At 41.0% G+C, this 287,471-nt stretch overlaps 17 protein-coding genes and 1 pseudogene across 25 annotated transcripts in view; 7 read left to right on the plus strand and 11 right to left on the minus strand.

Moving 5' to 3' along the window:
- The first annotated feature begins 9,273 nt into the window (after positions 1 to 9,273).
- Positions 9,274 to 10,252, plus strand: LOC133957269 (transcription factor HES-2-like). The gene is made up of 4 exons (XM_062392762.1): positions 9,274 to 9,363; positions 9,467 to 9,562; positions 9,678 to 9,765; positions 9,866 to 10,252. Exons 1-4 carry the CDS (start codon positions 9,274 to 9,276, stop codon positions 10,192 to 10,194), a joined length of 603 nt encoding a protein of 200 aa, XP_062248746.1. The 3' UTR covers positions 10,195 to 10,252.
- A 1,026-nt stretch (positions 10,253 to 11,278) lies between these two features.
- On the plus strand, positions 11,279 to 58,148 carry acot7 (acyl-CoA thioesterase 7). 4 transcript variants are annotated; one of them, XM_062391161.1, is made up of 10 exons: positions 11,279 to 11,586; positions 17,241 to 17,358; positions 18,112 to 18,268; positions 26,955 to 27,046; positions 27,320 to 27,434; positions 27,809 to 27,823; positions 27,969 to 28,055; positions 39,835 to 39,951; positions 46,577 to 46,761; positions 57,634 to 58,148. In XM_062391161.1, exons 1-10 carry the CDS (start codon positions 11,537 to 11,539, stop codon positions 57,730 to 57,732), a joined length of 1,035 nt encoding a protein of 344 aa, XP_062247145.1. In that variant the 5' UTR covers positions 11,279 to 11,536; the 3' UTR covers positions 57,733 to 58,148. The 4 variants fall into 4 exon arrangements, with proteins under 4 accessions (XP_062247145.1, XP_062247146.1, XP_062247143.1 ...); XM_062391159.1 differs by lacking the exon at positions 11,279 to 11,586 and adding an exon at positions 14,989 to 15,157; XM_062391162.1 differs by lacking the exon at positions 27,809 to 27,823.
- A 4,845-nt stretch (positions 58,149 to 62,993) lies between these two features.
- LOC133957392 (probable G-protein coupled receptor 153) lies at positions 62,994 to 95,971 on the plus strand. The gene is made up of 6 exons (XM_062392936.1): positions 62,994 to 63,387; positions 77,495 to 78,117; positions 81,064 to 81,493; positions 88,343 to 88,532; positions 91,038 to 91,222; positions 93,356 to 95,971. The coding sequence occupies exons 2-6, from the start codon at positions 77,744 to 77,746 to the stop codon at positions 94,193 to 94,195; spliced, it is 2,019 nt and encodes a 672-aa protein (XP_062248920.1). The 5' UTR covers positions 62,994 to 63,387; positions 77,495 to 77,743; the 3' UTR covers positions 94,196 to 95,971.
- A 3,069-nt stretch (positions 95,972 to 99,040) lies between these two features.
- her3 (hairy-related 3) lies at positions 99,041 to 100,102 on the minus strand. Its single transcript, XM_062391550.1, has 4 exons — positions 100,049 to 100,102; positions 99,847 to 99,942; positions 99,675 to 99,756; positions 99,041 to 99,537 (listed from the first exon to the last, which is right to left on the minus strand). The coding sequence occupies exons 1-4, from the start codon at positions 100,100 to 100,102 to the stop codon at positions 99,041 to 99,043; spliced, it is 729 nt and encodes a 242-aa protein (XP_062247534.1).
- Positions 100,103 to 107,168: 7,066 nt separating this feature from the next.
- Positions 107,169 to 112,407, minus strand: LOC133957042 (taste receptor type 1 member 1-like). The gene is made up of 6 exons (XM_062392465.1): positions 112,223 to 112,407; positions 110,600 to 110,900; positions 109,784 to 110,509; positions 108,799 to 109,005; positions 108,318 to 108,438; positions 107,169 to 108,097 (listed from the first exon to the last, which is right to left on the minus strand). The coding sequence occupies exons 1-6, from the start codon at positions 112,405 to 112,407 to the stop codon at positions 107,169 to 107,171; spliced, it is 2,469 nt and encodes an 822-aa protein (XP_062248449.1).
- A 2,091-nt stretch (positions 112,408 to 114,498) lies between these two features.
- On the minus strand, positions 114,499 to 118,923 carry LOC133957044 (taste receptor type 1 member 1-like). Its single transcript, XM_062392467.1, is given in 7 exon segments — positions 114,499 to 114,733; positions 114,735 to 115,422; positions 116,571 to 116,691; positions 116,875 to 117,081; positions 117,265 to 117,990; positions 118,132 to 118,438; positions 118,739 to 118,923. Coding segments are annotated over 7 exon segments (2,469 nt in total).
- Positions 118,924 to 120,646: 1,723 nt separating this feature from the next.
- Positions 120,647 to 124,940, minus strand: LOC133957069 (taste receptor type 1 member 1-like). The gene is made up of 6 exons (XM_062392497.1): positions 124,741 to 124,940; positions 124,152 to 124,458; positions 123,284 to 124,009; positions 122,987 to 123,193; positions 122,593 to 122,713; positions 120,647 to 121,575 (listed from the first exon to the last, which is right to left on the minus strand). The coding sequence occupies exons 1-6, from the start codon at positions 124,938 to 124,940 to the stop codon at positions 120,647 to 120,649; spliced, it is 2,490 nt and encodes an 829-aa protein (XP_062248481.1).
- Positions 124,941 to 128,691: 3,751 nt separating this feature from the next.
- LOC133957047 (taste receptor type 1 member 1-like) lies at positions 128,692 to 133,206 on the minus strand. Its single transcript, XM_062392469.1, has 6 exons — positions 133,022 to 133,206; positions 132,413 to 132,719; positions 131,545 to 132,270; positions 131,157 to 131,363; positions 130,776 to 130,896; positions 128,692 to 129,620 (listed from the first exon to the last, which is right to left on the minus strand). The coding sequence occupies exons 1-6, from the start codon at positions 133,204 to 133,206 to the stop codon at positions 128,692 to 128,694; spliced, it is 2,475 nt and encodes an 824-aa protein (XP_062248453.1).
- Positions 133,207 to 136,168: 2,962 nt separating this feature from the next.
- Positions 136,169 to 140,242, minus strand: LOC133957049 (taste receptor type 1 member 1-like). Its single transcript, XM_062392471.1, has 6 exons — positions 140,058 to 140,242; positions 139,470 to 139,767; positions 138,647 to 139,372; positions 137,967 to 138,173; positions 137,601 to 137,721; positions 136,169 to 137,500 (listed from the first exon to the last, which is right to left on the minus strand). The coding sequence occupies exons 1-6, from the start codon at positions 140,240 to 140,242 to the stop codon at positions 136,572 to 136,574; spliced, it is 2,466 nt and encodes an 821-aa protein (XP_062248455.1). The 3' UTR covers positions 136,169 to 136,571.
- A 603-nt stretch (positions 140,243 to 140,845) lies between these two features.
- On the minus strand, positions 140,846 to 149,006 carry rer1 (retention in endoplasmic reticulum sorting receptor 1). Of its 3 annotated transcripts, XM_062391747.1 has the most exons (8): positions 148,849 to 149,006; positions 147,025 to 147,106; positions 146,499 to 146,603; positions 145,421 to 145,517; positions 144,967 to 145,045; positions 143,976 to 144,111; positions 142,755 to 142,809; positions 140,846 to 141,329 (listed from the first exon to the last, which is right to left on the minus strand). In XM_062391747.1, the coding sequence occupies exons 2-8, from the start codon at positions 147,103 to 147,105 to the stop codon at positions 141,319 to 141,321; spliced, it is 564 nt and encodes a 187-aa protein (XP_062247731.1). In that variant the 5' UTR covers position 147,106; positions 148,849 to 149,006; the 3' UTR covers positions 140,846 to 141,318. The 3 variants fall into 3 exon arrangements, with proteins under 3 accessions (XP_062247731.1, XP_062247729.1, XP_062247730.1); XM_062391745.1 differs by having other exon boundaries at positions 140,846 to 142,809; XM_062391746.1 differs by lacking the exon at positions 148,849 to 149,006 and adding an exon at positions 148,303 to 148,416 and having other exon boundaries at positions 140,846 to 142,809.
- A 1,701-nt stretch (positions 149,007 to 150,707) lies between these two features.
- On the minus strand, positions 150,708 to 165,091 carry tp73 (tumor protein p73). Its single transcript, XM_062391996.1, has 11 exons — positions 164,849 to 165,091; positions 156,969 to 157,155; positions 156,670 to 156,785; positions 156,239 to 156,348; positions 155,912 to 156,054; positions 155,721 to 155,809; positions 155,453 to 155,580; positions 154,803 to 154,957; positions 154,482 to 154,614; positions 152,892 to 152,985; positions 150,708 to 152,702 (listed from the first exon to the last, which is right to left on the minus strand). Exons 1-11 carry the CDS (start codon positions 165,068 to 165,070, stop codon positions 152,301 to 152,303), a joined length of 1,779 nt encoding a protein of 592 aa, XP_062247980.1. The 5' UTR covers positions 165,071 to 165,091; the 3' UTR covers positions 150,708 to 152,300.
- Positions 165,092 to 173,965: 8,874 nt separating this feature from the next.
- On the plus strand, positions 173,966 to 187,681 carry wrap73 (WD repeat containing, antisense to TP73). Its single transcript, XM_062391994.1, has 13 exons — positions 173,966 to 174,104; positions 174,667 to 174,754; positions 174,918 to 175,070; positions 176,081 to 176,197; positions 181,943 to 182,015; positions 183,031 to 183,134; positions 183,360 to 183,446; positions 184,248 to 184,382; positions 185,175 to 185,252; positions 185,335 to 185,437; positions 185,533 to 185,658; positions 185,747 to 185,938; positions 186,457 to 187,681. The coding sequence occupies exons 2-13, from the start codon at positions 174,686 to 174,688 to the stop codon at positions 186,567 to 186,569; spliced, it is 1,350 nt and encodes a 449-aa protein (XP_062247978.1). The 5' UTR covers positions 173,966 to 174,104; positions 174,667 to 174,685; the 3' UTR covers positions 186,570 to 187,681.
- Positions 187,682 to 187,784: 103 nt separating this feature from the next.
- tprg1l (tumor protein p63 regulated 1-like) lies at positions 187,785 to 191,945 on the minus strand. Its single transcript, XM_062391995.1, has 6 exons — positions 191,476 to 191,945; positions 191,210 to 191,301; positions 190,616 to 190,666; positions 190,372 to 190,497; positions 189,491 to 189,644; positions 187,785 to 188,894 (listed from the first exon to the last, which is right to left on the minus strand). Exons 1-6 carry the CDS (start codon positions 191,701 to 191,703, stop codon positions 188,700 to 188,702), a joined length of 846 nt encoding a protein of 281 aa, XP_062247979.1. The 5' UTR covers positions 191,704 to 191,945; the 3' UTR covers positions 187,785 to 188,699.
- A 957-nt stretch (positions 191,946 to 192,902) lies between these two features.
- Positions 192,903 to 195,514, plus strand: LOC133957008 (complement C1q-like protein 2). 2 transcript variants are annotated; one of them, XM_062392399.1, is made up of 6 exons: positions 192,903 to 193,277; positions 193,729 to 193,800; positions 194,070 to 194,120; positions 194,337 to 194,420; positions 194,514 to 194,642; positions 194,755 to 195,514. In XM_062392399.1, exons 1-6 carry the CDS (start codon positions 193,037 to 193,039, stop codon positions 195,036 to 195,038), a joined length of 861 nt encoding a protein of 286 aa, XP_062248383.1. In that variant the 5' UTR covers positions 192,903 to 193,036; the 3' UTR covers positions 195,039 to 195,514. The 2 variants fall into 2 exon arrangements, with proteins under 2 accessions (XP_062248383.1, XP_062248384.1); XM_062392400.1 differs by lacking the exons at positions 193,729 to 193,800; positions 194,070 to 194,120 and having other exon boundaries at positions 192,904 to 193,277.
- Positions 195,515 to 219,421: 23,907 nt separating this feature from the next.
- Positions 219,422 to 237,139, plus strand: LOC133957125 (carbohydrate sulfotransferase 15-like). Of its 2 annotated transcripts, XM_062392566.1 has the most exons (8): positions 219,422 to 219,613; positions 228,923 to 229,513; positions 230,609 to 230,948; positions 231,101 to 231,244; positions 231,886 to 232,042; positions 232,261 to 232,417; positions 233,886 to 234,033; positions 234,191 to 237,139. In XM_062392566.1, the coding sequence occupies exons 2-8, from the start codon at positions 229,055 to 229,057 to the stop codon at positions 234,379 to 234,381; spliced, it is 1,596 nt and encodes a 531-aa protein (XP_062248550.1). In that variant the 5' UTR covers positions 219,422 to 219,613; positions 228,923 to 229,054; the 3' UTR covers positions 234,382 to 237,139. The 2 variants fall into 2 exon arrangements, with proteins under 2 accessions (XP_062248550.1, XP_062248551.1); XM_062392567.1 differs by lacking the exons at positions 233,886 to 234,033; positions 234,191 to 237,139 and adding an exon at positions 232,504 to 233,851.
- Positions 237,140 to 237,252: 113 nt separating this feature from the next.
- On the minus strand, positions 237,253 to 237,643 carry LOC133957051 (tumor protein p63-regulated gene 1-like protein; annotated as a pseudogene).
- Positions 237,644 to 238,584: 941 nt separating this feature from the next.
- LOC133956853 (complement C1q-like protein 2) lies at positions 238,585 to 241,257 on the plus strand. Its single transcript, XM_062392197.1, has 5 exons — positions 238,585 to 239,909; positions 240,023 to 240,094; positions 240,310 to 240,393; positions 240,487 to 240,615; positions 240,722 to 241,257. Exons 1-5 carry the CDS (start codon positions 239,669 to 239,671, stop codon positions 241,003 to 241,005), a joined length of 810 nt encoding a protein of 269 aa, XP_062248181.1. The 5' UTR covers positions 238,585 to 239,668; the 3' UTR covers positions 241,006 to 241,257.
- Positions 241,258 to 255,940: 14,683 nt separating this feature from the next.
- The window catches only part of prdm16 (PR domain containing 16), a 170,293-nt gene continuing 138,762 nt past the window's right edge, over positions 255,941 to 287,471 (minus strand). Inside the window, exons 4-16 of one of the 2 annotated variants that reach the window (XM_062392558.1) lie at positions 280,013 to 280,153; positions 274,966 to 275,068; positions 270,938 to 271,139; positions 270,693 to 270,840; positions 270,275 to 270,428; positions 268,018 to 269,659; positions 267,785 to 267,872; positions 265,651 to 265,820; positions 265,240 to 265,317; positions 264,263 to 264,432; positions 262,583 to 262,754; positions 258,680 to 258,937; positions 255,941 to 257,283 (exon numbers count right to left, since the gene is read on the minus strand). In XM_062392558.1, coding sequence (XP_062248542.1) covers positions 257,271 to 257,283; positions 258,680 to 258,937; positions 262,583 to 262,754; positions 264,263 to 264,432; positions 265,240 to 265,317; positions 265,651 to 265,820; positions 267,785 to 267,872; positions 268,018 to 269,659; positions 270,275 to 270,428; positions 270,693 to 270,840; positions 270,938 to 271,139; positions 274,966 to 275,068; positions 280,013 to 280,153 — 3,339 coding nt within the window. In that variant the 3' untranslated portion in view covers positions 255,941 to 257,270. Of the gene's footprint in view, positions 257,284 to 258,679; positions 258,938 to 262,582; positions 262,755 to 264,262; positions 264,433 to 265,239; positions 265,318 to 265,650; positions 265,821 to 267,784; positions 267,873 to 268,017; positions 269,660 to 270,274; positions 270,429 to 270,674; positions 270,841 to 270,937; positions 271,140 to 274,965; positions 275,069 to 280,012; positions 280,154 to 287,471 lie in introns of both variants that reach the window. The other variant, XM_062392557.1, reaches the window with a different exon arrangement.

A 287,471-nucleotide genomic window follows, 5' to 3' on the forward strand; every position in this document is an offset into this window, starting at 1 on the left:
GACTGAATGTCTAGAAATGAATAAATTATTATAATGTAATGTGACCTTGCTCATCACTAACAGACACATGACCATTTACATTTTACAGCGGTAAACAGGAAGTGATTTCTGGTAGTGTAGCATTAGCCAGTGTTAGCTAATGTCAGCAATTTCTCCATATTCGATGTTGGAAAGTCCCACAAGTATAACGGAGATGTGTACAGTATTAAAGACTGCAGTTTCAAATATTGGCATCAATGTGGCCCATAACAGCACTACCAATCTCATAAAGCATTTGAAAAACCAGCATACTGAAGAGTTACCCAAGTTCACCAAGGTGAAGGGAAAAAAAACAACTGCAGCTGCAAACTTGGGAAACCGCATTCAAACGACATTATCAATTCAACATAGACATCCCAAAAGCAAGAAATTAGGAGTTCATTGTTGTGTATTCAAAGATTTATTTATTTCTTTTTCTTTTTCAGTTATGACTGTCAAACTAGATAATAAAAAATGTTCGATCATTCTCTGTATGTCCTATTAGTTTTTCAAATGGTTTATCTGCGCCAGACCACACCACAATGATAGCAAGAATCACTTCCCTACAGGGCTAATAGCATACAGTTGTTAAACTATAAGCTATTATCTTTTCTAATGCACTGGCATTGGTTCACTACTCTGTATTGGACTACACACGAAGTCCATGTATTGGTATTGGACCATGGAAGTATCTGTGATCTGTCCAAGTTCTCACGTGTTATGCCTCTGTGTGTCCTGTTTCATACTTTGTTACGAAACTGAATAAATAATAAAATTAAAAATTGTGTTCACTCTTTTATGTCATAGAGAAATTAGTTGTGGTAAGGAATACAAAATATAGAAGGCTTCTTGTTTGCATTACTGTCCACTTTGCACATCTGCTGCAGTGCACAAACTGTTCAAGGTCTGGAAGATCATGAGTGAGATCTGTTGGATCTTGTTGGAAGAGTTTCAGTCAGGATCTAGAATCCATCACACCACAGAAACAGCTGTTAAAAGTTACTAATGACCTTTTAATGGCATCAGATGACTGACTTGTCACTGTACTTGTCCTAATGGATCATAGTGCCGCATTTGACACCATAGATCACAAGATTATGTTACAGAGACTGGAACAACATGTAGAGATTAAAAGAACGGATAGATTTTAATTGGTTAACATTAACAATGACTCTTCCATGCACACACAAGTTAGTCATGGAGTTCAACAAGGTTCTGTCCTTGGACTGATACTCTTCACCGTATATAGGCTCCCTATAGGCAACATCATCAGAAAGCACCACGTACACTTCCATTGTTACGCAGGCAACACCGAGCTGTACATATCTACGAACCCTGATGAATCTAATCACTCACGTCAACTTCAGGAATGTCTCCAGAACATCAAGGCCTGGATGAACAAGACATTTCTACTTATCCTTTCTCAGAAGGATGCTGAGAAACTAGTCCATGGATTTTTTTATCTCCAGACTGGAGTACTGTGATTCTTTATTATCAGGATGTTCCAGTAAGTCTGTGAAAAAGCTCCAATTTGTCCAAAATGAATGAAGCACGAGTGCTGACAGGAACTAGATGGAGAGATTGTATTAGTCCTATCTTAGCTTCTCCGCATTGGCTCCCTGTATAACCCAGAATAGTATTCAAGATCCTGCTCCTCAGATACAAAGCCCTTAAAGGGATAGTTCACCGAAAAATGAAAACGCACTCATTATCTGCACACAACTTTACCGATGGAGGGGTGGGTGAACTGTTTGACTTCACATAACACTAAAGTAGTCTCAGGGGTAAACAGTGTTTCAGCCAAAGTGACCCCTTCGCCAGATGTAATAAATCAACAGAAAAAAAAGCAGTATGGAGGCCCAACACGCCTCCATACTGCTTGAGTGGTGTCATCCAAGTGTCCAAAGGCCCAGAAATTCATATTTGACTCCAAACAGCGTGATTTACACAAAGTTCACAGCCTAAAAGTCCACTTCTGGAAGTGGCAATGCTAGTGGACGTGGCCACATTCGCACACCCCTTGGGCGAAAGTGTGTGCAGTGTTCCGTTTGTCCGAGGGAGGTGAACGTGCCTCTGAGGAGGCTATCAGAGGACTTTTACGCAAAAAACATGGTGTAAATGTTTCATTTCTAATATGAATGTCGGGGCTTGTGGACACATGGGTAACACCACACAAGCAGTATGGAGGCATGTTGTGTGTTTTTTCTGTTTCTTTATTACGTCTGAAGAAGAGTTCACAATTTAATTCAATATTGGAATCAGCTGCAACAGTGTTTACCCCCGAGACTCTAGAAGGGTTTTGTGGACTCAAACACTTCCCCCACTACTCCATCAGCTTTGTGGTCAGTAGATAATGGGTGAATTTTATATTTCTGTGAACCATCAATCAATCAATCAATCAATCAAATTTTATTTGTATAGCCCATATTCACAAATTACAATTCATCTCATAGGGCTTTAACAGGGTGTGACATCCTCTGTCCTTAACCCTCAGCAAGAGTAAGGAAAAACTACAAAAAACCCTTTTAACAGGGTAAAAATATGTAGAAACCTCAGAGAGAGCCACATGTGAGGGATCCCTCTCCCAGGACGGACAGAAGTGCAATAGATGCCACGTGCAGGAGAACATCATCAATAATCAAAGTCTCTAGCAGCAATGATGAAGCACAGTCCATGCTCAGCAACCATCTAGACCACGATCCACCATCCAGACCAGACGCCACTTCAGTCCTCAGTCACCGTCCACCGCCGCCCACCAGGAGGACCCATCACAAGCCACCACTGCGGTCCTGGTCCACCGCCCGTGCCCAATGCCAACGCGACACAGGGTCCGCCACCAGCACCACGATCAGCCCACATGACTCAGAATCCGCCACACTGGATCCAACACCGCGACCCCCCGGTGCGCGATCCACAAACCGTAATCCATGGTGCGGCCACAGAGGCCCTGGATCTGCGGGTGATAAAGCAAAGGGATTCCGGGAAGGGGGATAGGGATGGAGAAGAGGAAGGAGAAGCTGGAAAGAGAAGCTCCGTGTGTCATGTGTCATAAAATAGAACAAGTAACGTTCTGGCGCACTAATTAGCTCTAACTATAAGCTTTATCAAAAAGGAAGGTTTTGAGCCTACTTTTAAACGAACAGATGGTGACTGCCTCCCGAACTGAAAGTGGTAGATTATTCCACAGCCGAGGGGCTTGATGGCTAAAAGCTCTGGCTCCTACTCTACTTTTAGAGAATTTAGGGACGACAAGTAGGCTTGAATTCTGGGAGCGGAGTGCTCTAGTGGGTTTATAAGGTATTAACAGCTCTTTAAGGTATAAAGGCGCTATATTATTAAGGGCCTTGAAGGTGAGGAGGAGAATTTTAAATTCTATTCTAGATTTAACTGGAAGCCAGTGTAGCGATGCTAATATTGGAATCAGCTGCAACAGTGTTTACCCCCGAGACTCTAGAAGGGTTCCTTTAACAATCAAGCCCCTTCATATATCAAGGAGCTCATAACAGTGTATTGTCCCATCGATCACTTCTCTCTAAAATACAGGCTCTGTGGTTCCTAGAGTTTGTAAAGAGTAAAATGGGAAGTCGAGACTTCCTTGCAGGCTCATCTCCTGTGGAACCAGCTCCCACTCTGGGTTCAGGGGGCAGACACCATCCCTACATCTAAATTTAAGGTTGGACTTAAAATGTTCCTTTTTGATAAAGCCTATAGTTAGGGCAGGATCAAGTGAGTCCTGAACCATCCCTTATGCTGCAACAGCTCTAGACTGCTAGGGGAACTCCATCAAGCACTGAGCACTTCTCCCCTTCTTTCAGTCTCTGCCTTTGTGTTATTTCCCTCCAATATATCTCCCTTTCTCACTGTCTCTCTATCTCTCTTTTTCTCTGTCTCACTGTCTCTCTGTCTCACTGTCTCCCTTTCTCTCTGTCTCTTTGTCTCTCTGTTGCTGCAGGACTCAGACAACAGTTAATATTACTACATTTATTACATTAATTGATGCTGCTGTCACTAATAACATCTTTACATCCATAATTATCACTCTTATTGTTTTCATTATAACAACTAGTTTGTCAGAGCTGAAACCTGATGGTGCACAACTGTTCCTGCGTGGTCTCTCTCTCCTCTTTCTGCCCTCTCCTCTCCCTACCCTCCCCCTCTCTCTTCTCTCCCCTCTTTACCATCATCTCCCCTCTCCTCCCCAGTTTTCGCTGCTCACCCCAACCAGTCGAGGCAGATGGCCGCCCAAACTGAGTCTGATTTTTTTTCTTTCAACGTGCAGTCGACAAAGTGCTCCTCATTGTGGGAACTGTTGGGTTTCTCTCTCTCATTTTAAGGTCTTGACCTTCTATGTAAAGTGCCTTGAGATAATATATATTACGATGAACCTATATAAATACAATTGAATTGAATTGAATCTGGACTTTGCCTGTGTGGCTTTACGCTCAGGCTTACTGTTGTATTGGACAACACATCTCCAAATCTCCAGGTTGCAGGTCTCTTGCAGACATCACCATATTTGCTCTATGGCTGCATTCATCCCCTACTCACAAGCCTTCAGGGTCCTGCTGCATAGAAGTATTCTCCACAGCAACATGCTTTAATTGAGGCATTAGTAACAATCACTTCCACTACTCAACATGGAAGTAAGGTTTGCCTTCTGACATACTGAGATCGCATTTTTCCGGGTTGTCTCTTCCAGTCTTCCATAAAGCTATGTGTTATTATGAGCTAGGCACTGACGTTCCAGTCTGAAGCTTGAAACAGTGTCAGAGTTCTCTTGGTGACTTGTGCAGTCACTCACTTTTGGTTTTCAGTAATTTTTGGCTGAGTTGTTGAGACTGTTCCTTTGTCTTCACAGGTTTCATGACACTGACTCTCCAGCTCTTTGACATTGAGATACTGATGCATTTATGCTATAAAACTCTTTGATTTCCCGCTCTCTATTTAACCAGCTTTGATTTCTACAACCAAGTGACTGCACCATGATTTATCGTTGGTTCAATACTGACAAGACACATATTTTAAGTCCTAGCTCATATCATCTACTAGAAACTTCTCAAACAAAGGGATAGCCCATATTCCCAAATCACAATTTATCTCACAGGGCTTTAACAAGGTGTGACATCCTCTGTCCTTAACCCCCAACAAGAGTAAGGAAAAGCTACAAAAAACAAACTTTTAACAGGGTCAGAACGTAAAAACCTCAGAGAGAAACACAAAGGGATCCTTCTCCCAGGACGGACAGAAGTCCAATAGGTGCTGTGTTTAATGGAGAACATAAGGGTATTTGCAGCATTGATTAGAATAAACAGTTTGTAGCATAATGGAGGGTAAATGAATGAATGGATCATTGTCAGTAATGGTTGAGTATCTGAGTAGAAATAGTGTACATCCAGCAGTCGTGTTGTAATCATAGTCCACGATCAGCAGCCCCCACGATCATGATTCACCATCACGATCGGATGCCACCATAGTCCACAATCATGTTCCACTGCCACCATCAGGATCCACCATCAGCTGCCACCTTGACCGTGGTCCACCACCACTATCAGATGCCAACACGATAAAGGATCCGTCATTATTATCACGATAAGCCAGCACAGCAGCCGCGGTCCTGGATCTGCGGACGATAAGGCATAGGGACTCCAGGGAAGAAGTCAAGTCAGTAACATGTATTGATGAGATATACATTTCTTTGACGTCATTAGGAGAGAGAAGAGGAAGGGGAAGCTGGGTAGAGAATCTCCATGTGTCATGTCTCCCCCAACATTCTAGTCCTATAGCAGCACAACAAGCCTCGAACGGCTCTAACTAAGCTTTGTCATATAAAGGTTTCTTAAACGTAAAAGGTTGTCTGCCTCCAGAGCTGAAAGTGTGAGATATTTCCATGTATATGCCTTCCTGAGTGTAGGAAGGCCTGGTATATATTATGAATATGACTTTATAATGGTATGTGCTATATCTGTATAAATCCACAGTGTTATACAATATGATCTGAATATAAACAGGGTATGTAAATTCAGGTGAATTTTTACAACAAGAGTCAAGCATACAGATTTATATAATGAAATTGATATACATTGTACAAATTCAAGTAATGTGCAAAGGATAATAATGTACAAAAGTACATTTTTATTAAATATAATATTTTATGGCTGATTTCAAATATTATATATTTTTTTACTGTTTTTGTTAAATTACAAGCAAGAGATTGAATCTCACAAAAGCAACGAAAATGACCAACTTATCCAATGGCTGAATATATGAATATAAATGAAGACTGTCCATAAATGTAAAGTAAAAATGTTATCACTTAGAAAATTACATTAAATGATGATAAAGTCTAATTTCACTATGTTTTATGGCAGAGAGACGTGTTGTGTTCAAGTTTGCTTTAACTGCTGAACAGAATAACGGATAAACACTACGGTCAACACATTTCAGCAACATATTATATTTCTTTTAACCGCTCCTGTGCACGTGTAGGGATCAGACATTGTGCGTAGCTGGCAACGATGCTTGGCGTTGTGTTTGACACCGGAGCCACATCACAGCAGCGGCAGGAGTCAGGTGGAGTCCCGCTTGTCGCGTCTCGACCATGTGACTCTTAATTCCCATGAAGTGTCGGAACATTGTCAGACAAAGGCTCCCTGTTATCCGGCCGGCACAGATGGGTCACCGACGCCGAATTTGCCTGTAGAGACAAAGGAGGACTCTAACCGTAAGAGCAAAAACTCAGGAGAAGTGGTTGCCCCCACCCAGCGACCTCCGCCCATCCCCCATAGCCATCATCCCCATCATCCCTCCATCCCAGCGGGATGGAGAGGGGCGCGTGCAGCAAGTGTGCCTCTCAATTTCAGGCCAGCAACGCTTGTTTCTTTTCATATTTTTTTAAGCAGAACATGATGACGACTCCACATTTGAATTCTGCACTTCATTTTGTCCATTTCAAGTTGTAGAAGATCAAATAAAATATATCCTGCATGTGCAGATAGCGGAACCACATGCAAGTCAATGTAAACTGCAGTAAATATTCATATCCCATTGGCCCATAAAAAGGAAAACAAATCCCACATCATATGTAAGTAAGTCATAGTTAGGTAAAAAACAATATAAAGATTACAAGCTACAACAATGTGAGTACAACGTTGGCTGCAAACTTTATTGTAATGTCAGTGAACTTCAAATCCCTTGGATAGCGGTTTTCCTTTGTTTCATACACTTGGAGCATTTATATTTTTATAAAATATACACTTTTATTTTTGCCAACTTGTCACCATGCATGTGAGAATAAAAGGTTATTCTAAAGATGTTAACATTCTCACTGTGCGCTTTACAGTGTGTTGTTCTAATCGACGGGGCCATGAGGCAGCGTGCTTCTCCAGACAAACACCTTTCATCTCCATGCGTCATGCGGACTGAGCTTTGTGTTTCGTCATCACCATATATAGCATTGGTAAACAAGTACTTTATGATGGCGTGGACGCTGAAATATCCACGCATTCAGGCTATAGAAAACAAATGCAACACGGAGTTAGTGAACGGGGAGGGGGGAAGGGGGGGGGTTGGTTTGTTTCGGTTGGACACTAACATGGACCCACAACAACTCGCATGCAGATGGGATACCCACGCTTATACTGCTTGGAGATCATGTGTCTTGGCTTGTAAAGTGTATTGTGTGTGTTAGTGTGTGTGTGTGTGTGTGTGTGTGTGTGTTTGTGTGTATGTGTGTGTGAGTGTCTGTGTCTGTTTGTGAGTCGGTGGGTGTGCATGTGTGTGTGCATGTGCTTATGGATGAGGGATGGATCTACGATTGGACATGGAGATTGGCTCCTCGGGATGCTGGTGTGGTGAGCAGGAGGAGTGCATGTGTGTTGGGGGGGGCGGCTCGGTGGGTGGGGTGGAAGGGTCGGTAACAGACAGCCATCTGGTCTCCGTGGCGCGTGCTGCACGCGTGGTTCCCCTGAGTGCAGTGGCATTTGGTGGGTCGTCCTGTCTCTGCAGTTTTTATTTAAAAACCTCAAAGATAGTTTGATTCCTACTTTAAAGGGCACAATACTTTTGGTTATGAACTACTTTGAGTATTGTACCAAAGTATTGTGTGTGCTAAATGTCACATGAGTTTAAAACCAGGGTATTTTTACTGTATATGTGCGATGGCTAATGGGATTGAAGAACATGCAACCTCTGGTTATCAGCCCCCACCGCCCTGCATGCATGCGTCAGTGGCTGGCAGCAGGGGGACACTCCCTACAGGTAGCGACTCCCCCCGGCTGAAACTGCATAAAACGTCATATGCAAAACTATTGTTGTCTAAATCTAGTAGCAGATGTTATATGAAAGTAGCGTGGCTTGGGTATGTGATTTAAGAGTCTGTATCTCCACAGACACTTTAAACGCACGCAAGCGTGACCCCTATGCCAGCAATGTATGTACTGCACCCTGTTCTCAGTGTGCTGTTTATTCTTTAAATGTTTCAAATATTCAGCATTAAATGATTTAAAAACTGATCAAACAAAATGAGTTCATGATTAATAATAAAACTGTAAACTGTAATTATATACGATACAACCTCAGCACTGAACAGCAACAGGAAAGAAGCAGGCACATGCTTCTTCAGACAAACTGAGACTATTGTTACCCATAAACATAAAATTTGGTTTATTCTGTTACGTTTCATCAGTAGCTCACTGAATATTTACATTCTATTAACCCTATGCTTTTCCCCAACCATATACAGCCAAAGTATTGGTGCGTAATTACGCGCCAGTTATTTGTATTCAATAAATAAACAACATGATTTTCCATCTATATATGAGAATAAAGGACTAATATTGACCCAAGTTGTTTACTTTTTAACAGTATCTTAATTTGGAGAGTGCAGATTTTTATTTGGTGAATGGGTATTCGGTGCGTCCAAGCCTCAGGCTTCTTTACGCACAGTTTTCTTCAGCTTGGAGGCACATTTTGTTTGATTAGATCGATGGATCTTACCGCAGACACGCACTGCAGTTGTCACGCTTGGATTAGAGCAGAAGACAGATGGTTATCATTCCCAAATGTGAGGCACTGGCGTTGTTTTCATCGTATACGTAGTCATTTCAAGTCGTTTTGTGTCGGCTTGGGGGCGTACCCATGACGCACGAGGACCGAAGCCTTGGACCTGGATAAATACCGCGGCTTTCGGCAGTTAGAGTCACTCTTCTCCCAGATTTGTCCTCCGAACACTTCTCTGGCACAAAGAAGACCCTGAAAATGTCTCCAAATATGACTTGTGAAGCTCTCCCAGCTTTTTCTCCACGAGTAACTGTGGCCAAAAGAAAACAGGCTCTTGAGCTCCGAAAGGTATGTGAAGTCACTGTATTTTGTTTCGTTATTTCAAATGTTTTTCCCCATTTATTCCTCTTGATATAACGAATGGATACTAAACATCATTTGTACTTTTCAGACTATGAAACCTCTGATGGAAAAAAGAAGGCGCGCCCGTATCAACGACAGCCTTAACCACCTGAAAAACCTCATCCTTCCCCTCACAGGCAGAGATGTAAGTTATAATGTCAATTCAGGATATGCAATATATATGGTTTTCACATATACTAACATCAAGGTTTCGTTAAAAATGATGTATTAACCCTGTTCTTTTTATAATTTCCTTCCAGAAGACTCGCTATTCCAAGCTTGAGAAAGCCGACATCCTTGAAATGACTGCGAGGTTCCTCAGCGACATCCCCCCTGTTAACAACAAAGGTGAGATATAGTTCTGCTTGTTTGCAGATACACAGTCGATTTGTATTTTATTTTAACATTGTTTTTGAACAACAAAACTAACGTTTCATTGTCCTTTCAGATTCCGCAGACAGTTACAAAGAAGGCTACAAAGCCTGCCTGCAGCGCGTCTCCGCTCTGCTTCCCAAAACGAGCCTGGATCAAGAAGCGTGCCAGCGAGTGAACTGCTTCGTTCAGCAGTCCATGTCCGCCACCGTCTCCCCATCCTGCCGGAACTGTTGCGCCCAGAGCTCCAGGAGCCTCCCTCAGATCCAACAGAGACTCCTGAGCCTTAAATCCAGCTTCAGCTCCAGACTGGAGACTCAGACCCGCAGCAGCAGCGCAGTGGCTCCGAGCCTCGCTCAGCCAGGCCCGCAGCCTGTCAGCGCCGCCATGTGGAGACCTTGGTAGATCTCTCAACTTCAAGAAACCGGGTCTCAACAAAGCCTGCGGAGAGACTTTGCTGAGACTACATAATTCACATGAAGGCAACGTGTACAGAAGGTATCACTTGTAAATATACACAGTGATTTGATGCGTCGTTTCCGAGGATGAAAAGCTAGAATTTTCATCGTTAAATCGTAATGATTGAGTATTATATACTTACGTTTTGCGCACAAGTCTTTTGTCCTGTATAAGTTGACAAGGTTAGACAGTCGTATTTTTAAATCTGCATGTATGTATACGTTAAATATTTAGTCCTATTCGTGGACTAAATGATTAAGGGCTGTTGAAACAGCCCTGTAAGACCCAAAGGGTCAAAGTATGTATGAATTTGCACCATATTCAGTTTCCTGAGTCTGTGCAGATGACCATTGTAGACACATTATGTGTCTCTGTTGTATCTCTGTTGGGATGTGTTCTATTTTTGCTATTGTCAGCAAATGTTGTATATATGCTATATTAACAAAAATAAACTACGATGTCGTGGTAAGATGCTGTGTTGTCTATTTGTTTTCACTTTAATGTGAGAATACTGGTCTTTACGCGTGCGTAATTACGCATTTTGGACGCTCTTAAGGCTACCTTAAAAAGAGGGAAACACTGTTATAGTTGGATAGACTGAATGTCATTTGTATGGAAAATAGTTGACACACAAAAACAAGTCACAACAAATATCACAAACTAACTAAAAACACGTTTTATGCATCCTCCACCTAAAAATAGGTGAACAGAGACTCACGTCGATTCCACTAGACTCTAAATTCAACTTTGGTGCAAGAACAATGACGCGTAATGTCTCCCTATATGATGGGCAGAAGCAGGGGCCCATACATCTGCTAAGCACAGCTCAACACAATAAAAACCGTTGGCCTGCCTGGTGGATGCTGAGGTCAGAGGCGCCCACAGCAGGCAGCTTGAAACACTGCCCCGGCTCTGATTACAGCATTATATTGTTAAATGTGGTCTCTGCTGCCCCCATCTGGCAGATGTAGACACTGACACCGGCTGTGTTTCCTACTTCTCTTGCTAATCTTCCCCGTTTACTTCCTTCAAAGGTTACGGTCACTACGGAACATCTCATTTGTATTTGCCTATTCTTAGATATTTTAGCTCCTTGGCGCAAACCATTATTCTAGCGCTTCTAAGAACTCTGTGCTTTACTCCGGGATGAGTCACTACCCAGAGAGACAGTGAACACAGCGGCTGCTGAACACCGGATGAGTCCGATCTTCCCCTCACGTCACACCAGAACAAAGAGACCAGAGAGCTCATCACCGCCACCACCATCATCAGCAGCAGCAGCAGCAACATGACGGCACCGGAGTCGCGCGGGGCAGCATCCTCCCTCCAGTTGTGCAGGTAGGACGTTTGATACGACTCGATCCCGGATGTGTGAGCAGCCTTCACATTCGTATAACGTGCGACCGGCGAGAACACCGGCGTCATCGCGTGAGCGCTCCTCAAAGCACAAGGTAATCCGCTCCATGCCCTGCGGTAACACACAGACACCTTCATGTGTCCACACTGTGGTCCACACAGACACTGCGGCTCGGTCCCAACCGGATCCACAGGGTCGGATCATGTGAATCAGGCACGGGGGGGTTCAGCCCTAGCCGCGGTGCGCACGGTCTGACTAATGTCGCCTGCTTGATGACCTCAAGCGCCGGTAGGACGCGCTGAAACTACCAAGGACACGTCGAGTTCGCCTTTCAAAGTTTAATTTCATGGCTTTTGAGCTTGAATATTATGGTTCCTGTAAATGATTTGTCTGGGACATGTGGCTAATAACCCCAGTGTGTAGCCGATCCATTGTTATTATTCTGAAAAGACAATAAAAAGGAAGAACATTGTAGTTAAAGATTACAGCTCTGAGCGACAAAGTTGAAGTGACTGGTTCCAATTAAAATACCGTTGCAATGAATGGGCTTCATTTCCCAGCAGCACTCAGGGGTGTTGTCCCTGGGCTCGCCTGTAGGTGGAGGTATACACCTCTGTCACATTACACCATTTCTATCTTTACAGTACACCATAGACTGTATGTCTGTTTACACATCATATTGTTAATCATTGTGATGTAGAATAAGGATTTTAGAAATCCCTCATAGCTTTCACTATTCCTGAAAAAGTAACAATAATAAAAAACAATAATTGACTATTGGATTTACAGAAAATAGCCATTTTTTTATTTCAATAGGTTGTTTATTACTGTAAAAATATCAATAGTATGTAACAGTATTCAGTTTTACAGCCTTTTTTGTATATACATTATTTTACATTAAACAACAAGAATCTATAATCTAGTTTAGAACATTATATTGTATTCTCGTATTGAAATTAAAGAGTTGTTTGTGATTAGCTGTAACAATTTAGTATATAATTCTTTGCCGTACAATATTTTCACAGTCAGTGTTTGTTTTCAGATTAGAAAGTCTTTGTGAATGTGACCAGGCCTGCTGTTCACCAATGCCTGGCCCCACTTCCTGTCTTTGTGTGTATACGTTAAAATGACACAGTTCATGTAAACACCTCACGATCTTATGTGGCTTTAAAGCTGCATTTTAGTAAACAAAGTAATTTCTACTTTTCAACTCTTGTAGAACTAGTCAAATCAACGCCATGTAACTTGAGCAACAGCGCCCTCTGCAGCCAGAGTGGTGGTTGATCCTGTTGGGCTCCAACTCTGTCAGAGCTATTAAGTAGTTCTCATGTGGAGATGAAACAAAGCCTATCACTCTGTTGACTAGAAGACTTGTGGAATATTGAGATAAAAAATTATTGTCTTTTTAACTGACAGCCTATATATACAGTTCGGGATTAATCTTGAGCTCGCTGGGCCTAATCCTGGTCATCTAAGCTGCGACAGTCAGTCACACACTTCAAAGGAGATCGAACCCGCTCACCAAGTTCCATAGAGCAAGAAAAAACACGATTACATTTCAACTTGTTCTCGTATTGATCGTAGGATGTGTCAAATGTACGGTGGCAAATAAAATAGCAAATACACGCTATTGTTGATAATGTTTTTTAATAATTAAACTAAGGGTAATCAGCTAAGTGTGTGTCAATCTGTTCAAACACACAGTAATGCATTTGTGGGACCGATGTGTGTGTTTGACATTGGTGTATACACAGTTGTGTTTGTTTGTTAAAATACCTTTCTTACCTGGTATTGTAAGATTGTGTGGATAAATACAGTTCAGGCCAAGTGTTTGGTAAAATCCATCCCAGCACCATTAGATCTTTGTCCTTTGCTGTGTCCTCATTCCTGGAGCCTGGGACAGAAATGTACCCAAGATGTGTTTTTCTTAAGCTGCTTCACAGTTTTCACCACTGCTCTTCTCTACACAGGTAAAACATGGGGGAGGAACAGGGTTTCTGTTTAAAATTGTCTAAAATTGAATAATCTGAATTGTAGGCCTGAAAAAGTCTTAAATATGTTGAAGTATTAAATCCTGGGTCTTAAATACATTGAGGTATAGGTTTCAATTGTGTTAGGGTTCAATTAAGGCTACTTCTGCATACTTAACAATTTGGTGTCAAATCTGTCATACTTAACAAAGGTCTTTAAAAGTCTCATATTTAACATGTGGAAACCGGCAGAAACCATGGCGGGAAGATTATGAAGATGGATTTATGTGTTTGTTCAGGGGAGAACTCGGCCTCTTTGGTCAGTTGTGAGCTTTTTTTTCCTGGTGTCCTTGCTGCAGATCCCACTAACTATAACTAATGACGACTTTGAGGTGTAATGTGTGGGTGCTTCGATAGCCAATCATTGGAAACTGAAAGTCCTGGCCTGCACAGAAAATCTGTTTTTATTTTATATTTTACCACTTTGGCATATGCCTTAACTAATTTTAAGCAGTACACATGTTGCTCGGTTGTTTACACCTCTCGGACATGACCTCATAACTCAGTGAAGAATTCATTTCGGTTGTTTTTCATTTAAACCAACTCATACAGTATGAGGAAGTTTAGACTTTAATTAGCACTACAAGGGGATTATTATGCTGCACTGTAACAATATTTTGAAAGATTATCTGTTTGAAGGGCCGTTGGACTTTCAGACTATTGGGTATTTAGCCCTGGCATAGACTTCACCTCTAAATCAATTCTTTAACCAGATTTATGTGTGGGTGACTTTGCTTTTGTCCACACTAGCTTAATTTGTCTGTGGCAATCTTTGTGGAATATGGTCAACAGACAGGTCCTGTAATTTGTATAGTCAGTTTATTTTGTGATCTTGATCTTGTGTGACATATCTCTCTCTGTGTGTGTGCTGGTGTGTGTGTGTGTGTGTGTGTATGCACATACACTCAACCTCCAATGTACATAGACATGCCTACAAAAATAAAATAAACACTAGATATCATATTGTAGAGCCATAGAATAACAGTCTTTCCTGAACAAAAGTGCAGCTAGGAATATGTGACACTAGTCAGTCCTGTTTCTGTCCTTTAGAAGAAAGTGTGTGTGTGTGTGTGTGGGTAGCTGTGTGTGTGAGTGTGTGTGCGTGTGCGTGTGCAAGTGCGTGTGCGTGTGCGTGCTCATGCGCGTGCACGTGTGTGGGTGTGGATGTGTGTGTGAGGTCAAGACGGGTTTGCTCGGTCCCCTGCTGCGTCAGTGGGTGTGTTGTAGTTGTGATCCAGTTTGAACAGTCGTCATTAAGTCAGTAAGGGCGGGGTCAACCTTCCAGGTATAAGCTACTGTCGAGACCTGAATCCCCGTAGAGTCTGTGGATGTAGAGGCAGGAGAGGAGCTTGAAGTCAGAGGTGAGAGTCAGTCAGTCAGGTGCAGAGATGCAGTGTTTCAGACCTGTTCGGAGGCTGGGGGATGAAGTGGATAAGACAGCGGCGATGGTGAAACGTCTAAGTCAGAAAGTCAGCGGAGGTGTCAGGGAAGGATGGGATAGCTCCACATGTCAAATCAGCAGGTAGATTATCACACTGGGCTGGGATCACAACCACAGGCAACGTAGACATCACCACACGTGTGTAGTTAATATGACATCAGCCCATGAGGCACATGACAAACTTCATGATCACCATGCTGACACAAAGGGCACTTGTTAAAACAGAGGGAGGCACTGTTTTTAAATTTAAGTGGGATTGCAAATTAGCCATTGAATTGCACAGAAATAAATATTGTAATTGCTGGAATATTTTACTTTACTAAGCACTGAAACCTGTTTTATTTAGTGTTGCATTATCATACTTAAGTTATATTTATTTGTTTTTGGTTGCACGTATTTATATACATGTAATTTGTTAAATTTAAACTTCCATTTTGCCTTAGCAGTAAAAAAAATCTGTTGTTATTGCTCTCCGTCATTTTCGCTCTTTTTAAGAATAAAGCATCTATTAAGGCACCAGATCCGTTTTAAAAGTATCGAAAACCCTAAGCAATACCTCTCGCTCTCTCTGACACACACACACACACACACTAACACACAGGTTTGGGGAGCTTCCTTATTTTCTTTGTATTGACTTCCATTACTGTGGTCAGCCTAACAAAACGATTACCCCCAACCCTGATCATGAACAATTCATACCTAATCTTAACCTCTATTTACATCTTACCACTAACCTTAACTAAGACCTCAGAAATTATCTTTTGGCTAATCAGGGCCAAGATAAGTACAGGTTATCTCTCCATTTGAATCTATTTGAATCCGTACTCTAACTGCCACTGTGACTCAGACAGGACTGTCTCGTAGGTCTGAACTTTCACATTCATCTACACAAGGAACATTCTTCACCTTCCTGCAAATCTTAACTCTCTGATTAGTCAGATGTCAGTGTAACGGTGCATACCTGTGTGTTTGTAACCTCTGAGTCTGTGAGCAGATCAGACAGTAGTGGTAAGACTAGTTTGAGGAACGCACTGGAGAACAGGAACCAGCTGATGTACGTGACAGCGCACTGAACTCTGTCATAGATAATGATGCTGTGTGTTGACTGTATCTACAAGCACATCACTGGTCCCTTTGTCTACCTTTTGTTAACAAAAACCTGGTTTCATCAAACAGCCTTTCTTATGTTAAAGCTTAAATATTAAATATTGATCTAAAGATTCAATTAGATCAAATAAACTAACTAGAATTCACTCACATACCTCCTACAAGTCAAGAAGCCACATTTAAATTTACTGCCACCAACCCCTTCAGTATTTGTTAGCCTTATCATACTAACTAACCAACTACCTGACTGACTAACTAACTAACCATACACCTAAATATATAAAAAAAACTAACTAAGGTTAACTAACAAAGGCCCATGAAGGAAGTAATTAACCCATCTTCAGCCCTCCGTTGCAAGGTTCTAACTCAATCCTGTTTTTTAAAACCTATGCCCTGTCCGATGCTGTAAGAACAGCTTCATATCTGTGAAGGCTCAGTCCTCCATTTCACAGTATCTGCAGTGTTTGTCCACACAGAGAAGTGGACAAACACCTTCTCTGTTCACAGATGTACTAACACTGCAGATACCGTTTCTTCATTAGTTCTTCTAATGAGAAGTGGAAGGTTTTCAGGTATTTCACCTCTGTGGGTCTGAGGAGTTGGTGTCATAAACCATCTCCTCCTCTGTTGAGTGATGCTCTTCCCAGTTTGTCAAAGATGGCTTCTTTCACCCCTCTTTAAAACCATCTGCCTGCTCTGGCTAAAACTCGTTCCATTAGCATCCTCAAAAGAGTGTCCCTTGTCCTTGTTTTATAAAAATAAACTGCTGAGCCCATTCATGATGAACTGGCGCATCTATGCTGAGCCATCTGTTTATGTACTGGTTGTTTTATTCCTCAAGTCTAAGCAGTCCTTGTGCATCACCTTGCACAATCCACATTGCTTGGTTGGGTCTGTGGATCTTGTCCTCCATAAGAAGAACTTCCCTCTCAACGGTTTAAATGTGGGAAACAGGATGCCAAGAACTATTTTAACACAATATGTTAATAGCATACGTTTAAACCTACCATTCATCAGATCACACAGTTTATGCTAATCCATCTCCTCTTTGATGCAGGATCATGCGGCCTGATGACGCCAACATCGTGGGCAACGTCCACGGCGGCACTATCCTCAAGATGATCGAGGAAGCTGGTTGCATCATCGGCACGCGACACTGCAACACACAGAACGGGGTGAGAGATGAAAGTCAGCCCCAAAAAATCGTAATGTTTGTTGTTTCTTCCACATTGTCATTAGAGGTGAAAAGCTTTTAGAACTGCTCCCCCTTAACTTCATACGTTTACTAACTCAAACTGATTTATTCACCTTGTGACAGTTGTCTTTAAAATAAAAAAAAGAATACAACAGAGTTCCACAGTATAGCTTTTAAATCGTACCTGTCAAGATGCAGAACTATACGGAAATGCCTTTCACAAAAAAATGTATCATGTTTCATCACAATGTGTTTACTTAGCTACTGCATTCTCTGGCATGTCATACCAAGATCTGAGTTTCCTCAGTCTTCACATACTTTGTGCAAGGGGGATTTATCTTTTACAGACATCGTGGTTCCTTTGACTTATCTGACAGTACGTTCAAATGTTGATTAAGAGATTTTTACCTGGCTTTGCCCCAACAGCCTGATTGTTGACAAATTAAAAGAAGAGGAGACATGCTTCAGTTCACAACAAAACAACTGCGTTCACTAACAAGTAATATGAACATTGAAGTATATAGCGAGGACAAATAAGCAGGCAGGGTATTTACTCCAGGGAGATTCTATCATCTATCCCAATAGAAATTGGCAACTCTGCAACCGCAGGTCGTAGAGTAGAGGGTGATGAAAGCCTTGTTTACTAAAGGCATCTTTCAAAAAATATTTTTTTGTCGTTTATCTGTGCATGACATTTGTCGAAGGTTTAAGGTTTGCTGTTTCTCCTCTCCAGGACCGCTGTATGGCAGCTCTGGCTCGGGTGGAGAAGACAGAGTTCCTGTGCCCTGTGTTCATCGGCGAGGTCGCCCACGTCACGGCTGAGATCACGCACACCTCCCAGCACTCACTGGAGGTGCAGGTCGAAGTCATGGCGGAGAACATCCTCACAGGTGACTTATTGTGAAATGTTTATTGTGATAAAGTAAAAATATTTTAAAACATTTGTATTCAATTTAAAAGTGTGCATTAGATAACAGTTTGGCTTTTAAAACAGTTGACCATAAATCATGATTTACATATTGTTCTAGGAGTATTTCTATCTCACACAGAAGAAGTAATGTTGCTGAATAACCTTTTTTTAAAAGGAATTTACAGCAGACCCCAAACCACATATGTTCTAAAAAACAATAACAATCTGTCTATGTAAGACCTCCGTAAGACCTCTGTAAGTCTGTTGGTGCAGACTGTTTGGTCTAGACAAACAGTCTGCACCAACAGAAAATTCAACCGTTATTATTTTTATTATTTATAAGAGTGTACAGGGAGATGTAACTCTTGTAGCAGAGACGAAAGCCAGAAGTGGGGGAACGAGTCACTTGGGAAAATAAAATTCAACTGCATAACTCCCTCACTTCATCATTGTGATATTCTGCCATGTGATCAGTGGAGGGCAGCATACGATAAGTAATGCAGCTCGTAGCAGAAGCCTGAACGATTAGAAACCCTTTACAGGAGGAGCTGCATTTAGAGCTGAGACGGGGGAAAGAAACTCAGAGTCATGTTGGTGTCTGGTTTGAGTGATGCAGCCTATATCTTGTTAATTATTAAGATATGTGCAGCTTTAATGTGCGCCCATAGAAAAGCATGTACACACGCACGTACGTACACACGTACACACACACACACACATAAACAACACACACACACTAATAAACAACACACACACACACACACACACACACACACACACACACACACACACACACACACACACTACCCAGAGTCCCTTCAGTAAAGACACAGGGAGGATCAGATTGTGCTGACCTAGCGTTGTCTCTGAACCTTTAAATGCCAGGAGCAACAGAGATTCACTGACTGCCTGTAAAAACCAAATGCCACGTGCTGTACTGCAACTTCTTTGGTTCATATCCAGGTTGGATAGATGGCGCATGAACCTGTTAATACATGCAATGATAGACACACACAACATATCATTGAAGTGCTGCAACACCGGTGCAGCTTCTTGAGATGATCAACAGCAAAGCTCACAGGATTGTTTGTTATTTTTGTTTTTTTAAAGGAATTTGAAATGAAGAGGTAGTTTGGCATTAAAGCAACACGTCCCTCTTCCATTTCAGTCGATTCAGGAGAGTGACTAATAGAGGATGGAAGTGAGACAGGAAGAAAAATGGGAGGAGATAACTAGTCAGACATATCAATGGGCAGAAAGACAGCTGAGAGAATGAAAGAAAGAGGAAGCAAGATTGAGAGTACGGAAGAGACGGAAAAAAGGATGAAGGAAAGGAGGTGTGAGAAACAAAAGAAGTATCCCCTAGACAGCCGTTGCCCTAGCAACAGGCTTATACTGGTTGGTTGGTTGGCTGGTTGCTGGGCTGGAAGCAGGTTGATGGAGGCGGAGGCAGTGATATGAGATGACAGGTGGAGAGAAGTGGATGTACGCACAGGCGTCTTCACAGGCAGCCCACTATAGTGCATGGGCCCACCAGGAAGGACCTCAGTCTGGAAGAGAGCTGATTGACAGAATACACTCAAGGCTCAAGACTCTAGTCATGGTGCTGCAAACTGTATTTAGCCAAGAGTTTTTTGTAAATTACATTGATTTTTGGCACATTAGATTTAATGTTGGCGGTTGTGGCTCAGGAGGTAGAGTGGTTTGTCCACTAATCTAATTCTGCATTCGAAAGTGTCCTTGGGAAACATACTGAGCCCCAAAGTTCCCCTGATGGCTGAGCAGACAGTGTTCTATTGATAGAAATTGAAATTGCTGCAGACAGATGGCACTGTATGACTGTAAAGCACATTGAGTGGTCATAATACCAATTCTCAGCTCCATTATTTGATCAGAAAATGACAGGTATGTAGTTTAAGTCATTAGCAGATTGAACAACACTCTCCCAGTTCCATGATTGCACAGCTTTGCATGTGAGAGCTCAAAGAGGAGTAAGCAGCTCCCAAGTCTAGGTGCAGGTTCACTGTCAGGGCAGTGTGGGTGTAATGAAGACGAGGAGCTCATGCTCGTGTCGAGAGCAGGCGCAGAGGTGAGTTCCTCCGGGAGGACAAAACATCCCCTCGAGCTCTCCAGAGGCTGCGTGGGCCAACCACAGCATCTGGGACGGGATTTGCTCACGTAACAGCCCAAATGATATGTACCAGCCCTGCCGTCACCCTGATTCAGATTAAATGGCATCATTTTTTACTCAAACAAAACAAAAACATGACAACACACGTTAACCCCTGTGTCCCACTTTGAGGAAATAGAATAGAATACAATGTTCAAATTATTCTCCTGTACCGTGTGGTGTGAGCGGATGACTGTGTGTCCTCAAGTCAGGCACACACAGCCAGCGTTGACATTAAAGGGGAGCCAGAGGAGGCTGCAGCTGGGTGGTCTATTTGTTCATAGCTATGGGATGTAGGTCATATGTGGGAAAATGTATGTTTGTGTGCATTTGAGATGACACAGCTGTTAATCATTACATACGTATGGACGTCTCTGTTTCTATGGAGTTTTTTTTTATCTAAACCTCAGTTCCATCGTCCATTCTTACAGAATGTAGGATTTGGTAGAGCGCATCTTTTGATTTGTCGCATATTTAGGTTTTAGACCTGTGAATTTGCACAGGAGCTAACAGCAATAATGGAGGAAAAAGCAGAGGTTAGTTGTGTTTTTCCACTCTGCACCGAGATGCATGTTTGTGTGTCTGCGTGTGTGACACAGTATGCATATGCACTGTATTGTATACAAGGATGTGTGTGCATGAAGATATATGTGTGTTTTCATCGGTGTTTGGCCCTTTAAAAGGTTCCTGCAGGGCCGAGGGGGAAGAGAAGATAACGGGAGCAGACATTATTTGCTTCTGTCATGTCGTCTTAGCGTCAGGCCTCACACACTGTGGCCCAGTCCGATACAAACACCAAGTGGATGTACCTGCACACATGCACCGACACGACGTGCGCACATACCCGACTCCCTGGCATATGCGAATGTGCAGCGACGACCTGTGTGCCGACCTGATCTGTGCACACTGACACATTCTGCACAGAAAAAGTCACATAACCTACCCCCCACACACACACACACATATACACACACACATATACACACACACACACACACACACACACACACACACACACACACACACACACACACACACACACACACTTCTTTCTAAAGGACAGTAACAGGACTGACTAGTGTCACATGATCCTAGCTGCACTTTTGCTCAGTAAAGATTGTTATTCTTTGGCTCTAGAATATGATATCATGTGTTTATTTTTATTTCTATGCATGTTTATCTACATTAGAGGTTGAGTGTATGTGCAGCCATGCATGCTTTTACAGCTTTATTCATATGTAAGTGTGCATGCGTCTGTGACAGTATATTACACTCTGAGCATGCGTGTTTGTTTTTATATATTCATGTTTATTTCACGTGTGTGTGCGTTTGTGTGCGCGTGTTGGGGGGAGGAGGCAAGCACCCAGGTTCAACAGTCAGTCAGGCAGCATCTCGTCAGGCAGTCCTCAGTCACGGCCCCCCAGGGGAAGGCTGCCTACTGTGTGCACGAGCCGTGATGATTGTCCCCGCTGGGGGGGATGCACATGCGCACTCACAAAGAGACCGACACACACGGCAGCACACACAGATTTGCATATACAGATATATGTTCAAACATGCATGTAAGTACAGTACACTCACATTCAGTGTCTAGAAAACTGCACGCAGCCACATAAACGCAAAACGGATACACACAATATACACTTTACACGTACGCACACACATGGACACACACATTCATCAAGATCTGCAGATATGAGGAGAAAAAAGCACTGACTACCTTAATGTATGAATAGCGCAGTTACACGCAGAAGCAGAAATCTCACAGAGGTAATAATGCTTGTAACGCATGCACACTCAGGCGCACATTTGCATAAAGACAGCATAGACAGAACGTGCCCCCTCAACACAAACACAGACACACACACACACAAACACACACACACACACACACACGCATGCATGCATAGGCAGAGCTGAGAGCAATGCATTGTGGGTTAAGGCTTAAAACAAGCAGGACAGTTCCTGCCATGATCCTGGTGGGTCACACAACTGCACCGTTGTGGGAATACACACACACGACCACACACACACATACGAACACACATCCACATACAACCTTTTAAGATAATAAATATCATATATTATAATTGTCAGGATTTTATTTAGCTCTAAAGCCTTTTGCACTTAAACAAGATTATTTGTGGTTTTTTATGTAATCATTCATTGTGTCAGTTACACCCACGGCAACATTTTAGGCTAGGTTGACTTTTGTAGCAGAGCAAATAGCCTGAGGGCAGATCTGAGGTCTATAACTGCAACAGTACTCTCATGCTAAACACAACAGACCACGGTTTGTTTAGAGTCACTGTGAAACTTTTCAACTGTGGACTTTTTGTTCTCCCATTTTAAAATCTGGTTAAAAAAGTGAGGAGCTCACTATATCAATACTCAGCGCTGAGTCTCATAAACCTAAATATACAATAATGTTGATGTGCACTGTCAGAAAGCTCTGTCACATAACTGTACTCCTGGCCTGATTTCATTTCTCCCTGTCAGGATGTAGCATCCCACAGAGCAACTGTAATGTAGTTAAAACTAATGGAGCCTTGGCTCAGCACAGTGGAAAATGTGGTTTTGCACACGGGGATCCAGCACTGAGGATGAATCTCTCGGCACTGTCACTGAGCCTGGAACACGCTGTTCAGGAAGGAGAAAGGGAAACAGGGGGGTTCTGTTTGGGAGGAAGAATGAAGGGTATAGTGGGTTGCAGACAAACGGGAGAGCAGAGGGGTGAACGGGTAAAAGGCAGCAATAAATCAAGTGAAAGTGCTTGAGGTGAAAGAAATGGATGAAGGTGGAGTGCACAGAAAGGTTGGAGCAAAAAGAGAGGGAGAGGAACAAGAAGGTTATATTAAAGATCTTAGAGCAGTTTAGGCTGAGGTTTTGGCATTTTGGAGATTTCAAGAACAGGAATAAACAAATACTCTTTCCTCTTGAGCACCCAGACTCAAATCCCCCCCCCCCCCCCCCCACCCACACACACACACACACAAAATGCTTTAACTTATAATGTTGTTTGGAATGGACTGTTGTTGTTTGGAATGGACTGTTCCCTGGAACTCCTTCAGAATGATTCCTTGTCACAAGTTAATCCTCCTTAAACAGTTCTACAAAGTACTGTCGTTTTTTTATTGTCTCCACACTGAATGTTGTGTGCAGAGAATTTCATTTAAAGTGTATGTTGCAGAGTAAAGTTTGTAAACTGTATTCATCTTGTCTTGGTTTATCTGTCATGACAGTCAATGCTTTTCATAAAATGAAGCTAAAATTGCTTTATTACTGTTCAAATGTTTGGCTTGTTATGTAAGTTTGATTGATTGACTTAACTGGTGTTATATATTCATACGTTGAAAGTCTGCTTTTTAAGAGGTCAGTTTAAATTTCATGCCCAAGCTCACAACTTTTCAAAATAAAACACCTGTAACTCAGCTCAATATATAAATCATTGCATCAACAAAATAAGCAATGTGCTTTAACTATGAAGACAAACATCAAACAGGAAGTGATTCTGTAAATGTTGTTGCCATGACGGAGATCAGCACCTGTTACTCAGAGTGCGTTTAAAAACACTCTGCTGGTTGCTGGTTTGGCTCCTGCTTCTGTTTGTGTTTATACCTGATTTACTGTGATCAGCGGAAAGTTTTATATTTTTTGGTTCGTCAGATAAAGCGGATTTCTCTTATCCCTCATCTAACTGCCAGATTTTATGGGCCTGTGCTTTCCATTGTTGCAATGTTTAAATCGTTATTTTTCATTACAGCCTATTTTAAAATGTTTTTCATGCTTGCTGACAACATATTTCCTGTAAAATTCGGCTGGACTGTCTGATGTGTAAAATCCTGCTCACATGCAGGTTTCTTCTCGTGGGTTCATGCCCTGCTGTAAATCTGTCACACAGTCATGTTCCACAAATACAACATACATTTTAGGATGGAAAAGTGCCTTCCACTGCCAAGTACCCGTCATCAGAAGAGCCACAGTTCCCTCTTGCATTCATGGAGCTCCTGGTTTTAAAGCTAGGAGAGACTTGACAAACCATGATGCACAGGGTCACTATGTTTGCGTTGTGTTTCTTCAGCGTTCTGCCAGGGAGTGGAAATCTGACTGAGCATATTTGTGGAGCTTGTGTTCAGTGTGGTCACAGCCAAATTCTTATTCTTATCTCATTCACACAATTCATTAATGCTAACTAAGTAAGCCAGCTGTCCTTCCTGGTAGTTGAGCCTCCTCCATGGTGGCTTATTTTTGTTTTTCCACAATGGCTTGTCACGTAGAAACAAACACATACAATAAACCAGTTTCTCAGTGTAGAAAAATTAACAGATCTGAGGGAAATAATCTACATGTTAAAGTTTTAAGGTGAATGTAGACATTGTTTGTTTCCCTTTAACAACTCGCATGATACTGTGAAGTCTAAGCACTGTGAAGGTAACAAGGGTGCAGGCGATAACATGATCAAACACTGTCTCATTTGCTACAGAGGGATTTCAAATTCAAAGCCAGTGCCCTTGTTACTTTCTGGTGAAAAAAGGTTATCAGCCAGACTTGGAATGGTTCTTAGCTGACCGGTTCATTCCAGTGCTTCCCCCTCCAGTCTTTGTCTCTCTTTCTTTCTCTCTTTCTCATTCCTCCTCTTCCTCCTTCCGTCCTAAACACAGTTCCCTTAAAGGGTCCAGCAGGAGCTAATAATAGACCAGAGTCACTCTGTCTTGGTAGAGTCAAGGATATGTAAATATGCCTCCCTTTCTCCTCTGGGCAACTTCCTGGTTGCTGGCAAGGGCGGGAGCCAATGAGTGGAGGAGGAGGAGAGAAGTGTGGTCGGCATGGTAACGCGACTCGGCTGTCTGCATGGTTTTAGCTTGGGTGTAAAATGCAGATGTTAACTAGCCAGCTACCCCCTCAGTCTTCCTTCAACTTCACACTTCCCTCTGCAAAGTCTCCTTCACAGTGACACCACAATTCTCCTTTTTCATTTAATTATTTTTAGTTCATGACATGTCCTACATTCATTTTCGGTCCGTGTTGATGCGCTGCACATGTATATGCTTGTAGACCATCCATCCCAGTGAAACTACCCTCTCAGTTAATCAGATGGTGCAGCCTCAAGTAAATAGCCTCTAACACATACAGACAGTGAGTTAATTTCAACCTGATGGCCCTGTGCTTTCTTTAATCAGTGCGCCTCCCTTGCATGCCATAATAAACACAACCCCCCCCCCCCCTCTCTCTCTGTTAGGAAATAAGTGAAAAAGTGTAGGCAGAACAGAGCAGATATCACTATGACAACCTCTGCGCCTGATTGCTATGAGATGTGATTTCCACGAGTTTTGTACATTGATCTTATGGTTCTTATCTTTCTTTAAGAAGGAAGAGCTCATGCTACAGCCTCCAGTGTTTTATGATCTATAAGGAGAATGATATGATGATTCTGGATCCACCTGATCTGTATCCAGAATTTATTGGGTCATGCCCCACCCCTCCTCAAATTGTTTGTAAACATTTTTTTTACGTAATTTTGCATCCTGCAATACTTATGATAAAAACATTGGTTGAGGTAAAAATATTACTTAATATCCACAAATGCACAAGTCACATTTAACTTTAACTTTAAATACCTAATATCTAACCCAATGGGGTCATTTATATATATAAAAAAGAAACCAAACAAATCCCCCAAATAAGCTCCAAAAATAAGCATTGTTAACTGACCTTAGAAATTTCTTTAAATTATAACAAGTCTCTTTTCCTTAGTTTAAATCTGATCTATAATAACATCTCAAACTATCAACAGCTTTATTCAATAAGGAAGAAAAATAAAGCTTACGTTGACAAAGCTATCAACCCACAATATAAACACATTTATATTTTGCTGGACTGAATGAAAGCTGTCTTTTTGTGTGAAATCTGTTGCTTTTCCCCTCAATTGACAGACTCTGGTTTATTGCTTGTTTAAAAGTCCTCATGAAAACCATTGTAATCTTCACAGAAGAAAACACCTCTAATAATAATGTGTCAACCGGAAAAACAATGAATGTCACAACTTCTTTGTTTGTACAGAGAATTTGAATGAGTGAATTTGTATTCTACCCATTTTATATTCAGAGTAAACAAATGCAGACAATTTGGGATTAAGAGAGATCAGGCTAAACCTTCTGCAAACCTCCTTATAATGGGTTAAGCGAATGTGAGCTTTGAACAGGCATGTAATTATTGTCTTTGAATATTTTCCTTGTTTGTATTCTTTCCCTTTGTTGGCAAGAGAAAGCTAATGTTTGGACAGCACCAACGGCTTTGTAAAATTGTTTTGTCTTGTGGTGTTGTGTTAATAAGTGTTTGTCTTGAAAACAGCAGTTTCTAAACGGTTTGCTCCATTGTTGTTTTATTCAAAAGAAACATCAAATACATCAAATGCATGTCAGTTTATTCGGTACCCGATTCCACGCTGACATTTTCCCGGGAAAAATAATTCAACCTTATTTCTCTGTGACCTCAGGTACAAAGAAGCTGGCCAACAAGGCGGCGCTGTGGTACGTTCCCTGCTCTCTGAAGAATGTCGACAAGATTATGGAGGTCCCGCCCATCGAGGTACATCCATTCTGACCTTAGCAGACAGCTGTTTGGCATTTTACCTGTCAGCAGCACTCTCTCTATCAGACTCTCCCTCCTCCATATGTAGAAGAAGTTACACGGGAAGTCGAGGAGAGCGGATCCTTTGGGTCAAAACAACAATGACATTTAACACTGTGAAAAAGTCCCATGTGCTCCTCTTGTTCGTCTTGAAACACAGTGTATTAAAAGAGTTTTATATATAGCCATGCAGGGACAGGTGTTTGATGGATCTGTGAATGTGTTCTGTAGTATGCCAGTGCAGAGCAAGCGGAGGAGGGCAGGAAGCGCTACGAGGCTCAGAAGATGGATAGACTGAAGACTCAAACCAGGATTAAAGACGTAGTGTCACCTCCATCCAACCCAGGTAATATCCTGGACCCTAAAGGCCCCAAATCAAAAGCAAACATACAACAGAAATCGGAAGTTATGGATAATGTGTTAACCCCCTCATGGATTGAAAGATGTTGTAGTTGTTGTTACACCACTTTAATTACAGTGGCATATCATTGCAAAATACTGATTTAGTAAGTAACTTCTTAAAGAATCCCTCATGCTTTCAGTATGTAATGTACAACGGTGCATTGTTGCAGCTTTGCAACTTCAACATATATTGGAAAAACAAAAAACACTGGCAATTTTATTATTGTCAAATGTCTTGAATGCTGTGTAAAGGTTTTCAGTCATCATGTTAATAAAGTTAATAACTTAAAGTTATGTGTCATGTTTGCTGAGCTGCAGGGGATCCAAAAAAAGGTATGACACGCCGTAGAGCATGCTGCATGTCAGTCCATCACAGTGGGGTTGTGCACAGTATGTGGAAGCATGAAGACTTTGTCGGTGTTGGCTTGTTTGGGCAAAATGCATAGTAGTTAAGTTTTTTTTTGTGTTTGCACTGCAGAACAGCACACCGTGGGTTTCAGCCAGTCCAGTCTGATCCATCTGGTGGGCCCCTCTGACTGCACACTACACGACTGTGTCCATGGAGGTGAGTCCAACTGTTCCTTTGTTATTTTTCTATTATTCAGACTGACTTTTTCTCTTTTAGCCTTGATATAGCCACTGTAATTATCTCCTAGTATATAAATAAATGCAAAGTATTATTTTACAACTTGCTTTGATTTTTATTTGACTTTCAAATGTAGAACCACACTGTGTGATTGATCCAGTGTGTACATCTTCTGTTCCAGTGATGTCCCCAGTATATCTGAGATGACTCCGTCTTATGTGAACATCATCAGAATGCTAAGATAACATATAGAAAAGGGTTAAAAGGTCGCGAGAATGTAAGAAGGCAGAGATTCAAAGAAGAGAAAGAGAGTGATACATAGACGTTTAGTCTAAGTAAAACAGAAGGAGGAGATTAAAGTAACAAGTGATTAAATGTTTCAACATCTCACACTGATAAACACACAAGAACCTCCTACACACTGGATGTATTCTCATATATTTTCAGTACCTAAATTGTTTTGTTAAGTCCGTCCTCAGCAGTTTTCTCATGAATAACCAACAAAGTTCCCCCAAGATTTTTCACAGAGGAAGAAATGCTGCTGAATTTAATAGAAAGTGAAGCATCCTTGTTAAAGACTTTTATGGCCATCAGTGCTTATGCTCTCCTAAGTGAGTGGCCGACAGATGAAAGTACATTTAGTTTTTAGGTTCTGTAATGGGAGTTTCTGGATGTGAGTGTGATCACGGTGTGATGTTCTGGGGTTGTGTGTGTGTGTGTGTGTGTGTGTGTGTGCACTGTTGTCTCGCTGAAATGAGTGCTGGAGTTGTTAGTTCCTCTGACAGGTTTCTGCTCCTGTTAAGAGCACGGTCTGTAATGGTGAAGAAACAGAGTGACAGGGACAAAACAGAAAATGCAAAACTAGAACAATTAAAGGAAACAAGAAGGCTGCTTTTCACACAGCAGCCGAATACACATCAAAATCCCTTTCGCAAGCAAGAAGCTCCCTGTTGTGCTTTTTTTCTCCTTTAACCAGATATTCAGATTAAAAGTTTTCCGTCAACTGTAAAATCATAAGCAGGAAAACAATTAATGATTGATGGTTTAGCCAACCGTAAACAAGAATTGCGATTGTCTGAGGTCTCATGCGACATATAAATAATGCAAATCCCCAGAGGAAACCTTTCTGGCTACATCTGTAACAAATCCTACATTTTTATCAGCACCGAACAGATGACAGGACGGGGGAGGAGGAGGGAGCTGGGCGGAACATATAAGCGTCACATGTGTCATGGTTGCTTTTTAATTTGGAGAGCTCGCTGAAAAATATGTCCAATTAAAAATCAAATGTGAAACAAGCATGCGGGTCACTGCGAAGATACACACACAAACACACACAAACACGTACACACACACACTCACACACACACACGCACACGCACACTCACAATCTACTGCTCTCTCTATATATGCCATCGCTCATTAGGCAATGTTCCCTGTTGTTCGCTGCTGCTGCTTTCACTACACTTATTTTGTTTACATAACCGAGACAGGTCAGGCACACTCTCTCTCTCTCTCTCTCTCTCTCTCTCTCTCTCTCTCTCTCTCTCTCTCTCTCTCTCTTTCTCTTCCTCTCTCGCATCCCGTCCGCTGACCTCTTGCTATTATCTTCTTTGACAAAAGCAAACTGACTTCTCTGAGACAATGACAGGTTATTTACTTGTTTCCCCTTTGAGGTGCAGGGAAGCAGACTACTTAGTGTGAGCATTGAGGATACACAAAGCACGTGCACACAAACAGGAACATCTGAGGACACACAGACACAAATATACACAAATAAACATTTAGCAAACACACAGTTGGCGATTTGGACCTTTGTTTCAGTCAGGGAATCCTGACTGACAGCAGATGGTGTTAGCAGAGCCACAACTAGACACCATTTGACAATTATGTCGCTAATGGTAATGCAATTCAATTTTTGACATTTTAATACCATCAATTTGGTCAGGATTGATTTGATAGTCACATCGGATCCCATTCTGACCTGTGTGGGTGTCACAGTCTCTCATTTAGCAATGATAGGTCTAATTATTGAAATGAAATGACACACACATCCTGTTAATTAAAATAAAAAATAGTATTTTTTTTTTTTTAGTCTTTTCATTGGAACTGCCATATACTGATTTAATAGTCCCTGTGAAAAACAACATATTTTATACATAATATATTCTGTTCTCAACTGTTATTTTTCACAGAGATTATATTTGTGATTTGAACTGTAGTTGGACCATAGATTGTAAATAAAGATTGGAGACATGACCGCTCCCAAATGTGAAGCCAAAGTGTCTTGTGCCACCTGGTGGCTGGCCGCAGTATAGGTCATTAGCCCTGCCTTCTCCATGTTAGCGGATAGGACATGGACCAAACTAAAAAGTCAAAGTAAACATCAAAAAAACATTTCTCAAAGATGGTTCCTGTCATTTTAGGTACTTCATTCTACACATATGTGTATTCAGGTACTAATTTCTCTGGGAACATCATGATTGACAGCTCAGACTGACTCACGATTTGTCGAGCAGGACCTCGCTAGATCAGCTCCATCTATCAGCTGCTTCCGGCTCTATATTAACAATAAAGCTGAGTCCATGTCTGGGATTTTTTTGGCTTCATCTCTGGATAGTGGGAGGATAGACAGTGAATGAGGTGGACCACATTTGTGGAGTCAAGAATGATCTGTCTATCTATTATGTTATTATTCAATGAAACATGAGTGTGCTGCTTAGCACTAAGAAAATGAGAATAACCTGTGCATCTTGTCAAAAACGTTACTCATTATTACTCTGAACGTTTACAGCGCCAGATGTTGTCAGTTGAGACCTGCGACTGTACAGCTGCCACTCAAACTGCCGACACCTGAGGGTGTAATGAAAGTCTCCATCATGCCTGTTAAAAAAGATCAAAGAATCAGAAACTTTGACGAGAGCCCACCATGAGTCCCTTCAACTCAATGTTCTTTCTTCTCCTCTCTCTCTTCTTGACTTTGTTGCAGCTTATTTAAAGTCTGTCCACCTCGCCTCATTATCTCATGCTCTCTCTTCCTCTCCTCCACTTGCTCGCTTTCTTCCCTCCTTCATGTTCTGAAGGAAGTGTACCACCTGTTTCCATAGAAACAGCAGTTGATTGCCACAGGTGGACAGAACCGCAGTCCCGATTAAATCAAACGGAGCGACGAAAAGGCCAAAGCAACAGAACCTTTGTTATAGGTTGGGATTTGTCGGTTATTCAGTATGAATATATTTTGGCAAGTTGGATTTTTTATCAGTGCACACAAAAGTATGTGTGGGTGTGTGTGTGTGTGACAGAGCAGAGCCAGCTTGGTCGATCACAGGAACACATCCATCACTGTGGCTCTATATATTATCTGTCCTCTGCTCTGCTCTATGCTCAGTGAGTATATAAACATGTCACTTGATGAGACACAGGAATTCATGGAGACAGGGATATGTCCACTGGAGCTTGTGTGATCGACCTTTATGAGGAGTTTGTGTGTGTGTGTCTGTGTGTTTGCCTGCATGTGTGTGTGGATTGCTCCCTCTACTTTGTCAGCCTTTTCCAAACCAACATTTATACAGAAATAAAATACTGAATAATGTTGGGGCCTAGACTCAGGAGAACAGTCTGTTGAGATCGGTAAATCCAGTTGAAAACAAGCGCCTGCTCTATATAAGACACAGGTCCAGTTCCCTTGTAGAAATACATGGAGCACCTCATTAACATTAAAGTTTTCTTTAAAGGTTTTTATCTGTTCGATAAAACTATAGAAATCTCTGTTTCCCTGACAGTTTATCGAACTCCTATCTTGATTTTATTGGCTTCACACTTGGCATGTGTATTTATAAGGGCCCAAGGAAGGGAGACGTCGATATTAGATATTGATATGGACATGTGATACATTCAATATTGATAAACTTTGAATAAACAGGGGACCAGCCCTCTGCAGCATGAACGGCTGGGACTATGTTGTTTATTTATTCTTAAACTTTGCGCTCTTCTGTGGGAGGGCAGAACCATACTAGCAAACAAACATTTCTGCTCCACGTACAAAAAAACGCAGATAAGCCCCTTCGCTATGCGCTCGCAACTGCTAAACACCGCCCTCGCCACTTGGTTGACATGTTGAATTTTCAAACTTTGGCGGTGAGGGATAGTGGCTGGTGCTCCCCTCCTTTGATTGGTCCATTTGAACTTTAAAGTCCCAGCCCATCTCTGCCCTTCTAACCCCAGCAGTGCTATATATGATCCACAAAGTTCAATATTGCTTCCGAAAAGTGATGGGGGAGAGGTTATAAATGCTCTCTTGCATGTGTACCTCACACTCACAAACTTTGAGACAAATTAAACATCATAAGGGAGTCATTAGCAGAGGTGGCTTGGGCCCATCAAAGCACTTTCAACAAACTCTTTGTGCAGCAGTGGTGGCTTCAGAGCTCTGTCCATTAGTTGGTCTTTACTTGCCCCGGCTCAATTACTGCACATCACTTTTAGAGTTTCAGAAAAAAGGCTGCCACCAGCATCACCACAGGCCGAGCCCATTCCAAACAGGCAGGTGTAGAATGAGCACTGCACTAGCATATTACAAATAAATACAGTATATATCAGACAAAAGTTATATAGTCGTAGCTTTCTGTGGCTGCTGAGATGAAAGGTCTGTAATCTTGGCTGGAACGAGTGTGAAATCAGTGAGGAAACTTGAACGTGGTCATCATTACCGAGTAAAAGGATCTTCAGTGAGCTGAACCAAAAACACAACAGAACAGCCTCAGCTTGTTCAAATCAGCCATTAAATGCAAGGAGAGTTTCTTTAATTGAGCTAAATGCAGACATCAAATCAATATGGAATAGAAAAAGCATCAACTATTACCCTGCATCAAATTGATTCAACACAAGAAACACAACAATACATACAATTATGTGCTTGTCTCTGTGTGCATAGAAGAAGAGGGAAAGGAGATGGTCATATACTTTAAGCGATTCCTACAAGCTGTCAGGTGTCTATTATTGTGAGTCATGCTATGAAAACGGTACAAAAGCAAACACTTCAGACCACAACAACCTTGATCAGTGATGCTCAGCCAAAGAAGACAGGAAAACACTGCTTTTCAGCCTGGTGTCAATTCACCCGTTAGCTTTTGTTCTCTTCTGAAAGGAGCAGAGGAAGGTGGCAGTACTTTTTTGCAATCCTGAATAGTATCTGCAGCTCCTCCCCTCAGGTGACATGCATCTGCAACAACCTCCACCACCAGTCAGAGTGTAGTAGTCTTCCTGGACAAAAAATAAAACAAAACACATGCAAACACATCACACGACCAAATCCTCAAAACGTTTTGTGGTACATTGGTGAGTACTTGGTTGGGTTGTGAGTATTTGTATGTGTCGTATCTTGTTGTGTTGCATCCGATTAAAAAGGCAATGGAATCATCTTCTCAGCCCGGGTGAAAATACACCACTGCTACATGTAAAACAAGCCGATATCGACCAAAGAGGACAAATTACCATTACCAGGTTAGAAACAGCACACAAAAGAACTGAAGGCTGGGTTGTACACTTAGAGAACACATCTGCAGAAGCTGAGGACGTTTACCATCACAGACAGAGGTCTGTTTAATCTGAAAGCCCTTTATCTGACAGAATTTCCATCACAGGAATCGTATCTCATTGATTTTCCCAGGCCTGCGGTGCGCATATCTTATAGTGGAACAGTAATCATAGCTGCACTCACCTCCGTTTTGCAGAACTCAAAGCGGCACATGAATCTGTTGATGCTGCCTGGTGTTTATTAAATTGTGTCACAGCTGTAATGGTTATAATATAAAGAAAATATGCAGCTTATGGGACTTTATAAGATGATGTAGGTGGGTTGCTGCGTGGCAATAATGTTAACAGGAGCTGTTTCTATAGTAACAGCTCATTAGGAGGCAGTTTGAGCCGTTTGAAGCTGTCCATGATTAAAGCACATATTGGGGAGGGGATGAGTCTGACAAGACGAGAGAGGGGGATTGTCAGTGGGGAATACAAGTATAGGCTGAGGGCAAGAACAGGGAGGCGAGAGAAGGAACAGGGATTAAGATGGTGGAAGAAGGTTTCGGCTGCGATGCGAGGGTGAGAGAGGCAGAGGTCACGGATACTTTGCTGTCGATCTCTTGGCGTCACACTCTCTTCACCCTTACATCACTGGGTGCTTTGCCTAGTGTGCTGTGTCGGAGCCGTTTCTAATTAAACAGGCTTGAAGTTGGGTGACAGGGCTGATGAGTGACACGAGCTGCCCCGAAGACTCTCCCCTTTGTTCTCATGCCTGCTGCCAACGGACGGCACTGTGCAGGCAGATTTTGGGTGAATCGTCACATGGAATCTAATCACAGAGGTACTCGCCCCGTGGCAAACTGGGCTGCACTAGGGACTTGGTTACTAATTGCCCTTTTTTCCCCATTTGGAGGGAGCTGTCTTTCCCCCTTCTAACACACCATCTCCAAACCACCCCTCATTCCCCCACCCCGCCGCACCCCATCCACACGCTCTGCCTTTCGTGTTCCCACCCTACGGGTAAGGGAGAGTCATAGTGTGCCATGTCACCCTGTGAATGTGCAACGCGGGGCCCAAGGCTGTCTTGGCCTCGCTTGTCCTCATTTCCAGTCTCACATTGAGCGTCGCTTCAACCTTTTAACATCCACTGTACAAGGAGAGGGTTGAGTTGCATTAACAGATCCACTGTTTGCCACTAATAAAGACAAGCAGCTTTGCTTTACTCAAGGACAATTCCGCCCTCCCCTCTTTGGTCAATTCAGATACAGGTTTCTATTGCTACAGATAAATTCTTGGCTGCCTGGTGCATGAAACGGGGTTAAGAAAGGCATTGAAGCAGGACCACATGAAAATGTTATGCTGAAGCTGCTTTCAGACATGCACTGAACTCCGGATAATCTCCTGACATTGTCTGGAGGGGCTCTATGCAAGAACGCAAATGTCCTAGTCACAGGTGACTCTCTGGACTTTGCGGCCGCCCCCGAGTAAAAACTTCAGAGAATGTCAGGATAAGCTCATCTTCTGAGAACACTGCAGCAGCTCCTCAGAGATCCACTGGGAGCTAGTGAGTGTGATGATGACGTTTTTGATAACGCCTGGCACACACCAGAATGAAAAACAAAATAAATCAAAACAAAAGGATGTGGAAGACGTCGGAAAAAAAGATGTCAAAACACATGATCCCCACAGCAGAAGTAACACGTTAAGTCCTGCCTCCGCCTGCTGCTCCGCCCCTCAGCCGAATGCTGCCGAGATTTGTGTCGTTGTCAACGGGTCTGAGCAGAGAATCTCCTGCTGTGTTGTTCATGTATGAAAGGAAATGTCTGAAAACGGCTCGTGTGAGGCTAAAAAACTCAAAGAATCTCAGACATGTGGTGATAATCCTCTTTTAATGGTTTGTTAATGTATTATAGATAATAAGAAATAAACAGATTTAAAATGTGTAAGTTACGATAGGAAAAAAAACGGTAACACTGTAGAAAGATATTTTCTTGCTATGATCTGGGACTTTCGATACGGGAAGGTCTGTACATACACCAATCAAAAATGAAGACAATAATGCACCACATCCACATTTTACCTTTGTTTCCCCTGAACCACTCAATGAAGGGTTGATATGTCTGTCCAAATAAAATATGTGCATTCACATCGTCAATGCTGCTGATGATGACAAATTCAAATTAACCATTTGGGGGAAGCGCTGAACCTTTTTCCCACCGTGTGACAAGTGTGTGCGGTGTGACTGCTGCCTCTCAACTCTGCTGTCAAGCCGAATGACATCGGCTTGACATCCAAACTTGTAGGTTTTTAATACTTGTAGCCACTCTTCGTACGTGGCAAGTCTCTCCAATGTGGCAAACTGGTGTAATTATTCCCCCAACGCCTGCCGTCCTCTTTCTCGAGGCATCTGGGGAGCTGTTGAACAAGACCATGGCAGCCAACTGTCAGCGCTCCACTCAGTCTCACAATGCCTCGGAAATGTCAAATCCAAAACCAAAAATAGAAAGTCCTCAGTCTGTCTCTATTTAATTCATTTTACAGAGTCACAGAGGTCATGTGATCGAGATTCACAAGATTCTTAACTGGTCCAGTCTAGCCACTCGCCCATTAGCATTCATTTCATACCACAGCATGCTGAGAGGAGGCTCTTTTCTGTCCCATGTGATTCCTTTATTTACCACGCATGACCTTCCAAAGATCGTTTTATTCTGATAAGAGCCCTCATACCATTACACCACAATCTCACTCTCACAAGTTATTATTTGTAAAATTTAAGATCAAACGAGATGAAACCCCAGCACTTTGTTTCAAGGATGAATATTTTATTAAAGTCTGATTTGTGCGACCACAGCTGCTGGTTTATTCCTCTGCTATGTGAGACCTAAACAAAAAACACATAAAGGCAACAGCAAGATATTGTTTATTGTAATTGAATTTCTCTTTCTGAATACGTCTTGATTATTATAGTGTTAGGTTCAGTAGATTATCTAATTTTTAAGCTAGCAGCAGAAACACCAGTAAATGCCACTGATGCAACATTATGCACTAAGCAACTTGTCTTTGGCAGCTCCCAGAAGCTTTGAATGAAACATACACATAAATGAAAGGTTATCTGTAGGATATTGATTGAATGCATATGCTTCCTGAAGGGGATTAAAAAGCAGTGACTTCATGTGATGTTCATGGTTTGCTGCTTCCGAGTGCAGCCTCCCTCAGTTTTGGTCCTAAGAAACTTTTTTAGGACAGCTTCAAGAGTTCAGGCAAGCAGGTGGACCATGTAAGTCTCCTAAGACGTTACCTTTTTCTCAACACAACACTGCCACCCTAAGTCGACATGGCAAACTCGTTGCTTATTCCCTCCTCCAGCCAATTCAGAACAACAATATTATTCATTTGGAATCATGTCTCTTTAATTTGGTCTCCACCAACTCCTGAGGGAAATATCTGCGTCATCAGCTGCTAAATGCTCAACTATGTTCACTACTTTGTTACAGAACTTTGTATTTCTGTCATGTGGTGCTGAACAGGTAGTGTACAGTGTTTGTAATGCTTGTTTGCTACAATTAAAAACAAAAGTGATGAGATTGGGGAAAGACAAAAGCAGTTTGTTTAATAAGTGGAAAACCCCAAAAATTGGCTACAGTTTGCTATAAATATCAACAGAACTGGGGAACTGCAGAGCTGGGTGATTAGTCTATGAGTTAAACTCTTCTCATACAGTCAAGTGATCCATTATTAACATAAAAATATTGATTATAGTTGTAATAACTTTGCTATGGTCCCATTAGCCCCCATTACATATTCATAGACAAGTTTTAAATAACAGAAGTGAGGAAAGATGGAGACCATGTGATAAAACGCAGGTATGGCAACGTGTCTTAGAATTGAAAGGAAACGTTTAGATTCAGTTTATTGTAATACAGCATTCAATTTCACCATCTCTTCAGGTCATGATCCATCAAGTGTTACAGACTCAGACACAACCACTCACTCCCAGCTCTGAATAGCAGCCGCCTGCTGTGCTTTGTACTCGGGTAGGAAATTTCCATCTTAGTTGAGATCCCATCAATTTCCAGTACATAGCTGAGATGGGAAGCAAAAAAATTGAAAGATTGGTTTTGAAAAATGCTTTGCAACTGGCTTAAGGATGAGAGATTTCTGCTTGTCGTCTGAGCCACTCACACTTAAGGAACAGCATCAGCCTCATTCAGAGTGTGTTCATAATAATTATAATGAGAATACGGATAATAAGAATACTATTTTTTATATATCACTTCTCAAACCACAAAAATAAAAAATATAAATGACAAAATAATGATAAACGACAGAAATCATTTTAAATGGATTTGAGCATGATTATAAGTGCAAAGGGGCTTTATTAAAATGTAATATTAATATATTAAAATAAGTAAAATAATCAACAAGTTAAGAGCAAGGATAGCTTGAGAGCTTTATTCAAATGTATGTTTATAGAAGTGACATATACAATTCAGTGTTCAGATTCCAAGTGGTAAAAGCATGTTTCAGTTTTAATCAGCTCAGTCCTTCTTCTTTTACAAGGAGCGTTGCATTTGGGAGCGAGTGGCACAGTCTGTTTGTACTCCCACACTTTTGGCCGACATAAATATAAATGGTGGTGGGAGAATTTTTGGCCAAACCAACTATCAGCGTGCAGACTTATTGATTTTCTGTAGCACGAGAGACACGAAAAAAGCAGCTCAGAGGGAACGACTGGGGCAACTGGAACGTCTAGCAAGGGCCTGAACATCTTTAAATGAGCATACGTTCCCAAAGACGCACACATTACACATGCACTCACACTTTCTCCGAGATGAGGAACAGATGCCACCCTCCTCCTCGCTTTCTCTCATCTACAACCCACCCACTCCATACAAGATGTCCCACTTTCTGCGAGAAACCCACAAACAACTGTTTTCCTTCACACATGATACAGGCTGCCGAGGGTGGTACTTGCGTGTGTGTGTGTGTGTGGTGCAGTCTGATAAACACAGGTGTAGGTTAGTGAATTCCTGCGTCCACACTGTGAGGTCTGCCTTATTGTGATCATCAGACTTTAATTTTGTGCACAAGGTGTTTTCTCTTGCTTCAAATCATCTGCATGCATTCAGCGCTCTGTGTAAACGTTTTAATGACGGATTGTTTGGTGGATATCTCTTCAGATCTTAAAGTGATACTTGACCCAACATCTATCTAGTTTTAGGATCAAATAGTTTAGCCAGCACATGTCAGCTTGAAAGGTGGCCATTAAATATTCGGTTGTTTCTCATGCAGAGAACTAAATTCGTTTGACCTGAGTGAGTTTTCATGGGGAATATAAACTCTCAAAGAACCGTGACATTTAGAGCGCAGGGTCACAAATAAAGCCTTTAAAGCAAACGGAGCTTCTCAATTAACAGTATGTCTCACAGATCAAGGCCATGATGCACCAGTAAAAACTATTGTCCCAAGTAATAACTAAGCAGCTAACACTGTATGTGTTCTAACTGTATGTTTCCACAATAGAAGACAGTGAAACAACAAATAGATTTATTTATCAGTGCCTACCAAAGGGACGTGATGTGATGTGGGATGTGACTGGTCATTAAACTTACTTTAAGTTGGTGTCTGATCTGGAGATCTACAGGTAGATTGGGGTTAAGCATTTCCCAATTTATTTTTAAATGGTATTGTTTTGTTTAGTCATTTTGTCAAATATTTATATTACCATGAATGTGAACTATATTAGGCAACACTTATTTGACGTTCATCAGCTGCAAAAATAAACATCAATACACTTCATATTAGGGCACGGTCACACGTACTGTACACAAATGCAAACTGAATATTGGGGGTCAAAGTTCAACAAAGGAAGAAAATGTTTTTATTCACCCCTTCCATCACACAGATTGGACGAGAATGTGAGGTGACACTTGCCATTGCTCCATTCACAAACGTATACACAGGGGACTCATAATACTGAATGAGAAACTAATGTTGAGGAAAGATCGATGAGGCCCATTTAAAGTTTAGCTTCAGGTGGATATTGGACCAAGAAAACCAGTAGAATCTCATCTTTGTGAAACAGTATCTGAAATAAACCATAAAGATCCATGAGCCTCAGTTAAAGATAGAAGATAAAATCAAAACAAAGGAGGCAGAGTAAGAAGATAATTGAATCTCCCTTCTTGTATTTGCTGTGCCTCTTACTAAAGTCAAACTTTGCTTGTGTCCGGCACAGGCGTGACCATGAAGCTGATGGATGAGGTCGCCGGCATCGTGGCTGCTCGGCACTGCAACACCAACATCGTCACCGCCTCTGTGGACGCCATCAACTTCCACAGCAAGATCAAGAAAGGTGAATTAGAGAATCTATTCAGAGTTTGTGGTCACTGATACATAAAGATTGTCCTCAGTTTTGAAGAATACAAACCTCGCCGTGTCGGGTTGATACAAGAAGCTCTGTCCATTTTCCAGGAAGCTGCTTTTTTACACACAAGTGAAGTGCACTCTGTGAAACCACAATTAGAGGATAATGTGGAAAAACTCAGCAGTCCATAAATTCAGCCTTAACGCCGGTCACACTGTTTCTAATTGAGACCAGTTGTGTTTTGTAGTTCTGTTGCTAGATCTGGAAAGACACAACTTTGTTATGATTGAGGTATTTTCCATTACCGAGCTTTATCGCTGAGGTGTTACTTCACTTTGAGAGAGGGAACGTTTTAGTAAACAAAAGTTATGATGTGTGATAAATGCCAAACGTTAAATATCACACTAGGGCCAATATACTCAGTAGATTTTTCAATATATGTTGTTGTTGTTCATTTGTTTTAGGCACTGTACCTTACTCCTGTAATGGAAGGGAACACTATTCTTTTTCTATCTTCAAGTGAACCACTGAGATACTGTTTTTTATTTGCAGCAGAGTTTGGTTGTATTGCCCAAACAAGGAACAAACAGAGCAGCTACACACCTATAGACAGAAAACACTGTTAATGCAAAGTCTTCTTTGGTCCTTTTATGGAACCTAAATATGCTAAAAAGGACTGAAAGCAGTTTCTTCAAAGATGGCGGAGAACAGCGGTGTGTTACATTCACATTACATCAGTGTTTGTGCTATCTGTTCCAGTGCTGGACATGATGTGATCCAGACATCCAGCTGTTATGATTATCTCAGGATATGATTTTAACAGGGGCCTAGCTTCATCTCTCCCCATTGTTGAATTATGAAGTGGCAAGACATTTTTTTTTGTACTGGCTCTCAGCTCAGCTCCGACTGCACTGCATGTACATCTCCTGACATTCTCCAGAGGGGCTTTATGGGAGAACGCAAATGTCCAATTCACAGAGTTGTTACTGTATTACATTATACGTTACGACCCGCCTCTGAGATTTCTGTGTTGTAATGTAATGTGTGAAGGTCCGAACCCAATGTGCGCACATTCTCAGTTCATGTCAGAAAATGGCTTGTGAGTTTCACTACCAGAAAACTGAAAATGAAAGACTTCAGTTTAGATCTATGTCCACATCTCTCAGATGCTCCCTATCGCTCCAGCTATTGCCTCCTCCTTTCCTCTGGGTTCAGAAAGGGGTGACATGATTTGATCTGGCTTCCACTTTGACATATGTGTCGTGTCACTAGTGGATTTTTCCAATTTGGTGAAGGAGTTCAGACAAACAGACTAAAAAAGACGTTCCTAGGAAAACAAGGATCAAGGAGTAAAAAACAAAGCCAGATGAAAACAGCTACTTCAGCAACTCTGCATGTATTCAGTCAATTTATGGTGTACGTATTTTTCTCTGGATAATTTCTCTTTCTCGCTAAGTGCAGATAATATACATAATTTAACATGTTTCCTCCACAGATCCAGCAGAGGTTGAAGTCAAACTGGTAAAAGGATCCAAACTATCTGCAGTTACTTTCCACAGAGTGTATTCTTATCGCATGCAGATGAATAATTAAATAAATATGCGATAAACAAACCATTAGAAGGCAGCAGACAATATTAGGTTTTTAAGGGGGTCTACTCTTGGTCGTTGAGTCACACCGTAGGTTCTGGCTCAGTTGTTCTAGATGTGGCTCACAGTCACTAAATGAAGCCTCGGCAGACTGTTTTCCTCTCATTCTTGGAAAAACAAGCAAGTTATTTCCAGAGGCTCCAAGAGGTGTTATGGTCTGGTGTAGGCAGGACAGCAGTATGTACTGGTGCTAAGCTATTTAATGATTCATATACAGCCAGTAACATTTAGAATTCTGTCCTGTAAGACACTGGAGGCCAATATAAGGTCTGTGGAGCTTCTGTGGTGTGTTCTCTTTCTAAACAAGGCAGGTTGATAGGCAGGAAAGTGTTACTTTAAAAATTAAAATGATCAGATCACCACAATGTCATAGCCGAAGAATCCTGCACATGATTGTCTAGTTTTTATAGTCGAAATATTAGAGAAATGAATCCCTGAAAATTGATACAAGACTGACCTTTGCAGTGAACAAGAAGCTGAGCCGCAATGCAAAGCTTTTGATTTACCGGTCGATCTACTTTCCAACCCTCACCTGTATGCTCAGGATCTTTGGGTAGTGACCAAAGGAACAAGGTCACTATTACAAGTGGTTCAAATGAGTTATCTCCATCAGGTGGTTATGCCTTTGAGATAAGGTGAGGAGTTCAGAACCGCTGTTCCAGTCGCAGGAGGGCTGAGGGGCGGGGTACACCCTGGACTGGTTGCCATCATATCACAGGGTTGACATATGGAGACAAACCCTTCACACTCACAGTCACACTTGTGTTGTCTCTTTGGACTGAGGGAGGAAGCATGAGAAAATCATGCAAACTCCATACATTCACACCAAAAATTATTGTGCTGTGAGGGGACAGGGCTAACCACTGCCCCACCAATACGCCTCTAAGAATTTGTAATTGCAATTCTATATAATTTTACTATTTATTCCCTAATTTGTCCTCCCATTCAATTCCTCCTCACATGCCATTTGTCATTTTCTGTTCAGAGAATCTGTTTTGTCAACGCTGAAAGCTGTCAGGAGACCTGTCACACAAACATGTATACAGTCTGCCAAGCAAATCATTTGGTGAGGACAGTTAATGTCTTTTGTGTTTGCAGCTGACAATCATCTTGTCTGCAGCACATTTCTCGAGAAATTTTCAAAACATTTGCTTCCTGTAAAGGTTTAAAACTTGACAAGTTAAGTTGAGTCTGAAACATGTCACGCTGCCCTCACCTTTACAGCTTGTAAATCACTTTTCGTGTTTTCGTGTTTCTCTCCGACACACCGAAGTGATGCAAACTTTGCGAACAGTAATGTGCATGATTCTGAATTGAAAATATGTCAGTGAGGTGCAAGCCAAGAATGTGCCACCGTGCTCAGTCAGAGCTCTTCTCTTTTATTGATTACAGTAAAATGCCCACAGGTACAAAAAATGAGAATAAAGCTAGAAAACTTCAAAGGGTGAAAGTCAGATGAAAAGAGATTTGAGGGAGAGAGAAGAAAGTGCTCCAGGTGAGAGAGAAAGTGAGGGAGAAAGAAATAAGTTTCAGAACTTGTGATGCATAATAAACTCGGGGTCCCTCTTTTTAGAGTTTCATGTTCATGAAAACGCAAATTACTATTAGGAAGCTCTGGGAATACAGGAAAACAGCAAATAAAATATTAATCTTTGTCGATTTTGTTGTTCTTGTTTTCGCAGCCTGACCCAAACTCAAACTGTAGCTAAAATTGTTAGGTTTGGTTAGCAAGTGGACCCAGGATGCAGAATTTAAACAAATGGTGTCCTTTTAAAAGGACAATGTCCAACAGAAAAAAAACAAAGAAACAGAGGAATCTCACAAAAAAAGTCTAAACTGAAAAAATAACTAAGAGCACAGGGGAGAACACCAGGAACCTACAGAGAGGATGCAGAGGATTGAGCACAGGAGACGAAGAATAACGTAAGGCATTACGACAGGGAACTCAGAACCGACAAGGAGAAGCGCAGAGACTTTTATACACACACACAAGGAAGGCAGGGGCAATTGAACACAGCTGGAACACTAAGGATTGGTGCAGGCAATCACAAAGACAGGAAGTGAAGAAAGAAAACACACTAGGAGCAGGGCCTACACAATAAAACAAGAAACAGAACACAGGGGGGGAAAACCAGAGACACAGAAACAACAACACATACAAACATAAACACAAGGATATAAATGAAACACAAGGCGGTACTAATAAACTGAAAACACTGGAAATCTATAGCTCAAAGGTGTTACAGTCCCAGTTAAGTTGATCCAACATCAAGACCCGGCATGGACTCGCCTCACAGCAGATTAGCTGCATTAAACAGTTCCTCAGAGATAGGACTCAAGACAGTTTTTCCTGTTGGCTGACCTTCAGTACTGCACAAATCCATGATCTACTTTCTGCATAAATCAATTATTAATCATGAAGGTCTTTTATAAAAAACACCCAAGAATAGCCTTGATGAGATCAGGGCTAATTCTGTTGGTGTAATGTCAGTGAGCAGAGCACGCTTCAATAATCCTAATACATCTGCTCCTGAGTTAGTTTACCTGAATAAGTCAGGCTGCTTAAGGCAACACAAAAACATTTGAAGGGCCAGAAAACAAGAGAAAGAATAAATATTTCCAGTGGATGTGCTATTTTCACAAACTGCATCCAAATAACTGCATTGTTACTTTGCTATCCCTTATCCTGTTTTCTTATGCAACCATGCACTTCATCACCTCCTTAGAGTTGTTGTGATTTCAGAACATCAAACTGATGAAGTGTGTGGATACAAGACCTAAGAGTCAGGCCAGGCCTGGAAGACATTTTGAAATGATATTTGGGTTTGGGCCGGGTTCACTGACATTGGCTGGGCCTTCTTACTTAATTTTTCTTGCTTCATGTGTCTGTAATTGGAGAAAACATTGTGCTTGGTTTAGACCCAAAAACAGAATGGCTCTGCTAATTTTCTCTTGGCTTTGGTTTGATTCGGCCTGAAAAGTGTACAAAAATATATACTCCCTTTAAATTTTTCCCAGTGCACAGACAACTGCCTGAGTTCCTGGAGCTGAGGAGCTCATGTCCAGGACTTATTGGTTAGGTCTCTCACACACATCTTGTGGACTGGACCCACTGGCATTCTTGAAAATAGGTTTGTTTGAAAACATTGTTTGTCAGAGCCATGGCTGTATGACAATAACTGTATACATGAATCCAAATGCTGCCTGTGGAGTCCGGGGAAAATCTGTCACTCAGAAACATCGCACTCCAAAATTTCCTATCGTCCTTGTTTGCTTCTGTGTTTTGTGACCAAGGACATGTGTACATCAGCATCTCGTTCTCAGACTTTTCTCTCTGGACCCTTACACGCTTTGTGAGGGCTTTACAAATATGAAACCTCAACATAATAATTCCCCCTGTGTGATGTTTTCTCTTTCAACTCTTTTTTAAATGGAAGTCTATGGGGGAAATATGGTTGGTTGAGCACAGCCAGAGAAAAAGAGCAGAAAGTTTTTTTCCTGTGGAAGTAAAAGTTCACAGGATGTATGCTCGCACTCTGGTTTTTGAAGGGGTGCCAAAGGAAGTCTGTTGAAAGAGATGTAACCGAGGGTGGTAACACACCAGATTTTGTAACAGTGTGACATTTTCCACACTTGTGTGTGTTAATAAGACTCAGGATTTTCCAAAGCTTTCCATTATTGTTTTGATGCAATTATATGTTGAGATCATTCATAAAAATAAGTTCCTTTAAACAAACCATATAATAAAAAAGAATGATCTCTGATGTCTGGTTAAGGCCACGTTAAGATTACGCAAAATAAAACTACTTGGTCTGATTATTAAATACATTTTTTCTTGATTTACAGCATAGGTGTCATGGTTAAAAATAACAAGCTTATAGGCAGTACAGTGAAAACAAACACTTCATCATCCTCTCTTTTGTGGTAGTACATTACAAAGAGAGTAGGCTACAGCCATTGACAGTAAGAACTTTAATATCAGGAAAAACGTTTGAACCATTTGATGGTCAGTGCTGTCATTCAACAGTCTTCAAACTGCCATGCATTCTCTGCATAAGTACAAGAGCTCAACCATGAACAAGGAACAACAACCATGTGTAGTTCCTGTAGCAACCGTTCCCAAAACGTCAGAGTAGCTAGCAACAACATATTCCGATAAAAGTCCCTTTTCCACTCGTGCATCTTTTATTATTTAAGACAAAGACTGTTTTATAAAAATCGCTGTCTTATTCTGGAGGTCTGTCTCAGATGGCAGGGATAACACCTTCTCTCACTGTCTCTATGGCAACAGCAGTAATAATACAGTACAGACTCATGAAAGGGAATAAAGAAACAGATCAGTTTGGCCCGGTACTATTACTGGACTTTTTATTTCTCCATATCCCTGCAGTGACGAAAGGAGAGAACCAGTCTTTTTTCATGATTGAAACATTGGATGAATTTCAATGAATCTCAGGTTGAAATCCGCAGCAGTGGAAATGACATGTCCTCTGAATTTATGTTAACAACCATTGATCTCTTTGAAAAGGTTTAAATCAAATGCAGCTTCACTTTCGTCTTCTTTTTGAGCACATAAAAGAGGATCCTGCTTTGTATTAATCTAAAAAGGGAAGGACAGATCAACTGGCTTTAGTTTGAGTCTGAGTGGAAAAAGACTTCAACAAGTTCATGATGCAACAATGAGAAGTCAGTTGCAGTAGCACATGTTAAAGTTTCCTCAGTCGACAACCTACCAGCTAACTTCATGTTCAGTTTGTGCTCAAAACAAAGACACAACCTGATAACGTTTCTAAAACTTTTCCTTGTATATCCTGTAAAAGCTTTAAATAACACAACAAAATGTAATTCCTGTCTCTGGCTCAAGAACAGAGCTGCTTGAATCAAACAAAGATTTTTGAGCATAGAGTCACATATTGGAAATGTTAAAATATCAAATTGATGATATTCTTCCTCTTCCCTCCAAGGCTGCGTGGTGACGGTGACTGGGCGTCTCACATTTGTCAGTAACAAGTCAATGGAAATTCAAGTGATCGTAGACGCTTCCCCGCTGATGGAGGAGGAAAAAGGGAAATATCACGCGGTGTCCGCCTTCTTCACCTTCATCTCCCTGGACAAGTACAACAGGGCCCTCCCTGTTCCTCCTCTAAAGGTCGGTACCATCTAGGCTGTGCACTCTGGAGTTTATTAAAAGCTGAAGGTTGAATAAATTTGATCCTTTATATAATATCATGTCCAAATTCAGACTAAGTACATTAACACAGGCCATTCATACAGATCAAGAGGGAAATATGTATTTTTTTTATACCCTTCTTTCTTAAATCCCCACCTTTTTATGATGAAAAGATTCGGCCATGGATTTCTGTCATGCTTTTTCTCTTCTTTTTTCCTTACAGTAACATTGCTTTAGTCAGTCACACTTTTAAAGATCTCACAGTATGAGAGACACCGTTATTTTCTAATCCTGCTTATTAGCGTATTTTCAGAACATTGAATCCTTTGCTGCGTCTACGCTCGGCCCAAAAGCACAAGGGGCTTAATGCTAATATCCCCCCGACATCCCGAGATGGCAATGTGTGGATGACTCAGCACTTGCTTTGCAGATGTACAGTGTGTATGTTTACCTGCTGTTTGATCTGCCCCCTCAGCACCCGATGCTTCCAAACCCTGTTTATATGCAAACACTGTATGCACTGGCCATCTGTTTAAATCAGCACATTAAATTAAATTATTTCCTGGCACCGCTCGCGCACCCTAAATGTCTCTGTGATGGTCCCTTTAAAAACTCATCCAGCTTATGCATGAGATGATGTCAGCTTGTCAGTGAGTGGGGATGTGACGGGAGAAGAGCGTTTTAGATGTTATTCCTATCGCTTAATAAAGGATTTAGTAGATTGCATTTAATTTTAACATCAGGTCTTATTCTATTTCACTGATGATAACAATCCCCTCATATTTTGAATCGACAACTATATAATCAGTTTAATTTTGCCGTTTCTTGCTCAGTTGAATGCTTTGTTTGCTTACCTGCACAACATATTAATCTGTGTGTGGATATAATGATTGATATGATTAGCTTTGCATTTGAGTCAAGCCAAATCCATGAAAATGGCTTCAGCCGAGTTGGCATCTTCAGAAATGTGACAGACCAATAGCAGGTTGCACTCTTTTACAAAATGCACCTTTGCTAATCATTAAACTTTAAGTATAGGGCAGCGTGTATGCCAGGGAAGTGCATTGAAAGTGAATACGATAAGGTAAGAATAAAGCTGTTTCGTGGGGGGAACCTGCATATTTTCTCCTGCCTCAACCTAAATAATGTCCCACTAAGTTTAAAGTGAAACAAGCGTATTAAGAAACTTGGATGAAGAAATCCAAGCTTGGCTGAGAGTGAATTGGGTAAAAATGGTTGTTATAAATGCCATCGAGCGCTACCCTGACCCTGCTCACCTTAATTATTCATGTTCTCATAGATGTAAAGGTGCAACATCAGCGTTTAAAACCATGACACGTCTATTTTGGAATAAAAATGAGCATCAAATCCATGTCCCGCTGGTCAGCCTTTTCTGAAGTGCCTGTGCGTTTTCCTCATTACCATTTCACAAAAAAAACATGTTGGGCTCGTCTATTGTCCGCCTCCCTCTTCGAATTCATTACCTGCGTATCCATCTTGCAAAAGCTGCTCATAGCTTCTCTGATATTGAAAGAGAGTTCCTGTGATGATTAGAGTCACTGTAATTTCTCTGCTCACCTCAATTTTATGAAATGAAAATTAAAAAATCTCTTAGTGATGTTAATAATTCATCCTCAATGCTATTAATGGAAATCTAAATGGAGCCCCGGGCTGCCAAGGGCTCTGATGTAGCATGTCAGATAAACAAGGGCAGGAATCGAGAAGTGTGCGTGTGTGTGTGTGCGTGTGTGTGTGTGTGTGTGTCTGAGAAAGAGAGAAAATATTGGACAGGGATACAATATAGGCAGACTTGTGTGTCAGAGGAAGACAAATAGAGCTCCTCCTTGTGCAGGTCTGTACATGTGAGAGAGGACTGTGTGTGTGGATGTGCACGTGCTTGAACAGATCACTGAGCACAAATGCGTGTGTTTATTTATATGAGTGAGAGAAGGATGGCAAGGCTCAATCAAGGCTATTTCTGGCTTCGTAACTATTTACAGAGAGCTTAAACATGGGATAAGGTTGACTCAAAATGAGGGGGGGGGGGGGGGGGGGCAATAAACGTATTTATGGATTTCAGTGCCTGTGTGTGGGTAGAGGAGATGTGTTGCATGCAGGAAAAAGGGTTTAACACGTCAATCTAATCAACTCAACACCTGGATTTCCCTGAGCAGTGGAGATGGCACTGTGACGGAGGGAAACACAAAGATGACACTAATTTGCCTCGTAAGCCAGATGATAGCGAGTTGAGTAAAGCTGAGAAACTTTTAGCCTCCCTTTACTTGTAATTTTAGCCAGGGCAAATACTACACAAATACTACGCAAATACTACACATAACATTTGTACACGTTTTGTTCTAATTTGGGAAATGCATGAACGGCCAACAGCAAATCTGTGCAAATCTGTGCCTTCGAAGTACAATAGTTGCTGTTTCTATGACAACAAAAAGTTTCCTCAGAGATCATCCTCCAGAGAACAAGACTTTCCTCCTCTGGGTTATCATGACAACATGGCTGATTACACACAGCCCATAGCTTCGCATTAACACTGGAAAAGGTGGGAAATATCTTAACTGGCTTACAGCACAAACTCTGTCGAACCAGCACTCAGTGGTGTACAAATGACAAACTGCAGTGGTACAAAGGTCAAGTGCCCATTTCAAGACTAGAGAAAGTCACTGTGCCTTCCGACGTCCTCACGTAACCACAAGATGGCGTTTTTTCACATTTAGCTTTTTTACAGTGATTATATTAAGAAAGGTTTAACATGTTAAAAGTAGATCATCCGACAAGGAAAATATAAATCTTTATTCTTTTCATTAGCCTTATGAAATTAAGAATTGTTGTTTTTGGTTATAGATTGAGCCTTTTCAATCAGAGGGCCGATCGTCTAATCCAGCCATATTGCCCATTCATATTCTACAGTAGCCTAGAACGGACAAACAAAACACTGGCTCTAAACCTTTTGCATTTTATTACTTGGTCTGCTAACCATCAGGTTCTCGGAAAGGCTGGGAAGAAGGATTATTAAATTGGTTGCAATGTGCATGTTTACCACTAGATGCCACTAAATCCTTCACAACCAACCTGAAGTTTGTGATACTGATGTAGCTAAATATTAAGCATACAGACGGTGAGAAGTTTAATTTCTCGTCTGACAAAGAACTAGGAAAGTGCAGTACAAAACGTTCTTGAAAGATAGTGGTATTTCATCTTGTACGATTTTGTAAAACTGCATTTTCACTTTTCCTCATCCTACTTCTCCATTTCCCATCAAGCTGATGTGAACATATCCGATCACATTGACAAAAGATGATGTTTTATACAGGATCTGTTTGCACATGTTATTCTCTAACCATTTCAGATGACCAGCCCAAGTCGTCTCCTCCTCTTCTTTATTCAGAATTTAATATCTTATCTCTGTTTAACTAGCACCCTTGGATTTGAAAACAAAAAACATCCCAGAAAGCTAAAAATAAATGTCGGACTTTCTCTAATGATACAGTGTGGCAGATTTTGCTCCAGTTGCATTCTATAAATATCTTGAAGGAAAATAGCTGAAGCTATTTTTGACTGCAGGTACTTTTCCCCGATTCTCTCATTCTGGATTTCTCTCAAGTGAGCCTGCTGCGTTTACTATCTTTAGATTTCCCTGTTTTTGCTCAGCGGGGGCGCGGGGGGGTTAGGGACACTCTCTCTCTCTCTCTCTCTCTCTCTCTCTCTCTCTCTCTCTCTCTCTCTCTCTCTCTCTCTGTGTCTGTGTGTGTGTGTGTTTGTGGGGGGTTGTAGATGAGCTGTCACTAATGCTAGCATACTGTGGGTACTGCTGAAGTGGGGAAAGAGGACAGCATGAGCAGAGGGGAGGATATCAGGGGGATGCTTCGCCTCTCGGCAGCAGTACCCTTGAAAAGTACTGAAATAATATATGTGCAGGCTGGGCCCAGGGTGGATATAATCGAAAATGCCCTCAGGAACCTCAGGCCGTCGTGTTTTTTGGATTATTTGTAAGAGCTAGCCGTTGCCTAAAGGTTAGAAAAAAGAGGCTCGTTACCAGGAGCTTTGCACTTTGAATCCTTTTCCAGGGCAAAGTGAATGCCAGCTGGTGGTGGGAAAATGTGTCCACTGGACAGAAAACAAGTTTGGATGTGTGTTATGTGATGAATGAAAAGCTCAAAATCCATATAAAGGCTGAAAACACGATAATCAGTGAAAAAATTACTCGTGAACATTCAATATAGGTTTAGTCCTCCTCACATCTTGCTTTTCCTGACCATCCGTCATTCTTGTTTCATAATATCTCTTCCAACTGCCGTCTTTTTCTCATCCCTTCATCTCCCCCTTCTTCCTCTTGATCCATCTCCCCCCTCTTCGCTGACAGAGGCTCAGCTGGCCTCCCTTGACACAAAAACAAGCCCGGTTGTCATGGCAACCCCACCGTAGTCCACACGAAGTGATGTACATTTATTTTTAGACAAATCCCATTCAAGACTATCAGCAACGGGTTAACAGGTACACTCTCGTGCCAGAGTAGCAGATATTTCCTCCACTGTGGAAATCTGAGGCATGACACAGGGAACAAACTGACTTTTGTCCTAGACATGATGCTACAGTGCCTGAATCTGTCAAGGATGGTTAATTTTTCATTATGCCTTATTCATGAATATGCATAAAAAGCCTCCCGCGTTCCATTTTCATGGCCCAAACTAAATTGCTTCCATTTGTTACGCTCTTTTGTGAGGAAATGCAAACCTGGCATGATCGATTTGTGAAGGTGTATCTTATTCTAATCCATACAGCAACCTACTTTTCACCCTAATAAAAATAACACATGTACAAGTTGTATTAATCATTCTTTTTTAGTTTGTTTAATCTCATCCAGTTCTGGGTTAATTTTGTATTTCTTACATATCCCTTTACCATTACTCAGTAGTAAGAGAGAAAAATAAGTTTTGCCTGTGGAGACTTCATCCAACTTTCATTTATCGATTGCTTTTCATATACTATGTAAAAATGAAATATGAAACAAAAATCTACACTTGTCTACACTGTATATAAAGATTGATGACGTGGCTGCTCCCCAAAAGTGAAGCCAAAGCATATCAATGGTGGCTGGCTGCAGTATATAAATCCTACCACATCCATGTTAGTAGATGGGACATGGATTTGTAATTTTAGGTAGTTCTTATCATAATGAGATGTTTGTTCAAGTGTTCATTTTCTGGTAAAGTCTGGTTATAATTGGTTATTCGATGCTATAGAAACGGGGGGGAGACGTCCTGATTTGTCTAGCTGCCGCCACTCCATTCTTCGCTCTCTACTGTGGTGACTCTGGCTTCAAATGCACCAAGAGGCTGCGTTGATATCTGGCATATTTCAGCTTCACTTCTGGATAGTGTGAGGAAGACACATTGTCCAACTATGTATACATATACAAATAACAGTGATAAAACGACTTGTTGGTCATAACAATGGAAAGTATATATACAGTTTATTTTTAGTGTTCACTCGTTTTAGTGTGAAATTTATATAGTGATGAAGACCAGTTTAATGATAGTTTACTGACTAACCTAAAATATTAATCATGATGGATCTGAGGGATGTGTGGAAAGAGGTGCTTTCAGCAGAAATTTGTCTAATGTCTACAAATGAAACAGCTTTCAGTTTGTCTAAAATGTTGTCGCTTGTGCATGAGTGTATCGCCGTATTTCACAAAAACATATAGAGTAGGTTATTCCAGATGGGTGTTCTTCTTCCTCTTCTTTTCCTTCCTCCTCTTCTCATTTCTTTCGAGCTACTTGCTTACAGCTCAGTGGTACTTTCAAGACTCTGGCATTTGGCAGTGCCACTGATGCCCTGTGTGCCCACTCTAATAACAGCTTGTGCCAGCACTGAGGAACCCCTCTGGCATTTTGCTGGCGTTTTCTGAGCGAGTCACTTTTACAAACCTTGTCCATGATCCAAGTTTACACCGTTCGGTTTGTCACACTCCATCTGACTGTTCACCTAACGAGTGACCAGCATGCCAGGTGAAGCAGCTGTTTGTCGTGGCTCTTTGACCTGATTAGCCAAAGTGCTAAGGTCGGTCTTTGTCTCTGTTCCTTGTGGACGACATTTAGAATTGAATTTAATATTTTCCTGTGCAATCAGAACAGATGCCATTTTGGTTTTCTTGAAATCTGGTACAGACCTTTATGTCCTCCATGATCCATATATGACTGTAGTAGACTCATATTTGTGTTGAATTATTATAAGATTTGTATTTTTTTTTGTGGCAGATTTGCCTTCACTTGACAGTAGCAAAATAGCTTTTAAATGTAATGTAATCTCTTCACTCCTTCTCATTCATGGTTCAACTGATTCTGAATGAGTAAAAATGACTACACAACAGCCATAAAATAAAGTATGCCTAATTAAATATGTCATTTAAAATCAAGAGATAATTCCCAAATAAGTGTAATCTGCCTTCAGTCTTAGACAGATGCAATGGAGCCATGAAGCAGTGTGTCTGAAGTATGAATTATTAATAAAATCATAGTACCTGTGGTATTGTAATTGCAACATAATTATCAATATTTTCAAACGTTTGGTAGCCTGAAATTTGAAACACAAAGGGAACAGTAATAAACCCGTAAAACAAGCATGAGTGCTTTTGGGGATGTTGACAGGTTCTGCATCAGAGAGTCACCAGTAGGAGCTGATGATCCTGCATAATCACAGTTATTAGACCGGGGCCACTGTGGGAATACCAATTACATAGGGACACCAAAAGGACATTTGGAGCATGGCATTGAATTGTCTCATTGACTTATGCAAATGTGATCAACATTAGCATAAACATATGCATGTGCAGTCTAGCAGTAATGCGCTCATAACACAAGCAAGGCAAATAATGTGTCCACATAGAGATACACATGTACAAAAAGGTATAGGAAGGTCAGTATTAAGTGTAGATGTTATATCACTGAAATTATGGTTCACTCATCTCCAGCCATTATAGACATGAGCAATATAACAGATTTAAATATTTTCTCTGTAGGACAGGTTGAATCACATTATAATGCTGGTGTGAAACATTTTTCAGGGTACATATTATGTTCATATTCACGTTCATAATAAGGATTAAATGCTCTTATGTTCAGAAAACCCATCACTTTCCTCATATTGTTCATCGCTGCAGCCCCTTTTTTTGTCCTCTTTGTTGTAGCTCCTGTCTCTTTAAGGCCCCTCTCCATCTGCTATGATTGGCCGCTAGCCAACAGAAAGAACGGCCTCCACTATCGCTTTCCCTAGCTTTGTTTCGGGGTGTGCCAGATTAGCCACTGTAAGCGTACATGATGCTAATGTGCGGCACAGTTGTGTCACATGACATCATGGTGGTAATGATATGAGGCATGTTTGGATTGGTTCAGAAGTATCAGGAGCTTCAGTAGCAGTGGTTTCTGTCAGAGAGACGAGCTCGCTTCAAGACTGACTTCGAGCTTTTGAACTTCGCAAACATATTAAAACCTATAAAACCTACTATAGAGGAAACATAAGAACTGAAAAATCATGCTTTACTATAAAAATGTATATTGAGCCAGTCACATGAAACATCATTAAAGCCCAGGTAACACCAGGTTATCTATAGTCTATAGTTGTTATGACTCCGTTTGTCATTCAAACAATCAGCCTCTCATTTCGTCCATTGTGTAGACAGAGCACCATATCTTCCACAGTTATGGATTGTCGTTCATAATTAGCAGTAGTCAGGTGTACAGTTCATATTTATTGTCTTGTTCATTGAATCCATCTCAAGTTGTATATCAGTATAGTTCAATTAAATAATAGGTTCTCATGGGCCTGCGTGAGGGGATACAAGGTTCAAAGAACTTGAATAAACGGTTTATGATTATATTCCACCACTTCCTTCTGCGTATCACTACCATGTGGGCTTTCATTTAGACAATACATTATGTCTTTGTATGTTGATTTCCATTTACATCTTGTTGCATCGATTTGCAGTCCAGTCTTTTTGCACCTATTTATTGACCCATACCTTATCTTTCCACCAAGATTAGTGGTAATCCCAAACAAACAGATGTTGTAATAACCTCTGTGGTGAAAGTAATCGATAGATTGCTGTCTCTTTTAAGCAGCAGAGTGTTGTCGAAGTTGTTGATGATGAAGGAAGGACGCCGAGGACTAAGTACTTCAGTATAACAAAGTTTATTACACAGAAGTTTCACCAGTCAAGTCGAGCCTCTAGAAACCCGGAGATGCACAAGCCAAATAATGCAACCTGCCGTGTGGCGGTCTTACACACATTTATATAGGGAGGTTGGTTCCGCCTTTGACTTCAGGTAAAGGACGTCCCCAAAGGGATATTTGACTGAATAAGGGCCCGTTTCTGTGTCCGAACATGAAGACACACAGGTCAAGAACATTCCTTCTTAACCTATCCATTAGGCGGTCAGAGATAATTCCCTAATTCAAAGGTAATCCCAAAAAGTCAAAGTGCAAATAACACGAACATCTGGAGGACTCTCCGAGAATGTCTGAGAGTCCAGAAGTATATAAGCCTGTCTTTGTGTTTAAGACACGTCCCAACATGGTCTATTCTAAAGAATATACACGACAAGATCAATAATAATTTTACCATCATGGCTTTGAACTGATCCAAAAGTAATCTCATAATGATGTGGTTACATGGCTGCAGTCTCTTGTCAGTCTCTATTTTACTTTTTATTTTTCTCCTTCATGTATTTGCTATATGACTGAACACAGTCAGGTTGTATCTTTCACTAGAAAAAATCTTGTATCGTATTTTTGAATGAGCAAATTAATTTCAGATTTTTTTAATCAGCTTTTGTGTTTATGTAAATGTTAATTAGGGAAATACTGGAGCATTGGTGAAACTTTCTCTCTCTATCTCTTTTTTTGTTGCTTTTGAAGTCAATGAACTGGAATCATACATTACTTTCAGATGAATGGCAAAAGCAAAATTGACTGAGCAGTATATTTACTGTTATATAACCAGCACACAACAAACACACCAATACCACAGCTATAAACTCCTGAACCTGCTTTCAGTCTCATTGGTGTGTTTGTAGCTCAGCACCACTATTTTAAGAATCTCATCACATTTGTGTTGTGACCCCCGGGCTCGTCTCTGGGAGGACTTTTATTTTGTCATATTTGTTACCACCCTGCTCTCTCCATCAAGTCAAGGTGCCATCTGACAGCTTGCTGCTGAGTGGCAGGTGCTCTGCAGTCTGCCAACCACCTGGTGTGTCGCAGCATAGAGCTTCTATCTCAACACATGATAAACACTACATGCTCGCTTAATGTATACTTTACATACAAACACAAACATATATATATATGGTCACAGCAACCTCCCGTGCTCCTGAAGAACACTGCACAGGTGATGTACTGGGAAATGTCTGTTTATCCAGCAGTGTTTCCCAGATTCTCCATTTCTGAAGGTGCATCTTGTATAATGCGGAATGTGGAAGTTGATGATGATGATGATGATGATGATGATGATGATGATGATGATGATGATGATGATGATGATGATGACACCCTGTACAGGTCACCAGAGTATTGCAAGGCTGACGTACAATGGCTATGTTTTGAAACAGCATTAGTATTAGCAGGGATTTGTAGAATTTATATGCACAACATTGTCAGCAACACTTGTAATTGATTATCAATGCTGCTCTCAAATTAGCAACTAGCATACCAAAAAGCTGCCCAGGAGTTTTCAGACTCAGTTTAAGGAGGCAGCATTTCCAAACTTTTCAGCCTTAAGGCCGATTTATAGTCAGGTTTTACGCATGCACGCATGCACGCAAGAAACGCAACACGCCCCTCGCGTGCCCTCTTGCGGCTTGCGTGTGTCCGACAATTTACGACAAAACTTTGCAAGCCTCACGCAGCCGGCAAGGCTTGTGATTGGTCTACTTACTTCCTCCCGTCCGGAGTCTAGTTTCTGGTTTCATGCCCCATAATACCGACAGAAATCACGGAAGATTTAGAAGAACGAATATGGACCAAATAGATGAGCACATGGCAGAAGAGATCTGAAAGTATGACCACTTGTATTACCCGTCACTGACTGGCCGATTTGTCCGCCAGAAATAGGCTATGAGGAGCCGGAGTGGCGATGTAAATAAACAGTCGATGAAGAAGAAGACGTCTCTTCTTTGTGTGTCTTCGACAAAACACGTTACTCCGCCTAGTGTACTGGCGGTGAATTGCGTTGCAACACGCGCAACACGTTAGAGAAGTATAAACCAAAACGAGTTCGTAGATGCAACTGCGTGGCCTTCCGCGGTTGCAGTCGCAGGACTATAATTTGGCCTTTAGCGCCTCAAAAACTGTGTCGATGCCAGTCGTATTTGTAGCAGAGTTTGCATACGAAAATGTAGTGGTGTGGATGTAGCCGCAGACAAACAATCATTCACACTCACATTCATACCTATGGTCAAGTTTGAGTCTCCAATTAACATAACCCTAATCTGCATGTCTTTAAACTGTGAGAGGACTTAGAGATATCCCATAGACATGGGGAGAACATGTAAACAACACACGGAAAGATCCCAGCCATGCTGGGATATGAACCAGAATAGTTTTGCTATACTATACAAAAATACAATACACAATGCTGAGCCTCTCCAAGACTCAATCAATCATTCTGCACATCACCAAGGAGATCAATGAGTAATACAATACACAGGGAAATTGCATGAGAGCTTCATGCTCAATGGTTTTATCTTGACTTTTCCGGTCCTATCATTCCAGTGTGCAATGTGTGTAACTGAAGAATGTGTCTGAAAACATGTTTTTGTCCTTTTGCTTGTTTCTCAGATCAAAGGAGAGGAGGAGCAGAGAAGTTTTGAAGAGGGCAACGCACGTTACCTCCACAATAAAGCAAAGAGACTTGCAGCGAAGGAAAACCAGCAGTGATGCTGCTGTGTCGCACACAATTCAACGCCTGCTACAATAGTTTATTAACCCCAAACAACACAACGTAGCGTATGAAGGAAATAAAATAACCCTCTCTACTGTTCTGTTACTGTAGCCTCCTGCTAAACCTGAACATGTGCTCATTTTCAGCTGTGCTACACACCAAAGCTTCCATATACAGTTGTTTACGTATACATAAAAGAGAGAGGGGAGATTTTTAAAGATGTATGAAGACTATTGATGAACACTTTCCATGCAAAGTGACAGTCTGACTGTAAATGTAGAAGTAAGAGCTCTATTTTGTGTTAAGCAGATTATTTTCGATGACGACTTCATGATTTGTTCAAAGAGATGGTCTGAGAAGGAAAATGATGAATAAGTGAGTGAATAATAATGAATAAAATATCCAAGCGTGAGTCTGGGGCTCTCGCCTTGTGTCCTTGATGGTGTGACAATGAGGATGACGATGATGTCATTGTCTTGGGCATGCCTCGGCTGAGAGGGCCCACGCTTTTCGTCTTTTCACCACTGTGTCTTTCACATAGAAATCAGGGGAGCTCAGGGGCTTTGACTCAACTCGCATCTCTCCCACGCCTGCCCGCCCTCCCTCCCCCTGCTTCCTCTCCGCCTGTCTGTCACACTCTCGCTCCAACATTCGCTCTGCCTCACCTCGCTCCCCTTCCCTTCTCCCGGTTACTGTCACGTCTTCGTCCGTCTCCATTCTCTCCCAATGTCCCTCTCTTGCTCCTCTCGTTTACTCTGTTTGTCCCTCTGTCTCCTCTGTTCTTCTCCCTGCCTGACTCTCTTTGTCTCCAGTTTAGATGTGAGGACTCCTCACAGCCTGATAGGAGCCAGGTTGTGTATGTGAATCGTTCTCTACGGAAAGATCAGGACAGTGAATTGAGGTCGGCAGCAGCAGCCGGTGAAAAATCAATATCCATATGGACTGAAATGGAGGTGATTAATGGCCTGACATAAAAACTCCTGTTTAAATATTTATCAGGATTGGTTTATCATTTGTGTACCCAGAACACTGTTAAGACTTCAATCTGATTCATCAGGGGGTGGAGTTAGGTTTCAACCATATGCAAGAGTTTAAAAGGACGAAAATGAAATCAAAGTGAAATGAAAAGAATATGAAGAACAGAGCCGCACACAGGTTTAAACCTCATCAGAATGTCTTTTTGTTTGGACCCTTTTGTCGTCTGTACGCTGTTTGTCTGACAAAGACAGAATCTGATTTGTCATTGGATCTTGAATGTTATTGTTTTTTTCCGTGAGTCCCTCAAACACAATATGTGTGCTTCTCATTTCCCGTATGAAAATAAAGTTAGGCTGAGGCTGCACTGGGAGAATATATCTATTTTTAACCCCATTGAAGTCGAGGCATCTTGTGGGTGAAGGAGAAAACAGGGAGACAGAATCCAGCTTAGATGGTAAGATTGGACTTGATTGAACAATGAGAATGTTGCTCATCTTGATGTGCAACATCAGCAGAGACATCAGATTCCTCCTGGTTTTAAAACATTCAGAAATTAGTCTAATTTCTCATCATTCCGCACAGGGTTCATTACTGTCTGTGGCCATTTCGGCTGGCAGCAGCTGGCTTTTATACGTGGAGACGTGGAGACACGAGATATGGTATCCATGGTTACATATGTGGAAGAACAGACTTGGATTAGAAGAGATGACATTATCAGAAATAGATGTTTCTCTCACTAAAAAGATGGAATCGCTTTAAATCTTATCATTGAAGTCGGATGCAAATGATATTGCATTAGAGACTCTCAGAGAAAGTCGACAATTTCAATGAATGAAGTCGCACATCAATCTGCTTTTAATCAACAAAAAATTATGGAATCAAGGCAAAAGCTGAACTATTTGTTTCTTTGCATCTAAATTCAGGGAAAGCAGTCTTCTCACTGTTGTATCCCTGCAGACTGTCAAGGCTACTCAGAAGATGAATGAAGCTCTGATGCAGGAGAAAAAAAACATTAACGACTCAGAGCGAAGGATAAAATGATAAAGTGAGGTGGTAGAGAAAATCCCCGGCTTTCATTTTCTCCTCGCTGAGCAAAAAGTGCGAGAACGACTGCATTGTCAGTCATTCCCCACTCAGCAAGCGCTCTGCTGCATGAACACAGAGGCCCTCACCATATGCGCACATCATACTTCAAGGTCACGTGAAAATAAGTTTGTCGATAACTGCGCGAGTCAACGCTCACGATAGGTTTGCTGGCAGAAATTTCAGATGCTCAAAAATCGGAGTCTCTAATGTTTCCACTTTGTCTGTAGAAGTTGTTTTGTTTTGCTCTTCCTGGAACACCTTCACAGAGCGGAGATATGAGTCCTACATTCAGACCTCTCCTGTTCTCTGGGCTCGCAGCCAGCAGGGCTTTCCTTGCAGAGGAGTAGGTGAGGGGCCACACTTTGTCTGGCCCGGCACCACCCTTTCTCACAGCCACAGGGGACCTCGCTGGGAGGATACCACTAAATCAGGCTCTCGCTGACTCTAAGGAGCAAGAACCCCTTCACACGGGGAGGTGGCGATCCTGGTCGGCCGCGGAAAAGTAGATTGTAAAGGAGCAAATTGACATTCAAAACAGTGTTAAATATTAAACAGCTGCTGTGACTGTGCTTATATGTGTGTGGGTTTGTGTGTGTGTGTGTGTGTGTGTGTGTGTGTGTGTGTGTGTGTGTGAGGAAGAGATGTGATGTGATGTGTGATCATGGAGCTGACGGTGGGAGTGGAGGGCAGCCCAGTGCCAGTGGAGCCAGTGGGCGGGAATGCCTTCTGTTACTTTTTACTTCCAGGTCACCTAGCATCACACAGGAGAAGCTGGAGATGGACAGTCTGCTTCTTTTACCAAACTCTGTTGCCCTGTCCGATTCTTATGAAGGACTTATTTACTTCTGAATGACAAAAAATGAAGCATCCGACAGAGGCTGCATGTCCAGCACAATCAATCTCAGAATTTACATGTTTGAAACACAAGCTTTATCCCAATGTTTTTAATTTATCGCTAGAAATCGGTTTGATTTATGCAACCATGTGTTGTGCTGCAACAAAAACCTATTTTCAAACCTGACATTTGAGTTATCTGAATGTTTTATGTCAGCGAATATACTATTGCTATATATATATTGCTGTACTTCTTAAAAACCTGGTCAATACACATGGTAATTATTTCCAGTTTCATTGCTGTAGATGCAGTCTCGTCAATAGACAGAGATTTATGGTGGAGTCCAACACAATCTGTGCTCGGACAACCTATCAGGTCTCAAACAGATCTGGTTACCCCAGTCACCTGAACCTTCTTTCTGGAAATTTTAAACCCGGTTATTAAACACAAACCTGCACAGATTTGTAGCAATGCTAAGTGTAAGGTAAAAGTGTTATGGGAGATCTGATTGGTTTTGGTAATACAGTGAACTTAATTCCTCATCTTGATATTCAAACATGAAAATAAGCACCCAGTCTAAATGGGTTTTCTCATCCAAACTGTAATGAAGTCAACAGGACCCCAACTAAAGGTTTGTATGTTGTTGGAATAGTTTTGTATATCTCTGCCATTATGTGGGCAAGAAAAATGTCATGAATCTGAGAGTTACAATGTCAATCTAAAACCAGTAACTGCAGATTTAAACCTCTCTAGGTTTTTCATTTTTTAATCATGTACATGAAAGGTTTAAAATAATCAAATTACATTTTCCTATCCAGTAGGTTATCTGGTCTTCTTCCTCTGACATTTTCCTCAGAGGAAACAAGAACTCTCACTGTTTAATCTCGCTCTTAAACATATGCAATACATTTGTCCACCTCTAACTATTGACTGGATCGACTGGGAAGCTCAGGGGGAAAGTTCCTCTCTGCCTCCATAGACTGAGAACCTTGTCTTTTAAAAGCCCATCAGTACTGAAACTCTGACCTGTATATAGGCCTATATATATAAATATATGTATATACACTGCACTGTCAGCTCCCAGGTGTGAGAGTGTGTGTAGGCTATCCATTCTAATAAATAGGAAGCAGGGAGAGCGTGAGGCACTCATCGCACACATCCACCAAATAAATGAAAATGAAAATAATCCTTATAATGGAGAGACAAACCGAGGCACCAGGGACCTCTCTGTGTCTCGCCTCGCATGCAGGGACTATTAGTTTTCTCGCTGGGTACAATCTAAGCCCTGAGGGGAGGAAGCTGTCCATACAGAAATCATCCAGTCTTACATAACAGTCGCATAAGGTCAATGAAAAGGGGCCATTTACAGGAGCGTGAATTACAGGAGAAAATAATGTGCATTAATTCCGGCTCAAGATCTACCTGTCTATTATAAGCACCTCTAATTTCCTCTGGTGTCCTTGGATCAAAGCTTAATGAAGCCCCCTCTTTTGCGTTGAAAATTCCACACATTAAAAGATAAAAATTCAGAATGAGGTAGATAAGAGAATAAAAAGGCAGAGTATATATGTGCACAATATACACCTTTCACTACTGACCGTAAATATTTTTTGTGGCGCAACGTACTTGAATAAAATGAAGTATAGCACAGGACGATCTCACGACGATGTATACACTTTATTATATGAACACAAAGTTGTGTGTATTTTACATTTGGAATGGTGCTGCTGAGTCAGACAGCAGTGAGAATATGTTTGTATTATTATTTTGAGGAGGTTTCAGTGAAGGGAGCTGTACTTCTTCATTCACAGGTTAGAGGACCTGTTTTGTTTTCACATCCATGGTGCAGCTTCGTCAAAACGACCTCTTTTTTTATTTTTCATGAATTATTTCTCATTGCATCTCTCTCTCTCTCACTTCTTCTCTCTCGCTCGCTCATTTTCTCTCTGTCTTTCTCGCTCTCACTCGCCTTCTCTCTATCTCTCTCTCATTCTTTAGCTCTCACTCACTCACTCACTCACTCTTTTTCTCTCTCACTCCCCCTCTGTCTTTTTCTTACTCTCACCCTCTCACATCCCCCCTCTATTTCTCCCTCTCCCTCTCTTACTCCCCTCTCTCATTTATTATATCTCTCCCTATCACATATTCTCTCTCTCTCTCTCTCTCTCTCTCTCTCTCTCTCTCTCTCTGACACTCACTTCCCGTCTCTCTGTCTTTCTCTCCCTCTCACACACTCTCTCTCTCTCTCTCCCACGGCCACGCAGAGTCGGGTCTGAACCGCGCGCACGAGCCCTGAGCTGTCGGGAGCGCGCGCAGCGAGTCATGCATCGTCCGTCGCTCGCGTCGCCGCCAGTGTCAGAGGAAATAAGAGAGAGAGGAGAAGAAGAGGAGGAACAAGAAGAAGAAGAAGAAAATCCGCCTTTTTAGCCACACGCGTTGCTCAGGCAGGGTGCGTGGAGGAGAAGCAGAGACTTCGTGTGCCAACACGTGTATGATTTGTCTTCCTTCGATTTGTTTTCCCGTCAGTGAGACAAAAGAGGGCAGGAAGACAAGAGAGGAGTACAGCTGATGATGTAGAGGAGGAGTGTGCTGTTCCACATCCTTCATCTCCCGCAGCCCTTTGCTCTAACTTGGTGCCTCGGTGTGGGGATGTAAAGCCTTTGGGAAACACTTGGAAAGAACGGACCTGGGCTGGTGTGAGTGTTCAAATTCGCCACCGGGAGCCTGGAGGTCTGTGTGGAGACTAACGCAGGTAAGAGCAGAGCCATTTTCAGCCTCAGTGCTGATCCCCCTCATTCTGAAGCTGCCATTAAAAACAACAAGGTTTCCTCCAAACAGGGGGGTTCCTGCAGCACGAGCAGGAGGAAGTAGCGTGCACGTGAACGTGTGCCAATCTGACCCATTTTTGATTGGTCCATTGATAACCAAGTGGCCTGTACCTGAGAGGTGGCATTCCAGCTGCTCGAGGCTGCACATGCACTAACTTCACTGACCGTGGGGTCTTTAGGATGAAATGTGCAGGATGAAGAATAAACCTGGATACTACACTCAGAGCAGCCACTCTTAAACAATATGTATTACATGTACAATCTATATTAAACCATTGTAATTGTGTTAGTTGTCTAGTATTGTACTTAGGCTGATTTTGACTTTCGTGAAATTTGGAGTATCCATGTTATCCCAAATCTTATCACACATCCCATACAATCTGAGAATTGGGTTTTGCACATTAAGCCTTACATCTCCACCACTGGCTTTATTAAAGCTTTACCTCATGGATTCTTTATAGATGTTTATTAAGATATGATAGATAATCTCATATTTTGATTTGAAACATAAACTCATGTGATTTGCTGAATTTCAACTTAAATATCAAACTAAAAAGAGTAGCACTACTTGAAAAATTTGCAAATCCCAAGTGCATCCTCTTATTCTAAGCCCAAAGATAAGATTATCTATCATATCGTTATAAAGCACACAAAAATAATATACAAATTAGCATTTATTTTATTATTTGAAATATAAAAAAATGCATACATTATTTGTACCTTCATACTGACACAGTACAGCTGAATGCATTGTAGTAATGGACTTAAGATACTGGGTGTACATTCTAACTAGGTCAAATAAATTCAAAATTCTGTTATGTGCCATTTTTACAGCATGCATATAATCTTAATGGTTTATAAGATCAAGAAGTTAAAGTGTCTCTCATTCCCCAAAAGTTTTCCTCACATGAAAGTCTTTACTTTAGAAAGTTACATACTTCAGTTATAAAATTGAAGATATACTTTAAATGTCTGTCGTGTGTAACACATGCACAACAGCACCTTTTCACAGAACGCTCTCTGAGATCACAAAAGATGGGAAATGAAGAGGCAGTTTGATCTTTGTTTTCTTTCAAATGTTATTTTTCCATTTGATTTTCCCGATAGAGAAATAGCCACAAGTCAGAAAAAGTGGCCATGGACAATCATCATCACAACCACAGCTCAGAGACAGTGCTGCAGCCTACATGTGACAGTTGCTGCTACACCACAAAGCCTCACTACAGATCTCAGTGTTTCACAGGGCATATGTGACATTTTGTTTGTCACACGTTGGGGCTCTGTCATTTTGTGACCATGTTAGTCCGAGTTCACACTGTCCTGTTTTTCACACAACACACTGATAAGAGTCTGCCTTCCTTCAGACACCAATATATATAGTAAGATAGCATTAATAACAGCACTAATTCAAAATAAATTATAATAATATCTGGATGTCTTAAGACCTTATGCATCAGTTTCAATTTAATAATCAATATAATTTTTCGTTTTTATTTCATGCTGTTTTCCCAGCACATAAAAACTCCCGGCGGTTTCTGAGATGAAATCTAAACTCTCTGCCATATGGTGCCCAGTGATCCAGCTAGAGTCATAGTTGGAGGTAGGAAGGGAGCCTCTAGGGTTACACTTGTGACAATCTGGCCACTCAGTTAAGAAAAGTGTTTAAAATGTGCTGCAGCTACATCAAACAGACCCTTAAATACCTTTTATCTTATTAGTTAAATTGTGCAGAGGCATCCTCCTCACATTACATTACATTTCATTTAGCTGACGCTTTTATCCAAAGCGACTTACAATAAGTGCATTCAACCATGAGGGTACAAATCCTGAATAACAAGAATCAAGAAAGTACAATTTCTTAAAAAAGCTAAACTACAAAGTGCTATAAGTAAGTGCTATGTAAGTGCTACTAAATTGTGAGTTTAAAATTATATTCAAGGTATACTCACTCTGACTGCACTGCTGGTAATCATTGGTGTTTACTATAGCACTGTGTAACAGGACAATCATGTGCATGCTGGGAATTCTCAAAATCACTGTACATATTAGAGATCCAGCCGTCCAAAAAGGAGAAGTGATTTCTGGTAGTGAAGCATTAGCCAGTGCAGCAGCAAGCTTTCGGAAATTGCATTATAACGATCTATGAATTCGACAAAAAAAGATTTTGCAGCTAAATGGAACATTTAAAGCCATTTTAAGTTTCCGAAGCCTTGAAGTTAAAAGTATTTTTTAACTGTTCGCATCTGAGCAGCTATTTAAAGGAGGTAATTGTTGTGTATTAATAGATTTTATTTATTTGTGTTTATTATTTAGTTATTACTGTAAAATAAAATAAGTTCTATGGCATCATCCTCTGTATGTATTTGTTTTTCAAAAGGTTTAACCTGAACAACAATTACAGCAATCGCCACCAGGGTTATTAGCAAACAGCTGTTAAACTATGTTTGTAAGTTGTTACCGTTTGAATGCACTGGTATCAGAGTAGTACTCTCTATCACCCGACAATAACATGGCACATCATTGCTTGAGCCTATCTGCTCTCTTATGACTGCCACACACTATTTGAGAAAATAACGTTAAGCTTGGTTGCAATATTAGTTTGTGTAACGCATCCTCACAGGACCTACGAAAATAAAGGACACTTTCTAAACATTTTACATTTTCAGTTGGACCGGCAAATTACAGCTCATTTGGAAGCTGCTCTCATCAGCCACGATGTGGGTTTGAAACAGCTTCATTCTGGAACCAGTAACCCGTTGAAGGTGTCTTTATGTTAATCATTCCATGTTTACTGTGGAGCGAACGGCCCGGCAGACTCCATTTAACTGCACTGCAAAAGCCAATTAGAGCTGAAGTTTGAGACATCCCCAGAGTACCTCTGCACACTACCATAGTAGGCAACTGATGAGCATCAATCAGTGATATTTAATCAGATGTTTTTTATTTTTTTATCTTTAGGATCATAGAGCATCAGTGTGACATATATCCTTGTTATCCTGGATTGATTCATGATTGATTGATGCCTTCCTCACAGTCCCATTGATAAATGATAGTCCGATAGAAGTAGAGATGTTCTGAGGCCATTTCTCACCACCACCACCTCCCTGACACCGTTTCCGATACCTGGACTTTACCGTGTCGATCGTGTGATAGTGAGTACCGATCTGAAACCAGTGCACTCAAAACAGTAACAACTTAGTAGTAGTTCAATCAAACAATCAAACATAGTTCATCTCGTTTTTAATATGTTGAAAAGATGAGAATTAATACTTAAATAAGGCCTCTCAGTATCAATGCTGGGGCCCTAACTACACCTTCCTTAATATCTTACTTTAGAGGATGCAAACATTTTTATTTGAAGAATATCCTATTCATGAATATGTAAAATATACTTAGCTCTATATTTGGCGCTATTGGGCGAAGGTATTGAGTTGAATTAGCGGACCTATTGGTACATTGATCAAGGAGGTTGTATTGCTTTCAATTTGTTGGTATGATGGAGAACCGACAGATGGAGAACCGACAGGTATCGATTCAGTGGAGAGACCGTCTCTACTTACCTCTCCTGACCGGAAGATCAGAGGTCAAGGTCATAGACCACCTCTAGAGCTTTTTTATTTTCTGACGACCTGAGCTGATAGAGTTTCACTGGTTTCAGCTTAGAGACCTAGATCTGGGCCCCTGGTTGCAGGGCACAGCCTCCAGCTCACCGGGCCTCCCTGCTGTGCATTAGTGAAACGCTGTGATTAAACAGAGGGGGCATTTGCTCACAACCTGTTATTGTTTTGTTTCGGTCTTTGAGTAGGAGTGCTTGTGTTATCCAGTTTCATACGCGGTAAGTGGATACTACGCAATGAAAGCAAATAATGAGAGTAACTGCCTATGGGAAAATCTTTATACCCTATATGAAATCTGGTATCAGGTTCAATGCCGTCCTGTTCCAATAACACCATACTCTATCCGAGATATGTTTTATTCATGGCTTTTATGGATGGATGGATCCAAATGGTGACTGTTGGTGAAAAAACTATAATTTTGTGGGTTAAGTGTAGATTACTACACATAATGCTGAGAGTGAAGTGATGAAGATGATATAAATAAACTTCAAAAACCATTTTACTTATTATTATTATCGTTGAGACTCTCAGTCTAAATTGTTTTTATAGATCGTTATCAGGTTATTTCAAGTCCCCAATACAAAGCCGAGCCTTTAATTCTCCTGGAAATCCCCCTTGTGTGAAACTCCAGAACATGACGCAGAATGAGGATGATTCATATCCACTGGAAACCAGAGTGTTAAATGGGGAATAGATATGGAATAAGCGTAATATCAGACACCTTTACCTCTGACTCAGATTTCCATCGGTTATATCATTACTCGAAAACTGCTGACTGGGGAATGTTGACACAGGAAATGCAATGTGCCCCCACACTGTTATTAGCATCTTCTGGTACTGCAGTAGCTGCTCAACTAGACCTAAAGGCCCTTAATATAAATACTATAAGAGTATTACAGTTCTCAATTGATGGAGAAATGCACATAGACCATATTCACAAACCGTAGCTTAAAATTAGAAGTCCGGACTTCCATAGCTTTGTGATGTCACAATGAAAAAACAGCCACGCTCCCAGCAGAGCCCACCGGGACCCACAGTCCCACATCACAGTGTTGACCATAGTTTAGGGCTTTTATCCTGAACTGTGGTTGGCCTGGCTATGTGTCACTCAGCTTGAGCCTCTCTTCTGATTGTCTAGCTGACCTGTTGTTGATGAGATGTAAAACTACACCTTCAGCTGTTTGGTAGTTCATAAAACCAGACATATAGATATTAACGCTTAAATAAAAACACCATAAAAGTATAATAAAGTAGTCCTCTATATTGAGTTTATCCAGGAAATCACTTCAAATAATTCACCAACCTTAAAATAAATAAATGTACTTTTATTTGAGACAAGCAACTGGAGGCCAGAGGATTAGAATTTTTCATTTCAACCACACAATGAAATTTAACAGACCGCATAAGAAGACTTGACACAAATTATGGAGTTCATTATACTGAGTAAATAATAAACTGTCGGAGACACACCGGGCTCTGCTCTACATAACCTGTCGCTGAAGCTGTGGGGTGCAAGGTGGTGTCTTACGCTGTAATGTATTCTGTCTTTACAATCAGGTAAACTAGGCCGGATGGTGTGGCCTTCTGAGTCTTCCTCGCTTCCTGGCTCAGTGTGGCATACAGTTATGTTTAAATGCCATATTTATTTTTATTACAGCCTGAATTTTCACTCAAGGAATAGGCTTTTTTGCATTTATGAATATTATCTGGTAGCCCATTTTCTATCTGTGCTGTAGTGATACATTTAACTAGACCATTTTGTACAAATACAAATTCCTGTAGGTAAATTCATAACCTTATAATGTAAAAAAGATATATTTAGCTATAACTCTGTCTCTGATAAACAGCTCGGCATACACACACTAACTAACTTCATAAGGCAGACTTTCATGTTTTTTTCCACTGAATGCTTTCTTCTAGACTGAGGCAGTTGCTATGCAACATAGAAATAAGAGATGCAGTCTGGTTCCAGTGCAGTGAAGCAGACTATCTAATGTGATGGTGGTTTGCCAATGGGCTGATCTTGGTAACGCAGTAAGCTATCTGGCTGTCATGTAAATAAAAGCTCGTTGTGTATTTTTCAAGTTGTCATGCTACACTGGTGTAAAAGCTGATTTATATGTCTGGGGATGATTGACCGAGACCTCTACTGTTACCTATATTCAGGTGGCCTACGCTGATGTGAGTATTTATACTTAGGCTGTTGTGTGTCTGCGTCGCTCTGCAATCACTCAGTAGATGGACATGGAGTTTCTATGTCGCTGTGTTGAGTGTCTTTGTTTATTTCAAACAATGATGACGGAAACTGAGAAGATCATGGTGGACTTTCAGTTAAATAAATAAACTACAGTTCCCATCAAATGAATCGTCCTACAGGAGAAAATGCGATGCTACCAATCACAGTTATCATCAATACATGTTAAGTAAGGTGCACTTTAGGCTATGGCACACCTCAAAGGCTTTGGAGTGAGATTACATAGATAAGTGAGGCCAGAAAGTTGTTGTTCATTTAAAGTTTTGCTGCTGAATACATATGTCCAGGATTGAAGAACATAAACAAACAGTAATATTAGAGATCGGTCAACATATTAAATAAAAAAATAAAAAGACAGACAAGAAATAGAATTTAAATATCTGTAAATCTGAAAGCAGTGCAGTAACCTTAGCGTTTCATAATTGCTTTAAAGTGGGACTTAGAAATGAATAAGAGCCCTGACATTTCCCGTATAAAAGCATAAGGGGGCTGTGTAAGTACTGTGCTGCCCCTAGCCTGAGTGTTTATAACTGTGTAAAAGTGCTGCTGGATGCTGCTGCAAAAAGCATACCTGCTGAGTAGACCTTCATAGTTCAGCAGCTGTCATGGGTAAGCATCAGAGATATAATGTTAAACACCAGTACTGAGCTCTGCCTCCTGGGGTGCAGTTTTTACCCCTCTGACAGTTCCAGGGATGAGTGGCTGGTCTGGCTATAAAAGACCCCATGCATCACACCTGTCGGCAGGGAGCTTAGAAAACAGGTCCACTTCCCTTCTTCTACTACAGCTCCTGCCAATTTGAAGCTGTGAGATGTGGATCAGCACCACTCATGTACATTAGCGTCCACTGTGCACCACACCCAACACACTGAGCAACATGGCGCTGATGGTTAAAATATGCTATGAAAAGTTCTTGGAACAGGTTTCTGTGTAATTACTGCTTTGATCTCATCCATCTCTGCCTTTGATTTGATGGATAAATCCATATTTACGTCTGCCAAAATCTGTCCAGACACACTCCGCGCCTCTGTTTTATCTCAGCTGTTTATCGTTGGAGATGAACAATGAAAAACCATTTGTCCTTTTTCTCAGTAGTTCAAAATGTGACTAATGCGCAAAGTGATAAATATATAGAGAAGAAGACTTACTGTGTGCCTAGAAAAAAAACGAATGCTATGTTATGTGAATTGAAAAGCAAAACACTTGTTAGAACGCACTGTCAAACTGCTCTGCACTTTTGCTCATGGAACATATCTGATCTATAATACTGGATCATCTTAAGCAAGGGTCTTTATTTAACTTCTTATTGCTTTATTATTTGCCAGAGAGGATTTTGGCAAAGGTTTATCAACGATTTTCCCAAAACATCCTTATATGAACTAAAACACTTGGAAGAAAATGCCATGTGACTCTTAAGGCATAATTTGTATCAGTCATTATTGGTGTCATAATTTGAATAGTTGCAGAATCAATGATTTTTTGATGGCAGAAGTCTCAGGAATCAATAATTTTCTGTACCACAGCTGATACCAAATTTAATCAGGTCAAAATATGATTTATTTACTCTGCCTTTGCTCTGACGCAGGTCTTAGTGTTGGGAGGTAAACTGTTCTTGTGAGCTTAGGGAAGTGGAAAATGAGTAATCATTAAAAGACATGGCATTTTTCCACTTTCCAATCTCCCTTGTATCAACACCTCCATGAATTTGTGCAACTCTATTAAAATTCAATATCCTGATGTTTGAGCACAAGTGTTTACAGCGTGTGTGTAATTGTTGGTGCTGATTTCCCCTGTGTACAGGACAGATTTGGCTTAGAGGCCCATGGGATTGTGGGTGATCAAGCTGTTAGAGTCACTAGGGTTACAAAGATCGTCAGTCAAGGGTTTAAATATAACCAGTCCTACAACTACTACTTATGCTATTCCTATTACCACCACTAATATTTCTACTTCTACTAACGCTAGTACTCAAACGTTACTACTGTAACTGCAATGAATTACTCATTAGTGCTCTGAGAATGTGTAGCATCGTATTTGTCGTTACCTTCATTGTTTCTGGATTAGTTGTTGAATTTCCTGGCAATTTACGTTAAACAAAGGTATCCTGTGGTAAAGACAGCTGATATGTTGCTTCCACTCTGAGAAAGTAAAGAGAAAAACTGAGAGAAGAAGGAATATAAATAGATACGATCTAGGGAAGTTCAGTCAAAAAAACAAAACCAAGAGAGATGAACAACAGAGCATATTCTCTGATGGGTTGCTAATGAGGGGTTGAAAAGAGGCAGAAATGTTACAGTGTTTGCTCTGTAGCATCACTAGGAGTCTGAAGAAAATCATCTGAGTTATGACTGCCAGTATTTACAGTGTGTGTCTTGTTCACTCTAAAGCTACTGCGACCGTTGCATCAATATACACAATGAGCTGCTGGGCTTTAAGCCTGGAGACTTTTACTTAAGTGGACGATATGTCATTATGGTTATTGTGATCCTGACATCTCAAGTGTTGGTGCAGATTTTTAGAATAACAGTGCCTCTGTGAGAACATTAAATGTACAAACTCAAACAGTCTGCCCACATTTGGTTCGGAGGTACTACAAGAAGGCAGGCTCTTATGTAAATGTCAGATATTTACAGCCAACAGTCAATCATATTCTGTGGCACAGCAGTTGCTCCAAATAGTGACAATTCTTTTTGTAATGCAAAGCCAAACCCTAATTTAAAGTAATCCAATCCACTAATCATATTTAATTCAATCCAGTATCCCAGGAATTACAATGATTGGATGATTCTGCAGCAAGGGACCATGACATCACGAAGTGCACATGTAGGATGTGGTGTATTCTTAATTTAGCTTGGCAGATTGTGGCAGATTGGCAAATAATGATTCCAAAAATATATAAGTGCATGGTGGAAGAGTTGGAAAATTGGAGTGGCGACGGGGCCAGTGGTACTTAATTATGTCAAGCACTGACCAATTTTTCACCATAAATCGAAGGTGCATTAAGGCTAATTTTTGCTGGTTTTACATGTGAAAATTTTTCTATGGGTCCTTTAGGGTGGTATGTTTTTAGGCATTGCATCCGCCTGAAGGCAGCCAGAGGTGAACGTTTCTGATGACAACCAACATGGTGTCACTTGAAGAGGTTGTGATAACGTAACAGTCAAAAGCATCTGTTGAATACATTGAATTTATAATATTAATGAAGAAAGATCCCTTTTCAGGGTTTAATCAATGCCAGGAAAGGAATCTCCCCTCAACAATTCCAGCTGTTCCCATAGGCAAAAACTTCAGTTGCATATAAACATCCTGGAATAACCTTGTTAGACCTTATTGAAATGTCTTGTATTTAATTGAAAGCTGACATTGTCCCTCAAGAGCCTCAGGTCAGCCCAAGCAGGACGGCTTAGTGTTATTTTCCACTGCACTCTTCCTATGTTGGAACATGACTTATCTTGATTATGGAGCACACTGTTGGATAAATGGTTTTCTATTTTCCGCTGCAGGAAATATTATGTGACAACCAAACCAGAAAAACAAAACAGCGAAAGGGCAGGTTGCTTTACTGAGACTCAAATGTCTTCTTTCTTGGTTCAAGTTAAATTGTCCAACACACAACAAAACCAAGAAAAGATTTTATTGTTATGTAACAGATTTATTTATTTAATACATTTTATTTATTTATTTAAATAGTTAGTTAGTTAGTAAGTTAGTTAGTTAGTTCGTTAGTTAGTTAGTTAGTTAGCTAGTTAGTTAGTTAGTTAGTTAGTTAGTTAGTTAGTTAGTTAGTTAGTTAGTTAGTTAGTTAGTTAGTTAGTTAGTTAGTTTGTTTGATTGTTAGCTAGTTAGTGGTCATACACATCCTAAACATTTGGTCACTTAAATATTTGTATTTAGATGCCACTATTTAAAGTTGTATATAAATGTATCTCTAACATCGGGTAAATTCCTCTCTGCAGCACTTTTGTCTCGATTTTATGCTTCCTGACTTCGCTGGGGGTGTTCCCATCTAAACCAGGCGACAGGAGATAGGGCTCGAAAATGTTCCCCTAGGAATTGGGACACCACTCGCTCTGTCATCAGCAACAAACAAACGTTATTACAGTGACAAACGATATCAACTAACAACCGTTATAAGCCAACATTATAATAGTGACACATCTGATGACAACTGCAGGACAGACGGGACAAATGATCTATTGATCAATACACAGTCAGTCAATGTGTTTACATTGGTTATTTTAATGTAACATTGGTCCTGTCCATCCTTCAGCTGAAAACATTACAACAGGAGACGGAAACAATTTCTGAACTTCATATACGGGTGTTAATATCGATTTTCCTGACACGCTTGTCAAAGGGATTGAATTACATTATCATTTGCTGCTGGATCAAAATAAGATATTATAAAAGTAAATACAAATTTATGGTTATTTTGCAAGATTGAATATTTGAGTTTATGTGCATATTACCCACAGTAGTCGCCATTTTGATTTGCTTCGTCCGTTCGTAAAGCATTCAGGAATTGCCGTCTACCCATTTGTCCTGAAGGGACCTGAATACAGTACGGTTGAAGGGGTGTTTGAATGGCTAGATGGCCACTTCCCCTACATCACATAGAGAAAGGGGACAACGCAAACAAAGGGATAGGGCCAAGTGTAAGGGCTGAGGGGGGAATTGGGACAGGGCCATGGACTTGTTAAAGCACAAAGAGCACACGTGCAAGTAATACCATAGACAGTTGCTCCACTCCATTAAGTGTGCCACCATGTTATTGAGTGAGCATGAACATGTTAAATGCAGCCATCATTACTATTACAGACACTAAAAATAAAGTGCTACATGAATAATACAGCGGGTTTTTAGAGCCTTTTTTCACAACTGTCTGCTGTGGCTGTGAGTGAAACTATGCGGGTGATGATCGTGAACTAAAACAGTAACGTTCAGGACGAGATGAGCTAAACAGTGAACTATGAGTTGCTGTAAAACTTGTGTAGTACCAGGGGCTGTCAGAGCTGTGTTGTACTTATCTGTAGGTTCTAGACTGAGCATCCGTATCTCACCGAACGAAGGATCTTTCGAGTTTATACCAAATCCGATACTGATGATACTGATATATCGACTTATGTATATATTTTTAAATTAGCAATGATTCCTAAGATGTTGTTGTGCAACCCCTGTGTACAGTGGCAGAGACAACTCCCACAGGCGCATTAACAGAAAACACGAATGAAAAAGGCACATAACGGAAATACAATCCCAATGGAAGTGAGCGATAAAGGATGTTGAAAATGAAACGAGCAGAGTTACTTTCTGTAGAAGCCAGTCGCAATTGAAAATGTGATGCTTGTCTATTAGTAAATGTCGTACACTTTTACTCTCAGTCAAAGAGCTGGAAAGTTGTTAATCTGGAACTGTGACTCATGGACAATGACAATAACACAAAAACTTCATTCCAACTTCACTGCTTAACCTATGTGTATTCGAATCTGGTGTTTTTCCTACAATAATATTTGTTGCTTCTAAAACTCTTTGGAGTCAGTTCAGATGAACTTTGGTGGAATTTGGACTCAAGCTGTGGTGGATTGTGCAACGCTGCTACAATGTTTAGTGTTGGATTCAGCTGAGGTTTGAGTCCACAGTCAACACACAAACTGTGTCTATCCCAAACACCTGGGGATTCCTGGATCAAAGCTATCCATCATTCTTTTTATATCCCAGCCTGCTTCCATGTGTTTCTTTTTTTCAGGGTGTGATCACACCCTTTTCAACACAGTATGTTTTCTTTGATCATCTCTATGGTGAAATGTCAGTGGAAAAGTTTCTTTGTTATCATCTTATTTTAGGATCATCGTGTGTTTGGTATCCTACAATAACTACTGAACAGTTTAAGTCTCATGTGTCTAAGGTCTCCCATACCGATACAAGCATTGGTGCCAAGTATTTCAAGTATATTAGCTTCAGATAAAATTGAAAGATTCTTTCTCTGGAAAGCATTCCTTTGCCAAAGCAGAAGTGAGCTAAAATGTCTAATTCCACAATGGAAAGTCCATGTTAATATTGGACACTAGTGTTAACAATTGTTGATTATTCCTAACTTTATTTAAATGTGAAGTTGCTGTTTTATACTGTCCCTGTGCTATTTAAAACTTTGAAAGTTCTTTTATATTTATGATTTGCAGCTAGTTAAAGGAAGTAATGTTGTGTTTTTGTGGATGTATTAACTTTTGTTTAACCTGAGCCAGGCCACACAACGATGATAGCAATCATCACCTCTGTACAGGCTTGGTAGCATCCAGCTGTTAAAATTTTGAATATACGTTTTTTGATGCACTGGTATCGGATCAGTGATCAATATCAGCCTATGCAAAAGTAAAGGTATCAGTGTCAGGAAAATAAAAATGGTATTTCAGCATTTCTAACATTCAGCTTCAGTTGGTAACCTGTTTTAAGTACAGGGTGTGTTTCATCTAAATATTACAAATAGGTTTTTTTTCTTGACCCCATAATGAGCCCTTCATATTTTAACATCAGGAGCAGGTCCTCTCTACGGAGGCAACCTTGCTTTTTACAGTAGCCTAAAACTGGACAAACTGAAGACCCTTTGAAGGCTACCACAGGTTTTCTTGCATGTTTGGAAGGGGGGGGGGGGTTTATTCAGCTGCAACATGCAACTTCTCCACTAGATGTCACTTAGTTCTACATGCTAAACCTTTAACTTGAGCTAAATGTGACAGATTTGTGATTCAGAGTTCAGATTGAGGTTTGCCTTCACATCACTCTGTTTCACCACTGGCTGTCAGATGTCATTTTAGCATCCTTTCAGTCGTACAGTGTTAATGTGGTGCCATTATTTGCTTGCTAACCCACAGTGCCACATTTTGCTTGGAACAGAAAAAGACTTTACATTGTAGATGTTACTTGGTAGCTAATTGATGTTGCTCTGTCTTAGCCAAATGGCAAACTGTCATTTCATCTCCTGATTCAAGTGGTTACACGGTTCCTGCAGGGGGAGCTCACACAATGCTGCTGTATAACCTTGTGCTTTAGCAGGACTGAATCTGATTGGCTCATAGTTGTTGAGGGAGGGGGAGAGAGGAGAGAGAGATGATGACGTTGCTCTTGTTATTTCCAGTGTCCCCTCTCAAGGGTCTTGCCCACAGCACATCAGTGTTTGGACAAGCCAAAAGACAGGAAATAGCTGTGACACCATGCTCCAGCTGTGCCAAGCAATTTTCACACCACAGTGGATGAACCAAAGTCATCCTTCTCTGAAGAGTGTCTTTGCTTGGAACTGTGTTATACTGGAAATTACCCTCACAAAACTCAACCAAATTGGAGCAACCTACTCAGTTTTTGTAGAGAGCTACTTCTACGTTTTTTGAGTAGTCGACTGTCTAGTGAGGAAAAAAACAAGCTGAAAAACAGACACCTGTTAATTATTTCTGGTAATTTTTAGTTCTAATTCATTATTTGATGCTATAAAAATGTAGAGGAACATTTTGATCGATAGCTGAGCCTGACTCACGATTGGTCAAGCAAGTAGCTCCATTCCCCGATAAGTACTGTGCAGGCTGTGGCTTTAGCTTAATTTCTGATAGGTGGAGACTTGTCGTTCATCTTTACATACAGCTTATGATCAACACCATAAAGTGCTGTGCTAACGCTTCAGATATTGATTATTATTTATCGTCAGAGATACTTAGTCTATAAATTGAACTTAATTAAATATGCCAAGAATTAATTAATTATAAAAAATAGCTTTAGAAACAGCTTTAGAAATGTAATTTACTATAGGGTGATTTTTATTTTATTTTGTCATTGCATCATGTGCAATACATTTTGTCAATATTGATATCTCCCTGTGCACTACTGGAGCAGTTTGGATTCAGTGTTATTGAAATAGCAGTTGCACACAACTGCAACTTAAGTCTTGCTCTGCAGACTGATTCCTGTTCTGTTTTAACTACATGAAATGGATGGCTTCAAGTATTAACAGTGATAATTAAACTGTTGTGATTAATGTAACCCTTTTAGTCCACTGGGATGAGGAATTATGTATGATTAAGGATTATTTTGACTAATATCATTTTCTTTTTATTCTGCTGACTCCCTCTGTCTCTGATCACTGTGTGTCCCTCTCTTTTCTCTCCCTCTCTCCAGCCTCAGGCTTATAAAGGAACTGGTCCGGCTCTGCCATCCTCCCCCTCTAACGTCCCACTGTGTCACTCCACTGCCATGTTCCTCTCCCGCTGTGTCCAACCCATGGAGAATGCACGCCCACCCAGATAGGATGCCTGCCTTGCCCAAAGCCCTGCATCCCCTCCTACCCATCACCACCTCCTCCTTCTCCTGGTGTGTACCTGCTTTTGCCAACAGTTCCTCGAGGCGCCTGCCCTGCCCCGCTCCAACATGGTGGATGAGATAACCACCATGAAGGATGACGTCATCAACGCCAACACGCTGGCTTGGCTGGTCTGCTCGGGTGTGTCCATCCTGGCCAACACTTGGAGCATCCTCAGCGTCAGTGCCAAGCAGAAGAAGTGGAAGCCACTGGAGTTCCTCATCTGCACACTGGCGGGCACGCACATCCTCAACATGGCCATCCCCATCACCATGTACTGTGTCATAACGCTGCGCCGCCGTCACTCCAATTACGAGTGGAACGAGGGTCTTTGCAAGATGTTCGTCTCCACCTTCTACACTCTCACTTTGGTCACCTGCTTCTCCGTCACCTCACTGTCATATCACCGCATGTGGATGGTACGCTGGCCTGTGAACTACAGGTAAGATGGTTTCCGAAGATGGATTTAGATACTGTATCTGTCTCTGAGTGTTGTTGTTGTCCTTGTTGTGGTTTCATGGTGATATAATCACCATTCTATACATACATTTTAACCAGATATATTCTGTAATTACAATTATGCCTAGAAGAAAATAACTGAAAAGACATTTTATGAGATAATATCCTCTGGCAAAGACACCTAGAGAGTTGATATTCTGACATTTATTTTAATTTTAGTCCTCTCCCTGCATTTCTGAGAAGGTTCCTCAGATAGGATTGGAACACTGTTTAGATCAATGCCACTTGTTGGCCTGTTTACATGTGTTTTTGATGGGGATGCCCCAACACCTCTGCTGGTTGCAGTTATTTGGGGTAACACAGACTGAGGCTCTGCCAGCTCTGGCTTCGTTCTTCATTTGGCTCCACACAACAAGTGATATTACAAAGTAACTCTGAATAATCAGGATGAGATTTACCTCGTATTAACATTCAGCACTCTGCTGCAGTAACACTATGCTGGTCTTGTTAGACCTCCGAGACATCTGCTGTTGACACGTAATCAGATGTTCTGCGCATCAACTCTGCTTCCTCTACATAACAACAAGCTTTTCACTGTATTTCTGTCTGTATTCAGGGATTCATGAGAGCTGCTTTAAGATAACTCAATACCCAATGTTTGCTCTTGTTGTATTAACAAATACTTCTGATTACACAGTAATACTATTATGCAGCAATTTTTCTTTCATCATAATTTTTTTCACCTGGTATTTTATCTGCAATGAAACATGACCATTATAATCAAACAATTAAAACATTGGTCACATGAAATGATCAGTATACCAGTTTAATTTGTGTATCTTTAGATCATCTCTCATCAGGCACAGAACAATAATTTGCAGATGCATTTATACTGTGGAAACTACAGGTTGAGCACATATGAAATCATATTCATATCTACTGTGCATGCTTTTGAAATGGTGCAGAAGCTGCTGCTGTGGCACATGTGGTGAGAATCACTTTGCTTTTGCCTGTCTCTTCCTTCTCAACAAGGCCTGATTGTACTTCCTGTGGCATCAGGCCTGCAGATGCTCAGCCTACAGTCAGATTGGCCAATTTCACAGCTCCATGCAGATAAGCTCATATGAAACAAGATATGCAAACTTCCTTTTAAATCTATGCTCAATCTTGTTATCTATATTGCTTGTGCAGCTGTCGCTGTTGGTTAATGCCCACACAGAGATATCAGGCTTTACAGAAATGCTTTTATCTCCCTCTCTTTTGTCTCACTCATCTGACTATATTGTCTCATCTCCTGTCTGGAAACACTGTCTTTTCCTCTCAGCAGCTCTTCTGCTTGTCTTCAACTCACTCTTCCCCCTGATATGATACAGTGATGGCTCAGGTGATGCCCTGCGTAATTGCTGTTCATCTTTCATTTAAATTGCCCCACGTTAGCCTTGCTGACATTGCATAGTGGCCTTTTCTCTGACTTTAACTCACACTGAAGGCCTGATTATGAATTCTTACCTTGTAGTTCGGCAGCTGTTCTCATCACCCCGTGCTCACTATCTCTTAGGAGCATTTTTCCTCGCAACGCACGTTCTCTGGTAATAGATTCAAGCAGCTTGGTGACGTAACCTTCCCATCATATGTACCCCAGGCACATTCAGGAAAGGCTAGCATTATTACTCACGGTGACAACAAGACCCACTTGTCTTTGCACAGAGTCACAGTGCAAAGATAGAGGCCACCGCTGCCCCCTCTGTGCTACTCACACTGTGTCATTGCGTATAAGCCAATGAATTACTAGCACCATATATTTTGAACTATACTTTTGATTTATCTCGTATCAGGCCAGTGCTCCTCGAGAGGATTGTAATGAGAGGAATACCAGGATAGATGACATGCTCTGGTTCTCTACAGGGAGACTAGATTGGGTTTCCTGCCAAAACTGCTCACAGCCAACTGATTCTGAACGGAGACTTTACTGTATTCCTTCACAAACACAAATGAAACAGGAGAAGTACATTTATGGTGGCTCTAGTATTCTGCCCCTTGTTATTATTATATACACTTTTAGTGCAGGTCCATTTATAGATGCTGGACTGATGTGACTAAAAAGGATTAAAAAAGTCCTGCAGTAGATTGTATCTTTGAATTCTAAAAAACACAATTTCCTCTCTATGTAATTTCTTGCTGATGCCTTGAACCAGCTCATTTCAACTTTAGGTCCAAAGGTTTTGACAAGATGGCACAATCTTTCTTCATGTTTTGGAAATGAGAACACCAGTCGCTGCCTGCCACGTTTATAGATGTACGTGTGCTGCCAGTGCAAACTTTGAACAGTGGCCCACCCAGAGGACACAGACACATTCGGCAAATTGCTGGACTGTAACAATTACTTGGAGGTGAGAGGAAATAGAAATCCCTTCAAACTGAAATAGACCCAGATGACAAATAGACCGAGGAATGTGAAAAGCAATCTTTTGCCATCAGCAAAGCATTGATCTCTTTCTATTCAACTTCAGTTCATCTAAGTGATGACCATGACGTTTTTGGGCCCAGACAGAACATGGTGTAGCTTTATGATTAAACTCTCTGCTGAAATATTTATTAACAGTCTGTCCCTTGCTTATGAAATAAAAGCATTCAATTCCTGAATGCAACAGTCATCTTCACATCTTTTACTATTATCTAATTTCATATCATTTCTCAACAAAGGTTTCTATATATTGTTTATGAGCTGTCATACCGTCTATTTTAAATCTCAGCATGTACATTAAGTATTTGTGGCCCAAGCACTAGCACAGTTTGTATTAAGATGCATCAGAGTCATGGTCAAGAAGAAGACTTACAGGATAAGCAAACAAGTCTAAAGCTAATTTCACCTGAAAGCCTGAAAACAGTTCAAATTACTTCATGCTAAAATCGATGGTTCTTCCTGCAGGTTGAGTAACACCAAGAAGCAGGCGGTGCACACGGTGATGGGCATCTGGATGGTCTCCTTCATCCTGTCCACTCTTCCAGCAGTGGGCTGGCACGACACCAACGAGCGCTTCTACACCTCCGACTGCAGATTCATCGTGACGGAGATCGGCCTGGGCTTTGGCGTGTGCTTCCTGCTGCTGATCGGCGGCAGCGTAGCCATGGGTGTGATCTGCATCGGCATTGCTCTCTTTCAGACCTTTACCATTCAGGCGGGCCACAACGCAGACAAAAACAAATTTAACGTCCCGACTATAGTGGTGGAGGATGCCCAGGGGAAGCGTAGATCATCCATCGATGGATCTGAGCCTCTCAAGACGTCTCTGCAGATCACCTACCTGATCAGTGGCATCGTCTTCATCTATGACTTCCTGACTGGCTTCCCCATCCTGGTGAGTTCACTGCCCTAATTAGCAGTTACTGATAGAGCTGGTCCCCACACTTATAGTTCAATATTTGAATAATTCCTGGTTAAACATTTACGCAGATGTTAGACTGTTGGATCAGTTGTGACTGAGTGTGTTAATGTCTGTTCTTCTCCAAGATCAATTAGAAAACACAGGCGGTGGTTTGTCAAAATTTTCTGTTGGTTTAGAGTGATATAATGTTGAAGGAACCATCCATCCATCATCTTTTGAGGGTGCTACAAGACCACATTTAATTTATTCTGATTTTCTACGACAATATACACATGTTGTTATGTATGATATCTAGTTATTTTATGTGCAAGCATAATTTTTTTTATATTTCCATATGATTCAGACGGTGAATGGCTTTTAGAAAACAGCCACACACACACACACTAGCATACAGTGAGGTCAGGCTGATGGCAGCCATTTTTGTGACCTCTTTGTCTCTTGAGAGAGAGACAAAATGGAACAGAGATGGTTGTGGTAAAAATAAGAAATTAAAGGGATAGTTCACCGGAAAACACTCATTGTCTACTATTACGTTTGACTTCAATTGTATTGTATTCTGCTGCAACCCTGTTTACCCCTGAGACTCGAGAAATGTTTTGTGGACTCAAACATTTCCCCCACCCTTCCATTGGCATAGAGGTGAGAAGATAATGATAAATAAAGGTGAATTAAAACATTTCTCTGAACTATCCCTTTATGGTAAAAAGACATGTCGGTGGGGCTTCTCCCTTGTAGCTCCAAAATCTATATCATACTGTTTTATTATTTACATGGACTTCAATGTTTCTTCTCATGTGAAGCTGTAAGTAGGTCAGACTTGATGAGTATGGATGGTACAATGTGTCTTTATATGCACTCTAGTGTATCGTGTGTGTGTGTGTGTGTGTGTGTGTGTGTGTGTGTGTGTGTGTGTGTGTGTGTGTGCGTGTGTGTGTGTTTGTGTGTGTGTGTGTGTGTGTGTGTGTGTGTGTGTGTGTTGGAGGAGGAGGGGTAAGGTCCTGTTTGAATTCTGTCAAAAAAAAATTATAAACGCAAGGACAATAATAATAATAAAAGAAGGATCTCGGCGACCTTTACAATTTCAAAACCCCTCTTTGTCTGGTTTATCCTGTTCTGTGATATAATGTGTCGGCCACTGTCCCAGGTCAATGTTACAGTTCATCACTGGAATCATCTTCCTCTAGTTGTTGTGCAGGGACGTCCGTACAATATTAAATACAGAGTCTAACTTCCTGGGGACATTAATTACCTTTTCAGATTCCACCCTCAGGTTCTCATTCATTTTTCAACAAGTCAGTTCGTTGGTTTTCGGTGCAGACTTGATAGCCGGTAGAAAGCCTCGGGCTCATTGTTTGGATTGCAGCTTCAATCAGCCGTCCTCTTATCGTACAGGCTGATCTGTTTAAGTTTTTTGGTTATAGCCTCTGCTCATGTTTAAGCCACAGGGATTACAGTCTGAATCCTCAAATTTGAAAACTCTAGTTAAATGAGACCGACTTGTATAAGGTGTGATTTCTAAGTGGGAGAACATGCTCCAGTATATATATTTATATATATATATATAATTAACCGCCTCAGTTCTTTTACGATGTGTACAAGCCATCTGTTGGTACCATTTTGTTTTTAAATTAAACAACCTTTTGAATTATCTGTTGTACACCTGAGGCTCGCCAAACAGAATCTCCTGCACAAAGCACAGACTCTGTCTGCACAGGCCCTTTTTTTTTTTTTAAGTTTCTTTGGCATATTCACAGGAGAGATACACTTTAGGGTTCTGAGTTACACATTTGTTAGTATTTCCAGTAAGACTTGATCAATAACTAACCTAGAAGCAATGATTGTCTTAGACATGAATGGTTACTGTAGTGATAATAAGTTGCACATTAGCATTATACTGCTTCACAGAAACCCATAGGAACTTTTTGAAGTGTTTTTTTGCGCATTAGTCATAACCAAATTGCTTGATGTTGTGTTGTCAGGGTGAAAACAGCAGATTATGTTTAAGATTCTATGTTGCCTCTACTCCCAAACTGCCAGCAACACCCAGATCATAAACAATTTAATCCTGATTCTCATTATTTCTCAGTATACAATGTAACACTTGGTTTTAAACGCCCCAAGCTCGACTTATCATTTTTATGCCTCTTACAACGTGTTTGAATTCTCTCCAAGAGGACACAACATAAAAATGTATTGTTTTTAAAGTGGTCTGAAATACAGTGAGCTGAATGTAGGTCGTGCAGTTATGCTGCTCGGATCACCAATATATGCTCCCATAAGAAATGTATCCTATTCTCACTCAAACTTAAATGTTTACGCTTTAATTAAAATTAAAATAAGATTTATTTCTTTATGTATGTTTTTGCTTCTAGTAGCCACTCACCCTGTTGGGGAGGAGATTTTAGGGAGATGCTAGCACGCCATATTTTTACCATATTTAATTTATGTGAGTAAATGTAAAGAGAATGAACAAACTTGATTATTATATGGTCCTACTGGAAAGAGTCATTACTCAGCAATTGAGGCACCACAGCTGCGGTTTGTGTATCAAAACCAATCAGAACACTGGAAAATGAGTTTTATAATTTTGTGAATTTGAAAAATAATATAAAGAAATAAACATTAGAATACTACAATTTCATAATTTCCTAATTTATATAATCACAAATAATTCCCCAGTTATTTTTACATGTTTATTTATTAGTGTGTGTGTCTCTATACCTCCATGTTTGATATTGATAATTAATTTGATAATTGATGACCAGAGGTAAAACTGCTGCTTCATAAGCTGGAAGAGTTTGTTTGCATACAACAACGACAACAACGTCCTAGTGTATTTCTGTATGAGTTTGCAGAAAAGAGAGGGTAGGATAGTAATAAAGAAAGATCCTATTTCCTCTGCAGAGACAGCAACAATAAAGAGTCTGGTAGCCATATTTATGACATGATGTAATGAGCTATTAAAATGCATGTAAATCTGTAACACCCATAAATGAAGGTGGATATTTCTTTCTCGTTGGTGTGGTCGCTATCGAGAAATACTTGATTTGGATAGAGATGCACATATAAGAACAGAGCAATTATAGATGCTTCAAGGAAAGCAAAGCAAACAATAGTTATTTGTATGAGCAAGCAGTCAAAACCTGGCCAGTAAGTTGATTCTACAAGAAAAAAGTATATGCTTTTTCTGCCAACATTTTTATATGAGAGTGAAAGCTGGTATGGGATGACATCTTTAAGATCCTTTGTTTAGTTGGCCTGTATTGGATTTTTGGATGATGGAGTGTGATTTCTGAAATCCAAAATCCGTTCAAAGATTTGTGTAGAAATCTTTACTTTACTGTGCAGCACCAACAACACTCGATGTATAACCGCCATGCTGCCAAAGATGCTGTCATCGATTCTTAGGCCTTAAAAGAGAAGTTTAAAAACACAGTGGCACACAGGAATATGGTGTTTAATTACTCACATTCACACACACACACACAAAAGAGGGTCACACGACACATGATGTTTGACTTTTGTGTCAACAGCAGTGGTATAAATGATGCAAGACGTTTACAGAAAAATAAGGGGAAAGGGGCTAGAAGAGCAGGGATAGGCTGGGACTGGAGTGATCAAAGTGACCAATGGTAGGGGGAAACATCGGCCACTGTCCCCGCCTCCAAAGTCTCAAAATTCGACGTGACGAGTGATTGTCATTGAAAAAATATCCTAAAGCATTGTCCTATTTTTTCAATTATTTTCTGATTTATTGTGTTGTATGGAGTCTGGATTCAAGTGTCTGCACTCTGGCTGACAATAATGAGGTTCTGTGTTCTGATGCAAAGCAAATCTCTGTTTGTCTAGTGTCCTCATTGTCTCCACTGTCTTTGGTTGACAGATAATCGGCTCAGTCAACAAACAAGATCAGTATGAGGGGGAGACGTTAAAACTCCATGAAGTCACAAAGTGTGTGCTCCAGTTCAAGGGGTGAACCTGACGCTAAGAGTTTGATTCAGTCAAAGTGCCCGATGCATTAGAGATGAGGATTAGACACAGGAGCAGTCCCCTTTAATGAGCTGACAGGGCACTCTGCTGCCTCACTGAGGGACTTGTTAGCTCTAATGCTTTTATAAAGGGCTCCTGCTCCAACTCAGGTCACTTCTCCCTAAACTAAGAAGCAGTTAAGTGGCTGTAATTATTTGTTGAGTCATTCCTACAATAATATTATTACATTGACTCAATTTAACTAATTTATTGATTAACTGAATTAAAGCATTAGTTACAGCAGGAGCTCAGGTGATTACAAACGAGAATGGCATTCAAATATTTCCACCAAGGCCACAGTCCCCTTACATTCTGCACCAAGTCGTGTTCACTTGGACATGGGTCTAATACTATTGAAGATACAAACTGAATCCACGTTATCTCAGCTACACATGCAGTTACAGGTCTCTAGCTCTATTTTTTTTCATCGAGACCCATTCATTATCGAATTGGAAATCCAAGATCCATTTGTCTTATTTACTAGGATCCAATATTTATATCTGGTTGTGCGGCTCTGTTCTTGGACCTCGCTGTCCCTCCATAAGGAAAGCCTGAGGTGGATAGAGCACACATTCCTACCCTTCCTTCATGAAAGTGAGGCAGGGACAAGAGCAGCTAAAACAGTAGCAGGCATCAGTGAAAGCACATGACATTAGGTCAGAGTCAGTATGAAAAGGAGGTGCTGAGATGGAGGTGTCCGCAGAAAGAGCAGGCAGCTAAAGCAGCTTGAATACTGAACACAATATGAGCGTTGTCCATTAAAAACATAGGTGGGGATCAATTGAGCCGTCAGCTGATGTGGGCTGAGATCTGCTGCTGTCAGCTGGTTTGTTGCTAAGCTTGACTTTGAGATCTGTTTGAACTAACATTATGCTCAGTTTTATCTTGGTCCATGCCCCATCATTACACTAAGTTCAAGGAAATCTGTTATGTCGTTTTCGAGCAAGCCTGCTGACAAAACACCCAAATTCAACCATCCAACAAACATCACATGAATGAGGCAGCGGTATGTATGCTTCTTGCAGAACTGGTTCATGTCACGTTTGCCAATATCTATCAATCAAATTCAATCAAATTTTATTTGCATAGCCCATATTCTTCACAATATGTCTCACAGGGCTTTAACAAGGTGCGACATCCTCTGCCCTTCACCTTCAACAGGAGTGAGGAAAAACTATCAAAAAAGCATTATTAACAAAAACCTCAGAGAGAGCCACATGTGAAGGACCCCTCTCCCAGGACAGACAGAAGTCCAATAGATGCCGCATGTAGCTGTGAACGTCGACAAAATTACATATATTAGAAGAAACAGTTTGTAACATAATCTAGGACACAATACGTAGGACAATGTGTAGTCAGAGCAAGTGTCTCCTAAAGGTTTTAACAGAGACATCTCACTGAATTTAGGCCAAATACAACACTTAATAACAGGTTCTGTCGTCAGGCTGGTGCTGAACTGGAATATTTCTACAGCAGCTGATTCACCTTGAACCTCGGTACCACAGTCATACCCGGTCACACTGACACATTTTTTTCATTAGTTGAAGCCTCGGTCATCTTGCAAAGTGTTTGATAATTTTTAAATTGTTGTATTTTCAAAATGTAATTATAAGTCATCATGTAATCCTCATGTAGCTACAATGACAATTATTTTACTGTAATGTAATTTGAGCTGAATTTAGTCATTTATTTTGGTGATCAGATAATATAATCCGGATTACATGTAATCCTTAATCCCCAACCCAGATTGCATACAACAGGAGTCATTATTAAACAAATACGATCTGTTTAATTTATTATCACCATCTTTAAAAGAACGTGAAAAGATGCAGGTAGTGTGTTGTTTTCACATTAGATGAAAAGCAGCTTTGCGGATCTGGTCTCTTTTGTTGACTGACTTGTCAGAACAATTCATTCAATCATTACTAAAGTTTTCTTTTAGCCCACTTCAGTTTCTTCATTGGATTTTTGGTATTTGGAATTGAACATAAGATGTTTTCAGACATGAAGTCTGAAGTTGTCCACATAAGTCGGTTCGGACTTTCTCTGGAGTTTTATAACAACGCAGCAGGAGATTCATACACGATTACGACAACATAGAAATCTCCAGAGCGTTCAGTTGAAGGGTGATGAAGGAGGCATACGTTTCCGCTGCAGAGATCAGATTTTAGTTTACTGCACATCGGCTCTAATGACCAAGAACTCTCAAATCTCGTCGTCTTTCCAAGTTGACATCGTCCTCTGCATTTTCTTCATTGTATGTATTTATTTTTTACAGTTTTGCATCTGTCATGCTTTAGAAACGTCATCAACACCCCCACCCTCGGGAGAATCTCCTGCTGTGTTCTGACATGGGCTCACTCAGATATTATCCAGAGCTCTTACCAGGGGGTAGGCAGGAGAAACTCTGGAGAATAACCGACTATACCTTGATACAATTTGGAAACTAACAATTTAGTAGCACTTAAATGGCACTTACTTATAGCACTTTGTAGTTTTGGTTTATTTTTGAAAAAATTGTACTTTCTTGATTCTTGTTGTTTTGGGTTTGTACCCTCGGGGTTGAATGCACTGATTGTAAGTCGCTTTGGATAAAAGCGTCAGCTAAATGAAATGTAATGTAATGTAATGTAATGTAACTGACATTTTCATTTGTCACATACAGCCTTTCCAGATAATTTCAGGGAAATATCCGGAGTTCAGTGTATGTCTGAAAGCTGCTTTAGTAAGCAGTCTTAAGTCCTCACCACAGACTATAACAGCTGATTATGGTTTGTTCCCGACACTGTGCAGGTGGTGAGCTTTGCCAGTCTGAAGTTCGACCGCTCTTACAACTGGATGGTGTTGTGTGTGCTGTGGTGCTCCATCGCTCAGTCCATCCTGCTGCCCATGTTCATCTGGGCTTGTGACCGCTATCGTGCCGACATCCGCATGGTGTGGGAGAAGTGCGTCGCCATCATGTCCAACGATGATGTGGATGAGGGTAAGTCACTGTCCGGTGTCAGCCTCCTGCCCTGCCCTTCCCTTTTCCCCTCCTCCTCCTCCTCACCTGATGATGTGAATGATTCCTATCTCCCAAGACAGCTCAGTGTGGAGTATTGACAGAAGTAACAACTGTTTGTCCAGTCGATTGCTCCATGAGAACACACACAAAGTGGGCTGACTAAAGGGCGTTCCTAAGATGATTTTGTTTATTTTTGTAGTAGACCTATATAATAGACACTTTTGTATAAAATAGCAGGAGTAAAAGCTGTTGGTTAAAGACTGTAGGCATGGCTCTGGAATTGAATGTCTGGAAACCGAAAATGGTGTCGTAAACTCATCTGGACTGACTTATGCCACAGGAATAACAGTGACAAATGGGATTTATTAACCTGAACAGTTTGTCTCTTAGCCTAGGGAGCAGTTGTATAGGTGAAATTGAAAGGAGCAAAATATTATACATTATATATTTATCTCAGGTTTCTCCATATGAGATATAAAAATAACACCATGATTTCTAGCTCATGGTGCAGGTTTAAATTACCCCTTGACTCTGGAGCCCCCATGATCTCTGGAGCTCCACGCCCTCATCGTCTGTGATTGCACTGCTTGCTGTTTTAAACATTAAGCCGTGCAATTACAATCTGCCATCTATTTTCAGTGAAATCAATCAAACTCTCCCAAGTTAAACAATAAAGAAAAATGGATTCTGCATCTTTGTTTTTATGGAAATATTAAACACTATTTGCTAGTCTCACTGATTTTAGCTTGACTGAACAAAGGAGTTACCACGATAGGTTGTATGCATTAAAATACTACAAATCTGCAAACTATTTGAGTTAAAATTATCTTTTATTCGAAGTTATTGACATTTATTCTAATTTCTGGGTTTTATCAACACCTATGCGCACTGAACTATCTAATCTAAGTGAATCTAATAAAGAACATATTTAAACACTTTCTGCCTATTTAGAGGCATGATTTTAACATTTTATAATAACAGCTTTTTAACGTTTTGTTTGTTTGTGCAAGTTACTTAAATAAATAATTGTAAATTCTGTAGTTTTTAAGGTTAAGTACTGAAATCAGTGGTCAACTGTTATCTGGTGACCTGTCATGTGACCCTCGGTTATCAGGTGATGAAACTGATGTGTCAAATATGTTTCTATGTGTTTTTATATGTGGTGTGTACTTAACAAAATGCTTTGGGAATATATTGTGTGACAAATGACATGTGTGGTACTTTTTGTTCTTTTTCACTCCAATGCATTTAAACTGGACATTCTTCCTCTAGAATACCCTGTCATGAGATGATAATAAAAAGGGACTTTTCCCATGTATTAGATAAGTTACATAGTGAAATTGAATAAATATACTAAAGCTGAAAAGCATTTTCATGTCATTATGATGGTCATATTTCCCTCAAGTCACAAAGGGATGCAGCCAAGCTGTTCCTCGAAACAATACAGAAATAGATTTAAATCAATTATTAATATACATGCTGTATATATGATTTATTTTGTTTGTTTTAATTTACTTTTATTTTTGTAATATGGATTCACACCTAGGCGTCAGAATACTGTGTATTTTTAGAGGCAGAGGAAGAAAGACTTCCTGACAGAAGTATGAGTGTGTGTCCAAAGGGACTGAAAAACGTTTTACATGGAATCACAGACACTTCAACAAAATTCGTCCCAAAATGAGGTCACATGATAATCATGAGAACGTTGGTGGACGCAGTCTACGACCAGATCGCCACAGTTCATGCAAACTAATGACAGTATCAACCATCTGTCTTTTTCTCCTATTGGCTCTGTTTAAACTCAACCTGATCTGAACCCCTTCTCCCCTGTTTCTAACCTTCCGGACCTTCTGACCCTCTCCCTCCTGACACCCTCCCCAATAACTGCTCCATGTCCAGCAGGAGACATAAAACAACACAGGGGATATATCCATATATTCTATGTGAAAATTAACACTTGCCAGTTCTCTGTTTCTTTCCAGAGGGCTTGCCATGTATAACTCATCACAGTTGTATGTATAAGGATTGTTTCCTGTTTCTCCAAAGCTACTGACTTTGCATGCAAGCTGCCTGTGCAAATAGCTAGTCTCATCCTCCATCTTTTGGCCCAACATTTTCCTCCAGATCAGCATTTTACACCCATCTCCTATTGATCTTGAATGAACATCAATGCATTACTGGGAAACAAACTCTATGAGTATTCATTTATGCACAAAGACCACTTAACCTTATTTGGTGACTATTTGGCATTGCTTCTAAATTCAGATCCAACCTGTGGCATTTCAATTTAATTATTGGGCATTTTTGTGGCATTTTTTAATCTAAATTTCATTTTCCTGAGGAGGCTCGTAAGAAAACACAACAAATTAGAGAACAATTGAACTTGTCTCTCTTATCTACTCGTCTGTCTGTCTGTCTGTCTGTCTTGTCTATTGAGTCCGTTGCTCTCTAATCCTGACGCCCGTGCTTTTCTGCACTTTGCAGAAAACAGCCAAGATGGAGGAATTCATGCCGACTTAATATATGACAGACCATATGACTATAGCTCGGCGCCTGAAATCGTGACGGTAGACCGTAATGCCAAGTATGAGTTCTCAACCTTAGAAAGGGGGGTTCTGCAAGGGTATCCATTGAGGGAACAACAGGAAGATAAAATGCAGTATTTGCAGGTATATTTTCATTGATTTTCTTCATTTCTTTTACCTGATCAATTGAATTATTACTAAATGATACTTCATTGCTAATGTGCATGGTGAAATGGCCGGTGGGCCTTTACAGTATCTTGCATATTGTGATGCTACCTCTTCCAGATATGCCATTTATTCTTTTCTTTTGTCTCATGAATCAAAAATACACTCTTACTGACTACTGTTAGGTAAATATGACCATCGTGCAGCTCCATCAACATGTTATTAGATCATGTGTCTATCTATCAACTAGACAAGATGTATATTAGCCATGGAGCTACATGCAACTAAGTGCATTTTTATCTTGTAAGAGGGTAAGAGTTTAGTAACTGACTTACCTTTTACATTTCAGGAATCCCTTAAGGTTTCAGGACCACAAACATCTGCTCATGTTCTACCCATAAGCATTATGTCCATTGGATCCAGCATCCATCCCAGTCAAATGCAGACCTGTGAAATTCTCCTTTTCAGCCTGCATTCACACCCAAGCTTGTGCTAACACACAGTCTTCTGAGACAATACAACAAGACACTTTTTCAATCCTGATTAAACTCAATAAGCTGTCAAATCCGACCCCAAATCAGATATCGGATCAGACTGAATGAAATTGTCTGATTAAAAAAGTTAAGAAGATTTTTTGGAAATCTTGCTGGTATTGGCCTGGAAGACTGTGGTATTAATATGAACCGAAACTCTAGAAACTACTGATGCAACCCACACAGTATTAACTTCAACAGAGCATCTTAACACTGTGTCATCTTTGTCATAAACTACTAAGCGAAGGGCTTTCGTTGCCTCTGCACAGCCCAAGGAATTACATCTACTCCAATACATTGTCTATTGAGTATAACAAAAGTGAAATTGGTGAACACCCCAGATTTCTACCATTCCGATGAACCTTTCAAAGACCAAAGTGGAAACAGAGATGTATACAGTAGCTGCCATCACGTCAAACCATCACTCCATACATTGTTTTGTGTCCGATTCGCCTCTATTCATGACATTAGATCCCTCTGATTGCAAAGTATCACTTGTTATCCACCGCTGTGTGATTGGGAAACAAATGAGGTGCATTTTTTTCAGTGTCAGGAGTTCATCAGTGATACAGTCAGGTTATTATTGTGGCTGCTGGGGGCGGGGGTTAAAGGCCCAGTCAGAACATGGGCCGAACAAAAATCAAATCACTATCAAATAGCACCTCCATTTGTGATTTGCTACTGCACCTCTGAAGTGGTTTGATTGCAGAATAAAGCTTCTTTGGCTTTATTTGCATGTTAGCTGTTAGTATCTCTCTCTCTCTCTCCCTCTCTCTCTCTCTCTCTCTCTCTCTCTCTCTCTCTCTCTCTCTCTCTCTCTCTCTCTCCATCCTGCCAAGTCCGTCCTGCATCCTCCTCCATTTTAATGCCTGTGCTGCCCTCTGCTGTTCAGCTCCTCTCATCCCCCCCAACACACTCACATGCTACTGTATCGTCTGTTGTCTCATTTTGTTTATCTGCATTTACCAAAAGCCGCCACTGGGGGGCAGGCTGATATCAATCTTGTGGCTCTTGACGTCACCTTGACAAACCCTTTCTCTCTTGCATAGTTGTCAGAACAGAATGGAATGTGAGTATAACGTGTAGGGAAATATCAATTACTATTTCAGTTTAATTTCCAAATAATGGAGACGTTATAAGCCTGCTAATGAAAAACAGTCAGTCTGAGGGATTTGCTAAAAAACTGTTTAATACAATTCTTATAATCTTTGATAACAGCTCATATGCATGTAGGATTTTCCAGAAACACATTAACTGAACGATGGTGCTAAGGATAAATTCTGAAATAACATGAACATGGTGAGAGAGAGATTTTCACTGATCTACATAAATGTCATCAACTCAAAAGCAGGTATCTGGGGTTCCTGTTTGACTCAAATTACAGCCCAGTATCAAAGTGGCACTTACGGCCCATAACCTTGAAGAATCCTACATGTACTATCTTGTATGTAGCTTATAATGTAGGTGAATCTATGATAACGTAACATAGCATTACTTACTGTGGAGTGCAAATGCTGGCCTGTGTGTTCTGTCAAACACATCTACTGACTGACAGGATTGGTCTGTGTCTTGGGTCCAGGTGCCCCCTACAAGAAGATACTCCCACGACGAAACCGACATGTGGACCAGCGACCGGATCCCCTCATACCTGCACCGCTGGGGCTCCACCGAGGACATGATAGTGAGTGCCCACTACAGCTCCACCTTGCCGCGCCACGAGAGGCGCAGGAACAGCCTGGTCTCCTACCACGAGGAGAGCCACCATCACCATCACCCGCATCGCAAGCGGCGGCGATCTGAGGACAGCATGCACTCCCTCAAGCACCTGCCGCGCGTGGTCTGCAGCGGCGAGCGCTACGAGGACGAGCTGCTGTGTTTCAGTCGCGACGAGGTGATCAACTTTATAGACGAGACGCCGCTGCCGAGCCCCAGGAAGAGCCCGCGGCGCAAGTCCACCATCTCTCTCATCCCCAATGTGTACGAGCAGCACACAGTCATCCTGCCTCACTTCCCGCTCACAGACTTTGAGCGCGAGCCTCAGGCGCTCAGGAGACTCTCAGAATACAAAAGGAGCAGCAGTTGGAGCCACTCGCCCGACGGTACCCCCAAACAGGAGAGACCCGGTGGACAGAGGAGCCCGGTGGCTTGTGGCTCCAGTAGAGGTCACCGGGAGCGCCTGCGGGACACGAAAGGACAGGGTGAGGTGGGCTCACCTGGGCGCAGCCAGCACACTCCGGGACACTCCACCTGTCGGCCCAGGACAGGTGGTGGAGGAGGGCCTGGAGCTGACTGGAGGCATCAGAAGCACCTGAGCAAGGCAGAGAGTAAAGGAAGCACAAACAGTTTTTTAAGCACACCCTCGGCATCGTCCTCAGGATACATCACCTTTCAGTCTGACTCGGTCGGCTCCACCACCTAAAAGCAACGTTTTCCCTTTTGTTCTTTTAAAGGTGTCCTCTTGAAAACCACTTGAACATTTGTGGTTATGGAAAAGTGAATCATTTTGGCCTTTTAACTCGTGCCACTGTTTTAGAGGCTACCACAGATAAATAGGCTTCAGTTATGCTAATTGGCCTTTGGAGTTTTTTCTGAATGGACCTGATGTAGATTTAGTTTGTAGCCTGGTGAAAAGGTTGAATGATCCCATCATTCAGCTCTCACCTCACAGAATATCAACAGAGGACACTTTTTGTTTCCAGCACTGACACACGGAAACTGTTTTTAAATGGCGTGAACATTCCCACATCTTGTTTTTGCTGTTTGATATTGTTTCTAATGAAATAATCTGGGGAGGTAATTGTTAGGGTGGGGGTTTTCTTCTTTCTTTTTTCTCTTTTTGCACTTTGAACTGAAAAAATCACTTTGTGTTTTATTTGGCCCTGTAATGGTTTTGTGTTTTGCTGTATGGACACATTTGCTTTTAAACCAAACTTTCCCTGAACACCGCTCATCTACGCTCTTCTTTGATCTATTCACATTATTATTTGCTGCACATGAAAAGTTTTGTAATGCACCCTATGTTGAAAAAGAAACTGAGAGTGGTTATCCCAAACTCTTTAGTTTCACATCTTACTGTGTGACCCCAGAGATTCTTAATGAAAATGTGAAGTCAGTTTTAATAGAAGATCATCGTGTCATGTATATATGGAGGAGGTTTGATTTATGATTTCGGTGTTCTTTATTGTTTAATGAGACTTTTACTTAGAGCATTTCCCCACAGTTCGTATTATTCACATGTTCATGTCAACAGTTGTTCGCCACATTGCGTATTCACACATCAGAACATCAGAACTGGAAATGGTGCTTTATCCTCTGCAACTGAGCTCGTCAGCCATTTGTTTCAGTAGCATGTTAGAAAAGCACCAGTGATGGTCTTTAGCCGCAGCCTCCAGGCCAACTAGATGTAGCATAACGTGATGCTGGTGTCTAAACCCACAAACATGTTACTGTAAGGAACCCTGTGAATCGAATGGAAATGAAGTGTAATGACTTGGAGTTGACAGCATTGTATTTGGTCATTTACCTCAGGACATTACATTGAGACTATTAGTGGTCCTGTTCTGGAAGTTTTTTTGTGATTTGTTTGGCCCTACCTAATAATGTCAATTAAATGTAAGCATCTGACAGTTACAGTTACGATTACAGTTTAGACTTTTGTATAAAGACAAATTTGGAGAGAAATTGGGCTCATTTCACATCACTAAAAGTTGCAGAAACAACATTGAGTTTGACTTTAACTACGATCACGAATGTACTTGCACAAATAAGATGTAGAGTCTCAAAGAGTATCAAGATAATATGAAATGAAAATGTCCCCTTTGACAGCTTATTATTTATGAAACTTTTTGCTGTTACCATCCAGATAATAATGTTTGTCACATATGATTTCAGTCATCAGGTGTCATTTAGATGTTTAGTTTGAATTCTCATGTAATATTGTACCACTGTCATTGCAGCCTTTTTGATTGGACAAGTTAGTAGAAATGTATATTTCTTTGGCAGCATAACACCACAGTCCCCTGTCAAACTTTGCTCTGTCATAGATTCTTTGCATTTTGTTGTGTTTACAATTTTAAAGTATCATTTTGTAACATATTCAAAGATTTATGATTCAAATATGAATGATATTAAATGTTATGATTTTCTCGTGCAAATGATGACTTGGTTATAAAAAGATATGACTGATTAAATTCACAAGACGATGCATCAGAGTGTGTGTTGAATGCGTTTCCATTCATGACTTTCTCTCCTTCTTTTTGCTGGATGCAGATTTATTTCCCTCCAGGTGTTTCACCGCAACACGACGGTCAACAAGGTTGCATAAAGAATGAAGGCAGGTCATTAGGTGAAGACCAAGGTTAAGTGATTTGAGATTTAATTTAGTTCAGTCTCACTCATTTTGGCAATATCCTGCTCCCAGTGAGATATGGTCATTTCCTTTTTATAAAAAACGTATTTGAATGTAGTTCCATACCAACTTCTATTTTTGCCTTCATCTGTAAACACTTAGATTGACATCCATAGATGGATGGTAGGTATAGGTAGGTGGGCAGTTAAGCAGGAGGGTGATTATGTAGATAGATAGCATGAGTTGTATCTATTATATCTATAATTTTGACAATTTGTGTAGTTTCAGTGAGAGCAACTTATTATTCTTACCATTTTCCTCGAAAGAGGGAGGGAATGATGATGAGCCATGTAGGTTTTGTGCCCGGTTATTAGTAAGTTACTAGCTAAGCAAACCTACTGAGATGTGTTTCATGTCAACATGGACACATCAAGGCAAATAATGTAACACTGCACAAAATGTAAGGTGTTCACCAAGTAAAACATGAACAGAGGGGGGCAGCGGAGGCGTGTGTAGAAATTAGGGGTGAGGTTTCATGTTGCAGCTGATTATTCCTCACCTCACCCTCCCCTTCCAACATGACACCCTATGGTAGCCTTAAGTTGTCATAAAAACTCAAAAGGTGTTTGGTTTGTCTGGTCTGGGCTACTGTAAAAAACATAGAAAAACGTTAATGGAAAAACACTAACAAAAAAACATTTCCAGGAAATTTTCATCAAAATATTCCAGAAATTACCAAAGATATTGAAAAATCATTGCAAATTGACAGTTGAGTATGTTGAAAAAAATAAATAAATGTAAAGGAATGTCTTGGAAATTAAACGGAATAAATGTAAAAGATTTAGAGAAAATCACCAGAAAAATAGAACTACCAAAAAATATCCCTGGACATTACTGAAGCAATAAAGATCCGGATCTGAAGAAGTCAATGTAGTTTGAAGAGGGCACTGCTGGGCCTTGGTAGGGGTCTGTTCTCTACAGAGACCATAGTTTCCTATCGATGCCTCAGTGTCAGATGTGACAGGACTCTCTGAGCACGGTGGTGTGGTGCAGTGCGGTGAGCTGGTTCAAGCGCTTTCTTGGAGCCAATCGAGATTTCTATGGTGTGTTGTGGGTCCAGATGGAACTTGCCCGCGGGAAATACTTGGCCAGCTCCATTGTATGAGAGAGAGTCACGGTTAATCAGGAGTCTTTGGGAGCGTCACATATGGTTTGTGTTAATAAGTCATCAGGAGATATATGTGACATAGAAAAAACATATTCTGAGGAGCAGAGGACAGAGGAGCGCACTTCATCCAAGTCTGCTCTCTTAGGAGCGCTTGACTGGTCCCAATCTAATGCAAATAACTTGCTCTCTCCATCCCCTCGCTTCTCTGCAATTAAATGCGTTGCTATTCTTGTGGCTAACCAATCTAGGCAACTTAACGAATGATGAGGAGAGTTCATAGAAACTCTCAGAACGGCTTTACTTTTTCCTGGATAAAACCAAGACCAAAGAAAAAGCTGGAGTAATAAAACAGTTCAACTTATCATGAGGGGTTTGGAGCTGTGAGTTTAGTTGTTCATAGGGTAAAACAAAATTAGAGGCCCTGGCTGGTTCCTGCACTGCCCCTGAAGCGCGCGCCCCATGCACTTCCACGGTGTGTGTGGAGCGTCTGAAAGAGTTGTGGGCGTTTCGAGCGATTCTCCTCGCTGTCAGGTGCCTTCCTCTGCAGAGCTGCTCCACTTTGTGACATCCCTGCAAAACAGTGGAGGAAAACTGTTCACTTTAAACTGGGTGGTAGAGGTTGTAAGAAAGTAAGAGGAAGGTGAGATGAAGATGAATTTTATGAAACTGGTTTAGCACTCCATGACGCAAAGATGAGGTTACTTCATATATTTCGTTGGTTTCTGACGGGCCACTTTATATCTGCGTGTCCACGGGAGACGGAGAAGGGAGCTCGGCGTGTAATTTGCAGCCTGTTGCAGAAAATTGTTGCATTTGTTCTACACGTATTTGATTTGAGCGCCACTGTTTCGGTGCTTTTGCGTGAAAGCTGAGAAGAAAAGACGACGTGACGGCTGAACCCATTCCCCTGGTTATTTTATGTTTCGTTGTCTCTGTGTCAGCGCCATACAATTATTTCTTGATTGTATATTAAATGGTTTTGTTCATTATTGGGACAAATTATTGGGAATATGAAGGACATATCATGAATTTATATCCAAATCATTTTTGGATGTATAGGTTTTCTATACCCAGTTGATTTGAAACTGCATTTTAGATTTCGTTCTTTATTTTCTGTATCAGTGCCGCACAATTATTTATTGATGACCTGATTGGAGGATACATTTAAAACATTGCACTTAATAATATGATAATATCAGGGTTAGGGTTAGGGTTAGAAACTTATGATAATATGATCCCGAATACTTATTAATGAATGTCTCCCAGGTTTAACAATTCTTAATAATTCAGAGTGTTTTAAGTCCATGTATTTATCTACTTTGGCCAAACCACAAAATAGAAAATGGACCCACTTCTCCAAAGTAAAAAATATCACTTATCATGGCATCTTCTTTCAGTTTAATATGCATTTTAAGATCATCTCAATACCAACCCATTTCTTCAAGCTGGCACAGGTACTCCCGGTCGTTTTTCTTCTTTTTTTTTTTAAACAAATATGAAGTCAATATTTAAACCCACATATGATTTCCAATGAATCTAGTTCATGCAGTATTAGGCTGTAACACCTCCTTTCCACACGTGCACATCTATCACGAACTTTTAATAAAACAAAGACATGTTCTTTATATTGACATTTTTTATTAGGAAAATATAGAACATATACGGTTTTACCTAAATAAGCTAATTGTGAAAATCTATACAGTGCAAATATAAACATGCAGTCGAGCTTCAACTACATTTGATCGGTTCTACCAAGGCCTCCAGACACTGTGTTGGCTGTGCGCTGCTTCATTCCTGTGGCTGACGGAGAGACGCTTCTTGTGACTGGGACTGTTTTCAACACCGACAGCCTGTTTGGCTCCACGGGACTGTCGTGCCTCCTCACTCGGTGGGAAACGAGACGTGCCTGCGCTGTTGAGTTTCTGTACATTGGATCTGGCCGTGATTCCCTCCTCGGGTCCAGCCGCAGGTGGAAGGAGCCTCAGCGCCTCCTTCTCCTCCTTCTCCTCCTTCTCCTCCTCCTCCTCCTCCATCCGGGCCTCAGCGCGGACCAGGCCGCTGTCCATGGTGCTGGAGACCTGCCCTCGTCCCTGCAGAGAGCGGCTGAGTTTACTGGAGAGCTGCGATACCATCCAGCGGTCGCCCCCGTTCAAGGTGTCCGCCATGATCAAGTACTGGTCGACGTTTGCAAGACAACTTCGGAAGCCGGTTTGGTGATCTGAAAACTTGGAGGCACCGACAGAGCCTGGAAATGAATGAAAGACATGTTAGGGTCAGGATCTATGCTTAAAATCCTGCTTAAAGCTGTGCGTAAATCATCCTTAATTGGCCCAGCGTCGGCAAATTTGATTTGACTACTGGAAGAATACGTTTTTAACTCACAGCTCTGAATCCTTTGGAGGTTCCTTAGATGTTTCACAGTGAGTTCCAGGATGTCGGCCTTCTCCAGTTTGCGTTTTCGAATCTGCGTGAAGGAGGGAAGCATTGAGACAAATTTCTTCCAATAATCACTTATTTTAAGTAGTACATAAAAGTTTAAAAAAACACCACATACATTGCTGCTGTAGAAGCTCTCAAGAAGCAGTTTTAACTGGTCCAAACACTTGTTGATGCGAGCTCTCCGTTTCTTTTCCATCAGTGGTTTGGATACCTGTTTAAAGAAACGGGTAAAATTAATACAGCACACAACACTCCCGAGAGAAAGTTCGTTTTTCTGTCCTGAAATCCACTTCTTCCATATGCGTTGCTCTTCACACCTTGTTTCCAGTGATGGGCTTGGACTTTTCCGAGCAATCTGTTGTCGCCACCATCCTGTTTGTTTCTGGCTTGGATTTAATGTCTGTCCTCCCTCTGTGGCGCACGAGTTGACACTGAGTGGCCTTATATAGAGACTCGCCCACTTAACATCTCAATGCACATAGTCCCGCCTGGAGTCTCATGCATGCGCTCACATGAGGAACACTGGCGTCATTTGACAGCCAAAACCAACCAAAGACTTAGACTCAATGTTCCACCACTTATTCCCATTGTGTTGGGAAGTTAGTGTCACCCACATCACTTCAGTAAGCTGGAGATGAAATAGCTTAATTTTCAATGGCCGAGAAAAAGCTTAAAGGAGATATTTAGAAATTGTACTTGAAATGAATGAATATTATAATTGAATCTATATATCTATCTATCTATCTATCTATCTATCTATCTATCTATCTATCTATCTATCTATCTATCTATCTATCTGCCTATCTATCTATCTATCTATCTATCTATCTATCTGCCTATCTGCCTATCTGTCTTTCTATCTATCTATCTATCTATCTATCTATCTATCTATCTATCTATCTATCTATCTATCTATCTATCTATCTATCTATCTATCTATCTATCTATCTATCTATCCATCCATCCATCCATCCATCCATCCATCCATCCATCCATCAATCCATCCATCCATCCATCCATCTATCCACCCATCTATCTTGTGTTGCTTTAATAATTTTTCAGGATTTGATTTTATATTGTATTTAGAGCACACTGACCTGCCTATGTATAGTTAATACACGTCCCTTTTCTGGCCTTACAGTGAATTATATAACGGTTACATTAAGCATATAGGTCTAAATATCCACCAAACAACGTGTGGGGCAAACTCCTGCAGAGAAGCGTATAAATCATAAACATAATGGCTGATCATATGGTTCTTGTTGGAGAGCAGCGTGCTCACTGTTGCCTCTTTTATAAAGGAGTTTCACGCCACCCGCTCGAAGGCAGCACCGTGGTAATTCCCTTCTTGTCCACACCGCATTTCGATTTTCTGGTCACCACGTTGTCAAACTGTTACACCTGCACACTGCCAGGCTGTTAACAGTTAAGCTTGCTTATTTAATTGAGGCAAAGGTGCAAGTATACTTTGTGTATACACTAACACGTAACATGTAACCGTGAGGTTTGGAAAAATTGTTCAACACGTAAAGATCCTTAGGCCATTGTGCGTCTCCAGGTTTTGTTTTCTTACCAGGCGCACTGAGGCACCGAGGAGAATCGCGGGCCGCCCCTTGTCCTCGCTCCCTCGCCTCCCGATTCTCCACACTGCTCCCTGAAAGGACTGAAGGCTTGGGAAAGTCATCGCAGCTGAAACAATGTGTTGACTATGGGCTTACTGCAGTCCACTGCGCGTCATGTGCGCGCACACAGACCATCAGATAATGCATGGGAATTAAGACCCACACTTGACCCTCTTATTGGATGAGCCATTACTGATACAAAAAACAGTTAGTTGTATCCTATCAACTATATTTACTGTCTCTTGTTCATTTCCATAACCAGATATATGAAGTCGGTGTAGATCATGACCATGGCCAGTGAGAAAACCATGTCACCCAAGTCCTCTTGCATGATTCCTTACACAATGCGTGTGTTAAAATGGCTGAAGGTCTGCTTCTAAAGGAGGGGTATTTGTATTCAGTCTGGGGAGAGCGCCCATGAAAAGAGGCCAGTTTATAATGGTGCGCCATTGATCTTTTCTTCCCGTCTGCTTTGTGACCACAAACGTGTGGGCATCAATAGTTCCCCTCCACCTCTAAAGTGAACAAACAGAGCTGCTCTAATAAATCCCCTTCATGGCTTACAGCTCCTGTACACGCTGCAGAACTTTATTTCACAACTTTAAATGAGCAGATTTAAATATAGATTTGTTCCCCCCATTATAGGTCTATAATATTAATCATTTAAGTATTATCCTATGGTTATATAGTTTAACTAATCACCTGTATGAGACATGTGATATGTTTAGGATATTTCGATTTTTGTTCGTTTTCGTTTTTGTTGATGAGAGCCTGATTGGCTTCACAGACCTAAATCACAGCCTCACGTCGTTGATCTGATGTCCCTGACATGAAGTGCAGACATGCTGGGCTCGTGTCGTACGATAATTGCGTAAAATGTACCGAAACATTGCAAGCCACAGTGGCGGTGTTGTATTCTGAAGCATTTAATCGGTATGAAATTTGTCCGAGGTGTCCTGGTGTAAGTGATCTCTCTGGAGGCCTTTGTCCTGTCTCTACGCCACATTGTGTGCGTTTTCACGCCTGCTCTTTAACAGCAGACCGTGGAGCGCTGCTTTGAGCGCGGAGTGGTGGCATCACAACAGTCGCCTGTCTGGTGATTCTGCGCCTCAGAGGAGGGATTTCACCGCTGATTACTCGGTATAATTTCAATTAGTGTTGGCTGCCATATAGGCGAGAGGGCTGGTTTCGCAGAGTGACACGAGGGACTGGTGTTATTTAATAAGGTATCACCTGCTCTTCACTGTGACAGAATGGAGACAGACTTTAAAACACGTTCCCTCCAATACCACATCACTTCTCTCAAAGGCCGCTGTGTCCTCGTCTATCCATGAGAATGGCGCAACGAGAAACTTGTGTCCCAATTTAATGTAATAATGCAAGTGCCATTAAAGGACAAGTTAAGTGTATGTTTATAAAAAGCCTCGGGGCTTTCACTGCACTTTCACTTTTCAGCCCCGGGTCATTCATTAACCCAATCGGACCTTTGTCATGGATGCCTGCCGGCGGGGTCCCGTCACTGCTGCTGTAATAATTGGACTATTGGGGAACTTGTTAACAACAATTAGTGAAGCAATTATGCAATTACTGCAATAAACTATTTTCTGCCTCGAGGGAAACGAAGGCATTTGCAAGCCAATGGTTATAGGCCCACACCAAACAGTGGCCCGTGATAAAAGAAATGCAGTGGATGGCTACATCTTCCATTTAGGGGAGTTCAGAGGAAAACAATAGGTGGGTAATGGTGGATAAGAATAACAATAGATGACAAAGAATCCCACGATCCAACTACATGAACGTTTATATAAACTTAAAATTATCTAAAGCAATTGGAAATAACCTGACGCATTCTAATAACAACACCTTACAATGTTTGTAATGCTGCAGGACATTATTATTGTGCAGCATTATAGTTAAAACTGACCAAAGTTTGAACATATTTCTAACATACATCTTTAAATTTGTAAGTGCGTGCGTTGCAGTGGGTTTGAGCTATAGGCCTTCCATGTCTGGACATCATAGCTGATCGCAGTTAAAATATGCAAACACAGGCCCATAATTTGGCTCACCGGGAGCGGAGCAAATCGATGAACCGCCTTCCTTTCACATGGCCCCGAGGCACCACTGGTGTGACCAAAACGCATTGTGCGTAACAAGGTCACAGTTGAAAACCAGCAGGTATACGTGGACATGTGCACTGGAAATATTATAAATATGGACAGGACTGTCTGGAGAGCCACGCGACGGGCCTGTTGGCGAAGCTCTGATCAAACATCAAATAGAAATAGCATCATGAATTTCTATGGAGTGCTCCTCGGGTTATTTAAAGACTTCTTACTTTGGTTCGGGGACACAATGGCCACTGTTTGCCTGTGTGTGCCGGGGTTACCGCATGAAAAGACCAGAGGTGCACATTAACATCGCTTAAGGTTTTTTCAAGGGCCGAAATGAACTGACTGGAAAGTAACTTTATAACTCGCTGGAGGATGAAGCCTTTGTCGAGCTCTGAACTGAAAGACACAAGTGCCTAACAAAAGGAGCGCGCCATTGTTAAACACTAAAGCGCATGGGCATTGATGCGCCTTGAATTGCAAAACATCTGCCATTTACTCTGAACGACTTGAGTGAGATTAGAATGAGAATAAACAGGCCTCGGCGCACTGTCTTTAGCCGTGCGTAAAACAACAGGCATATGACCAACGTGGAAATGAAGCGTTTGTTTGGAGATTAAAAAGCACATCAAAACAAACCTAAATGGAAAATCTTGAGTCTTTTCTCAGCATGGCCTGCATTTTACTTCTGCGCGGCATCGAACCTGTCGTCCTGTTTCTACTGGATGGAGTATAGCTGGAGAAGTTTCCAAATATACTTCATCTCAGGATTTTAGTTTTGGCTTGATGGATTTATGATTGTGAAGTACAGGCAGACCGATTGAGGAGATCCATCTTTTAACGCACAGGGTCAGTCTCTACAGACCACTGGCACAATGGTGCATGACTAAAAATTAACCCAGAGCACTTGTCACCACGGCTTGTATTAACAGTGAGTAAATTAAAAGACATTCAAGCTCACTCATGAAAGGGCAATATTGTTTTACTTGGGTGAGTTGCGCCTAAATTGAAAAATTCTCAACACAACAACTGATCTATGTAAGTGGAAATGAGCGCTATACGGGTTATTTGAAGTTTGGCGAGATATGGAGGCAGATCTATTGGTTCCAAAGAAGACAATTATTTATAAAAGGAACAACCAGTCGGTGGCCAAGTTTTTTCCCAGGCCTTTCCCTTTATCTGGCCAACGTGGAAAATTGGAAGGTACGAGTGAAAAGCCATGGGGCGTTCCTACGATTTTCCTCGCTCCATATTTTGTAAAACAGAAATATGTGCCCCCCTCAGCAGAATTAGCCACTTCAAGACCATAACAAATCCTTAAAATGTTGAATTGTTTGCTTCTTGAACACACACATGTTTTAGATACTACTTTGATAGTGTCTCAGATATTTTTACAAATTTAAAATATATTAAAATTAATATTATATATCAACCTGTGATTTTAAATAATCTTATTCTAATCACCCAGAGCAAACACTGGGGCATCACGCAGATCTTGAACAAGTCAAATGTAGGTGAATTAGCAAAATAAGACAATCGGCGTGACAACGTGTGTGGTGAGTGTGATGTGAAATTGGTATGAAATTGTCAATTTGTTGGTGTCAGCGTTCGGCTCCCCAGACGCGCCATATGCCATGCTAAGTGGCACTATTTACCAATTCGTTCCTAGTTTCACGGTCCATCCTCCCCTTCTCCTCGGCAGGAAACTGAATGGCTACAACAAAATGGCAATTTACCCTCTGGAATGGTCACATACCCCCTGTGGTAAGGCCTTTTCCGTTTCACTTGATATGTGCGCCCCGGTCTCGCTGAGCTGCACGGCGTGACACTTCGGGGGGAGAGGGAAGTGGTGGGATGTCACCGGCCCACACTGTCACAGGTCCTCAGTGTGGATGATGCTCTGTATTTATACAAGACATATACTACAAACATGGAAAAAATGTATCATGGACGACAACAGGTAAACTAACTGAATGTTGGATAAATATTGGAACAGAAGTCAAAAACTAACAATAAATATATTTCCAACCAAATTAACATTCTTGCAATAAAAACCTTGGCGACACACACACCCACTTAAAATACCAATAAATTATCACAATATATCAAAATGGCAAATGTTCAATACATATTGTTAATGTGATATATAATAAAAGCGTATTTGATCTACCTCCGATTTGAAAAATATTTTTCATCTTCTGCCCATGAAGGAGAGTTTAAAACCAAAACTTCCCTCAGCTAAAATGAGTCTTTAAACATTAAGAAATAAAAATACGAACTTGATTGTGATAATTATTAGTATAGACCAATATGAACATTTTCATTTTAATATAATTGTTGGCCATATTGCACACCCCAAAACTTTGCAGATGCAAATTGACTATCTGATTTATGTGTATAAAGCAATTTCATACTGTGCTAACATCCAATGTCCAGCAATAAGATTGTGTTTCACGGTGCGGTGAGAATGTATCTCATCACCAATGTGGCTCTGAGAAGGAGCAAAAAGATTCTACTGTGTATAAGAGGGAGACAGTGGAAGTCTATACCATTGACTTTATTCACACATGTATAATGAGACGTATCAGAAGTTTCTTTACAGACAAATGAATGAGCAGCAATAAACTTTGACGAATTGAGTTTAAACATCTTCATACTGGTGAAGAACTACAACTACAGGCCCCCACAAATGCAAGCACATATTGTAAGACTGAAGAGAATCTTATACCTCATCGAATTAGTTTTACAATTGATCGAATCAATTAAAGTGACACATTAAAATTAGATAACAAAAAAAGTTTAAACAGTGTGAATAAAATGCTCATGTGTACATATTCTGCACAAAAGCTTCAACATATAAAATCGTGTCACACCCACCTGTAGGCTAACCACCACCAAACAACAGTTCTTCACTTTGTTGTTTTCCTAACAAATACACAGAAAAATAAGGCTTAACAGTCTGATTTGCATAGGGAGGAGCTGTGGTTTGAAGTGGTACTGTGAGGTGGTGCCATCATGTGGTGAAATTTGAATTACACCAACTAGAAAAACTATTGAGTGGGCAGTACACGTTCCATGTCATATATTTGTATTAATCAATAAAAGTACTGTACATGTACATGATTATATTCAAAAGTATAGAGACTTAATGTCAAATTAAACTTCCAATGACACAACGTCCAAAGATGTTGAAACAATAATTCACTAGCAACCAAATGTACATGGATAACTTCATGATAGTGTCACGGGTAAAGATATTCAGAAATAAGAACTTCTAAATATTGTAAAGTAAACCAATACACATGAGTTAGGCTTATCACATGGCCTACTTGATCTAAATAAATATTTAATAATGTGAGAGATAGAGCAGTTTGACGTCCCATGTGGCTGATGGCTATTTTTAACTTGTACCGAAAGTAAAAGCTCTCAAGCTTCTGATTAGGAACATTTTTCCAACATTTCGAACTTGCAGTTAATGTGCCATAGATTTATAATGGTGTATCCTGATTTGAAATTAATTTAATATTGTTATTTTCAATACATTACATAATAAACCCCTTGATAAAATAGGCACAGATATCTGAAAAAAAGATGATTGAAAAGTGAACAAGAAAACCATAAAATATATTTTTTAAAGCCAAGTTATAAGTGCTGTATAACAAGTTCTTCTGTCATGTCAGCTAGTACATATTTAAAACAGTCGGCTACTTGCTTATAGTTTTGGTATAGTTCTGAATAAGAGCTTGGAAGTACTGCTGTGTGTTTTTCTTAGGTTGGAAAATGATAATGTAACATTTTGGCAGGAAGTACCACAACAGAAAGGAGTAGAGACTGGAGAGCACTGCCACAGCGTTAATAGTTTGGATGTATTTTCCCCGGTAAAGCAGGTATCCAGTGACAAAGATGATCCAGGTGAAGATCAGCAGCAGCAGACAGAACGTTATCGCTTTGGCCTCGTTGTAATTTTTGGGGAGGTCTTTCCCCATGTAGGAGAAAATAAAGCATAGTGAGCACAGACATAGAAGTAAAGATACAGGAGCAAGGAAGGATTCATTCATGAAGTCACAACTAAGTATGATTTTATCTGGGTACCATATGGTTTCATTGTAGGGCCTGGGGGGAGCGGTAGAATAGCCAATGGTTATTAAGAGTGCCTGAGCAACAAATGCCACAGTGATGACCAGCCACTGTCCATGATACTTCATCCACCAGCTGTGCAGCTTGGGAAACTTGGCAGCCATTTTGAAAACGCAAACAATTTGAAATGAGCGCACAACAAAGCATGCCATACAAACAGTGTAGAACAAGAAGAACGGTAAGAACCTCAAGATACAATAAGAAACAGTTGGCTTGCCAAAGTAAAAGAAAATACTGAGACTACACAAACTGAGGCAGCCTAAGATAAGGAAGCACATGGGTCCCCCAGCAGATTTGACAACAGGGGTGTTGTAGTTCACAGCAAAGAGACCAGACATGACGAGTGAGATGCCCACCAAGGCAGAGGCCCCGAACATGATCAGTATAGCCCCACTGTCTGTGAATGGGATGTACTCCACCAGCCGCAGGGTGCATGAGGTGCTTCCTTCTGCAGACCACTCTGTCTCCTTACAGTCTATGCAATTGTAGGGATCCTCTGTTAAACAAGAGAGAGGGACGATTTGTTGATATTTGTTTTCTTTCATTACATTACATTTCATTTTCTTACATTTTTTACATTTCATAATGTGTGTTCTGCTAAGACAAGGATTTTGTTTAATTCAAAGTTGCTTAACATATTCACCATAAGGAATATCTAAGAGTTGAACAGGAAGCTTATACATTTGTCCATTTAAATGTTATAAAGCTTTATTTACCTGTCCTGTTGACATAAGTTCCATTCGAACAGATTTGACAAGTGAAGCAGCATTTGTGGATTCCATCTGACTTTTTTACATATCCCACAGGGCACTCTGGGGAACACAGGGAAGTTGGCACCTGTACAGGATGCATATTTGACTTATGAAAATATAATATAAGTGAATAAAATGTGAAGTGAAGCAAAACGAATGCAGTGACGGTTCCACACAAACATACACAGGAAAGTATAAATAAAATGTAACCATCCTAATAGGCAATTTCTAGACGTGCCTGTAGATTACACAGACACATAAACAGCTATTGTGAAATAAAGTTTGTACACATGTGCACTCAATAATAAATACTGCACATACTAAACTAAGGATGTTTGCACATGTAAATGTGGAAAGAGCGAGAAACAAAACAGATATTTTGTGAAACAACCTAGAACTTATCATCTTATTCTATCACACATGAGCAGTTATTAAATCTACTTACATCTCCATCCTTGCACCACTCTATTTCAGAGCTGTTTATGAAAAACTTGACCGATGGGTGGACATGATAAAAGCCGATCTCCTGTGCGCTACCACTCTTGTTCCAGAAAACTATAGAATAGGATCCGAACTTGGGGTCACCATTCTCATCAAACTGAACACTTCGATTTAAAAGCGTAAAGTTTGACTTCTTCAGCTCAGCGAGAACCTGATGTGCACACACAAATATCAGATGAGCATCACTTGCACTGAGTCCTGCAGAGCAGCTCCCAGTCTGACACTGTGGGCCTCCCATCAGACAGCTGCCCATCTAACTCTATTTTACTTTATTTGACTTCTGCATGTATAATGTGATCATGATGAAAGAAGAGAACTGTGGGTGGAAATCACACAAAACAAATGGACAATGAGTTTTGATGGATATAAACAGATTAAAATGTACAGGTGACGATAGATATAAGAGACAAACCCCAACAAATATCTGCTTAAAGATTGAGTAAAATGTTTCATAAAATTAGAGTTTTTGCCGTCATATGTAGAGTGTGTGGATCTATTACTTGTGTAAAAAAGGCCCTATAGGGTCGGCTTGTGGTCTAAACGTTCCGTCTCATTGTCTGGCCTGATCAGACTGACTTCGTCCGTCTTTCACCAGAGCAGGAGGATCCTATACCTTGAGGACTGACAGAATCAGGTCAATCATCTGGTGGATATAACAAAACCACTGCTTCACCAGAAAACTGTACAGTGGAATTTTAATGTTGGTGGCAAATAAACAAGCTGGACTAAATATGAATCTGTTTGATTTTGACTGACCTGTTGTCAACTATTTACATTGGTCCAGCCCATGGCGAAGAGGGAAACTTCATTCAAAACTTAATTTTGCAGTTTTTTACTATTACCATTTACTAAATTATATTACTTTCAAAACAAAGATATTTCTTATCAATGACCCAAAACATATTTTATGAGATTATTTGTATACTTACCATGTGAGGGTACACTGCAGTGCTGTCATTACATGTGCCGGCTCCACAATGTAAAACATTGTGTAAAGCATGTGCAATGGCGTACACAGCAGAATAAACAGGAAAAGAGAAAGATGGGTCTGCTGTGATGACATCTTCGGCACTCAGGCTACTGCAGTTGCAAGCCTGATTACAAAAGGTCTGCTGCCCATCATTTCCACATTGAGTGTGGCTTTTAAAAGAAGAGATGAAATCATTGAAACCAGGCATCCCGACGATTGTCTGAGACACTCCGAGCACGGTTCCAATATTTCTGATTCCTTTCTTCTTGGGGAGCTGCTCGTTTAAGGCCCATCCATCATCTGCTATCCACACCTTGTTTGAGATATGCAGTTGTATCGCTGATTCGATGAGAGCTTCAACATGCAGTTTTTGAGCAAAAACAACAATAACGTTTATATTCTGTTCTTCTATCTGTTTGAACATTTGGGAGTAATTCATTCCTTCAAGGAGAACGTTGGTGTACGCCAGGCAGATCTCAGAGTCCTCAATCACATTTAAGAACGTTTCAAGTCCATCTATGCCAAAATTAGTGTCACTGTTAAGGAAGGCCACCCAGCGCCAGCTGAAGTGTTGCAGAATGCTAACAATAACTGTTATGGTGTCTTTATTAGGATAGACTGTGCGTAGGAAGGAGGGGAATATAGCTTTCTTTGAAAGGACAGAACTAGAAGATCCATAACTGACCTGCCAAAAGAGTAACAATTAAATAAATCAATTTCAGCTACACTAAATCCTCAAATGTAATGTTCAATCCTACTTTAGATTTAAACTTACCACAGGAACGAGATCCACCATGAACATTGGGGCCACAACCAGGGCCTGAGATGTAGTGAAAGGACCGACCACTGCGATCACGTCGGACACGTTGGACTTGTGTGTTTCACCCCAAGATTCAATCGAGCCATCGACTGACATGAGTTGAAAAATGGCTGGGAAATTATGTGTATCTGAGCAGTGGTCAAACATCTCATAGCCAAGAGACACATTCGGCAGCAGCTCGGTTGAGTTATTGATTTCCTCCACGGCGAATCTCATCAACTGAAACCTTCGATAATTTGGCAGAAGGAAGGGTTGACTGCGGACAGAGAACAGACAGCAGCGGAGTTCAGCGCTCTTAGTTTGGTTTCAGAGATCCCTATTGGCAACAATTTTGCTTCAGTGCCTGACAGAGAGGGGGCGCTACAGACTAGCTAGAGTTATTGATCTCATGTTACAAAGCTCTTGAAAATATAATAAACTGGAATAAATAAATAAATCTCAATGTAAAACTTACATCATTGAATACATGTTTGTAAAGAAAAACTACATTCCCATGGTGTGAGATGTTATTTACAGAATATGTATCCTAGATTAAACACCACGCTAAAACCAAAATAAATCTGATAAAAGGATTATGGTTTATTTCTATCAAATTATCCAATCACAGATATCACATCAGTCAGGTTAAAATCAGTAATAATCCAAATAATATGGGTACAAGTGGGCACATAACAATTGCTGCTCTGCTGGATGCATATTGATTCAAGGGGTTTATTACAAAGTGTGGATGATACAGTGATGTTGTATGTGATGATTAACTAATACAGATAAAGCTATTTCCGTATCTCAAATAACACATTTCTGACAGTTTTACAAGAAGAAATCATAAAGAAAAAAAGGAAGAAAACAATTACATATACCAATAGAATCATGGAGCCTGAAGAATTTTTAAGATGGGGTAAGTGAAAAAGTAAAGACGAGCTGTGGAACAACAGGCATTAGAGTGACATCAGTCATTTTATCTGACTCTGACAGAGAAAAGTAACATTTCCCACAATGCCAACTTATTTCTTTATTGAGATGTGTACAGTGGAGTGTTATCACAAAAACAAACATATCTTTACTATTAAAGGAAGTTAACATTTGCCATTACTTATAATAAAATATATGACAATATAATAAACTGGAATGGCACTCTACAGAGCGCATACCTCGGCCCCTCAAATTAAATCCAGTCACACCAAATCTCACACATGCATAGAAAGCAGCTCCCTAAAGGGGCCTGGTCGTACAAGATCGATGATTTACTCCCGGGTGATTTTGGTGTAAATGTCGAAATACAATCAAGCTTGCAATGTAAAAGAAAATTTAGGATCCGCCTAAAAGCTTGGATCCGCCCCCAAAATTTAGTAAGTTGTTTCTTGACCTGTGTTGCATCCTTCCACTAAATTTGGTGTAAATCCATTTAAGAGTTTTTGTGTTATTCTGCTGACAAACGAACAAGCCAACCAGCAAACAAACCAGCAAACAGGGCTGAACATATAATGTCCTTGGCGAAGGTAAATGTCTTTTACCCTGAACGTTCTCCATTAGTGTCAATGTCGTAACATATTCATTCAAATTCATTGTGAAACTCACCTGGAGCAGTCGATGGCCTCTGGTCGGACATGATTATCAATGGTGCTGAGGTAATGAATATCAAAAAGTCCACCTATCAGATAGTCTCCTTCCAGCTGGAACTCCGAGGCTGGGACCGAGCAATGAGTCGAGGCGGCGTGTAGAAGAGAGCCCAGTAGACACAGAGAAACAAGAACATCTGTCATGATTGCATGCATCATTTATCAATCTGAGTTATGAGACACTGGAGCCGTTTAAGTGCCACTGATAATTTCCATGTGGCAAGGAATTGCATGCCTATAGGAGGAAAACTCACAAATCAGTATGCAAAGGCTTTTATAGTGCTGCTGCCCAGACTTCCTGTAATACTCGCAGGGTCTCACAACCAAGTGAGGGAAATGCTTCTACCAGGAATAGATAAATGGTAGATGGTAGTTATTTAAACCAAGCTCCTTCCCATATCAATATGATATTATTGTTAGATATTAGTATGACAAAAGTAATCTGTCTGTTTCCCATAAAATTTGTCTATATCAACCCCAAGGTTTAAGGATTGATGCAAAAAGAGCACAACATAGGTCATCAAGGAGTAGAAGTAAGTTGATTTAATTTTGACCTGCAGATGTCATGGTGGAAATATCAAGACTAACACTGTCTGTACACAGAAGAGTAAGCATGAGGAGCACATTAGCAGTGCAGCAGCAACTATTTCAGTCGAAAGCACATCGCACATTAGTGTCTAGATTTTATTTTTCTTTATTCGTAGAAGAAATAAAAGAGAGAAATGTGTTGTGTTGTGTGTAATGTTGTTCTCCATTACATGTGGCATCTGTTGCACTTCTGTCCGTCCTGGGAGTGTTACCCCTACATGCGGCACTCTCTGAGGTTTCTACGTGATTTTACCCTATTAAAAGTTTTTTTTTTTTTGTTGTTGTTTTTCCTTACTGTTGTTGAGGGTTAAGAACAGAGGATATCACACTTTTTTGATATCGCCCGCATTCACAAATCACAATTTGACCTATGAGACAAATTGTGATTTGTGAATACAGGCTATATTAATACAATTTCCATGTCCAGAGTAACATCAGAATTATTTAATATTATCCCTAAAACAGAATATTGTCATAAGCTAATTTACACAAAGTAATTGAAATTAACCTAGTATCTTTTGTTTATTCCCAGAGGCCACCTCCTCTTATAATTTGTCTCTACACCACATATTTGAAAGAGGAACATTTGCAACCACGCGACAGATCACCAGAATTTGAATTCCTCCTAGACGAGGGTGATGTCCTGGAAGTTGAGGTTAATGGCTCATATCTAAAGATGAGTCAGCAATATGGCTGAACCATTGTTCAGCTCTAAGGCTACATTTATAAATAAATAAATCTCAATGTAAAATTTACATCATTGAATACATGTATGTAAATAAAATCTACATTCCCATGGTGTGAGATGTTATTTACAGAATATGTATCCTAGATTAAACACCACGCTAAGACCAAATAAATCTGATATAAGGATTGTGGTTTATTTCGATCAAATTATCCAATCACAGATTTCACATCAGTCAGGTTAAAATCTGTAATAATACAAGTAATATGGGTACAGGTGGGCACATAACAATTGCTGCTCTGCTGGTTGCACATTGATTCAAGGGGTTTATTAAAATGTGTGGATGATACAATGATGTTGTATGTGATGATTAACTAATACAGATAAAGCTATTTCTGATTGCAAATTACACATTTCTGACAGTTTTACAAGAAGAAATCATAAAGAAAAAAAGGAAGAAAAAAATTAAATATACCAATAGAATCATGGAGCCTGAAGAATTATTAAGATGGAGAAAGTGAAAAAGTAAAGACGAGCTGTAGAACAACCGGCATGAGTGTGACATCAATCATTTTATCTGACTCTGACAGAGAAAAGTAACATTTCCCACAATGCCGTCTTATTTCTTTATTGACATGTGTACAATGGAGTGTTATCACAAAAACAGATATATATTACAAATATCTTTACTATTAAAGGAAGTTAGCAATTGCCATTACTTATTAAAGGTATCAGCCATTTATGATACATAAAGATAATCTTTCTCTGAATCCTGTTCAGGACAAAGTCAGTATTCATCTCTGTAGAGTACTTACCTCCTGTAACAATGTTTATTTTGGATGCACCTTACTGCACGCTAAATTAGAAATGTATTAGAAAAATATTACTTTCCTGTAACTAAATAATATCATTTTATGAGGCCAAAACAAATCTGTCTGCTGTGATATAATTACTACAGTCAGCTACTGGCTTATAGTTTTGGTATAGTTCTGAATGAGACCTGCGAAGTACTGCTGTGTGTTTTTCTTGGGTTGGAAAATGATGATGTAACATTTTGGTAGAAAGTACCACAACAGAAAGGAGTAGAGACTGGAGAGCACTGCCACAGCGTTAATAGTTTGGATGTATCTTCCCCGGTAAAGCAGGTATCCAGTGACAAAGATGATCCAGGTGAAGATCAGCAGCAGCAGACAGAACTGCTTTGGCCTCGTTGTAATTTTTTGGGAGGTCTTTCCCCATGTAGGAGAAAATAAAGCAAAGAGAGCACAGAGATAAAAGTAAAGATACAGGAGCAGAGAAGGATTCCAGACTGAAGTCACAACTAAGTATGATTTTATCTGGGTACCATACGGTTTCATTATAGGGCCTGGGGGGTGTATAAGAATAGCCAATGATTATAAAGAGTGCCTGAGTGACAAATGCCACAGTGATGACCAGCCACTGTCCATGATACTTCATCCACCAGCTGTGCAGCTTGGGAAACTTGGCAGCCATTTTGAAAACGCAAACAATTTGAAATGAGCGCACAACAAAGCATGCCATACAAACAGTGTAGAACAAGCAGAACAGTAAGAACCTCAAGATACAATAAGAAACAGTTGGTTTGCCAAAGTGAAAGTAAATACTGAGACTACACAGACTGAGGCAGCCTAAGATAAGGAAGCACATGGGTCCCCCAGCAGATCTGACAACAGGGGTGTTGTAGTTCACAGCAAAGAGACCAGACATGGCGAGTGAGATGCCCACCGAGGCCGAGGCCCCGAACATGATCAGTATAGCCCCACTGTCTGTGAATGGGATGTACTCCACCAGCCGCAGGGTGCATGAGGTGCTTCCTTCTGCAGACCACTCTGTCTCCTTACAGTCTATGCACTTGTAGGGATCCTCTGTTAAACAAGAGAGAGGGACAATTTGTTAATACAGTTTTGGAAAGATAATCAGACAATAGAAGAAGCAGTTTTACTCTCTTCAGCTTTCATAATACACCACTCCAGTGCCTGTTCTAAACCCGTCTGTTTGGAATGCTAATGAAAATAATATACATTCACTTTATTGGTTGTGTGTTGGAAGTTGTGTTCAGAGCTTTTTATAAACTGACTATAATTCAGAGTGACGTTAGAAAATGTTCTGATCATCCTACCTGGGTTATCTCTAATGAAGAGTTTTAATCCATGTTTTTGATCAAATGAAACAGAATTAGCTTTAAAACTGTTCAGTAATGTGCTTTATATATATAACATTTGCAGATTTACTTAACTGGTGTTTTTTTTTCATGCATGTCGTATATTTCAAAGGTCAACTCAATCTTTAGAGCCAAGCTGTAATCCTTGATCAGTACCAAGCAATACATCAACAAAACATGTGATTTACTTTAACAACTTGCCAAAGAGGAAGTGGTTGTATGATTGTTATTGACATATAGGAGATCAGCACCTGTGAATATTTGTCAGTCCGAAATGGTGAAATAAAAAAATATTTTTTCAAATTGAACTGGCAGCGATATTGTCACTGATTGCTAACGAGCGCTGGTCGCCTGTTTATTAAAATTTTATTAATATTGAACATATAATATGTATTAATCCCACCAAAATGGTCACTGCACTTTCCTGGGCCACAAACAATACACATGCTAAGTATGAAGCTGCTGAGAGAAACAGCTCAGGAGATATGCATTCCTCATACATACAGACGTTTATGGAATTAACAGGTAGATGTTCTGTCGTGACGATATTTTGTTAATTTAAATTTGCTTTAATATTTAATATATGAATGTGTTTGAAAAGTTTAAGAAGAGTACATTGAATTGAATGGAATGCGTTCAAAGTGTAGCTGAAGACATCAGTATATTCTTAAAACCAAAACCAATTATTTAAGCCAAAAAGCTCTTGATCAATCGGCCATGTTCAGAGGTCAGAGTGAAAATGGAAGCTTGTAAGTGTCTGAATGTTAAACAGCCTTCCAAATGAAATCAAAACAAAAGGGCAGTAGTGTTTTTTTTTTTAAATGTTCCTTATTTTCCTCTATAATAATTTACCTGTGTTGTTGACATAAGTTCCATTCTGACAGAGGTGACATGTGAAGCAGCATTTGTGGATTCCATCTTGCTGTTTTGCATATCCCACTTCACATGGTGGGCTACACTGTGAAGTTGGCACCTGAATTGTTCAGCAGAAAGTAATTTAAGATAAGAAAATACGGATGAAATTTGCACTCACAACAGTCCCCGTGTTGTACCACCATCTATTTGTGATAACAGTTTGTCTGCTATTTCCAGTTCCCTTTAATGTGTGCACAATTAACTCAAACACCATACTGTACTGTGGAAAAAAATTACTTACTTCTCCACCTGAGTACCACTTTACTTTGGTACTGTTAATAAAATGATGGACTGATGGGTAAAAATCATAAAACCCGATCATCTGGGCGTCACCACTCTGATTCCAGAAAACTATAGAATACGATCCAAACGTGGGGTTTCCATTTTGATCAAACCCAATAGTTTGATTCATAAGCAAAAAGTTTGTCTTCTTCAGCTCTGCTAGAACCTGATGTGGACACACAAAGTTCAGAGGAGCGTTACTACTTCTGGTGGTTGTAAAGTGGATTGTATATGATGTGTATCTATTAAAACACACGTGAGACAAGTATTTTGGATCTTGGTCAACTTATCTACAGGTGCTATCATCAAAGAAATCAAATATAAACCCTCTAATAATTGTTATACTCACCATGTAAGGGTACAGTGTAATATTGTCATTACATTGACCAGCTTCACATTGTAAGGCATTGTGTAAGGCTTTGGCAAGAGCATGCACAGCAGAATACACAGCAAAAGAGAAGGATGGGTCCATAGAAATGAGTTCCTCTGCAGTCAGGCTTTCACAGTTGCAAACCTGATTACACAACGCCGGTTGTTTTGCATGACCACATTGAATCCTGCTTTTGGAAGAAAGGATAAAATCACTGAAACCAGGTATCGCCACTACTGACTGAGACACGCCGAGCACAGTTCCTATATTCTGGATTCCTCTCTCCTTGGGAAGCATCTTGTTTAAGGACCAGGTGTCCCCTGCTATCCACACCTTGTTGGTGACATTCACTCGTATTGCTGACCTAATGAGATCTTCAGCGGTCAACTTAGGAGCAAAGACAACAATGATATCTATCCTCTGTACGTCTATCTGTCTGAACATTTGGGAGTGAATAGTGTCGTCAGTGAGCGTTTTGGTGAACGGCAAGCAGATCTCAGTGTCTTTAATCCTCTTTATGAACGACGTCAGGCCGTCAACGCCAAAGTCGTCACCACTGTTGAGGAAAGCAACCCACTTCCATTTGAAGTGCAGTAGGATGCTGACAATCACTTCTATGATTTCTTCATTGGAATACACTGTTCGCAGGAAAGAGGGATATATAGCTTTCTTTGAAAACGCAGAGCTGGCAGCTCCATAGCTCACCTGTAAGAAGAGTAATAGAGAAATTCTGAATATTTTCATTAGCAATAAAGAACAAATAAATTCACAATGTCATGACTAAGTCGAATTTATATTAATTGACATTGTACGATGGAAAAATATTTAAAAAGAGGACAGATTTACCATAGGGATGAGATCCGTCATGAACAGTTGGGCGGCAGTCAATGTCTCAGTGCTTGAGAAGGGGCCCACCACTCCTATCATCTTAGTCATTTTGAACATAGTCTTATGTTTTTCATCCAAGACTTTAATTGAGCCATTGAATGAGATGAGTTGGAAAATTCCTGGGAAATTCTGAAATTCCGAGCAGTGGTCAAAAATCTCATAACCAAGAGACACATTAGGCAGCAGGTTGGTGGAGTTATTGATTTGCTCCACAGCAAATCTCATCATCTGAAACCTCCGATAACTGGGCACAATGAAGGGTTGACTGTGGACAGAGGAAGGACAACAAGAGAGCAGGACCGACTTTAAATCAACATTAAGTCTTCAGACGTCAACACTGATACATTTACATGAAGAGAAATTAGATATTTCATGGTACAAGGATTGAGATCAGATGTTACATCGTCAACTTGATCATGTACAAATAACTGGATAGAGTGTGAAGGAAAATGTCTTATGGAGCTTAGTAACTGGCTTTACATTCGATTATAATCCGTTACACTAAGACTTGATCTTATACTTTCAACTTCATTAAATATCAATGTAAATGTATAATAAAACTCACCTGGAGCAGTCGATGGCCTCTGGTCTGATTTGATGTACAGAGTCGCTGACATGATGAATATCAAAAAGCCCACCTATCATATAGTCTCCTTCCAGCTGAAACTCTGAGGCTTGGTCAATGCACTGAGTCGAGGAGAAGCGTAGACGAGAGCCCAGCAGACACAGACAAAAGAGAAAATGTTTCATGGTTGTAGGGATCCTTCATCAATCTGCTGTGATCTCTTAAGGGATTCAGCCTCTGCTTTCAATAAGCAATGTGTGGCTTGTAATGGCAAACCCCTAGTCTTGATTTCCATGCACCTCAAAGAGTAGTATGCAAACCGTATCTGAGCTGTTAGCTGCTAGCTGCCTCTCTGCTGAGTATATGACAAATGGTATATTCATATGTTTACACACACAGACAAACGAGTACCCCCCCCCCCCCCCACACACACACACACACACGTTGTCGTTGGAATAAAACACACAGGTTTAGGCACAAAATTATTTTGTTAGGTTTAGGAAAAGTTAATGCCTTGATACTTTCAATTGGGGGGGGGGGGGGGGGGGGGGCTTAGGGTCTTGTCTCACATCTGTTTCACCAACTGTGTATTTGCTAGTTTCACACTGATGCAGTTGTCAGCTTCTCATCCAGTGGCCCCTTAATTTAAATAGCAAATGCTCTCGCAACTATCTGAACACCCATGTTGGTTTAAAAGATGTTTGGTCAGTGTATTGTTGACACATTGCAATTTTGAAGGATGCGTCTCTTTTTACTTTGTACACAAGTGAACTTATTAATTCAGCAAAGAAGCCTTGTCTCTTACCATCTGACACATTCCCCATTTTAAAATTTGAATCACAATCCACCAAGGTACAAGGTGGGTTTTAAAGGGAATGGGACTTTCGCTAAATGCTTATTCTGCTAAAAACCCACATCACATGGACACAACCTACATACACTTGCACCATATGCTTCAAATCATAACTTAAAATTATTAATGGCTTAAACTACTCACAACTATTAAATCAGTCATTAAAATGTATTATGCTTTTCTAAGTTTAGATTTATATTGAATTCAAGTATTGCCATAGGGATGGTGTATGGAAGACAGGGATGAAGTAAGACGAGGCAGTGAGGTTGTGTGTGGTCTCAAGCAAATACAAACAAATTAATCTGACATATCTGATAGTCTCATAATGTTATTGTTACAGCTGTATAACTGTTCAATGATGACATTGTTCATTACCACACTGATACTGTCGGAATGAAATGAGGATATCTCAAAATGACAGTATGGGCGTGTACGTAAACATTTTAAAAATGAGGGGGACCAATAGAGTTAGAGATTGGACTTTATTTTCTTTATTGGAGATGAAAGAAATTATATTACAAGCAATAGACACAAAAGCAAAATCATTTGAATGCATTAAAAATGGTATCAAGTAAATTCAAGATATGTCTAAAGTCTCGTCTGTGAACAGCATAACAATGAGCTGGTGTTTTCATGTTGTGAGAATAATGTAATAACCACAAAAACGTTAAGCTGAAAAGAAAAAAACATGTTCCATAATTCATTTTTTTGCTTACATTTTTCTATTACTTTTGACAATGTAGACCTGTATAATAAATCTCAATTGAGTCAGCTACATGTCATAGAACATAATGATATTTTAAAGTTAGTGTTTTGTAGAATTCCTTGTAGGTGTGAACACAGAGGAAAGAACAGGTGTGAAGCTGCAGAAAACGCACAGATGGTTGAATATGTCACAGTCTGATACTGCACTGGAAGATTGAATGATTATTGCAAGAATCAATTGTATGAGTTATATGTAATATTGTAGTACATCACATTTTTAAGGACTTCAGATGCTACAATATTTAGAAGAGCTGAAACATATCTGATCCATCAGATATTACAGTAGGCTCCTACTGGCTCATAGTTTTGGTATAGTTCTGAATGAGACCTTGGAAGTACTGCTGTGTGTTTTTCTTGGGTTGGAAAATTATGATATAACATTTTGGCAGGAAGTACCACAACAGAAAGGAGTAGAGACTGGAGAGCACTGCCGCAGCATTGAGAGTTTGGATGTATTTTCCCCGGTAAAGCAGGTATACAGTGGCAAAGATGATCCAGGTGAGGATCAACAACAGCAGACAGAACGTTATCGCTTTGGCCTCGTTGTAATTTTTGGGGAGGTCTTTCCCCATGTAGGAGAAAATAAAGCAAAGAGAGCACAGACATAGAAGTAAAGATACAGGAGCAGAGAAGGATTCCAGACTGAAGTCACAACTAAGTATGATTTTATCTGGGTACCATACGGTTTCATTATAGGGCCTGGGGGGTGTATAAGAATAGCCAATGATTATAAAGAGTGCCTGAGTGACAAATGCCACAGTGATGACCAGCCACTGTCCATGATACTTCATCCACCAGCTGTGCAGCTTGGGAAATTTGGCAGCCATTTTGAAAATGCAAACAATTTGAAACGAGCGCACAACAAAGCATGCCATACAAACAGTGTAGAACAAGAAGAACGGTAAGAACCTCAAGATACAATAAGAAACAGTTGGTTTGCCAAAATAAAAGAAAATACTGAGACTACACAGACTGAGGCAGCCTAAGATAAGGAAGCACATGGGTCCCCCAGCAGATCTGACAACAGGAGTGTTGTAGTTCACAGCAAAGAGACCAGACATGGTGAGTGAGATGCCCACCAAGGCAGAGGCCCCGAACATGATCAGTATAGCCCCACTGTCTGTGAATGGGATGTACTCCACCTGCCGCAGGGTGCATGAGGTGCTTCCTTCTGCAGACCACTCTGTCTCTTTACAGTCTATGCACTTGTAGGGATCCTCTGTTAAACAAGAGAGAGGGACGATTTGTTAATACAGTTTTGGAAAGATTATCAGACAATAGAGGAAGCAGTTTTACTCTCTTCAGCTTTCATAATCCACCACTCCAGTGCGTGTTGTAAACCCGTCTGTTTGGAATGTTAATGAAATAATATACATTCATTTTTATTGTTTGTGTGTTGGATGTTGTGTTCAGAGCTTTTTATAAACAGACTATAATTCAGAGTGACGTTAGAAAACCCTGTGATTATGTTTTTTTTTTCATGCATATCGGCTATTTCAAAGGTCAACTTATTCTTCACACCCAATGTCACAGCTTTGTTATTCTGCTCAGTACCAAGCAATACCACAAAAAACTTGTGATTTTACTTTGAAGACTTGCCAAGGAGAAAGTGGTTCTATGATTGTTATTGCCATATAGAAGATCAGAACCTAGGAATGTCTGTCAGTACGAAAAGAGGAATTTTGTTTATTATCAAATTGATCTGGCGACGATATTGTCCGCCCCCACTGATTGCTAACGAGCGCTGGTCGTCTGTTTATTTAAATTTGATTAATATTGAACATATAATATGTATTAATCCCACCAAAATGGTCACTGCACTTTCCTGGGCCACAAACAATACACATGCTAAGTATGAAGCTGCTGAGAGAAACAGCTCAGGAGATATGCATTCCTCATACATACAGACGTTTATGGAATTAACAGGTAGATGTTCTGTCATGACGGTATTTTGTTAAATTAAATTTGCTTTAATATTTAATATATGAATAGGTTTGAAAAGTTTAAGAAGAGTACATTGCATTGAATGGAATGCGTTCGAATTGTAGCTGAAGACATCAGTATATTCTTAAAACCAAAACCAATTATTTAAGCCAAAAAGCTCTGGATTCATCGGCCATGTTCAGGGGTCAGAGTGAAAATGGAAGCTTGTAGGTGTCTGAATGTTAAACAGCTTTCCAAATAATATCAAAACAAAAGGGCAGTAGTGTTTTTTTTAGAAATGTAAATACTTTACCTGTGCTGTTGACATAAGTTCCATTTTGACAGAGGTGACATGTGAAGCAGCATTTGTAGATTCCATCTTGCTGTTTTGCATATCCCACTTCACATGGTGGGCTACACTGTGAAGTTGGCACCTGAATTGTTCAGCACAAAGTAATTTAAGATAAGAAAATACCGTTAAGGATGAAATTTGCACTCACAACAATCTTCATATGAAGCTTTTAAAAATCTTGACATGTTTTGTAAAATTGGAACATCCTTTTAGAAACTGAGTAATTTTCCCTTGTATACCGCGTGTCGTACCACAATCTGTAGTTGATAACAGTTTGTCTTCTCGTTCCAGTGCCGTTTAATTTGTGCACAATTTTCTCAAACAACATACTGTACTGGTGGAAAAAATGACTTACTTCTCCACCTGAGTGCCACTTTACTTTGGTACCGTTAATAAAATGATGGACCGAAGGGTGAACATCATAAAAGCCGATCTCCTGGGCGTCACCACTCTGGTTCCAGAAAACTATAGAATACGATCCAAACCTGGGGTTTCCATTTTGATCAAACCCAATAGTTTGATTCATAAGCATGAAGTTTGACTTCTTCAGCTCTGCTAGAACCTGATGTGGACACACAAAGTTCAGAGGAGCGTTACTACTTCTGGTGGAGTTAAAGTAAAATATAAACCCTCTAATAATTGTTATACTCACCATGTAAGGGGACAGTGTAATAATGTCATTACATTGATCAGCTTCACATCGTAAGGCCTTGTGTAAGGCGTTGGCAAGAGCATGCACAGCAGAATACACAGCAAAAGAGAAGGATGGGTCCATAGAAATGAGTTCCTCTGCAGTCAGGCTGTCACAGTTGCAAACCTGATTACACAACGCCGGTTGTTTTGCATGACCACATTGAATCCTGCTTTTGGAAGAATGGATAAAATCACTGAAACCAGGTATCGTCACTACTGACTGAGACACGCCGAGCACAGTTCCAATATTCTGGATTCCTCTCTCCTTGGGTAGCATCTTGTTTAAGGACCAGGTGTCCCCTGCTATCCACACTTTGTTGGTGACATTCAGTCGTATTGCTGACCTAATGAGATCTTCAGCGGTCAACTTAGAAGCATAGACAACAATGATGTCTATCCTCTGTACGTCTATGTGTTTGAACATTTGGGAGTGATTAGTGTCGTCAGTGAGTGTTTTGGTGAACGGCAAGCAGATCTCAGTGTCTTTAATCCTCTTTATAAACAACGTCAGGCCGTCAACGCCAAAGTCGTCACCACTGTTGAGGAAAGCAACCCACTTCCATTTGAAGTGCAGTAGAATGCTGACAATCACTTCTATGATTTCTTCATTGGAATGCACTGTTCGCAGGAACGATGGATATTTAGCTTTCTCTGAAAACGCAGAGCTCGAAGCTCCATAGCTGACCTGTAAGAATAGTAATAGAGAAATTGACAATATTTTTATTGGCAGTAAAGAACAAATAAATTCACAATGTCATTACTAAGTCAAAATGTAAATTAATTGACATTGTATCAGGGAAAAATATTTAAAAAGAGGACAGATTTACCATCGGGATGAGATCCGTCATGAACAGTTGGGCGACAGTCAATGTCTCAGTGCTTGAGAAGGGGCCGACCACTCCTATCATCTTAGTCATTTTGAACATAGTCTTATTTTTTTCATCCAAGAATTCAGTTGAGCCATTGAATGAGATGAGTTGGAAAATTCCTGGGAAATTCTGAAATTCCGAGCAGTGGTCAAAAATCTCATAACCAAGAGACACATTAGGCAGCACGTTGGTGGAGTTATTGATTTGCTCCACAGCGAATCTCATCATCTGAAACCTCCGATAACTGGACACAATGAAGGGTTGACTGTGGACAGAGGAAGGACAACAGGAGAGCAAGACCGACTTTAAATCAACATTAAGTCTTCAGACGTCAACACTGATACGTTTACATGAAGAGAAATTAGATATTTCATGGTACAAGGATTGAGATCAGATGTTACATCGTCAACTTGATCGAGTGTGAAGGAAAATGTCTTATGGAGCTTTACTAACTGTTTTTTACATTCGATATAATCCATTACACTAAGACCTGATCTTATACTTTCAACTTCATTAAATATCTATGCAAATGTATAATAAAACTCACCTGGAGCAGTCGATGGCCTCTGGTCTGACTTGATGTACAGAGTCGCTGACATGATGAATATCAAAAAGTCCACCTATCAGATAGTCTCCTTCCAGCTGAAACTCCGAGGCTTTGACAGTGCACTGAGTCGAGGAGAAGCGTAGACGAGAGCCAAGCAGACACAGACAAAAGAGAAAATTTTTCATGGTTGTAGAGATCATTCATCCATCTGCTGTGATCTCTTAAGGGATTCAGCCTCTGCTTTTAATAAGCAATGTGTGGCTTGTAATGGCAAACCCCTAGTCTTGATTTCCATGCAGCTCACAGATTAGTATGCAAACAGTATCTGAGCTGCACTTACCCCTGTGGTGGCTACATACTGAGGTGAGCGATAATTATGAGCAAGCAAGTTGCCTCTATGCTGTGATTATGACAAATGGTATATACATATGTATACACATACACACACTTAAACACACGCGCACACACACACACGTTGTCATGGTAATAAAACACACAGGTTTAAGGACAAAATGATTTTGTTAGGTTTAGGAAAAGTGAATGTCTTGATACATTCATGGGGGGGGGGGGGGGCGATCTATGGATGGAACTTGCAGTTTTGTGGAACGATAACTTCTCCTTAGTGCATAGTGGCTAAAAATCTTGACACCTTTAACAGTAACGTTTTCCATTACATAAGAATCGCAGTATATCAGTCAAAGTTGACCTTTTACTTTGGGGACGTCTTACACCTGTTGCACCAATTGTGTATTTGCTAGTTTCAAACTGATGGAGTTTCTCATCCTGCGGCCCCTTCATTTAAATAGGAAATGCTCCCGCAACTATCTGAGCACCCATGGGTGTGTTGGTCTAAAAATCTGTGTCAGTGCATTGTTGACACATTGCAATTTTGAAGCATGCGTGTCTTTTTATTTTGTACACAAGTGAACTTGTTTCTTCAGCAAAGAAGCCTTGTCTCTTACCATCTGACACATTCCCCATTTTAACATTTTAATTGCACTCCACCAAGGTACAAGGTGGGTTTTAAAGGCAATGGGACTTTGGCTCATTGCATGTTCTGCTAAAAACCCACATCACATGGACACAACCTACATACACTTGCACCATATGCTTCAAATCATTAACTTATAATTAATAATGGCTTTAACTACTCACAACTGTTAAATCAGTCATTAAAATGTAATATGATTTTGTAAGATAAGTTTCATATTGAATTCAAGTGTTGCCATAGGGATGGTGTATGGATGACAGGGATGAAGTAAAGATGAGGCTGTGAGGTTGTGTGTGGTCTCAAGCAAATATAAACAAATGAATTAATTCAACCGGATATCTTTGGTTAAGGCTAAAATGCTACATCCTCTTACAAATGAGATCTGCATGAGTTGAACCTTTGACCACACAGGTTATTTGGGAGCAGATCATTTGCAATCTGTCTGAGGATTATTATGAAGGATGACAAAAGATTGTGAGCTGGACTCTCACTGAAATCAGACAAACTCGTAATGACACAGCTGAACCCCTTGTCTGTAGGAGATATTAAAGGGTGATGGAAAAGATATTTAAAGTATAAATGAAATGGTTTGTGGGAGCCACATGAGGTGGGTGAACTACTAAAGAGCAATTATTGCTGTCAAATGTTTGCACTTCCAAAAGATCATCCATACCAACAATGTGCATGGTTGGTGTTTGTAACATTTTGTTTTCTTATATGTTAACGGAAAGAATTTAGTTTCCTGAGGCACTGGTTTTCTCTTTGTTTCCATCTCAGTCTTAAATTACACACTCCCAATGCCACATTTAGTAAAATAATTTCAACTTCATGTTACGGAGTTATCAAAGGCAAATAAATGTGATCTTGAAGCTATCTTGATAAATACACTGTAAAAATTATCAAGGTTAACTCAACTTCAAGATAAGCTTTGTTTCAACTCACATTGTACAAGTTGATTCATAAATGTTGTTTTAGTGTATTTAAAACAAATAACTATGTTACTTTATCCATTCATGAAAACCTACTTTGACGATCCATGGCGAATCAAGGATCGAATGTTATTGTAGTGCCGGCTTATCATGGAATATCATTAATCAATCAATCAATCAAATTTTATTTGTATAGCCCATATTCACAAATTACAATTCATCTCATAGGGCTTTAACAGGGTGTGACATCCTCTGTCCTTAACCCTCAGCAAGAGTAAGGAAAAACTACAAAAATAATTCTATGATATACAAAAAAAAATTGATTGATTGATGATTGAGTTCTTTTGTCAATTCATACCCTTTCAACTCAAATGTTCAAGTTAAAGGGGACATATAATTCCCATTTTACTACAGTTGATATGGTTCCTTGGGGTCTTAATGAAATGTCTGTAACATATTTTGGTCAAACTACCACAAGGATAATTTAAAACAGCACACTTTTTACCCTGTCTAAAACAGCCCTCCTCAGATTAACCTGTTTTTTTTAGATTACCCCCGGTGAGCCTGGCTGCGAGAGCTAGCTGGGCTCCACTGGCCCGGTTAGCTCGCGACCTAACGCTAGCCAGGGAGCCAAGCTCCCCTAGCCGGGGGGAGCCCCTGCGAGCCCAGCTCCCCGGCTCGTCCAAGGCCATGTAGCGAGACTCCCTACATGGGCATTGTTTGACTATGACGTTTATTTCGGTCGTAACCCCATTCGTCGCACTCTAGCATATTGTCTCTGAAATAGAGGAACCAAAACAAATCGCGGGAGTTGTTTTTTTCCAGAGTTTTTGGGACGGTAGACATGCCAGATACCCAAATTAACGTGTAGAAGCACTTCAAAAGTGGAATTTTCAGAATATGTCCCCTTTGAGATAACTAACTATAATCATACAATTTCCCTTTCAAGTATAGCTAACTCCTGTTTTCAAGGCGACGATTGAACTTAACTTTTCAAATTAAGTAGACTAATATTTTTGTTTTTTATAGCTTATCTTCACTAATAAGGGCATGTTTACTCATTTCCTTAAACATCTCACATAAACCTGTAAATATCACACCAAGTACGGATGCTGTAACTTTAAAGTAATCAGCGGTGACAGCTTTGTGCAGAACTTATTTAATGCTAGGTTTTGGGCACATCATTTGAAATTGAAGCTGAAGTGTGGTCAATGAACTTAAAAGATTTACAGGAGTGCAGAACTAAAACCAGTCACTATTTGTAAGAGTTAAAGATTAAGAGAAAAAAAATCTCATCTACTAACCCAAACCACTTTTGGCTCTGACATCTCTGATAGTCTCATAATGTTGCCGTTACAGCTGTCCAGTGATGACATCGTTCATTACCACATTGATACTATTGGAAAGAAATAGGATTTCTCAAATGTGACGGTATGGGCGTGTATTTAGACATTTTAAAATGAGGTGGACCAATAGATTTAGAGATTGGACTTTATTATCTTTGATGAGATGACAGAAAATATATTACAAGCAGTAGACAAAAATGCTATAACATTTGAATGCATAAAAAAAGTTACCAAGTAAATTCAAGATATGTCTGAAGTCTGAGAATGTTGTGAGAATAATGTAATAACCACAAAAACATTAAGCTAAAAAGAAAAAATGTTCCAATTATAAAAAAAAAAATACATAAATTGTTCTATTGCTGTTGTAAATGTAAACCTGTATAATAAATCTCAATTGAGTCAGCTACATGTCATAGAACATAATGATATTTAAACTTTGTATTTTGTAGAATTCCTTGTAGGTGAGAACACAGAGGAAACAAGAGGTGTGAAACTGCAGAAAATGCACAGATGGTTGAATATGTCAGCGGCTGATACTGCACGGGAAGATTTAATGATTATTGCAAGAATCAGTCGTATGAGTTATATGTCAAATTGTAGTACATCAAATTTTTAAGGACTTCAGATGTTAAAATATTTCGAAGACCTGAAGCACATCTGATCCATCAGATATTACAGTAAGCTGCTACTGGCTCATTGTTTTGGTATAGTTCTGAATGAGACCTTGGAAGTACTGCTGTGTGTTTTTCTTGGGTTGGAAAATGATGATATAACATTTTGGCAGAAAGTACCACAACAGAAAGGAGTAGAGACTGGAGAGCACTGCCACAGCGTTAAGAGTTTGGATGTAACTTCCCCGGTAAAGCAGGTATCCAGTGGCAAAGATGATCCAGGTGAGAATCAGCAGCAGCAGACAGAACGTTATCGCTTTGGCCTCGTTGTAATTTTTGGGGAGGTCTTTCCCCATGTAGGAAAAAATAAAGCAAAGAAAGCACAGACATAGAAGTAAAGATACAGGAGCAGAGCAGGATTCCAGACTGAAGTCACAACTAAGTATGATTTTATCTGGGTACCATACTGTTTCATTGTAGGGCATGGGGTGAGCGGTAGAATAGCCAATGATTATTAAAAGTGCCTGAATAACAAATGACACAGTGATGACCATCCACTGTCCATGATACTTCATCCACCAGCTGTGCAGCTTGGGAAACTTGGCAGCCATTTTGAAAACACAAACAATTTGAAACGATCGCACAACAAAGCATGCCATACAAACAGTGTAGAACAAGAAGAACGGTAAGAACCTCAAGATACAATAAGAAACAGTTGGTTTGCCAAAGTAAAAGAAAATACTGAGACTACACAGACTGAGGCAGCCTAAGATAAGGAAGCACATGGGTCCCCCAGCAGATCTGACAACAGGAGTGTTGTAGTTCACAGCAAAGAGACCAGACATGGTGAATGAGATGCCCACCAACGCCGAGGCCCCGAACATGATCAGTATAGCCCCACTGTCTGTGAATGGGATGTACTCCACCTGCCGCAGGGTGCATGAGGTGCTTCCTTCTGCAGACCACTCTGTCTCTTTACAGTCTATGCACTTGTAGGGATCCTCTGTTAAACAAGAGAGAGGGACGATTTGTTAATACAGTTTTGGAAAGATTATCAGACAATAGAGGAAGCAGTTTTACTCTCTTCAGCTTTCACAATCCACCAGTCCAGTGCCTGTTCTAAAATCGTCGGTTTGGAATGTTAATGAAAATAATATACATTCATTTTTATTGTTTGTGTGTTGGATGCTGTGTTTAGAGCTTTTTATAAACAGACTATAATGTACTGACGTTAGAAAACCCTGTAATCATCTTACCTTGGTTATCTGCAATGAAGAGCTTTAATCCATGTTTTTCATCAAACGAAACTGAATTAACTTTATAACTGTTCAGTAATGTGCTTTTTACATATATACATTTGCTAATTTACTTAACTGTTGTTGTTTTTTTCATGCATGTCGGCTATTTCAAAGGTCAACTTCACACCCAAGGTCACAGCTCTCTAATTCTGCTTAGTACAAAGCAATATTACATAAAAACGTGTGATTTTACTTTGAAGACTTGCTAAAGAGAAAGTGGTTCTATGGTTGTTATTGCCATATAGGAGATCAGCACCCGTTAATGTCTGTCAGTCCGAAATGCTGAATTTAGTTTATTATTAAATTGATCTGGCGGCAATATTGTCCGCCCCCACTGATTGCTAACGAGCGCTGGTCGCCTGTTTATTTAAATGTTATTAATATTGAACATATCATATGTATTAATCCCACCAAAATGGTCACTGCACTTTCCTGGGCCACAAACAATACTCATGCTAAGTATAAAGCTGCTTAGAGGAACGGCTTAGGAGATATGCATTCCACATACAGACAGACGTTTATGGAATTAACAGGTAGATGTTCTGTCATGACGATATTTTGTTAATTTAAATTTGTTATGTATAAATATGGTTGAAAAGTTTAAGAAGAGTACATTGTATTGAATGGAATGGGTTCAAAGTGTAGCTGAAAACACCAGTATTTTCTTAAAACCAAAACCAAATCATTTTACCCAAAAAGCTCTGGATTCATCGGCCATGTTCAGAGGTCAGAGTGAAAATGGAAGCTTGTAGGTGTCTTAATGTTAAACAGCTTTCCAAATGACAGGACTCATCTTATCACATAAAATGGCGGTAGTGTTTTTCTAGAAATGTCCCTTTTTTTCCTCTATAGTAATTTACCTGTGCTGTTGACATAAGTTCCATTCCGACAGAGGTGACACGTGAAGCAGCATTTGTGCATTGCATCTTGCTGTTTTGCATATCCCACTTCACATGGTGGGCTACACTGTGAAGTTGGCACCTGAATTGTTCAGTAGAAAGTAATTTAAGATAAGAAAATACCGTTAAGGATGAAATTTGCACCTACAACAGTCTTCAAAGGCAGCTTTTAAATATCTTGACATGTTTTGTAAAATGGAAACATCCTTTTTAGACACTGTATGCCGCCGTGTGGGACCACAATCTGTTTGTGATAACAATTTGTCTGCTCTTTCCACTGCCGTTTAATGTGTGCACAATTTTCTCAAACAATATACTGTACTGTGGGAAAAAATGACTTACTTCTCCACCTGAGTGCCACTTTACTTTGGTACTGTTAATAAAATGATGGACTGATGGGTGAACATCGTAAAAGCCGATCTCCTGGGCGTCACCACTCTGGTTCCAGAAAACTATAGAATAGGATCCAAACCTGGGGTTTCCATTTTTATCAAACCGAATAGTTTGATTCATAAGCATGAAGTTTGACTTCTTCAACTGTGCTAGAACCTGATGTGGACACACAAAGTTCAGAGGAGCGTTACTTCTGGTGGAGTTAAAGTGGATTGTATATGATGTGTATCTAATAAAACACACGTGAGACAAGTATTGTAGATCTTGGTCAACTTATCGACAGGTGCTATCATCATAAAAAATCTAATATAAACCCTCTAATAATTGTTATACTCACCATGTAAGGGTACAGTGTAATATTGTCATTACATTGACCAGCTTCACATTGTAAGACATTGTGTAAGGCGTTGGCAAGAGCATGCACAGCAGAATACACAGCAAAAGAGAAGGATGGATCCATAGAAATGAGTTCCTCTGCATTCAGGCTGTCACAGTTGCAAACCTGATTACACAACACCGGTTGTTTTGCATGACCACATTGAATCCCGCTTTTGGAAGAATGGATAAAATCACTGAAACCAGGTATTGTCACTACTGACTGAGACACGCCGAGCACAGTTCCAATATTCTGGATTCCTCTCTCCTTGGGTAGCATCTTGTTTAAGGACCAGGTGTCCCCTGCTATCCACACCTTGTTGGTGACATTCACTCGTATTGCTGACCTAATGAGATCTTCAGCTGTTAACGTAGAAGCATAGACAACAATGATATCTATCCTCTCTATGTCTATCTGTCTGAACATTTGGGAGTGATTAGTGTCGTCAGTGAGCGTTTTGGTGAACGGCAAGCAGATCTCAGTGTCTTTAATCCTCTTTATGAACGACGTCAGGCCGTCAACGCCAAAGTCGTCACCACTGTTGAGGAAAGCAACCCACTTCCATTTGAAGTGCAGTAGGATGCTGACAATCACTTCTATGATTTCTTCATTGGAATGCACTGTTCGCAGGAAAGAGGGATATTTAGCTTTCTCTGAAAATGCAGAGCTCGAAGCTCCATAGCTGACCTGTAAGAAGAGTAATAGAGAAATTGGCAATATTTTCATTGGCAATAAAGAACAAATAAATTCACAGTGTCATGACTAAGTCAAAATGTAAATGAATTGACATTGTATGAGGGAAAAATATTTAAAAAGAGGACAGATTTACCATAGGGATGAGATCCGTCATGAACAGTTGGGTGACAGTCCGTGTCTCAGTGCTTGAGAAGGGGCCGACCACTCCTATCATCTTAGTCATTTTGAACATGGTCTTATGTTTTTCATCCAAGACTTTAATTGAGCCATTGAATGAGATGAGTTGGAAAATTCCTGGGAAATTTTGAAATTCCGAGCAGTGGTCAAAAATCTCATAACCAAGAGACACATTAGGCAGCAGGTTGGTGGAGTTATTGATTTGCTCCACAGCGAATCTCATCATCTGAAACCTCCGATAACTGGACACAATGAAGGGTTGACTGTGGACAGAGGAAGGACAACAAGAGAGCAAGACCGACTTTAAATCAACATTAAGTCTTCAGACGTCAACACTGATACGTTTACATGAAGAGAAATTAGATATTTCATGGTACAAGGATTGAGATCAGATATTACACCGTCAACTTGTACATGTACAAATAACTGGATAGAGTGTGAAGGAAAATGTCTTATGGAGCTTTACTAACTGGCTTTTACATTCAAGTATAATCCATTACACTAAGACATGATCTTATACTTTCAACTTCATTAAATATCAATGCAAATGTATAATAAAACTCACCTGGAGCAGTTGATTGCCTCTGGTCTGACTTGATGTACAGAGTCGCTGACATGATGAATATCAAAAAGTCCACCTATCAGATAGTCTCCTTCCAGCTGAAACTCTGAGGCTTGGTCAGTGCACTGAGTCGAGGAGAAGCGTAGACGAGAGCCAAGCAGACACAGACAAAAGAGAAAATGTTTCATGGTTGTAGGGATCATTCATCAATCTGCTGTGATCTCTTAAGGGATTCAGCCTCTGCTTTTAATAAGAAATGTGTGGCTTGTAATGGCAAACCCCAAGTCTTGATTTCCATGCAGCTCACAGACTAGTATGCAAACAGTATCTGAGCTGCACTTCACTGTGATGGCTAATCACTGAGGTGAGCGATAATTATGAGCAAGAAAGTTGCCTCTATGCTGTGTATATGACAAATGGCAAATACATATGTATGCACACACATATACGCACGCACACATGCACACACATACACACACACACACACACACACGTTGGCATGGTAATAAAACACACAGGTTTCAGCACAAAATTATTTTGTTAGGTTTAAGAAAAGTTAATGCCTTGATACTTTCGGGGGGGTCGATCTATGGACCTTGCAGTTTTGTGGTATGTCTGATCAAATAATTTCTCCTTAGTGTATAGTGGCTAAAAATCTTGACACCTTTAACTGTTACGTTTTCCATTACATAAGAATCGCAGTATATCAGTCAAAGTTTACCTTTTATTTTAGGGCCTTGTCTTACACCTGTTGCACCAATTGTGTATTTGTTGGTTTCACGTTGATACAGTTGTCAGATTCTCATCCAGTGGCCCTTTTATTTAAATAGCAAATGCTCTCGGAAAATATCTGGTCTAAAAATCTGTGGTCAGTGCATTGTTGGCACATTGCCATTTTGAAGCATGCATGTCTTTTTACTTTGTACACAAGTGAACTTGTTTCTTCAGCAAAGAAGCATTGACTCTTACCATCTGACACATTCCCCATTTTAACATTTTAATTGCACTCCACCAAGGTAAAAGGTGGGTTTTAAAGGCAATGGGACTTTGGCTTAATGCATGTTCTGCTAAAAACCCACATCACATGGACACAACCTACATACACTTGCAACATATGCTTCAAATCATTAACTTATAATTAATAATGGCTTTAACTACTCACAACTGTTAAATCAGTCATTAAAATGTAATATGATTTTGTAAGATAAGTTTCATATTGAATTCAAGTATTGCCATAGGGATGGTGTATGGTTGAAAGGGATGAAGTAAAGACGAGGCTGTGAGGTTGTGTGTGGTCTCAAGCAAATACAAACAAATTAATTAATTCAACCGGATATCTTTGGTTAATGCTAAAATGCTACATCCTCATACAAATGAGATCTGGATGAGTTGAACCTTTGACCACACAGGTAATTTGGGAGCAGATCATTTGCAATCTGTCTGATGATTATTATGAAGGATGACTAAAGATCGTGAGCTGGACTCTCACTGAAACCAGACAAACTCGTAATGACCCCCTGAACCCCTTGTCTGTAGGAGATATTAAAGGGTGATGTAAAAGATGATTAAAGTATAAATGAAATGGTTTGTGGGAGCCACATGAGGTGAGTGAACTACTAAAGAGCAATTATTGCTGTCAAATGTTTGCACTTCCAAAAGATCATCCATACCAACAATGTGCATGATTGTTGTTTGTAACATTTTGTCTTCTTGTGTGTTAACAGGAAAATTTAGTAGTACAAGTTGTTAAATTAATGATGATTTATTGTTTCAAATGTTTTTTTTAATGAAGTTATAACTAGTAACTATGTTACATTATCCATTCATGAAAACCTACTTTGACGATCCATGGCGAATCAAGGATTGTGATCATGGTGGCAGCTGATCAAGGATCGTGATGGACGATCCTGAACATTGATAGTAGTGATGGATTGTAATGGTGCTGGTGGATCGTGATGGACGATTTTGGATCATGATGGTTGATCCTGATGGTGGTTAGTGTAGGGATCAATTGTGATTGTGGTGGTGGATTGTGGTGCCGGCTTATCATCATTACAACAAGACTGCTTGATTTACAATATACCTACTCACATGTTCTACGATTACTTTGCCGGTAATAGGGTTTTTCCTAGCCCTTGTTGAGTGTGATGGGCAGAGGATGACGCACTTTGTTAGACCCTAAAAGAAAAATTGTGATTGTGGGCTAGACAAATACAATTTGATTGATTGATGATTGACTTTCTTTTGTCATTTCATACCGTCTCAACTCAAATGTTCAAGTTAAGATAAGTAACTATATTAATACAATTCCCCTTTCAAGTAGTGCTAACTTGTGTTTTTAAGGCGACGATTGAACTTAACTTTTCAAATTAAGTAAACTAATGTTTTTGCTTTTTATCTTTACTAATAAGGGCACGTTTACCCATTTCCTTAAACATCTCACATAAACCTGTAAATATCACACCAAGTACGGATGCTGTAACTTTAAAGTAATCAGCGGTGACAGCTTTGTTCGGAACTTATTCATTGCTTGGTTTGATGTACAGCATGTGAAATTGAAGCAAATGTGGTCAGTGAACTTAACAGATTAACAGGAGTGCAGAACTAAAACCAGTCACTATTTGTAAAGAGTTAAAAATAAAGATAAAAAATAAAAATCAGCACCTACAAACCCAAACCACATCTGGCTCTGACATCTGATAGTCTCATAATGTTGTTGTTACAGCTTATAACTGTTCAATGATGACATTGTTCATTACCACTCTGATACTATTGGAAAGAAATAGGATATCTCAAATATGACAGTATGGGCGTGTACGTAGACATTTTAAATGAGGTGGACCAATATATTTAGAGATTGGACTTTATTATCTTTGATGATATGAAAGAAAATATATTAAAAACATTTGAATGCATAAAAAAAGTTACCAAGTAAATTCAAGATATGTCCGTAGTCTCGTTTGTGAACAGTATCACAGTGAGTTGGTGTTTTCATGTTGTGAGAATAATGGAATAAAAACGTCAAACTGAAAAGAAAAAAACATTCCATTTATTATTATTTTTTACCATTATTTTTCTATTACTATTGTAAATTTAAACCTGTAAAATAAATACAGGTTTTTCATTTTGTCCAAGATACTGGAGCTAGTCTCACATCTAGTGGCAGTGAATAGCGCACACATAACCTTTGAACAAATTTGAAACCAGCAAAAAATGCACAAACGGTTGAATATGTCAGAGTCTGATACTGCGCAGGAAGATTCAATGATTATTGTAAGTATCAGTTGTATGAGTTATATGTACTATTGTAATACATCAAATTTCTTGTTACTTCAGATGTAACCCTTGTACTCCAGGGTACAAGTGGTAGAACTCAACAAATGATGTAGCAACTGCTTAAACTACATATATCAGCAGCAAACTCTGGACAACAATATGGTGCTAGATAAAAAAAACAGCATACTATTCTCATTTATAGCAACATGTTATAATTCCTTTAAAATATTTATAAGACCAGAAGCACATCTAATCCTTCAGATATTACAGTAAGCTGCTACTGGCTCATAGTTTTGGTATAGTTCTGAATGAGACCTTGAAAGTACTGCTGTGTGTTTTTCTTAGGTTGGAAAAGGATAATGTAACATTTTGGCAGGAAGTACCACAACAGAAAGGAGTAGAGACTGGAGAGCACTGCCACAGCGTTAATAGTTTGGATGTATCTCCCCCGGTAAAGCAGGTATCCAGTGGCAAAGATGATCCAGGTGAAGATCAGCAGCAGCAGACAGAACGTTATCGCTTTGGCCTCGTTGTAATTTTTTGGGAGGTCTTTCCCCATGTAGGAGAAAATAAAGCAAAGAGAGCACAGACATAGAAGTAAAGATACAGGAGCAGAGCAGGATTCCAGACTGAAGTCACAACTAAGTATGATTTTATCTGGGTACCATACGGTTTCATTGTAGGGCCTGGGGGGTGTATAAGAATAGCCAATGATTATAAAGAGTGCCTGAGTGACAAATGCCACAGTGATGACCAGCCACTGTCCATGATACTTCATCCACCAGCTGTGCAGCTTGGGAAACTTGGCAGCCATTTTGAAAACGCAAACAATTTGAAATGAGCGCACAACAAAGCATGCCATACAAACAGTGTAGAACAAGAAGAACGGTAAGAACCTCAAGATACAATAAGAAACAGTTGGCTTGCCAAAGTAAAAGAAAATACTGAGACTACACAAACTGAGGCAGCCTAAGATAAGGAAGCACATGGGTCCCCCAGCAGATTTGACAACAGGGGTGTTGTAGTTCACAGCAAAGAGACCAGACATGGCGAGTGAGATGCCCACCAAGGCCGAGGCCCAAAACATGATCAGTATAGCCCCAATGTCTGTGAATGGGATGTACTCCACCAGCCGCAGGGTGCATGAGGTGCTTCCTTCTGCAGACCACTCTGTCTCCTTACAGTCCATGCACTTATAGGGATCCTCTGTTAAACAAGAGAGAGGGACGATTTGTTAATACTTTTTAAAACTTAAAGACAAAACAAAAGGCAACAATGGCTGCACTATTCAGGCATAATAATTTACCAGTGCTGTTGACATAAGTTCCATTCAAACATATCTGACAAGTGAAGCAGCATTCGTGGATTCCATCTGGCTTTTTTGCATATCCCACAGGACACTCAGGGGAACACACTGAAGTGGGCACCTGTGCAACGTAATCATTCACCAAAAAAAACAAAAAGTCATGATGGGGAAATGATAGATAAGTAGCAGTAACTGGGACTATACATCTTTTTAAATGTCTGATTCAGTTTGCGTTGGACATTAAAACATCACTTGCGCCATGAACAACCACCACTATTTGACTGTCAACACTTAACAATCCCACACACTCATACACAACATTCCTTCAGAAATGGGGAAAGCTCTCCATACACAATAACAACTCACTTCTCTATTCTTGTACCACTGAATTTTGGTGCTGTTGATGACGAACTGGAACGATGGAGGAAAACTATAAAAGCCGATATCCTGCGCTTCACCACTTTGGTTCCAGTAAATTATGGAGTAGGATCCAAACTTGGGGTCACCGTTCTTATCAAACTGAATGCTTTGATTTAAAAGTGTAAAGTTGGACTTCTTCAGCTCAGCTAGAACCTGATGTGGATAAAGAACATCCAAATCACTTTCTGTGGACATTGGAGGAGTTGATTGAATCTTTTTTCAGGTTGTATCTCTCATAGGGAGAAAGCAGGTTATCAGAATGTAAACTCTTCTATCTCTAAAATGTGTTGTGTCTGATATCAGTGCAATGTTCACAAGGTAATAAATGAGTGTTCATACATCCAGGCAGAAATCAGACTGAACATCTGTAGACTGTAGTGGTTTCTCTCACTTAGATTTACTTCAGCAAAGTTAAGACTTCTCACTTTAATCAGATTGAAATGTTTCACAAGATTAAATAAACCCTGACAAACAGTTCTAAAATGGTAATCTGTAGAGGTAGAAGTGATCAAATCCACACAATTTAGAAGCTGTTTACATTTGTAACATTTGATAATCAAATCATATATATATATATATATATATATATATATATCATACAATTATTATGCTTTATTGATACTTACCATGTGAGGGTACACTGTAGTGCTGTCATTACATGTGCCAGCTCCACATTTTAAAACATTGTGTAAAGCATATGCGATCGAGTACACAGCAGAATAAACAGGAAAAGAGAAAGATGGGTCTGCTGTGATGACATCTTCGGCACTCAAGCTACTGCAGTTGCAAACCTGATTACAAAATGTCTGCTGTCCTTCATTTCCACAGTGGGTGTGGCTTTTAAAAGACAAGATGAAATCACTGAAACCAGGTATTTCCTGCGCTGGTTCAGCAACTCCAAGCACAGTTCCAACATTTCTGATCCCTTTCTCCTTTGGGAGCTTCTTGTTTAAGGACCATGCGTCCCCTGCTATCCACACCTTGTTGGTGACGTTCAGTTGTATCGCTGACTCAATGAGTTTTGCAGCGGTCCACTCAGGGGCAAAGACAATGAGTATGTTCACTCTCTGTGCCTCTATCTGTTTGAACACTTCGGTGTAATTTGTGTAATAATTGAGACCTTTGCTGTACGCCAGGCAGATCTGGCTGTCCTCAATCTTTCTCCTGAACTGTTCCTGACCGTCTTTACCATAATCATTGTCAATGTTGAGGAAAGCAACCCAGCGCCAGTCGAAGTGCAGTAGGATGTTGAAGATTACTTCCACGACGTCCTTATTGGGATGAACCGTTCTGAAGAAAGACGGGAAATTGTGTCTACTTGAAAAGATAGAGGTAGCTGCTCCATAACTGACCTGTTAGATGAGCAATAAAAGAAAATGTCAGCAACAGTAAATCCTCAAAAGTCAAATTGCTTTTTTAATTCAACATTTTTTTAATTCAACAAATTACCATAGGGATGAGATCCATCATGAGCAGTGGGGCTACAGACAGTGTCTCAGTGCTCGTATAAGAGCCGACCACTGCTGTCACCTTGGTCAGAGTCTTCTGTGATTCATCCCGACTTTGAACCGAGCCGTTGAATGAGATGAGGTTGAAAATCCCTGGAAAGTTACGTGTATCTGAGCAGTGGTCAAATATCTGATAGCCCAGAGACACATTAGGCAGCAGGTTGGTGGAGTTGTTGATTTGCTCCACAGCGAACCTCATCATCTGAAACCTCCGATAACTCGACAGAATTAAGGGTTGACTGTGGAGAGAGGGTGAGAATGAGTTATAGTTTCAAAGACTGTTCAAATATGGACATTTAAAAGTACTAAATGGAAAGAAGACTGAGCTGAACAATGCAGACTTTATCTCCTTCAACAACTTTGATAATGCCGAAATTATTTGGATTGGGTTTGGGGGTAATGACCAATCACAAATAGCTCTAAACTCTAATTAAGCAAAGCTTCAAGGGTGCGGTAATCTGTTCAAATACACATTCTTCGATCATTTCAATGTCCTAAGAAATCCATTCAGATCATGTGTGAGACTCACCTGGAGCAGTCGATGGTGTCCGGTTGGACTTGATGAACAGGAGCATTGACATGATGAACATCAAAAAGTCCACCTATCAAATAATCTCCCTCCAGCTGAAACTCTGAGGCCGGGACAGCGCATTGAGCCAAGGAGGCGCATTGAAGAGATTTGAGCAGACACATGCAAACCAAAAAATGTTTCATGGTTGAAGTTTACTACTCTGATGCCACCTCTAATTTGTCTTTGCACGTAGCAAGTTACGAGACACTGGCGACACCTCAGCCTCTGTGAGTATTTCCATGCATTTGTGATTTCATGAGGCTCAATACATGGTTCAGGGGGAATTCACAAAGCAGTATGCAAAAATAATCGCACCTGCAGCGTCGAGCAGCTACTGGCATCAAGTTCAATGCCTCCGTCATGAATATATCTGGTCATTGTGTAAATTACATGTTTAAATCTAAGATATGTGTGACAGGTATAATACTTATGAATAATAACTGTTTAGCATTTATGGGAGACACCGTTTGTCTTTTTCCATGGGTTAAACAAAGAGACTTATAATGGACGTTTGTGGTTTGAGAGCAATTCAAGAAATGGGTCCTTATGGAGTGTGGAAAATGTTGAGTAAACCGTCAAAATTAATGCCATGGATTTGAAGAGAGGAAATAGAAGTGTACTGATATCTTGGATAGTTTTTTTAACCATCTATGCCCACAAAGTATGAAGCCAAGACACCGACATACCGTTTGGAGGGACACATCTGCTTTAATGGCATTTGGAGTGAAAAAAAATTACACTTGAGCTATTAAAATCTTTTTTTTAATAACTGTTGCACAAGAAAACAAGAACATGCGATTCATGAGAAACATGTTTAATCAATCAAATTAAGAACCCAATTAACCAGTTCTGCTTTTGTCAATTTCAACCTAAATGGATAAAGAAAAAAAAGAAAAAAAAAAAACAGGAAACAGGAAACAGTATGGTGGTTGGAAGAAAAAATAATAATAATCTGAAAAAAAAAAAATTCTTATTTTAAAATATATATATATGTATATACAAATCCTCCAGACAATCATTTGAAACAAACTTTTTACAGGAAAATGTTTTGATCCCTTACTACAGTGCTGATCATAGTTTATTAATGACAGATAATCCCCAGCATTTTGATAAAAATGGGAAAAACAAAAAATCAACAGGTTTATAGAAAAAAAAAAAAAGTGTGATCGTCACCCACTTCATCCATTTGTTATAATAAAAGCTCTCAATCTCTGTTTTCTTATGTTTCCTCTGCAAAAGAAAGAGAACAACAGTTTGCTTGGAATGACTATATTTACCAAAACGTTTTTTTATTCAGTAAACACAAATTATCAAGGACTACAACAGCTCGTCTATCGAATGAATCCCAGACTTTGAAACACAGATGGGTAAATGCTTCAAAGCGAGCTGGAATTGCTCTGTTATAATGTAAGATTAGATCTTGTTAGGAATTAAACTTGAAGACTGGTTCTGAACTTTGAAGACAATATGTTTAGACTAATTATTCACAAAATGGTGTAAAAATCGGAGGTAAAGAGAAATTCATTAACTTGCCATTTCAATCTAAATGCCCCATACGATGAATTGACAAATTTGGTTTACAGGGGTGCTCAATGACACAGTATCCCATCTGTTTAACTGAACAGCAAAAAAGAACTAAGAACTTAAGTAGAGCTAGACTACAGACTATAGGCAACTAAATGGGTTGGGGGTTAGTCACATTTGCCTTGAAATATGCATTCAGCATTGTGACGTGTGGCTGAAGATTGAAATAAAGTCAATGATAATCATCCATATTGATCCCAGTGTAATCTGGGCTGTATAAAGAATCACATTGACAGCCAATCCATGATTTATCTAAACCAAGAAAGATTAATGCCGACTACTATTTCAAGGGATGAAATATAATAAGTCCATTCTGTCCTGAATGCATATTCAAGTGGAATGTGACTAATTTCTTCAAAGCGTCTGCATTTGGACATGAGGATAACTGGCATACACACCTAAACCAGCTGCACGTTTGTCGAAAAAGATGAAATGATTCCAATTAAAAGACTGCTGCATTTCCTTCAAATTTTATATTACACATCTAATCGTGTTATTTTGCTATTAACACTACTGGATTCTCAATATATAACTTGTTACAAATAAGTAGAACTGATATATTACTTAAAAGTTGGCGAATTTATTTCAGTTGGGTATAAGGACATGGACTGGAATCACCATCATTAAGGAAAAAAAACAATTCAACCAAATAAATTCACTGCAAATTTTTTTTATATCAGTGTGGCTCCTTCTTTAATAATTTTATACTTACCCCGTTGGGTTAAAAATACGAAAGGCAACACTGAGTCAGATCTTACCTACTAGTGAACAAAGGCAAACAAACCCTAAATTGAAGATCGGGGTCCTCAATAGAAAAGGAAAAAAAGGCTAAATTCTCAGACTAATTCGATCCATATTGCCATGTCCTCATCAAACACTTTGAACCATGGATTAAAACTAGTATTTTCATGTTATGTTTTCATGATACTGTTCCACTTACAAAAACAAACAAAAAATCTCTAACCCATGTCACTCCCCAGCAGCTGTGAATGGCAGATTTCAAATGAGACGGAGGGGGGAGACTAAGTGGGAGTTTTTAACTAGCAAAGGCTTTCCCTGTTTCGTCCTTGCCTTTGTATGTCCTCTTCCCATGTGTGAAGGGTAGGTATCTGTACTTGACCATATGCTGGAGGAAGTGGAGAAGAGAACGAGCAGAATTAGTGACAGGTATTTGGGTTTGCCCAAACATTTTAAAAACACTTTTTTAATTGGTGCTTTAAAAAAGATATTCAGGTCTTCAAAACAAAATACGTTGATATCTCCTGCAGATGAGAGAGTTCACCCAGAAAGGAAAACCCAGATCGACTCACCACTATGCCGATGGAGGGGTGGATAAAGTGTTTTGTTATTCACAAAACACTTTAAGAGTGTCAGTGGTAAACAGTGTTGCAGCAAAAAAACGTCCACAATTGACGTTAACGAGCAGAATGGAGGCATGTTATGTTTTTTAAATTTTTTTAATTACATCTGAAGCTTTGGTCACTAGTTACTTCAATTTTATTGGATTGTGAAGGTGTTTAGTGTTTTTTGGACTCAAACACTTCACCCACCCCTCCATCGGCATAGTGGCGAGTAGATGAAGGAAGTTAGATTTTTTTGGTAAACTATCCGTTAAGGGTGAACACAATTATAAAAACATCTGTACAATATAATGGATTCAAAGAAAATATCCCTTCAAAAAACATGACCCATCTGAATTTGACCTGCATTGCATTTAGGGATGTTCATCATTTGCCATTTAAACATGAACCAACTATTAGAATGTTGCCTGACTCAGTATCGATGAATGTTTTTCTAGGACATCTATACCATCTGAGAAGGTATTCTCTACTGTGGGTGTCACAGTTAACAGACTGACCTCACAGCATGTGCACATGGTGCCGTTTCTGAATAAGAACAAGTAGAGAAGCGGACTGAGTAGGTCCGGCATGTTTATGAGGGCTGATTATTGTGATCTAGTGAGTAAGAGGGCCAAGCAATGCTGCAGATGAGTGATAATTGAGTCCTCATTTTCTCCTGTTTATGCCTCTGTTTGTTCAAAATTAACCCCATATTCAAAAGGCAGTTGGTTTTTCTGACATTTTGAACAACTAAGTTGCCAGAGCTAATGGCTATGGGGCATAGTAAATAGACCTGAAGCCTTTCTCAACGGGTTATTTGCCTGATCCCGTAAAAATACTTGGAAGAACTGCACTGCTTGCCTTACACTGCTGTAACTCCATTACATCCATAGTGTCAATGTAAAGAGTTACATGTACTGTATCTGTCAGTGAGTGAGTGTACACAATTTACCTTGATCTGCCTCTTCATGGTGATGCAGAAGAGCATGATGAAGTACATTACAAGTATAGGCCAGAACACTGGAACGTTGAAGGCCTCAAAAAATGTGCAGATCATGGCGATGACGATGCCTTTTGTTGCAGAATGCCTAGAAAGAAAAGTAACATGACCTCAGTTAAAACTGTGTAATCTTTTTTTTTCTCTGATCCTTTGTGACACGGAGTCAGCAACGCCGTCATCCTTAACTATCATTTACGTTCAGAACATGAAATAAATATATGATGGAAAATGAAAGCTACTTGATGACTAAACTTAATATCTCCATATGCTTCATCATATTTTATTTAAAGAAATAAATAATAAATAAATAAATAACATCAGGATAATTTTAAAACAACCTGGTCATTTATATTTTTATGTCCAATATTTTCGACAGCCCATTACGACTAACCCCATGGAAAGAGGAACCCTAGATTGTCTTTGCATACACCAGACAAATTGCTACTGCAGAATGACTGATGCAAAACCACTCCACTCTCTTCCTGTATTTGTACACAACAGGATGCAGGATTTGCATAAACACATAACAAACACACTTTAACTGGTACAACACAAATTGATATGGTTTTGTTGATCTATTGATAGCACGTTTCTTAAACGTATAACTTTTAGAATGGATTAAAACTGCCCAAAGATGTTAAATTGTGCAGTAGAAGTCTGTCCAAACCAGTTGTTGATTAGGTTCCATTATCAATGCTTAAAAGACAGAAGTTTATCTATGAAGAATACAAATAAAATAGAACTGACCGCATGTTGTCACAAGCAAATACACAGAGTTATTCCACCCCATATCTGTGGTTTATGCTAAAGATTCTACGTCCTTTTACAAATGAGCTCTGCGTGACTTAACCATGCACCACACGGGTCATTTGAAAGACCATGATTTGCAATCTCTCTGTGGATGGAAAGAGAATGGTGCCCCGACCACGAGTTGGACTCTCACCAGAATTTAAATTCAGGCAACCTCCTGATGAAGGGGCGAAACTCCTCGTTCTGCTTGGTAGGAAGGGATGGGCCCTCATCTGCAGGAGATATGTTAACAGATGATGTGGTGGTTATTAAAAAGGATACATTCATGTGTGAGCATTTAGGCCATATAAAAAAATGAAGATAACATTTTTGAAATCATTTTTTTGCTTGAGTATTTTCTTGAATTTTCGTTTTTCTGTCCAACTGAAATTATTCATCCACATGTTAAAATCAGATTGTCTGCTGCTACGACATAACATTTTCTGTATTCTGTTCCTTGGACAAATGTATAGACAACGAAAACATTTGCAATAAAAAAACAAATTTGATGCACACCTGTAGAATAGTCAAAATACTGAATAAACAGACAGATAATATACCAAGTGCACAACATGACCACATCCAAAAAATGGTTCAATGCAACTTGCCTTCGTCAAGCATTGAGGGATCCACTTTTGGCGATAGAAAAGCAATGAAGAGGTTGAGATGGTAGATTCCCAAAGCATACGTTACTATATACCATCCCTGAAAAGCAGCAGAGGAACATCACCACGTTAAAATGATTTCTGGGTAACTAGTGAACATGGAGGTGCACTTTTGCTAGTAACAATTACACACACGAGCGAGAACATTTTATGGCAACGACACAGAAAAATAGAGAAATTAAAAAAAAAACATATTAGTGAGTCGTGCAACAAATGTTAATCAAACTTTTAAAGCAAGGATCATCAGCCCCCAGCAAAAAAAAATATAGATCTCAAGAGTTACTGTCCACTTGGAGCAGCCCCTAAGGAGGTGACAAGGTTACTACCATCAAGAGCCTTTGCAATGTTTATAAAATCCATGAAGGAGCCGACTAAATTATTGCACACACACACTAACCTCTCTAATACAATAGCTGGAACTGCCTTCTTCTCTTTGGTGAGAGGTCTGATGTCAGTGATGATGATGCTAATTTTTAGCCCAAAGAAAACAACTCAAACCAATCCTCACCTTTGTTAGTTACATGCATGACATGCAGAAAGAGTAATTCCTCCCTCGGGTCAAACTCAGCAGTGACCCCAAAAACAAAATAGCTGGTCGGAAATACTGTCCTCAGAGTGTTTGTTGTAGCTTGTGCTGTATTAGTAATCTGCTCTGCAACAGTTCTTAATGATAAACTGTGAATTTGGAGCAATTTTACTTGGTTTGGCTCTAGCAGCACAACATCAGCAACAAGGCTCCTTCATATACTCTCCTTTTGGAAAAAGTGTTTTACCTCTTAGCTCACTCACCACATAAATAGCATGATTAATTTAGTCTGTTTATGAATGTGTTGTTAAATGCTGGTTGAGCCAAAACTCAGTCACTGAGCAGTATTTATTCACAACATGTCTTTCGATAACATAGTCCCTGCCCCAAAAGGCATCACAACTACTTACAATTCCCATGGCTTACATTTTTCTTACTTTACCTGAGCAAATAACAATATAGTAAATGGGGTAATATACAGAAATGAAAGATTACCTGTAGTATGTACACTCTGATCATGTAGACAGCAGTAAGTAGTAGAGTGGATGCCCATCGGGCTGCATAGAATGGAGTTGACTTGTCTAGCCATGACTGATAGACCTGTTCCACGATATATACACAAAAGGAAACAAGGAGTAGTCATCAGAGAAAAACATCCATGAACAAGCACGATATAGCCTTAGAGAAAACACCACATTTGTCTGTTTCACTTTTGCAGAAATATGACTAAAAGACATAACATCTGCAACCCGTCATCCTTATTTCTAATGAATGTAAAGGAAAATATTCCCCAACCCTAGGCCCTTTGTCTCTGCCTGACTGTTGGAATACACTTAGACAAAACAATTGACCACTTCTCACGTATGATAGCAAGTGACATTGTTAAGCATTAATAACACCTCTGAGTACAAAGCTTGGGGGAAAACGTACTGACTGGTTATTTTGATAGTTAGCACCATATCAGAATTTCTGAACTTGTTATATCAAGTTAATAAGACCCACACATCACACGATCACTCACCTGTCCAATCCGTGTGAAGAAGGCACCAACTACAGATGGTTTCCCATGGATCGAATCCCCAACACTGTCCCCTTCTGACATTCTACAGACAAACAGAGCATATTGATTAGGGGTAGAAGAATATAACTTACCTGGCTAGTTTGACTGAAACCGGCCATTTGTCACTATAGGGCAGCTTCATTATATAGGATCCACAACTCTAGTATCTCCACCACCCTTGGGTGTACATAGGCTGGAATTTCAAGTTTGTAAACCAGCCAGTTGGAATTGTCCTCACTCGACACATGTTTTTTTTGTTATGAGACTAGACACACATTCCAACAATCACTGGCATTATCTTTAATCAAAATCCAGTTATTCAACTATGAGAAATAAATAGAAATCTAAGGAGATTTTTTTTAAATAGCCTACTATATCTAACAGTATCTGGTGTTTGGATGATCTACATTCCTGCAAGGCCTTTTAAAGATATACTGGACTCCTATGGGTCCCTGGATCCCCTGAATGGGATTATAGCATTTAAGATAAATAACACAATAGAGGCAGCAACATGATTAGATGCTTGAAGCAGTCACAAAGAGATGAAACAGCACAAAATGACATGGATGCGTCTGCCTGCATGCAAAAGAACAGCAAGAGGTCTGTCAATTCCAAATCAGTGATGGGTTTTCACTGATCATACACACACATAATCCATTCATGGAGACGAGTTAAAAGGGAAACGCACTTCTGAAATGTGTGACCAGCTCGTTGTAGTAGATGTGCAATATTCTCAGATGAACTAAATCTACAGGAGCTGCTATCTAACTTGTGTCTTCCTGGTTCACACCACCCGTGTAGAGATACGAAAGATCACCGGCTACAAAGAAAACGAGAACACAATCTAATAGCGTCCCTGTTAAAGTGAACACGTTAACTGGCCATGGTCACACATTTCAGCTACTTTCACACAGGGACGAGAGGTCCATTGATTTAGAAACGAGTTGATCGTGAATCTTCTATGTAACGTGGACATTAGTTGACCGCCAATCACAACGTGTGGTGTCATTACACACCCATTTACAGATGAATTGTAATAATGAATTTGACACGTAGCGTTAGCTGAAGAAAGGCAAGACCGTGTTTAACTGTGCGCTATGGGGGCTAGCTAACGTTAGCTGCACAACTAGCTAACCAGCTGAGGCACTTCGGAAGGCAGCTAACAGGTAATATTTGTAAAAAGACACACACTGAGAAAATAGTGAAATCGCTACAATCGACTAAAGGAACAACTCTTACTATCGTTTAGTCGGTTGTATGTTTTTTTTATCAGGGACGTTCGCTGAAAAATTAGCCCTAGAAATAGCTAGCCAGCTATCTTGCTGTACATTGCCCTTTCGCCCAAATTACCTGTTAGTATGGGAGATGTAGTTTTAGACGAAGCATCAGTTAACCCCATACGGTCCTTGCATCAATTCACGAGACTACACTTCCCACAACTCACCCGTGGAGTATATCAAAGCCGAGACTAAATTAAATGTAGTTCGTGACTCGCGTTCACTTCATTGCAACGTAGCTGTCTCTGGAAATCATTGAACTACAAGACCCAGCAATGCGTTTGATAATCTGACAACTCACTTCCGGAGGTTCGGTACTACGCTGCCGATGGCTCCTCGGCTAGCCGTCCGTCTCTGACAGAAATGAAACTCAACTCCATGAACCGCGTCACTGTTTACTGAACGATACCGTGTCTGTTCCGCGTGGGTCCTGGTTCCTATGTGTCTTTGGGTTGCGTTTGTAAATCGCAACCTAAAGTGAGGATAATCAATGGCGATCCTCTCTTACCTGAAGCGGCCGCTGATGTCACTACCCGGCTCTACCTAGCTAGCTAAACTAGCCACCTCTCGAGCAAACTGGTGTGAACACGTCAGTACTTCCGCTAGGACTCGAACACACGCCAGGCAGGAAGGTCGATCCCCGAGAACGACGAGCTACTGACAGTGTGTTGACGACGTATGTGGTGACGTTCAGAGCCTCGCGAGCCGGCCCTACCACGTGACTCAGTCAGGAAATAGTTGTAATTTTTAAATAAAAATAAATAAAATGTTGACCCTAGTGGCATAAGCACATTCTCATCACAACCCTCTGCCCAATTTGTTTCCACTTTCCTTCATTATTTATGTATTAGCATCACAAACATCATTCATACATTTTTCTTCAATTCAAAGCTTCACACACCAAACCCATGGTGTCATTATAATCCCTCTGCCTGCTTTAAATGTATTGTCCACTTGATGGCGCACCATGAAGCTTCGGCCCATGAGTGAACCAATTGGATGGAAAGCTTCAATGCTTCATGAAGCTTCATGGCGCCATCACTAGCTACTGACACTGATCACGCCACTGAGCAAATATAAAAAGGGTTATGGTCTCACCACAGACTATAAAAAGGGTTAGGTCACACCATAGAGGAGAGGCGGAGGCTATGAACACAAACCACAGATGACAGGATTGACCAACAGTATTGACTAATTGCATTATTGACTAATTACATTTTTATTAAGTAATATATTTTTTAAGACTTCATACTCTTTTGTTTTATTTAGGGTTCTCTTATTTAATGGAATGATTGAGAATGAACTGAGTTTTAATATCCCTGTTTCTGTTTTCACAAACCATATTGGTGCTCCATAAATGCGCCCATTTCAAGCTACTCCATCTCTACAGTGAATGACTTTCATCATTCAGTACTTCAGGCATTCACCAACTAACTTGTTGTTGATCATCACAAATCCTTATTTTTATTTTTTATTTTGTTACTTTTTTGAACAAATATGTTTTTTGAATCTCTACCCTTCTAATGCAACATGGGTAAAAAAATACCAGTATTAATTTCCTTTGTTATTTTACGCATGAGTGTTTCTTTTCTATATGTTTGAAATAAATGTATTTAATCATTTAATATTCTCAGTTTTTATTAAATATCTTGTTTTTGATCACCACAAATCACTATTTCCCTTTTTCCTTTCTGACTTTGTAAACAGACGTAAAAAAATATAACGGTATATACTTAATAGACCGATTGATTTGCATTTGAAAATATGCTTTTGATTTTCTTTATCCAGAGTGTTAGTATGGCTTTTCGCAATCATTTCAGACTTACAGTTTAAAGAAAATGTATGAAGAAGTGGACGGAGAAAATGAGGAGGCAATTCGTAGTCTTGATTCCGAGTCTGAAATCTCTGATGCTGAGAACCGAGACACAAGACACACCCACAACTCCGGCTTGGAGTTACTACACACACACGCCTCACCAATTCCAACCATTTATCCTTATGTGCAATAATTCAGTGTCTTCGGTTCAATATTTCAGTGAAGTCATTGTGCTTATATGCAATAACTCAGAACTAAGTAATTTTTATATAATATTTAATTATTTCTATTATATTCTATTGATATGTGTATATCATTTTTTGTATGTGCGATGCATAAGAATTCCAATGTACCTGTTCTGTCTTGTACCTGTGCAAATCGCACGTAACATCAAGCTATCATATCTATCTTAATTCAAATGCATGTCTTATCAAATGGTGCAGACATTAATCCCACGTGTGTGAAAACTAACATAATTATCAATAAGAAAAAACTCAGAGCAGTGATTAGTCTTGAACATTTTTCAACTTCAATCAAGAGAGACAATGAAAGACGCCAAATATTTTAATATCCACGGTTTTAAGAAAAAAAACACACTGAACTTTACAACCTTAGAAACCAATAGACATTGATGAACAGCAATAGTTACAAACATCTTAATGATCTCTATATATTTATAAAAAAAAACTTACCTGGAATATCAAAACAAAGCACTATTTCTATTTACACTATGACAATGCATAATACTGATTATAAGCACAAATAATCCTAAATCCTTTTACCTAAAGCCTTAAAGTGCTCTGTCTTTGACCAGTTGGTGTTAGCCGGTGGAAGTGTGAACGTATGAGGGCCATGGAAAAATTACTGCATCTCAGGTAGAGATTATTGTCATGGTGCAAAGTCAGCTACTTACTAAAAACAAATTTGACACCATACTAAAATTGCACAATGATCAATCATGTTGATGGCAATGGATTGAAACTGGAATGTTGTTAATGATTAAATATCCACGAACAAGTGCTATGAAGAAACACACAGCTAGTATGAGGACCCTGCCCCGCAAGGTTTTATTCAAAATGCATCCAAAAGTAGACACATACTACTGTCTTGTCTAGTGTCGTAAACAGGGATGCCACTCTTAATGTATTTTTCACAACTCTGATTGAATCCCTTCTATTAAGATATAATACTGCTTTTGATATTTTGCCTCTCAGCTGTTTTGTAGTGTGTTTCCATACTAGTATATATAAATACAACACCTCCCACAGTAAAAAGGTAATGGATGCAATGTTTTACTTTTGATTTTACTTGTTGACTTGGATGGAATACACGCTATTCATACCAAATCCCATTTAATAAATTTGAACATTGAAATGATAAGGGCATACTGAACTAGAAGTCATCAAGTTATCTTTTCCATTATAATATACACTACTAGGTGATCCCATAACTGATTTACCAATCGCCTCTGTACATTTGGTTCAAACAGGAAACACAAGTTTTCATTTTGATGCTAAATACCCTTTTTCAACCCAGCTAGTCTAAAACATTTACAAGCTACAGTATATACATTTGCACAAGTGAAGTAAAACTGAAAGAGCAATAAATAAGGCAGCTGAGAACTAGGTTTATGATAAAAGAAAAAGATACAAATTAAAACTATTCAATGCTACAGTTGATGTTCACTATAAATGTCTGGACTGTTAGAAAATATGTTGAATCTATTATTGCACTGTGAGACCAAACAACATCCCGCCTCCCAGAATATTTGATATTCCTCACTTGTCACCTGCGATCATTAGAGTCAGAAAACTTACTGTTCAAACAATGTGTTCTTCCATTGGCATTGCCTTGACAGTTGTATTGTCGCAGTGGTGTACGCACGGAGAACTTGATACATATTTTGTGGTATCTCATGTTCAAAGTCCTGGATGGAGCAAGTGTTCATGCACAAAATAAAGAAAGCACAGGAAATTTGCATTCATACACTGAAAAACATTCTAAACAAAACCTGATTCTCTGCAAGATCACTGGTAGAAACCCCTACCTGCACATATAAAGAGCCGATCCACATTGGAGTACGATGCAATTAGGCTGATTGTGACAATAACGCTGTCAAAACAGTCCCGAGATTCTTTTCAGCCTCAGTGAACGTCACTTTCCATGAACTCCTCCTTGATGGAGTGTTTGTTACGTGACATTCTGCAGTCGGGCATGTCGAAACCAAAGTCAGCCCACTCATCACCAGGTGCCGCCATACCTGACGTCCCAACGACACCCGCCCTGTTGGGGATGGTGATGGTGTGGCGGACGCGAAAGTGCACGGCCTCCATGACGCGCTGGCGTTGCAGTTCCCCACCAGAAGCACCGATGGCAGCCATCGCTGAGGCGGCCATGTTGCTACTGGAGCGGAGGAGCTGCTGTCCTTGGTAGTCATGGTGATGGTTAGGGGCGGGCAGCTGGATGGGAGCGCCATGTTTCATGTCCTGCAGACCTCTCCAGATGGCGTGGCGGGACTGCTCTGGTATCTTCAGCGCGCCTAAATCCTGACAGAGGCACAAACAGACATTGGAGCAGTGTGAGTATGAAGTAGAAGAGAAGAGAGATAATGATAGTGGGTTTCCAAAATGTTCACGTTCACTATTGTTTCCTCTCTCCTTTTCTATGACCTAGCATTTGATATTGTAATGATTGTTGTCACTGTGAGGTAGTGAGCAAACAAACAGAGCAGTTACCTCCATGGTGAGAGTCTGAAGATGGTAGATCGACTGGAAGCCTTGGGAGGTGAAGTACTCGACGAAGTTCTGACAGCCGAGACTGGTCAGGAAACTGTATGGGGAAAAAAGCAGGGCTGCTTAGACTGTCATCAGACCACAGCTACAAAGTTTAAAGTAGGACTGAAATATAACAAATCTATTTGACACAGATGAAAAGTGCAGCTGTGCTTGTATCACATCATCATCTCACTATCATCTCAATCTAATATTAGTTTATTTTAAATCCGTGTGAAGGATTTAGGGCTTATATTAAGCCTCAAGTCCACAGAAACCATACATCTTGATAGATGCAATTATGGTAGAACCACAAAAATGCATTTATATTAATGATTCATAAGGCCATAATTGCTTTGGTGAAGAACCTTTATTATAAATACATAAAATGTTAATGTTATGGTAACATACAATGTAATCGAAAAATACGCTATACTGTACAATTCAAAATAAACATGATGATCTAGAAAATGAAAAGCTGGACAAAGTCTGATGTATCAAAAAAAAAGTTAAATTTGTGTCAGTCAAACAACTTCATTGACACATTCTCATAGAAAAGTAAGAGAGTAAACAGTTTTCAATTTAAACAGAACGTAAACAACGAGAGATTCTTTAGAAGAAAATCCACTGTAGTGCATTGCAAAGGTATATGTAGGCTGTATACATAGTGACTGTGTGAATGTTTTTAGATGTATGTGTATGACTCACATTTGGGCTTCATAACAAACCCTGACATCTGATTCAGACACTTAGCTCATGCAACTAGTTGAAGCGAATTAAGGTAAGAACACTAGTTGCTTGTAGACAGTCGACAAAGACATAGACAATTTTATCTTACACTGATAACAGAACACAGCACAATTTGTTTTTTTATTTTCCTTATCTTCACTCAAACATTAATTAACCTGTTGCTATAACACAACCTTTCCACTTAAAGTTCCTTTTAGGCTGTTTACTAAATGGTTTATTTATCAATTGCATGGAGCTAATACCTCTTTGGACTTTCATTGTGGCACCAGCCATGGTTGCTGGGAGATTTGTGATGTAATTGCGAGTCTTTGCAAAGCAACTATGATCAAATCAAACAGTCTGTGTTACACAGATCCATCTTTACACATTTCACTGCAAAAAGGACCCCCCCCCCCCCCCTCCCAAAAAAAGGAAAAAACAAAGTTTGGCCAGATGATCAAGCATCAACATGCCACTTGTTCGTATATAATCCATAGAACCTTGACAAGACATGACACAATGACATGGTTGTATAAAAATTAGAGGTGCTACCATCTTGCGCTTTTAACAAACTCAATATGATGTGTTATTTTTAGTTTGGTCAATGTCCCATCCACTAACATGGAGTGGAGTGGGCAGGGTTTATGAGCTATGCTGCAGCCTGCCATCAGAGGGCGAATAATGATGGTATGGCTTCACGTTTGGGAGCCGACATGCCGTCCACCTTTATATACAGTCTATGATTTTAAATCAACAAGTGCATGTGATTGTCTGCTGGCTTTTTACAGGAGAAGAGAGGAGAGGTGTCATTGGAGGGTGTGGTACCTGACGAGGCTGGGGTCAGGGTTATACGGAGGGGGCGGGCTGCAGTGGGAGGCAGACATTAGAGTCTGACTGCTGTGGCCCCCGTTCATATCACCGTTTGCCTGCATGTGGTGGCTGTTGAGCATGTTTGAACCTGGGACAGAGGAAGGGGCAGTCAATACATAATCATTAGCAGATGACCTGTTCTATGATGTACTACATACTAGAATCGCATACAATTATTCGTATTCATATTTTCTGATATGAAACCTTTATCAACATACAAGTTTTAAACATGCTACCTGTGTTTTGTTTGAATCACACCCAAAGGTATAAACTCACCCATATGAGCTATGGAGGTGGGGACAGTGGGGTGCTGCTGGGGCTGCTGCCCCACCAGCTGGTTGACTGAAGGCGGTTTGCTCAGGCCTCCGTGGGCATGAAGCTTGTTCATGTTGGACATTGGTGAGTAAGAGGAGGGGGATGACACATGACTCCTAGAGAAACAAGGACAAAGAGGCAGAGTTCAGTAAGATACGTGGGATATGTGTGAAGGACTATTTATTCAGCTTCTTGTGGAGGTTATTTCATTCTACACTGAGTTTGTAACTTCAACCTCATCTGGCAAATGAGTGTGTCTGGGTGTGGATATATTTGTGTGTATGGCAAAGTGAGAGTCCTTTTATATGTTTTGTGTATTTGCATTTTACACAGGTAGAGTAACTACAATTTAATACTGGCAGCAGGTTTTTGTATTTCTCTTTAGCCCTGTTCATACCTGAGAGACCCAATCTCAAATGTCTCCTCAATGCATCTTGGGTGCATCACACCTGTCCTTCGAGCTGCCAACTTGTAATTAGGTCAGAGCGGATGATAATACCGGGTCTAAACAGGGTCCTTGTGTATAATTGAGTGTTTTTAAGCATGTTTACAGTATGTAAATTCATCAATGGTCGTCTGTTTGCTTGTGCATGTGTATGTGAGTGACTCACGGCCTCTGCAGCAGTTGCTGCTGCGTTTGTTGTCTATAGGAGTCCACCAGCGGCTGCGGCACCAACTCCACCAGCTCCAGACTGTCTTTAATCTTCATCAGCAGCTCGAAGTTCTCTCTGCCACGAACCTGCGGCCAACACGACACCAAACGCAATCAACAGCCGTTTGAGCACATCTTTTGAACAATGGTTCATAGTTGAGTTTAAGGGTTGAAACCTCACACATCAGATGTAAAACTAATTACAACAAAGTGTGTAAATGACTTACAGGAATGTAGTAAATCTCTTCTTCTCCGTGTCGTCTCTTCCTCATGTTAATATTTGGACTCGGGATATTCGGCGGACTCTGTTTGAAGTCTGTAGATGACAGAATCAAACTTCAACAGGTTTCTCTAACATGCTTCACAATCTCATCCTTAGACATTCACATTCCGTGAATGTCTCAGAATTTCGACTCACTGCGCTTACTGGCACTGCCATTTTTGGCCACATTCTCATTCAGGGCCTGTTGTTCCCTGAAGTGGTCCTCATCGGCTTTGCGGTCTCTGCCAGGACACGCACATATCCGACCTTCGAACGACCTCCTGCCCAAGACCTGACCACTGGAGTTAAAAGAAAATGTACTTGTTACATTCACAATGAACAAAATCTGTTCACACTGTGACATTATGGGGACTTGTCTTCCTAATACGGACAAAAAGTCCCCATGAGGTTTAGATAGGGTGTGAAGGTTAAGTGGGAAGGTTAGGGTTAGCCATGTGTTTGACCTGTGTATAGCTGACTTACTCCCTGGTCTCCAAAGTGATGATGATGAGGATGGGTCTTCTGTTCATGCCACCCACACAGCTGCTGTTGCACATGAAGTTATACAGGATGGTGGTAAACTCAGTCCCCACCTGCAGCAAACAACAATCAATGTTTAGGGGTTTAAGGTATTTTATGAATCAAACAATATCTCTCATTACGCACCATGTGCAGACAAGCAAACCTCCGATTTCCTCTGTAAGTGTGACGAATCCACCACCAGGGGGCAGTGCTGTACTGCATTTTGATGTGAGCCAAGACAATTGATGCTTTTCATTAACCTCCTTAGATAGTTTCTCACTATTGGGATTATTTGATGACCTTCATCCTTATTTACAGATGCGATTAAGTATTTCACTAGAACTGACATCACTACAATGTAAAGTGTGTCTCTATCATAACAAGCTACCAACCTGAGGAGACTCATAGGGCACGAAGACGCTCTGTCGGCCAGTGACAGGATCGTCCACATACTGAGAGAGGTTGTTCCCCTCCACCCGGATCAGGTGACTGGCTGGGGCTGCTTGACCTGTGAGAAGAATGATGGAAGAAAGGTGAGGATACAGTTGGTTGATCTAACTCAGAGCATCACACCCTTCATTCACCACACAGTCTGTTTTTTAAATATGTTACTGCACAAAATGTTTGTGCTTAAGGCCTAAATGACAGCAACATGAGTAATGTGTCTTATCTCCTATACTGTGTGATTTACCGTCATTAAAATCTCGTCCCAGTTCATGATTGGGGCAGCGCTTGACCACCTCTGTGACGTGCTCCGCCTTCTTGTAAACGGGCATGGCTCTGAGGATGCTGCCATGTGGAGGAGAGGCGGACAGTTTGATCTGGATCGGACAGGTCTTAGCAATCTGACAGTAGAGCTTCTTCAGCAGGGGCGAGTACTGGATGGGAGAGGCACAGACACAAGGCCAGAGGGACTCAAGTCAGTGATCTGTGACAATGACGGTGTGCATATGGGAACAAGTGAAAATGAAAGAGGCATCTCTCTAACATATTCTCAGAACATCAGCACAAGTGAGGCAAAGACTTGAGCCAACAAAATGCCAAACAGTTGCTGTGTTCAAATGTGCATCACCAGGTTTCTTTCTCTTTCTTGAATTTTACAGATGCTCATTTCCAAAGTGAAGAATCAGATCCGTTAGTCATCAGTTCACGCCCTGAGGTTTTTTGAATAACCTACAGAAAATTGGACTTGTGACAATAAAGACAGACATAAAGAGTTGTTTCCTCAAGACATTGATATGAATAATAAGATAAAAGATAGGTAGATTAATCATGTTGAAAGAGATGCTGCAGTATCTTAATGAGAAGAACAAGTGATTTGAGCCATTACATTATATATTAGTGCAGCAGAGATAATGGATTCAAGTGAAAAAATCCAAATTAATCAAAATATAATTTTATGGTAAAATTGTGGGGCCCAAATAGGACACTGTAATTATAGTATAATGTTATGACTGAAGAACACATGGTGTCAGGAAAGGGAGCGTTAGTAAAGTGAACTGTAAAACTGTCAGCAGTAAATTTGGGTCGGTGTTATAAAGTAAATACTGGGTTATTAGAATGAATAAATGATTATTATCCAGCAGGGTGGGTATGTGGGTAGTAATGCGAGATGCTGCAGATGGTAGAGGAAAGGCATAAAAGGACAGACTCAAAATATGGTGTGTGGGTTAGGGTGTGTGTGTGTGTGTGTATATGTGTGTGTGTGTGTGTCTGTATGTGTGTATCAATACCAAATGGGGAAAAGGTGAAACAAGCGCAGGATGTATTTTACTGCGTTCAATCCATTTGGTTCAATGAGATTGTGCTGAGCTGGCTTAGCTAAGTTTTCAATGACTCCTTGTTTCTGAGCATTTACACATGCAGGTGTGTACTTGTATGTATGCGTGTGAATGCCTGTTCAGACGCATCGCAAAGACACCGGGACAAAGGATGGAGAGCTTTAACATGCCCCGACACAATCACCAAATCTCAAAAATCTTCCCCCGCTGAACTTGGGACCTTCCAGAAAAGACAGAAGACGACAGTTGTCCTGTGTGGGCTTGCAACAGTGAGCTTGAATTCAGATGAAACAGTGAAACAATTGGCAGAAGCATATGCAGCTCAATATCTCCCATGTCCTATTGGAAAAAACTTTAGTGTCTTTTTTATTATTATTTATTATTATTGAGAGAAGCTGGAACTGTAAACCATGACCACATTAATGGTCTGCATCTCAAACCTCTTACTAGAATCCTCAATTATCATTTGAAACTTTTTATCTGGTTGACTTTAATCATGTGGTAAATAGTGAATATGTTGACACCCTTCATGGATGAGTGTGTTTGTAGGAAATTCAAAAAACTAACACCTGATAATATTTTGAAGTTTATGAAAAGACTGTATTACAAATTGGCATTTTGGGTCTAACAAAACATTTTCATAAAGATTTCTGCTGCATTGTGGGAAGTGTAGTATCCACTTGAGCGACAAAAACCCATCTTCACCCAACTCAAATAGATCACGTTTTAATTTGGACTCCACTTTCATTTAAATATTTTTATAATTTGTTCCTATCATTCCAATTCTGGTTTGTCTCTCCCTCCAGACAGCATCTGGCCTGATGACGACTGGCACAGAGTCATTCCTACGCCAGCAACTGCTTGGATTCCTTGTTGTGACACCGTTACTAAGCCCCTCACAGCCACACACCCCCCCCCCCCCCCCCAACACACACACACACACCCTTAGCCATGAGCACTCCCTTGAGGGCAATGGAAATACCTGTGCACAACATTACCTTTTCCCACCTAACTTTCCCTGACAAGTCTGAACAGCCCATCCATACCATGAATAAATAATTTTTTCTGAGATACAAAAGCCAGGCAGAGTCCTTATTTACAAAGCTGGGGACTTTTCCTGAAGCAACAACCACTCATATCTAAAAAAATAAATACACATCCATTGATTTATCCTACAGCAGGAGCACAGCAGACTTTTTCCGTAATTACAAATTATCGACAAATTAGCAGGCAGCGTAATTTGTCAAGCTGGTGGTTTCATTGCTTTCTGTTTGATAAAACAGTTTCTCTTCCATTGGCATTTCTTATTGTAAATGGATGATCCACGTTTTTGGCAGGCTTTATGAGTTTTTAGCTGTTTTTGTTATTTTTCAAAGCTATATCTTTATCTAAATTGCCTTCAAAAGAGGTAGTGTTTCCACGTCTGTCCATTTGTTTTTTGGTTGGTGTTTTTTGTAGGCAAAATTATTGAAAAACTAATGGAAGGATAACCTCAAACCTTGGTAGAAGGATGCAGTATGGGTCAGAAAAGAACCCGTTCAGTTTTTGTGTGGATCTGGATCAGGGAGCATTCCAGAAAATCCCTTTTTTTTACATTGTGAGATATTGACTATTTTTTTTTGTCTTTTGTTTCCTTGATTTTGCAAAGGATAATTAATGGATCTTGATGAAGAAACCCGGTGTGTTGAGAGGACTGATCGTAACGTGTCTGCAATTTGGTGCAGATCCAAATAAAAATTTGGTTCCTGTGGATTTAAATGTGTTTGTAAACTCTACTGACTACCATTCTAGTTTTAGTCATTTGCTTCTCTACATGGTTTTTATTGTACAGCACCTTGGTCAATTTTGCAATTCCAGGTCTATTCTGAAGTCCTGATGGCCGAGTATTAAAAGTGACCATTGGTTCTTGAGAAATTGCGGAGACAGTAGGAATCAGTGGTTCGACGATATGGGTTTTAAAAATCTCAGAGTGCATGAAAAAGTCATAAATTACATTTCCTGCAGATGCCATGGGAGACGTCTCAACTCGTCCAGCACATCAACTAGTGTGTACATGCACTGACAGGGAATAGGCCCGCACACATACATGCATCACAGATTAGTCTGGGAGGTCAGCTCCTTGTGTCATCGAAAGAAGCGCAGCATTAATGAAGGAACTACACTATCTGACGTGTATCTACCTGTTCAGACAAGAGATGCATAATATTCAGACAAGTGATGAATAAGCTGGGCTTCGTTTCAGGACACAGGGTGGGATGAAAGGATGGAGAGAAAGGACAAGGAGTGACTGAAAGTGAGAACAAAGAACTACTGACGAAAGCTTATTTGGTTTGAGGTGGAAAAACTGTTAATATGGGTAAGAAAATAAAATTGAGGGCGAAAATCAATTTGGAATACTTTTAGACAGAGAATTTGTAAATGTAAAAAAAAAGAAAGATTGCAATTGCAGAAGGTTCAACCGGATGTTATTAAATCTGTTCAATCTGTTGATTTAAGTTGATGTAGACACTGTCGTTGTTGAGGGTAAAAACGACATTGACAATAAAAATACCCTTTTCAATGTATGTTTACTTTTTCATCACATAATTTCAAAAATAAGATATATGGATTTGTAACATTTATTCAATCATCCCAAAAAGGTTTAATGTAACCCTGACATCTATGTTTGGATTTACAGTCAAATCATCCATCTATCCATCTATCCATCTATCCATCTATCCATCCATCCATCCATCCATCCATCCGTCCATCCCTCTACAGTGTGGACCAGCAGAGGCAGGTCCTGACAGGCTGATGGAGACAGGGTGATGATTGCCAGACCGTCATCCATATACACAAGCAACAACTTGCCCGCTGCAAATCCACTTAACTGTCCAAATATCAAATACATTTATTCATGCGCGCTCGCACACACACACACACACACTCACACACACACACACACACACACACACACACACACACACACACAAACACACAAACACACACACACACACAAACACACACACAAACACACACACAAACACACACAAACACACACTGTAATTGCTGTTTGTTTCGAAGAGACTTTGGGAAAAAGATGTGATGACCTTAACAGACTGACTTTTTAAAGAATTGTTTCTTTCCTGTTAGAAATTCACTGCAAATTTTCCTCTTTTTTTCCCTCTTGTAAAGCATTATTGTTAAGAGAATTTCTTTTAGTCTATAAGGATATAAAAATTATGATTTTAACCTATTCAACCAACTGACAGATTACATAATGTAAGAAGTAATAGAATGAGTTGAATGGCTTCGTATTGATTGCATTACTGCCCATCACTGGTGAGGTATGGATAGTAAAAGTGTATTTATGACAGCAAGGCAATTACACAGTTTTAGACAGTGTGAGTGTTAAGGGACACACAGCAGAATAGAGCAGTCTAAAACATATTCGTATCCATGATTGGTGACATGCTGCAGTCAAGATTTCCACTGAGGGTACTGAATAATGTTAACAGGGATGATATTAGTTAAGATATCAATCCTGGAGACTCTATCTTCTCTAGTACATCTACCGGGTGAATATAAAAAGCACCTCTCTTTTATAGAATCACACACACACAAGATCATGTACTTGGCTCGCATCTGAGTGTGAAAGACACCATCTTTATCCAGTGTGTTTTCCCAGATCCGGTGGTCGACAGGACAGGTAAGCCAGTGGTGATGTGGCCGCGGATGATGCATGGGGAGAGGAGGGGAAGGACGCATTGTGTGGGGCGTGTTGGGACCTGTGTCCTAACGGAGAGAAACTAATAGCTGGGAAAAGCAGCTTCTGACAAGCCGCTGCGAAGTGCATGTTCGAGCCTGTGAACCCCCCCCCCCCATCATCCCCCAAACATACTGTACGCACACACACACACACACCCACGCACACGCACACATTCACATAAACTGAAGTCTGAGAGTATGGAAAGAAGTCTTATTATTTGACAAGGCAGAGGTGTTACATCTCATTTCCAGTCGCAGTGACGCTTGCCGGCATCCACGCCAAGGAATCATCTTCTAGGGGCGAGATAGCGGCAGAGTTTCAGAGCTATTATCACTAATGCACGGCGTCTTGACGAGACAGGCGGGGGACTGGGGGATTACCAGGCGAGCTCAACATGGGCTTGGATGGATTTACAGCAAGTGGAAACATTATGATAGTTGAAAAAAAGCATTGTGTCTTCTCTTCTCTTCTCTTCTCCTCTCCTCTCCTATCATTTCGTCTCTTCTCTTCTCGTCTTTCACTTGACAACCACAAACCTAACCTTTCTTGTAATCTCCCAATGCCACCCACTCTAACTGAGGGGATGGGAACCAGGTAAATGATTACAGTCAATATGCTTCTATGGCGTTCGGCATTCCCCACTGCCTGAGGCCTTGAAAATCTGCAGGAAACCCAGACTGTTCAACTTTATTCAAACAAGGTGATTCCGTCTGGTCCAGCTATCGTCATCCTTTTCTTTAAGCATGTTCAAACCAGGGCTTTCAACAGAATCTTGCAGAAACACACACATACCCACATGTGCAAGCACATTACACACAAACACACACACACACACACACAAACACACACACAAAATCATCATCCACTGTGTTATTTCTGGGGGAATCCCCTTCCATTCCAAGAGGCTTGACCTTAATCTCTATTCTTTTCAAAACTAAGACTTGAGAGAGACTTGACTTTTCCTTGATCTGATTTTTGATCCTTTAAACATATTTTCCCACTGAGCTCTAATGTAGCTTGGCACATGTTTATGTACACTTGTGTTTTTTATATCGGTAAAAAATGAAAAACTACTGCTTACTTTCATTTTTATTCAGAACAAAACATTGTCCTGCCGGCATTTTAAGCAAAACTTCAGCGGCATCAAGAAGTATCCGAGAGGATTAAACCCTATCATACTGCATCATTTCACACATGAAATGCTTTGTTGTTGCTGTATAATAATCTTTAAGTACATCTTCTTATACAATCATATAATCAGGCGTGAAAGATGAAAAACAAAGCATTACAGTAAATTCCATAAAAGCTATGAGCAATCACCCTTTTTCTCTCTGTCTCACTCTAATACCTCCTGTTTAACTGCAGCAGAGGCATCTGAATAATCACAGGCTTCCGCACAGTCCTGTTCCTGCTGCCTCATCATCTGTATCGTAAGTCGTGTGCCAGTAACAAAACTCTTTTGTTTCTGCCGGTAACACACACACACACACAAACAAAGCCATGATTTGAGACGTTCAGGCAGGTACAATCAACGCTTTCTTCTTTTTTGATTCAATTCAGATCATTTTCAAGCTATTATCCACCCAATCAAAGTGGATAAGAGGAGTTTATTTTGTTTGTCGCAAAAGGCAACATGGGGCCGCAGGATGGTGAAGTCAGTAGAAACACAAAATTATCTGTTGGCAGTTGCCCTTCAGTTAAAGTTAAAAAGATGTTTAGAGATGATCAGGGATTATCGCTGATTTGATCAATCATCTGGGATGAAACAGGTTTGAACTTAAATTACATCATTGTCCATGTTTTTCTTGGATTCTATGAAAGCACTTTGGCTTTGAGAGAGACCTTAGTAAGAGAATCGACGAGAGAAAAGAGATGAAAGACGTATTTTAAGAGAGGACCGGGAAAAACTTTAGGCGCCAGAGGTGACAGCCATGAGTGTGTGTTAAGATCGGAGGAAGAAAGAGACAGAGAAGAAAAGCAGCAGGTCAAAGACCACCACTCTAATGTCCAGTGGGGGATCTTCTTACATCACTGAGGACTGAGTTAAACTGCCCGCACCATGCATGGTTACTCCCAGCAAACACAGCCACGCAGGAAAACCTCACTCTATCACGCCGAGACACTCACAGGCCTGAAGGCTCGTAGACACACACACACACACACACACACGCACACACACAGAGTGAAGGAAGTGCAGTTTGTCTCTCGTTACTCTTGTTTCAGGGAGGTCAACTGTGTGACAGTCGGAGGTGACACCTTTCCAGCAGTAGACCCCTCATTGGGTCACTAGGAATTACGCAGCTCCCATTTCACCTGTCTCTCAGCACCATCACATCACACGGCAGTTGCGTGTGTTGAATTCATTAGGTCTGGTCTAAGTCTTAGTTAGGACACCTCTGAGTTGTGTTCAACTACGACGGCTTTTTTCTAACCTGTAAATTATATTATATATGCCATATATATATATAAATATCTGAAAAAGTGATATATTGTCAAATAGTAAATATCAGTAACACCTACTATGAATCAACAGGCAACACAAACAGTGTCAAGAATGGATAAAGACTTATTCTTAGTGTAACAGTCTTTCTGAATATATTAAATATTACTGTATTATTATTATTACACACATAGTGATTAAACAATTCCTAAAGTTATATTATACATATTTTGTGACAAACATTGTTTTCTTTGAATAGATTGATTGATTGATTGAATTGTCTCGCAGGACACTGGACACTGGACAAAAGGGGTCTCGGCCATATACCAAACTTTTCCAGTTGCACTAGATTCGATTCCTAGAGGTGAGTGGAGGACATGATCAATTACTGAATGATGCACAACTCTCTCTTGCACGTGACACACCAGCACATGTGCTGACTTGGATGACTGGGTGAAGGAGTTGTGTCGATATGTGGATGTTTACGTGTGTGCGATACAGTTACTCACTAAGAGAGAAAGAAAAAGGCAGAGAACCACTAATCAACAGACACACACACACACACACATTGCACATCCAACAAGAAAGTGTGTTGTACTCACAGTCCATGTGGCAGACTTGGCGGTGCTGGACTGCTGGAAGGACACCTGGAAGGTGTGCGGTCCAGGATAGTCGGTGTTGGAGGGGATGGCAGGGGCAGGGGACAGGCCCTCGAAGGTGGAGTTGGGCTGGGAGTAGGGTGAGGGGGTGGGCACGGCCGACGAGGAGGCGTTCTCGGAGCTGTAGGGGCTGGCGGAGGTCGCACGGCTCCCCAGGCTCTCCATGCTGCTGCTCAGCAGGTTGTACTGGGACTGGGGAGAAAGGAAGAGGGAAGAGAATGAGGAAGGCGGAGGAGGGACGAGGGAGACTGAGGGAGGACACAGGTAGAGGTGCTGGAGAGACAGGGGCTTGGAAGCTTGCAGGGAGGTCGGGTTACACTGGGAAGCGAGAGTTGTGGGAAGTGTGTGTGTGTGCGAGTTTGTGATGCTACATGAGTGTTGGCACACATGTAACTGTCTAGGTAGATGTCCATAATCTTCACTGAGCATTGTTTGTTTGATTTTTTTTTCACAAGAAAAGACAGAGAGGAAAAAATCATCACAAGCTCAGGATAACATTGATTGTGATTGTGTTTGTGTGTGTGTGTATGTGTGCGTGTGACGGTTGCAGTGAAGTCCTCACAGAATGCTCCTTGGGGCTATGTGAGGCAAGTTGTGCAACACAAGCGTAATCTGTGCTCTGCCTAATTGCCTGTCATTCCCCTGTTGTCCTCTGCGTTGTGTTTGAGAGGCGAGTGAAGATTTGTTGCCCTGTGTGTAGCGACACTTCTGTTAATGCACTGTGTGAGGCCCATAAAGAGTTCAGCTACTGTACAGTAGGAGGAAAACTACTTTGTGACCCTGTGTTTCTTTTTACATGGACATTTGTCAATTTCTTTGTCACAGTACTTCAGGAAAAACCGGAAAATCGGAAGACATAAAGCAACAGTGAGTCCACTTGTTAAACTTCTGCTCATCAGTTACAATGAGTCCACGTTTTATATTTGTATCATATCCAACCCAGCAAAAAAAAAAAACTTACAAGCAATGATAATGACAACAATTAAATAATATAGATTATTAAAGTAAAGATGAATGTCTCGTCCATATGCGTGTCACAAAACTGACAGAGACTGTAAAATTCACACTGAATTTGCAATGACATTACACACACATACACAACCACCCTATGAGCAGAAAAACATAAAATCTTTACCTTCTTTTTCAAGTAGTACATCCTTTACTGCTTTGGTCTCATTTGTTAAATCTTCAGTCAGAAATGTCCAGACACAGTAAAGCAAAGAGAGTGCAGGAGAAGTGTGCATCAGTGGACACACAGTCACACAGTCACTCACACACACACACCAAACACCACAGACACAGACACATGTACAGCCAGGAAAGGGGACAGAAGGTGAGGACTGGAGTGGTGAGAGAGAAACCATAGACTGAGACGAGAGGAGAGAAGGAGAGAGGCAAAGAAGGATGGGAACCCAAAAAATGGTACGACGTTCTAATTATGGCATGCCCGGACATAGACGGCAATGCCGGGGCGCATGTACACACATGCTCCAAAACACCTTGTGAAGGCCTGCACTAAGTAAACACTGTCTGGTCTGAGAGAGAGCGAGAGAGAGAGAGAGAGAGAGAGAGAGAGAGAGAGAGAGAGAGAGAGAGAGAGAGAGAGGTAAAAAGGAAAACACATGAAAGTATAGATCAAGGGTCAGACCCTTGCACCCATTATTGTATATCAATACAGCTCTACATCAACAGTTTGTCTTTTAAAAACAGAGACTCCTGAACACCGATGGACGCAGAAATCATTGACCCAGGATGATCTGAGTAAATGGTTTGTTAAATGGTTTAGTTTAACTGTAAACTGTTTTTTTTTATTCACATTCGTTTAGAATCTAAAACCCAACCAAGCCCAGAGAGTATTTACGATTACTTAATAAATAAACGTGTTTAAAATTTTACATTTAATTACTCTAATTTGTGGGTAGAATTTAATTTAGACTGGATGTGCTGGAACTTGTCTTAATTTACCTATTTTATGGATGTTATAAAACCATAAGCTGAATTCATATCCTCAGTTCACCTGGACATCCTGTCCCTGAGCGCTTATTTGTGTTTTCAACCTCAGAAACTACAACAAAGTTACACAAGGATATGTAAACTTCATGCTAGAGTTCATGAGCTGAAAGCAAAGGGACAGGTCAGTGTCCTCGACTTGACGCAAACAGTATAGGTTGAATGTGGACGCATGCATCTGTGGGGGCTGAGAGTCCAAAAACTTCTAATCTATGATAGATTTATGCTTTACTTTCTGGTGTTGCAGCCTAATATCAGTGACAACGCTAAATCACTCATCACATGCAGCGGCGAAACGATTAGTCCATTAATCGTAAAGTTAATCAATTGAAGAGTGGTTGGGAAAAAATGGAAAAATGCCTCACTTGTTTAAATTGTTTTATGTTTTGCTTTCTTCGTAATGTATGTACAAGTGTCTTAAATGTGTCATATGTGGTGGAGAAAGGTGGGATAACTGTGGCATTTGCTACATATATACCATTATAAGAAAAGTATGAGAGTGAGATCCTCTGCTGATGTTACCTTTCTGAGAAGTATATAAATAGCCTATTCTGAGTGCTCCCTCCATTAAATGACTTTTCACGCTTTACTATTTTTGAAGAAGAGCTATAGTAAAAGGGACTTTAAGGGCAAATTGTAAGTCCAGGTGTGTGTGTGTCGACAACAGAAAACACTTGACACTTGGGGCATGCACACTGTCACACAAACACATGCACTCACAGGTGTGCTTGGACTTAATGTCTCAACTTGATCTGCAACAAGTTGAAACAGGGCTACAAACCTCCGCTGCAACCACGTGTGTGTGTGTGTGTATGTGTGTGCGTGTGTGTATGTTTGTGTGTGTGTGAGCGCTTAAGCTTCCCATCCCAACAGAGTCTGATGTCCCCTGTGGGCAGCCATCCTGTTAGCTGCCACTCAGGGCCGAGCTTTAACGGCTAAGAACATTTAGAAGCATAGATAAGGGAGCAACAACAGCCCTCACTTGTCAAGATGAGTGAAACATTATTGGCTGATTACAAAGAGAGCATCAACATGCTAAACTGAAGCCTATGGTGTAATTAAAACATGGCACAGATGTGTTTTACCACCCAGACACACATGCTAGTGTGTGGCTCTTTTGAAAATAAAGAAACAACCTGACCAAAACGAAAAGTGAGGCCGCATAAATTAATGACATGGCATCATGAGAAAGCTGGTGCATGGCTAAACCTCACAAGCTATGTTAAATGGAGGTGGGGATGAGAGGAGGTAAAATGTGGAGAGATGTGGAAGAAGGTTGCCCCCTGTTGGGAATACTTGGAAAGGAGCAGCAACAGGATGCATCATTAAGCTGTCCACAACCTGAAGAACATTATATTCTATAAAGTTCATGTGAATAGTTATGTTTTAGAATCACATTATCAAAGTTAATTTATTATTACTTCATAGTTAATGTGAGCGTAAAATGAAGTTAAAGCAGAGTGAACTAAACCTGGAGCAGAATGTGCCAGGGGCGTTTTTAAAGTCCATGTTTACTCATGAACATACAATTTTAAATTCACGTTGGCCACTTCTTATGCACGCAAGAAAAATAACGCAATCCTGACTTTCAAACATCAACTCACTCTCACACTGCATGATGAGGGATCAGATAATATATTCACTTGCATCACATGTTTGACTGCCCCTGAATGGAAACAGGGATCATGAGCCAAAGCCAAGGTTCATCAACATTACAAGCAAAACTCTACACTTCTCTGAAACATTAAACAGCTTCACTATCAGACCACAACATTTTCAAAACCAGCCTGAATGTTTCCACAACAAAATCCATTCCATATTGTTCACTTACCACACCATACAGCATCTTAAGGCTCCTAACCGGTGAGATGGGGTGTATCTACGACGTCTCCGACCCGGCTCTTATAGGACTCGCACTGTGCTGTGGTCAAACGTGGCTGAAAGAGTCAAGCTCTCCACGGCCAGATGGCCTCGGTGTGGAGCGGCACATGATGGAGGATACAGAACACATCCAGCCTCCCTTCTCCTTCACTTGTTACCCCCGCCTGACTGGGCCTTCTACACTGGCCTCGCATCTAACAACAAATGCCCCCCCCCCCCCCCCTCCTCTCTCTTTTTCTGTCATGACTATTCATTAACCAAGTCAGGCAGGCCCAGACTTGCCCACTTACAGATTAGATCCTACCAATATTACACATCAGTAGGGGAAGGAAACATAGGTGTGTTTGGGAGGGACCCAGGGATTTCCTATTTGACAAGCAGAGATTTATAGAGGTTCCGGAATCAATTGGGTATATCAGTGTGTTCCTGCCCAAACTCTTTATCTGATTTTAGGCTCAGGAAATTACTTTGGTGTTAAATTTAAGAAAACAAAATATAAATTGCACTTATAGCAACAAAAATGAGAAGGTGCATACACCTGCAAAAATGTGCGCATGTTTGTTAATGCGTACACACACACACACATACACACACAAACACACACACACACACTCACACACTCACACACTCACACACGCACACAAACACACGTTTAATTAGCCCTTCCCCAACTCAAACACACACACTACCCCCTCAGTCCCTACAGGCAGCTCAGCAGGGAGACAGATGGAGGGAAAAGGCTGCAGAGGAGAGGGAATCTACAGGGGAGGGAATCTCCTGCACACTGGAGGGAAAACAGTGGAAGATGGCACCAAAAAAATTTGAAAGAAGGAGGGATGTGTGTGTGTGTGTGTGTGTGTGTTTGTGCTTGTTTGTGCAAAGCTTGACCCACAAACTGAACCGCAATGGGAGCCCACATTCTTACCATCACATTGTCGTTCATGTCCCTCATATGGTAGACGTCCATGGAGACTTCGGCAGCGCTGCAGTGGCTCCCCGGGGTGCTGGTGGAGGGCACCGGCCGCTCACCTGGCTGGCTGCCTGGTGGGAGCTCAAAGTAGGTGCTGTCCGGCTCCCTTTGAACACACAAACACCGTGGATACAAGATGGTCAAAGGGATGTTGCCAAAAAAGGATAGTAGCACAAAGGTGGGTCTTTGTGTCTCATATGTCAATACAAAATATTCATTTAACCTACATCTATTTATTTTGGGACTGTTTGGTTTTTCAGACAGGCAAAGAGAAAATAAAAGTCTTTATACCACAATAGTTTTACATCCCTAAATCCTAGATGTTTGAGATTAACAAAAGTGGCTGAAGAAGCAGATATCTTTTCACATTGTGATTTTGACTATGTTTGCAACACTGAAACACTGATCCGTCTAACATTCTATTAATGGAGTTTAAGTACTGAAATGATGCATTGTCTGGACTAGTATTGAGTTTGGAATAATCTGTTTGCTTATAAAATAATCTCTCAGGTGATTACAGAAGCATGTGTCTGACACGTCTTACTTTTTGATTAAAAAAAACATTATGTCATGCGGGGAATAGGTTAATCACTGCATGGAAAGTAAAACGGTGATCAGCAGATGTTGTTAACACTCACAGGGAACTCCACAGGTGTTCAAAGGTGCCTCCCTCTTCAGTGACAGTGGACTGGGACATCTTAAAGGATGGGTAGTCTGGTGAGGGACAGATCACTCTGCAGAGCACACACACATGCACACACACACACACACACACACACACACACACACACAATAGTGTTTTTATTAATAAGGTAGTGAAACAAATCATTTTCAATAAAACGAACTCAGTGTTTTAATCAGTGCTCAAAAAGAATCATCTCACACGCACGCACCGACACAAACACGCACGCACGCGCACACACACACACACACACACACACACACACACACACACACACACACACACACACACACACACACAAACACATCCAGGTGTGATCACACCAATGTAGTTCCAGTAAGGTGGCACAGGGTGTCAGGGGGCCTGGGCGTGCCCGGACCTGCCGGCCTCGTCACCGTCTCACTCCGAGGGGAAGCTCCCTCCCTCCCCTCAGCAGAGTCGCAACACCCCCCCCCCCTCCCTCCCTCTTGTCTCTAAATAACACAGCACCTTCAACGCAACTCATGCAAAAGCAGCTTATTGCACCTCCATCGCCTGACAGAAAACTTGTCCAAGATATGCACAGTCAATGGATACATCTGCAATGAAGACATCCGGGGCCTCATTGTGGGGGACTCAATCCAAAACTTATCGGAACTGTCAGTAAAATGGAGAATGAAAAAGGGCAGCAGGCCTACCGCGTAATGCCGATCAATTCACGTCCTCCACCCCAGTGGGACGTGCTGATCAAGAAGCAGCAGTAAACCCTGTCGGATACGCGGTTCTGTACTTTGCGTATCAAAGTTTGTTATAGTCACAGTGGCGCACCGCAGCAGCGTCGCATCTCCTTAGTAACCCCTGCGAAGGAGTGCGCCAGTTTGTGCGTAGTGTTAAAGACGCATCAGCCCTTAATTCAAAACACTTCCTTTATGTGATTTTCTGTCAATTCATCGTTACTCTAAGTGACCCCGAGAGTTTAAGTGGTCCTCTATGAACTGCAATCTTATCTCTTACCGTTTCACTTTGGTCTGCATCGATTAGAGATATGCAGCTTTGGAAACATCTGAAGTGATGTTGACTGTTGAACAAAGGCTGTCAGGTTCATCTCAGTAAGTTTTCAGACATGATCCATTGGACGTGACGACCAGATAAATATTTGGGACACACATGCACGGTTAAAGGGGCCTGCAGTACACCATTCAGGCCACGTGGTTCCCGCTGTTCCCCTGCTGCCTGCCGCCGCGCAAATCAGCACCTGATTCCAAGCTCGTCCCGTGGTGCCGCCTCTTCAGACCCCAGAGCAGCTCCAGTGTTAACGCAGGGGATCTGACCTCAGCAGCTTCACTGAGATTTCCACACGCACCACAGGACTGTCCTCTCATACCCTGACCACACATAACCACAAGCCTTGTGATCTGTATCTAAAATACATTTAAAACTGAGAACATACAGGAAGGGAAACCATATTATATATATATATATATATATATATATATTATCCACAGAATGATGGATATCTATAGATAGATAGATAGATAAGTAGATAAGTAGATAGATAGATAGATAGATTGATAGATAGATAGATAGATAGATAGATAGATAGATAGATAGATAGATAGATAGATAGATATTTAGAGTGAAAGACAGACATATAGATAGATAGATAGATAGATAGATAGATAGATAGATAGATAGATAGATAGATAGATATTTAGAGTGAAAGACAGACATATAGATAGATAGATAGATAGATAGATAGATAGATAGATAGATAGATAGATAGATAGATAGATAGATAGATAGATAGATAGATAGATAGATAGATAGATAGATAGATAGATAGATAGATAAATAGAGAGATAGATAGATAATTCTGACCCTGATTTCTGATCGAGTAATATAGTCTTTTTCAGTTTCAACCAGAATTTGCATGGCGCCACATAGTCAATGATAAAAAACATATTGAAACACTTCAATGTAAATTTCAATTAAGTATTTATTTACAACACCTCCTCTTGTGTCTCTGATGTTCACCTGTCTCTACTTTGTGTCTCCACTCCCAGGTTACGGCACCCATGACAACACACACACACACACGCACATTGCTTCCCGAGGGCCAGTTTATGAAAGAGAATATAGAGTCCCAAGCGAGTAGAAATTAATTTTAACATAACCTCCTCAGCCCCAAGTGATATATTTAATAAGAGGTTGGTAGTTATGTATGTATCATCATTGGAGGTCGCTCGTTAACCCTAAACACACAGCATCGAAATGTATTAAAAAAAGACAAATAACGGAAAAGAGAAAGCATTATAAGATAATCCTAATTACTCAACATTTTACAAACGTTTATCACTAGATGTCATGTTATTGATAACTGGCTACATGTCAACATAAACAATAAAAAGCTTGAATAAAATGGGGAAAAATTGAAATCTTTATAGGACGATTTCTAAGGCCTACATTATTATTTAGACATTTTCATACAATTGTATTTATAATAACCTACTGTTTTTTAGATACTATTAAGAACAGACCAGAAACGGTCATTAACAATTACCCTAAACACGATCTGCTGCAAAAGCAAATCAATAAAATAATCAGAGCGATTTTAAAATGAAATACAGTTTTAACAAATGGAATCAAATAGGTTTGACCATTTCTAAAATGTAGCTTGTTTAGAATATTTTTTTAGATCAGTGTATTTTTGTAAAACAAATGCTGACAAACTAGGCCCGCTTCAAAACTTAATTAAAAAAAAACCTATTTCATCTGATAATAAATCCCCACATCGCCACCATCAGTCATTTAGGAACAAATCAACGTACCTGAAGGTTATAACGACTCCAATCCAAATGCACAGGAATTATGTTGCGCCGAGCACCTGCTTGTTTATCATAGAACGTGCCAAGAGAGTGACCCTCCATAAAAAAATAAAAAAGATAAAACAAAAAACAGCAACAACAAAAAAAAGAATCGACCCTATTCAGAGTGTGATATCAGTGGTTGGAGGTGATTGACTTTTCAGAGAAGCAGGATGAAGTGCGAGAAAAGCGCAGCAGCAGCGGAGGGAAGCTGGGAGCTCTGCGGAGGAGGAGGAGGTGAAGCTGGGAGGCGGCAGCGCGGTTTGTACGCACACAAGCGGGAAACACTGAGATAATGGTGGGGGGTATGACAAGTAATAAATCATGCCCTGTAGCCTACACCGACATCAAGTTTATATTTATAAAACACAAGCCTCTTTCTAGAGTCTGTACTGCAGTGCTATGTAAGAATAACAGATGATCAAGTTAGGATTGTGGGGAAAAAAATGGAAAAAAAAATAATCAGAAAATGGCAGAATTTTAAGCTTATACGCCTGAAAGTAGCTGTTGAAAACATGTTTCTATTTGGGTCAATGTCAATAGCACACTCAGACGTCTACACGAGCAGAAAAAGGAGAGAGAACATAATAATGAACTGCATTTCCCAGAAGGCCCAGCGAAGCAGACAGACGCTGATTGGACAGCGGTGGTTTGTCGTCATCTCCTCAAACAAACAAACTAGCAACAGTTGGAGGGAGCAACAGAGGGACGCTGCGCTGGAGACATGTGGAGAAAAGTACTGTTATAAAGTCTTACTGGGCAGTTTGCGTCCGAGCACTGGTCGACCCAGTTAAACCAGAGCTGAGACCGGAGGTGAGACTTACCACTGTTTGTGAATAATAACGTGATGGTTGGCTAGCGTGAATGACAGGATGCTAGCAGCGCATTAGCGTTCAGTGACAGGTAACAGCTAACATCACCGTTAGCATCTTATCTATCTGTCTGTCGACTGGGTTGAAGTTATCTCTAGTAAGAGAATAACATGTCGATGAAGTCGTGATTAGGACTCGTTCTATTTGTCGCGTTGCTTAATTCGAACTGTTTATTTTAAGTGTGTTAGCTAAGTTAACATAACTAGTTAGCGACTAGTATCTCTCGCTGCTGAGTTTGTTTTAAAATGGGATGAATCCAGTGTTACTCCGGTCATGACTTCCCATTCATTACAACTCCTCTTGCATTAGAGGAGAGCTGCGTGTCTGATGTGGCGCTCACTGTGTGCAGAGGGTTTATTTGCTGAGCTTATAGCGCCACCACGTGTCAATATTCGTGCACTGCTGACTCCTCAGTTTGAAATGCTCTTCTCTCATCAATTCGATTGTTTGAATAAACTCACTGAGGCTTTGATTTAAGAATCCATATAAATTTCCTTGTGCAGGGACAGCTGTGATCACAAGATGAATTTCTCGGAGGTCTTCAAGCAAACCAACCAACTTTGTAAAGTTTCCCCAGATGGGAAATATTTGGTAAGTGGTTGTTGTTGTTGAAGATGTTTAAAACATACACATTTTCTAGTGTGTGCATTAAACTCTCATCTAAGGTATTTAAGTAATTATAACCCAGAAAGACACACAGCAGAAATGAAAGTCTTGTTTTTTCTGACGTGTGTGTTTGGTTGAACACCTACAGGCTACCTGTGTGCAGTACAGACTGGTGGTGCGAGATGTGAGCACCCTGCAGATCCTGCAGCTCTACACCTGCCTGGACCAGATATCCCACATGGACTGGTCTTCGGACTCTCTCTTTATTCTCTGTGCCATGTACAAGAGAGGACTGGTACAGGTACGTTAAAGTGGGCAATTATGTGAGTAACTCAACTCACAACTGATAGATTGATGTATTCATCTGATAAATTGGTTGTTTTTTTAATGAAAGAAAATGTCATATTTTTGCGATTCATATGTACGGCTATCGGTTAAGTACTTTGCTGGACAAATTTAAGGGATATGCAAATCTATCGAAGCTCCAGCAGCTTGGGGCAGTCACTCACCAACAATGTTTGTGAATTTGATAAAAATATCAACTAAGAGGTTAATCACGGGCTAAAATGATTTGGCACATCCTTAGAATACTGTATTTTGAATACAGCATTGCCTATGCTAAGTATTTATGCTGCTTTCTAGTGTGTTCAAAATGAGACAACATAAACATGTTAAGTGGTTTTAAAACAAATGATAAATCAAAATAATCATCCTTGAACTTGGTTTGTACATTTTGATAAATTAGTAAAGAGAATAAATTGACCGTGAATTACATTGTTTTGTTTTGATTACATTGATAAACTTCTAAGTACAGCATACAGACACAGAGTTTTGTCTGATAAACACAAAACCTTGCTGAAATAGGCAGATAAGATTTACACCAAAATCATAGCACCGCACAACTAAGAGGTCTCTAATTGTCAACATCCTGTTTTTGACAATATTGAGGAATTAGTTAAAATGCAAAAAAAAATCTTCATCAAAAAATGTTATGTATACTTTGATATAATGTAGCCACTTCGAACATGCCCTGTTGCAGTTAGTAAAACTCACATTTTGTGCTGTTTTATGATTTACTTTTAATTTGGTTTAACAGTAAACATTAATTTTCATATTTTGTGTATCGCAGTAAAAGTATCTTACCTTTGAAGGGGTATCCAGCGCCAGTCCTTCATGGTTGGTGATGGTCAAGTGTTTCTCACTGATGGAAATTGGTTTTAGGGAGGTACAGGATGTGTGCGAGGGATGTAATCAGTAGTGGCTGATCCCAGTATTTCTGTCTTTCCCTCTCCTCTCTTTCTTGCTCTTCAGGTATGGTCTCTTGAACAGCCGGACTGGCACTGCAAGATTGATGAGGGCTCAATAGGTTTAGTCTCCTCGCGCTGGAGTCCTGACGGACGTCACATTCTCAACACCACTGAGTTCCATGTAAGTGTGAAGTTGCTGTTTGCATGCATCTATGCACACAGAAGTGTGTTGATGCATATGCTTGTCTGGTTTCAACTGTTGCTGGCCTACAAGTGAGGGGGACCTGAAAATAGCCAGACACCAGAGCTTTTCTTAACTGCCACTACACCCCCCACCTGCTACATGTATCCAGCCGGATTTCATAGCTCCCTTCCTGTTAGCGTCCTGTCATACATGGGTCTCTAGTACCTCTGGACATGGTTATATGCTGTATGTTGCCTTCCGATGTAGGTTTGGCATGTTCTTTGACATCAAGTCTGTTAAATGATGTTCTAACACGAATAGACCAAAAGTTTCAAAATTGATCAGCCAGCCTGAGGCAAATTGTACCATAAATCCACTGCCACTGAATCAATTGGTGTTATCTTTCTACTTCTGAGTCAATACAGTGATAACAGGTTGCACGTTGGAAGCAACTCAATTATGAAAATCAGCTTATTTCTGAGTTGTGGTTTTTTCACACAAGGGAATAGAACTCTGTATAAAGCAGTTTGATCAATATAAGTGCCAAATTAAAGTCAAGAGAATCTGAGGGTTTACAAAAGTCAGCAAAATTATGCATTAAGTTCCATTCTAGTCCACACGATTTCTTATTTATAATCACTCTACAGAATGCGGCAATGAAGCTGCGACTGTCTGGCCATGTGGTGTATGATGGGGCACCGTGGTCGGTAAAGACTGTAATGCAGAACCTGACTCCAGGAATCATTTGACAGGTGTTGTGGTCTAGAGGGGGGGGGAGCAGGGAGTGCAAGTGTCTGTGGCATGTCTGCTTTGTGTCTGTCTGCATCTTCCAAAAAGAAAACAGAAAAGAATAGTGTTGTAAAAGATGGATGCTTCTCTCCCCGAGAAATATGGCATCTGCTTACAACTTTATTGCTGAGGGCTTAAAATGAGGTGTGGTCCGACGTATTGTTGACACATTACTATCTTGAAGCAGTGGAAAGCAATTGCATGACTGACAAACGAAAACTGCTCTGGTGTTTCGTGGCGTAGTATTTTACTCATTATTAGGACACGTCTTAAAGAAAGCTAATCAGAAATATGTTACAATGTAGGCAGGTACACAGTGCAAGTACACTCTGCTTGTTACACTCTCGGATAGTCTGCTGATGTACTTGGCATTCAGGCACTAGCAGATCCATAAGGTAAAAGTTCACCTCGTGTTTAGAGAGAATGAGAAATGGCACCCTGAGTGGTTTCTTTTTTATTATGTGTCTGCCCAAAACACATCCATGATTAATAGTATAAAGCTATGCACCTGAAATGATTAGTCGTTTACCAAAGAAATAAACAAATCATATTATCATGTATAGTTTCTTAAAAAATTACAATAATTTCTTTGTTCCCTCTTCTCAGTTGTGTGCATTTAGTTATTGTGTTTAACTTTTTTAGGGTAAAGTTGAGTTTCGGAGTCTTGCATAGACAAAGTAGGCAGACTGATTGACCTCTGGCTTTAAAAAAAGAGAAATGAAGAAGAATCAATAAGGAAAATTACGTTTTCTCCTTTTGAGATATCTGCTTGTTATTGTAAAACTTGAACTCACACAGAGGTGAAGGTTTCTTGAGTTAACTAATCCTTCACCCTGGAAAAGGGCTGCTTCACTTAACCTCAAACAAATGTAACCTTGACGTCAGACTGGGAAGGGTGGGTGAATTCTCTCCAAGCAAGACACTCCAAATTGGTATTTATTGTCAAGTGCTTTACGAACACCAGGCAGACCAGACAAGTCCTGTCAATATAGGTATTTAAATGCCTGGTACTTCCTAGTCACATGGCAGTGAGGGAGCCCTTCGGATGAGAGGTGCAACTTCATCAAGAACTTTGTATAGCACTTGAAAATGCCATGACATGGATGACTGAGAATCTTGAAAGACACGACTACAAAATAGCTTGTCATAATCTGATTAACCAGTTAGGACGTATCCTAATATCCTCTCATCTTTACTTACTCACTGCCTTTATCACCTGAATAGATATGAGGCCAAAGTCCTGCTTACTGTTGCTTTCTGTTGAGCATCCTTATGTAGTTGAAGTTGCAATTGCCAATTTAACAGAGGGACCAGGCTACCACATTGCCAAGGGGCCCACTGAACTTACCTTCACCCTGGCCCAAGATTTCATTAAGGCTGTGCCAGACGGGTGTTCGTGTCAGGCTTAGATTTCAGCCTGACTCATAAACAGTCTGCTATATTAACTTGTTTATGGACAGCTGCCTGTGGTGTGGATCGTGCCTCTGTCTGTGTGTCCGTTTGGGTGTTTGTCTCTCTGTATATCAGTTAATCTGCTTAGTTGGCTATGTATATTTGTGTGTATGTGTGTTTGTGTCTCACAGTGTTTGCTTAAACAGTAGGAGAATAACTAAGTGTTCTGGTCACAGGGGCTTCATAGGCAGCCCTACAAAGAATACAGGTGAGCACTGCTATCCCAGGCAGCTAGAAATGCTCTTTAGCCAATCTTTAAGGTCTGTCAGGTAGAACTATGTGGTTTATGGAAGAGGACATGTTTAAAAGAAACAGCAGTTTTAAAGTTTAGCACGGCGCCAGGTCACAGATTTAATAGAAAGTCACATTGCTGAAACCTAGCCTATGTATTGTGAGACTTCATGCAAGTTGTCACCCATTTGAATTCCTATCGTTTATCTTAGGACCTCACAAAATGTCACTAGCACATCCATGTTAATCCACCTTTACCAGCTGAGGGGTGATAAACCTAGGGTGGAAAAAATCCAGCCAAGGACATCATTGAGCTTGACCTCTCTAATGGTTTTTACATTGTTGGGGTCGGATTAGCAATAGCATTCTTGGCCAGTACCGCTGGAGCCTTGCTAACATGTAGCATTGTTGGCAACAGTGCTACTGGACTAGACTACAAATGTAGGCAGCTGCTGCACTGAATCATGGGACAATACCTTAGCCATACCTATGTGTGGGCTGCGAGAAGCTCCAGTTCCTTGGTAGAATCATGAGGCTGTAACAAGAGAAATAAGCTATATTGGTTTGAGATGGCTTCATATGTGGAATGCCTACAGTCTAATCCTCTGCTGACAGATAGGACTATATGGTATCAAATACACTCACCCATTCTCTCGCACTCGCCTAGGCGTGCAACAAGAATGGCTGATAGATGGTTTTATTCCAGGTTGCTGTCAGTGACTTAAGTTGGTAATTTATAGTAGTCATCATGTTGCCCAAAGGCCGTCTTGTTGTGAATGTGGGAATTCTGTGGTGTTCTTGTTAATAATACTTTCAAATGTATACAAAATGCATGTGCTGCAAGAAATTAGCCACACTTGTGTCATTGTAGTTTATTTTTACAATTATATTCTCAAGGGCCTTTAAACAGCCATTTTATGAAACAATAATTTGCAAAAAAAAGATTTGAAGAAATCTGAGGCAGCATCTCTTCATGATGAATTTTTGTGTTTGATACTGAAAGGATTTCCAATGCTAGTCTGCAATTACACATAGTACTAAATCATTTGCATTTATGCTAACCCAGGCACAGTCGTGAATTTTTCCAAGTCTGATGGATAAACAGCAGCTGTTTGCCCTTTCACATCGACCTTAGTCCGTAGCCCTGATCCACTTGCTGCTGCTCACCTTTGGTGAGGATACTTCATCTAAAGTATAGCTTTACCAAGTTGGGATCTTGTTGCATTCAACCCCACACAGAGAAGCATTTCCCACCTATTTTCTTCATGGTACTCTCCCTCCACCCCGTTTAAAGTTACACTGACTTTCGGGGCTTTATCTCCCCACATCCACCACGTGGTGGGTTCAAGGCATCTAAGAAGTGCTAGTGTGTTTGTGTTTGAGCTGTGTTGACATGGGTTGCCATGGCACCAGTCTGCGGGGATATCCATGAAGAGTGCAGTGATTTGTTATCACAGGGCTTACACAGCTGGATGTCGCGACCAAACAGGAGGGTTGACACTGCAGCTCGGTTACGTGTCAGACATGGCCCAGTTCAAATGTCTGTCTGGACACTGTGATGGAAGCCTTGTCACTTCAATAGTTTTAGCTTTGCACCATCTCATATATAAAATATTGGGTCAAGCCAAAACATTTATTGCCCCAAATAATCTTTTGAAGAATTATTAATTATTGTTATTTATTTATCTTCAGGGTTCCCTCCAAAGTGAGATGGTTCTAAGAATTGCAAAGTAGTATAAGATTCTTAGAAGATTTAATTGTGCAAGAATACTGAGCACCTTTTATTTGGAGGTGAAATGTCAGCACAAAAATTGAATGTGGGAGTGCAGTATTGTGCCCTATTGTGCATGCATGTCTCCAAACAATAAAAGCAAATATACCTTTTTTATTAAACCCTTGATTTGTGATTTATGTTGATTTGATATTTTATTTGCATGACAAATACATATAAACATTGCAGAAGGATGCAGAAAGCCCAGTGGCTGTAATTAAAGCCTCTAATTTATTAATTCAACAGTGTCTCAAAGATTGTCACATGCTCCTTGTATCTTGAAGTGCAAGAAGCTGAAATTCATACTATTTGGGTTAAAGTATGCAAATGCTGCTGGCTGAGGGCCACCTGCTTTTGTTGACATCAGTCTTGCTGAAGCAAGACTGGTAGGTATTTGAGTGACTGCAGTCAAAACTGAACATTAACACGTGTGGTCTCTTTGTTATCCCGGCTTGTTGCCAGATAGTTATTCTCTGGCAATGCTGCCCATCTGTGGGAATGCACGCAATCTTCTGGCTACAAGACTTACTGTTAATTTGTCACACTTGTCGCAAACATGTCTAATATTACATCGTGGCCACTTAATGGATGGGCCCTATTTTCCCACTTGCTGCTTTGGCCCTGTTTATTTAATATATCCTCAAGTTCTAATTGAATCGTCCTAATCGCTTTTGATCCTCTTCAGTGACTGCACCACTTAACATATATGTGGTCATTTCCTATGTTTAGTGCAACACTCCACTCACGGTCCGACAGCACTACCCATCTAATTATGGATGAGCTCCATGTCAGTGTCCCATATCCCTCACAGAGATTTATCACAGACCTAATCAAAGACATAAAGACACTGTCGGCAGACATTAAAGGGCATGGTGGACCACGCTAATTTGGACTGTAATCTGGATTTACCCAACTGATAGACGAGCCTATGGGTGAAGAGGAGCACTTAGAGGCCTCATTAGTCTAGTGGTCTGGTTGACTGAGCTTTTAATAATACGCATATATTAGATCACAGCCTCAGATATGCTGTGATCTAATATATGCATATAATGACTGGCTGACTTGTTGTTAAATAGATATCATATAAACTCTCCGATGGCAGTAGAGAGAAGGTCTGGTCCTAATTGTGTGGCTTGTAAAACATCTTTACTTCAAAACCCAATCTCTAATGGGATGCTCAGAGTCAGTCTGATGTAGAATGACTCATATTCATGTCTAATCTTCTGACGTTACAGTCTCTAATAGAGAGCACCAATAAACAACAACTTTCTACTTAAAATCTTCACATTTAGCACTTTTTCTTAAATTATCTAATTGTAATTGTTGTATGTACTATGCACATGTTGCCAATTTACACTGGCAACAATACTCCCAGTCATTTATAACCGTATCAGTCTCAAACATTTTGTATATCTCAGTCAGTAGCTTTTGATTGGATTTATGAATTTCCTTATGTGCTGTCTGACGTTATTGTGTTCTTGCTTATCATACTTTTACAGCTGAGAGTCACCGTCTGGTCCCTGTGCACTAAAGCTGTGTCTTACATCAAGTATCCCAAAGCATGTCAGAAGGGTGAGTAGGAGAGTTTTATTGTTTAATTTATTTCTTCATGGCTTATGAGTGTATCCGTGTTACCAGGAGTACCTGAGGACAGCGCCAGCGGTATGAGTGCCTCAGCACGCCCCGTGAATCACATGCCGTTCTTTATCTTGTGGCATGACCCTGGGCATGTGGCCAGACCATGGTCCTCTCTGCTGACAGCTGTGCCTCTCTTCAGTAAATGGGGCATGCTCTTCATAACAGGCCTGTCAGCAACTAGGGGAAGAATGATTGTCTAGGACTCTCCCCATTTTTCCACATGCAATACTATGCCCCTCTGCAACCCACATATTCTCACAGCCGTTATATAGATAATATGACCGTGATAGTTACATACCACCGACCTGATGGTGCCAAAGTTTTAGATTATTATGTTGGAGGAAATACTCAGGAAAACCACAAGGTTACATTTTCAATTATCAGAATTTGTTTTTCACCTAACCCTAACCTAAAACATGGTGTTTTGATCAAATGCAAAAAAAAATTCCAGTGTTTTTTTTTCTCTGCCTTTCTGCTGCTGGGGCTTCAATATATGAGTAAAACCCTGACTGGTATAGATTATTTGGGGTGGCAGATTCCAATACCCTTATACTAATACTATATGGTATAATGCTTATATATTGTCTTTTGTATAGGCTTCATATTTTACATTTAACTTAAAACTTTATTATAAATAACCATATATAAAAAGAAAATACAAATACAACCAAATGTATAGAATTGTTTATAACATACATCTTGAATCATCTGCCAAGCAATACATTAAGTTTGACTCTACTATTTAATGTGATCATTGCTCGATACCTGTGTTAGAAGGTCTTCACTACACTACCATGTCCATTGATTTGAACCCAGTTCAGTATGTCTAGTTTGAGTTTAGTTTTTTTTTTAACTATATTTTTCAGTTCAGATTCATTTACATTGTAAGACCTTTTCTTACTTTTGATTACATGCCAGATCTGGTTCATCCATCATCTTTCATTCACAGGTATAGATTTTAGTAAAGATGGCTTCTATTTGGCCCTGGCTGAACGCCGTGACTGCAAAGACTATGTCAGTGTTTTTGTGTGTGATGACTGGCATTTACTCAGGGTGAGTACGACATTAGGATTTCACTTGAGTTTAACACCCATTTATATATGTACTGCAATCGCTGAAGAAACCTAAAAAATGGATGTAAAAAGTTTCACTGCCACTGGTACTCCAAATACAGTATTTATTCTTTAAAGTTGTTGTCAAACAAAGATGGCAAGTAAACATCTATCATAATTTTGATAGAGTTATGTTGTAAATTAATTCAATTGAACTATGTTCCAGCATTTTGAGACTGAGACGCAGGACCTCGCAGGGTTGGAGTGGTCTCCCAATGGCTGTGTGCTGGCAGTTTGGGACAGCTGTCTGGAGGTGAGGTAGCTGCTTTACAGACTTAATATTCAACCATAGAGTGATGTACTTAAACAGCTATGTTGAGCAGAAACCTTTTCTTTCACTCGATTAGATCACCCTGTTAACTGTTAGTTTAAAAAACGACTTCTAACGGAGGCCACTGTTCTGCACTTAGAGAGAGACGCTATGTAACTGTGCAGACAAGGGCCTTCATTAAAGGAGACCACCTCATTGTCAATAGTATGACCTTTGAGGCCTGTTTTACATATAACATTTGCTGTCATCATATTTACATGATAAGTTCACAAGTAAGGTGTCCTTGCTTACAGATAGATGTAAGATTAGACTTTGTTGATGCCCAGAGGGGAAATTCACCTCAGCAGAATAACAATGTGAAGAGGACAGTATATTCTAAAGCTTAACACACCAAGCATTCTGAATCTGAGATTTATGATTTATCATAAAAGGATCCCAGTAAAACAAATGCTGCTGAGCAGATAGATTCCTTTCAGATATTATGAATATACATATATATCCATCTATGTTGATTTTATTAACCAGTCTGCACAAATTGTCTGTCTCCCATCTAACCAAGCCTGGATACATAACTTTCCATTTTAGGAAATAACCTTTTTTGATTGCTTCCTCTGAAAGCTGGAGTCTAAAGGAAATATCTTTTTTGTTTTATTGTGTTATTGAAGGAATCAATAATTATTTGGAAACATCCTTATTGCCAAAGTGCAGTAGTTATTTGAATCCAGTAGTTGCAGCAACAGAATGAAAGAACTTATGTTTGGTGTGTTTGTCTCCTCTCCGTAGTACAAAGTGCTGCTGTATTCTCTGGATGGCCGATTGCTGTCTCAGTATAGCGCCTATGAGTGGTCGTTGGGCATCAAGTCAGTGACCTGGAGCCCCAGCAGCCAGTTCCTGGCCATTGGCAGCTATGATGAAAAAGTACGGAAAAACTCTTATCTTAAGAATATTTATGATCATCACAGTAAAGCTTGACACAACACATGTTAAAAGTATTATTGTAAAGCCAAAAGCTTATAGGAAAACTACCAATTAAGCATTTAGCTTTTCTAACACTGACCTTGTTCAGACCTGGTATTATGATGAGTTATCCCATCACAAGTGGTCACCACCAGGTACAAGTGTTGATGCACTCAGATCTGATCATTCAGGACACATTGGTAGGTGGTCTGGGACACGTGTGGCTACATTCTTTTTGCTGTGTGAATTCAAATGAGTCCGATGGATCATCTACTCAGCTGACATTTTCTAAACTGCTTAGGTGTCCCAGTGAATCAAACGCATAACACACATACACACTCATCAACATGAACACATTTGTGCACTTGAACTGAATAAAAACATCACAATTTGTTCTTTGAGACTGGTGATAACATGTGTGTATTTGAGTATGGAGGAGGGAGGTTAGATCCAATCTCAAGTGTTCACACATTTAGGACATGTTTTAATACCAGGTGTGAACAAACAAAGTATTTCACTTGTGATCAACACTCACTCTAAATTGATGTCACTTGAAGCTCTTAGTCAAATACACAAAATACCTTCATGAAAGGTCTTCGTTCATATTATTTAGTGCTCTACAAGAGCTGTAAACAAAGTTTTATGTGTGGAATTGGTAGAGTACTCCTTTAAGTAACCGATTAATTTATTAAAACTAAAGAGCTAGATCATTTGTTGTGTGCATTTATCAATATCATTACAAAATCATTTCAGGTGCGTATCCTCAATCACATCACATGGAAGAAGATCACACAGTTTGACCACCCTGTAACCATCAACAGTACTAAAGCTGTGAGTATTTCTTTCTGTCATTCATCATGATGTACATTGAAGGCATTAGAGTTCGATTATTTACTGTTTGTTGTTTTTCTAGGTTGTGTATAAGGAAGTGCAGAAAACGCCAGCTGCTGGAAGTGATGACCTGTCGATACACAACATCACAATTGGCAACACCCTATTTAACACCCAGAGCAAATGTATGTCTGCGTCTCCAATTTTTTTTTAGAGAAGGTGACATCAAGTAACCAACTTTGGTGAAAGACAAACTAAAATCCATTTGTTGCTCTTCCAGATGAGATCTGTCCACTGCCAGTCCAAATTCCTGTGGTCAAACCAGACCCAGACCGAGCCAACCCCAAGATTGGAGTCTCTTCCTTGGCATTCAGCTCAGACAGTCGATATCTAGCTACCAAAAATGGTAAGAATACGCCGCTGTTCGGTTTGACCGTTACACTCTTGGCAGCTCGATAGGCAAAGAGTGGTTGAATTTGCTTCTCTGTTTGTAGATAATATGGCAAGCGTTGTCTGGGTGTGGGACATGCAGAGGATGAGCCTGGAGGCCGTGTTGGAGCAGACATCAGCCGTGCGCTGCTTCCAGTGGGACCCTCGACGCCCCCGACTGGCACTGTGTACAGCCAACACCAAACTCTATCTCTGGTCACCATCAGGCTGTGTTTCTGTCCAAGTCCCCACTGAAGGTAACATGCCCTGTCACTGATAACAGAAACTGTAAAGCAGCTCGAAGACACAGCTGCATTATATTGTTCTTAGATGTAGTAGAGGGCCAGTGAACCATAAGGACCTTTCCACCAGAGGTCACTGTTTCAGTTGTTAAGACTCATACACATTAAAATCCTGTCATATGATATTAGACTGATCCCAGTGAATTGCTGGCCATTGTTTTCAGTATTATTCTCCAATCTCCAATTATTTCCTCCTGTTATTTATACACAGTGATACAATTAGAGCCATATCCATCTTGCAGGGCACCCTGTGTATACAGGTCTATCTATATAGATAGATATAAATATATATATATATATATATTTATTTGTTTAATGAAGGTGATTGTGGACTATTGCCTGGTTGGGCTAGAGCTGCTTTAATTTCAATAAAACCTTTAAAAACTATAAAAACTGGCTGTTCTATGCCTGTACAATTAACTGGTTGTGTAGGTGTGTTGTCATCACTGTTGCCTCTCTATCTCTCCCACCAGGTGGTTTCCAGGTCCATTCCCTGAGCTGGCACTGCAGTGGAGACTCTCTGATCCTAATAGGAAAGGAGCAGCTGTGTTTGTGCTTCATGGACACTGACGAGGAAGACAAGTAAAACAGAGGGATAAAGAATGACTGACTGAATCGCAGTTCAGACTTATGTTGCCACAAGCACTTGTCCGGGGATGTGTTATGGGGATGACCAAAAGACTGGTAAAAACACTCCTCCTCTAAATCCTACTTTCCCTATTTTGAACTGTACCAGCTCAACAAGCTTTTAAGGCTCTCGGTGCAGGTTACTGAGATGTTCCTTTTCTTGTTGAGTTGAAGATATTTTGGATACTTTTTTTAAATAGATACATTTGTACTGAAGCACTAGTTCCAGCCACTGTGAGAAGATATATGTTTATAATGTTAAATAGCTTTCTCTATACTTTTAGTTTGACCTATTTTGGATGAAAGTCTTAACTATTTTCAATAAATTTGTCATAAGCAATAAACCTTAAAGTGAGATAATAAAATGTTGTGCATCATAACCTGTCTGTGTTCTGTGCCACATAATAGTGCACATCACGCAGATGTAAAAACAATAGACTTCAAACTGATAACACCTCACAAGACAGTTTACAACACACACAGTCCCCAATGCTTTTTTTTTTATGACATTTTGGTATGTTTTATCTGCTGGGAGGATCAGAGACATGAGACAGGTTTTTCAATGCGTCATTTTAAATTAGTTCTTTATGACATGAGTTACATAATCTTTAATCCGCAAATATGGCATCATTACTGGTATAATGTAATTGTTGTTACCCGCGACAACCAAACTGAAAGGCCAGCAAGAACTCCACATATTTATGACAATAAGTTAATCCCTCTCAAAATCCCTGAACAAATTTCTTCAGAACTTGCTATTAAATACTAACCGCTCATGTGTTAACGTTAACATAACTTCACATAAATAAAATCTTATGAGTATATACACATTTCATTTTGGATTTACTTTAAAAAAAAAACATCTATCATGCAAACTCAACGTGCAAGAAACATGCACAAGTTAAGACCAGTGAAAGGCATTTCGGGACACAATAGATCATTGTTGGGCATGAAAATATGGTTTGTTACCTTTGGTAGCACAAAGATGTACAATAGGGTGCAGCTTAAGAAACGAATCACCTAAATTCTATTAACAAGAATCACAGCGTGTATTAAAGTAACTGATGCAAAGCTCTATTTGCATGTCATTCATTTTGTGCAGACGTCGATGCTTCTGAATGCTTAACACGAATGCATGTTGAAGAACCATGAAGGCAGCATACAAACACAAAGACATGGTTTACAAGTTCATTTTGCATAAAACATTTGGAACATACTAGACAATTTAGCTAGTGCAGCTCATCAAGTGGTACAGCAGCTCCCTAGTCACAGCAAAAGACAATTTAGGCAAATGTAACGTGATGTAAAGACACTCGCACTGATCAATTCAAGAGAGGAAGGTAATTCATCATTTCTATGTTTCATGAATACTTAAAAGTGTAGCTTGGAGCTCTTCAGTGTAGAAGTGCGGATCTTTGAGCAGTTTCCATATATGTAACATTTATTACAGTAATCATGTGACGAGACCATTAAATGCAATCCATCAGAAGAACGCTACGCTATGACCATATGATCGGAATAATACAGTCCTCCAGAATAACACCATAGCAAATGTGGAAGATATTCTCGGCTGATGTTTCACTTTGAATGGTCTCTTCTTTGTGTTTTTCTTTTGTCTTTTTTAACAAAGCTAACCTTTAACCCTGACGTCAGTCCTCTTATACCTAAATCTGACCATCATAATAAGACGGTCTGTCAGTGAGTGGTTACACAAGGAGCATGAGTCAGCATGAAGCTCAATCTAGAACAAGAACCAAGTTGATAAATTGTCTCCTCTTTCCAACTCATCTCCCTCAATCTCACTGCTGATGTTGGATGTGTGAGCAGCTCCCTGATAGAAAGGAACTGTAGCGACCAAAAACAAACAAGTAGACAGTCCATGCAGTGCTGCACATCATTTACCTACATTAGGCTGACCTCTTGTCTGTGACACCGACATAAGGAAGTGTGGAAATCTCATGGGCTCAACTTACAAACACTGATTGTTGCTCTTTACACTGTAGCGGAGCGACAGCTTCTCTCAGACAGTGCAGTGTAACACAGACACATGGGTTGGAACTTTTGTTGTAATTCGGAGAAGTTGCGGCTTTTAGAAGCCGATCTTGCCTCGGGTCATGGAGTAACCCAACTTGGCCTCATTGTTGATGAAGGACATAATGCCTAGATAAGTCTCAATGAGCAGGGGTCTTTCCAGGATAAGCACGCCGTTAGCCCGACCAGGGATGGGGTGCTCCTTATGGGCTTTCTTCACTGCCTGTACTAGCTGGGTCCTGAAATTATCCAACTTTGCATGAAAGAAGAAAAACAACATGAGCCATATCATAAAACTTGCATCAAATACGTTTAAATTAACAAAAAATGTCTGCATAAATCTAAGAAGCTTAGAATGAAAGCAACATCTCCTGGTTTTGTTTTGAATAATGGATGTGATTGAGACAACCATGTGAAGCTGTTTACTACATAAAGCAATAAAGAGAACATTTAGTCATACCCCTAGTAAACAGCCCCAGGTGCAGATGTTGCCATGACAATACGTAAGAAAAAACAAGCAGCTTTGGAAATAGCTGTTCATAAACAAAGTCAGGACTTCTCTCAAGGCATGAGTTTCATCTGTGACACTGCAATCAGTCCATTGTTTCAGTTGGACTGTGACTGCTAGAGCTGGGTTGGCCGCTCTCTGTGCCTGAATGAACTGCGGCACCAGTGGTCAACATTGTTTGTCTCGTAAAATAAGGCCAACACAAAAAATTAGCTTGTCACCTTTTGAGCTTTGAATTCTCAAATAATGAAATCAAATAATGCATTGGATTAACACCTCGAAGTGCATTTTTGGTCTTAGTAGTAGTTGTAGTAGTAGTAGTAGTAGTTAAGGGATCATACCTGGCACAGAGAGGCAACCTTCTCGTCAGCATGGGACATGGGGTGGTCCGTGAAGGTGGAGTAGGGCATGTCTGTGGACCAGGGGTTCCAGCGGTTTAAGAACGAGGCCCGGGGACGTTTGTCCCACTGCACGCGAATCCCATAACCCTCTCTCCTGTAAAAACAAAACAAAAACAGCAGTGTTGGAGTGGTGTGACGAACAATTGAATCAGCCGGCTACAAGGCAAACAATGCACCTTGCTGTGGATTCAAACTTTTTGTTTTTAATCTCCTCAAGTTATTTACTTTACACTTTTACCTTTGAGGAGGCTAAGTTTTCACCCATGTCCATTTTTATAGTTTTATGTAACCAAGAATGTGCAACAACTGTTGGATAGTTTATCATTATGCTTGGTGAAAGGATGCGGTATGGGTCCCATAACATTTTTGGTGCAGATTCTCCTCAGGGTGTGCATCTAAGAATCCTTATTACTTTCCTTAACGTTGCCATACATTTCCACTGATTTGCCAAGGAATAGTTCATGGATCTTGCTGAAAAAAATAAGTTACATTTAGGAAAGTGAATTATGTAAATGTGTTTTCTCTGGTGCTGATCGATTGGGCCTTGGCTGAGGTATGCGTTCTAAGGAGTGCCATTGCATTTTTTACATTTCTATGAGTGAAACATAAAATGATTTTCAATCATCTTTCACTTTGCAATATGTACAACATTAACATTACCAACAACACCAAACATGGACTGCTTACAACAACTTTAACACAATCAAAGCTGCTAAATTTCACTGATAATACATTGCCCCTTGCATGGCTGGAGTCCAACTCTTGACATGAATATAGTTAATACCAATTTCATTTTGGCAGACTTGAATGTGTAGTCTTACTTGTTCAGGGATTTGGGTGGAAATTCAAATTCTCCCACTGAGAGGGTGTCTACAGCGTTGAGAGAGATCCTGACGACCTGCTGACACAACAGGTTGATGAAGTCGTACTTGCACACCAGCAGCGACCTGCACGCACAGACAAAAGATGACAAATTGAGGAAACAGCTGTCAAATGTCCTACGCAATGTGGTTTCATCTCTTCAATTATTGACTCAGCGAAATACACAACTTTGTTAAAACTCACCTGTCAGTTATCAGCACAAGTCTCTCCTTCTCATTGTTCCAGTGGTCGACTCTGTCCCCCAGAAAACAGTTGACAGTTTAGCTCAATATAGTCAAACACAACTTTATGGTCAATTCTGTCATATGTACAGGACATAGATGGGATTGAACAGTTGTTTCTCTTTGATCCCTGGTGTAAACATAAGTAGACAGAAAATATTTGTACGCATAATAGGTACAACATAGTACACATGTAGTATTACAGGTATAAGTCACACGGTGGATGGGATGAGAGTAGTGCAAACTGAAGTAGTGCAAAAATGGATTGAGAGAGTGCAGAAAAATAACGCAATTTAAGTCCACAGGATGTAGTAATATATAATATAAAATCTTGCTTTAGTGATTTTAACATTACTGAGTGGCACAATAATTTAACAGTTATTTATATCATAACAACCTCAAGATGAGGAGGAAAACTGTAATAAATCAGTTAGTAAATGTCCTGCTGAGGTGTCTGAAAGTATATGTAGATATTTTACAATAAACCCTGCAGCACTCCCAGTAGTTCTTATTACAGATGCCTGATGTTTCAGTCGCATGCTGCCGGGACACTTACTCTGCCAGCAGCCACACACTGAGCACCTCTCCATCCTCAGAGGGCAGAGCCACGGTCCTGATGTCGCTCACAGCCTGCTCGATGGTACCTGGCTGAGATCAGCATCACATAACAGCATCATAACACTGAGGACTGTGGTGTCCATAGATTCACGCTGGATTGATTTACATGTGGGCTGAATCGCAAGCACCTCGAGAAGAATTAGGTGTCTCACATGTACATCTGTAAAAATACGTGGGCCTCGGGGAGCCCATGGAGCAACTCACCCTGAACACGAAGTAGTCCTTCACCTTCGCCTGCACTGTGGGGTTGTGCACGATGAAAGGTGTCAGCGTCTGCAGCGGGGGGCAGCAGGCCACGGAGGCTCCGTGGCCCAGGCTCCGGTCGGCCTCCGGCGGCGTGAAGGCGACCTCCACCCCATCCTCGGTCTCCGCGGGGTGGAGGATGGCAGCGCCGGGACTCTCCGGCTCCATCGAGTCGTTGAGCTGCAGCATGGCGGTGCAGCAAGTGGCTGTTCGAGGAGGAGCTTCCCGACGAGGTGTTAGATCAGAAAATGTCCATCCCTGGATGCAGACTCGCCCATTGCGCACCAATGTTTTGATTGTGAGGGCTACGAGGAAGTGGAGCCCCTTGCTTCACTTCCCCTCTTTAATTTCCTTCCTCTTAAAGAGACATCACGTCTTTAAACCCAGAAATCTGGCGTCTCTTGGTGGTTGAAGGCGAATTTCACAAATATCTGAGCAATGATTATTAGATCATCTCCAAGCAGGTGTTAGTTTGCATCCTAATAAATAATTTTCTTATCGTTATTGGCCTATTTGTTTGCATTGGCTCTAATGTACTGTAAGTTTGAATTATGATGCTAATGCACACTTTATACACAGTCTATGTGCACAACAGATATTTGTTCACCGATTGAAACCTCTACTGAGAGTTTGCTTGTAATCTAAATTCCAGCATCTGGTAGATAACGTCCTTGAAGACGCTGATCATTTCCCATGAGGTGATAGAAATGAACTAAAGTACTAAACTGCAGGAAAACTATTTATTCAAACCTTAAAGCCCTGACGGCCTGCAGAGCAAATTTTATTAAAGGTCCAGTGTGTACGATTTAAGTGAAAGGGATCCATTGGCAGAAATTGAATATAAAATTATCCTAGTGATGTTTTCACTAGTGTGTTTCATCTAAATTGTACAACTTGTTTTCTTTACCCTAGAATGGGCCCTGTATATAGAAATATGATATATATACACCGGGTGCTTGTCCTATCTATGGAGGACACCATGCAGACTGGACAATCTTAACACCTTTTGGGTCTTTATGACAACTGAAAGCTACCAAAGGTTCTCTATCACGTTTGGAAGGGAAGGGTGAGGTGAGGGGTGTTCAACTGCAACATTCAACTTCACCACTAGATTTCCCTAAATTCTATATTGAACATTTTAATAGTGTTTACGATATTTTTAAATGTCTGTGGAGGCATCATATATGAACTTTGAATAATCTGCATTGTAGTAAAAACTGTATTTACAGTTATACTTAAGTTACACAGTGAGATATCTTAGGCCCTTACAACTTTGAAAATGTGCCCCAATAGAATTTTAATTAACTTTGTATTCAAAGAATTTTGGCCTCTACATCCCACACAGGTAAATTATTACCATTTATTTGCTGTGTTTATAAGTAAGAAGTATAAGCCTAGCTATAACCTTCACGTGTTCCTGATAAACGACTCCTGGCAATGATTGATCAGGATGAGACATTACTTAAGGATGGGATTAGTACAGATGCTTCAAAGCTGAACTGGACACTCTGCCAGTCTGAGGATGGAGGTGACAATGTTTTTTCCATTGTTGTTGCTGATCTGCTCTCACTCAACAGCTCAGCCTCAACCAGAGTCTGACAATGAAATTATTCCTCTTGGAGATAACCAGACGAGGCAACCTGCAAACGTCTCTCTGCCCCAACCCACCTGCCCACAGGACATCCATGCCGTGCTGAGAGAGATGAGCGGCTTGTTGGCTGAGCAGAGGGTTGAGCTGAGGCACCTACAGCGAGAGAATGACGGTCAGTGGGTCGGGAGGCAATGAGAGGATTGATGGTGTTGTTACAAACAAAACCAGCACCATCCATTTAAACCTATATTTTCCATTGATTTTTTTTTTCTTCAGATGAATGCACCATTGTTTTTCATTCTTTAAAATACTTTACAGTCAAAAAGAAACAAACTGTGTATTTTAACTTCGCCTGTAACAGTGGGGGAAAAACAGCAACCATGTTCAATTATGCTGAAACATATTTCAGCGACCATCTGCCAGAATACTTTCTGAAGTTGGCAAAATGGAATACTTCAACACAGCACGTGCTTATTACAGTAGTCCATGACATGACTTATTACATCTAGTCATCCAAAAAAACGTAGGAGAGTTTACCGTAACTTGTAAATGAAGATTTTTTACATCATTTGCATGACAAACATGTGGCAGGACTCTCATCAATAAATTTGTTTTCTTTTAAGTACAAGCAGCAAAGCTGAGGAAACTGGAGCAATTGCAGAGGGAGCAGGAGAAATTGAACCAACAGGTCAAAGGTACATGTATATATATATACAGTCATAGAAACAATATGTTTATTTTTACTTCTCCTGTAACAATGGGGGAAAAAACGGCATCCATGTTCTATTATGCTGAAACATATTTCAGCGACCATCTACCAGAATACTTTCTGAAGTTAGCTAAATGGAATACTTCAATGCCTTTGATGCCTTTGCTTTAACGAGCGCATGCTTATTACAGTAGTCGGACATTTGCTGGACAAACATGTGGCAGGACTCTCATCAATAAATTTCATTTTTTTTAGCACAAGCTGCAAAGCTGAGGGAGCTGGAGAAATCGAACCAACAGGTCAAAGGTACATGTATATATATCATTTTACTAAAGCATGTTATTCAGTTTCTCAGTTGGACAGTATGGTGTTAAAAAGTTTAAATATTTTAATTCAACATGTTTGAAGTTTGTAGTTGCCAAAGAAAACTTTTGGAGAAAAGAAAGTTATGATTAAATACTATGTGAAATACTTTGTTTTTGTTTTTTCTCATTGCCTGTTTTTGGATGAATTACTTTTCAGAACAGGCAGGAGAACTGACGGCCATTAAAGCAAGGACAAACCTGACTGAAAACCAGGTGGAGGCTCTGAGGAGAGAAACGGAAGGTTTGTGAATTTAGATACTTGTTCTAATAGCCACCACACTTCTTCTGTATAACATCAGCTGCACTCTAAAATTATCACTTGTCTGTTTTTCAGGCAAACGCGTGGCCTTCACCGCCGCTCTGTCTTCAAGTGAAACAACTATTGGCCCATTTAATACACAGACTAATCTGGTCTTCACACAAGTCATTACAAATATTGGAAATGCCTACAACACGGACACAGGTACTCAAATTCACAAACTTTTACATTTATTTTCATTCTTGGAAATGTTGACTTTGACCTGTTACAGCAGACAATTCTCTTCTTACTAAAGCTGATAAACAAATGTCCACAGGTTTTTTCATTGCACCGGTGAAAGGAGTCTACCACTTTGAGCTCTACATATGTGCATATGGAGACCCTTCATATGGTTCAGCTGTTTGGTTGGTCAGAAATGGACACAATATTTGTATTGCATATGAGCGTCAGCCATCCTATTTTGGGAAGTCTGCTAATGGCGCCACACTGCTGTTAGAGGTCGGAGATGTTGTGTTTTTGCGTCTGGATGCTAACTCAGAGGTGTATGACAATGAACATCACCAGAGCACATTCAGTGGTCATCTGCTTTTCACCATGTGAGGGAAAAAGTCCTGTTTCTTCAGCTGTATGTTACTGTAATATTACAAAATATGATAAGTATATGTAATTATATGTAATTATTACTAAATCCTATATTTCAAAATATCCATTTGAATAAAAGTATATAGTGATATTAGGGGACATTTCTTTAACATGTGATTAATTAAGTTTTAAAAACTTTAATTGGTAGAAAATCAAATAAACCCTTCACAGCTGTTGGGTGTAATAAATGCCATGTTGTTTATTAGATGTTGTTGTTGTATTAACCTCATGGCAACTCACTATTGTGTCTTGTTTTCATGTGTTTGTGGTTTAAATGTTTCTTAGATGGATGTGAACAGTGAATAATCAGTTTTCCAGAGAACAAGGAGTTAAAAAGATGATTTGGTCCGATAGAAGGTCCAAGAACAAACTGTATTTGCTTTCCTATAATGTTAAATATAGAAACCCTCACATGTAATGAACTAGAACTAGACTTTGCCTGATAAAAAATGTCAATGATTAATATACAGACCACTTGTCTTTTTTATCGATTCATTGTCCTCTTTGTTTACCGCTTGACTCCAGCTCATGAATACACAGTGGAGTCCTCATGTAAAAAGCACACAGGTTTTATTACATATCAATTTCATGTATAAATTCTTCATAGCATTGGAAAGATTACATTTGGTATACATCGCTATTCTACAGAATTATGATCAGTCATATCTTTTCAATGAAATTTCTCTAAAGTATATCTTCAATAATCACGAGCATCAAAAGATCTTCAATTTCAGAATTGTTCAATATTATTCTACAATCCTTTATTGTTTTTCATTATGTCTTCTCCCACAAGTCTTTACTTCCGTCTTTCAGAGCCGCCCGCCCCAGACGTCTGTAAGACCGTTCGGGAACTTGACGTCAAACCTACTAAACCTAACCACATGTACAATAAGTGCATCTAAGGATTTATTTTTTCTCTCCTTTTTTTTTCTCATTTTTTAATTCGATACACATTTCACAAATGGACATCATTATGACCGCTAAACACGTCATGCACAATATCATTTTTTTTAGTTTGTTTTCAATAAACATAACAGGGGAGATATACAACTCAGATCCAAACAAAACAAGCACCATCCATTTAAACACATATTTTTCATTGGTTTTTTTTTAATCAGACGAATGCACAATTGTTTTTCATTCTTTAAAATACTATTCAGTCAAATAGAAACAATATGTATATTTTTACTTATCCTGTAACAGTGGGGGAAAAAACAGCAACCATGTTCTATAATGCTGAAACATATTTCAGAGACCATCTGCCAGAATACTTTCTGAAGTTGGAAAAATGGAATTCTTCAATTAGATGCCTTTGCTTCACACAGCACGTGCTTATTACAGTAGTCCATGACATGAATTACTACATCTAGTCAACCAATAAAAATGTAGTAACCCAAGTCTTTACATTTTATAACCACATGTTGGAAAACATTATGTGTTTTCCATGAATGAGATCTCATTCAGCAGAATTATAAAAAGACTCCTGTCTATAGGAAAATGAGATGATGCAGCAGTCCTAGCATCACACTGCCACCTGCTGTCGTGAAGAAAAATTACAGTGCGTCCGTTAAATATTTGTTTTTTTCTTTCTCTTCATGTTGAGCACAAGTGGCTCGTCTACTGAAAGTGGAACTAGTCAGAGAGTTGATCTGTGTTCTGAGCTCTAGAGACGTACGCCTTAATCAATGAATGGCTTGGACCCACGTGATTTAAGTGCTAGTTTGACAATACAGCATCAGGCCAAGTTCTCAAAGTCCCAGTAAATGCAGGATGGGGCAAAGGCAACAATCAACAACAACACTCCCCCCCACCTGGCCCTGCCTCCTGCAGCTATCTACATTTATCTACAGTAAGTGACCCATGACCTCCCCGGCACAGGGCCTCTTTTTTTGTAAGATCTCAGAAAGTACAGGGAATATACTCATGATCGAGCGTTTGGGTTTTCCCCGTTCAGACTCAACCAGTTTGTATTTCATGTGTTGGAGGGGCTGACAGTATAAATCTAATACTATCTGTGGCTTGGTCTATTCTCTCTGTTTTTGGGGGTTTCACGAGATCTCCTCTGCCTTCTTGCATGACCAGATGTTCATGCAGATGTGACTGTGGGTGACTTCATGTATTATAGGACATTGTAGGAGTCGAGGGAATCACGGAGTCCGGTGATCTTCTTGTTTTGTGCGCCTCTCGGGTGCGTTTATTTTGACCAGCAATTCACTCACAGAGAACTCCCGGGCGCCACCAAAACATCCGCTTTTAACCACACCCAGTGCACCTGTTACCTTGGTAACCCCACAGCTCCCTACCAGGTATGTAAGTGTGCAAACCACATTAGTGTAAACTGTCTTTGGTGAATTCTGCATCATCACCTGTCCCCTACATACGTCCCCCCAGAATTCACACCCAAAGTTAATACGCGGGAGCTCGAATCACCCGACCTGCACGGCTCCTTAAAACGTAATCCGGGGAGGTAGTCAGGGGTTTAACTGGAGGAACACGAAAGGCTGTACGTTGGCCCGGGGGGTGCGCAGGAGGGCGCCCCCGCCGTGGAGGCTTAGCTACCTCAGTAGGTTGAGTTAGATCCAAGTGGGCAGGTTTCAACCGGTCCACCGATACATGTTCTGGTTTACCGCCAATGTCCACGATAAATGTTTTGGGGCCAGCCTCAATGACCCGAAATGGCCCGTCATAGGGAAGTTGAAATGGCGCGATGAGCATCATGACGAATGAACACATATCCTGCCGAATGAAGTTTGACAGGGATATGAGAACGAGGGATGCTGTGTTGTGATGTGGGAACTGGTGCGAAAACCTTGGCATTGTCCAGGAGCGTAGCTCGTTGTTGTGCTGCTGACCAAGAAACTGTAGTGTCAGGGACAAAATCCCCCGGGACTCTCAATGGCTGGCCATAAACCAACTCGGCAGATGAAGCTTGTAGGTCTTCCTTGGGGGCGAAAGTCAACGGCTTGTGGTCCACGTACGCTGTGAAACTTCGGCCCTCTAGCAGGAAACGAAAGTGTCGGATGGCAAGATAGAGGGCTAGCAGCTCCCTATCGAAGGTACTGTAAATCTGCTCATTTGGGCGCAGTTGTCTGTTGAAAAAGGCGAGCGGCTGTCAGGCCCCCTTGACCCACTGCTCAAGCACTGCTCCAACTGCATAGTCCGAAGCATCGCTTGTGATGGATATCGGTACATTGGGTGCGGGGTGTGCCAGCATCGTCGCCTTAGCCAAAGCTTCCTTAGCATCCTCAAATGCTTTATTCCTTTCCTCCGTCCAAATCACTGCGTGCCTGGCTGATTTACCCTTCAGGGCCTCATAAAGGGGTTGCATTAGCTGTGCTGCATGCGGAAGAAAGCGGTGGTAAAAGTTCACCATGCCCAAAAACTCCTGCAGTGTCTTCACTGAGAATGGGCGTGGGAAATTTGTTACAGCCTCCACCTTTGAAGGGAGAGGAACTGCACCGTCCTTAGTAATGTGGTGTCCCAAGAAGTCAATAGCCCTCAACCCAAACTGACACTTGGCTGGGTTTATAATCAGGCCATGCTGACTGAGTCGCTCAAAGAGTGTCAACAGGTGAGACGTGTGTTCTGCCTTAGATGTACTAGCCACCAGTATATCATCCAGATAAACAAATAAAAAAGAAAGGTCCCTCAGTACTGTATCCATCAGTCGCTGGAAGGTCTGTGCTGCATTTTTAAAACCGAACAGCATCCGAAGGAATTCGAAGAGGCCAAATGGTGTTATAACCGCTGTCTTGGGTATATCCAGTGGGTGCACCGGCACCTGGTGATAGCCACGGACTAGTTCCACTTTGGAAAATATGACTTTATTAGCCAAACGGGCAGAAAAGTCCTGGATGTGTGGGACAGGATAACGATCAGGTGTCGTTGAATCATTGAGCCGGCGGTAATCGCCGCACAGGCGCCATCCGCCGCCTTTCTTTGCTACAATATGCAGCGGCGACGACCATGGGCTACTTGAACGACGAATAATTCCCAGGCGCTCCATGTTTTCAAACTCAGCCTTAGCAATAACCAGCTTTACCGGGTCTAGGCGCCGGCTCCGGGCATGAACTGGTGGTCCTGCTGTAGACATATGATGTTCCACGCCATGTTTGGTGCTGTTGGATGAGAAGGTGGGCTTTGTTAAGCTTGGAAACCGTATCAGGAGGCGTTGGAACTCATCCGTGGCTGGTATAATGCTGGAGAGCCCCACAAAGTCTGATGCTCCGATTGAGCAGGTATATGAACAAAAAGTCACCGCATCAATTAAGCGGTGGCCCTTGATATCTACTAACAGCCCATAAGCGCACAGGAAATCTGCCCCTAGCAGGGGAACAGTAACTTTGGCTGTTATAAAATCCCAGCTGAAACGTTGGTCACCAAAACACAGCTCCACGTACCTGATCCCGTAGGTGCGGATGGGGGTGCCGTTGGCTGCTTGCAGCGGGGGGGCCGTGCCTGTCGCTCAGCATATCCACTTGTGATGCGGGCAAAACGCTCTTCTGCGCTCCCGTGTCGCACAGAAAGCGCCGCCCAGAAATGGAATCCTGAATAAACATCAGCCTGCATGTCCTGCCGACGCTCATTGCAGCTAGTGGGCGCCGGCCGAGCCGTTTCCCATCCTGCTGTAGCTGCATGGGGGGCAACACCGTTTAGCTTTGGAACCATACCGTGCATGAAAAAAAACATTTACTCAATACTGCACTTAAGTACAAAGTACAAAGTACTTTAAGTACTTTGTACTACAAAGTACTTTAAGTACTTTGTACTTAAGTGCAGTATTGAGTAAATGTTTTTTTTCATATTACTTTCTACTTTTACTCCACTACATTTCAGAGGGAAACATTATATGTTTTACATCACTGCATATGTAATGATATACGTGATATATAATAATAATCACAAGAGCCATTTTCCTCTATTGAGTATGCTACTTTTTACTTTTAATATTTCAAGTATTTATTTTTGTGGTCATATGTTTTTACTTGAAATTTTCACTCCAGGACATGTACTTGTTTTGTAACAGAATCATTTCACGGAGTAGTATTAGTACTTTTGCTTTGTTATGGTTTTGAAAACTTCGCCCGCTTTTTTTTTTTTTTCGACCTATCGGCATGCGCAAATCCGTCCTCTCCAGTCTCTACCGTTGACTGTACATGCCCGCAACGGACGACGTGTACCTGAGCTGTATGGAGCCGGACCGTATTGAGCTGCAACGGCACTCGTGCTTTATCAGCCTTCTTGTGCTTGGCACACTCATTTGGTGAGTAATATTTTACCCTTGTTTTGACCGTTTTCTTTCTGTAAGTAACCGCCATGTTTTTCGTGCTTGCTAGTAGCCTAATGATGTGTGTAGTAATGTCGGCTAACGCTAGCTGTATGGCAAGCCGATTGAGAAAAAACTGCTTCCTAGTCGACATGTGCATGCAACTAGTTAGCTAGTGAAATTCTGTATTGTCCTACATGTTATCTAGTGACCTTTTATCACATCACTAGTTAACTAGTTGCGTGCGCATGTCGACTAGTAAGCAGTTTTGTCAAACTAGTAAGATGATAATGTCAACTAGTGTGCCCAAAATGCCAACTAGCTGGAAATAAAGCCCAACATGTCGATCAGATGTCTTACTAGTTGTGCACATTCGTTCACTAGTTCTGAGCAAAGCTGAACTAGTTGAAGAAAATGGCCAACATGTAAGAAAAATGTTCAACATGCTCGGTCAAAGTCCTTACATGTTTTATACAGAGTCGAGCTAGTGAGACAAAATGTCTTCCACTAGTAAGCTAGTGATGGCAATATCAGGGCCACTAGTTTACTAGTGGCTCTTTTTGGACCTTACTAGTTTACTAGTAAAATAATGTGGCTGTGACTAGCTCACTAGTACGGCCAAAGAGACCCCAACTAGCTTACTAGTGGACTTTTAGGCTCCACTAGTAAGCTAGTGAGCTATTTTGAGCCTCACTAGTTTACTAGTAAGGTAAAAAAACAACCTCACTAGTGTGACTAGTGGACATTTTGGCTCTTACTAGTTAACTAGTGACTCTTTTCAAGCCGCACTAGTTAACTAGTAAGGTCAAACAGACCCAAACTAGTTTACTAGTGGACTATTATGCCTCACTAGTTAACATGTAAAGTGCAAATGCAGCCACTAGTAAGCTAGTGGGGCGCAAATGTCCACTAGTAAACTACTGGACTGTAAGCAAATGAGGCAGGCGGGACAAGGATTTTGATTGGTCAGGGTTCAAACTGTGTTTCAAAGCCTTAAAGTGCCCGCTCTGAATTGTGATGATCTAAACCTTTTAGCAACATTCTTTTATGGCATGTGAGAGTTATTTTAGCAGCCATGCCTAAAATGTTACATTTGATTAAATGTAAATTCATTAGGGTTCATTAGTAGCTCAAAGTATTTTACAATAAAGAACTAAAAATAAAAACAGACTTATTAAAACGGGTGCAAATAGTGCAAGATAAAACCAAGCAATACAATTCATAATAAACGAAAGAGGCAGCAAATAGCAAGAACAGGTATACTAACAAAACTCACATAAGTAAAAGATAGAAATGGAACGTAGAAACACATAAGAATAACAAAATGTGTAACAGATAAGAAAGCTTGCTTAGGAAGCGTGACAGCTGATCAATAACCTTTCATTTGCCATTTTCAAATTCTGACAGAGCTTGCATCTCCTGTGGCCATAGGTTTGGAATTCCATATTTCTGGAGCATAGGTAAAAAATAGAAGCATGTTGTGTGCTCATGTGTTTTGATACAGTAAATGGTTGAATCCTTAGATATGTGAAAAAACATTCTGGATGTTAACAGATGTGTAATTCCTGTGAACAGTGAATGCAGTATGTTATAACTAATTTAGTCATTGCCTTATTCTTTTGTATATGGCAAGTTTTCAATTGAAAATTAGTAAAGAAAAGCTTCTCAGGTCATTTAGCACTGCCATCTACTGGCGATAGTAAATTCTGCAGCAGATCAACATACACTGACCTCCAAACATTAGTCAGATTAGTTGTTCATAATATAATATAATAATACCCTCAGTGGGCTTACAATGGAATATTCATGTATTTAATTCATTTCTTCACCTTCAGATCATTTTTTTTTTTTTTTTGTAACAGAATAAAATTGAAATGGACTTTACTGATGTGGGGTTTTCAAAGAGACAGGGTTGGACTACTGGCCACTCCCGAGGCTCCCGAATCCTGAGATTATACAACTCTCGAAAATATCAAAACATTAATGGAGGAGGGGGCTATATTGTAGACCTGTTTTTAGGCTTCTGTTAATATGTACCCTTATACTGAAGTATATGCTTTATTATGAAATGACTGGAGCGTGCCCAATAAAGTGAAAAACTTCCACTCCTGCATGTGTTATTCCTCCGTGAAACCAGGATATCGCTTCCCGGTTTTTCAAGCCTCAATGGTGGCAACCCTAACACTTAATGTGTTTAGTGATGATCATTTCAGTGCAGTTTGTGCTGCTGCTGAAATGCCAGTAATTCATATCGGGATTGAGACGCTATCGCTCCTCTCAAGAGGAGGAAGCTTGGATGTTTCACTTTCCAGCGAGAGGAGGGAACACTATTGGATTCACGGACTGAAAACCCTGTCACCTAATAGATTAAATATTTTTACCTTTGTTTCATTGTTGTTCAAAAACAATAATGAATCTGATGCCCACACACATGTACGTGTTTATTCTGTTTGGATAGTAAGCAAGGAGCTGCAGTTCACCGCAGTGAAACCTCACCAGGCTTTATAGGGTTAATATTTTGCTGGCTGGAGCTCTTGCTGGAGAGCCAATAGGAAGCTTCAAATTGAATCCCCTCATTAGCATGTGTGTCCAGAAGTGCCACTAGTAAGCTAGTCGGCATTTTGGCTGCCACTAGCTTACTAGTAAGCCCTTTCAGCCTGACTAGTTTGCTAGTAAGGTCACAAAACACTGCAACTAGTAAACTTGTGCCCATTTCAAGCCCACTAGCTTACTAGTAAACATTTTGCACCCTCCTAGTTTGCTAGTAAGGTGCAAAATAGGTGTTTACTAGTAAACTAGTGTTTTTTTTGACCCTACTAGTTTACTAGTACACATTTTGCACCTTACTAGTTTGCTAGCAAGGTCAAAATAGGCTTTTTACTAGTAAACTAGTGTTTTTTTTGGCTGCACTAGTTTACTAGTGTGCATTTGGGCTCCCACTAGTTTACTAGTGCAGAAAATTGGAGGCCACTAGTTTACTAGTAAGCTGAATCCATGTTTGACTAGCTTACATGTCAGAGCTTTTACAGCTCACTAGTAAGCTAGTAACACTTTCAGCATTACTAGTTCGGTCCAAAGGGCCACTAGTGCAGCAAAAAGCCCACTAGTAGAGACTTTGGCTCTACTAGTGCGGCATACAGTGTTACTAGTAAGGTTTCTGTTTAACTAGTTGAACAAAAGTGCCACTAGTTGCTGAAAAAGAGTGACTAGTAAGATTTTTTGTTCAACTAGTTCAGTAAAATACCGAACTAGTGCGACCAAATGTCCAACTAGTGCTGACAGTGACCAAACTAGTGGAGGGGACTGAAACTTGATATCAAGGATATGGAATAAATACTCAATCGGCTTGCCATACGTAACGGTCGCGGGCGTGCTCGTCACATGCACGAGCACACGTGTTGTTTTTTTTCTGAGGCAAATGATTTATCAAGTACTGACTCACGATGAGAGAATGATTCCGGCGGTTTGTGAGTTTCCATGAACAGGAGGGCATTCACATGGCAGAACATCAGAGCAAGTATTGATGTATCATTTTAGTTTAAGCTAGGCTGCTAAGTTTGGTACTATGCTAACTTAGCTAAATTTAGCCACCAACAATAACAGTCTGTGCTTGTCAAAGACAGGTGTGTGACTGGGGATATCATAGCAGTCAACTAACTTAATGTTATTTTATTTAACCCTGCTCACTTAACACTAGTTAATATTTGTAGCTGTGCCATTTCCATGGTTACCACGTGTAGCGCGCCCACTGTCAGTCGCTCAGTCTGATTCCACCAGGGAATGCAGTGAGAGCCCACAGATCAGACTTGGTACAGACAAAAGTGTCTCCCTATCTGAAAAGATCTTAACACCCAGTTTATCATAGGCAAACTATTTGCTGGCATACTCAGTGGCCTAAGTTATTCTTTATGTACATTATAATACAGTCTTTGTGGGTAATAGGCCTATTATACAGTTTTGACTTGTACTGCACTCAAGATGTTTGTGAGTTGTGGTGAGCTTTGGTTGTGTTAAATTGTTGTATTCTTTTTAACTGTCCCCTTACAGGCTCAGGCAGATAGTGGTTAATCCACAGTTCCCTTGATGTCTAGCCACATAAGTGAGTTGTTTATCATTTACCTTTTGTACTGGAGTGTTCATTTGGTAGCTGTTCTTGTCTTAAAGAAGTTCAATGATTAAAAGCTTGACAATTAGATACATTTTTTGCAAGGATTTTTTTTCTATAGCTCTGATATTTCAAATCTGATACTGCATGTTAGTGTTTTTTTTCTTTCTATTTTGCTGGCCTTGATGCTAAACTTATCTTTTCTTCCCTTTCAGATTTTTAAGAAGACAAAAAAACTTCCTATGCAGTGGACGTGTAAGTACTGCACATTTTGTGCTGAAAAGAGGGGCTACTTACTTAAGCATTACCGCTTAAAACATGGGTGCCACACCCGAATATCACCACTACCGTGCATTCATAAGGAGTGCCTGTGCACATTTAAATCTTTCAATGCACTCAAAGTCCACTTATCAGCATGGCACACTCCAAAAGACCTAGGGAATGTGGGTGAAACTGCTTTCCATTGTCAGCTGTGTGACTTTGTGGAGCCTGGCACTGAAGCAGACTTTTTTACCCATTTACGAAGACATTTGAAGCTGAAGCAAAAGGTTTCTTGTCCATATCAAGGCTGTAACTTTCAGAGCAATGTTTATTCAACCTTTAATGCACATAAAAGCAAAGAACATCAAGACCACAATAAGATGGCATTCAAACCTGAAATTGTGTCACATAATGTACTTGAGGAACCTCCACCTAATATAAATATTCAAACCGACGATAGTGCCCCTGAAACTGATGAGGTTGAAGTTGAGGTTACTGAGCTCAATGAAGATGTGGAGGACTTGGAGAGTCAGTTGGAACATAATGTAGCTGCTCTTTTTCTGAAAATGTCATCGATTCTTAACATCTCTGAAAATGCCCTGCAAGAAGTTATAGAGCAGATCAACCAAATTTATGTGCTTTCAAAGCCATTGTTACATACCTCGGTTGGAAAAATACTAAATCAACATTGTGGAGATGTAGAGGACTCTTTAGTGAGTGAGATAGCTAAAGTATTTACCGAGAGTAATGTATTCTTGAAATTCACTTCTACTGGGGGGTCATTGTCAACCACTAGCAAGCAAACATCATACATTTCAAAAGAATTCTCAGTGGTAACGCCTGTTGAGTTTGTCCTAAAAAATGACAGGCAGACAGTTGTGTATATCCCCATACTAAAAATGCTGCAGACATTACTAAACAATGGAGAAATTTTAGATAAGGCCATGTCATCTGAGACAAATTTGTCACAAGGATACAGATCTTACAGGGATGGTTCCCGGTTTAAAGACAATTCTCTCTTGACAGAGGAAGAATTCAGGATTGCTCTTTTCTTGTACATAAATGATTTTGAGGTGGCTAACCCCTTGGGAACCTCCAGAAAGAAACACAAGCTATGTGCCATCTACTGGGTACTTGGAAATCTACACCCTAAATATCGCTCCGCTCTTCATTCCATTCAGCTTGCTCTACTTTGCAAGGTCAGCAGTCTCAAAGACCATGGTTATGGTGAAATTCTCCGTCTCTCATTAGGGACCTTGTTTCTCTTGAGCAACAGGGTGTATATGTTGAACAGTTAGGAGCCAGCATAAAAGGCACCGTATTATTTGTTGCAGCAGACAATTTAGCTGCCCATTCATTGGGAGGGTTCTTTGAAAGCTTCACAGTAAGTCAGATGTGCCGATTCTGCATGGCCAAACGGGAGGAAATACAACACAAGGAAGTTCGGACAGGCTCATTTCAACAAAGAACAAAAGAAAATCATGACAGACAGGTGCAAGATGTATTACAGGATCCTACCATGGCTCAACAATATGGCGTGAAAAGATGTTGCCCACTTTCTGAAAGCTTGGAACATTTTCACGTTGTCAATGGTTATCCGCCAGACCTTTTACATGATCTTCTGGAGGGTGTTGTTCCGGCTGAATTGGCCTTGTGCTTGAAGGCACTAATATCAAAGGGATACTTCTCACTTGAAACCCTGAATGTGGCTATTAAACAGTTTCCATATACATTTTCAGACAAAACAAACCAACCTCAACTCATCGCAAAGAACTTTGCTTCCAAAGCAACAATTGGAGGAAATGGTCACGAAAATTGGACACTCCTCCGCCTTCTGCCACTACTGATAGGTCATCACATTCCTGAGGGGGATGAAACCTGGGAGGTTTTAATGAACTTAAAAGATGTAGTGGAATTGTCAGTGTCTGCAAGCTTCTCGGAGGAGTCGGTGTGCTTTCTTGACTGCAAGATTGCAGAACATAGAGATATATTTCAGGAAGTTTTCCCAAACCAGAGGCTACGACCGAAACACCACTACATTGAGCACTACCCTCAACTAATTAAAACTTTTGGTCCATTGTGTGATGTGTGGACCATGCGTTTTGAAGGCAAACATAAGTTCTTCAAGAAAGTTGTGCGTCACATTCACAACTTCAAGAACATACCCCTTACTTTAGCTCTCAGACATCAGCATATGATAGCCTTCCATTTAGCTGCCACCTCCTTTTTCAAGCCATCTGTTGAAATTAACAGAGTGAGGTCTGTAATGGTTGCTTCATTTCCTGAAAATGTGAAAAACTTTCTCTGTCTCAGGAATAACTACCAGAACACAGTCCTTGCAGCAGCTTCTGTTTGCATAGATGGCATTAAGTACAGTGCTGATATGGTCATTTCCGTTGGATCGTGCTCAGGGCTCCCAGATTTCAGACAAATAGCAAAGATTGTGGTGATCAATACAGACATAATATTTGTCTGCAGACTCATGACATCATGGTATAATGAGCATCTTAGAGCATGCAAGCTCTGTAGTAGCCATATGTCCACCTTCTCTGTCACCCAGTTGCCTGAACAAAATTATGTTTTCCCTCTTTCACTTTACAGAGTTGGAGACAAGCAGCTTGTCACACTGAAACGTCACATTTTATGCTGAGTGACCAAATGGACCAAAGGTTGTTGCTGAGAGTCATCATCGCTGAAGATGATATAAGGAAGTTGACTTTAAATGAGAGACCACAGTCTATTGAAGAATTAAAAGGGCAACTCGTGGATAAACTGTCACTGCAGTATGACTTCAAACTGCAGTATGAAGATCAAGACTTCCATAATGCCCTCTGCAATTTGACCGAAATAACTGATCTACCTGAAAGAGCTACGCTCAAAATCGTCCCTCTTGTGACTCTCCAATTAACCGCATTGTCATCACCCACCACAACATCAGACACTGAGTGTAGCACAGCAGACACTGAGATCCTGTCAACAGGAAGAGCATCACCATCGACTAGACAACAGTGGCCAGAGTTCTTTGACATACCCAATTTTTCAATTGATGTTGAGTATAGACTCAGACAGGCAGATCTTGCTTTCATGAAGGATGAAACACGTATGATTCTACCACGCGATATGAAGCATGACATATTAGAAAAGCTTGCTGAGTCGATGTACAGTTTCAAGGCTTACCCTGTAGATGATGACTTCAGCAGTGTTGCAAAAGCACTGATTAGCAAACACCCCTGCCTCACTGAGCCTGGACCACACAGATGGTATGGCTGGAAAAACAGTCTTAAATTTAAGATGGCCAATTATCGAACAAAGCTTCGAAAAGCTGGATGTGAGGATGTAGCAATCAATGGAGGCAAACGAAGTAAAGGCAACCCAGAAGGAGAATCCTCAAGCAAGAATATCAAACGGCCAAAAAGAGGTGAAGCAAACTACCTGCCTAACTTACCTGAAGGACATGATGAAACAAGTCTTGAAAATGCCAGAAAGGTTCTCGTGGAAGAAATGAAGAAAAAACAACCCAATGGCACTCTCATCTCACAAATGATGGATCAATCATTCCCACTACGCAGACAAGAAATTGTAAAAAAGGAGCCTGCTGTACACAACATGGTTGAACGATGGCCAGCACTCTTCACAGAGAGACAGGTAAGATATTTTTGTTCTCAACCTATAAAATAATGCCAGTCAAAAAGAAATTTAAGGTGTGTGGCTAGAACTCCAAACACACTTGTTGGAATGTTAACACCTCTGCCGTCTCTCCATCTCTCTACTTTTTAAGGTGTTTGCCGAGTTTAATAGAATCGCCAGTAAGAATCTTGAGGGAGACTTCTTTGAGGCTCTGGACCAGTACACCCCGCGGTTCATCGAAATTTTCAGAACAAAAAAGGGAACTGTTGGCCGGAAACTCAGTGAGCTGATGCAGCACATGAGCTGGATGGTAAGTAGGTTCATTTTGCTTTTGATCTGTATGATAGTTTATCAATCAAGTTCTAAATGAGATGATCCAGACCAACCTGTTCTATTTTCTGTCTGACCTGTGCTTGTGCCAAATAACTCTGTTAACTGGTCTTTTCTCTCTCTGTATCATTAGACATCAGACGTGACAGTACTTCGCTCTGTTGTCCTCAAAGGCATTCCGATTTTACTTGGTGACGACTCCAGTGAATTCTTCTGTAAGTACTTGCACATAAGTAAAAGTTTGGTGTGCATTAATATAAAACTATACCTGTGCTGACAGAAGATGTAATCCTATCTGCACAATATACAACATACATTTTGTACTCCACAGCTAATATGAGAGGTATTTAAATAGCCCGTACATAAAAATATACATTAATTCATTTTAAATCTAAGGAGCAGAAGTCTAGATTGAAAGGTCGGTGTCACTGTTCAAGAATATATGGACCTTGTGGACCATAGCTTCAGTTTAACGATACCAAATTTATTTTGTTGGACAATCCATGTGAACACATATTTAAAACCATATACTCTAACAAATGCTTTCAACACTAAAAATTTATGTTTTAGAAAAGCAAAAATTGCCAACACTGAAGAGTGTGTGTGTGTGTGTGTGTGTGTGTGTGTGTGTGTGTGTGTGTGTGTGTGTGTGTGTGTGTGTGTGTGTGTGTGTGTGTGTGTGTGTGTGTGTGTGTGTGTGTGTGTGTGTGTGTGTGTGTGTGTGTGTGTGTGTGTGTGTGTGTGTGTGTGTGTGTGTGTGTGTGTGTGTGTGTGTGTGTGTGTGTGTGTGTGTGGGATACAGCAAGAGACGAGGCCCTAGAATGCATCACTGTTGGTGTGCTGACAGTTGTCAGTGAAGATAGTCCTCACAAGGGTCCAAGTTCAGTGGACCTCCAGCCCATCTCCACTGCCATCATTCTGGAGGGAGGTATCGTCATGGATCGTATTAAAAACTTCCCTCAGGCAGTTTGTCTGTTATTTGGGCTTACATTTGCTTTGCATTTGGATTACCCAAAATGCATGGCAAATACACTCAACTTCATTCAGACTGTGATGCTTGGACTGGGAAAGAAAAACCTCCCACCAAAACTGTTAACTCTGAAGAACAGTCTCCTGGATTAGACTAGTAAAGAGCCATCAGCTGTCAGCAATTTGCAAGTTATAATAATGTTCTCATGTTATCAGATAAAGTTATTACAATAGCTTAACATAGATCACACTATGAGCAATTTTACAATTAGCTTTAAAATACATTGAATTTGACAAGAGGATGGAGAACAGTAATTTTATTGATTACTGTAAGGTTATTACATGAGTAATAAAACTTTTATATTGGAGAATTGGAATCAAAAGTAATAACAGTATCAAATGTTTATTGTTCAGCCTAGATCTGTAAATGATGCAATTTCTTTTTCTTTTTAATAAATGTTGTAATGCAGCTGAATCAACCCAGTGAGTGTTCTTTTAAAGTATATTTTTGTGGTGTTTTTGCCTTTATTAGGTAACAACAGCTAAAAATAGATAAGAAATAGGGGTGAGAGAGAGAAAAAGGACAAGGACCCATTCAAGGTAATTAGTTTGTTTAATTTAAGTGAACTTGAAAAATTAGTGAGTAGTAAGTTGTAGGTATTTAGTAATTCTAAGTGGGGTTAAATTTGTATCAAGCAGTCCACACAAAATGAAAAAATTAACTTAACACTAAGCATGGTTATTAAGTTACATGAACTTAATTTTTTTTGTTTCTGTTTTAGTACTGCACACTTAAAATAAACAAGCTTTTGTAACTCACTAATCTTAAGATTACTTTGCTTAATTTTTTTGAGGCAACGAGTTTGCATACTTTTTTTAAGTAAGGTCAACTAATTAGACTTTACAGTGAGTGCTTTCTCTATGACAGAGTCTTGTGAGACCCCTCACTCTGCTACATTTTGGAGCAGATTCTAAAGAATTGACAGGTCCAGGACAGTTTTTTCCTACTCTCTCTAACATCGTGAAAGAGAATTTTGTCTGATTTCCCAGAGAATAATTCATGGATTTTGAAGTGAGAATGTTGCTGATATACAGAACTGATATCAATGAGTGTCACACATTTGGTGAAGCTGGTTTAAACTAAGGCAACTGAGTCCCACTCTTAATACAACCTGGGTTTTCTGTTTCAGAATCACAATCAGAATCAGAAGTATTTTATTGCCAAGTAGGTTTACACCTACAAGGAATTTGCTCTGGTTATTGGTGCTAACAATGAACATAGAAACATAAAACGCAATAAATACAACATACATAGGCAAATCTATAAAAAATAGAAAACCAGTATATATTTACTCACTGTTTACTTCTTATTTACTCACTTTTTTCCAATATTTATACAAAGTAGCATTTATTTTGACATAAACATTTCTGAATAAAAATATATGAAAGATAAAAGATATAAAAGTGAAGTAAAAAAGTGAAATGCAAAATACAAAACAGTAAACAGTGTCCGATTGCAATATGCAATGTAATACAGCATAATATAATATGAGATAATGTGTTTATTTATTAATTTAACACATCCTTGAGGTGTTGGGGTGGAATAAAAGTCTGAGTCAGGTGGGGGTCCCGGGCCTTGTTGATGAGGCCAACGGCAGCCGGGAAGAAGCTGGTCTTGTGGCGGGCGGTTTTGGTCCTGATGGACCGCAGCCTCCTGCCCGAGGGAAGAAGAGTTTGTGACCCGGGTGGGAAGGATCAGCCACAATCTTGCCTGCATGCCTCAGGGACATAGAGGAAAACAGGTCCTGTAGAGATGGCAGATTGCAGCCGATTACCTTCTCAGCAGAAAGGATGATACGCTGCAGCCTCCTTTTGTCGTTAGCAGTGGCAGCAGCGAACCAGATGGTGGAGGTGAGGATGGACTCGATGATGCAGGTGTAGAAGTGCACCATCATTGTTTTTGGCAGGTTGAATTTCTTCAGCTGCCGCAGGAAGAACATCCTCTGTTACCCTCTTTTGGTGATGGAGCTGATGTTCAGTTCCCATTTGAGGTTCTGGGAGATCATGGTGCCCAGGAAGCGGAAGGACTCCGCAGTGACGACTTGGGCGTCTCTCAGGGTGATGGGGGTGGGTGGAGCTGGGTTCCTTCTGAAGTCCACAACCATCTCCACTGTAGCTTTAGGCCTCACCTTTATATCTATTATTAGGATTTTATTACGTAGCAATTTTGCCATGTTCCCTGATCTCAACTTGTAATCACATCGTGATGCAAAACATTGTGAGGACTTTTCATTAGACTTTTTAATATCACAGAAAAGATAAAGCAGTTAACAGAGAAGATGTAAGAAGATTAAATGAGAGGAAAGATAAGAGGGGGCAGGACAAGGTGCTTTTTAGCTGCTGCTTCGAGACCTCGAGTACATTTCTTTCATCAAGCACCTGGAATAGGACTGTATCCCTCTTCTATCCTTTCTGGAGTTACAGGATTCTGTCTTATCTTTCCTGACCCTCCCTTTTAATTGGACATCCAGAAGCCAGTCACATACCTGGGTTTTAGCCTGCCTGTACAATGTCTTTCTATGTGTATTTGATAAAGTTAACATGTGATTAAAGGTGGGGTCCAAGGTTCTCTGTGGCACACAGTAAAATGCTATTGTAGGCGTTGGTACAGACAATACTTTAGATGAATCAAATCATCGGTGGTGTCCTTCTTCATTGGCTTCATATAAGATTAACAGTGGTTAACAGTGGTTATGTTTGCGGTAACAAGCCAATAGGAGTCCCCCTGTTTTTTCTCAGGTTCATTTAAACATTGTATTAGATTTAGATTACCTTTTGCAATAGTTGTGTGACTAGCTTGGTGTATCTTGACGTGGTCACAACAGGGTTTGGGTAACCAGTCGGGGAGGGGGGGGGGGTCCTTTGACCAGAAGGTTAGCGGTTAAATCCACAGTCTTCCGCATCTGCATGCAGAAGTGTCCTTGGGCAGCAGCAGTTAAGAGTAAATTATACTGCAGCAGTTACAAGTACTCGTTTTTTGATGCCTTACAAAAACCAGACTTTATCCCAGATAAAGACGAATGCGTCATTGTTTTTCATTCTTTAACATACTTTACAGTCAAACAGAAAAAATATGTATATTTTACTTCTCCTGTAACAGTGGGGGAAAAAACAGCAACCATGTTCTATTATGCTGAAACATATTTTAGCGACCATCTGCCAGAATACTTTCTAAAGTTGGAAAAATGGAATACTTCAATGCCTTCGATGCTTTTGCTTATTTAAGTTGTCCATGACATGAATTATTACATCTAGTCAACCAAAAAAACGTAGGAGATTTTGTGCTATCTCGTAAAAGAAGATATAGATTTATATCATTTGCAGGACAGACATGTGTCAGGACTCACATCATTTAATCTTTTTTTTTTTTAGCTCAAGCAGCAAAGCTGAGGGAGCTGGAGAAATTGAACCAAGGTACATGTATATATATCATTTTACTAAAGCATGTTATTCAGTTTGTCAGATGAACAATACGATTAATACTATGTGAAATACTTTTGCTTTGTTTTTTTCTCATTGCCTTTTTTTTTTGATGAATTACATTTCAGAACAGACAGGAGAACTGACGGCCATTAAAGCAAGGACAGAAATTACCAGAAACCAGGTGGAGGCTCTGAGGACAGAAACAGAAGGTTTGTGAATTTAGAAACTTGTTTGAACAGCCACCACCTTTCTGCAAGACAGACATGTGGCAGGACTCTCATCATTTAATTTTTTTTTTTTTAGTACAAAGCTGATGGAGCTGGAGAAATTGAACCAACAGGTCAAAGGTACATGTATATAAATAATTTAAATTAATTATGTTATCCAGTTTCTCAGTTGGACAGTATGGTGTTAAAAAGTTCAAATATTTTAATTCAACATGTTTTTAGTTTTTAGTTGCCAAAGAAAACTTTGTTAGAAATGGAAGTTACGATTAAATACTATGTGAAATACTTTCTTTATGTTTATATCTCATTGCCTGTTTTTTGATAATTTACATTTCAGAACAGGCAGGAGAACTGACGGCCATTAAAGCAAGGACAAACGTGACCGAAAACCAGGTGGAGGCTCTGAGGACAGAAACAGAAGGTTTGTGAATTTAGAAACTTGTTCTAATAGCCACCACATTTCTCCTGTATAACATCAGCTGCACTCTAAAATTATCACTTGTCTGTTTTTCAGTCAAACGGGTAGCCTTCACTGCCGCTCTGTCTTCAAGTTCAACAACTATCGGACCATTTAATACAGACACTAATCTGGTCTTCAGACAAGTTGTCACAAATATTGGAAATGCTTACAACCCAAACACAGTCTTCACAAACTTATATATTTATTTTCATTCTCTGAAATATTGACCTGTTACCACAGTCAATTCTCTTCTTACTAAAGCTGACAAACAAATGTCTACAGGTTCTTTCATTGCACCGGTGAAAGGAGTCTACCACTTTGAGCTCTACATAGGAGCACATGGACATCCTTCACATCCTTCAGGTGCTAGGTTAATCCGAAATGGACACAATATTTGTATTGCATATGAGCATCAGACATCCGGTTATGGGAGTTCTGCTAATGGCGCCACGCTGCTGTTAGAGGTCGGAGATGTTTTGTTTGTGCAACTGAGTCCTAACACAAGGGTATTTGACAATGAAAATAACCATAGCACCTTCAGTGGTCAACTGCTTTTCACCATGTGAGGGAAAAAGTTCTGTTTCTTCAGCTTTATGTTACTGTATTAACACGATATAAATCAAAAAATGATTATAACTGAATCTTATACTTAAATATATCCAATTGAATAAAAGCATATATATATTGCAGTGAAATTTGGGGACATTTCTTTAACATAAACAAACTGTTATCATTTATTGATAGAAAATCAAACAAACCCTTCACAGCTGTTTGGGTGTAGATTTGCCATGTTGTCTGTTAGATGTTGTTGTTGTATTAACCTCATGGCAACTCTCTTGTTTTAAAAAGGTAATTGTGGCTTGTTTTCATGTATTTGTGGTTTAAATGTGTGTTAGATGGATGTGAATGTAAACAGTGAGAAATCAGTTTTCCAGAGAACAAGGTGTTGAAAAGATGATTTGGTCCGATAGAAGGTCCAAGAACAAACTGTATTTGATTTACTATAATGTTAAATATGGAAACCCTCACATGTGATTAACTGGAACTAGACTTTGCCTGTTAAACAATGTTAATGATTAATATACAGACCACCTGTCTTTTTGATCGATTCGTTGTCTTCTTTGTTTACCGCTTGACTTGCAGCTCATGAATACACAGTGGAGTCCTCATGTAAAAAGCACACAGGTTTTATTGCCTATCATTTTCATGTATAAATTCTTCATAGCATTGGAAAGATTACATTTGGTATACATCGCTATTCTACAGAATTATCATCAGTCATATCTTTTCAATGAAATTTCTCTAAAGTACATCTCCATAATCACAAGCATCAAAAGAGCTGCAATTTCAGAATTGTTCAATATTATTCTACAATCCTTTATTGTTTTTCATTATGTCTTCTCCCACAAGTCTTTACTTCCGTCTTTCAGAGCCGCCTCCTGAGACGTCTGTTAGGCCGTTCGAGAACTTGAAGTCAAACCTACTAAACCTAACCACATGTACAATAAGTGCATCTACGGATTTTATTTTTCTTTCCTTTTTTTTTCTATTATGCTGAAACTTATTTCAGCATCCATCTGCCAGAATACTTTCTGAAGTTGGCAAAATGGAATACTTCAATGCCTTCGATGCCTTTGCTTCACACAGCGCGTGCTTATTACAGTAGTCCATGACATGAATTATTACATCTACTCAACAAAATAAACATAGCAACCCAAGTCTTTACATTTTATTACCACATGTTGTAAAACATTATGTTTTTCCCATGAATGAGATCTCATTCAGCAGAATTATAAAAAGACTCCTGTCTTTAGGAAAATGAGATGATGCAGCAGTCCTAGCATCACACTGCCACCTGCTGTCGTGAAGAAAAATTACAGTCCTTCTGTTAAAGATAATTTTTTTAGTAAAGGCGTTGTTTTGTCTGGAAAATGCGCATGTTTACACACACAGTAGTTTTTTTTAAGAGAAATGGTTTAAGTTTACCATGAAGCTCGCAGAATTTGCCTTTGTGAAATCCAAGAACATCTGCAGGCTGGCTCCATATGGCTCTACAATGCAGATGATTGACACAGCATGCATGAGAGAAACCCCATCATTAACTGTTTCTTTTTCTTATCTCTGCCTTTGTTCCATTGTCTTGTTATCATTTTATATTAGCGTTGTCTGGCTTTATCACTGTTTTTGTAAGCTAAACGTTAGCGTTAATGGAAGTAAGCACCCCCCTATTCGCTCGTCTTGTTAGCTCATGTTGTTCTACATTAATAGATATTTCAATTAGTGAATAACATTAGTGCAACAATTAACACAAACTACATCCGATACATTCAAACTGACTCTGCTGGGAAACGTGTTGGTCAGACTCCTTTCATACACAAGGCATGTGCATCTCTGTGAAATGAGAATAAACCGCAATCAGTTTAAAAGGAACACGCGGGGTCTCATGTATATGGATGTGCTGTGAAGTGGGAGGCCGTTTATTCAAATGAGACTTTATCTTTATAGAGAAGTGTCAGTTTCCTGGGAAAGACGCTTTTCACTTGTCAGAAATGAACCATCAAACCTATTTAAAGTTGCAACCGGTGGGAGAACTGAAGATGAACATCGTGGCAGCCCCCGACACCCGGCTTTGTCCCCCTCATCTTTTTGATTCTTCTGTTTATTCGCTGCGAGAAACCGACGTCATGACGAATGGGGAGGAAGTTGCTTCTTGAAAACAGAATTAATTTCCTTCCTGCGGAGAAGGAGGGAGCGCGGCAGCCTCCATCTCGTGTGATGTACAGAGGACGGTGAGGGTTTCATTACTGTGATGATAAAAACTGCTGCTGGAAATACATTTCAGCATTTTCTGGATATACTTCGTCTCTTTTTTGGATTCCGTGACTTGTTGACAATGTGAACTGTTGCACTGGAGTTAAATAATAATAACACATTTTCAGATAAATAAAGAATGACTCAGGCTGAATGAAACTGTGACTCTTTTCCAACTGTGTAATGTTGTCGAATACGCATTAATGTTATTAGACATGTTTACATTGACACCAACATACTGATATGAACCCAATTAAGACAAGAGTCAGAATAAGATGCTGCCATTTAAATTCTTTTTTTAAGTATTTTCTGATGACCTTAATACAAATGAGGTCGTGGGATAAGCAATGATCCAATAAGGACCTTGAGTATTTCGAGGTGGCACGGTGATAAGGTGGTTAGCATTGTTGCCTCACAGGAAAAGTTTCCTGTTGGAATCCCTGTCTTTCTATGTGAAGTTTGTTCTCTCTGTGTTTGGGTTTTCTCTTGATACTCAGCTGTGGTTATAGGTTATGATGTGCAGGACAGATATCAAATGGAAGGACTATTAAGATGCATTTTGCAGGCATTTATATGTCTTATTTACATTGAAACTCCCTGTAGCCATTTGTTCCAAGCATTTTGCGACATCGACGAACAGCAGTTACCAGCAGCTGGGTGACACATTTCCTGGGTTCAAGTGCAAACCTGTTGTCATGTTGCATTCAGTCATAGATAAAACAAAATAAAGACTGTGATGACTAACATATAATCTTGAGTAACAATAGTGTCTTATCCAGAATAAGATTGAGGCTACATTGCTCTCAATTGTCTGGGATTGTTCAGTCTACTTGAGCTCTACATGGCACATGTTTAGCTCTGACCAATAATATCAAATTCATTCTTCCTCTGAAGAAAACATGTTTCCGAGAAAAGTAAATGAGCCAGGACGTGGGACAATTACTACACTGAAAATATCCTGCACCATTATAAATATTTCTGATAAGATGATTTGTTTCTGTCAGAATCCTGAGTTGCCAAACCAGATGTGGTTTTGTATTTCACAAACAAAGTTACGAACACCACTGTCAGACCTGCAGCTCAGTTTCATTTCAGCACAACTTGTGTTTTTATCATCAGGCCTAACGTACCATTGAGAAACATCCACGCTGACTCCCACTCACACATGAGTCATGACAGCTAATGACGAGAAAAACAAATTCCCATTACTTCAACAGAACGTTCAGACCATAAAATCACCTGTGGTGCACTGGAAATGTCCCTGATGGCACAATGTTGTTTACAGAAACATCAGCGTTTCTGTCACATGAATAAAATACCTATTGAAGTTATTAAAAGTTAGAAAGACAGCCTACAAGAAAAGTAGGTCACTGTAGCCTTGAAGACATCTATTCTTCAAACAGCTCAGTGTTTAGCTTCAATGCCTTTTCATCCAACTGGACAAATGGTGAGCATCCAAAAAGATGAAATGATATTATGGTTATTAATTCAAAGCTCGAGTGAAACTTATTTAAAGAGTTGTCTCTCTCTATGAAAATGAAACCACTGTGATGCAACCAAATCTCATAAAATGGATCATTTGGAGTCAATGGAGTGAATGTATGTTGCTGATTTCTTGGCAGCTTCATGAGCTCAGTGGGGAATTGTGCTTCAGACTTTGGTCTTAAAAGAGTTTTCTAACAATAAATCAACCAAAAAACTCAAACTTGAAATTGCTAACTTGTAATAATACTTGTATATAGTGAACAAAGAATGTTGAATTGCTTTGAAACTTTAAAAAAATGTTTCCACTTGGGACTGAAACATGAAACTCTAAGTTCTGACCAGAGTTCAGGCCATAAAGGCAAAAACAGGGTCTTCTAAGCATTTCTTCAGGTGCTTTGTGTCCATGTTAAGTCATACATGTTTAATAAAGTTACATATTAGGACTTTGAACCTAGTGTAAACTCTATATGAGGGGTCAGTAGAACAGTCCATATACATGTTGAATACACCGTTACTCTGGTGAGCAGTGACACTGAAATTCTTTGTACTTAGAACTCAAAATGTTAAGTTTTTAATGACTATGAAAGATAAATGACCAGATCAACAATAATTAGTTGGTTAAACTTTTACTCAAATTAAAGGTTGAAGTTGTCTTAAAATTTTTAGGTTTAAAAAAATCTGTTATTTGGAATTTGTAACTCAGTGTGCCCACAACGAACAACGGTCATAACACAAAACAAGAAAAGAAACAAAACACACAACCCCCAAGCCATAAAAACATATGTGGAGGTTAAATCCTGAATAAATCCAGAATAAAGTAAAAACTAGTGCAAATAGAATAAGATGTCCGGTGCTTAAAACTACACTAAAACACAAACTACAATAAAATCCAGTGGTGCTTATTACTTTGTAAAGGGCAGATGTAGGATTGAGGAGCCATTTAGTGATTTGAATGGTTCTGCAGTAAGTGCTGTTGAGGAAACATCTTAGTGTTGATGTGTCTAGAGATCTTCTCTTATTCCTTTACTCGCCTCTTGAACTCAATGTGGTATGTTTCCATCAAGAGGATGACATGTAATAATCTGGGGTATAGATCAGAGTTGACAGAAGTAACATGCGTCTATTGGAAGGATTTTAAAGCAACATTCATGATAAACCTGATCAAAAGGCCAAGAGCATTTGGTGGCTGTGTTGTAAACCAGATTTATTAATACTGTTGGTGTTTCCTGCTCCACGCGCGCACCTCCCCTCCCCTCCATCCCCTCGCTCCCCTCTGTGAGCGGGGGAGGCTGCGGCTCAGTCAGATGGCGACTCCGGAAAGTCACACATGTCGTCGACACAGCTCCAGCCGGTGTTCGGTCAGAAGGAGCGGTGTTCGCGCTGAGGATACTTTCACTGTCACCGGTGGGTTAACTCGTTCCACGCAGCGGACAATGGGCATGCTGGTGTGACCTCCTCCGGCTCCACAGCTCAGGAGACACTCGTGGAACGAGACGACGCAGCTCCAGCGTGAGTAGATCTGTTTTCATGTAGGTGTTAAGTATAAACGAATACTTTGGCTCGGTGTTATTCAGCTGGACGTGCGTTATTATACAAAAGTGCGTTGTCCTCATATAGTGTTTTGTTATTAATTCACCTGTGTGGAGGTGGGGGGGCTGAGGGAGAGTCCCTTCACCTCTAAACAGAATATATCCAGTGTGAGCAGAGTTTATATAGTGAAGGAGTTAACCTTAACTGGACTATTACATTAGAAAGATAAATACATAAACAATATAAAAATAAGTAAACTATGATGAAGTCCCCCAAAGCAGACACCAGTAAAGTAATAAACAAGTAAACAATAAAAAACACAAACGATTATAAGAATATGTATAGAGTAGCTAAACTTTAACCAATCTAGTGGATTATAAAGTTAAACTATAAAATGCATTAGATTAAATAAAAAAACAAAACAATACTATAAACATATTTATTAATGGTAATAATAAGCTATAAATTCCCTCTGAGCACATGTGTGTTTACGTCCTTGCATTGCTGAACAGTAACATCCTCCTGGGTGAATCTTCTGAACAGCTGCAGAGTGTCTCAGTGTCATGTCTCTGGGGGGTAGAGAGACTCCACCAGAGACTGAACCACAGATGCAAGTCAGTGAAGATAAACTGCTGTAAACATTTGTACACACGCTCTCATATAGTCTTATCTCGTAATTATTATTCTGTTTATTGTAACATTAACAAACCAGAGAGTTCCCCGTCAACATCTGACCATGGATGTGAGACTTTTCCACCAGGGCTTATAATTCCCTCCTTTATCCCTAAATGGCTTCTCTTCATGCACAGCCCAGCCCCCCGCCCTTGCAAACAAGCCATGAAGTGATTTGTGTGTTCTTTCTCCAGCTCGGTGCAGAGGATCGGTTTGAAGACAGGGCTGAGATCTGTGGATGTGCGAGGCGTTTGTTGTGCACCCGCTGTGTCCGTTTGACATTTCAGTCCATTTTTCCTTCCCCTGCTTTTCCCATTCTGGTCCAATAACTGGGCTGCAGCTCCGCTCACAGTGCAGAGCGGAGGTCCTGACAGGTGGCCAGCTGACCTTTAGACAAATCTGCCTCTTGTGGAGCTGCTAAATAGTTTTCTATTGCTAATGAGAGGCAGTTTGTAAGTAGTAGCACCCTCTCTCACCCTCGGCGCACACCCAGGACAATCCCTCTGTCAGGCTGATTGCACCCAGCCCTGCACTGGTGGGCAGCAGGGTTTTAGGTTCCCCTCACGACTTTGTAGAAACAAATGTCTGGAGCTGCTGAGATGTGCTTCTTTTGGCGCGGGCTGCTTTTCGAGAAGCGGTTAGGTAATGCTAAAGGTATGAGAGGGGAGAGCGAGAGAGCTGTACCATATCAGATTGTTTAGACTGGACTCTGGGGTTCCACCACAAATGGAAGAAAAAGGATTCTGTAACACAGAGCTCTAGGAATGTGGGAGTATTGCACGATACTTAAGTGTTTTCAAGGGTTGGTAATCTTTAAACCTGCGATGACATTAAGCCTCAGAAAATGCAAGATGAGCTCCGCGTTATTTCCCAGCTTGAAATCGGTTTTAGCGAAGAGGGCTCAATGTCTTCAAACTTTTATCTGTGTCTTTTACTCTCAGGTTGTTGTGCTCGATGCTGTTGAGTAATTCTGGATGATGCTTTGCAGCGGAATTTGACCCGGTTTGCTTTTTTATTTTCTACCCAATGATGTTTGGTTTGAATTCTGTAGTTTAAAGTAAATGTTTACCCTTCTATGTCCATGAATACTCAGGCCATGTTTACTAATTACTGGAGAAAATAAGGTTTATCTAAAGTTACAAAAGTTTATTTTCCGATCACTTTAACAGTTTCTCTCTGAGGCCAAATAAATAATCGCCTTTTCATGAATAAATTCAATTCAAAGTGTTGATTGCTAGGTTCTTCCATTTTCTTCTTATCAAATCAGTTGTCTTCACAAGCATTCACGTTCACCTGATAGACACTCCGGGCTAGCACATGCAAATGTACTTTTAAATATGAATTTGCATTGAAATCTTGAGATAATTTCAAACCAGCTGTGAGAAGCATCATCATCCCAACCATCTGCCGTCAGATGCCAAAGAGAATTAGAACCATCCATTGCTCATTGCAATATGTCTGTGATGCCTTTTCATAAGTGCATGCACATAATTCCTCTTTTAGCAATAACTAGTGCTTTGTTGCACAGTAATTAGAGGAAGTCTATGGTGCCTCTCGTTGTGTTCCAGATGAATTGGGTATCAGTGCGAATGAGCCACATTAGCCCAGTAATGGCGCCCATCATTTTGGTTTGTGGAAGCAAAGAAACGATGCTATCTCCATGTGAATTTATGAGGATTTCCTTTCTATATGAGTTTTAATCTTGATTTGACCACAATCATATGGGAATGGGAGTTTCATACCGAGCAGACTGGCTGCTAAAGATGAAAAATAACACTTTAATTAGCTGCATATGTGCTGCTTTACCATGACGTACATCCAAGATGAATATTTTCTCCAACGTAGGCACAGAAGTCGCAACTGAATCATGAGGTATTTTTATCATGTTCCTGACACATAGTAATTACAGTCCAATTAAAGGTTTAACATTCAGAGTAATGTTTCTTTACAAGTAAGAACTTATTACTTTTACCGCTTACAGCCTTTAGATGAGCTGAAAGCGTTAACATGATTTGGCTCAAAGAAAGAGAAATCCTTCGAGTACGTCAAGCTGCTACTTGTTGTGGAGAAACCTTTTGTGTGCCAAACCAGATCCTCAGTCACAGGCCTCCACCAATGATTCTAAACGGTTGCAGTTATCCGGCGCTGACAGTTTCTATCAGTGAATGATTTTGCATCAACATAATCAGTCAGAGGCATCATGGACACGACTGATACAGATACACGTGTCGGGTTCAAGGAAAACATTGATTCTTCATTCATTTGACTGATTAACTGGAAGAATGTGATCAGGCAGAGGAGGAACTGCGAGTCATTGTCCTTTCGAATTTTGGGAGCTGATGTCGATACAGATCCACATTTCTGATAGTGATGTATAAGCAGACATTAAATACCTCTATGTAATATATATATAATTTTAATAGTATCAATGATTCCTAAGATTTCATTATCAACCCCATATGGCAAACAATGTAATTAAGGTATGATATTTTACAGTTTTACCATCACATTAATTACCAGTACATTAATTGAAAACACAAAGACAACCAATTATATCAAACTTGAATTAAGTATGTAGATATAAATGCACATCTTTTCTGCATTGTTTAATCTGTAAAATAAAAGAAACATAATCACAGCTACCAATTTGTCCGTGAAAAGGCATATATCAGTCGATATTATCAGTGTAGAGAAATGTTCATGTTTCTAATTTCAGCTGTTTTTTTGTGACTATAAATAAATATCGTTAACACCACCAATAAAAAGCAGTGTCCAAATCTCATCCCAAGCAATAGAAACAAATGGAATCACCTTTTAAATGACAGAGGCAGCACTGCACTCCCCGGCTGACTTCAGATCCCCCTCCTTTCTTCACACCCACACATTTCTTATCCCTCCCACTCATTAAACACAAGGACAAAGGTTTCAGATGTTTTCCACTTCTCATTAATGTCACATTGGTTTTAAAGAGCTGCTAATGCAAACAACCCGTTGCTATAAAAAAAAAACATATTCAAGCAAAAATATACACTGACATGCATTTACGAATGTACGATTTAACCGAGGAGCACGTCTGGGCTCCAGATGTGCAGTTGGAGTGCAGTGACCTGTGACAGACACCACTGTTAAACAAGAGGTTTAATATTTCTGGTGCTTTTCTTAGCACAGATCTGTTATGTTTAGACTGTACCATGACTTCAACAGCCTGCTTATTTTACAGATTAGGGAGTCAGACTCTGGTGAAGGCGATCGCTCGCTGCGCTGACATTGAATTAACCCGCTGTGGGAAAGGAAAGGGAGGACTAGTCCAGCCTGATGAGACGGTTGAAATCTGTTTCCTCAGATATTCTATTTGTGTTCTCAAGGAGTTCTCCCATTTCCTGCCAAGATTTCATCCCTTATCTGTCCAAGAAAAGAGCCAGAGAAAGAGGGAAAACATAACTAAGAGTATCTTTTTTTTGTTTTCTGTCCTTCAAATAAGGTTGGATTCCTCCACATGAAGAGAGTTTTATTATTTCTGTAGTCTGGCGTCCCATCAATCTTTGTTTGACTCGCCAGTCAACAGGGAAGCTGTCTTATTTCCTTTTGTGACACTGGTTTCCCTGGTGCCTCCCACTCCCCCCTGCATTCCGTCAAGTCTTGGTCACAGAGTGTACTATACACAGTCATAATGTGTTTACACAGTTATAAACATGAAGACATGATTAAAACATGTTTCAGGAGAGCGAGAATGTGTGTGCATACTGAGCACTGGCTCTTAGAACAGATTTTGTGGTCATGGTGAATCCTCTCATTGTGTCACATTTGTTTCAAGCTCTATTTCATGATGTCATGATGTTGATTCTTTACAGGGCAGCATGTGCATCTGCATATGGCTTGTGGCATTTTTAATGTGAAGTGCTCTGCAGGGAGCCTGATTTTCATTTCTCTGTTTAGTTGGTGTCTTTGCAGCAGAGGCTGATTGGCTTCATCTTGTCACAAAGGGTAGAAAGTGGGGGATGAATGAGAGGATGCGGGTCAGGGGGGGCAGTGAGTCTGGCTTTGATAGCACGTAGTACATCAAGTGTGCAGTAATGTGTATGTGTGTAATGTTTTACCTACACAATCAAGCAGATGCTTAAAAGTCTTGTCTTCAATCTAATTAAATAATAAATATGTCTCAGTGGAAGCAGATAAAAGGACCAAGACACTGGCCTGTAGTTTTACAGAAGCAATTGTTTATATTCATCACCAGAGCGAAAGGTTGAATTTCCAAATTCAACACACAGCTGTGGGATCTGTGCAGCTGTGGTCTAATTAAAATCAAATAATGAGCTGTGTGGTTTGTTTCTATAACAGCCACAAGCTGCTGATATGATGGACCTTTAGTCACAGCTCAACATGTTGTTATTATAGTAAACAACGTAATTCACTACAGCATCTGTGAGGTTCAGTGGCCTCTGGACAGGCGGTGAAGACTTCGGTCAACATCTCAAACAAAACAAAACTTATTTAAAATTGCAAATTCTGCAAATTACAGTTTTATTTGAGACATCATAATGAAAGCTGCCTAGAAGTGGTGCCCTGTGGCAGAGGGAAGAACATTAAGCCACAATTAATTCTATCCATATACACATAGCTGTGGTCATTTTAGCAATTTTGATACAGACTGAAATATTTCAACATTTACTGGTTTGATTACCTTGAAATTCTGTACATATGTTTTAGTCTTCCACAGGATAAACCCCACTGACTTTTGTGATCATTGGATTTTACTTTTAGGGCCAATTGACATCAGTGTTTCAGAGTGAAACGTATCAACTGCCAGATGGATTATCATGATATTAAACAGATACTAAACGTCCTCATTCATTTCTCATGTATTTGCTGAGCTCTCGACTTTTCCACTAACACAACCAACAAGTAAACAGTTCTCAACAATGACCCCATGAAGCAGCACAAAAGTTAGTACAAATGTTCGTAGTTCCCAGATGATGAATCCTAATGACTCATGCACAACCTTTTGCTCCCTGTTCGGATCAACGAAGGGTTGTGTCGAAAAAACGTGGTTTGACCTGACAGCAAAAAGAGAGGAGAGGGATTTACAAGTCTATAAATTTGTTCTAAGAGCTTAACCTTATGGCTGATATTAGAAGAACTGCAGTTGTCGAATTAAAATGGTTTTCCTCATTGAGCCTTTATTTCATCGAAATCTGCACTTTAGTTTATGCAATATCTCACGCATAGTTGATATTGAGCTGCAGATGGAACAAGAGGGATACGCCGTGTCAAAAATGGAGAAAAAAAAATCCCCTGGGACCAAAGATATGCTCTTCAGACTATTGACCATTCATTTCTGACCTCTCTTTTTAACAAATGGTACGTCTCAGAATGACAGAGAAAGGTCATGGACTCCCTGAAAATATTAGAAGTAATACCCTTGGGTGTTTGGATTTCCAAAGCAACAGAAAATTGAGCCAGACAGTTTTGTAATATCTTGATATGGTCCAAGGTTTGGGATAGAATGTGTGTCCAGCGTCACTGCAGAACATCAAAAATGGAAGCCTGTAGTTTTTTGTATGACATGGACAAACTAAAGCGAATCACAGATTGTATCTTTTTCTTTTTCCATCTTATATGTATGTAATGTCACAAAAAGTGTTGAGTGTTGAATTCTCTTTTTTGCCAATTCCAGGCACAAGATCTGTGTTTCTAAACTATTCTCTTCAGTACAGAGAGGTCAGTCCAACAGCTGGTGTCTTTGAGAAAATAGAGTAAACAGCATGAAGATGATACAGATGTTTTGTGTACAGTAGCTGCATAGGAGAAAGAAAAAAAAACTAACATATACACAGTAGTAGAGTATATATTTAGACATAAACTGTATGTCTTATATTAACTGAGGTCTGCCAATGCATTAAAATCATCAGTAATATCCCATTCAGGCTGTGATACCACATCAGTCGACAACAAATGCATCTAATGCGATGGTAATCAGAAGTTTTTATTTTGAGTCAACAGGATTTTCACCTCGTCAAACCTACCTGCTGTTCACTTCCCACCATGGTTAGATTCTGCAGCCTTTAGAGGTTAGAAGCTCTTTTCTGGTCGTTCTCACACTGTTTTCTCATCTCTGCTGCTTTTCTTTATTCACTCCACGCTTTACCCTTGACTCTCACTGTCCTCTTTATATTCGTCACATTTCCAAATCTCTCTCTTCTCCTGCGCGCTTGAAATTTTGATCTAACTAGACGTTAAGCTATAATGGGAATATTAGATAGTTTCGGAGAACAGAGAATACAACTATTACCTGGATGGAAGAGACAAAAAAGCAACCACGTGAATACAATTTGTGACACGATAGAAAGGGCTTTAATCTTTATTAAAAATAAATCATCCAAACAACATCAAAACATGGAGAAATTAACAGCAGGTAGGAGTTGGTATCAGCAGCATCAACTAGAGCTTTTACTACACTATTGTAATTAGACAGTTGTGTCATTATATTTTATTAACTGAAGCCCCATTACAGGGTCAGAAACACGTTCTTTGCCCAATACAGGCTCACAGATATACTCATTCCTGATTAATCTACAAAGCTCAGCTGTCCCGTTTAGAAACCTGAGAGGGTGTGAGTGCTTTCTTTTGGACTTTTCAAGCCATATGTTCACACATTCATTGTTTTGTCCGTACTCATGGAGACTCTGCTTGAATAACCTGCATTTTCATGACATTGTTGCAGTGGTGAGACAGTGATGAAGGTGGGGAGCATTGGTTGAGCATTCCATGACATGATCTTGAAGGGACATTGAAGTGATTTATTACTGCACAGCCACGAGGGACTCAATCACAAGAGGCTAAAAAAAATCAAAGCAGCAGAGGCTGTTCTGGATTTTATTCTTTAGTCTGTGTCAAACAAAACAAATATTTATCCTACTCCTAATGCAACCTCATCAGACTCTTCCTCAACGAAAACAAATTTTGTCCGACCAAAAATGTGAAGGTCTGGGCCACTCACGCCGCCACGCCCCCCTGCCCTGGAGCGGACTGTTGACAGTGCACCTCAATCCCTTTGCTCAGGGTGGGGGAGTGGCAGCGTTTTGAGGGACAGCTGGCCGGTCAGGGGTGAATTGGGCGCCACATAGTGTCTAAACTGAGAAGTACAATACAGTGGGCCATTACATTACAATTCATTTAGCTGACTGATTTACAATCAGTGCATTCAAGGGTACCCGAGGGTACAAACCCAGAACAACAAGAATCAAGAAAGAACAATTTCTTAAAAAATAGAGCAAAACTACAAAGAGCTATAAGTAAGTGCCGTTAAAGTGCTACTAAATTGTTAGTTTAAAATTAATAACATTATAATTTTGTTTAATTTTGTTTAATTTTTTTAATTTTTATTTTTTTGAGGCGGGCCAATTTGAAATGTATGGCGGGCCCCAGATGGCCCGTGAGCCGCAGTTTGGACACCCCTTATCTAGCGGTAGTGACACCGTGTTGATTTAACGATGAAACTTCAACAAAATAAATTAAGTGAATCGGTTCATTCTTTTTCTCACTTCAAATGCATGTCATTCAAAACAGATGGTGAACACAGAAGACGATTTGACAACACGTTTAGTTCACAACAATAAATTTGTTCACAAAAACAGCTACAGCAGTAACTTCAAAGATCGATGAATGATTCTCGTTTTCTAACAGTGATCACGTATAATTGGGAGACCCGGTTGAGTGACTTTCAGTGTCCTCAGTGATATGAATGAGTTTATCTTTGCACTCTGAAGTTGCATCTCAGTCAAGTACAGTAAGTGTGAACATTTTGCACATAATGTTTTTGTAACAAGCCCCCTGTTGCAGTGTCAGAATAAAAAATCACTCCAAAAATAGAGAACGCTGCATGAAGTTTGCTGGAACTGGTGCCGGATTTCATTTCCTGGTCCGGTGGGATGGTTGCATTTTAACAACTCGGCAGCCAAAGAAAATTTAAATACACCTCTGGCTGAGGAAATATATCAAAATGATTTTACACTTTGATATCTGCAATTTTTCCGGCAGGGTACGCTCAAAATAACAACACTAGTTTCTTATTATTCATGTGGCGGGGAGAGAAAACACAGTGCTCGCACTTGCCACACTTGGTGTCCACCTGCATCAATACCTCATACTGGTTCCCAGTGTGAAAAACCCTGATCTTGAAAATAATAATTTCAGGTTGAGAAAATAGAGCTCTCAGCAGGCCCGTAGCTCACAGTGAATTATTGCGTATTTTTAGTTTTGAATTACAGAGCAACTATTATTCTGACCTTGAACGTCTCTCAGTAGAGTCTTGACGTGTGCTATATAGCCCTCATCGTAAAGCAGGGGTTCTCCCTCCAGCAGACCACACACACTCTGCAGCTGACCTCAGACATTTTAGACGTAGCTCAAGCTATAGAAGGGAGTATGGTCATAAATTCACACACTGATGCTGCAGAGAGGAGTAAAGCTTCCTTAAATACCCCACTATTAAACATATTCACACCACTTTTTTTTAGGAATTATGGGATATGACATATGAAAGAAACACTGCCGCATTTTTGGTGAAACTGAGAAGGAACAGTGCAACGTGTTTTAACAACTGCTTGTGATTTACAGGAGGCGTCGACAAAGACTGGACAGTAAGACATGAAGACCTGCAGATTAAAAACTGTGATGGACGGACCCACAGCCTCCTGCAGGTGAAGCTTCAACTTTCAAATTCCCTGGCTCCTGCTCTTCGATGTCATTATGTCACAATCAGACTGCAAATATGGGAGTGACCCCCACACGGAGCAGAGTTGGATGCTCCTCAGCTCGCCTACGCATCAGAAATATGGGAGAACGCCCGTCAGGACTTTTTTGGACTTCAGGCACACAAACCAGCCTGAAAATCCGGACGTCAAGTTGACTCCCCTGCTGTCGCGGAGCGTCTCCAAAGTCCGACTGCTCAGTTTCCTCCTGTGCCTGGCACTGACCTTTCTCGTCATGGCCTCCTATATCCTGCCCTGGGAAAAGACGGGACTTCTGTTCACCCCCTCACCCTTTCAGCTCGGACCTGTGCTCGTCCCGACCGGCACATCAGAAAAAGATTTGTCTGAAAAAACATTAATAGACATGAAATTGCTGGTGAAGATCATCAGCTTCAAATTGGAATACTCACCCAGGAAGGTGCCTGACATAAAGGACGTCATTGAAACTGAGGCTCCTGTAAGTGTGTGGAAAAACGCTCTGACACATTTAGAACAACCATGATAAAGGCCTTTATATTATAGTGCCAGACTCCAATGATACCATGTTTTCTCCAATGGAAAAACGTAATAAGTGACCACTGTGATTGCTTTATTTTTGGTGGACAAATGTGAGTTGTAGGAGACAAACAACAAACACTTTCCCATCAGCCCTGCAGCAAATGACTGTTTTGTGAAAATCATAATCACCAGTGTTTTTTTAGTTTGTCCAAAGTGCTGCTTACACTCCGTGTTCTAAGAACCAGGGTCTTTAAGTAAGGTTGTGTGCTACGTGCTATTCTCCTGCATTTAGCGCATGTTCTCATCATAATGATCCTCATTGTCCTTAATCATTTTGCAGTGTTTGTTGAGAGGACATCAGCGATTGCGCCTGCATCACAATTGTAGAGGTAGAAACACAAGTGAGTCGGTAGGTTGACTTCCAATTAGTGTTTTTTGTGTGTGTGCTGCACAAAATGTCAGTTCCCTCATCGTATCGGATTTTATTCCGTCACGATCCATGAACGATTGCCTTGGAAATCAGTGGAAATGATGAAAAACACCCTCGCAATGTTAAGGAAAGTAAACAAAAAGTCCTGGACCCACCCCACCTGTTCACAAAGGTTTTTAGCAATCCGTTTAATAGTTTTGCTTAATCTAGCTGACAAATAAACAACTAAATAAACAAATACCTTACACACCCAACCTGGTTTCCGATTGTTCAAGCCGGGTTTGGACAAAAAAATTAAATGAGGTTCGGTCACGGTGGCTGGGCTATATAATTGATTTGCTAGGGAAAGCACCGGGCTCGGGTTGGGTTTGGAAACAAAACTAAGAAATGCCTCTACGTGAAATCCATGCTCCGTTAAGTTTGTCGGGGAGGGTTGGACGTGTTGGGACGGAAAATTGCACATCGAGATGCATTTTCTAGTTTGAGTAGGAGCAAGTCTCACGGGATTGACAAATTAAACATATATCTTTCTGCATTTCATCATTTATCAAAGCCCTGATGTATGCCCCTGGTATGTTGTCTTTGCCCTTTGATGCTAATTTAGTTGTTTTTTTGTCTCTGCAGTTGTTCTCTGTAGTTCCTCGCCATTTCCTGCCGAGCATCAAGAGCCCGTGCTGGTACGAGGAGTTCTCAGGCGACCTTGGCACTGATCCCTACCGGAGGAACCTCTTCACGCTGCGCTCGAAGGGCTTCAAGACTGTGTGCGAGCAACTGAAGATCGACTTCCACCGACACTTGTACCACCGGGACGGCGAAGTGTTTCGTCTGCGCTGCTTGCCGTACTTCTACATCATCGGCCAACCCAAGTGTGGCACGACCGACTTGTTTCAGAGACTGCGGCTGCATCCGGAGGTCAGGTTCAACACCATTAAGGAGCCGCACTGGTGGACCAGGAAACGCTTCGGTAAGTCATCGGGACGCGGCTGAGACTTTATCATGAGGCCAGCTGATGACTCAAACATCTTCTTGTCTTTTAGAAACAGAGAAAAGACAAACAAATAAAGTCGAATTCTTCAATTTCAAAGTGTATGAATGATGTTGCACCTCTGTGTGCAGGTTATATCCATTCCAAAGATGGCTTCTTGGAAAGTTTTCCTGTACAGGACTACCTGGATCTGTTTGACTTGGCAGCTGTTAACATCCAAGCAGGAATCAATGGAAATCTATCTGGAGACCGCAGCGCGCTCCGGCTAATAACAGGTGAACACATGTCAAAGTGTTTGTGTGTGTGTCTATGTGTGTGTGTGTGTGTGTGTGTGTGTGTGTGTGTGTGTGTGTGTGTGTGTGTGTGTGTGTGTGAGAGAGAGAGAGAGTTTTTACTTTTCAACATCCATTCGGCTTTAGATGGAAGAATCTCTTACCTTTGTAGTTTTCATTTACTCTTTTCTTTCCGAGTACTTTTGAACCGCAAGGAAAGTTGGATTGAGACGATGATTAAAAACACAGGTCTCCTTTGTCTCCTGTTCTTTTAATGTCGCTCATTTTGTCTCTGACCTCAGACGCACTGCTGTGTGTCCTGTGTTGAGAAGCCAGAGGGAAATACCATTCACATTATTCTGGACATTCTGTCGTACAATTGTAAAAGTACACAGAAACCCATGAACCTTGGATATGAAGAAATAACATTGATGGCTTGTTGAATTGATCTTTTGAAGATAGATCTTTGATATTAGCTTGGTTAGTGAAATTACTGATGTGGTATCTTTGATCTTTGTTTTGTCAACAGAAAGATTTTTGCGTAACTCCTGAAATTCTGCTAGACTTTGCAACGTTATGTCTGAATGTCTGCTCCGCCTGGCTGCATTTTATAGGAAGTGACAGGACTTTCAATGTCTGGACAGGTGAAGCCAGTGCATCCACTATGTGGGACAACCAAGCCTGGAGCAACCTCCACGGAGGCGGGGAGGATGCCGAGCCTCCGTTCCTGGCCCAGGACTTCATCCACGCCATCCAGCCCGGTGCAAAAATCATTGTCATGCTCAGAGATCCAGTGGAGAGGTAGTGCAGAGAAATCCATCTTCACATCTGCCTTTGTAGATACAGATGTGATGTGTCTGTGATGAAACTATTTTCCGTTGCTTCCTCAAGTGCTTTTCCAGTAATTTATCATTTTTTCAGAACTTATTTGTTTTAAATCAGAGCTCATATTGTTCATCCAGCAAAATGTCACTTTTTAGTTCCAACTGGCCTCCACCTCTGTTGCACTGTGTTCCCAGGCTTTATTCTGACTACCTGTACTTTACGGTGGGCAACAAGTCGGCAGACGACTTCCATCTGAAGGTCGTGGAGTCCGTGCAGTTGTTTCACTCTTGCCTGTCTGAGAGGACAATGCGTTACTGCGCCTACGACACCAGCCTCTCTAACGCCATGCCGGTAAGCTGACATGACGTTTTCTCTGTTAGCTGGCTGATTATCAGTTTATCTACTAAATCGTCCGTCTGTCTCTCTGTATGTTGAAGGCACATCCTGGGAACCATTCATCTAATAAGCTTCACACTTGGCAAGTCTATTGTAGATTTCTTTAGGAAGTGCAGTGTGGAGTTTGTTGCGATTCAGACTCGAGATAATCAAGATATTAAGAAAACATTTAAATAAAGGTGACATTTTGATGGTTTGATAATTTTTATTTCACCATATCGGTCTGACACAGACATTCACGGCTGATCTCCATCATGGCAACAGCATTCATAGTAATAAAGCTAATTCAGTTTCATTTCATGAAAAACAGTGACCTCATGCAGATACACCAGATTGGTTGAATGTTTTTTGACATCACTCTGAAACATAAACTGTTTATAAAAAGTCCTGCACATAGACAATACAAAATTGACAGTATATTGTTGAACTGTTTGAGGAGGACTCACTAATAACAAGGAATAATTTAAAGTATCTCATGGAGAATCAACACAGGCCAAGATAAACAACTGAACGGACACTGCACCACTTTGATAATAATAATTATATTAAATTATACCAAACAACAAACACCTTATTTCCAAATCAACCATTTCTACCTGTTCTGCAAGTGTTCATAAAGTGATGCAACTGCATTAATGTAATTTCCACTCAGCACAGGAAAAATATCACCAGCTCTCTTCCCGGAGTCACTTCAGACCCTTTGGTTTATTTCCTATCAGACAGCGAGTGCTCCCTCAGCAACTCACTGAGTTATGAGCTCTGTCTGCTGGTCACCTCTAATCACCACATGCAGGTGACAACACAGTTATCCTGGGAGATTTACTACAGTGGAAGCTGCAATCGCCTAAGCCTGAAACCACTGGAATCAAAAAGAAAACATTATCAATCTCAAATCTTGCAAAAAAACATTCAGAAAAACAGGCTGAGATTCTTTGTTGATGAGTCTTTTCAGTTATGCACGGGATGAAGAGGGAGGGTTTGAGTATTTGTTAAAGCTGGTGTCACTGGAGAAGTTTCAGCAGGAGGTGTTGTGCTGTGGCGCCTCCTCGTGGATTTATAGTGTATGTGCAACTGTGTCTTTTACTCTTCTGGGTTTAAGTACAATCAAATCATCTGTGCACATTAAAGCAATTTGCCAAAGGTTTCAGTTTATTTGTGAATCTTTATTAAACCTGTAGAATCTGTGGAATAAAGACAAGATAATCCTATATTGAGAAAAAAGCGGAATACAAATAAAATGTAATAAAATATAACCATTGAAGAACAATTAGACACGAAACACAAAGACACAAAAATACAGTTATGCAGCACATCTGCCTGTATAAAACATATTTTCCACCACCTGTACATCTGCTCTTGACTTTGACAAACTGATTTCAAGACCTAATGGAAAGATGCTGGCTTCTCTTTATCCTTCCCCAAGGTGAGGCTGAATTTGGGGATGTACGTCGTCTTCTTACTGGACTGGCTGACAGTTTTCGATCGGGAGCAGATTCTGGTTCTTCGACTGGAACACTACGCAGCCAATATCAAAGTGACAATCAGGAACGTTTTTGACTTCCTGAGTGTAGGTGCGTAACTAAAAAGCTCATCTGACTTGCTCACTGTGTGTTGATTTAATTTGTACATGCACTGTGTCATCCTGGCTTCTTGATTGGTTGTTTCTTCCTCAACCTTTCACCTCTGTTACCTTTTCAAGTCGTCAGACATCTGCTTGTGTCCCCGCAGATCCTCTGTCTGAGCAGGTGGAGGCAGCAGTGACCAAACGGCCCATGTCCAACACTCGGCGGGCGGCGGACAGGAACCTGGGTCCGATGCTTCCTGTCACCAGGATCCTCCTCAGGGAATTTCACCAGCCCTTCAACCATAAACTCGCCAGTGTGCTGTACAACAAGGCCTTTCACTGGAGTAACACCTGAAGGGGTGGACGTGGAATAACTCCTGATGGACGTGTATGAGAATGAGGATCATTTTTTATGACCGCAGGACGGAGGTGTGCTTGTGCAGCCTGGTGTGCAAGCACGAGTCAATGAGAGCAAATACAGGCAGCGTCACTTTGAACACAAGAACGATGATGAGCACAGCAGAAAATATTTACCAGAATAAACAAACTCACAGACGCCTGCTATTGAGTTAAAAAGAGTTAATGCTGGTCTCTCTGAGATTTAACACCACGCCTGCAGATGGACCCACACCATATCTCGCACATGAGATGCACACAAGTCATGCATTGTCACACATTGTAGAAGTGGCGGTGGCACTTGAAGCTCTGCAGGTCATCTTACCCCGTGCTGTCGTTGGCGCTTACACACGTGTGTCATGTAAAGATCTGATGAGACAACCTTTTATTCTTTAAGATGAGGAATATGAAAGAGAAGAATTACATGAGTTGGAGAACTGTTTTTAAATAGGGATGTTTTGCTGCGCAGGGACCTTTATCGCCTCCTAGAGGTCCGCAGCAGGAAGAGGTGGTGAGAGGGGTCAGAGTTTGTTTCTTTGAGATCGTGCATCGTGGTTGTAGTGATTCCACTGATGACAGGAGGGTATCAGTAAACTTGGATGATTTATTGAATATGTTCTGCTGCTATTTGTGGGTTTTATAGGAGGTCCTGGTGAGTATTGATGTCCCATTCAAGCGTATTGCTAGTATTGGTGCTGAGGAATGGACAAGCCTGTGATCATGGTTTCTCCAGTGATGTGTATTCGGGGTTGTGGGCATGCTGGCCTCTGGAATCTATAATTACGTCTTTCGTTTTATGACCTTGTTTGCTATTTGGATAGGGAACATTGAGTGGTTTGTGTAGAGGCACAAGAGTCAGGGTGAGAGTACACAAGTTAGGGTGACGCCTGTGTTGTGTGTCAGAGACTCTATTAGCATGTGTAGGGATCAACGTTCATGTCCATCTGTTTATTGAAGGGATTAACACATGGGCGTAGGCGTCAGGTGTCGTAGTGCGTGATCAACAAGTGCAAGAAGCTATAGCAGCAGCGGAGTAAGCACACTGTGTAGGGAAGTGTGTGGGTCTTTGTGATATTTATTTGCTTTTGAAAGAATGATGATAATAATACAATTAGGTGGATTTGTGTTTTAATTTGAAGTTTTTAATTGTACTTAGTCTTATCCATCACCGGATGATGGATGCTAATTTTATTTATTTTTATTCCTTCTCTCTTGTTTCCACACACATTCTCTCATTCACACTTATATCAGACTTAGTGCTGTGTCACCAGTTACTTCTCATGAAGTTCATATTGGGACTACTCAGATCAGTTCCATCATCCAAATCATTACGTTTTTCCTCAACGTATGTAAAGAATTAAAATTTTTAATTATTAAGTATTAGTTACCTTAAGTCTTCAATCAATCTCCAAAACGCTATCCTGAGGAGCAAATAGGAAACTTAGTAATATCCACACATTCCGACCTCTTACAACATTATATTTAACCACCAAACTTCTCCTAGCCTTTATTTGTAACAGAATTCTTAAGGTCTTGCCGTTTTTTAATTTGTGCCCGATTCAATGGGGTGTCTGGCTAGTGAAGCTCCTGACTCATCATTGCAGGCCGCCTCTTCCTCAAGTATCACGCCCCAATTCCAAATTAGGTTGCACGGATGCAAACTATTGCTTGAGTCGTCTGTCTTTCCTCCAATCTGATTTAGTTTTAAGGGTTCATGCACGTTTTAGCTTGTTTCTGTTGCGCCAAGACAGGGTCCCAGACCTCTCATATATTTAGACTTTTTTTCTGTTACAACTTTCACAACCTTTGTTCCTTCCCTTGATTTCACATTGCTTTGGTGTACACTTTCATTGCTTCCCAAAAACACAGGACTTATTATTTTACCTCCATTCTCCTCTCCGCACACTCACAATCTATATCAATGTCTATATAACTAAGCAGAATTTGTTTTAACAGGTTTCTGCTTACCTTTTGGTTTGGCGCCCTGTGAGTATGTGGAGAATCGATCAGAGCGGCCTCGACCTTTGGGTCTCCGATCTGTCTGGTCAAAACTTGCTTCGGGGTCACCAAATATGAGAAGAGCTGGTCTCGGTTTGGTTCAACAAGTATTTAGAAGCAATGACAAGGTATGAAAAGGTACAGCAAAGCAATGGGCACCCAACGCACAGCCCCTGCCCTCCAGCAGCAGAGGGCAATCAAGAGTCATCCAGAACGGACGGCGGTTGAAATACTTATATCAGTAGGTAGAACTTGATTGGTCAATAACGAGGGGGAGTCGCCCTGGTTTAGACTTGGTTATTCCTTGATGGTGCACGGACGTGGTCCCAGCCTCTTGGCACTGGAATCAGGAAATTATGAGGAGCCGCTCCCAGTTCGCCCCTCCTCTGACAGTTGCTGGGCATATCTTCACATCCTGACAGTTTGATTTTGTGTTTCACAAACAAGCCTTGACTCAGCTGAGGCCTTCTGGGTCGGTGTTGTTGTTCATTGGAGTAAGGAATATTGTGTTCCTCCTTTATCGGCTGTATGTTCTGTGTGTGTAAACATGTGAATTTTCCAGACAAAACAAACGCCTTTCCTATCTGCCCTCCAGAACCTGGGGCAGCTGCTTGAATTCTTTCTAAGGCGTAGGTCACAGTTTATTATAAGGAAAGTGCATTCATGTATGTGTGATGATGAATAAAGCTAAGGGAATAAAGCTTATAAAGCTAATAAAAGTAATTGTGTGAAGGCCATATATTCAGCCCAACTGCCCCTGCTCCCAGCCCTGTCCAACACACTGAAAATGGAACCGAACTCTAAACACACTGTTTAGAGTTCGGTTCCATTTTCATCTCCACAGACAAACACACAAAGACAAACACAGATTATAATCTCAACAACCTCTAGAAGCATTAGGTGTCTCATATGTACATCTCTTAAATACGTGCGCCTCTGGGAGCCCATGGAGCAAGTCACCCTGAACAAGAAGTAATCCTTCACCTTCGCCTGCACTGTGGGGTTGTGCACGATGTAAGGTGTCAGTGTCTGCAGCAGGGGGCAACAGGCCACTGGCTCCGTGTCCCAGGCTCCGGTCGGCCTCTGGTAGCGTGAAGGCGACCTCCAGCCCCTCCTTGGTCTCCGTGGGCAGGAGAATGGCAGCGCTGGGACTCTCCTGCTCCATCGAGTCGTTGAGCTGCAGCATGGATGCAGACTCGCCCATTGCACACTAATGTTCTGATTTTGAGGGCTACGAGGAAGTGGAGCCTCTTGCTTCACTTCCCCTCTTTAATTTCCTTCCTCTTAAAGAGACATCACGTCTTCAAACCCAGAAATATGGCGTCTGTTGGTGGATGAAGGCAGTTTTCACGATTATCTGAGCCATGATTATTAGATCATCTCCAATCAGCCGTTAGTTTGCTGATGAGCATCCTATTAAATAATTTTCCTATTGTTACTTGCCTATTTGTTTGCATTGGCTCTAATGTACTGTCAGTTTGAATTATGATGCTAATGCACACTTTATACACAGCCTTTGTGCACAATAGATATTTTTTCAACCATTCAAACCTCTACTGAGAGTTTGCTTGTAATCTCAATTCCAGCATCTGGTAGACAACATCCTTTAAGACCCTGCTCATTTCCCATGAGGTGATAGAAATTGCCTAAAGTATTAAACCGAAGGAGAGTCTTTTATTCAAACCTTAAAGCCCTGACGGCCTAAAGAGCAAATTGTATTAAAGGTCCAGTGTGTACGATCTAAGTGAAAGGGATCTATTGTCAGAAAGTTAATATAAAATTATCCTAGTGATGTTTTCACTAGTGTGTTTTATCTAAATGGTACATATATGGTATATATATATATATATATATATATACTATATATCTATATAGCGGGTCCTCTCTATAGAGGACACCATGTTTTTTTACAGTAGCCCAGACTGGACATACTAGAGGGTGAGGTAAGGGGTGTTCAACTGCAACATTCAACTTCACCAATAGATGTCACTAAATTCTACACTGAACTTTAAGAGTTTACGATATTTTGAAATAGACCAAAGCTGTGATTATTAAAGAGATTTGAGCTTTACTCCAAGCTATAAGACTTTTCTTTGCTGAAGCAGATTAATGCTGGTTTTAATATCATATTCATGACCAAATATATAAAAAGAAAACATTTTGATTTTTGCGTTGAACATGGCTCATAACGCCAACCAGTTTCTTTAAACCCTCTTGGACCTTGCAGCTTCAATGCTTTCGTAGAGTCCACCATTTGGGACGTTTCTACCACATGACATTCATGTGTTTTTTATAAAGTTAACATGTGATTAAATGGGGCTCCAAGGTTCTTTGTCGCACAAAGTAAAATGCTGTTTTAGGTGTTGGTACCGACAATTCATGTAAATTGAATCAAATCATCGGTGGTCTCCGTCTTCATTGGCTTCATATATGATTTTTTTTTTTTTTATAACAGTGGTTAGGTTTGAGGTAACAAGCCAATAGGAGTCCCCCTGTTTTTTTTTCTGGTTCATTTAAACATTGTAATAGATTACTTTTTGCAAAAGTTGTGTGAGATATCGGGAGATCAGACCTGTGTCTTGACGTGGTCACGACAGGGTTTGGGTAACCGGTGGGGGGGCAGTGGCTGAGGGGTAGAGTGGTCGTCCTTTGTCCAGAACGTTGGCGGTTCAATCCACAGTCTTCCGCATCTGCAAGCCGAAGTGTCCTTGGGCAGCAGCAGTGTCCTTGGGCAGCAGCAGTTACGAGTAAATTATACTGCAGCAGTTCCGAGTACTCGTAACCTCCACTAGATTTGTTTCCAGCATTGCTTTGTTTCCTTTCAAAAACCAGACTTTATCCCACTGATCAATTTATTGAGGAAGCGGAAAAAGAAAAATGTTCTTTATGACACCCAGACCATTGTTTTCTCCTAGGGTTGGTTTATCTCAGCCATCAACGACCCCTAGATTTAGATATGACCTTATGACGTTAATGTTTAATCCGGTGGAGAGGGAAATTCAGTCTGTCAATATCGACAGACTTAACAGCATAACAAGGAATGACTCCAGCCTGTCTGTGGAGGTATCATACACAGGTAAATTATTACCATTTATGTGGTGTGTTTATAAGTCAGAAGAATAATCTTAACTATCACCTTCACTTGTTCCTGAGTGACTCCTGGCAATGATTGATAAGGATACGACATTACTTAAGGATGGGGTTAGTACAGATGCTACAAAGCTGAACTGGACACTGCCAGTCTGAGGATGGAGGTGACATTGTTTTTTCCCCTGCTGCTGCTGATCTGCTCTCACTCCACAGCTCAGCCTCAACCAGAGTCTGACAATGACTTAACTCCTGTTGGAGATAACCAGACGAGGCAACCTGCAAACGTTTCTCTGACCACATCCACTTGCCCACAGGACATCCATGCCGTGCTGAGAGAAATGAGCGGCTTGTTGGGTGAGCAGAGGGTGGAGCTGAGGCACCTACAGCGAGAGAATGATGGTCAGTGGATCGGGAGGCAATGAGAGGAGTGATAGAGGAGATTTTACACTAACTTGTAAAGGAAGATATTTTACATCATTTGCAGGACAGTACTCTCATAATGTTTTTTTTAGCACAAGTAGCAAAGCTGAGGGAGCTGGAGAAATTGCAGAGGGAGCTGGGGAAATTGAGCCAACAGGTCAAAGGTAAATGCATGTATATAATTATAATAAAGCATGTTATTCAGTTTCTCGGTTGGACAGTATGGTGTTAAAAAGTTCAAGAATTTTAATTCAACATGTTTGAAGTTTGTATTTGCCAAAGAACGTTGGGAGAAAAGAAAGTTATGATTAAATACTATGTGAAATATTTTGTTTTTGTTTAAGTCTCATTGCCGGTTTATTAATGAATTACATTCCAGAACAGGCAGGAGAACTGACGGCCATTAAAGCAGGGACAAACGTGACTGAAAACCAGGTAGAGGCTCTGAGGAGAGACACGGAAGGTTTGTGAATTTAGAAACTTGTTCTAATAGCCACCACATTTCTTCTGCATAACATCAGCTGCACTCTAAAATTATCACTTGTCTGTTTTTCAGTCAAACGCGTGGCATTCACCGCCGCTCTGGCTTCAGATAGAACAACCATCGGACCATTTAATACAGACACTAATCTGGTCTTCAGACAAGTCATTACAAATATTGGAAATGCCTACAACCCGAACACAGGTACTCAAATTCACAAACGTTCACATTTATTTTCATTCTTGGAAATGTTGACCCGTTACAACAGACAATTCTCTTTTTACTAATGCTGATAAAAAAATGTCCACAGGTTCTTTCACTGCACCGGTGAAAGGAGCCTACCACTTTGAGCTCCATATAGCTGCACATGGAGATCCTTCATATCCTTCATCTGCTTGGTTGGTCAGAAATAGACATGTTATTTGTATGGCATATGAGCATCAGCCATCCCATTTTGGGAGTTCTGCTAATGGCGTCACGCTGCTGTTAGAGGTCGGAGATGTTTTGTTTTTGCGTCTGCAGACTAACTCAAGGGTATTTGACAATGAACATAACCATAGCACCTTCAGTGGTCATCTGCTTTTCACCATGTGAGGGGAAAAGTCCTGTTTCTTCAGCTGTATGTTACTGTATTATTACAAAATATAATTCGAAACAATAATAACTAAATCTTATAATTCAAGATAACCAATTTGATAAAAGTATATATATAGCAGTGATAATTGGGGACATTTCTTTAACATGTGATCAATTAAGTTTTAAAATCTAAATGTTGTAATTATGAACTGAAACTAGACTTGTGAACTGAAACTAGACTTGATAGCCTGATATCAATGTCAATGATTAATAAACAGACCACCTATCTTTTTGATCGATTCGTTGTCTTCTTTGTTTACCGCTTGACTTGCAGTTCATGAATACACAGTGGAACCCTCATGTAAAAAGCACACAGGTTTTATTGCGTATCAATTTCATGTATGAATTCTTCATAGCATTGGAAAGATTACATTTGGTATACATCGCTATTCTACAGAGTTATCATCAGTCATATCTTTTCAATGAAATTTATCTAAAGTACATCTTCAATAATTTGCACTAAAAGAACTGAAATTTCAGAATTGTTCAATTTTATTCCTCAATCCTTTATTGTTTTTCATTATGTCTTCTCCCACAAGTCTTTACTTCCGTTTTTCAGAGCCGCCCGCCCAGACGTCTGTAAGGCCGTTAGAGAACTTTTGATAAGGATAAGACATTACTTAAGGATGGGGTTAGTACAGATGCTACAAAGCTGAACTGGACACTCTGCCGGTCTGAGGATGGAGGTGACAATGTTTTTTCCACTGTTGCTGCTGATCTGCTCTCACTCAACAGCTCAGGCTCAACGAGAGTCTGACAATGAAATTACTCCTCTTGGAGATAACCAGACAAGGCAACCTGCAAACGTCGCTCTGCCCCAACCCACCTGCCCACAGGACATTGCTGTGCACATTTAAACATCGAACGCCATTTCCCCACATAATCCTTTAAAAATCAATCGAGAATCAAAAGAGTCTACTGCAACTGTCATTTCCTCAAGTAACATTTAGTGTTTGTGCTGTAGGTGATTCTGCACCTACAGCACAAACACGATCAGTAAATGAGTCGCCAATGATTGGTGGGGTTGGGGTGGGGGTGGGGGGGTGGGTACCTGGAGACATTAGTGCACATGCCCATTATGTTCCTGGTGAAACAGCAACACCCTGTGTTGAAACTGCACTACTTGTAGTAGCAGACTTTAGAGACTTACTAGTCGTTAAGTGTCTTTACGAGAGCCTCGAGCAGCATCTCTGCCGGAGTGAGCCTCGTGGACTTGGGGAGGATCGGGTAAGAGGTCAGAGTTTCAATGCTGTTGAGAAGCATTCATCATGTCCTTCACATCAACAGGAGCTTTGCAGTGCTTTCTTTATGACAGAGTCTTGTGAGACCCCTCACTCTTCTACATTTTGGAGCAGATTCGAAAGAATTGACAGTTCCAGGACAGTTTTTTCCTACCTTCTCTAACATCATTAAAGAGAATTTTGCGTGATTTCCCAGGGAATAATTCAAGGATTTTGATGTGAAAATGTTGCTGATATACAGAACTGATATCTATGAGTGTCGCACATTTGGTGAAGTTTGTTTAAATTAAGGCGACAGAGTTCCACTCTTAATACAACCTGGGTTTTCTCTAGCTTTAGGTGTCACCTTGTCTAATATTAGGATTTTCTGTAGCCACGTTGCTGTGTTCCCTGATCTCAAGCTGTAATCACCTTGTGATTACAGCTTGTTAAATGTCTGTTAAATGTCCCTTTCAATGCCTCCGACTCTAGTGAAGTGTTACACTGAACCTTTTAAGAGTTTACGATATTTTGAAATAGACCAAGGCCGTGATTATTATAGAGATTTGAGCTGTAAACCAAGCTATATGACTGTTCTTTGCTGAAGCAGATTAATGCTGGTTTTAATATCATACTTATGACCAAATTTCTCTCCTTGAACCGTCACCTTATCGTGGCGGAGAGGTTTGCGTGTCCCTGTGAACCTGAGGGCTGTGTTGTCTGGAGCCTTGTGCTCCTGGTAGGGTCTCTCATGGCAGAGTGATCTCAGGTGAGGGGCCAGACTAAGAATGGTTCAAAAACCCTCAATGAATATCGATACAAGAGGAGATGGGACCCAGCCCGGAGGAAGCCCGGGGCCCCCGTCTGGAGCTAGGCCCAGACGGAGGGCTTGATGGCGAGCGTCTGGTGGCCGGGTTTGCCACGGAGCCCGGTCGGGCATAGCCCGAACAAAGTACGTGGCACCCCCCCTCTCTTCATCTCATGGGCCCACCACCTGTGGGAAGACCCGTTGGGGTCGGGTGCGCAGCCACATGGGTGGCAGCGAAGGTCAGGGGTCTCGACGGACCAGACCCGGGCGGCAGAAGCTGGCTCTGGGGACGTGGAACGTCACCTCGCTGTGGGGAAAGGAACCGGAGCTTGTGAGGGAGGTGGAGCGCTATCAGTTAGATCTGGTGGGGCTTACCTCCACGCACAGTCTCAGCTCTGGTACCGTACTCCTGGATAAGGGTTGGACTTTATTCTTCTCCGGATTTGCCAAGGGCGTGAGGCGCCGGGCGGGTGTGGGGATACTCATAAATCCCCGGCTGAGCGCCGCGGTGTTGGAGTTTACCCCGGTAGACGAGAGGGTTGCCTCCCTGCGCCTAAGGGTTGTAGGGGGGAAAACTCTGACTGTTGTTTGTGCGTATGCACCAAACAGCAGTTCAGAGTACTCGGCCTTCTTGGAGACCCTGAATGGAGTCCTGTATGGGGCTCCAGTAGGGGACTCCGTACTTCTGCTGGGTGACTTCAACGCCCACGTGGGCAACGATGGAGACACCTGGAGAGGCGTGGTGGGTAGGAACAGCCTCCCTGATCTGAACCCTAGCGGTCGTTTGTTATTGGACTTCTGTGCTAGCCATGGATTATCCATAACAAACACCATGTTCGAACATAAGGGTGCTCATAAGTGTACCTGGTACCAGAGTACCCTAGGCCGAAGATCAATGATCAATTTTGTGATCGTGTCATCTGATCTGAGGCCGCATGTTTTGGACACTCGGGTAAAGAGAGGGGCGGAACTGTCAACCGACCACCATCTGGTTGTGAGTTGGATCAGGGAGTGGGGGAAATTTCCGGATAGACCTGGTAAGCCCAAACGAGTAGTGCGGGTGAACTGGGAACGCCTGGAGGAGGCCCCCGTCCTAGGTATCTTCAACTCACACCTCCGGCGTAGTTTTTCTGGCATTCCTGTGGAGGTTGGGGGCATTGAGCCGGAGTGGGCGGTGTTCAAAGCCTCCATTGCTGAAGCTGCGGCGGCTAGCTGTGGCCTCAGGGTCTTAGGCTCCTCAAGGGGCGGTAACCCTCGGACACCGTGGTGGACACCGGTGGTCAGGGAAGCCGTCCGATTGAAGAAGGAGGCCTTCCGGGATATGATATCCTGACTCGGTTGCAGGGTACCGACAGGCCCGAAGGGCTGCAGGTGCTGCCGTGTCGGAGGCTAAGCAGCGGGTGTGGGAGAAGTTCGGAGAGGCCATGGAGAAGGACTTTCGGTCGGCACCAAAGTGTTTCTGGAAGACTATCCGGCACCTCAGGAGGGGGAAACGGGGAACCATCCAAGCTGTGTACAGTAAGGATGGGACTCTGTTGACCTCAACTGAGGAGGTTGTCGGACGTTGGAAGGAACACTTTGAGGAACTCCTGAATCCGAATAACACGCCCTCTATGTTGGAGGCAGAGCTCGAGGTTGATGGTGTTTCATCGTCAATTTCCCTGGTGGAGGTCACTGAGGTGGTCAAACATCTCCGCAGTGGCAAGGCCCCAGGGATTGATGAGATCCGGCCAGAAATGCTAAAGGCTCTGGGTGTTGAGGGGCTGTCATGGTTGACACGCCTATTCAACATCGCGTGGGAGTCGGGTACAGTGCCAAAGGAGTGGCAAACCGGGGTGGTGGTTCCCCTGTTCAAAAAGGGGGACCAGAGAGTGTGTGCCAATTACCGGGGCATCACACTTCTCAGCCTCCCTGGTAAAGTCTACTCCAAGGTGCTGGAAAGGAGGGTTCGGCCGATCGTCGAACCTCAGATTGAAGAGGAACAATGCGGTTTTCGCCCCGGACGTGGAACTACGGACCAGCTCTTCACTCTCGCAAGGATCCTGGAGGGGGCCTGGGAGTATGCCCATCCGGTCTACATGTGTTTTGTGGATCTGGAGAAGGCGTATGACCGGGTCCCCCGGGAGAAACTGTGGGAGGTGCTGCGGGAGTATGGGGTAAGGGGGTCTACCCTCAGGGCCATCCAATCCCTGTACTCCCAAAGCGAGAGCTGTGTTCGCGTCCTCGGCAGCCAGTCAGTTTCGTTCTCAGTGGATGCTGGTCTCCGCCAGGACTGTGCCTTGTCACCAATCCTGTTTGTGATATACATGGACAGGATATCGAGGCGTAGTCGTGGGGGGGAGGGGTTGCAGTTCGGTGGTCTGAGGATCTCGTCACTGCTTTTTGCAGATGACGTGGTCCTCATTGGATCATCGGCCTGTGACCTTCAGCACTCACTGGATCGGCTGGCGGCCGAGTGTGAAGCGGCTGGGATGAGGATCAGCACCGCTAAATCTGAGGCCATGACTCTTAGCAGGAAACCGATGGATTGCTTACTCCGGGTAGGAAATGAGTCCTTAGCCCAAGTGAAGGAGTTCAAGTACCTTGGGGTCTTGTTCGCGAGTGAGGGTACTATGGAGCGTGAGATTGGCCGGAGAATCGGAGCAGCGGGGGCGGTATTGCGTTCGCTTTACCGCACCATTGTAACGAAAAGAGAGCTGAGCCGCAAGGCAAAGCTCTCGATCTACCAGTCGATCTTCGTTCCTATCCTCACCTATGGTCATGAGGGCTGGGTGATGACCGAAAGGACGAGATCACGGGTACAAGCGGCCGAGATGAGTTTTCTCAGAAGGGTGGCTGGCGTCTCCCTTAGGGATAGGGTTAGAAGCTCAGCCATCCGTGAGGAACTCGGATTAGAGCCGCTGCTCCTTTACTCAGAAAGGAGTCAGCTGAGGTGGTTCGGGCATCTGGTAAGGATGCCCACTGGGCGCCTTCCTTGGGAGGTGTTTCAGGCACGTCCAGTGGGGAGGAGACCTCGGGGAAGACCCAGGACTAGGTGGAGAGATTATATATCAACACTGGCCTGGGAACGCCTCGGGATCCCCCCCGTCAGAGTTGGTCAATGTGGCCCGGGAAAGGGAAGTCTCGGGCCCCCTGCTTGAGCTGCTCCCCCAGCCAGTGTTTTAAAGCCTCTTGGACCTTTCAGGGTCAATGCTTTCGTAGAGTCGACCGTTTGAGACGTCTTGGCATGGTCACGACAGGGTTTGTGAAACCAGTGGGTAGGCAGTAGGTGAGTGGTAGAGTGGTCGTCCTTTGACCAGAAAGTTGGGAGTTCAATCCACAGTCTTCCGCATCTGCATGCCAAAGTGTCCTTGGACAGCAGCAGTTACGAGTACTCATAACATCCACTAGATTTATGCCTAGAATTGTTTTGTTGCAAAAACCAGACTTTATCCCACTGATCAATTTATTGAGGAAGTGGAGAGAGAAAAGTTCTCTTTATTACACTCAGAACATTGTTTCCTCCTGAGGGTTGTTTTATCGCAGCCAATCGACGACCCTTAGATTTAGATATGACCTTATGACATTAAGATTTCAAGCGGATGAAAATGAGATGAGATGACATTAAGATCTAGATATGATATTATGACATTAATGTTTAATCCGGTGGAGAGGGACGTTCAGTCTGTCAGTATATACAGTCTTAACAGCATAACAAGTAATAACTCAAACCTGTATTTGGAGGCATCATAAATGAACTTTTGATAATTTGCATTGTAGTAAAAATGTATTTACAAACCCTAAAGTTACACAGTGAGATATCTTTGGCTCTCATAACAATGAAAATATGCCCTGTTAGAATTTTAATAGACTTTGTATTCAAAGGATTTTGCCTCTACATCCTACACACAGGTAAATTATTACCATTTATATGCTGTGTTTTTAAGTAAGAAGTATAATCTTAACTATCACCTTCACATTATTCTGATAAACAACTCCTGGCAATGATTGATCAGGATGAGACATTACTTAAGGATGGGGTTAGTACAGATGTTACAAAGCTGAACTGGACACTCTGCCAGTCTGAGGATGGAGGTGACAATGTTTTTTCCACTGATGCTGCTGATCTGCTCTCACTCCACAGCTCAGCCTCAACCAGAGTCTGACAATGAAAATACTACTCCTGGAGATAACCAGACGAGGCAACCTGCAAACGTCTCTCTGCCCCAACCCACCTCCCCACAGGACATCCATGCCGTGCTGAGAGAGATGAGTGGCTTGTTGGCTGAGCAGAGTGTGGAGCTGAGGCACCTACAGCGAGAGAATGACGGTCAGTGGGTCAGGAGGCAATGAGAGGAGTGATGGTGTTGATACAAACAAAACCAGCACCAATATTTTTCATTGATTTTTTTTTCTTCAGACGAATGCACCATTGTTATTCATTCTTTAAAATACTAAACAGTCAAAAGAAGCAATATCTATATTTTAACTTCAGCGACCATCTGCCAGAATACTTTCAGAAGTTGGCAAAATGGAATACTTCAATGCCTTCAATGCCTTTGCTTCACACAGCAAACTCATCATTTAATCTTTTCTTTTTTTTAACACAATTACATTGTTCTGAATTACATTTCAGAACAGGCAGGAGAACTGACGGCCATTAAAGCAAGGACAAACGTGACCGAAAACCAGTTGGAGGCTCTGAGGAGAGACACGGAAGGTTTGTGAATTTAGAAACTTGTTCTAATAGCCACCACATTTCTCCTGCATAATATCAGCTGCACTTTAAAATGATCACTTGTCTGTTTTTCAGTCAAACGCGTGGCCTTCTCCACCGCTCTGTCTTCAAGTTCAACAACTTTTGTTTTTGCGTCTGGATGCCAACGCAAGGGTATTTGACAATAAAAATCACCATTGCACCTTCAGTGGTCATCTGCTTTTCACCATGTGAGGGGGAAAAGTCCTGTTTATGCAGGTGTATGTTACTGTATTATTACAAAATATGATAAGATGTAATTACAACTAAATCTTATATTTCAAAATATCCATTTGAATAAAAGTACAGATATATTGCAGTGGTATTTGGGGACATTTATTTAACGTGTGATTAATTTAGTATTAAAGGGGACATATTATGCCTATTTCACCACAGTTGATATGGTTCCTTGGGGTCTTAATGAAATGTCTGGTCAAAAAACCACAAGGATCATTTAAAACAGCACCCTTTTTACCCTGTCTAAAACAGACTTCCTCAGATTGACCTGTTTTGAGTACTCCGCGCTACTATGCGCTGCTGTACTGTCAAGCCCCGATGAGAGACCAGGTAGCCACTGAGAGCTAGTTCGATTTGACGGTTCTCAACGTCTCAGTCCGGTTGTAACTCCCGGAACCCCTCACCCAGACCCGGGTCTGTCCGGGTTCCCCTCCGCATGGACTGACGGTCCGTGTGCGGACATGAAGCCGAGCAAATAGCGGAGGCTTAGCTCCGGGCTGCTTGGTTCAGCTGCTAACGACATCGGTGTGCTGCGTTCAGGGTAACTCGGAAATCCCGACCTCCTGCAACATAGCGAACATGAAATAGTTTTCATCGATAAACATACACACAGACACACACAGTCACACACAGACACACACACACACACAGACAAAGGGATCGTGGAGGGGCTACAATTTTGGAGGCTAACACTGCTGCAACTTTTGCAGCGAAATGCACTTAAAACCCCGGGTATGAGTCTATTTTAAAGCGAGCGACGGAGGCGGCAACAAGCTGCTGGTGACCGGCACTGGTTCGTGCAGCTCGGGGTGCGGCTCTCAGGTGTGTGAAGTCAGTGGTAGCATTGCCAGCCTCGCAGTGAGCCACCGGGGACCAATCAGTCACCGAGCAGCCGGCTGCGGCTGCCTGCCGGCAAGCCGGGCACTGATTGCTATGAGGCTAACGCCACCTAGCTCCCCTGTCCGTGGGGAGATCAGTCAGGCGGCTGCTCCCAACCGTAAACAAACACCGACAGGTCAACCAAAAGCGAGCCGCAGACATGGGTCCAGAAGCCAAACATCACCTAACGAGGCCGAGCTGAGGAGGGGGCTTTGGCATGTGACTAAGGTTGCCAAGAGAAAATCCTCTCCACAAACCCAGTGGAAGATGGGATGCTGAGGAAAAAGAATACAGCAGCTTGGATGTTGGGAAGGTCAGCTTCCTGAAGAACCTCCATCCACCTCTCTGCTGTTCCTTTAGACTGCCAGGCTTCCTTCTCCTGAGTGAGGTGCTCCAGAATACTGTTTGCAGATACACATTCTTCATACAGATCATCCATGGAGATGTTCAGCCTACCAGAAGAGATGAAAAGTTGTCATTTACAATGGTAAATAATGGGGGGAAATCTAATTGTATATATTCATAATTTTGTATTCTACTTTAACTACCTATATAGTTTAATTTATTTATTATTCTTTATTTATTTATCCATCTATCTATCAAGTATATGAACTGTCTGAATTTGTAAGATGTGTGTGTACTGTAAACTAAGTTTATGTATTTATTTGTATATATTATCTATCAATTGTATTTGTTTATGACCATCAATAATATTAAACATGGTCTATCACTACACTAGCAATTGTTTCATTCTTACCTGCCAACCAGGCAAAGCCGGTTGGTTATGTTCTCCATGTCATCAAAGAAAATCTTCCCAGATGCTAGAGAGAGGGGCTGCAGGTGGAAGAGCCAGTTTTCCTCTGAGAAGTCAAACCGCTTCTCGATATAACTGATGGCATGGTTTAAGAAGGCTGTAAATTCCTGCCTGGCAACATCAGCATCAGATGGTGAGAGACGCTGGAGCTTTTGTTTGGTTAGGTACCCATAGAACCTATCATCTCTTCTCTGAATTAGTCTTCTCCGGAAAGAGTCCATGATGGAGAAGAGGTCAACAGACGTGGTAACATTCTTCTCCAGCTTTTTCACCACCTCTTCAAACAGGGACAGGACATTATTACAGAAGAGGAGGTAAACTTCGACAATGTCTGCCTCTTCCTCAACTCCAACAGCATCTTCTGTCAACCTCAGCAAATCTTTCAGGTGCTTTGGACATTCTTCATTAATGCTGATGAGATAAGAATCAGCGGGACCCAGTTCTGCAGCAGGCGGGTGATTGCAGAGTTGAGTGACACCACATGGCGCAGGATTTTATGGAATTCAACATCACAGAATTCACAGAACTCCTTTAGGGACTCTCTCCTTTTGGCAGAGCTGGAATAGAAACTATATATCTTGAGGACAATATTTTCCACATCCACTGAGAGCTTGTCCAGGGCCTTTTTCACTGTGTTATGGACAATATGTGCATGGCAGTTGCCACGAAGGATCTCACAGTTGGCCTCTCTCAATTTTGTAAAGACCGAATTGTGGCTGCCATAATTGATATTTGCGTTGTCAGCACTGAATGCAGAAACATGATCTAGGGATAGACCCATGTTTTCAAGAGAGCTTTGTATTTTTTCCAGTATTCCCTGTGCAGACTCATCTGGATTTTCAAAGAAATCTATCACCTTGTTGACTACCCCATCCTCTGGCTTGAAAAACTGCACGGCCAAGGGAAACACCTTCCGATTTCCCTTATTCGAGGCATCGGTGTGAAGAGAGAATGGGAGTGGATTTCCACCACTTTTCAATTTTTTGACCACCTCCTCAATAGCCTTTGGAGACAGGATATCTGTGACAATTGCCTCAGCTTTTGTCCTCCCACAGGACATCTTCTTGGCAATGCTGGAGTCATTCAGTGTCCTGAGAGTCAGCTTCATAGCACATTCAGCTGAGTTATAGCTCAAACCATGCTTTACAGTGTGGTAGATATGGGCTACCTCTGCAGCAGTCACCTGTAAATTAGAAAAAATAAGAAATGTTACTGTATATATGTAGAGTTTGTGTAGTATAGCAACTGCCTCTACAGTACAAATGATGCATGTTATATCTATCGGTTTGAACTTGTAAGAAATGTGTAAGGTTGTATATGTGTACCATATCTGCCTCTGGCGTTGCCTGGTGGACAACAAATTGGTCTAGGGTTCCCCTATTTTTGTTGTCCCTTATACTTCGCATGTGCCCACCACTGGAAGCATGTTGTTTGAGATCATTCAGCCCACCATGGGCTACAGAAAAAGTGCGCCGACACACCGTGCAGTGCGCTTTATAGATGTTGTCGCGCACATTATCCACCCAGGTGTTAGCTTTCTCCCATTCCTCCCGGTATTTTTGCATCCTTTTCATTTTTTTTCCGAAGGACTACAAGTTGAAGTGCTGCTTGAAGCTGGACCACCGCGTAGAGCAGTGTCGGCGTCTGAGTCACGGTCGGCCATGCTGCTCTGTTTACTTCTACTATCTTCTGCGCGAGCAACAGTACCTCCTTGGCCAATGGGATGAGTGTATTCTGTGTCATCGTACAGGTGTGTCAATATGCTGTCAGCTCATTGGTCCCAGGGCAGGACATTGCCTGGGAACATGTTTACCTTAAAACTTCATATAAAGCGTTGTTATTCATTTTCCATTGACATTTTACTGACCATTTTTTAAATCCCACAATAATACGGGACAAAGTGCGTCCCGTTTCAGCTCAATACGGGACAGGTACTTTTGTTTCTAAATACAGGACGATTCCGTTTTTCAAGGGACGATTGGCAACCCTATATGTGACTTACCCCGACCGCAGGCTCTGCTTCTCGGCCAGATCTCCGCTGCTTCCTGGGTGGGCTGCCACATGCAATACTGCTGTAAAAACGTGCACAAGCAGCCATTTGAAGCAACTTTAAACACAAACTAACAGCAAGCTAGCGTTAGCTCCCTGCTGCTAACCGTAAACAAACAGCGATAGGTCCACCAGAAGCGAGCCGCAGACATGGGTCCAGCTACCCGACATCCCCTAACAAGCTTGTGACTTACCCCGACCAAAGGCTCTGCTTCTTGACCAGATCTCCGCCTCTCACCCCGCTCACCGGCTGGTTAGTGTCCCCCCTCGGCTAGCTTCCCAGCTAACACCCTCAGCCTCGAGCTGAGGAGGGTGCTGTGGCTCGTAACGTAACCCGGTCTCCTCCTCCACCAGATCTCCGCCTCCAGGGGGGGGGGGGGGGGGGGGGGGCTATGCCATGTTGACCGACAGTGACGTCAATTCTGGTCGTATTCCCATTTGATGCACTCTATGGTATAGTTTCTTACATAGAGGAACTACAAGAAATCGCGGGAGTTGTTTTTTTCCAGAGTTTTTGGGACAGTACACATGCCAGATACCCACATTTACGTGTAGAAGCATTACAAAAGTGGATTTTTCATAATATGGCCACTTTAAAAACAAAATGTTATAATTTATTAGTAGAAAATCAAATCAACCCTTCACAGCTGTTTGGGTGTAATAAATGACATGTTGTCTGTTAGATGTTGTTGTTGTATTAACCTCATGGCAACTCTCTTGTTTATAGGTAATTGTGGCTTGTTTTCATGTAATTGTGGTTTAAATGTTTGTTAGATGGATGTGAATGTAAACAGTGAAAAATAAGTTTTCCAGAGAACAAGGAGTTAAAAAGATGATTTGGTCCGATAGAAAAGGGGTTTTCAACCAGGGGTCCGCGGCCCCCTGGTGGTCCGCGAAGGCATTGCAGCGGGTCCTCGAAATTCGCTATGATATTTCAACACATTTCAAGATTACTCTTGAATATCTTGAAAAATATCTAAAATAAGAAAAATATGTCTAAAATAATATAAAGGTGATGAGGGGAATCTTGAAACCGGATTGGTTGCTAGAAACTGCTTGTAGTTTTCCCCTGTCTTGGAGATGTAGTTTGTATGATGGGAATTTTTATTTTCCCAAAAAGAAGGCCCAAAAGGGCAGAATTAATAATGAAATATAAAATAAAACAAAAGAGTGGAAAAAAATACATTGTAATTAGAAAAATAAATTGGCATAATAGCCACAACAATAAATTGCAATAACAGTCAACTTTACCACGTTCGCTGGTTGAGAAACAATTTCTTAGGAGAGCTCAAAGACACCCATACAAAGAAGTACTAATCACCCACCACCCCCCCCCCCTAAAACTAGCAGTAGGTGGGATTTGCTGTTGGTGATCATGAGGTTAAACCTATGTAGGCCTCAATTGTTTATGTGATATTGTATGATTATCATTTGTGACATATTCTGCATTACTTTGTCATCTTCCCTCTTCAGTCGTAGCCCCAGTTTATGTTGATTTTTATTGATCACAGTTACTTAAACGTTCCCTCAACATGTCAGCTACATGTCTGTACATTTAAGTCATGAACGTTATATATTGATGTACATATGGTTCTGACATATGGTTGCAGTGCAACTACAAACTGCATTTCAATTTTGTTTTCAATTCTTTAGCACTGAAAATCAACCGTTTTTGTTTACACAGATTTCTTTAGATTTGTTTGAGGTTTTTAACTAGATATATCTAGATTTGTTTGAGATTCTTAAATAAAACCAACACGGAAAACCAAATGTTAAAACTTCCTTCTATCCACATGCACGCACGCACACACACACACACGTAGGCAGGTGCGCGTAGGCACATCAGTTGGACACGGATTACTTTCTAGTCAGAATGGTGGTCCCTGGGACAAAACCAGTTGAAAACCCCTGCAATAGAAGGTCCAATAACAAACTGTAGTTGATTTACTATAATGTTAAATATGGAAACTCTCACATTTGATGAACTGGACTTTGCCTGATAAACAATGTCAATGATTAATATACAGACCACTTGTCTTATTGATCGATTCGTTGTCTTCTTTGTTTACCGCTTGACTTGCAGCTCATGAATACACAGTGGAGTCCTCATGTAAAAAGCACACAGGTTTTATTGCATATCAATTTCATGTATAAATTCTTCATAGCATTGGAAAGATTACATTTGGTATACATCGCTATTCTACAGAATTATGATCAGTCATATCTTTTCAATGAAATTTCTCTAAAGTACATCTTCAATAATCACAAGCATCAAAAGAACTGCAATTTCAGAATTGTTCAATATTATTCTACAATCCTTTATTGTTTTTCATTATGTCTTCTCCCACAAGTCTTTACTTCTGTCTTTCAGAGCCGCCTGCCCAGACGTCTGTAAGGCCGTTCGAGAACTTGAAGTCAAACCTACTAAACCTAACCACATGTACAATAAGTGCATCTACGGATTTATTTTTTTCTTTCCTTTTTTTTCTCATTTTTTGATTCGATACACATTTCACAAATGGACATCATTATGACCGCTAAACACGTCATGCACAATATCATTTTTTTGTTTGTTTTCAATAAACATAACAGGGGAGATATACAACTCAGATCCAAACAAAACAAGCACCATCCATTTAAACCCATATTTTTCATTGATTTTTTTTCTTCAGACGAATGCACCATTGTTTTTCATTCTTTAAAATACTATACAGTCAAAAAGAAACAATATGTATATTTTTACTTCTCCTGTAACAGTGGGGGAAAAAACAGCAACCATGTTCTATTATGCTGAAACATATTTCAGCGACCATCTGCCAGAATACTTTCTGAAGTTGGCAAAATGGAATACTTCAATGCCTTCGATGCCTTTGCTTCACACAGCGCGTGCTTATTACAGTAGTCCATGACATGAATTATTACATCTAGTCAACCAAAAAAACGTAGTAACCCAAGTCTTTACATTTTATAACCACATGTTGGAAAACATTATGTGTTTCCCATGAATGAGATCTCATTCAGCAGAATTATAAAAAGACTCCTGTCTATAGGAAAATGAGATGATGCAGCAGTCCTAGCATCACACTGCCACCTGCTGTCATGAAGAAAAATTACAGTGCTTCCGTTAAAGTTTTTTTTTTTCTTTCTCTCCATGTTGAGCACAAGTGGCTCATCTACTGAAAGTGGAACTAGTCAGAGAGTTGATCTGTGTTCTGAGCTCTAGAGACGTATGCCTTAATCAATGAATGGCTTGGACCCACGTGATTTAAGTGCTAGTTTGACAATACAGCATCAGGCCAAGTTCTCAAAGTCCCAGTAAACACAGGATGGGGCAAAGGCAACAATCAACAACAACACTCCCCCCCACCCGGCCCTGCCTCCTGCAGCTATCTACATTTATCTACAGTAAGTGACCCATGACCTCCGTGGCACAGGGCCTCCTTTTTTTTTGTAATATCTCAGAAAAGTACAGGGAATATACTCATGATCGAGCGTTTGGGTTTTCCCCATTCAGACTCAACCAGAATTTGTATTTCATGTGTTGGAGGGGCTGACCAGCATAAATCTAATACTATCTGTGGCTTGGTCTACTCTCTCTGTTTTTTGGGGGTTTCATGAGAGCTCCTCTGCCTTCTTGCATAACCAGATGTTCATGCAGATGTGACTGTGGGTGACTTCATGTATTATATGATGATGATTTTTTTTAAGTGTTTTTGTTGGATAAACTAAATTCTAACGTCAGATTTAATATTGTGTCAACGTGTTTCATTCATGATATTCAGAGTGAAAGTCGTTTCACTCTGCTCCACCCAATGCTTCAACTAATTTGAACAAGACCACATTCAGGGTTAAAATGGTTTAACTGAAACAAGAAAAAAAAATCACTACAGGACGTTTCAATGCCAAAAAGGGTCTACGATTAACTACGGCTATCTTTCACTATAAATAAAAACAGTTAATTTTGAGGGATTCTTTCCATTTTGGCACACTAACGCATCAAACGCAGCAGAGATTCAGAATCTCCCTCACGTGGTGATCGGCGTTCAGTCCTTCAGCAACGAGAAAAGAGGGATAAAATGACTCTCCTTCATTTTCACTCCTCCAGTCATGATAAAACAACCAGAAATAAATACATACACACACTTCTGAAATCAAATACATAAGAGTGTAATAGGAGAACAAAAGAAACCAACTATGACAGCAAATGCAAGCCCCTTGGACATGAAATGATTGTCAGAGAACAAAACATTTTCTATGGGTTATTTGGCACATACCACTCTTGCTATGAACATCTAGGTTATTTTGTACATCATATGACAATATCATACAATTTTGGTCCTTCTCTAAAAAATAATTATATTAACAATTTAGCACTGTGGTGCCTACAAAGAAACAATACTGTGGTATCTAAGAGGAAAGTAAGTAAATAAAAATCGAACAAAACAAACGACGATGAAATGAACAAGCAGAGAGAGACTTCCTCTGTTTTTCTTTTTGAGTGTGATTTGAATTCATTTTCAACGTGATCAAAGTGGGTCACCAGTAAGGTGGCTGGTGTTCCCATGACAGCTCATTAAAATCACCAGTTGCTGTGCACATTTACACATCGAACGCCATTTCCCCACATAATCATTTAAAAATCAATCGAGAATCAAAACTGTCATTTCCTCAAGTAACATTTAGTGTGGTGCTGTAGGGGATTCTGCACGTACAATTGAAACACGATCAGTAAGTGAGTCACCCATGATTGGTGGGGTTGGGTGGGGGGGTGGGGGAACCTGGAGATAATAGTGCACGCGCCCACTATGTTCCCGGTAAACAGCACCACCCTGTGGACATGCAGTGCTAATGCAGTGCTGATGCTGCAGTGCTTGTAGTAGCAGACTTTAGAGAATTTCTAGTCGTTAAGTGTCTTTACGAGAGCCTCGAGCAGCGTCTCTGCCGGAGTCAGCCTCGTGGACTTGGGGAGGATCGGGTAAGAGGTCAGAGTTTCAATGCTGTTGAGAAGCATTCATCATGTCCTTCACATCAACAGGAGCTTTGCAGTGCTTTCTCTATGACAGAGTCTTGTGAGACCCCTCACCCAGGGCCAATCTCAACCCCCTCTCTCTTTTTCCACTCTCACACACACACACACACACACACACACACACACACACACACACACACACTCTCACTCACTCACACACACATCCACACATCCACACAAACACATTTTTTCTATTTTGAATGTATATGACATTGAATTCTTCTCAGGGCCTCCACGTCCACTCAGTCCCTTGTTTCTGTCCATTTACGAAAACTGAATGTTCCTCCCACTCTCGCTCCCGTCGCTCCTCTCTCTCTCTCGTTCTCTGGTCTAGATGTGGTTGAGCGGGTGAAAGCTGCTCGTCTCAGACGGTCCACCTCCCATGCTCAGCCAAGCGTCCAGAGAGTTCTGGGAGGGCGCGTGCAAAGGGTTGTTCTCCGAGAGAGACAGCATCATTGCATAAGCCTGTGTGAGGGAACAGATGAGTTAGAAAGAGGAAACTATGGTGCTATAGTTACATCTGCCCACTTTTCCTGTGACCTGTCAGGATATTTCAGGAATCGTTATCACTTACTAATTATAATGACTTGATTTGATTGTCAGTCTGTAAGAAAACTGCTGGACAGACACTGAAACTTGTTGCATGTGGTGTGGGTCAAGAAAGAGCCCTTTCCATTTTGGATTGGGATGAGGCAGTATGTCCAGAGAACATTACATTGAGGAGCAGATTCGAAAACATTGACAGTTCCAGGATTGTTACCGTCTTTAATGTCGTGAAAGAGAATTTTTTGGGGGATTTCCCAGGGAATAATTCATGGATTTTTATGAAAAAATGTTGCTGATATACAGAATTGATATCGATGAGTGTATGACTTTTGGTGAAGCTTGTTTAAATTAAGGCAACAGAGTCCCACTTTGAACACAACCTGGTTTTCTGTAGCTTTAGGCGTCACCTTTATGTCTAATATTAAGATTTTCTGTAGCAACATTGCCACTTTCCCTGATCTCAACTTGTCATCACATCGTGATGCAAAACATAGTGATGACTTTTCATTAGACTGTTTAATATCACAGAAAGACAAAGCGATTAACAGAGAAGATGTTGGAAGGTTAAATGAGAGGAAAGACAAGAGGGGGCAGGACAAGGTGCTTTTCAGCTGCTTCAAGACCTCAAGTACATTTATTTTGTTAAGCACCTGGAAAAAGACTGTATCCCTCTTCTATCCTTTCTGGAGTTACAAGATTCTGTCTCATCTTTCCTGTGCGTCCTTTTTAATTGGACATCCGGAAGCCAGTCACATACCTGGGTTTTAGCCTGCCTGTACAATGTCTCTTTCAATGCCTCCGACTCTAGTGAAGTGTTAAATATGTCTTTGACGTCAAAGGGTTGCTCGTCGCTGGATGCTTTACGGAGCCCATCCAGGCTCTTGGGAAAGCTGGGCAGACCCTCCAGGTCCAGGAGAGAGCCCTCCTCCTCTATACACCTGTACACCGGGGGGTGGATGGAGGCGATATGGATAGGATGAAAGGTGGATGGATGGAAGGATGAAGAAACGGATGTAAGGGTAAATGTCGAGGTGGGATGGATGGCGAGTTAATGCAATGTCAGGGTGAGGAAAATGAAGGAAAGAAGTTAAGAGAAAGGAGAGCAATTGTTAATGAAAGAGAAAGACAAATAGACGGAATAAATTGGGATAAGAAGAAGTAGGAGCAGAATCTGACCTAACATTTGCTAAAAGTGAAATATTGAATTTGTATTTTGGGGTATCCATACAGGGAATTACATTCCCAGTCCGTGTTTTACCTTTGTCCCTTTCAAATCAGTGTGTATAGTATGTGTTGTTTAAAAGAAGATGAATACCTGCGAGTGTGTTCATAGCTCATAGCCAGTGGAGCTGTCTCCGCCTCCTCGTCTTCCTCCTCCTCTTCATACACTCCTGTTGTGACGGGGGACGGTGACTCGGGCGCCTCGTCGTGAGACTTCTCTGTCAGGCTGCCTTCCTCCTCCTCCTCATCATCGCCTTCCACTTCCTCCTCCTCTTCCTCCAGCCCCTGGAGCCCGAGCTTGGAGTTGGACAAACTGTGGCTTGACGGGCGCTCTTCCTCAGCCTGGTCTGATCTACAAAGGGTCAGAGGTCACAGTGTGGAGGAAGGGTTAATAATGGTGGTAGGCGCTTCAGAATCTGCTGACTTTTGACCTACGGCAAGGAGGTTATGTTTAAACTCTTGTTTGTTGGTTTGTTTGTTTGTAGTTAAAATTATGCAAAAACTACTGAACGATCACCACAAAAAAGATGTAGTATTGATCATGGAAGATTTCATTTAATATTCTTCCGGATTCAGGAATTTTTTTTAACTTTCTTCAAAATTTAACATTATTAAACCTTTCATTAATTTCATCAGAGAACAATTTATGGATCTTTAAGGACTGATATTTGTGGATCTAGTGAATTTAAATATATGGTTTTATTAGGGGGCTGTTGGGCTTTGGTGGAGGGATGTGCTCTACTGAGTGCCATTCTAGTTCCTGAAGAATTAGTTTGTGGTTCCACTAAAAACACTTTGGTTTTCCTTTCTGTGAAAACAGGTGGGATCTATTTTACCTGCCAGAGCCCAATGAGTGATTTCAGTTGTAATACTCATTCGAAGGAAAAATAAATAAAGAGAAATAAATAGTTTATTTAGCTTTTTAGAAGTCGATTCGAGTGTGAGTCTATTTAATCATTCAGGTGCAACCTAAGAGAAAATAAATCTGAATCCTGGCTGCAGTATCCAGGAGTATAAAGAGATGAGAGAAAAGATTTGCAGACGAAATAAAAAAAGAACATCTCTGGTTTATTGTATTTTTTTCTAATTAATTTAGTATCATCAGTCCCCCGACCTTATTTAAATAATGAAATCACTGTGTTCTCTTTTTGTTGTTGTTCTACAGTGACTGAAAGGGAGAACGTCTTTGAGCTTGTTCTCTGTGGTCTGTGTCCAGGTCTGGGTGGCTGCTGCCTGACCAGCCTAAGACATGACTCATCGTTGGCAGAGAGAGAAACATTAATAGTCTGTTGACAGCATGCACAGTTCGACCCCAGTGTCCACCCAAACAACACGGGTGCTGACAGTGTGTGCGGAGCGCTTTTCAAACGGCCCACACATGATTAATAGGTCGGCTCGTCGGGAGGGGAGCAGGAGATGGCCTGCTCCAGTCTGGTTGCTCTGCGCTGCGTAATGGTGGAGCATACTTGGTGTGACTGAGGGAAGACGATGGCTGATCTGCAAACAGGCTATCAGCGCGCCCCCCTTACGAGCTGACATCTGTACATTTTCCAGCCAGCACCCCAGCTCCCCTTCCATCACCCCCAGACCACGATGTCATGGCTCATGATATCATTTCCTCTGGGACGGCAAATTTACCCCTTCCATTTTTTGCCACACGGTGGACATTTATCAAATCAGACAGGATCACCTCTGGGACGGGCTGCGCAGGGACAGGATTGGGTCACACACAGTGGGTGGGTAAATGCAAGTAGGGGGACTTTTGAGTGGGGGGGTGGAGTTCTCCCCTTTCAATCTGGATTAAATATCACCATAATCAAATTGCAGAGCTGGTTGGCGGGGAAAAAGTCCTTGCCTGTGTACAGAGAAAGAAGCGTAGCTCTGACATAGGGGGCCCTGGGTTTTGTCATTTAGTCTAAACACGTCAGTTGGGTGTTTGTGTTAGCCGGCCAGGAGTGCGGGTATAGCCGGTGGAAGGGGGAAGAGCTCCATCATCAGTGGATCTCCTAGATAAATGCATCAACCCCAGTCCCCCTCAGGGTGAAAACTGCCAGCAGCCGAAGCCCAGTCCCAGACCAGGAACCAGCTCAAACTTTTAGATTTATTCAAACCATAGAGCTCAAGCCACAGACTGGATCCTTGTTCCAGCCCCAATTATGACCCTGATTACTGTCCAGAGGAGACAAATACCGAGAGACAGAGTCCATCAACATTGCAACGTTGGAAATATCCATGTGCATCTTAACAACCCCCGAACTCTTCGCTTCACAATTCCCACCCTGGGACCAGCAGTGCTACCTCTGCTTTTACAACACCCTTGGAAACGGGTCAGGCAATGTTTTCATATTTAAACTCCAGCTACCAGGGACTTTTATTTTGACTGGCTGTGATGTTGACAAAAGGGTTTTTTAAAAGGGAGAACAACATTGCGAAGGCGGTTAAGAGCGATTAGAGATAGTCGTCCGTGAATGTGTGTTTGCGTTCGGCGTTTGACTTCAGTCACTCAGAGGGAGAATAAACAGTGGGCCGTCTGGAGGGAGGACAGAAAGCATAACACTTAGGCTGAATTACAGATATTAAAATGTCAGGCCAGTTTGTTGTGGATGAGACTCAGTATTGATCCCAGATGGCAGAGGGGCTAAATTGCCACTGGGTCTGCTGGCCGTAATGCGTGTTGACAAGAGGGAGGAGGGGGTTGATGGAGGAAGAGGCAGACAGAAAGTGAGACGACCAGAAAGGAATTCACATCCTGAATGAGAGAAAAATGAAGAGTGTGTAGAGTGAAGGAACGAGGGCAAACCACTGAGTGAAAGAGGAAAAACACGTTCATCCTCCTTTTCTTTCACGATGTCTTCTTCTAAAGTATTTGAGGACTTATAGCAGGAGACTGACCTTTTCATCCACTGTTCGGTTTAAAATCATCATTTTACGAGAAAATTCTTGTTTTTAGAGTGAAAAAAAACAATAACACAAGATGACCACTCCTGCCAGCTTTTGGTGAGCGGAATTATTTATCAACTACAGTCAGAAGGTTTAAATTGCAGCTCTCCGCAAAGCGCTAATAAAGCTGTCGAAAATGTGTGAAACCTGGAAAATCTTTGATTTAACATATTAGACTCAATTCACAATTTTTACTAGAGTAGCACTCAGTAGAGCACATACCTCCACCAAGGCCCAACTGTCAAATCAAAGAGAACCAAATTTCACACACTAAAAGAAATCAGATCTTGAGATGTTCCCGTTTTTTTCATCAAGTATCCTGGATCTGCCTCTTGATTCAGATTCACATGATTTTTGTTAAATTCACTCTTCCCTGAACCATATCACCACCAAGTTTCATAGAAATCTGTTCTATCCTTGCTGATATATAAACAAACAAACAAACAAACCAAACAACACACAAATGGACAGTAGTATGTTTAAATGGAAAGATGCTAATATTTACTCTGTTAAACAAGGACAAATTAGAAACGATTCAAGGCTGCAGGAGCTAAGGTAAATTGTTGATGATTGCAGAACAGATGCTAAATTAAATAAAAAATTTGACTTAAAAAAGTTTCAGTCTCATTTGCAATGAATTAAATGTATTTTAATGTATCAACTTAGCAACTGTAACTACTGTTAGTTTATTTCTATGTTTTATGAAACTAGGACATAGCCATGATGATGCTGACTACTGCCATGCATCTTCAATCCACTAGAGGGTGCTGTGCACTAAGCACTAACATTCTGAGGAGAGGGAAGGTGCTACAGACCTCTAAGCACAGCTGCTGTAAACACTGTGTTTTCCTGCATATCCACATATGTTTGGACCAAATGTTGTTACTTCTTTGGAGTTTGCACTGAGGCTAAATTTAGGACAAGATTTGGGTAAGAATTCGAGCCTGGCATTAAGAGAAGATTGGTTATGCTCCTAGATCAAATGTAAATCACTGAAGGGCTTTGCAGAAATCTTAACACAAATGTGGTTTGTGCGAGCGGGTTTCTTGTTTGTTACCTCTTATCCATGGAGCTGGAGGCCTGGTTCATCTCACTGTTGGAAATAAAGTTGCGGATTTCTGAGAAGTATGAGTCCTCCTTCTCGTCTAAAAGTGCATGATTGTCTGGCTCGGAGTTTGGCGAGGAGATCGTGGTTCCTAGGTTGGAAAGCATCCCGGACTGTTGGCTCACTGTCGCGGACACACACACACACACAGACAGGGACACACACATCAGACACACATCCAAACACAGAGGGATGATTAGTTTGATGACCATCAGACATGCACAATAGATGAGTATGAGGGAAATGCAAAACATCATGAGGGTTATTATTATGAACATTATTCACATTGTGATAATAAATCAAAAAGCTGAGATGTGCATTTTTTCCCCCTCTTTTGGTTAAAGAAACAGTTTCTGGAATCTTGTATGTAAAATAAACTGTGGCTTAGGACAAAAGACAGAAGGAAGACCTTTGTTTATTTTTGTACATGCATGTTCTCTAATTCCAGGAAATATAAAGGAGGATGCCAAATTTAAACATTGTACCATAGTTAACTGAGAACATGCACTGAGGTGCATGTTGATGTTTACTTCTGTCCCGTTAACTCCCCCCCCCCCCCCCCCCCGGTTGTCTCGCTCATAAGACAGCACCGGCCCAACCCTCTCATACAGTCTGAGCTGATCAGGGTTTAGTGCCGGCACCCTGCTGAATATTCCCACACAGGAGATGCCCAGTTTAACCACAGTCTTCTACTGTTGGCCAATGTGCAGTCAAACTCAAACCTTGCTTTAGACCTCATATTTAGGTAACATTTATAGGTTTAGAAAAATATTTTCCCTTCATTTTGTTTTTAAAACTTTTCCCTTTCTTACAGATTTTATAACATTGGTCTTGGATGTATCTCAGTGGTATTCAAGGGCACTGTGTAATTTACAAAATATAAGAATATCCATGTTTATGTTGAAGTTAAGGAGCCGGCCGGAGCCAAGGAGTGTTTTCTCGGTCTTTATCTTTGCAGTATACATCCAATAATTCTAGCAGATGCTGTTGTTTACTTCAATATGACTCAGAATTAAGAATCTGATTTCAGCTTCTAATTCAGGACACATCAGGAAACATCTGGTCACTCTGCCAAGAGGAACTTGTCCATGAATTGCCTCTTATTAACAAAGTCACGTCAAACAATAGAATTCTTTGGTATTTGATAAAGTCATTTAGTACATTGGTGCTGTCACACAGCGTTTTACGGCTCCGCTGTGAATGAGCTGTACATGTGCTCAAGCTTGTTTCATTCAGGTGTCATTTTGAATTTAGAAATGTAACATGGTTGTCAAGCACAAATCAGTGGGATGTAAGTGCTCAAACAAGCAATCACTCAGTAGACGAAAACTTTCTCTTTCCAACCCTCCGCGGGGGCATACTTCCATGACGGATGTGAAAAACGCTGTTTTTGGCAACGAAATGGGAAAAAGGAGTGTGAATTCTTTAATTAAGCGGTTTTCCCTCTTTAAATCATCCACAACACCAACTGAGGTGAAGATTTAAAATGTCCAAATGAGTAATGCAAACCATTCATTATTCAGTCCAATAACTCAACACAAAATTCTAATTCTCGTTTCATAACTGCATTTTGCAGTTCTCCAAGTCTCAATTTACTCTGAGTCAACTGAGTCATAGATGTTGCAAACTGACCAGGAATGTTCTCGTGCTCGTGCTTCTTGAGATGGCGGTCGAGGTTGGTTTGCTGACCAAAGCAGCGGTTGCACAAGTGACACTTGAAGGGTTTCTCCTTGTTGTGGATGTTGCGAACGTGGCGTTGAAGATTGGACGAGATGCTGAATGAGCGGTCACAGTATTTACACCTGCCAAAAGAGAACAGACAGATAATGAATGTGGCTGTGGAGAGAAGCGGAGTGGCACAGGGAGCAAGGACCAAAGCAAATAAAAGGTTAGTGGTGATTTTATTATCTGGAGGTGAGCAAGGAACACCTTGAGGCCCGGTTTTAAATGTGTCTTAAAGAAAGAGCATACTGGTTAGAGACATTTAGAGGAAAACAACTTGGAAAATCTTTGAGTAGCTGGAATGATGGGAAGACTGAATACAAACACTAAAAATCGAATGATTTCGACTACAACGTGTTTTTTTTAGAATAAGTTTTAATCATGTTTTTTAATGTCTTCATTTTTTTTTCTCAACAGATGCACTGACTTGATCTGTCAACTCAGGGCGTCAATAACAATTCACCATCTAATACTGATGCTTTTTTATCCCCAATACAGAATATTTATTAGATGTATATTAAATGAGCAGCTTACACTACTGAGTCGGTCGTCCAATATGACTTAATGAATGTAACTGTTTTTTATGATGACATTAACAAGCACAAAAAATATACTGTTGGATTCAACACTTCTGAGCTACTTTATAAAGCTTGTATTGGAATCCAACACCAGTTTGGCAGATTACAGAGGCACTTCCCTAATTCGCATAATTGAGATAACTAAATAAGGAAATAAATCAAGAAAAGAGAATTTCATAAAGATTAAAAACAAGACTGAACTAGAATAGAATAGATGATGCAAACTGTGATTTGTGAATATGGGCGATACAAATAAATTTGATTGATTGATAGACAGACTGAATGATAGAATAGAATAGAATCAAATACCTGTAGGGTTGTTCCCCTGTGTGTGTCCGCAAGTGTCTGGTGAGGTTTGCTGAACGAGGGAAGATTTTCCCACAGTACCTGGAGAAGAGAAAGATTAGATTAGTTAGATCTGTTTCAAGATGTTGTCTTCTGTGACATGTTTACTCCTCTTGTATTAGATCAAGGCGTTATCAAGAGGAGTCGTGTGTTAAAGTAGTGTTAATTAGCATCGACACAAACAAAATACAAAATAGACAATTTCACCCTATTTGTCTACATTTGAATTAATATTTAATTCATTTAAAAGAAAACAACTATTCAATTTGTCATTTTTAAGATTTGACAACTGCGATTTATCAAATGTCAGACTGTGGCAGGTTGAGCACTGCAGCTGTGTGCCCACTTTTGAGCGGCCCCCCCAGCCCCACTGACCTGCAGGCGTAGCGCTCCTTGCCCTTGCGGAGGATGGCCTCTGAGAGGGAGGGTGGTGGTGAGCGGAAGTTGAACAGTGGATGAGCTGAGTGTTGCAGTGAATTGGGTGCATCAAGCTTTAGAGCGCCAAAGCTCTCCAGCTTCTCTGTCATGGTCTCCATGGCTGACATCTGCAGAAAAGACAAAAAGAGTAATAGGTAAGATCAAATATATGAAAGATGTTATTATCATAACATTACACCTAAATAGAAACCCACTGAAGGGTGTGTATCTGTGTGTATGTGTGTGTGTGTGTGTGTGTGTGTGTGTGTACGTGCGTGTGTGTTTGTGTATGTGTCTGTGTTTTAAAGCACAAAAAAAAAACATCGAAAACAAAGACACAATGTCAGAAATAAAAACAGGGAGCGAGGGAAAGAGAACGGAAGCAGTGAGGAAGCAGTATATCAGAAGTTAGCCTTGTTGTTTGTTCTAAAGGCGAGTCCATGACCTGTAACACATTCACAAATGCTCAAGTACCATTTCTCCAGTGCACCTCCTCCACACACCCTCACCTCCAGCCTCAACCAGGGCTTTGTTCTCCCCCCTCCTACTTTCTTCTACCAAAGCTACTGTGGCAGACTGGCAAACTGGTTAAATGAGGCATTTAAGGGCCCCACGATTGGACCCTTACAATATAGTTTGAGATACCCCCAACCGATAGCCGCTTCCCCTCCCCTAGAAGCTTGCGAACAAAGGGGGCCAGTTATGTAGAAGTTTATTTGCCAAAAACAGCTTACATCCTTCCTTTTTTAGTGAATACGGGACGGGACAGACAGGGACAGACACTCTGTCTCGACGTGTTTATTCGCAGTCTGAGAACGGGTGGAGCGACGTGATTCCATCATGAGACTGAATTAGAGGTGGCATTGTGTTTGGATCACAGGGGGAATCACAGCTGAGACACTCCGATATAAGACCTCTTTAGTCATGGGCCTGTGAAAACTTTTCATCTCAGGAATATCGATCAGTTCTGATTTACAAACACTGATAAGCTTTATGAATTAAATAACTGACATAGAGTCAATCATGTGGCTTGACATCCTCTCCTTATTGTCACATTACAATCTCTCAGAGACTACCAAGGTCACAGGCATTTTCCCAGAAATACAAAGGCAAAGAATTATGGCTTCAGTTCTGAATCCATCCGTCCAATGAAGAACATAGTGTTAAAGAAGATTGTGGAAAGTGATGATGGATGCACTCCAAGCACGGTTTTCTTAACCTTCTCATTTGTAAAGGCATAAATACATACATACACGTATATGTAAATGTCCTATATGTTAATGCATAGTCATGTGTAAACGTATCTGTCTGTGTGTATGTGTGTATTGCAAAGTAACAGTTGACTGAGGACACAGATTTCCAGGTCAGATTAAACCGCTTCCCCAACGAGAGCCCCCCATTCTCCTGGACACAAACACAGGATGTCCTTGATGGACACGGTGCTATTATCTAGCCAGCCAGCCAGCCACAGAGAAAAAAAACTTGGAGGGGGTTGAGTTATTAGTTGGCCTGTGGGCTCTCAGCGCATGAAACAATGCCACGACTAAGATTAGTATGGCCAGGAGAGGGACAAATCAAACTGTTATTATTCTTTCTTTTATTAATACTATCATTCCTTGCAATCAAGATTTGCAGAGGCAGGGGAGGGCCCAGGGACAGTCGAACAATGTGACTGATTATCAAAGGGGCTGCGATAACAGACTGTGTCTTCTGAAAAGGTAGAAGTGACGAGGTACACAGGCGCCATTTGGTAAACAAAGGAGAAATCATACAGAACCCTTGAGAAAATAACATCAACACTGTGGAATGATGGTGCATAGGGCCCTATCAATTCAGGTTGCAGCGGCGTGGGAGGCAGGAGTGAAGTATTTTCACATAATACATGGTATGAACGTAATACTTGATAGCATCTGGGAGTAATAAGTCTATATATGTAATACCTGGAGTCAATTCCGCTGTTTGGTATTCCCTAGATGTAGGTTTTGTTCAAAGTGCATGTACCACTTACTGTTTCTAACTAAGATTGCGGCAAGCGCCTTCCTCTATTTGCAATGTGTGTATGTGTGTGTGTGTGTGTGTGCTGTAATATTACCTGTGGGTGGAAGAGTGGCGGTGAGGGCCTGAGGAACTTCTCCTTCAAAGCTCCAACGGGGTCAAGTAGCTTCCTCTTTTCCACCCTGCTGGACCAACAACAAGGCGGGGGGGTTACGTACCAAGGTCAGGTTCAATCACACACTAACCACCAACCTCTACCATCTTCAATGTGTGTACATAAAAGGCTTGATGTGGCAACAGCAGTTTCTGGTCGAATCGGGGCTGAAATACCTGTATATGGGGTCCATGAAGAATGCAGAGGGCTTGGCGTAGTGCAGGGGTGGTGGCTGATGTTGCTGGGCCTGGTGCTGCTGGTGCTGGGAGATGGAGGATTGGTGCAATGACTGGGAGTGGGGGAACCCAGCTGGTGTTTCATCCTTGATGGAGATCCCCTTTAGGACTCCATACATGTGGTTCTTTCGGTTGTGTGGCTCAGCTGCCACACCATTATGACCACCTCGGCTCCGGCTGCCAATGCTGAGGTCCAATGGCTGTTCTTCACCGCCGGATATCGCTAAAGGTCCACTACTGCTCCCAGTGCTACTGTTGGGGTGTGAGGGGTTTGTCGGGCTAGGATGAGATAACTTGGGCTCCTTGGGTTTTGTGGTGAGATCGAATGGTGACTCCACTGTGGGAGCAGGAGCGCTTGGGGCACCAGAAACTATCTTATGAAGCTGCTCTCGATGTGACTTGGGCTCCGCCTTGAAGAACATACTGGGATTGAGGACACCTCGATCAGCACTGAAGGGATAGAGGGAGTTGTGAAAGTTGGGCAGGAACTGGAAGGGAAACATGGAATGGTAAGGCAATGGACCCATCTTCTTCTCCTGATGAAGACCAATCAAACCTGGACCAAAATATTTCTCCGCAATAGAAGCAATGGCTTTGATGGAATCTGTGGTGGCTGTATTGGCATTCGTGGTACTGGGTAGGAGGGCTTGCTCATCAGGCGGAGGGAAGAAGGAATGATGGGACGATACAGAAGAGAGAAATGGCCGATCAAGCCCGAGATTCCCCGAACTAGACATGGCTGATATCAACGCACTGTTTGTGTCTTCTGATTGGTGGCCTTCTTGACTTGACATGGCCCCAGATGGCTTCCTTCTTTTGCCTGTTCGCTCGCGTTCACTCTCGCCGTCACTCTCCAGGTCAGAACCATCACCTGAAGCAGTACCAGTGGTGGTGTCCAAATCTGTCCCACTTGTGGTATTAACGTCTTCAAGATCACTTCCGTCCGACATGTCGGCCATCTTAGATTTTGACTTTGCTTCTCCACTAGAGGACAAATCCAGTTTGCTCTCTTTCTCTTTGTCTTCCATCTGACTCAAACTGTTGCCTCCATTGCTGTTTGTCGAGCTAACCAGGGACAGTGGAGGTAAATGTAGGGGACTCCGAGGAAGCTTCACCTCCTGACTGCTGCTACCCGGCGGGCTCTTTATCAACGGACTAGCCGGCAATAAAGGTGGTCGGGGATACAGTGAATGTGGGAAGATACCTGGGAAACCATGGGTAAGGGATGGGAAGCCATGGGGTCCTGGGGAGAAGGGCAAGCCAGCATGAGGGTGAGGTCGGGAGGGAAAGTAGTCAGTGAATCCTAAACCTGACTGGTTAAGAGCTGAAAGGTGGTGATGATGGGACTTGGCCTTAGCCATGATGGGGCTGGAGCTCATGGGGATGCCAGGGTTGAACATCCCTCCAGGAGAGCCATAATGATTTTTGCCCTCACAGAAGCGACGGTGCTTGTTGAGGGAGGAGGTAGTGCTGAACAACTGCCCACAGTCCTTACACTTGATCTGGGTGCGGCAGTCAGCATGCATGCGCTTGTGGCGGCAGAGGTTAGAGAACTGGGTGTAGGATTTGTGACACACTTCGCCTGGGGGAGCAAAAAGACACAGCCCATCAGGGCCTGGTTAAGCCATTTTAACACTGTCTCTAACTCTGAATACCAAATCATTTTCAACATACATCTGCATGGAAACTTATGAAATAGTCCTAAAAAAGAAAGGGAGCTACTGTGGATGAAAGCAACCAGTCCTTCTGCAAATGGAAACAGCTAAATCATTCCCAATTACTGTAGCTGCATTGTGATGTATTTAATGCCAAATAATTACTGAACTTATTAAAGACAGAATTACAATACATATGTTTTCAATTTACTTTACTTGAAAGGTAGAAAATATAGGTCTGTGATTCATAATCAACATTGTATTTGCTTATTTTTCATTAGTGTAAAAAAGTCCAAATCGATTAGACTATATGTCAGAAAGCCTTCTGTGGAAAAGGAGCTTAAGTGAATAGGTCAAATTATTTACAGTGTAATCAAATTAATAGCAACACAGGTATGATCTCTGGACATAACAAGTATGCTTAGTTCAGAAATACACAATAATTAATGATGGAGAGATTGAGGAGGTTGACAAAAAAGAGAAATAAAATAAATGTAGTGATAAGAATGAGGCCAGAATGAACTCCCTGTGCTCTCACTTACAGATAAAGGGTTTGACACTGCTGTGGATGTGCTTATGCTGCTTGAGGCCTGACGAGGTGGCGAAGGTCTTGCCGCACTCGGGACACGTGTGAGCGCGTGCGCCCACGTGCTGTGAGCGGATGTGGCGCTGGAGGTTGCTGGGATCTGTGAACACCTGAAGTTTGAAAGAAAAATGCATTGCACGCCATAATTAACAATGAAAAAACATAAATACATTTGTATTTTCTCCCTGTTATTATATATTAGATGTTGACATTGTTATTTGTACGTATTGCTTTAGCATCCACATACATTTGCTAAAATCAATATCTAGTAATGTTATGTACCAAGGCTAAAAAATATACAAGACCATGAGAATTTCTGAAGACGTTGAAGCCTGTGTGTCCTGTGTACAACTTACGTGCCGGGTATGCTGTACCTTATCACAGTTTTCACACTCAAAGCGCTTGCCACTGTCATGTGACATCTGGTGACGGATGAGGTTGGACTTCCAGTTAAAGGCTTTTGGACACTGGTCACACTTGTATTCCCTCTCCTCTGTGTGGACTATCATGTGTTGGCCCAGACTTGATGAAGAGAGCACACATTGATCAGTGAGTATGTTAAGTGTGCGTTGGCTATTCGTTTTTTTTTAGAAAGTGTTGTCATCGTGTGTCTGTGTACCTGTACTCGTTTGGGAAGATCTTCTCGCAGTCTTTACACTCGTGGACGGGCTCGTCACTGTCCTCGCGCTCCTGTTTGAAGTCCTCTCTCAGTGAGTCGAAGAGAGAGCCAGCGCTGGTGCACGAATACTTCTGGTGCCGCCGTAGCTCGAGCGTTGAGGAGAACAGCTCATCACAGTCTTCACAGCGGTACATCTGCTCGTCTACCAACACACAATCACACACAGACATGTTGAGCCGTCACACAATTCAAGTCTTTATCATCTTAGCTGTGTGAAAAGAGGTTTGACATGAATCAGCTGTTTAACTATTGTAGTTTGACACTGAGAAAGAAAGTATTAAAAGGTACTAAATTATTGTTTATTATGTTAAAGTCCACATAATAATAAAGAACACATCTCAAAACTTCAAGTATCATTCTACATTGGAATTTTCAGGTAAACCAGATTTCTAGAGGAGGACAAAATATTTGTTTACCATAAGGTCGTCAACAACTAAGGGCAGTTGTGACTTTTAATGAATGCAAATAGAAGTAGAAGGGCACTTACAACCCAACAGTCCATTTGTTTAACCATGTTTAAATTCACCAGATCCATATTTTATAATGCATACTTGCAGTGTTAAAGAAAGTTAAAAAAAATGTAGAATTCCTAATTCAGATCCAAAATTAAATGGGTTCTTCCTTGGGACATACCCCAGCCCCACTGAAAATTCCATGAAAATTGGATGAGTAGTTCTTGCGTAATCCTGCAGACGAAGAAATGAAAACCTAACCTCCCTGGCGAAGGCAACAGCTATATTTTATGGAAGTCAAAACAATAGTGACTTTGCTGCACAAAGAAACGATAGAGTGCTTATTTACATTCTTTAAGTTGCATCTTCCTGAAGAAGCCGAGCCAAGTAACAAACTGTTATAACTGTGATAAAGAAAGTGTCAATAGTCATTTAACAAGAACAATAGTCTATCTCTGTGTTAGTTACAGCTAAATAGACTCCCATTCAAGCAACAATCCTGTAATTGACATTCCCATAAAATGGAAATCAATTAGCATTGAAACGTAGCCTTCATTAACACAGCTTATTGCTTGTTAAAGCAAGTGTTGGCTTTCAGACTGTTGGTGTAATAGCACACAGGGGAAACAAGAGGGGCCGGTCTTCCCCTTCCATGTTGATAACCTTTACAATACTTCTCACCATCAAGGTCAAACGCATAAAACTCGGGCCAAGTTTTTCAATAGCAAGTTCCTGAGTCACACGCCAAGTTCAACAGATCAGGGAAAAGCCCAGTGGAGAGTCTTTGTGCGAGGACAGAAGTGTGTGTGTGTGTGTGTGTGTTTGTGTATTTGTGTGTCTGTTTGTGCGCATGTATTTATGTGAGCATTTTCCAAAAAGAATGAGCCACAAGGAACAGAGGTAAGCAGGGGCACAGTGGCGCCAACCCCGTGGTGATTTCGGCACCACCCTGCCATGTACACTGTTTGCCATGACCTAAGCAACCAAAGTCTGAGTTGAACCCCTGTAGGTGTCCAAACACACCACACGCACCCATCCATCACTTCAAGCTGCACTAAATGGGTTTATCCAAAACGACTTGCGGTGCATTGCTCACCTGTTTTCTACTCCATGTGGCCGTTTATCCAGCTGGAACTTCATGGACACATTAAAAGGGCATTAGTGGAGCGACATCAATGTTTTCTAACCTTGGGGAGAAGGATAAATGACCTCTCGGTCAATGGCCCATTACACTGAGCTCAAATGCTAAACTAACTCTGACACCAGTGTGCACATATTTCAAGAAAGTACAACTCCTCTTGCAACAGCAGCTGAGAAACCTTCAGGTGCATATGGATCCTCAGGTGTGTGTGTTTCACCGAGGATACACACAAATGAAGGGGCTTTGCGTGTGTGCATCAGCGTAACTGCATTATTTCAGTTCGTCTGGTCCGGGCTCCTTGGTTGGGTTGGAATGGGGTGGGTGAGTGTGTAGGGGGGTTATAAAGGGGAGACTAATAGCTCTCTGGGAGACGAAGGGAAGCACAATTATGTGCAGTTTAGCAGCTAATCTGGGAGCATGGGTGAGGTCTCGGGGGACTCCTCAAGTCCTCTACTTCAAATTCCTTCTCTGATAAGCCAGACACAGAGAGCAGGGCTGCACTGCCAAGCTCCCACTCAGCCCGGCTACACTAGCTTCCCTCTCTTGCTCTCACACACTAACACAGATACATGGAGCCAAGCACACAATACAGAGACTTTGATCACTGCGGTGAGTGGACAGCTGTCTCTCTCTCTCTCTGTTTGCCTGTCTCACTTCATCACAAACATCTTCATACGGCAGATGAATTATGATGCTCGTTTTGTTTCCCCCTGCCCGCCTTCATCCATCTCTCGCACAAACACACAATGCCAAATACTTTGGCTGTGACACGCACGCACACATTCTGGCAGGTGGAGTGTCTCTCTTTTCTCCGTCTGCCTCCCTCTTGCATGCACACACGCAGAGGAAATGAACAAATCATTTACAAGTCTGCTCCGCCTTTGACACACTCCTACAACACGCCAATCTGGTTCTCGTCCATAGTCTTGAGCTCCCCGATTTGAGATCAGTGCATAAACTGTGAATCACGCACGGGGGGAGGAGGACTATAGTGAACTGCACAACATCTCACGCACATCTTGCGCTCCCTCAGTCCTTTTATGACCAATGACAAGTAAGAGTAATCCGATTTTTTTGTTATTCATCCGTGGATCCAGAAACACAGCAAAACGGCGTTTACCTGACAACTGCTCTTCAGCACAATAAGTCCAAGATGTTTTCGAGGATACAGCGGAACTACGGGCCCTTTTACGCTTAGGTGAACATTGAAAGAAAAGCCCAGGTCGACATTGACCAGCTGTCCAAGTCAGATTATGAGATAAAATATTGAACATATTCAGTCTGACGTGCAGAGACACGGTTGAAAGGTAGCTGCAGTGAGTCAGGTTACCCACTCAGAGGGGGGGGGGGGGGGGGGTGGAGACGGGCGGCTGAGAGCACCTACAAATGTGGTGGCCTTTGAAATGTGAGACTCTCAGCGGACAGCAGAGCACCTCACACGATCGTGCAGATTTTGAGTGTTCATATAACCGCAGAGCAAAGATTAAATAATAAATGCACAACTGAATTATCTCAACATCTAATTTGATTCACAAAAATCCAAAATACCAAATTCTTTAACACGAATCGAACGGGAAACATTGGCTTAAAGCGAGTAAATCACTATTTAATCAAATTCAATTATCAGGTTTAAACAACACATTTTATATTATTTAACATTTGAACTATTCTTGAGCATATCTGTTGCTGGTGAGAGGCCAGTCATTTTAAGCATAATATTATTAAAAAGCTAAGTCTAACCTTATTTCATCTGTTTATTTAATACTTGACATAGGCCTATTAATTTATTTTATGTTTCTGGTGGTAAGAGCAAATGGCCAATTCCCAAGGACACCAAATCACTGTGAATTTTAATTTGGCCTAAAAAATAAAAAGATTTAATTTACTGTGCATTGGTCGAGGTAAAACAATTCCAAACAGCTTAAAGGTCATGATGTGTTTTGAAGGATACTGTTCTGAATATTGTCTGATCTCCTCGTTAAGAGAAAAGCTTCAACCTGCTCAGGATGGAACATGACATGGGCCAATTTATTTTCCACTAGCCACCTCCCAGCTTTGTGAGCACACAGCTCAGACCACAGCCTCCATTATTATTGGCAGGTCCATTTTAAATCACTGGTCCACACGCGGCCTTCAGCCTCAGGCCTTAGTGGGGATTTCATTCCTCTGTGGAAATTCATGATTTGAATAATTCACATTTCTTGTGGGAGAAAAAGAAAGAGGAAAATTCTTGAAAGGAGAGATGGTGTCTCTTTTTTCTGTCCCTCCTCTCATCACATGTAACGGACTCTGGAGTGTGTTGACCGCTTAGAGCAGCACAGGATGCAGGTTGGAGTTTGTTTAAAATGTGCGCTAATGACGCGCATTAATCTTACCTTGTAGGTTGGGTGCCATGGATCCCTCGGGGAAAATGCCGTCCTTCATATACACTAAAAGCTCCTCCCCTGCGTCAATGTCCCGCACCGCTTTATAATAAATCTGAGAGAGAGAGAGAGAGAGAGAGAGAGAGAGAGAGAGAGAGAGAGAGAGAGAGAGAGAGAGAGAGAGAGAGAGAGACTTTAACTTAAGGTCAACATGGATTTAATAAGTCTGAAGCTTCAGAATTTACCATCGCAGTTAAAGGAAGGACTTTATGTTAAAATTGATTATATAAGCATATTAATATGTTGTTACTAAAATAAAAAAATAAAAATAATGCATGTCTTAATCTAAACTATATTAACCAGACTCTATTGAGGATCATTTATCTTCTTAAATATTCACACTTTTACTACTTATCTGTCCAAATTAAAAGGCTGTCGGATATTAATTTTAATAAAAACACCAAATAATTCATTCCACATTTACTCACACTTTATAGAAAATAAACAAAACGAATATAAAGTTTTCACCCGTTATAGGTAAATTAGAACGAGGATTAGATTAGGTTACGTGTTATTTCACAACAATTTGACGTTGATTAAAAGAAAAGTGGAAAAAATCCAATTAAAAGAGGACGTTGTAATGAATCTAAACTGTCTGAACGAAAATGAAATAAACATCAAAACACTTTTTTTTTAATTTCCATCTGCAGAGAACTGTAGAATGTCGGGTCTTATCGGCACAAAACATCCCCTTTAACTCAGCTCGTTTTAAACAGTCTGATCCAGCATAAAATATGTGATTATTCACAGACTTTAAGGTTTATTTTTCCACTAAAATAAAGGCGAGGAAAACTGAGATTACAACAACATAATTTGTGACAAAATTCCGAGGCCATTCATTTCCCAAGGCCTCATGTCTCTACCCAGCATCTAGAAAAACCTGTGAAGCAAACTACGCTCGTACATAAAAAATACACATCAAATAAAAATGTACCAAATCAAATAACTTAAGAAAACAATTATTCTATTGAAACATAAAACAGCATCGCAATAAAGCACAGCGCAAACATCGACTTCAAGGGGCTGCGTGCAGAAACATGTGCCCTTTGAGCGCATGGGGGCGCTCTGCACCAATCCAACGGTGCAGAGAGGGCAGAGCACAGACACACACACACACACACACTCACACATGGAGGAAAAAGCTGGTGAAAACAACTCGCAACACTTAGTGATCCTAAGAAGAGACCAGGACCAGCTTTTTTAAAAACCTTCTTACAATTAATATTACAGAGACTATTAGGCCTACATTGTTATAACAGTTATAACTAACAACAGTAACCACACTCTGGATGCGGACTCTTCTCTCTACACTTCTCCGACCTGACCTTTCTCTTCTCGGTGAGCCGGAGGAGTTGGGAGAGTTGCGCGGCGCTGCGGAGAGCCTCCAGCTGCAGGAGCACTTCAGTCCCGGTGGAGTTGGCGACGCAACCCATAGTAGGTCTACCGGGGAGGGCAGCGCTGGAGCCGGGGCGCAGGAGCGGAGCGGGGCCGGGGAGCGGAGGTCGCGGAGCAGCCTGGCGCGCAGCGGACGGACGGACTGACGGACGGACGGTCGCGGATCGGTCCCTGTGGCTGGATGAAGCCCGGCGCGCGTCTGCCGGGCTGAGCTCTATAATCTAGTCAAGTGAGCGAGTCTCTCTATGATGATGAAGAAGATGATGATGAGTCTCCCTCTCTCTCTTTCTCTGTCTCTCGGACTCTCTCTCTCTCTCATTAGTGATTCCCTAATGCCCCTCGGTGTTCTCTCGGTTACCCGACGGCCACTCCTCCTCGTCTTATCTCCAGCCAAAAGGATTGAGGGATCTACGGCGCAGACCCCTCCCCGCATCTCCGATCCCTGCAGCCGCCGCTTGATAATAAATCTATTATCGATGTAAATAATGGATTAGACAGCCTCGGCAGACTTGAACTCACCGCGCTCCCCTCAAACACACCCCATGGAAACCACGGACCGACACACGCACGCGAACGTATAGATAAGATCATAAATATCTACCTTATCGATCGACATATTGATGACATGTTACTGAACTTGTGGTCACAGCGCTGCAGCACTGTTTCCTTCACTTTCTTCCACTTTGGCCCAAACTTATCTGCACTGGGTTGGGAAGCTCTCAGGTCTGGATTAAATGAGATAAGTAATAATAAAATAGTAACTTAAATACAAATTCTGATTTTTTTTCTCCCTCTATAGCCTTTTCACTCATCAGCAAAACTGTTATTTTTAAATTCTATATTTATTAGCATTATTATTTGATTACTATCCATATCCTAACTTGTTTTTACAAAATCAAACAAAAAAACATTTCAAAAAACGCAACAAAAATAGTTTAACTTGAGAACAACTCTCATAATTTATAAAGAATTAAAATAATTAGAATATAATTTTGGCACATTTTCAAAATAATTTTTCACACAATTTTTATATGAAATATATCTTGTATTCTGTTCATTTTAAAAATCATGAAATCTCGTATCATTTTATGTGATCAAGATTTGTTATTAGATAAATCTTTTTGTGGTAAGCTTCTGTTAAATCTTTTTTCTTTTAAACAAAAATAGAGAGTTCATTAATAAGTACTTTTTAATTACCTTCCTAATTAAGATCTATAGTGTCTTTAAATAATTTTAATCTTTCAAAATCTTTTTCTTTTTGTGTGTGAGTGTGTCTTTGTCTTTGTGCGTTTTTCTTTGTGTGTGTGTTTCCTACAGTACAAGGCATACACACTCATGCCTGTCTTGACCTCTTCCCATCTCTGTCCAGTGTTCAGGGGACAGATGCCTCATCGATCAATGCCAGCCGTAGGGGCCGCAATAATCCCCCAGTGTTGCCTCGTACACACACGCACACACACAGGCACACAAACAGTGTCTGTTTATTGATGGATCCATCCGGGGGTAGAGGGGCAGATCAAACACTGTTGGAAAGGGCTCCACTCCAAAACACAAAAGATGAAGGACTGACAAGAAGGTGGACAAGGTTCATCTCTTTTTCAAAAGCCCATCTCCTACACACCAACTCACATACAAAACACACACACAAACACACAAACACACTCACACCCCACCCATTGCGCTCTCGGTTTCTCAGCCGTTTCCTTAGATGCAACTTTGGCCTTAGAACCACTGAAAGGGGTGGCTTACACACCAGTTTATTCGTTATGAATGGGAACTGTTTTATTGTGCTAGACAAATGCATTCACACACATAAACTCACACGGACACACATATAAAACATGGTGAGTAGTCCGACTATTGCATTAGGATAAAACTGCAAGCAGCAGGATCTGGTGAGAAAGTTGTTTTGAAACAGTGGCTTTCTGTAGATACCTGCAAATAGCACTAGTACATCTTTCTGACCCACACATACACACACACAAACACACAATAAAAAACACAAAGTAAAAAAATGCAAAGACCAGCTTAACTTCTAAAGAATCTGTATCCAAAGTAGATTTACTCTTGCATATGAAACATATACAAAATAATACCAAATTATTGCAAGGCCATAAACATCTAAATTATGCATGATGATTCATGCATTTGTTCATCGTGCATCTTTAATGACAAACAAATAAACAAATAAATTATCCACTTGCTTTTTAAAAGGTTACTCCCTGCATCTGAATTTGCCCAGTGTGCACATATTTCCATAAACTCATGCATTGTGCATGCTGATACGATAAAACAAGAAAAAGGAAAAAATCACTGAATAGTCTGTTAAATTATACATTTTAGCACTGAGTGGCTGCATATGTGTGTGTGGGATGTTTGTAAATAAATGATAGGGTCATACCTGTGAGCCACTACACACCAAGCAACTGGTCAGGCAAACAAAAGCAAAGCCATATGCTGCGTACAAACAACCACATCAAAAACCCATAGTGCACGTGGCCTCTTCTGGGTCTGATAATTCACCACCATTTTTCGCCGGTGTCCTGATTCTTTCCCTGACATTGTGTGGCAGTGGCAGGGGGCACTGATGTGAAAATCTTAAAAGGATTAGGCGCGTTGGTGTTGCCAGCCAATTGGTGCTTGTCAATCTCGGAGGCCCCCGTGTGTTCGCCCTCTTACCAGGTCCGAGTCCCCTTTCTCTCTATCGGTCAGGCTTAATGTCTGTGGCTTAAACGGACACACTAGCCTGTCCCCTCGGTGTGACAGAGTGACAGGTGGCAGATCAAGACACGAGGACGGGGAAAGAAGACAAAGACGGCGAGGAACAGGCGGCTCGAGACCGAGACAGGAGGGGGAAAGAGCCATGTAGGGAGGGATTAGGAAACAAATAACAGCGGAGTGACAGGAATGTGGAAACACACAAGCGAGTCATATGGATGCATTTGGTTACTGTCACCCTGGCATCATGACTCGTGTTTCAGTGCCTCATCTGAGTCCTGCTTTGCTCCTTGCATGGTGTTTGTTTTGAGCAGGCACGATTTCACTCTCAAACTGCCCCCGAAATGAAAATGAAATATGTGTGAATACATGGCAGCTGGTATTTCTTTTAGCAGGAACTGGGATAAGACTCAGCAATGCATAACAGGAGAAAAACTGCTTCTGCAGGGCAAACAGAAACAGGGAAAATATGCTCATATACTGCAGCAGTAAGTTGTGGCGCACACATTGCATGGGGTTGAGGTTAGAGCCTAGTTAAGCAGTTGGGGTTTTATGGGCACTGACTGGGAATCCTTCCAAAAGTATCTGAGGCCCTACGCGAGTTTCCTCAGAGCGAGAGTGGATGGGCCTTAGGAAGCAGCAAGAGAGAAACGACTCTGTCTACAGAATAAAATCAAGTTTTGTGCGATGGTAAGTGTCAGGTTATTCTTCAGCCTCTGGAGTTGATCACTTCCTTACGGCACTATAAACTAGTAAACACACACACACACACACACACACACACACACACACACACACACACATATGCAAACCTGCTCATGCACATTAACGCGAATCAAAGTGTCTAAACTGGGGGATGGGAAGCAACCAGAACAATTCCCCTCACCTGGTCTCCGGTGAGGTGACAGGCGGCGAGGTTCTGCTCCTCGAATGACGGGGCACAGCGGACGTATTTGAGCCAGCTGGGGCCGGTGGCATCCGGGCCTGTGTCCAGAGCAAATTTGACGTTTCCCATGTCATCGACCACCTGTTGGGAGAGTGACAGGTGACATTAGGAAAAAGAGTGGAACAATATGTATGATAAACAACAGGTTATCATCAAACGACCAATATGGAAAATGCAATATTTCTAAAAGGGACATTTTCAAGGAGGTTCTGGGCCGTTTTAAACGTAACATAACAAGGCTATGCCAGGAGTTTGATGTCAGTCAACCTTAAGACAAACAGAGGCAACATGTCAGTGGGTGTTAGGGCCACCTAACCCTGTCAGTCCTGACAACTGGAAGAGGAAAGAAGGAGAGTAGGTGAATGGAGGAGGGAGTAGACTAACTGTGGCTTCTTTCACTTGTCTAAAGACTTTCTCTGGCACATATTGATCACCTTTTGTAACCCCGACACCCCCCTGAGACTCCAAGAGCAGGTTTCATGTTTCCCGCTTTCACAGAGAATGAAGGAGGATGGAGGTAAAGATGAAGGAGGAAGAGGAGGAGGAGAAAAGGAGGAGAGGGGCTTATTGTGGAGCGAAAATTGAGGGGAAAACCAGGATGGAGTAACAAAGCTGTGGAGAAAATGGGATCTCGTTCTTGATAAAATTGGAAATTATGTATAATAGAAAGATCTATACAAGTCCCTGAAATTGCAAAAAGAATTGATATTTTATATCAGACAACAATAATTGCAAAGATTGTAAAAGGAAAAGTATGTGCCTTCTCCTCTTGCCTCCTTTGAGTGCATTTGTGTGTGTGTGTGTGTGTGTGTGTGTGTTTGTGTGTTTGTGTGTTTGTGTGCGTGTGTGTGCATGTGTGTCCATTGGCATCTGTGTCTGTGTGGTTTTCGGTGGTGCTGGGGAATCTGGGGGCGGCTCGGCTGAAACCCCCGAGTTAACCCCCTCGACCGAGCTGAGGGCTGAAGCTCCGATTTCGCCCGCGGCACCGCATGTGATACTGAGCCTGTGCGATTCCTCCGGGGAGAACTGGCCTGAGACAGAACAACTCCTCTAATTACAACTCCCAATCAGCCTGGCCAGAGTTCAGCGCTGACCTCTAGCTCGACTCTTGCGCGCTCCTAATCACAGGCGAATGTCTGCAGAGGGGAATCGAGGTGTGATGGAGAAGAACCAACAAACCCACTGACGTTTTTAGATGTGCAAGGTTCGCGAACTTCCCTAACGGGCTGCCCTTTTCTTGAGGCACGCTATGGTGCTCTTTTTCCCAGCTCGTAAAGTGTGAATGGTCATGTTCTTGTTGTCTGGCTTGAACGCGTGCAGAAGGCGTGTTTTTCGTGGGCGGGGGTGCAGGTGCCAAGTTTGGTGAGTAAATATATATGTAAAGGGGTCTGGTCGGAGGTGTGGAAGGACTGCCATGTGCTTGTTTGAACCAATACGGTAACCGTTTCAGGCGGATGTGTGTACGCATGGCTTGATGTGGTGGTTATGTTGTGCTACTTTCGAACCAAGGTGTGAGTTTACCCTCTTCACAAACTACACCTGCTTCAGAATAGCACCGCCTGTTAATGCCTCGGCTAAAAGTAGTTCATCCAAATCTTGACTTGACTTGCTTGAAATAAAACCGCTGCTTGTGTAAATGCATTTGCTGATTGTGAGAGTGGAACCGTTTATGGTAATCAGTTCCTCTTATGTATTTTCTGTCAAGTACGCTGAGTTACGCTCACAAGAACACTATGGTAATGTCCAATGGAGGATTTTATATAAAAACTGACTCCTGTCTCTTCCTCTTGGATTATCACTTCAAACACTCGGCTCAAGTGAGTCCAGGCTTTTATTTTAGGTGCGATAACTAACCAAACATACCCCAACACCACACACACACAGTCACAGGTATCATACATGTCTTATGAACACAAAGAAAAACCGAGATCATTGGTGTTTTGAGAATGTGAAGGTAGAGTAGCTAGACTCTGAACAGATGTGTGAGTACTACAACACCTACATATCGAGCACGGTCGTATTAATACACACACATTTTGTTCACCCCTCTTCTCCTACACACACACACACACACACACACACACAGCTGAGGGTCTTGATCGTGGGCTTAATGAGCAGCAGACCTGTGTGTGTAGTTCGTGCACATGTGTGTGTGTTGTCTGGGAGGCCTGCTAACACCCTGTCTCCGGGTGGAAGCCTGATTTATAAGGCTTCAAATGAGGTGCAACAGAGAAGGAGAGCCAGAACAAGCCCACGGCTGATTGTTTGTTTATTTACCTTTTCCTTTTTCATTGCCCCCCCCCCAACTCCCTATCTACGTCATGTGGGTGACGAGGACTCAGCTGGAAATCATCAGCTCCACGTGTGAAAGGGTTTCGAGAAAACAAAGCCAACCTGACTACTGAAATATTTTTTCCCACAACCTCCTTTCTCAGACCAGAGGCCGAGACAGAAACGACAACGCTGGGATATCAGGGTTGTTGTTTCTGTGTTGATTAGCTCCATTTGTCGAGGTCCTTCTCTCAACCTAACTCTCCAGGCCAGTTTCTCAAGGGCCGGCGTTCAACAACCCATTCCTCTCCTCAATTAAATGATTCCTATACTTTATTGAATTGAATCTTTTGTGAGTTTGTACAATCGTTCTTATCAGTAACTAGAATGGCACTCAGTAGAGCACCTGTGTCAAGGACCAAAACCTGCATCAAAGAGCACTGACACATGCATATCAGGCCCCTTGTTTTCATCAAGATCCATGAACTATTCTCTGGAAGGCAATGAAAAAAAAATCCAGGAAACATCCCCTGATCTGGATCTGCCCCACAACTGATTGGGTTCCTCCCTGACCCATGCCACTTCCTTTAACTAAGTTTCTCCCTCCACTTGTTTACGTGAAACTGAAAATTTACAAAACAGACAACCATGCAGAGGTAATGGCGGAGTTAATTAAAAAATGACATTCACAGTGATAAGAGCTGCAGATTTGGATTGTGTCAAATTTGGAAAAGAGATGTTTGACAGTAGCTGGTGTGTGATCAAACTGATGGTGAACATTAAAGTTATTACTTAAACTGTTAGTTGGAAATATCCATCACTGTTTAGAGATTGAGTTCCTGGGTCAACTTTGGCCTTCAACACTATGAGCACAGTTTTTTTTTGTAAGTTAACAGGTGCTCACTTTTTGTTTCACCTCCTTATAAATTGTTTTCGCATAATGTGTCAAAACTGTTTAATGATGATTGGCCTGCTCGTGTTTTTGCCTCTCTGGGTTTCTAGATTTCACAGCATACAATGTTATTATAACTGATACATTTGGCAAAACAAATGAAGATAAGATCACAGTTGTAATAACTGAAGGGGGAATTAACATTTATACATACACATTTATATTAAGTAAAATGAAAAAAAGTCACTCTCATTAAGCGTATTCCACTATCATTCAAATCTATATCACCTATATTCCACATCCAAAGTTTGATCTATAGTTTTATTTGAATAGTTTCAGGAAATAACCAATGTGTGAGTGAGTGCGCGCACACACACACGCGCGCGCACACACACACACACACACGCACCGACACAATGAGACTTTGGAGAGAGAAGCGCCTCTGAGTGGACAGGATGCAGGGCAAACTCCACAGGAAGCTCTGATAAGAGCACGACACTTGTATTGCTCCTCACAACACAAAGGGGAACCTTTGACAGCTAGGAACCTTTAATGGATGTCTCGGCATGCCTTCTCCCCCGCCAGTTATATCTGACGGATGTGTGCGGAGCGCAGGGCTGAATTAGTAGAGGAAAGTTGCACGTACGGGTAGACGTTGCTGACAAGGTACATATTATTTTCTGTAAGATGGAGGGCAGAAAATGGAAATAGCAGCTCAGAGCGTGTGGTGATTGTGATTTTGATGTGAGATGGAGATAGAAGCAGACTTTCAGCATGTGAGACCTAAGTGCGAGGTTATTGTGTGTCTCCGAGGGCATATTTTTATCAAGCGTGATCTTAGTGCTTTGTTACGCTGCCCGCGGCCTCAACGTGTGAACACACCCTAGTTTGCATGTGTGTCTACTTGTTTGTGATAGAAAAGAGTCTCCGTATTCACACAATATTTTTCTCACATCAGGGAAAATCAACACGAGCAACAAATTATGACCATCCATTTATGAAGAAGTCTGTGTTTTTGGAAGTGAGGTCCCACAAAGAAAGATAGAGAAGAAACCCGTTTTTCACCAAACGTTAGCTGAAAGATTTCTCTGCATTTAAGCTTTTTTTATATATCTGTGGAAAACAGTAAGGAATGACTGTGAACATGTCGAGAGAAGGCCAGCTCTCCCCTTGTTCACAGAGGCATATCCTGGGGAAGTGGCCGGCAAATGAAAACAGGTTGTTTCAAAGAGAAAGAAGAAATATGAGGGAAGCCATTTAATTTGTATCATGCTTTTAACATATCTGGATGAAGAATATGTGACAATGTGCAGCGAGACAAGCAAGGACTGATGATGAACTTCTTCTTATAGCCGCTAGGGGGCAGCGTGGAATGACAGCTCCTCAGGTAGAGGCGCAGAGGTGGAAATGAAACGTCTCTCCTTCTCTGCAGCTGTACACACATGCACAATTGCACATGCAACAAAACACAAGGCCAGGGTGGTTGTAGACAATAAAAAGGAAGAATTCTGTTCAAACACACAAACACACACATGCACACATGCATACTGCTTTGACATGAAGGGAGGGACAGTCATGGAAACGGAGCAGCGACAGTGACAGATTGAGTGGCTGTGAGGTCAACTGCGGAGCTGGTTGTTAGAGGTGTTGCAAATTAAGGTGCAGGATGACTAACAAGAAATAAAGAAGTGTGTGTGAGAGTGTGTATCCTCTCTGGAACAGGGTCTGTTTCCAGTTGGGAGGCCCCTCAACACACACACAACACAACACACACACACACACACACACACACGGACAGACTAATAAAGCGGCTGACAGACTGCAGATCCCCACAGCCTCCAATGTGTTTGTGCACATTTACGTGTATGAGCATGTGTGTGTGTGTGTGTGATGGATGGGGGCCTGCAGAGATGCCCCTACCCTGCCACATCACTCAGCAGTCTAAATGAGTGTGTGTCCGCTCACATTTGTGTGTATGTGTGTGTGGAAGTGAGAGGTGGACAGGCACACTAGGGGTCCCGTCAATAAGCCTTCTCTGAGAGCGAGAGACGGAAAATGAGAGATTGTTCACTATTAAATAAATTCAGTGCTTTCAGGGCAGTGAAGCAAGTTGCCCAGTCAAATTAATAAAAGTATCTAACTCTTAATTCTATATGCATGTCACTAAATGTGGGAGGAAGGTGAATGTGTTGTAGGATGTGATGTTCGATACATACAAGAAGAGTAAAGAGAAAACTTTGGGCCAAAAAAAGGTCAAAAAGATTTTGAGCCTGTGAAATGATGTTCAGAAATAATTGAATTGCTGTGGTTGTGTATCCCCCTTTTCAAACCTGTGAAAGTAAGTGGAAAAATGAAAGTTTGTGGATGTGTAGAAAAAATGTGTTACTGGAGAAAGAGTTTATTTAAATATTTAAATAAAATTTGTGTAATATATCAATGTTGAGAAGTTTCCTGCTTTGAATATGAACTCCAATATTAACCAAAGCTCTTACTTCTACATTATTTACACATTCCAAATGTCTTTAAGGCACCGAAATAATCTTTAAACATTCATCTCAGATCCTGTTTTGAACCCATATGTTAGAAAACAACATGGAAAACACACACAAGCACATTAGACTCACACTGTCATGAATGCAAAGCTGATGTGGGCGAGCCTACACAACTAATTTTGGTTAACTCAAAATTGTACCTTCTCAAGTGTACATTTTTTTGTGGTTTGATTAAAGTAGTACAAATTTCCCTGCATTGGTCAATCCTGAGAAACGATAAAGTAAAAATGTATTCAGATGTGTTGTTTAAACAGTAAACGTTCATGTCAACCATTCGTAAACAAGCTTCTATTAATACAGACACTCGTGATTTGCATCAAACCATTTGAACTTTTTATCTGTCACATCCTAAAATGTACATTTCAGATACCAAACCTTTTCAGTTGAAATGCAGAGGGTTGAGTCTGAATAAAGAGTCAGTGGCAGAGTGTTTCCTCAGGAGGAGCCCTGCTGTGAGTATAGATTGGGCCTTTAAAAATAATGTGTGTGTGTATATATGTGTGTGTGTGTGTGTGTGTAAGGCCTATTACAGATGCTGGTAATAGTACACCTGTGTAGCCATGTCTAGCAGGCTAATGACAGCTAAAGAGGAAACAGGTTGTAAATCTGCACACACACACACACACACACACACACACACACACACACACGCGCACACACACACACACAGGCACACACATTGTCATAGTAAAACTATTTGAGTTGAATACCACAAATTTACTGTTTGTATAATACACAAGTGGGTTCCACTGTAAAGGTGTGTGTGTGTCTGTGCGTGAGCTGTATCACTAGTATGTATGCAAGGTGTCGGAGTGTGTGTCAGCAGTGTGCAAGCGCATGTGTTGTGTCTGTGAAGGTGAGTAGAGGCGTGTTAAATGTGACCCATTTTATCTGGGCCGGGCGGCCATCGACATAATTAAAAACCAGGCAGGCAGGCCAGAGAAGGCCTGGGGCCTTGTAAAAGCCATCTGGGTTCTAGTGTGTGTAAGTGTGTGTGTGTGTCTGTTCATGTACCGTGTGTGTGCCAGAATGTGGCTCGGCTCACTAATGACCAACGTGCTTCTCTTAAATCAAAGTCTCTGCAGCGACCGTCACACAGCTATCATTTGTGGTGAGCACTCCTGTGCCACACTGGAAACAGCATGTGGAAAGTTCCAGCCTCTCCCACACTCACAAAATCATGGTCAAGTCTAATTTCATTTCGTTTGCATTTGACCCTTCTAACGTTTTCCCTAAACTGTGGTTTGAACTGCAGCTTCCATACAGGTGAGAATCCAAGGATGGAAGTTCGTCTTCCCCCCCAAAAAAGGCAGAATAACAACATAACTATAAAAATGTACAATGTGTTACTCCACAATTTGTGTAATGTATCAAAAACTGAAGACATTTGAACTCGGGCTAATATGGACTATTGCATTCACATTAAAATTGATGAATACATTTCTTTCTTTCTCTGCTTTTAAAACGTCCACTCAGCTTTTAGAATCCACCAATAACCATTTTTTTTTTTTATTTTGGGATTGAAACGTTGTGTGTAGCTGATGACTAAACCTTCAGCCACTCTGTTTTAGTTTTAAGGTCACACCACCGTGTCCACCCCCGCACCCCCGCACCCCAGCAGCTCATCTGAATGAGCAGGTTGCCATGTGCCGGGTTGCCAGGTTAGGGTAACTTTAAACAGGAA

The sequence above is a fragment of the Platichthys flesus genome, chromosome 7, assembly GCF_949316205.1.
Source record: "Platichthys flesus chromosome 7, fPlaFle2.1, whole genome shotgun sequence".
NCBI lineage: Eukaryota > Metazoa > Chordata > Actinopteri > Pleuronectiformes > Pleuronectidae > Platichthys > Platichthys flesus.

What these genes read in the sequence shown, in the direction of transcription:
- LOC133957047 (XM_062392469.1), bottom strand. Translation starts at nt 133,206, where the DNA reads ATGAAACATTTTCTCTTTTGTCTGTGTCTGCTTGGCTCTCGTCTACGC. An exon ending in AGTGGCACTCAGGTGGAGAA is followed by an intron (nt 130,897 to 131,156) that starts GTAAGTCATTTT and finishes TGAACAATTCAG; the next exon opens with GTGCCAACTTCACAGTGTAG. An exon ending in AACTTATGTCAACAGCACAG is followed by an intron (nt 129,621 to 130,775) that starts GTAAATTACTAT and finishes CTTGTTTAACAG; the next exon opens with AGGATCCCTACAAGTGCATA.
- tp73 (XM_062391996.1), bottom strand. Translation starts at nt 165,070, where the DNA reads ATGGAGAGCCTGGGGAGCCGTGCGACCTCCGCCAGCCCCTACAGCTCC. An exon ending in TGGCAGTGCCAGTAAGCGCA is followed by an intron (nt 155,810 to 155,911) that starts GTGAGTCGAAAT and finishes TGTCATCTACAG; the next exon opens with ACTTCAAACAGAGTCCGCCG. An exon ending in CAGCAACTGCTGCAGAGGCC is followed by an intron (nt 154,958 to 155,452) that starts GTGAGTCACTCA and finishes TTGTTTCTCTAG; the next exon opens with GAGTCATGTGTCATCCCCCT.
- LOC133957269 (XM_062392762.1), top strand. Translation starts at nt 9,274, where the DNA reads ATGTCTCCAAATATGACTTGTGAAGCTCTCCCAGCTTTTTCTCCACGA. An exon ending in AGGCTCTTGAGCTCCGAAAG is followed by an intron (nt 9,364 to 9,466) that starts GTATGTGAAGTC and finishes TGTACTTTTCAG; the next exon opens with ACTATGAAACCTCTGATGGA. An exon ending in TTCCCCTCACAGGCAGAGAT is followed by an intron (nt 9,563 to 9,677) that starts GTAAGTTATAAT and finishes ATTTCCTTCCAG; the next exon opens with AAGACTCGCTATTCCAAGCT.
- wrap73 (XM_062391994.1), top strand. Translation starts at nt 174,686, where the DNA reads ATGAATTTCTCGGAGGTCTTCAAGCAAACCAACCAACTTTGTAAAGTT. An exon ending in CCCCAGATGGGAAATATTTG is followed by an intron (nt 174,755 to 174,917) that starts GTAAGTGGTTGT and finishes GAACACCTACAG; the next exon opens with GCTACCTGTGTGCAGTACAG. An exon ending in ATTTAACACCCAGAGCAAAT is followed by an intron (nt 185,438 to 185,532) that starts GTATGTCTGCGT and finishes TTGCTCTTCCAG; the next exon opens with ATGAGATCTGTCCACTGCCA.
- LOC133957008 (XM_062392399.1), top strand. Translation starts at nt 193,037, where the DNA reads ATGGAGGTGACAATGTTTTTTCCATTGTTGTTGCTGATCTGCTCTCAC. An exon ending in CCTACAGCGAGAGAATGACG is followed by an intron (nt 193,278 to 193,728) that starts GTCAGTGGGTCG and finishes TTTTCTTTTAAG; the next exon opens with TACAAGCAGCAAAGCTGAGG. An exon ending in TCTGAGGAGAGAAACGGAAG is followed by an intron (nt 194,421 to 194,513) that starts GTTTGTGAATTT and finishes TCTGTTTTTCAG; the next exon opens with GCAAACGCGTGGCCTTCACC.
- LOC133957125 (XM_062392566.1), top strand. Translation starts at nt 229,055, where the DNA reads ATGTCACAATCAGACTGCAAATATGGGAGTGACCCCCACACGGAGCAG. An exon ending in TCATTGAAACTGAGGCTCCT is followed by an intron (nt 229,514 to 230,608) that starts GTAAGTGTGTGG and finishes TTGTCTCTGCAG; the next exon opens with TTGTTCTCTGTAGTTCCTCG. An exon ending in CGCGCTCCGGCTAATAACAG is followed by an intron (nt 231,245 to 231,885) that starts GTGAACACATGT and finishes ATGTCTGGACAG; the next exon opens with GTGAAGCCAGTGCATCCACT.
- tprg1l (XM_062391995.1), bottom strand. Translation starts at nt 191,703, where the DNA reads ATGCTGCAGCTCAACGACTCGATGGAGCCGGAGAGTCCCGGCGCTGCC. An exon ending in AGGACTACTTCGTGTTCAGG is followed by an intron (nt 191,302 to 191,475) that starts GTGAGTTGCTCC and finishes TGCTGATCTCAG; the next exon opens with CCAGGTACCATCGAGCAGGC. An exon ending in AGTGTGTGGCTGCTGGCAGA is followed by an intron (nt 190,667 to 191,209) that starts GTAAGTGTCCCG and finishes TCTGGGGGACAG; the next exon opens with AGTCGACCACTGGAACAATG.
- acot7 (XM_062391159.1), top strand. Translation starts at nt 15,024, where the DNA reads ATGCAGTGTTTCAGACCTGTTCGGAGGCTGGGGGATGAAGTGGATAAG. An exon ending in TCCACATGTCAAATCAGCAG is followed by an intron (nt 15,158 to 17,240) that starts GTAGATTATCAC and finishes TCTTTGATGCAG; the next exon opens with GATCATGCGGCCTGATGACG. An exon ending in ACACGACTGTGTCCATGGAG is followed by an intron (nt 28,056 to 39,834) that starts GTGAGTCCAACT and finishes TGTCCGGCACAG; the next exon opens with GCGTGACCATGAAGCTGATG.
- rer1 (XM_062391745.1), bottom strand. Translation starts at nt 147,105, where the DNA reads ATGTCAGAAGGGGACAGTGTTGGGGATTCGATCCATGGGAAACCATCT. An exon ending in TTGCCTGAATTTAAATTCTG is followed by an intron (nt 144,112 to 144,966) that starts GTGAGAGTCCAA and finishes TTTTCTTTCTAG; the next exon opens with GCATTCTGCAACAAAAGGCA. An exon ending in CCATGAAGAGGCAGATCAAG is followed by an intron (nt 142,810 to 143,975) that starts GTAAATTGTGTA and finishes CACTTCCTCCAG; the next exon opens with CATATGGTCAAGTACAGATA.
- LOC133956853 (XM_062392197.1), top strand. Translation starts at nt 239,669, where the DNA reads ATGGAGGTGACATTGTTTTTTCCCCTGCTGCTGCTGATCTGCTCTCAC. An exon ending in ATTGAGCCAACAGGTCAAAG is followed by an intron (nt 240,095 to 240,309) that starts GTAAATGCATGT and finishes ATTACATTCCAG; the next exon opens with AACAGGCAGGAGAACTGACG. An exon ending in TCTGAGGAGAGACACGGAAG is followed by an intron (nt 240,394 to 240,486) that starts GTTTGTGAATTT and finishes TCTGTTTTTCAG; the next exon opens with TCAAACGCGTGGCATTCACC.
- LOC133957049 (XM_062392471.1), bottom strand. Translation starts at nt 140,242, where the DNA reads ATGAAACATTTTTTGGTTTGCATGTGTCTGCTCAAATCTCTTCAATGC. An exon ending in GACACCATCGACTGCTCCAG is followed by an intron (nt 139,768 to 140,057) that starts GTGAGTCTCACA and finishes CTCTCTCCACAG; the next exon opens with TCAACCCTTAATTCTGTCGA. An exon ending in AACTTATGTCAACAGCACTG is followed by an intron (nt 137,501 to 137,600) that starts GTAAATTATTAT and finishes CTTGTTTAACAG; the next exon opens with AGGATCCCTATAAGTGCATG.
- her3 (XM_062391550.1), bottom strand. Translation starts at nt 100,102, where the DNA reads ATGGTGGCGACAACAGATTGCTCGGAAAAGTCCAAGCCCATCACTGGA. An exon ending in AGCCCATCACTGGAAACAAG is followed by an intron (nt 99,943 to 100,048) that starts GTGTGAAGAGCA and finishes TTCTTTAAACAG; the next exon opens with GTATCCAAACCACTGATGGA. An exon ending in AGAGCTTCTACAGCAGCAAT is followed by an intron (nt 99,757 to 99,846) that starts GTATGTGGTGTT and finishes TCCTTCACGCAG; the next exon opens with ATTCGAAAACGCAAACTGGA.
- LOC133957069 (XM_062392497.1), bottom strand. Translation starts at nt 124,940, where the DNA reads ATGATCTCTACAACCATGAAAAATTTTCTCTTTTGTCTGTGTCTGCTT. An exon ending in GAGGCCATCGACTGCTCCAG is followed by an intron (nt 124,459 to 124,740) that starts GTGAGTTTTATT and finishes CTCTGTCCACAG; the next exon opens with TCAACCCTTCATTGTGTCCA. An exon ending in AACTTATGTCAACAGCACAG is followed by an intron (nt 121,576 to 122,592) that starts GTAAAGTATTTA and finishes CTTGTTTAACAG; the next exon opens with AGGATCCCTACAAGTGCATA.
- LOC133957042 (XM_062392465.1), bottom strand. Translation starts at nt 112,407, where the DNA reads ATGACAGATGTTCTTGTTTCTCTGTGTCTACTGGGCTCTCTTCTACAC. An exon ending in CTGCAGTGTACCCTCACATG is followed by an intron (nt 109,006 to 109,783) that starts GTAAGTATACAA and finishes TGTGCACATCAG; the next exon opens with GTTCTCGCTGAGCTGAAGAA. An exon ending in AGTGGTGCAAGGATGGAGAT is followed by an intron (nt 108,439 to 108,798) that starts GTAAGTAGATTT and finishes CATCCTGTACAG; the next exon opens with GTGCCAACTTCCCTGTGTTC.
- LOC133957392 (XM_062392936.1), top strand. Translation starts at nt 77,744, where the DNA reads ATGGTGGATGAGATAACCACCATGAAGGATGACGTCATCAACGCCAAC. An exon ending in CGCTGGCCTGTGAACTACAG is followed by an intron (nt 78,118 to 81,063) that starts GTAAGATGGTTT and finishes TTCTTCCTGCAG; the next exon opens with GTTGAGTAACACCAAGAAGC. An exon ending in ATAAAATGCAGTATTTGCAG is followed by an intron (nt 91,223 to 93,355) that starts GTATATTTTCAT and finishes TCTTGGGTCCAG; the next exon opens with GTGCCCCCTACAAGAAGATA.